A 284,756-nucleotide genomic window follows, 5' to 3' on the forward strand; every position below is an offset into this window, starting at 1 on the left:
CTCTGCTTGACTTATTTCACTCAGCATAATCTCTTCCAGTCCCGTCCATGTTGCTACAAAAGTTGGGTATTCATCCTTTCTGATGGAGGCATAATACTCCATAGTGTATAGGGACCACATCTTCCTTATCCATTTGTCTGTTGAAGGGCATCTTGGTTCTTTCCACAGTTTGGCGACCGTGGCCATTGCTGCTGTAAACATTGGGGTACAGATGGCCCTTCTTTTCACTACATCTGTATCTTTGGGATAAGTAAATACCCAGTAGTGCAATTGTAGGGTCATAGGGAAGCTCTATTTTTAATTTCTTGAGGAATCTCCACACTGTTCTCCAAAGTGGCTGTACCAACTTGCATTCCCACCAACAGTGTAAGAGGGTTCCCCTTTCTCCACATCCTCTCCAACACATGTTGTTTCCTGTCTTGCTAATTTTGGCCATTCTAACTGGTGTAAGGTGGTATCTCAATGTGGTTTTAATTTGAATCTCCCTGATGGCTAGTGATGATGAACATTTTTTCACGTGTCTGTCATTTTTTCATTGTATGTCTTCATTGGAGAAGTGTCTGTTCATATCTTCCTTTCGCACTTTAAAAGAGGATTAGAATTTTGATAATCTTAACCTCACTGGCATTTGCTTTCTATAATATGCTATTCTCTGTTCTAATTTTTAGGGCTTTATCTGGATGATTCATGAGTGTTTTATCTTTCCAAGTAGACTAGAAGCACCTCAAACACAAGGAACACATGCTTTAATCATCCAAACAACAGAACAGATATTTATACACAGTAAAAACTCAGAAAGTACCCCCTGAGTGGATGAATGGATGAACTTCATATCTGCTAACCTTTAGAATCAAAGAATTGGTAGCTTTGTATATCACACTGAAAGGAAATTATCCCCCAAAGAAATTTACCCCAAATCCTACATAATATTTTTAGCAATTTATTTTCCCCTGTTTTTGTATACCTTGTTTTTATTTACCTAAATAAAAATAATTAAATAATGAATTTTAAATACATTAAATAATTTTTACATATCAGAGGCAAGATTAAAGAAAACTTTAAATTTGACTTGCTTTAATTTATTTATAGCAATGTAATATATGAAACCATATATGATATAATATAATATAATATAAATTATATTATCATATAGCCACATTATACTTTTAATAACTTCTTTTGTCACAAAAGTACATGTTTATTTTTATACAATTTAGAAAATAAATACTTTTTAACAAAGATTTATTTTTATTACTTATTTGAGAGAGAGAGCATGAGCAGGAGGGCCAGAAGGAGAGGGAGACAGACTCTCAAGCAGACTCCCCACTCAGTGTGGCGCCTAAGGAGGGGCTTGATTCCACAACCCTGAGATCATGACCTCAGCCAAAACCAAGAGTTGGACGCCCACCCAACTGCACTACCTAGGTGCCCCTAGAAAATACATAATTAAGGGCAAAAGAAGAAAAGAACAATTCCTCATAATCCCGCAACCACTACTGATATATTGGTGATCATTCTATCTGCCTTTCTTCTTCTAGTGTATACTCATGTAGCTCACTTCCTTTTTCCCTCTCTCTCTTTCTGTGTGTGTGTATATATATCTACAGACCACAGATATACGTGTTGTGTTCTTTTTTAAAAAAATGGGCCCTATAGCATATGCTAATTTAGTTTGCATGTTTCATTTAAGTTATATTGTCCGTCTTCCTAAATCTTTAAACAGTCTTCTAAGCGTCATTAATTGTGGCTATTTGGTATTCCACTATATAGATGTACCAAAATTTATTTAACTAATCCTCTCCCTTTAGGCATCTAATGTGCTTTCATATTTTTTCCATAAATAAATTCTAGGGAAACTGATTGTAACACTATCTTTGTGCACACATTAAAAAATTCTCTAATCATTACAATCATTACCTTAAGTTCAGAGTTCTCAATTTTTCCTAGTGACCCTCTTTTTTTTCCTGAGGAAAAATGTGGCCAAGAGTGTAGGTGTCAGAACTCTAGACCTTTGAGAACTACAAGCTGGGGGTGGAAATTTTTGTTTGTTTTTAGAGGAGGTTTGCTTCCTTCTACTATAAGTTCTAATTATTCTGCAAAAGGAAAACTAAAACATACTGAAAGTCTTAGTTTTCATTGACATTATTTAGAACACATAATAATTATCACACATCTTCCTGTGGAGATGAGAGAGCTGGTTTTGTCCCTACTCCCACCCCAACCCCATTACACAAAACACATGTATATGCTACAGAAATGTGTTTGTACAGCTGGGTAGTTTTCTTTTTCCTTCAATACAGTTTCTTTCTTCTTTCAATAAAAAGCGCCTGTCTTTTTTTTTTTTTAAAGGTTTTATTTATTTGAGTATGCAGAGAGGCAGGCAGAGAGAGGGAAGCAGGCTCCCCACCGAGAAGAGAGCCCAATATGGGGCTCAATCCCAGGACCCTGGGATCATGACCTGAGCCAAAGGCAGAGGCTTTACCCCACTGACCCACCCAGGCACCCCAAAAGTGCCTGTTTCTTAATAGTAGAAACAGTGAAAGAAATGGAAAAAATAATTTTTTTATTGATTCAATGATTACACGTCCAGTCCTACACTGATAGACAAGTTCTCATCCCATGTTCAGAGCCCTTTGAGAAAGCAAGAAGGGATCTCTTTGAGTCCAGCCTCCCCAGGAAACAAAGGTAAAGCTATCAGTATCCATTCTCGACACCCTGTCCCTGATATTTTCGGGATGACAGACCTGCCTGATGAAAGCCAGTGAGTAGATACTTAGAAATGTATTTTCTCATTTTAGAAAGAAAGAGCTTTTTTAAAGTAGGAATACATTTTGTTCTTGCGATTAAAATCGAATTGCTATGTGTTGTACCAATTGTGAATGAAAGAATGCCCATCTTCCCATCATGTAACATTTAGACTTCAGTTAGGGGAATAAGGGCCACGTCTTATTAGCCATATTCTGTGAAATCTTATCCTAACCATCTTCTCCAGAGCATTTCTCAAAGTCTTTCTCTGATGCTTGGCCCTGATTTCCCACAACCCTGCTCCTTCTTGACATCGGCAGTGGCAGGGAGCTCACACTTTACTGGGTGGTTCCATCCATCTGTGGACAGGCAGTTCTTTTCCTAGGAGCCAAAAGCTGCCTCTCTTTACCATATCCCTCCTGGTTTTAGTCATGTCTTCCTGAGTGTCTGAAGCAAGTCTGATCATTCTTCCTTATGGTTGTGTCAAGGAAGCTTGGGTCTTCCTTTATGTTTGTTTTCTCCAGGCTAAAAATAAATTTTGCAGAATCCTCTTAGAATTTTCCAGTTGTCCCCTTATCGACAATCTTAACTCTTCGAGTTAGCCATGATGGACTGAATTACCCTGAGCTGTCTGGCCTCACATCCTCCCCACAAACCACTTCCCTGTTCCTCTCCCCAACAAAGGGGACATACTGAGTCCTTGGCAAGGACCTACGGGATTCAAAACCAGAGACTCTTTATTCCTTACTCAGAGATTATCCTTGGACAAGCAGTGTGTGCCTGGGTTATCTGTCTCTTCCCTCAGGGTCCTCACAGCACAGGATGGAATTCTTGGGCCATCCATTTTAGCTCCTGGCATTTGCACTGTAAAATGAAGGCTGGCTGTAGGGAGTAGTGTTCAGGAGAGGTAGTGTGGTTGCAGTAGGAAAAATCCGGACTCTGGAGTTAAGGTTAGGTTTAACTTCCAGCTCCTCCAGGAAGTTGTTTTGAGACCTTGTGCCTGAAATCTTTCTGGGGTTTTGTCTCTTCCTCGGTGACAAAAGAGATCTAATATCTATTGCAAATTATTGTTTCAAAATCTAAATAAAATGATATCATTAAAGTGCCTCGCCTATGGTGAGCATTCTTTAAATGGTAGCTATTACTAGTCGTAAGATGTAATTTTTCTCTAGAAAAATCATGGCTTCGGCGATATTCCAAATGGAACAAGTAGGTTTTTACTGCCACAGTACCTACTCTGATTCGTCAGCTTCATTTCAGTTCTCTCTGGCCTCTGGTTCACAGTGAATCTTTGTCAAATTATGACCCACACACCTGGTTCTCTTGTCCTTACCTCCTATTCATTTTGCAGCCCGAGGACAGATTGGACTTCTGGCCCCACCAATTCTCTGAAACTGTTTCCTTTAAGGAAAGTCCTTATTGCCAAATCCAAGGGACCCTTGTGGGCCTCTACCTGTCTGCAGAATTTAACACTGTTGGCCAGATGACTCTTTCAGGAAAGCTCTCCCCACCTAGCTTCATGGATACCACCACATTCTTCTGGTTTTCTCTAGATGCTCCTCATCCTCCTTACACAGCCCTTCCTAAGGTCAACTCCTAAATGTCCACTTTCTTTTTTTAAAAAAGATTTTTATCTACTAATTTGATTTTTTAAAAAAGATTTTATCTACTTATTTGAGAGAGACAGAGATAGCGACAGAGATAGTAAGAGGAGCAGGATGGAGAGGGTGAAGCAGGCTCCCTGCTGAGCAAAGAGCCCAGGGCTGGCTCCATCCTAGGACCCGGAGATCATGACCTGAGCAGAAGGCAGACACTTAATGACTGAGCCATCCAGGTGCCCCAGCCACTTTCTTAAAGGTTCTTTCCTGGACCCTCCTCTCTTCTATTCTCATGGACAGTCTAGTCTGGCTTCAGCTGCCATCCTTAAGCTAATGATTCACCACATATGTCTCTACCTTGTAATTCTCTCCAGAAACACAGACCCGTATACCCAACCAACCTATTGACTTCACTGTTTCCTTGCATGTCCCGTGGGTACTTCATACATCACTGTTCAGAGGGCAACCAGTCATCTTCTCCTCTTAATCAACCTTAACTCCTGTGCTCTGTTGCCTAATGAACAAAATCACCATCCAATCCCTCTTGCTGCCAAAGCCAGAAATCTCCAAGTCACTCTTGAGCCTGCCTTCTCCCCTTGGCTCTATATCTAATTAACCAACAAGTTCTATCAATTCTGTCTCCTTACCATCTCTAAAATTCATTATATTCTTTTTAGTCCTTCCAAACACTCCATTTGCTTGGGTAACCCACCAACTGCCCTTCTTTCTCTCTGCAACTGTGTTTTCTGCCCTGCAGTCTAACTAACCTTTTCAAATATGATTTTTATACTATCCGTCTCCTGGACAAAATACCTTAATTATTCCTCATGGTGCTCAGGAAAAAGTACAAATGCTTTGGCCCTGTTTAGAAGGCCTTTTACTGAACTCGTTCCCATCTTCTTCACTAACCTCAGTGCTTTCCACTCCTCTTCCTGTTACATGGTACCTCTTCTTTGCTCTTCCTCTAGTCTTCCCCCCGCCACCTCCAATTTCCCACCTCTACCTCCACCTCCACGTATTGCAACTGGCTGTTCCCAGAATTCATCAAACTCCTACTTCTGGGTCTTTGCATATGTTTTTCTTTCTGAAAAAAATGATCATTCCTATCTTTTCATCGGGGTGACTCTCAGCATCATTCAGAAATCACCTCAGATATCACCTCCTTCAGAAAGTCTGTACTATCCAGGAGCCACATTAAAAGAAAAGTCTCTACTAGTTTAAATGGAATACTATGCAGCCATAAAAAGAGAAACCTTGCCATTTGCAATGACGTGGATGGAACTAGAGGGTATTATGCTAAGTGAAATAAGTCAGTCAGAGAAAGACAATTATTGTATGATCTCACAGATATGAGGAATTTGAGGAACAAGACAGAGGATCATAGGGGAAGGGAGGGGAAAAAATAAAACAAGATGAAACCAGAGAGGGAGACAAACAATAAGAGACTTAACTTCAGGAAACAAATTGAGGGTTGCTGGGGGTTGTGGGGAGGGATGGGGTGGCTGGGTGATGGACACCAGGGAGGGTATATGCTATGGTGAGTGCTGTGAATTGTGTAAGACTGATGATTCACAGACCTGTACCCCTGAAACAAATAATACATTGTATGTTAATAAATAAATAAATACATACATACATACAAAGACTTAAACCATAAAAAAAGTCTCTACTAGTTTAGTTAGAAGTCATGTGCCATGTTGTTGGCTCCTCAGTTTTAAGAAATGTTTCACAGTAAGAGGTGGTCACAGGATGAGAAACTGGGGTGAAGGATATAAAGGAACCCTCTGTATTATTTTTGCAACTTCTCTATAAATCTTAAAACTATTCTAAAACAAAAATATCATTTTAAAAAGTCTCCACTAACCCCCCTCTGCTTGCTTAGCTGCTGCTTCTGTGTTCTCTAAGACTTGCGCATGCTGTCCTAGAGTCAAAGCACTTAGCACAGCATTTGGCCACTGTCTGTGTGCCTGAAGAAGGATGCGAATCATGCTTTCCTGTTTATTCCCGATAGCATAATGCCTCGCAAATGGGAAATGTTCACAAAGTATCTCCTGAATAAATTTTTGTTGTTAAATAAATTGTTTTGCCGGGGGGGCAATACCAAACTTTTGTTGGAGGGTGATCTGAAATTATAGGCCTAGAAAAAAGGACTTAAAAGCATCAGACATTGACCTGTAGGTTCTGCTTGTTTCTCAGCATGACGAACTTGGCAGACATTGCTGGATACACCTGAACATCACACGTGTCCCTGCACACTGCATGTTTCCAAAGGAGTCACGTGATGTTCGCTTCTCTGCAGGTAAAGAGCCTGGGGCCAGCTGGGCTGGGTTAGTTCACTCTGGGTGAGCCTCACAGGCTCCTGGCACATCCCAGGAGGGTGTGGACGTGGGGCGAATACATGAAAGCCAACTAGGGCAGAGAGCACAAGAACCAGTGGAAAGAAGAATGATACTGCAGGGAGACGGATCTCCAGTTTGGCAATTCGAGTCCCAGCTCTTTCGTTAATGAGCTGTGTGACCTCAGCCAAGTGTCTTCCTCTTTGTAGGCTCTAGTGTTTGTGTTTGTAAAATGAAGGCTTGGATTAGCTGGTCTCCAAAGTCCCTTCCAGGATTGGTGCTCTGGGGGTTCTGTGATCAGCGTGTGGTGTGGACACGAGTGGAAGGAAGCAGGTGAGTGTGTACCCGGAGCATAAGGGCAACTGAACCTTTGCTTCCAGGACAGCCGCATTCTTCAGCAAAAGGAAGGCAAGCTAGTACAGAGATTTATTTAAATTGTCCCTTAAGTAGAGACCTCTGGGGCACAACAGCACACCATTGTGTTCTTGAGGATCTAACTCAAATCTGTCCAAAGGAAGAAATTCCAAGGATTTTTTGGAATTCACCTGGGTGAAGGTGGGTGGCAGAGCAGTGGTGATTTTCGCTTAATAATCAAATGACCACATTTGGGGAACTTTTTAAGTGTTTATTGGCGAATAGTTTTGATTTCCTTTGCATTGAAATTACCCAAAATGTTGGGGCACCTGGGTGGCTCAGATGGTTGAGCATCTGCCTTCAGCTCAGGTCATGAACCCAGGATCCTGGGATCGAGCCCCATATCGGGCTCCTTGCTCAGCAGGGAGCTGGCTTCTCCCTCTGCTTGCTGCTCCCTCTGCTCTCTCTCTCTCTCTCTCTCTGTGTCAATTAATAAATGAAATCGTTAAAAAAATTTAAAAAAATTATCCAAAATGTAAATGTTAGAGGTGATGCAAGGAATACCACCAGGAACATGGCTGGGGCAGGCCGACATGATAGCAACATGTCTTTTTGAATGAAAACGTTAGGTGGGTGAATTGAGATTATTTGGAGTGTGAGGCTATCGAGTCATAGAAATTCAGAATTGCCTTAGCCAAATTAAAAAAAAAATCCAGTTTATTTTGAAGTTTATTTGTCTTCAATGGATAGTAGTGGCTTCAATAACTAAAGATTTCTTGGGAAGTACAAGGAAAATTACAGTATGTATCTGCCTAATTGAACAAATACTTTATAACCAACAATGAGTAGTTAAGAAGATTTAGTATTCAGTGGAAAGTTTAGGGTGAGTAGAGAAGAAAATAACATTATGATTCAGAAAAATTCCTGGGAAGATTCTTTTTTGCTGACCGTTCACTGGTATCCACATTTCTGAGGGGTGTGTGGAAACTCCTGCCTTTGGCTCGGAGAGAACTGGAAATACGTGGGCACAAGGTATTCTCAGATTCCTGGTTCAGATGACTCCTTTCAAATCTGGTCGTTCCTCTGTGTTGACCAAGAGTTTCCTTTCCTTCTTGGAGAAATATTTACATAATGATTCAGCTGGGTTCAGAGAAGGTAGATGGTCCCTTAACCTCTTAAAGGCTTTGGATTTGAACCCTAGTGGATAAGGCACCGGCCACGGGTTAGTGTGGAGATGAGTCATTCTTGGCCCTCAGGATTGGGATGGGCCCAGAGCAAAGAAAAGCCCCTCCTGAGAGATGAGAAAACCTGTCAGATGCAGGCAGAATTAAGGGAAAAGGGCCAAGCTTTAGGCTTTTGGGGAAGAGGAGCCAAAAGTCACAAATAGTAATAGTTAAATTTATTAAGTATTTGTTCTGTACCAAGCATGGTTCTAACTCATGATGATCATCATCAGAATTGTAGTTATAATTCTCACACCAACCCTTTGAGGCAGGCTTGTATTTCCATTTTCTAAATGAAAAACTCAGGTCCAGAGAGAGAATTCACCCCAGTATTCACCCAAGGATAATCAGGTGGTGAGTCATAGAGTCAGAACCCAAACCCAGACAGCTCCACTGCAGCCTTTGCCTTTAACCACTCATCCCCTGGTGCATATACAGCATTTCAATGTCGTGTGTGACTTACATTCTATGTCTCCAGCATCCATCCTGGGGCTGAGAAGGTAATGGGTTCTGTTGAGTGTTCCTGAGCTGAACGGAACCCAAGAGACTCAGCCTGAGCCCACACTTGGTACCTGGAGTCTGTGGGGAGACCCTGCTTGGCTCAACACAGTACTGAGAAATGCAGGATGCTAGCCGGTACCTGGGGGCTGGTGGCAGAAGCCCAGTCCAGCCAGCGGATGAAGGATTATGGGCAAGATTCTCCCTTACCGCACAGGAAGGAAAAAGAAAACCAAGGACACTCCAGAGCCTGGGGCAAAGGGGTCTGAGGAAGTAGCTGGGTCATTCCATAACATGTCTGAGAATTCGCTCTATGCCAGGCCCTGCACTGGGCAATGGCACACTCTGTGCTCTGGATGGGCCCCATGTTAACACTGAGAAGGGCTGCCTCTATCTGATAGGACCCCAAATTGCCTTAGGATCCCTGTCCTGTTTTGGAGGGCCAGACAAAACTAGTTCGAAATCCCACTCTTTTTTTTTTTAAGATTTTTATTTATTTATTTGACAGACAGAGATCACAAGCTGGCAGAGAAGTAGGCAGAGAGAGAGGAGGAAGCAGGCTCCCCGCTGAGCAGAGAGTCTGATGCGGGGCTCGATACCAGGACCCTGAGACCATGACCTGAGCCGAAGGCAGAGGCTTTAACCCATTGAGCCACCCAGGTGCCCCTGCAATCCCACTCTTGGTGGGATTTTATATATTCAGCCCAGGGTCCACTAACAGAATTCAGGAGACGTATAATTTTCAGATGAACTTTCTAGATTAAGGATATCGGGGCTGGGGGCCTGCTTCCCCATCTCTCTCTGCCTGCCTCTCTGCCTACTTGTGATCTCTGTCTGTCAAATAAATAAAAAATATTTAAGGACGTCAGGGCTAAGGTGGTGGCAAGCCTGGGTAGTCAGAACTTGTGAAAGGACTCTGCACTTAAAATGGCTAGAGAGATTGTTGAGTAAGAGGGAAGATGGAAAAAAGAAAGAAACCTGCTCCCATAGTCATAAAACTCGAGGACCTACTTATCCTTGTAGGGACACAAGGGAATTTAATCTTAGTGTTAACCATGGAGACTTCTTTTGGTATCAAGACTTCTCTTGAATACAGGAGAGATATTGGTAGGCTGGGGACTCATCTGGTGATCTAAGTGATGTCTGGTTGCCTGAGCAGTCCCAGTTTATGCTTGTTATGCTGGTGTAATCATTTATGTTGCCTTGTTTCATTTGGAAAAGTATCCTGGTTTGGATGATTAATTTTATGGTCAGGCCATCCATGCACAACCCCCCACCCCCGTATTATTCTAGTGAGCCTGGGTTCTGAATTTTAAGCCCAATGGATATTGGAGCATAAACACCTCTCCCTAGAAAGCTTTTTCCTCTATTACCACCATGTCTGAATATGGACAAAACGCTTTCCTTTTCCTCCTCAGCTTGGCTGGAAAAATATAAACCCAAAATTTATTTTTAAAAAATGAATGGGGAACAAAAAATATTTCCTTTAAAATAGAAAAACACACAGAGTACAAATTCATTATGTTCTTGCCACAAATTGACTTGACTGGCTCTGGTTAGAGTCACCAGTTCTTGGATCTTTCAACTCTCCTGCACCTAGAGCTCTGGGGCACACAGCCGGAGAGAGGCTGGGGTGGGGTTCCTGTAGGGAATGCTCACGTCCCGCTGGGCTATGGGACCCTGAGGTATTAGTCCCTGAGGTGTCCTCTCCTGACTCCTGGGGGAAAGGAGAGAAAAGAGTTATTTTCTCCTGCCCAGCCACCCCCCGGAGAGCTGCTTGAAGCCTGGTCACAATGAATGTAGCAATTATTAGAAACTTGCAAAAGGATCAGGGAGAAGGAATGAAATTGGTGTTTCATGGAGTTTAATTGAGCATTACTCTGCTCATTAGCGGCAATCAACTCAGTTTATGTGGCCTCGTTTACAGACGGAAGAAAACAAGGATTCAGGGAAAGAGCCTTTTTTTTGTGTCCTTTCCTCTCTCCCCTCTCAACAGCGCGTCTACCCGTCTGTGGTGGTGTGCCGCTGTTGCTAAATCCATCAGAGATCTGTGATTGTACGTGACCTTAGTCATCTATTTGTTATAGATTCATTTTTGCACTGTTTGAACCGTTTCATCACCTCTTCTTTCCTTTGGATACAGACGGAGATTAGGCGGATTATTAATAGACAGTTATGGAGCACTAGTTCTGTCATCGATGTAGAAGAGAATTACAGGGTCAAGGATGTTACAGTTACAATTCAAAGAGATATAAAAGGAATGAGAAACCTCAGACATTGTTTAGGTTTTGACGCCAGAAGCTCATTGCTTCAAAGATCGGGAACTGAGTAATAAAAACCACACCAGCTCTGTTTCCACTTTCTCAACATAAAACAGCTAAAAGATCACTGAATAAATTAACACGAGATAACAAGGGTGTGCTTCTCCAGGAAGGTTCCTCTAAGAAGTTTGCTATTTCAGGAAGACAGGAGTCGTGGCCTTTGTGAATCAGTTTTAAAAGGAGCCAGATGAACTTGTGGCCAATGATTCCATCTATAGCTCCTGAAGTCAAGACATGATAGGTGGTCATTTATTATGTGTCCTTCCCCTTGAACCTCCTTTGTCACAAGGGCCGCATGAGTGGCTTGGGAATGTCTTCCCTGCAGGGTCCCTCCTGGTGTTCAATTTCTTCTGATAAACTGCTTCCTTCTCCACATCAGACCCTCTCTGAAACCTGAAAAATTTCTGGGTCAATGGAGTAACATACTGATTATTTAAGAAATGTGACATTAAGCTAACTTGGAAGACTGTTGAATGCAGGCAAAAGCCTTCCAGATTTTTTTTTTAAGATTTTATTTATTTATTTGACAGAGAGAAATCACAAGTAGACAGAGAGGCAGGCGGGAGGGGGGAGCAGGCTCCCTGCTGAGCAGAGAGCCTGATGCGGGGCTCAATCCCAGGACCCTGAGATCATGACCTGAGCCGAAGGCAGAGGCTCAACCCACTGAGCCACCAGGTGCCCCAGCCTTCCAGATTTTAAAATCTGAGGGCTACAGACCAATTCCAAAGGCACTACCATTGCTCCAAACTCTTCTTCTATAAATCACCCAAAAACTGACACCAGAGACAGTGATCAATCTTAACAAGCAACCACAGTCATAACTTTATAGTAATGATAGAAACACTGACTGAGAGAGTTTAAGTTTCCGCTAAAATAATGGCTAATATGTCTCTAGGACATATCGAGAACTTTATATGCATTGTCTTGTTTCATCTTCCCTGTAGGAACCATTATGGAGGCATTATTATATTATCATTCTCATTTCACATGGAAATATTATTACCACCCAACCTCCAGAATTCCAGACCGGATATCTCTATCTACTCAGCATCTCTGTTCGGATGTGTAATAGGCATCTCAAGTTGAAAATAATCCAAAAGTTGGCTCCTGATATTCTGCCTCTTATTGCCCTACTTCCAACAAACTCACACCCCTTCGGTATTCCTCATCCCAGGCAATGGCAGCTTTTGCCTTTGGGTTGCGCAGGCTAAAATCCTTGGAGTCAGCTTTGACTCACCTCTTCCGCTCCCACATGACATCCAATCTGGTCAACAAATCCTGTAGCTTCAGCTTCACACTGTATCAGAATCTGGCCACTTCTCCCCCCTCTACTGCAACTTCCTGGGTTCGAACTACCATCTTCTGGCACCTGGATGATTGCAATGACCTCCTTCTGCCCTTGCCCACTTTGCGTCTATTCTCCTCACCGTAGTCAGAGAGTTCCTGTTAAAATGAAAGTTCAAAACCCTCCAGCAGCTTCCCATCTGACTCAGAGTAGAAATCAAAGACCTTGCAATGGCTACAAAGTCTCATCAGGGGCCAACTTCTTTTTTGATCTTTACCTTGAGTTTATGGACTCTGAATTTTATGAAATCTTTTGTTCATATGTGAATCTGTGTGTGCTTCTGGGGGAAGCCTTTGTGGCTTGTTACCAGATTCCTGAAGGAGTCAAAATCTCCCCAAAGCTTAAGAATCACTGCTTGGAGGAAGCCTCACTCTTGAAAATCCAATTTAAAGAAGGGATTTATTAAAATCGTAACATGATTTGGAAAAGACTCTTTGTTGGATGAAAGGAGTCACTGGAAATGTCTTGTGTGTTTGCAATATGATAAAATTGACAAAATTAAATATATGCACTTATTTTAGGAGAATCTTGGTGACCCAAGTGTATCATTTCTAAGAGGATTCAGAATAAATCCCCCTCGATAAAATCTATGTGTAACAAAAAGATGTTTGAGCCTCCAGCTAACAGATCTCTAATTTCAAATAGTCTCAAACCTACATGAAGAGCTTTGGGCCAGTTATGTGTAAGGTGATGTATTTGGAAATATTTTTTATATATTTCAGTACCCAGAAGCTAATGCAGAGCACGGCACACAGTAAGCCCTTGATTTCTGTCTTCTTTATCCTCTTCTCCCTTTATGTCTCATCCTAGAATTTGTAACATTTCACAGATCTGATTTTAATGAAATTGAACAAAGTGATTCTGTCAGCCAAGGAGAGAGACCAGTGATGATTCCAGGTGGATCAGCCTGGATATTGGTTCTTGAGCCACTAAGACCCTAGCAATGCAATTCTCTCCTCCACTGGATACCAGCATGTGTGCAAAAATATGTTGAGGCCCTTGTCTTTTGCCTGATTCCTTTGACTATTTATAGGCATAGAAACCCTGACCTATATCCCAAGGGTGTCGTGTAGATTAACCAGTGAACCATAATTAATTGCAAAGTAAACATTAATTGTTGTTATCACCGTCAGTTCCGGTCCGGGTTCCTGACCTTGAGGGAGAACTTGCTCATACAGTGGCTGTCTGTGAGATTGTAGAACACCTCACAGACTCATGAGGGATGAGATCTTCTCTGAAGTATGTTAGGAGTATTCCAAACTATTTTAAAGTACTTGAGTTCATGCTGGAGAAATGCCCTGTTTGTAAGTGACTGCAGGGAACCAGGTCACTGTCCCTAACATCAGAAGGGCTGCCATGGGGCAGAGGATGTGGATTTATCCTTCATGGGCCCAAAGGGTGGAATTAGGACCAGTGGGGAGGCAAAAGTTAGCCCAAGAGTGGGAGGAACTTTAATATCTAGAGAAGTTCAACTGAAGAACCAGCTGCCTGAAAAAGCAGGGAGTTGGATCCAGTCAGTCACTGAAAAAATCAAACAAAGTTCAGGCAAATCAGTTACCTGCCTTGTGCCTGGCATTGTTTTAAGTGCTGGAGGAACCCAACTGTGAACTAGGCAAGTACCATGCTCTTAGAGAGCTTCTGGTGTAAGAAGGAAGATAAATCCATCCATCTGTCTGCCTGCCTGTCTATCCAACCGTCCAACCATCTGTCCATCCATCCATCCATCCATCCATCCAGTCAATGAATATATATTGAGCATCTACTATGTGGTAGACATCTTAGCACTAGGGATACAGCAGTGAACAAAACAAAGATTTTTGTTTCTTCTCATGGTAGGTGATATTGACAATAAGAACCCCTAAAGCATGAAGTTAATGTTGCCCTTTGAGAATGACTTTTGGAAAAGCTAACATGAAACAAAATCAATTGGTGACTGGGGATATAATTACAACTAAAAAAGGTTAAATACAACATATAAGATTATACTTTTGTATGGAATAAAGGGGGTGGTCTGCCTGGAGCTAGAAGACAGGGGTCAGAGGAAAAACATCTGTGAATTTGTTCCTAGCGTTATCTGAATACAGATAGTCGACCAGAGACAGAAGACACTAGTCTGTCACAGGCCAGTGACATTGGCCATGGAGATTATTCAGTTTATACTCTTTCAAGCATCCCCCCATCTCTTCTGGCCAAGTCCCAGTTCAGGTTTTGACTTAAATTTAACTTTCCCAGAAAGACCTCATCTGCACTCTCACAGTACTATGTACTTCTCCTTTTTCTTTCCTTTTTTTTTTTTTAAAGATTTTATTTATTTATTTATTTGAGAGAGAGAGAGAGAGAGAGCAAGCACAAGCAGCAGGGGGAGCAGCAAAGGGAGAGGGAGAAGCAGACTCCTCCAGAGCCAGGAGCCTAACATGCGGCTTGATCCCAGAACCCTGAGATCATGACCTGAGCCAAAGGCAGACACTTAACCAATGAGCCACCCAGATGCCCTTGTACTTCTCCTTCATGGCACTTATCACAGATTTGATTTATTGTTTCTTAGTGTCCATCTTCCCCACTGGACTGGAAGCTGCAGGAGAGTAGAAGCCCTATCAGTCTTATTCACCACAATATCCCACTGCCTAACACGTAGATGCACTTAGTAAATATTTGTTAAGTGACTGAATAAATAAATGAAAGACTGAGTGAATTTGATTTCCCAGCAAGATTTTCCTATAAGGGAATTATGCTTTGAGCCAAGAGAATGACATTTCTTTCTGGAATTCCTAGAGCCCTCACTCTTATGGCAGAATTCTCACGTAAGACAGAAAATGCAAGTGAAGAGGAAATGAGCTATGGGACTTCAGAGATGGAATAACAATTATGGAAGTGGTTGTGGAAGAGAGGGAACCTGACCTGAGTCTTGAATCAAAGATGAGATTTGGTCTGTGGAGCAGAGGGATGAAGGGAAAGAAGTCATTCCAGCCAGAGATAGACAGCATGAGCAAAGATATCAAGTTTGGAATTCAGAGTCCATGTGGAGAGCAATGGGACCCAATGTGGCCAGGAAGGCCAAGGTCCCAATGAGATAGGCAGGATGAAGAGTTTGGACTTAGTCATCATTGGTAGGCTTTACCATAGAGGGAATACTTGCACTGCATGGCAGTGGTGGTGGTGTCAGTTCCTTTTGCAGTGTTCCAGAAAGAAATGGTGTCAAGCAATGACCAGGATGGGATGACTCCAGAAGAAGGTTAGCTGGCTGTCTCCCTAATGGTCTTCAAAGTGGGGTGTTACCTCAGTGAACTAGTAGGTTCCAGGTTCTGGTCCTTTGCCTCTGTTAGGCTCAGAAATCTCATTTCTCAGCATTCAAAGGTAGATCTAAGTTCACAATGCTGCTGTATATAACCTAGGATGCCAATTTAGTAATTTATAAGGAAAACTACAATTGCTGAAGGTATGGAATGTTCAAGTCCTATGACAAGACCATTCTAGGCCTGTAAGCAGGCTATATAAGAAGTCATATTATATTTACATGTCAGTTTATTAACTCACAATAAGAAAGAAAATTGCCAAAGGCTGCCCAAGTTCAATGGCTAGTGTATTCATTTCCTATAGGTGGATATACATGGGAAAGCAAACTCAAATCAGATTGCTCAATAAACTTACCATTAGGACAAGGGGAAATCATTAAAAGGATCTTTAGAGACATCTGACCTAAACCTCTACAATAGGAAGATACTTCTCACCAAAATTCCCTAGGTCACCTTCTTAACCAGAGCCCCTCTAACCTGGATGGTATTAGATTGGTAATGCCAAGGTTTGCTTATCTGACCTCCTTTCCTTGTGTTTTCAGGACTAGTCAAGATCTTTTTTGATGGATGTCTTCCTTCTTCAGCAGTATTAATACTTTCAGTCAGGGACACCTGGGTGGCTCACTCGTTGAGTGTTGCTTTTGGCTTGGGTCATGATCCCAGGATCATGGAATCGAGTCCCGCATGGAGCTCCCTGCTCAATGGGGAGTCTGCTTCTCCCTCTCCCTCTGTTTCTCCCTCTGCTTGTGCTCTCTCTCTCTCTCTGACAAATAAATTAATAAAATCTTAAAAAAAACTCTTTTAAATCATGTATAGCAGGAGTCGGCTGTGGCTGGAAAAAAAATATTTTCAATCAGATTTTGTCAAGCTGTCCCGGTCTTGAGAACCATTCTGTTTCTTGAAGGGGACTTAGCAGATCTCTGCTATAGTCAATTATGTGTTGGTGTCCTCATTAAACTCTCAGAGGACAATCTCATTTCTAATTCTTTCAGGATCACTCAAGGTTGCCCCTAGTACTGACAACACTTGCCAGGGTTGAGATTCTAGGACACCCAAGCCCCAGATGGCTTAGAAAATCTTATTTAACAATGTCAGAATCTCACCAACTAGATATAACCTCAGCGATAATAGCCCCTGCCATTCCATTCATGTGTTTCTTTGCAATCAAAACACATGTTCACATCTGTTATTTTATTCAATCATTCTAAGAACTCTTGAGGTAACTAGGGCAGGGGTTAGAGTTGTTCGTGATCACCTAGTTAATAAGAGGCAGAGACAGAGCTTAGACCTCAGATTACTTCTGCGTACATCCTGCTGCTTCACCAAGAAAGAGAAGAGAGTTTTCTTTTAAATTCCACCTGCACTGAAAAGAACAATCAAATAACACTATTGTTTAGTTTTTCCACTGGAAGGTCAGGCAGAGAAGTCAGGTGTTGAGGCTTAGTGTGAAAACCAGGATTGAGGTTTTAGTATCAGAACTAGGACTTGATTAGCAGTAGACATGCCCAATCCTATCCCTACCTCAAGGAAGCAGAACAATGGGGTTAGATGGACCCCTGCGGGCAGAGCTGGCCGGAGCAGTAGGAACAAAGACCAAGTCACAGACTGGAAGGGCCATCAGTGAGTCCAGAGCTGGAAAAGAGAAGGCCATTGTCCCTGAAGGATATTGCTACCAAGCTGCAGGGAAGATAGAGTAAATGGCCCCTCTTAGCCTTTCTAGAATCAAAATGTTCTTTCCCCAAGCACAGCTGGGTGTATGAGGATACATTCTTACTCTTTGCTTTCTTGTCCCAGATTTCACAGAGCCACCTTTTTTTGATAGTGACTGTTAATGAGCACCCACACTGGGCCAGGCTGGGGACTAGGTACATTATTTTGCTCATAACAAGCTTGAAGATTCTATTGTCTCTATCCTACACCCAAGCAACTGTAAGCCTTAGAGGTTGAGTAAATTGCCTTAGGTCATTCATGAACATGTGATGGAAACGGGGTTCTAAGGTAGGTCTGTTTGGATGCAAAACTTGAGCTTTTCTCATTGTGTTGTGCTGACCCTTAGTACACTCATGTCTCAGAAGGAGATGTCACAGTTCAGGCCTCTTATATCCTCCATTCCTGCTGGTCAGAGTAATGAGAACAAGAGACAAGAGAAAAGCAGAAACTGTTGCACACAGTATGTGCTAGAGCTGGACGGCCTGGGTTCAAATCCAGACTCTACCACCTGCTGGCTGTGTGACCTGGGAAGAGTCTTACCCTCTCTGCGTCTGTTCCCTCACTTGTAAAATGTGGATAATAATAGTCCTTTCTTTAGAGAGTCATTGTGAGCATTAAATATGGTATTATAACAATAGTGCTTAGAAAAGCATTTGGCACATAGTAAATGCTCAATAAAATTAACCATTGTCTTTTGATTAAATTGAGGTCTTGGTCTCAGTCCAATCTGACCCCTTCATTGGATTTGCGAGACATCCTCCCCCACCTTCTCATTAATTCTATAATTCTAAGCCTATTCTTGAGGTGGTTTACTTTCTGGGTGGGTCCTCTTAACCATTCTAAAAGATCTCTACAGCGCAAATATCAGACCTCATCTAGAATTCAAGGGTCACACTGTGGGTGGTCCCTACAGTTTGCCATCGCTGTACCCTCCTCCTCCCTTTCCTAGAAATGCCTGACTAATGTGACTGTGAGTTTACTGGAGAGTTACTCTAGCGTGGGTCCCAGCCACCTCTGGTCTTTTGCATTCTCCATTCTTTGGATGCATTGGAGCTCAGCAGGCTCCCTGAGTCTTCTTAGCCAGTGATATTCCAGATGCCAGAGCTGGCAGGAAAGGGTGGAGCAGCCCCAGCTGACTCCAGGGAGGAAACCAGGCCTGTCCACCCAGACAACTGCAGACCAATTAAAATGGTGCATGAGCTAATTAAGGACCAAGAACCAGGCATCAGGGCTCTGAGGTGCTCCCAGATTGCCAGCTTAGCAGAGCCTTGGGCAGAAGCCTTCTATGACTTGGAATTGGGTGACTTAGATGACAAGATTAAAACAAAAAGAACAAAACACCTGCAAAACATAGATTCATATATTTAAATGGAACCTTTAATGCAGTGCAATTTCAGACATATTTGCAAAACCTTATTAGGGCAGAGAACAGTGCTGGACATTGTGGGGACACAAATGGGTGACTCTTGGTCCCAGACTTGAGGGTATCAGCTCTCCATCCCCACTGCCACTTCTCACCAGCACCTACGGGCCTGCCTGGACTATTGCATTCATCCTCTTACTGGTCCCCCTATCTCTTATCTTTTTCTCAACCACAATCGTACCAGACAACTTTAGTCATGTACTCCCCACTCAGAGTGGCTTCCCACTGCCTATACTTTAAGTGAAAATACCTCACCAGTACTTAAAGCCCCACAGATTGGTCCAATTTAGTCTTCCAAGGTTTTCCTCTACTTACACAGTTCTCCTCCACCATGGATCCCTACACGTCAGCCTTACTGGTCTACTACAACTCCCTCAAACACACTGTCTTCATTTTTTTCTCCATTTTCCTGCGGCTGTTGAACCTGTTCCAAAGCAGAGTGTGCCTTCCTTTTTGTCTGACTAGATGGAGCTTGCTCATTTTTCAAAGCTCAACTCAATGCCACTTCTTTCCATAATGTTGGCCTTCTGTACTGGGATGTTGTCCCAAGGAAGTGGGTCTGGGATCGGCTTTGTCATTTTCCTCCCCCACAGTGTAGCTAGGACAGTACTCATGAGGGGTGAATTATACTGAACGGAATGGAGGAAATAAACCCAGCCCGAAGTGACTGATGGAAGCCTAAATGCCACAGGGTTCTCTGACAGAGCTCTAAGGTGGGACGGAATTCAGGCTGGAAAGGAGACGAAATATATCCGAACAGGAAAGACTGGAAAAGGGTTTGTTGTTTTATGTAAACCTTCCCTGATTCTCCTCCTCTAAGGCCTGCCAATCCCTCCTGTTCCTGCCCCCAACTGTGGTATTCACAACCCAGTACAGTAATTGTATGCTAATTCGTCTGATTTATTTTCTAGACTATAAGATCCTTGAGGGCAGAGACCAAGCCTTAATTTTTGTGACAGCCTTGTATCAACTTCCAGGCTTGGCACTTAGAAAAGTGGCTAAACAAAAATTTGTGTGGCCGGGGGCGGGGGGGGGGGGGGGGGGGGGGGGGAGGGAGGGAAGGGAAGGTTTATTCATGTAGAGATGGGACAGGATGAAGGCTATGGAGAATTGAAGCCAGAGGCGTAATCCTAGGTGGGGATCCTGCCACGTTGTCTTTGGAGATAAGCACAATACAAGGAAGGTGCTCACTTGCTGCTTTCCGTAGGTGCTGATCCCGAGTGATAAGAAAAAACCCTTGTATTCCCAGGTCCTTCCCCCACCCCCACCCCCAATCCCCATCCTGGAATTGGTGCTGGTACTTTCCCCAATAGAAGAAAATGAGGAGGCTGTTGGCAGCTGCCCTCCATCCCTATTCTGTAACAGAGGGTCCTTGTGATTGCTGGAGATTTCACCAGCTCGAAGACTCATCAAATGGCCACCTAAGGTAGTTCGTTAAAGAAAAAAAAAATCACAAGGCTTCTAGATGAAGATAAATTTCTTTTCTCTTGCTTCTACAGAGATAGGCAGAATTAGGAGTGGAAAACCCACTCCCCCCACCCCCCCACCCCCCGTCAGAACACCATAGATAGCACAAAGGAAAGAGCGGGGCGTCTGACATGCCCGAGAGCCAAGCATAACTAGCATTTTCATGCTTCAGGCACACAACTCAAGACGAGTGCCTTAATCGCCTAGGTTCGTTTTCCTCATCTATGAAATGGGAATCAATAGCATCTTTTTCACAGGGCTGTTGTGGGAATATCACATGCCATAAATAACTTAGTCCAGCGCCCAGCATAGAAAAAGCCCTAAGTAAATGGTAGCTATTGATCATCATGATTATTTAAAAAAACTATTTAGGGTAAGGATTCAAGGGCTTAGTGAAGTAGACAGCTGTTACATGATATTTCAGAAATCCTGTGAGATGTTCCAGTTGTCTGATAGAGCAGTTTCCGAGTCCTTTCAACTCCTCTTTTTATTTTATCCTGTCCATATGCCTGTGTTTATATGCTAGAGGAAGTACGTTTTTGTTTTTTGCTTTTTGTTTTGTTTTGTTTTTAGCAATAATTAAATTCCTTGCTGGGTCCTGTTTATCCTCCGCTTGTTTCCTACTACTCCTGGCCCTTATGTCTCGGGAACACATGACAAAGCACCCCCTGATCTAAAACATGTAAAAAACTTGTATTTGCAATAGCTTTGCAAGAACTTTGCAACTTGAACTTCAAGGAACCCAAAGCCAAACAGACACCATTCTATGCTTTGGGTTAAAAAAGTTACTATGCCACGGAGAGAATTTGACTCTAGTATTTTCATTATTTACTATAGCTTTTTATTTTATGTTTAGTCAGTTTGCTTTTTCTTCCTTTTGATACAGAAAGTGAAAACCTGGGCTTCCTGGGTGGCTCAGTTCTGTTAAGCATCTACCTTTGGCTCAGGTCATGACCAACCCACCCTGGGCTTCCTGCTCAGCGGGGAGTTTGCTTTTCCCTTTGCCTGCTGCTCTTCTCCACTCGCTAATTCATCCTCGGTCTCTCTCTCTCAAATAAATAAATTAAAAAAAAAAAAAAAGAAAGTGAGAACCTTTTTTTTTTTCCAGACATGTCTACAACGATAGGTGGAAATTTGTGGAGAGAGAGAACAACTGGTTCTTCTTCATAACATTTGATAGCAGGAAGGTAGAGTAGGAAAGATGAGGAAGACAAAAGAGGTAGGTAACAGGAACAGTCTACACTAAGGTAGCCCTTCAGTAAGTGTTGGCCAAATACGGGATTTGGTTGTACCAGACAGTTAGACTACAAGTTGCCACAGAGAATCAAGACACGATCGCTATCAGGGAGTGAAATTGTGGCACAGACCACCCCAAAGAACCGGCGCGAAGGATTTATTTAGCAGGAAAATGGTTACATCATTGTTGGGCTCTCACTCAACATCAAGGGTCAAAGGATACCACTTGAAGACTTTTGAGGAACATCTCTCTGGAGGGAGCAGTGAGTGTGCTAAGTACCACTCCTGGCCCCACAGAGTAAGGGATGTGGATGCCCACCTTATCTCACCTGGCTCTGAGGACCACTCAGAGCTTGGGCTCTGTCCTGCAGTTGGAGGCCCAGGGGTCTGGGTCTGAATCCCACCATGGAAATGGACAGAAAAAAAGAACAGGTCTGGCTCTTGTTTTAGCCTCGAAGCAAAGGAGGTTGCAGCTTGCAGACTGGTCAATACTCCCAGAATCTGGTAGATCCAAGAATGCTCGCAGGAGCGGATATTGCCCCAGTAGGGGAGGGCCTGGGTGTGACCACCTGAGAGCTGTTTACTACCCATTCCCTTGATAGGTCTTGCTGAGAAGCCAGGGGAGGACTGCCTGATTTCTAGGGCCTGGGGCAAGAGCTCCTGCTTGAATGGATTGCTTTTGTTTAATTAAAGAATCCTCAGTGAGAGACCACCTGGGGAGGGGGGGGAGCTTGGAGGAACTCCCAGTAATACCATACAAGACAAAGTCCTTTCTAGAAAACTGCTACCCCAAGAGAGTGTGATGCCTTGTTACCAGGCTCCCAATCAGACAAGTGCTTTCTGCCACCTTCCCTCTCCTCCTCTCTTTCTCTAGGAGGGGCTTAGCATCCCAGTTAGCAAGATGGGAGTGTAAAGAATGGAAGAGAAGAGTCCAAGCCTGGTTTCCCATCTGCCGAAAGTCCCTTGAATGAGATTAGAAGTTTCTGTTACTATGTGGATGTGGGCATTTTAATTTACTGAATCGAAACTGTGTTTATCATTGAAACCTCAAGGGAAGGAAGGACTTTTGGGCTCCTCAGGACAGATGGCCTAAGCTCAAGGGCCTGCCGGAGTTCCTGTCTATGGCGGAGGAAGCTCTCTCGCCATTCCACCCCGGATAAGTTTAAGAGGCAATAGGAGATGAAAAATAGTGTTTTTGTTGTATTTCATGAGATCAGGTTGTTCAAATTACTGGCTGCAGAATGGGTATATAAGTGTTATTTATATTGGGATGATCTGTGATTTCAAATTCAGGCCCTTAAAAACCGAATTCTTTGGGGGCCTGGGTGGCTTAGTCGTTAAGCGTCTGCCTTCCCTCGGGTCATGATGCCAGGGTCCTGCGATCAAGGCCCTCATCAGGCTCCCAGCTCAGCAGGAAGCCTGCTTCTCCCTCTCCTACTCCCTCCGCTTGTGTTTCCTCTCACTGTGTCTCTCTGTCAAATAAATAATTAAAAATCATTGAAAAATGACCAAAAAACACACACAAAACACAGAATTCTTGTAACATTTTATTACCTTTGGAAGGGACACAGTTGTGAGTGGCAGCTTATCCTGTAGCTCTTAGCTATGGTAAGATCCTACGTTGAAATGCAGCACTCTGGGGCACCTGGGTGGCTCAGTGGGTTGGGCCGCTGCCATTGGCTCAGGTCATGATCTCGGGGTCCTGGGATCGAGTCCCGCGTCGGGCTCCCTGCTCAGCAGGGAGCCTGCTTCCCGCCCCCCTCTCTCTGCCTGCCTCTCCATCTACTTGTGATCTCTCTCTGTCAAATAAATAAATAAAATCTTAAAAAAAAAAAAAAAGAAATGCACCACTCTGCCTGGTTCCTGTTACCTCCAAAGCTGGAGAGAGGGGAGTGTCAGCAAAGTCTATTCGTTAGGCCCCTAACATTTTACCCTTAGTGCTTCCATGACCTGCTTAAAATCTCGGCCAGCTGTTGGGCTGAGAAGGTGCTGAGAAAGCATTCATACTCAGGTTTGTAACTGAGTTACAGAACTGGCTGTCTGCTTATTTCCAGGGACAGTCTTGCTTTAACAGTAAAAGTGCCTGAGTTCAAAAAAGGATTTCCTTCATGGTGGAATTTGGGCATCTGCAGCAAGCCAGTGTCCACAGAGATTTCCTTGCGAAGGGGCATCCCAGCTCCTTGGGGACCATATGCGACATGTCCCTGAGCTCTGGGCACTTGGGCAACTACCCAGGTCTGTACCGTACTCCAGCTTCCCTTGCCTGAGAGAGTGTATATAAATTTCTTAGTATCGCAAAGGACTAGAAGCAACTGTCACACATCAGGCAGACACAGTCTAAAAATCAAAGGTCTAGCCCCTCACAGGGCGTCTCTTCTTTTTCCTTGTCTACTTCCACATGCCGAGAAGCATGTCTGCTTCAGATCCTATCGGTCCCATCTTGCAACCGAAGCAAAAACTCTCGCCTGGCCTGAGCTTTTTCTGTGGGTTCGAAATGATAAGAAACAGCTGTCCTCGGATTAATGCCATCATCCCTGTTATGATTCAGTCATTCAGCTTGTGGCAGCAATCGTGTGTTAGATGAATGTCTTTCTAAATTCAATCACCCCAAAATAAATACATTGCAGTAGCCTCATTAAACAAAATTGGATGCAAGGCAAGGATGGGGCTGACTGATAGGAAATGAGAAAGAAGTAGAATATTTCAAAGCTGCATGCATCCAAATGCCCTTCAGATACCTCTTCTAGGACCTTGTTCAGCTTTGGCATCTCTTGTTTGTTTTTCATTGTTGTTGTTGGTGGTTGTGGTGGTTTTTGTTGTTGTTGCTCTTTTGTTTTTAAAATGCTTATGTATGTGGTACCACTTTCTCCAAAGAGATATTTTTTTAAAAGAGACCTTTTAGGGGTGCCTGGGTGGCTCAGTGGGTTAAAGCCTTTGCCTTTGGCTCGGGTCATGATCCCAGAGTTCTGGGATCGAGCCCCACATTGGGCTCTCTGCTCAGCAGGGAGCCTGCTTCCCTTCTCTCTCTCTGCCTGCCTCTCTGCCTACTTGTGATCTCTGTCTGTCAAATAAATAAATACAATCTTTTAAAAAAATAAAAGAGATCTTTTAAAAAATGATATGGTATATATTCATATTAAGAAAAGGTTATACAAAATAGGCAAATATGCTGATAAGTTTATATGCAGCATCTCGTATGTGACGTTCAGCATAAGTTATCCAGCTTGTTCACCTTATTCCAATGATTTTAAGGTCTCACCACTATAGACACTGTGTTAGGTGCTGAGGGGATATTGAATCCATTCATCCAAAAGATATTTACGGAGACCTCCTCTGTGCTATGCCCTGTGCTCATCATTTGGCGTACCACCATGAACCAAACTGCCGCTGTTTGGGAAAGATGCTTGGAACGGGGTGTGGGATAGGACCGACGCAGATAAGTATACCGAAATGTCCAACTTCCTAAGTGCCATAAGGAAGAGATGCAAAAAGACCCAGGAGAATTTAGGAAAAAGTGGTTCTTTATCTCTGTAAGGAAACAGAAAATCTTTAGGCAGGAGGCAATATTTGGTCTGGACCTGGAAGCCTATGGACAGTTTCAGAGTTAAGGCCTTGCTAGGCTAAGGGAACGGTGTAAATAAAATTAACGATCATATATTTTGGTGAGGGGCTGGGGAACAGAGAGCACAGATGCGTACGGGGGTGTTATAGATAAGTCTGGACACACAGGTGGGAGCCCTGCGTGCTGGCTAAGGAGCATGAACTTTATGCTGTTGTCATTTGGGAGCCTTAGCAGGAATGACAGGATCAAAACTGTGCACCAGGAAATTTAATCCAGTGGATGGCCGTGGATAGAATTGATTGGAGGTGGGGAGGCGTTAGGGATGGAAATCCACTCAGGAGACCATCACAAAAGTTCAGGCCAGGGATGAACAAGGGCCCAAGGTAAGATTGTGGCAAATAAGCCCTGGAGAAACATACATTAATTATTAAAAGGGAAAAATCAATGAGTTCGTGACTGTGGATGTCTTAGGCTCACTGTGTTCCTCTGGGTATTAGATTTATTTTTACAGGTTAGAGCTATGTGGGAGAGAGATGTGCATGATTCAGGGTCCTAGCAGGGAAATAGAATCTAACTGAGGTTGTTCAAGAGATTTTAAGGAAGGTACCATTTGCAGGGGTGTGGGTGGGATTAAGGAAACACCAAAAAGGGGAGGTGGGGCACCCGGACATTAACAAGAGAAGAAAATTTAGCCCCCCTGAGGGGCAAGGGGAGAAAATGGTATTACCAGTTTCCAATGAGAATAGGAATCATGGGGGTGCCATGGTCTAGAAAGGACAGTCAGGAGAACAGGAAAGAAATACCCTTACCTTTCTCTGTTGCAGCCCTTCAGGGTTCTGGTTCCTCTCACTGACCAAACTCTACTGAAAAGGTGACTAGTTTCAGGGATCGGCCTTTCAGGGTGCGGAGCAGGGGGAAACATGGGCAGAAATATGTACAGGGCAGAGGAGAGGGGGGAACAGTTGAGAATAACCAAGATACAGTGTTAAGTGGTGCCATATGTTAGGTATCTTTAATGTCTTGGGGCTTCTTAAATCCTAGGGATTTCAAACCAAGAGGTTTCATTATGAGATCTGATTCTAATTGATAGTTATCACACACTTGATCATAAAAACGAGTAATAAAAATCTAAATAATGAAAGGTGGGGGCCAGGCTTGGGCACATAATTTCACTGCTGAATCTCAGTTTGCCTGTAAAACGATGCTATTAATTCCTGCTCTATCCACCCTGTAAGGTACTTATGAAAAGAAAGTGAGGTAAGGATTATAAAAGTGTTTTTCAGATTAATTTTTGGTGTAAATCGCCAGCAAGATGTGTAGGATCGTTATTGTCATCTGGGATCATTTCTTTCTATTTGTGGCGCCCTCCCCCCAACCACCCCAGTGCAATGTCTGGTCCAGAAGGCTGCTCAGTCCCTGTCTGTGGCATTGAATTAACTTCACTTTTGACCACATACCCTTTCTCCCATGATGCACGCATGCCCTCTTTCATTCAGCTTCGATCCTGTGAGGGCTTTCTACCTCTTCAATGTATCCCACCGCCCCAATAACCTGGCAGGAAAAAAACTAAGACCCCTCAGGATTAAAATCACTGGAAAATATTGAACTTCTCTTCATCAAGGGAAAGTTCCATCCCATGTTCTTGGAGGGAGGCCTTGTTAGGAGTTTTGACCACGTACCCTGGGTTCGAGCATGGGATTCATTCCCTGAATTTACCAGTTGCCTTCTCCAGCTTAAGACTGCTACGTGCACAGATTTAGAGTAGGGGAGGTTTGAAAGATGAAAAGCCCTTGGAAGCTGTATGAAATCTTGAAATCCCATGGGTAAGAAGACTGGGTTCTTGTGCTGTAATTGCTTTTCTTAGTCTGGCCTTCGGGGACCAGCCCTAAATGAGATCTCCCGCTGGTTCCATCTCCAGTACTTATGATTTTGCTTTCAGATCTCTGATTCTGCTGAAGTATGTTGGAGGAAATGCAGGCAGAGACCTAGCTCCCTGCTGGGAAGTCATTTGAGGGAGTCCTATGCCAGGCTCGCTGCAGCAAGCACAGGGAGACTCCTGTGTGGTCGAGAGGGCTCCTCATTTGGTCCCATGGCAGCATGGACACATGAGGCTCTCCAAGGGCCTCTCTCTCCTGAACCTTGACTGGTTCTTCAATGTTTTAGGAGATCTACTGGCCATGGACCTGTGTCTATGTAATATGGAAACAGCCAAAGGAACTGTAGGTGTAGGGCAGGGAGAGGCGACAACGAGGGTGGGGAGCGTGGTGTGGGTTTCACCCTGCAACCATTTGGGGAGAGAGAGGCCGTCTCCTCCAAAGAAGGCAGCTCCTTGTGTCCACGGCTTTGCCCCTCTGTGCCCAGCATGCTCCCCCTTACTGGGTTGGTCGTGTGAGCGGTGCTACCCAAAGTGTGGTCTGCCGACCGGCAGCTTCAGCAACACCTGGGAGCCTGCTAAAAAGGTAGATGATACACCTCACTGCCGATCTACTGAATCAGAACCTCTGGGGGCCACGGTCTGGAAATGTGGGTTTCAGCAAGGCCCCTAGAGGATTTGTGCACACTTTGAAGTTGGAGAAGTACTGGTTTTCGGTACAGATATTGCCCTGATTTAGAGGGTGCAGATCTTGAGAGGAAAATCATATGCAGAGAGGTGACTATAAATTTGTCTTCATTCCCCTTAGAGTACTTACTAGAGATTCACATGGAATGGGCTTCTAGAACAACTGTCAGTTCCTCCATCTTCCAGGCCACCTTTGCTAATCCAGTTTTTCTTACATTTGCCCAATGGTCCCAAACTCCAGCTTGAAACAGCAGTCTTCCCATTCCTCTGAATTCCAGCCCAGTCCCTTTACCTCAGTTCCCCGAGTTATAGAACTTCCCTTGTCTTTCTCTTTCCTGGATCAATGGCCTTGTAAAATCCCAAAGACTGCTTTGGTTTTTTTTTTTTCTCCCCATCTTTTATGTTTTTCTGTTTTATTGTCTACCTTCTTTAATTTCTGAAATAATAACTCTCCTAACAAAATTTTATTTCTTCTTCTATCCCTGGCATTTTCCCACATCACTGTCCTCTGTGGGTCCTCCCCTTTCCTCCCTGGTCATTGTTGGGTTTCCATTTTAAGCAACTCAGTTTTATTTCATGATGTCTTCCTCTGAAGTGGGTTACTCGTACATAATGTCTTTAGTTTGGGATGCTGGGTAGCGTAGGGTACATTCCCAGGAGCGAAGATAAAGTGTCCAGATTTGGGCTGGGAAAATCTACAGCCTATTCTGGCTCTAAGGTAATAGGAAGAATGGGAGATTCCTAAGAGTTCTCAGCAGGATCCAACCAGGCTTTTCTGTTCACCTCAGTTCAGCTAACATTCATTGAGAAGCTACACACGGAGGAGGACGTGTATGGGGTGTTCAGGAACAGGACCCCAACATAGAATGGCAGGATGAGGCTCTAACAAAAAAGAAAACCTAATCCTGGAGGACCCCAGTTATGAATGAGGCATGTTCCTTTCCACATGTAGACACTTAACGTCTTTGTTAAGTGAAGAAAATAATTTCTGGACTAACAGGCCTTTGATTATGTGTATTTTTTCAACTAATCGCTGTGCATTTGGGTTTCCACAGAAAGTTCTTTTTGGGAGTGTTTTCTGTTGTAGGGCTCTGTGCACCAGCACGTCCAGTCCTACTCGTCTTCCTTGTGCTTCTATGATAATGGATGGGGCTGCGGCAGGATGCAGGATGGAGCCTTCCTGGAAAATGTGAAGGAGACACTTGGACTCAAGACAAAAAAGAACTTGTAAACATATTAGTCTTTGGGGAAATCTTACTGCAAATTGCTCTGAAGAACGTAGACCGAGAGAAAAAGGACAGAGACAAAGGAAGAGTGAGGAAGGAGAAATCCAGTTTTAAAAGCAAACAGAAATAATGGCTTGGATTGGGTGGGTTTGTGACATCAAGAAACCTAGTGACCCAAGGAGTCTCATTTGATCGTTAGCAACTATCTTTAAAATTTAAACATAAAGCTTAAATTTTTAGGTGTAAAGTGCTTATTGGACCATTCATCCTTCCTCTCTGGGTTGGCAGCTCCTCTAGCTAGCCAAGAGGAGGCCACATGGTGTAGCATCATCAGGAGAAGGGACTTAGGTCTCCTGGGTCAGCTTCACCATAATCTTAGTGTGTAATCTTTGGCGAGCTTCTTCCCTTCTCAGGGCTCTAGTTTCTTCTCCGTAAAATGAGTAGTTTAGACTAGGTCAGTGGTTCTAAATGCATGGTCCCTGAACCAGCAACAACAGCATCATGTGGGAACTTGCCAGAAATGCAAAATTCCTACCACCTCAGAAACACCCTCCAGGTGATTCTGGTGCATGCTCAATCTGGCCACTCCTTGGACTAGTCATTCTGGGTTTCTATAAATGAAGTCACAGCAGCCCATGCAGAGCAGATGCGGTCAATGTAGGCAGGTGTCCGTGTGCTAGGCCACTGAGACACTGCTGCTTGGCCATGGAGAGTAGTGGACCTGCTCTTCATGGAGAGGGCTGAGCCACAGCTCCCAGCCTTCCCTTGTTCCATGCCAGATTGCCCATCGTAGGCACACTAAGTGCGTGTCCAGGACACTAGCAAAGCAGAGTGACCCACCAATGGTATTTTTGTTTGGAAAAAGTGTGATACTTGATGTTTTCCAATAGACATTCAAGTATTCCTCATGGGAAACATCAGACTGTTGTTAGACCCCTTTACGTTTCGTTTATAGCTTAGTGCTTTTAAAGTTTTTTTTTTTTTTTCATTTTTACTTATTTGACAGAGAGAGAGATCACAAGTAGACAGAGAGGCAGGCAAAGAGAGAGAAGGGAAGAAGGCTCCCTTCTGAGCACAGAGCCCGATGCGGGGTTCGATCCCAGGACAGAGATCATGACCCGAGCTGAAGGCAGAGGCTTAACCCACTGAGCCACCCAGGCACTCCAGCTTAGTGCTTTTATTTTTATTTTTTTTTAAAGATTTTATTTATTTATTTAAGAGAGAGACAGTGAGAGAGAGCATGAGCGAGGAGAAGGTCAGAGGGAGAAGCAGACTCCCTGTGGAGCTGGGAGCCCAATGAGGGAGTCAATCCAGGAACTCCGGGATCATGACCCAAGAAGAAGGCAGTCGTCCAACCAACTGAGCCACCCAGGCGTCCCCAGCTTAGTGCTTTTAAAATGTATTTTGAAATTCTCAGGACAGGGATAGGGACATGATGGGCATTATATAGCCTTTGCAAAGTTAGGGTATTGAACATTCTCTGTCCTGCTCTGCCTTTCTCCTTGCTCTTCCCTGAGGCATACAGTAAGAAATTCACCATATTTCATAGACTCTAAGAAGCTCCTCTTTTTTTTTTTAGCTTTATTTATTTATTTTATTTTAAAGAGAGAGTGCATGAGAGCAAGGGGAGGGGCAGAGGGAGAGGAAGAGTATCCCAAGCAGAGTCCCTGTTGAGCTCATGGTGGGACTTAATCTCACGACCCTGAGATCACAACCCAGGTCAAAACCAAGAGTGGACAGATGCTCAACTCACCGAGCCACCCAGACACCCCTAAGAAGCCCTTCTTTTTACCTCTGAGACTAGGAGGTATTTTACAATTGGTGGTGCCTTAGGTCCAATGAAATATGGTATATTGTTGACAATGTTGATGTTCCTTAGAAACCATTCTGTGTCAGGCTGTCACCCATATCCTTTCCTGAGGTCTAAAACTCTTGTTTAACCTTTGCATCTGGAATGAAAGTTCATGGCCAGGGTGGACCATGGTTTAGGCATTCTGGCAAACTCCAGCAGACTTGGTTCTTAGTAGAGATCCCACCACTGTGGTGTCTTTTAGGTTATTCAGCGCTGGGGATCAACAGCTTCCCCGAGGCAGCTTGACTCCTTTTGGGCAATGATTAACATTCTGGAAGACAGTGTGGTGGTGGAAAACGTCTTAGATGCACACCTGTCATCAAGGAGCTCTCATTGTAGTGGGCAGGACATAAAAGTCAACAAGGAATAATAACATAATATGCTAAATGCCATAACAGAGGCAAATAAAAACTTTCACAGGAGGGAAAAATGGAGTCGGTGTGGGTTAGTTGGGTGTGACATCATGGAGAGGTGACAGAGCCTCACTCTTAAAGAAGGGTAGATGGCTAAGTAGAAAAGGAAGACAAGAACAGCATGCCTGAATGTACTCAGGATACACTTACAATGGGTGAATTTTGGGGTATGTAAATTAGACCTCAGTGAAGTTGTTTTTAATACCTTTTTAAAAAATTATTTTATTTTATTTATTTATTTGACAGACAGGTCACAAGTAGACAGAGAGGCAGGCAGAGAGAGAGGAAAGGAAGCAGGCTCCCAGCTGAGCAGAGAGCCCGATGTGGGGCTCGATCCCAGTACCCTGGGTTTATGACCCGAGCCGAAGGCAGAGGCTTTAACCCACTGAGCCACCCAGGCACCCCTTTAATACCTTTTTAAAGGAGAGAGCTTCAAGCCTCAAGTGCGAGGTCCATTTGGGAAGTGATGAGCCAAGAGGGTGCTGTGAGTGGTGAGGGATGAGGCAGGAGGGTTTGGTTGTCATCAGATGGCTCAGTTTCATCTGTCATACTAAGGAGTTGAAGAAATTTAAGAGAGGGTGTTGAGTAAAAAACAGAGATTTGGAAATCAGCAGGATAGACTGTGAGGCTGTGGGATTTGGCACTGTCAGCCAGAAAAATTTGCTGTCATTTAGCAATAAATGTAATTCTGATTTCCTTGGCAGCCCAGGCAAAAAGAAATGTGTGGTGAGTTAGCTAGCTTTCATTAAGTGATAAAGGGAAGCTAGTCAGTTTGTCCAAAGAGACAAATTATTTTCCTAGTGCTGAATTTTAAGGAATTTCTAATGTGCACTTTCATACTGGGATCTTTGAACAGCACAGCTTCAAATAATAATTTCACATTTCTTTCTATTAACTCCGGACTCCTTGGCGATGGTAACTGTTTGACTTATCTGTGTAACTCTAGAAGGCAGGGCTCGGTAAGTCCCTCGGAGTGACCTAGTGACTCTCAGAGGCAGTGGGAGGCTCTGTGCTCAGGATCCTCTGCTTCCTGGAGGGGAGCCTGACCCAAACTCTAGCAGCTGGTGCTGTGCTTAGTCATTAAGGACCCATAGGGCAGGCAGCATGGCAGTGATAATGTGGAAAGAGAACACCCTGCCATTAACCCGTCATGGGACTTTGGATTAAGGTCAGCCACATGCAACAGAAAATCTAAAATAAGAGTGGCGTTAGCACAACATGGATTAATTTTCTCTCGTGTATTTTCACAAAGTGAGCCAACGCATGTGACCAGCAAGCAGAAAGAACAGAACATTAGTCAGAAGCCCTCTTGTGCCTCCTTCTGGACCCTAGCCCTTCCTAAGGGTAATTACTGTCTTAACCTCTAACACACACGGATTAGTTTTGTCTGATTTTGAACTTTGTTAAATGAAATCATTAGTATGTACGATTTTCGTTTGACTTCTGTTTTAACTTCTTTTATTGTAAAATCATATATAGGGGCACCTGAGTGACTCAGCCGGTTAAGCGTCCGACTCTTGGTTTCAGCTCAGGTCGTGATCTCATGGGTGGTGAGATAGAGCCCTGGGTTGGACTCCACACTCAGCACGGACTCTGTGTAAAATATTTTCTCTCTCCCTCTGCCCCTCCCTTGCTCATGCACTCTCTCTCAAATAAATAAATCAATCCTTTAAAAAGGTAAATAAGTAAAGTCACATATAGATTCGGAAAACTACAAACAAATATGTAATGTAATGAGTTCTTACAACCTAGATCAGGTAACAGCACCCCGCAGCCAACCCAGGGCCCTCCAGGTGCCTGCTGCAAGTCTCAAGTCCATTCCAGGAAAAAGTGATCACTCTTCTGCGTTTAGAATGATACAAACTTTAGAATGAGTTTGTTTATAGTTCTATCACCTAACTTTGCTTCCCTAGACACTATATTTTAATTCTGCCACAAAAGATCTTGCCCACTAAAGTTGATTATGTCCCTTAAATCTCTTTAATTCACCAAAAGTTGCAATATGGTGATATTCTATCATTTCTCTCTTACTTATAAGTTGGAATACTTTTGATTAAGAGATGTTTCCCTTTGCCGACTGTTTTGTTACTCCAAGATATTGTCAGCACCGTACGAGCTCCTGAGAATCAGGTGTGCACATCTCTTTCCAGCTCTGTGTTCATCGATGTCGCATTGGTAACTTGAAATTGACCACGGTAGGGGAATTTACACCATGGAAGTTGGCAAATGGTATGAATAAGGGCTTTCCCACCCTATCCTCCCTTCAGAGAGTCAGTTGTTAGACACTTACCAGCACACAACTGGGTATAGTTTATGTGGGAAAGACACGTTAAACACTCCATTCTTCCCCTTTATTTACCAGCTTTCAAGGCAATGAATTGTTTCCCTAGCATTTTCCAAAGATGACCCAAAAGGATTTTTATATCATTATGAATTCATGGATTTACTATATTAGGTGAGTTTCAATCCAGTGCTCTTATACCCTTACTGAGGCTCAGAATGCTCCCCACTTTGGCAAGTGTGTGGCTATGATAGCTGGGGCTCCCACAGCTAGTTAGGCCTGTGATTTTTGAGCTGATAGCCACCATCTTACTATTTCTTTTCCATTTGGCTCACATGTTTTATATTCTTTTCCCTAGTCTCCCTCACCTTACTTTGGCTTAATCAATTATTTTTTATTATTTCTTTTTCCCCCTCTCTGAACTTCTTAATTATACATTCTTTTATTATTATTTTCGTGGTTACCCTAGAGAGTACAACGTATATCCAGGCTCCTTTTACCCTTTGCTCCCCCGTCTCTAGCACAGGTTTCCATCTTCAAGGTCACCTCATGGTCCCAGTGGCTACTCCAGCTCCAGCTATCATATTCGCATCCCAGACAGCTGGAAGGAAGAAATGGGAAAGGGCAAAAGGGGGCACTTCATTAAAGAGCTTCCCTAGAAATCTCTTCCCATGACTTCTTAAATCCTAACAGGCCTCTTTATCTGCAGTGTAGGTTAGGAAATGTCAAGTTTCAGTTGGGCACAATACCCAAAGCTATGTTACTAAGGAGGAAGTGCAGGATGGATACCAGGTAGGCAATGTGCAGTTGCTACCTTGCTCTTTTTCTTTAGAACTCATCTAAAAAAGTAGGCAGCTAGACTGGAAAACAGCTAAGGCAATTTAAGAATCCCAAGCATAGTAAAAAATACATTTACGCCTCTGCCTCCTTAGTAATTTAACGACAAATCAGCAAACTTTTTTCCTTAGTGAAAATTCTGTGTTACCTTTCTAACCTTTCTAAAACACATTTTTATGTTGTGAAGAAAATTCAGTGTCAAAATCTAATAGATAAGTACGCAGTTGAACAAAGTTCTCCATCTGGCCTCAGGAAAAGAGAGTGTCCTCTGCCCTCTCTCCCTGATTCATACAATGATCTGTATTTTGTCATCAAACATTTTTGAGGCAAGAGACTCTTTGAATACTCTGGACAAAGATTGTTAGAGGAGTGTTGTTCAAGCATTTCAGAAATGCAGCTGAATGAGAGCAATGCAGTGATGTGTGTGTAGACGGGGATGGATGGTGTAGAGGCAAGTTTGCAGAATTATAAACTGAGAACTGTAGGGCCCAGAGGGACCTCACATGTCACCAGTTTTCCTTGTAAGGGAAGGAAAGAGAGAATTTAGGGCTTTTTGGCGAGTCAGGTTTGAGTAGAGCTGGCTACAGATCAAGTTGTTCCTGTCTGAAGGTAATACTGAGTCACATCCACCAACAACCCCACATTTGATGGGTCCTAGGTTCGCTCTCGTTGGTTGTAAAGTCAGGCATCACCACCTTTGCCAGTGTAGGAGGGGAAGAACACTAGCCTAACACGGACGTGTTACTTCACTCCTGAAGTCTTCTTCTGTTGCCTCCAGCTCTTTTCCCCAGCCGTCTCCAGGCTCCTTGGTTGTGGCTCTGCCCCATGAGGCCCACAGAATAAACCCAATTTTTCTTGTACCATGCGGACCTCCAGAGAATTTAAAAAAGCCATCATCTTCCCTCATATTTCTGACTTTCCCCCCTCTAAGAACTCCAGATCCCCATGGGGGACTTGTAACTATCAATAACATCTTTCTGTAACAGAGCCTATCTGTGGGTTTTCACCTCAGAGTGACCAGGCATCTGCAGCGTTGACTGATAGGAAGCTGTCCTGTTACACACCTGCTAGGAGTTTGTGCCCAGAGATGGCTGCCTTGTGTGTGTCCTAGAGCACATTCCCATGAGCTGAAGGTGCTGGTGCTGTGGCAGCCCTGCGGAGGCTGGAGGCCCAGGGATGGAGAGGCCCCATACTTTTCTGGTTTTCCTGAAAAGACTGCCTTTGCTGACTTGGATTGAGATTTTAAAGTTGTGGGACAAGTTGTGTGAACAAACTAAGAATGCTTACCATATACTACGAAGATGGCCACCATGAGACAAGTAGAAACTTCCATTTGTTTTCCTGGTAATGGCGAGCAGCTGGGTCCAGCCATCCAGAGGCTAGTTCCTCCAGAAACCATAACCTGTGAAGTATCTTATCCAGACTGGGACTGGGTGTGTGTCCTAGATACAAGATAACCTTGGGGGGCTTGGATGGCTCGGTGGGTTAAAGCCTCTGCCTTTGGCTCAGGTCATGATCCCAGTGTCCTGGGATCAAGTCCCGCATCAGGCTTTCCGCTCAGTGGGGAGCCTGCTTCCCCCTCTCTCTCTGCCTGCCTCTCTGCCTGTTTGTGATCTGTCAAATAAATAAATAAAAACTATTTTAAAAAAATAGATACAAGATAACCTCCCCATCAGTGACTCACAGAGTAGCAGAGCTGGGAAGAAACCTGGGGGATTACGTAGTGGGCCCCTGTAGGGATGAGCAAATGATGCGTACTTATATCTACTGTTCCTGTCCAGCATCTACTCTAACGGGTCATGCAGCTCAATAGTCCATTCTTCCCCCTTTACAAAACAGCTGTTTCCATGGAAAAGAAATCCATAACCTTGGTTAAGAAACTTCTGCACCCGCCCCCAGAACTCTGTTTCTTCATCTGTAAATTGAGGGGGGGTGTCCTCAAAATATCCAAGACCTGTTTCAAGTTCCATGGCAGGTGAGACTAGAGTCAGAGATTTGAGCTAGGGAGAGGATCCAGGTGTTCCAGGCCCCAGCCCAGGGCCAAGCATATACCCCTTGCCTCCTAGCCTCTTCTCACCATCCCCCACCAACACACGATGAAACAGAAAGAATCTTTCCTTGTCTTTTCAGAACTCTGTAATACAATTATTCTGATTACTACAGAGAGCACTTACAACTAAACACAAAGATTCATTTTCTGTAATGCTGATATTTCATATCAGGATCCTTTTAGGCTCAATTAGCCTCATGAAAGATAATGGAGGGCAGTTGCAATCTGCATTTTTAAATATACATGTGGTTGTTTAGACATCTTTTGTTTGTTTCTCAGTGCTGTTCCATGGGAAAGGCACGTGTAAGGTGCTTATAAAAAACTCAGTATTAGTAACGAAAATGTTGTCTGATTAACTGAAGTACTGATTGCAAGACTATCAGGCAGGTGCATTATATAGGACACCCCTGAAATCAGAACAACATTCAAAGAGGACCCACAACCACAAACTTAAACTGATACATTTATCAATAAATATCGATAAACACCTGAAGGCCTATCTTAGCTTCACTGGTAATCAGATAAATGTAAATACATTTTTAAAGTAATGAGATATCATTTTGTTACCTTTAAAATTAGTAAAGAATTTTTTTTTCATGATACTTAGTTTTTTGTTTTTTTTTTAAGATTTTATTTATTTATTTGACAGAGATCACAAGTAGATGGAGAGGCAGGCAGAGAGAGAGAGAGAGGGAAGCAGGCTCCCCGCTGAGCAGAGAGCCCGATGCGGGACTCGATCCCAGGACCCTGAGATCATGACCTGAGCCGAAGGCAGCAGCCCAACCCACTGAGCCACCCAGGCGCCCCATGATACTTAGTTTGGCAAAGGTGAGGTAAAATGGCAGCCTGTACATGCACAGTGAATCCGAGCATCCCTCCTGGAATGCAATTGAACAGTATGTATGAAGAGCCCTTTGACTCAAGAATTCTACATCCATCTATCCATCTGTCTATCTATCTGTCTATCTATCTATCTTTTTAAAGATTTATTTATTTATTTGAGAGAGAAAGAGCGTGCTCACAGAAGCGGGGAAAGGGACAGAGAGAGACAGGTAGAGAAGCAGACTCCATGCTGGGCAGGAAGCCGGACACAGGGCTCGTCGTGGGGCTCGATATCATGACCCCGAGTTCAGGACCTGAGCCGAAATCAAGAGTTGGTCCCTTAACTGACTGTGCCAACCAGGCGCCCCAAGAATTCTACTTTTAGAAATTTACTCCAAAACCAAATCAAGGAAGCAAATGTCGATTTATGTACAAACGTGTCAATCATAGTATTCTTTAGGGGAAAATTGGAAAAAAAATGTCTAAAAATAGGTGAATGATTACATAAATTACAGTATGTCTTCATGAAAGACCATTTTGAAGCATTACCGATCATGACTTTGGAAACAGTTAACATGGAAAATGTTAGGCTATCATGTCCAGTCAGAGGAGTAGAATGCAAAATTGTATGCCAGGTAGTCAACTTTGTAAGAAACAAACTAAACAGAAAGAGGAAAAGATGATGGCATGTGGTGAGATGATGTGTGTTCTTTTCGAAACTTTTGCGTATTTTCTAAATTCTCCCACGGATGTGTATTATTTTTTATAATCAGGAAAAACAAGCATTATATAAAAGAAAAGAAAGGCCCAGGGTTAAGGTAAATTCATGATGGTGTCTAGAGTAGAAGTGCTTGTTGAGGCCAGAGAGGTCCACCTTGCCCTTCGCAGAGCAGCTCAGAGACGTCCTTATTCTGACACTGGAGCCCCAGTGGACAAGGAAGTCTAGTACGCATGAGCACAGCTACAGCTAGTTGTGGCTTCACCCCGCTCTTCCCCAACACCACGTGGGGCTGCTTTCATGAACTCAGTCCCTCACCGCCAAACCACTTAAGCACTTCTCATTCTTCAACGTTTCACAAAGGTTTCAGGAACACTGTGTTCTAAACTGCCCCTTCCTTCAGCCACTCTGATTCCAGACTCTGCTGCTGGGAAGAGGTAACAAAATGCAGGAAGACCCCTGCTACCTCCCAGAAGAAGGAAAATGCATCAGGCTTGCCTCACCTCTGTGGTCTGGAGGCAGGGGCACCTCAGGGGCTAATGTGTGCCTGCCATTCCCCACTGGCTTGACTCCCCCTGTCCAAGGAAGAAACCCCAGTAGGGAGCAGGTTGTAACAGCAATGGAGAGATGAGAGCAGCCTGCTACACTGCTTGGAAAGCCATGTGCTCAGCTTTGAGTAGTGCTCTCCCCAAGAAATCCTGGGGACAGGGACTAGGATAAGGAAGGACCTTTTCTCGAACAATCTGGGACTCCGAGGGAGCTTGGCTGGAGAAGTGAGGACTCCGAATATTCAAATATCTCAAGAGCATCTAGAATGAGAGGGGTGAAACCTACCTACCTTACCTGTAACCCTAATGATAGAAGCTGAATCAACAGGCAGAACCCACAGGGAGGCAACTTTTGGCTCAATACAGGCACATATTTGGACATAATATGCTGAAAACATTTTTGTTGATTATATAATATTTGCATATGGTAAAACATTCAAAAGCCACAAAGGGATATGCAGTCAAAAGGAAGTTGTCTTCCCCTGTCTGTCTCTCAGCCACATGTCAGTCTCAAGGTCCACCCCTGTCCCCAGCCAAACTACCCACTGTCCCCTCCACTGGGCAACCAGTATTGGCAGTTTCTTGTATATTTTTCCAGAAATAGTCTATGGTCTTCTTTGGTCTATATACAAGCATGCTCTAAGCACACACTACAGATTATTCTCTATATATCTTTTTTATTCAAAACTGTTTAAGATTATTCTCTATTAACCCATAGAGTACTATCAACTTCTTTTCTTCTTCTTTTTAACAACTGTATGCAACTCTTGGTGTGACTAAATTATCATTTACTAAGCTCTCTTCTTAGTATTTAGGGTGCTTCCAATTGCTAGCCATTATAGGAAACACTGCCGTGAGTTTCTCTGTATGCATGGAACACATGTGCAAATACATTTGTAGAATTAATTCCTAGAATTGGAATTGCTGGGTTAAAAGATCTCTTCAATATAAAAATTTAAAGGCATTTAATACCATTATGCAGTTCAAAATTCAGAGGACACAAAGGGTGTATGTGAGAAGCTAACTTTCATTCCCGTCATTCAGCCTTCTGGTTCTTTTCCTCCTAGTCAACCAGTGTTATGAGTTCCGTGTATATTCTTGAATAATGATTTCCTTCCCTTTCTGAAAGTACAAATGGTAGCACATTGTAGTCATGATTTTGTGCCTTGCTTTGAAAAAATTAACAACATATCATAAAAATGATTCTCAGTAGTAGCCAAAGAGCTGTCTTTTTCTCTTTTTTATAGGTATATGGCATTTCATCAAATGTCTGTGTCATAATTATGATGGGCATTTTGGTTGTTTGAAAATGTTTTGCTATTGGTACATGTTTAAAAATTTTTCATAGCTATTGCCAAATTGTCCTTCACAGAAAATGTACCAATTTACCCTCCTGTCAACAAAATATGGGTTTGTTTTCCAACATCTTCAACAACACATCTATTATGAAACTTCCAGTCTTTGCAATTGTGATAGGTAACACGTGATATCTCAGTGTTGTCTCTATTTCCATATCTCTTATGAGTGAGGTTGAGCACTTCTGTAGCTGAACCATTTATAATTGCTTTACCATAAGTTAGCTATTCCTATCTTTTGCCCATTTTACTACTGGGTTGTTGGTTTGTTAATTATTGATTTTTAGAAGCTTCATATATATATATGTATACCTGCACACACACAATGATATTATCCCTTATTTGTCATCTATATCATAAATATTTTTCTTAACTTTTCATTTATCTTTTGACTATGTCCATGTTTGTTTCCCTCATGCAGGATTTTTAAAATTTTATGTAATAAATTCTATTCATCTTCTATTTAATATTTATGACCTTCCTTGCTCCAAGATTAGTCTGTATTTTCTTCTAGAACTTTAATGGTTTCACCATGAAAATATTGGATTCATTTAGATTTTATTTTAAAATGAAAACTAAGATATAGGAATAAGATAGGGATTCAACTGCTTTATTTTTTCAGATCATCATATAATTTATTTAAACTTCAAGAGTGCCTGGGGGCGCTCAGTCAGTTGGGCATCTGCTTGGACTCAGTTAGTGGTCTCAGGGTCCTGGGATAGAGCCCCACATTGGGCTCCGCACCTGGTGGGGAGTCTGCTTCTCCCTCTCCCTCTGTGATCACTCTCATTTTCTCTCAAATAAATAAATAAAATCTTTAAAAAATACACTTCAGAGCTGTTTGAGGGTCAGGACTATGTGTGACTCAACTGTGTTTGTCATAGCACCTCTTACTAATAATAACTAGCAATTGATGAGAGCTTACTAGGACCAGGATGTCCATATATCTGTGTGCTGAATGACTCCAAAGTTCTTGAACCTTCCAGGTCACTACTCCATTATAGCACAGTGCCTTACCCATGTTTTCCCAATGAATAAATGTAGATATATTTAATTTGGGCCACATCAGGCTAGCAAAGCACAGCAATTCATGGAACCCAGTCAGTCCAAGTAGATGCCTCTATGCATTCATCATGGGCTTGGCCCATTGCTTTGGACTAAGCATAGCTCTGCCACTTAACCTCTGACCTTGAAGCCATAGTTTAAATGGTGTGCACCTCTGTTTTCCTCATCTATGAAATGAGATAACAAAACCTAGCTCAGAGGAGTGTTGTGAAGGTCAAATAAGATACGGACTGCATAAAGTGTTTGTTTTTTTTTTAAGATTTATTTATTTGAGACACAGAGAGAGCATGCAATTTGGGGAAAGGGGAGAGAGAGAGAATCTTCAAGCAGTCTCCCAAATGAGCACGGAGCCTGACATGGGGCTTGAACACACGACCTATGAGATCATGACCTGAGTGGTAGTCAAGAGTCAGAGACTTGACTGACTGCACCACCCTGGCACCCCCTGATTGCATAAGGTTTTGAAGGACATCAAGGTGCTGCACCTTAAGGGATTATGGCTCAAGTGTGGATAATGCAAATACCATTAATGGCATGTGCCTAGTTATATGTCTCCCTGGTAGGACTAAAAGAAGAGGAGGCTGGACAGAGGACAGAGTTGTTGGGAGGTGGAGGCTGTAAGTAGCTATTTCTGTTCCTCAAGTGACCATTCTCTAGGCATAGACTGAAATTCCCTCTGGAGTCCCACTAATGGACACATTAGTATCAGTTGACAAAGTACCATATGCTCTAAAATGTTCTCTCATTAAGCTTCATGGAATGAGGCAGGAATTCGTGGACCATTATAGGAAATCTTCTATGACTTTAGCCTCTTGTAAAACCATAAGCTCTGGAAGGTCAGGCTGGGCCCCCAACTATATGATGATGCACAAAACATCACTTATTTTAAGGCAGAAGTTCTATAAAATCAGATTATTTTTGTCTTGTCAATACTAGAATCAGAAAAAGCATCTTTTATTTTTGAAAAAATGTATGTTTGGGGGCACCTGGGTGGCTCAGTTGTTAAGTGTCTGCCTTCAGCTCGGGTCATGATCCTGGGGTCCTGGGATAGAGCCCCGCTTTGGGATCACTGCTCAGTGGGGGTCTGCTTCTCCCTCTCCTACCCCCCTCCCGCTTGTGTTCTCTCTCTCGCTCTGTCTCTGTCAAATAAATTAAAAATCTTTAAAAAAAAAAAGAAAAAATGTATGTTTTAATAATGGATTATTTTGTGAACACTTGCTGTTTGGTTTCAAGCTAATCAGCAGGTGTAACAGTCACTAATCAGGGTCTAGATTATAAGATTGCATCGTTTCTTCAGTGTTATTGTGGTTTTTCATAATCCATACCTTAAATTTCAGTACTTTCAACATTCCTTCACAAAAGGTATTATCTCTTTTTATATTAGTCAGTCTACATTTTTTTAAAAAGGGAAAAAAGAAAAAAAGAGAAGAAAGACTGAAGTTCCACAAATTGTGAAAGAAAAGGCAGATTTGAAGTCTTTTTTTTTTCTTAAACATCTTATTTATTTATTTGACACAGAGATCACAAGTAGGCAGAGAGGCAGGCAGAGAGAGGGGGAAGCAGGCTCCCCACTGACCAGAGAGCCTAATGTGGGGCTTGATCCCAGGACCCCGAGACCATGACCCAAGCTGAAGGCAGAGGCCTAACCCTCTGAGCCACCCAGGCGCCCTGCAGATTTGAAGTCTTAAGACTTGGAAGTTTCTTTTCTCTTTCTTTCTTTCTTTCATTTTTTTTTCCCTAGAAAGAGAGTGGGATTTGGGCATGGGCAGAAGGAGAGAGAGAATCCCAAGCAGGCTCCACACACAGTGCAGGGCCCATGTGGGGCTTGATCTCAGGACCCTGAGATTGTGACCTGAGCTGAAATCAAGAGTCAGATGTTTTGTCGACAGAGCCACCCAGGATCCCCAAGATCTGAAAGTTTCAAAGTGTGTAATAATAGTTGCTTTTTATCAAATGTCTACAATACCCTGATTCTCTGCTAGGTGCTTTGTTTACCCTTATTTAATTTAATCCTCACAACACTTCCCAAGGTCAGTATTATCTGTTTATTATGATGTGAAAACTGAAAGGTTACATTAGTTGTCCAAGGTCACAAAGCTAATAAGGGCAAGAGCTGGTATTCAAGCCACATCTGACTCCAATGCCCAGACCCCTCCCAGAACATCCCTGAACCAAAAAAAAAGACTAAGACAATGTCTCCGTGCGTAGTCCACCATAACAAAATATGAATAAAGCCTTGTTTTTAACAAAATCTAGGTCATCCCTCTCTCTCCCTATCCTACACTGAAGATGGGAGAGAAGCCTCCAACATGCTCCCCTGTGGCCAGGGCCTCTCCAGGTCCTATTTTCAGAATTCAGGGTTGTAAAAGAGTGTTTTAACTGAAGGCTAGCAGCACCCCTAGATCTCCCTTCAGTCAGTCTTTCTCTGCTTATCCCTGTCTTCTACACTGGGCTTCTATTTAATAGGATCTGAATTGAGTAAAGGATTCCATGAGTCTGCCCTTCACCAAAGTTAGAAAAACACTAGGGACACCTGACTGGCTCAGCGGGTAGATTGTACAACTCTTGATCTTGGGGGTGTAGGTTTGAACCCCATGTTGAGTGTAGACATTACTTAAAAATAAAATCTTTTAAAAAATTCCTTCAGCTTCAGATACTTAATAAGTCAAGGTGCCATAGGGGCATCTGGCTGGCTCAGTCATGAGACTATTGATCTCAGAGATGTGAGTTCAAGCCCCACGTTGGGCATAGAGGTTACTTAAAATAAAATAAAATAAATACATTTTTAAAAAGAGAAAAACTGGTGTAGCCCAATGCTTTCCTTTATAGAGTAGTATCTGTGGGCTTGAATAAAATCACCAAGAAAGGTAGGGCAGATCCTTTTCTCTTTAAGGTTTTAATGGCTGGGTCACTATAGGGAAACTGTAGAATGATAAAGACAATCATCATGGGAAATATGTTCCAAGAGCCCTTCTGTCTTGTTGACCCAGTAGTGGATGGTGGCTAACCCAGATTCAAATTCTGGCTGTATGACCTACTACTGGATTATTTTGAGCAAGTTACTTAACTTTGCTGAATCTCTTCATCAAAAGTGACACCCTAACGCCTGCTCATTGGGGTTTTGTGGTAATTAATAGTGTATTTAAAACACTCAGCATGTGGGGTGCCTGGGTGGCTCAGTAGTTAAGCATCTGCTTTCAGCTCAGGTCCTGATCTCTGGCTCCTGGGATCAAGCCCCGCATGGAGCCCTGCATTGAGTTCCCTGCTCAATGGGAAGCCTGCTTCTCCCTCTCCCACTCCCCCTGCTTGTATTCCGTCTCTTGCTGTGTGTCTCTGTCAAATAAAATAAAATCTTCAAAAACAAACAAACAAACAAACAAACAAACAAACAAAACTCAGCATGTAATAGTTTTCTTCCCTATCCTAATAACTCTCAGCATGTCATTCTCTGGGAGTTCTCTTCTCTCTCTCCTATTCAGGGAGCTAACTTGTACTCACTCTAGTTTCCTTCATTTCTTTTCCTGGGTTTGAATCTAAAGTCTTAAATTCTTATTAATTAAGTGACCTCGGAAAAGTCTTCTCATGTGTAAAATGAGGATCCTAATAACATATACCCTGTAGAATTATAAAAGTAAGATGACATGAACTGCTTAGAACAGTGACTAATAAATATTAGATCTCAATAAATTTTAACAAGGGCAGTTTGTGGGGTCTGCAAAATAATTCTGGAAGACTCTCTTGCCTTCATAAGTAAGCTAGTCACATTACCTGGAAGCTTAAGATCTTTATGCTTTATTCTTGGAGTTCAGGAATTTCACCAGGGCATATTTTTAAAAGCCTATCCTACCAATCTCTCACTCTCTCTCCTTTAAAAAAGATTTTAGGGGCACCTGGGTGGCTGGGTTGGTTGGGCCACTGCCTTCAGCTCAGGTCATGATCCAGGCCTGGATAGAGTCCCTCTTCGGGCTCCCAGCTCCATGGGGAGTCTGCTTCTCCCTCTGACCTTCTCCCCTCTCATGATCTCTCTCACACTCTCTCTCCCTCAAATAAATAAAATATTTTAAAAAAAAGATTTTATTTATTTATTTGAGAGAGAGAGGGAGTGAGCAAGAGAGAGAGAGCACATGCTGAGGGTGGGGAGTGGTGGAGGGAGAGGGAGAAGCGAGCCCAACATGGGGCTCAATCTCAAAACTCAGAGATCATGACCTGGGCTTAAGCAACTGAGCCACCCAGGTGTCCCCCAATCTGTCTTTTAATTCGTATATTTAGACTACTTACATCTACTGTAATTATTGAAATATGAGGAGTCAAGTCTGACATTTTGTTATTCATTTGCCCCCCGCCTGCCGCCACTCTGGCATTTTCTCTTCCTGTTTTGCTTGTTTCCCTGTAGAGTACTTGAACAATTTTTTAGAATTCCAATTTGAATTGCCTACAATGTCTTTGAGGTATCTCTCTATAGTTTTGTGGGGGGGGGTTGTTTTTTTTTGTTTTTTGTCAAAGATAAAGTTAGGCATACATAACATCACAGTTTACCGATGCTGGCATTTTACCACCACATTTGGGTCCCTTTACCCTCTCTCCTTTTTAAAATAATTGTCTTAACTATTATATATGCTGAGAACATCCAATAATATTATAATTTTTGTTTCCAATACCAAACATAAATTAGAAAACTCAAGAGGAAAGTGACATTTTATTATATTAACTAATATTTTTATCCTCTCTGTTAATCTTCCTTTATTGCTGATATTCCAAGTTTTCAGCTTGTTTTTTAAATTTAATTTTATTTTTTCAGTGTTTCAAGATTCATTGTTTATGCACCACACCCAGTGCTCTATGCATACATGCTTTCCTTAATACCCACCAGCACCAGGCTCACCCGTTCCCCCACCCCCATCAAGTTGTCAACTTTTATCATTTTTTTTTGTTTGAAGAATTCCCTTTAGTCATCCTTTCAGGGGAGTTTCATTGGTCACAATTTCCCTTAGTTTTTCTTCATCTTAGTTTCTCACTTTTGTTTCTGAAGGATATTTTTACTGGATATAGAATTCTAAGTTGATGTTGATTTTCTTTCCGCACTCGAAAAATGTTGCGCCACTTCCTCTGGCCCCCTTTTCAAATGAGAATTTGGCTGACACCGAAACTGGTATTCCTCTGTAAGTCACTTGTCACTTGTCATTTCTCTCTGCTATCAAGATTTTTTATTTTTTGTCATTAGTTTTCAGGAGTGTAATTATGATGCCTTGATGTGAATTTCTCTGTTTCTTTGAGTTTCTCCCTTCTGGAATTTGCACAACTGATCTAGACTTTGCCAAATTTTGGGAATTTTCAGCGATTATTTCTTCAATTGCTTTTTCAGTCTCACTTTCTCTCCCCTATCCTTCTGGGACTCTGATTATATGAGTGTTAGATGAACATTGTTCTCTTGTTTTCCCCAATCTACTTTCCTCTCAGTTGTTTGGATTGGGTGTATTCTATTACTCTGCCCTCAAATTCACTGATTTTTATCCTTTGTTACCATCATTCTACTATTGCGTTTTTCCAGCGAGTTTTTAAACTCCTTTTCTTGTAATTTCCAGTTACATGATATCCATGTGGTTATTTTTCATAACATCTATTTCTTTGTAGATATTTCCTATGTTTTCATCTGAGAACTCATGATTGCTTGTTGAAGCATTTTTAGGATGGCCACTTTAAAAACATTGTCAGATAATTCCAACATCTGCAGCTTCTCCATTTCAGTGTCTGTTGACTGTCTTCCTCTCATTCAAGGTGACATTTTTCTGGTTCTTGGTATGATAAGTGATTTTTTATTTTTTATTTTTTTTTTAAAGATTTTTATTTATTTGACAGACAGATCACAAGTAGGCAGAGAGGCAGGCAGAGGGAGAGAGGAGGAAGCAGGCTCCCCGCTGAGCAGAGAGCCCGATGTGAGGCTCGATCCCAGGACCCTGGGATCATGACCTGAGCAGAAGGCAGAGGCTTTAACCACTGAGCCACCCAGGCGCCCCGATAAGTGATTTTTAAAATTGCATCCTGAACCTTTTGGGTATGATGTTATGAGATTCTGGATCTCATTTGAATTCTGTTTTAGCAGGCCTCAACTGACACTGTACTAGTAGGGAAAGAGAACCCTGCATCGTGATCCCTGGGTGGGGATGGAAGTCCAAGTCCCTGCTCCATCTCTGATGACACCACGTGGTGCACAGTGGGAGATGTGTCTTGTGAGCTCAGGACGGGGTGAACATCCAAGTTCTCTACTCAGCCTCCACTAAGCAGGGCTGGGAGAGTGGGAGTAGGAACATTGTGTGAAATTTTCTACTCTGCGGTTTGGCTGGAAGGGGGTACCTGTTGTCACAAAGGCTCCTGTCTTGTTAGGCTGCCCTTTCCCATTCCTTTGGCTACAGGAATCAGACTTTTCTTGAGGCCTTTTTTTCTTTCTTTCTTTCTTTCTTTTTTTTAATAATCTGTGTCTGTTGGCATTTCCTAGTTGTGGGTTTCTCTAGTGCCTGGTCTGGGATATATAGGATGCAAAAAGAAAACCTAGGGAATTGTTGCCATGTTGTTCTTTGAGTCCTGAGGTGCCTAGTTGGTCTGCTTTATCTCTCCATCATTCAGAATTTTCTTATGTTTGTTTTACACATAATGTCTAGAGGTTTTAGCTGTATTTAGTAGGAAGAATAGGGAGAAATGTGTTCCTCTATCTTGTGCAGAACTGGAAGTCCTAGGTATGTGATTTTATTTTGTTTTATTTTATGTTATTATTTTAAAAAATCATTTTTAAATTTATTTATTTGACAGAGAAAGAGATCACAAGTAGGCAGAGAGGCAGGCAGAGGAGAGGGAGAAGCAGGCTCCCTGCCGAGCAGAGAGCCCGATGCGGGGCTCCATCCCAAGACCCTGAGATCATGACCCGAGCCGAAGGTAGAGGCTTAACCCACTGAGACACCCAGGCACCCCTATTTTATATTATTTTATTGTATTTTTTTTAAGTAATCTCCACACCCACGTGAGGCTTGAACTTACGACCCTGAGATCAAGAGTTGCATGCTCCATTGACTTAGCCAGCCAGGTGCCCCGCTCCCCATGGTAAGTGTTTTTAAATTAAGACTGGGTAGCATTCAGTGAGTCTCTTCTATTTAAAAGTTCCAGCTTCTTAAAGTCCCTAAAATTTTCTTCTATCACTTCTTTGGTGATTGCTTCACCCGCTTATTACTTTTGCTCCATTTGCTACTCTATCATGTGTCTATCTGAGTAATTACGTTTAATACTATGTGTAGATTATATGTATATTTCACCCACTTTTTTTAACCTTTTCACTCATAATTTCCATTTCTTTGTATTTTTGGCTTGGTACTGTGGGATTGTTCTCCTTTTTCATCTTTCAGGTCATTAAATCTATTTTCAGTGTTGTTCATTCTATTTTTCACTTCCACAATGAAAATGTTTAAATTAAGAAATTGACTTTTAAACTTCTCAGAACCATATGTCTTCGTTCTGATTCTGTCTTTCTAATCTCTACTTGAATATCCTTAAGATTCTTATTTTAAAAACTTACCTTTTCTTCTTTTAAATCTGTCTCAATACGAGTCTTCTTTTCTAGCTCTTTAGCTTGGTCTTCTTCCTTCAAGCTATGGAGTCTCCTTAAATAGCCTCTGATCTGCTCTGGCCGCTCATGTTGGCCCCTGGGCAAATCAGGGTACTGTGGCCTCTTGGATAGCAACAGGGCAGCAGTCATGAAAGCAAAGGAAGCCGATGCTTCTCTAGTGGCGTTGAATGAGGCTGGTCAACTGGGCCCACCATGCTGAGGTAAGGTGGAAGAGATCTTCAGACACCCCATATGAATAGGGAAGATTGGGCTGCTGTGTGCCATTGTGTAGGTTGTCTACAATACAAGGGTACCAGTTGAGAGGATCAGCAGGACCTCAAATCCATTTGCTGAGCTGTGTACCATGATGTGGCACTCTCTCCGCCTGAAGGAAGGGAACATTCTTTTCTTGTTTTCACAAAGGCATCTGAGGAGGGGATGCTTTTTTTGCTAATCCACTGTATGTACTGGTAGTGGCCCTGGCAGGGTAGTTTGGCCCAACTGTGACATTCCCCTCTAGGGAGAGAGACCTCAGCAAAATCAGGGGTCTTCCCTCAGGGCCGTGTGCAGGAAGGGGGCAGGGGCAGTTTCTACTCACCTGAGAAAGGGTCCCAGTCCACTGGGGCCAGCTGGACCTCTCAAGTGGCCCCAGAATCCAAAGGCTTCAGTGTAGGCTCAGTAGCAAGGCAGGTACTTCCCAGGCTCCTGAGAGCTCGTCCGCCCACAGTTTTAAATAGTGTGGCAGAGACGGCAGCCTTCACCAGCTCTGCACTGGTTTGGTCTCCCTGGGTATCTGTGACCTCTTCTTTATATTCCAGCTCTAGGCCCTCACATCCTACCCTCTCCATTCCCCGTACGTCTCACAGCATGACTTCCCTCTGTAGGGAGCCAGCTGAGAGGGGGAGTCAGTTAGAGGATACAGACCCCTGTCTTTAGAGGATTGCCCCTGGATAGTCATCCTAAAATGATTTATGAAATTTCTCCATATTATGATTCTGTTGCCGCCATCTTCCTCCCCACAAGGAGAGAGCTCTCTTACCCAGGTAAACTTGGATTTGAATCCCCTTTCCAGCTGTGATCTCATACAAATCATTTGACTTCTCTGAGCTCAGTTCAGTTTTTTCTTCTGTAAAATGGGGATAATAATGTTTGTGTTGCCTAACTCAGGAGCTATTGAGAGAATACAATGAGATGATTACTTTGGTGTTTTATAAACAGTAAAATGCTATGAAAAGTAAAGGAACTGAAGAAAGTGATGATGGTGGGATGGTGGCATCTGCCTGTTGGGCTGTGGGGGAGCCAAGCGGCAGATTCAGAGCAGAATGGAGCGTGTGTTAATCGGAACAGATGTGGTGGCAAGACCGGAGGAGGGCTATGCTAGACCCTGCCGCAACCTCAAGGGTATGCCATTGGAACTGATCTTCCAACAGCTGAACCAACAGAGAAATAGAGAATTTTAAAAAGAATTAAAAGGAAAAAGCTGCTGAGGCCACTCCTCTATTTTCAAAGCTGAACACTGAAAGATTTATCATCTGAGGAATGAGATTAAAAGCTTGTCTGACGGGAGACATAAAGAACTCAAATATTTTCAAAAAATTGTGATAATCCTTCCCAGCTCTATCCGATCCTTTCCCTCTGTTGCCAACCCTGTCATGAAGTCCATTGCCATGAACAAGAGATTAGAATATCAATTTTATCAAGAAGCAGAGACTGTGATTAGGGAGAGGGAAAGAAATGCAAGCAGACAAGGCTGACTGGGAGAGCTGAGGAAGCAGTCCAGAAAGGAGATGTGCTTGCCACATCCCCCTCCCCCACCCCTCCTAAAAAAAGTAAAAATGGGTCATCTTTAGGAACATGACTGGGGTAAGTGATCAGACACAGTTTGGAGAGTACTGGGAGATGGGGCTCTCTTCACTAGTACACAGAAAATGGACTGTCTCCTCTAACTCCCTATTTGCTGTATTTTACGGTGAGCTGGACAGTTCATTTTTAAGAAGCAAGCAGTGAATGTCTGCTTCTGTGTCCTAGAATCTTGGGAGTAAGAACATGTTGTTTTTATGTCATCATTTCTCTCTGTAGAGTAGAGCAACAGTTTACTTGTTCTCAAGAGGTAATATAATCCTCGTGATAAGCGCCCAGTTTCTTTTGCAGAGAACAGCCAGACCGCTCTCTCTGACTAGGTCACGCTTTAGCTTCCTTAATCTCAAACCATCTTTCGGTTTGGAGCTCAGGGAGCTTTGTCTATAAGGTATCATTCTCTCCTTTTCCAGCAGAAGAGGCAGTAGCTCAGAAAGGTGATGTGACTTTCCCCAAGCCACACAGCGGGATAGGGACAGAACTGGGTTCTAGAACTCTAAAGCTCTGCTTTTCTACAAGCACCTTGCCACAGGTGTAGCCTTGGATCTCATACAGGGCTATTTCTAATGCTCTACCTGCAGTACTCCAACGTCCATGAGTCTTGGCTCACCTTGGTCTCAAAGAAACTGTCTTTATTATAGTTCAGGATTCAGTAGGTCTTGAATAGTAAAGATATGTACTTGGTTTTTGTGGTATAATAACACTTGTAACCAAACCGTTCCATTCCCCATCCAGTTGGATTTGTGTTAAAGCTGCGGTACATCAAAAGGCATGAGTCCATAGTAGGCGGTCAGTGATGTTGGATGAATGACCTTTTGGAGGCCCTTAAGGAATCGTGTCATTTTAGGTCTAAAAGAAACCTTGAAGATATTCGGTGTCATTTCTCTTCTCCTCTGGAACCTGAAGAGTGAGGGGACTTGGGCAAGTACCAAAATGGTATTAGACTCCTTTTTTTTTCCTACTGTTTCCCAGACCACTGTTCATTTTTTCACCTGCACTGCTTCTCATTAATTTGATATGAAGCCATTAAAATGGCCAATGAACTTATGTTCTGGTATACAAAATAGAAGTTTCTAACGTCTCCTTTAAAAATGTTACTCCCTACGAAATGACAGGGACAGGTTTAAAACTTTTTTTTTTTTTTTTTTTTTTTTAGCCGTATGGAATTTGATCATTCCACGGAAGAGCAGAAACTTGTTCTAAATCACTACAGACAGTAAAGCTGAAATTTGAAGCAGTAAACGATTCTATTTTGGGAACAATAGATATAAAGTCAGGAAGAGTTAGGTATTCCAAGAAGGAAATTGTATAGAAAAGCTAACTATTAAGTCAGCTCTCAGAAGTATTTGAATGCAAAGGAGATTAATACAGATAAGGGGAAGGTATGGGCACTTAGCAGATAACAAATGGCATACTCATGCCATAGAGAAAGCAAAACTTTTAGCTGAAATGGTACTTATGGGAAATAAATCCAAACCTCAGATGTTTTAGTCAGGAAGTCTCATTAGGATGCAGCACAGCTTCTCATTATGGGTTATTACATAGTGTCACTAAAAAAAGGAGAGACATCCGAGAGGGACAAGGCGTGATCAAATAGCCATATGAGAAATTGCAGTCTTGCTATATCTTGTTCTGTGTTAATATTGGATCATTTTATGGTATCCTGTCACCAAAAATGACTTCAGAGTGACAAAAACAGAGATTAAAAGTGATCTAGATTGAAATGACAGCTTTTAGGGTAAAGTTCTTTTGAGAATCTTCTGTATATTTTATTCATCGATTTATTTTTTCATTCAACAAATATCTATAGAGTCCTAGGAAGACAAAAATAAATAAGGTAATTGTCTTTCTCAAGGAGCCTTCGAGAAGGCAGACATGTAAATAAATTACTGTAATGCGGTGTGCTTGGTGCTTTATTTGAAAAGTAGCCCAGCCGCAAAGGAGGGGCTGGGGAAGACCTCAGAGAGGAGAAGATATTTCTGAGCAGGATTTAGAGGAGGAAGAATTTGACAAGTTGTAGGAAAAGCCTGGAAAGGAGGAAGCCTCCCTGGGTTAGGCATTAGCTTCTGCAAAGCACTTAGCCTGGGGTGTGGGGGGTTGGGGGGTGGTCTAGAATCCTGGATGTGGCCCAGCACCACTACTACTTCGGAATCTTAGGTCAATGGCTTCACTGCCTGGAGCCTCAGTTTCCCTCTGTGAAAAAGCTGCCTGGGAGTCCTCAATGCGTACACTGAGCAGAGGCACAACTAAGGCTGGCTAGCAGGGAGAAACAGTGTTTTACCTGTAGTCCCTCTTTTCAGAAGATCCCTAGGTTTTAGGCAGTCTCATTATGCTCCCTGTGCAGAGGAAGACGCAGAGAACTGAGGGACTGTCTAGAACTTGCTGGAGTCGACACAGGTTAACAAGTGGCTGGCTGTGCTGGGGTTTTAAGGAAGGGCGGTTTGGCTGGGACTGTATTTTTTAGCACTATGCTCCATGTCTTTCATTGCGTAAACTATTACGTGTAAAGCACTTAAAACGGTGCCTGGCACATAGTATTAAATTAATAAATTGTAGCTATTTTAGGGCGCCTAGGTGGCTCAGTTGTTAAGCATCTGCCTTCGGCTCAGGTCATGATTCCGGGTCCTGGGATCGAGCCCCGCATCAGGCTCCCTGCTCAGTGGGGAGCCTGCTTCTCCCCCTCCCACTCCCCCTGCTTGTATTCCCTCTCTCGCTGGGCCTCTCTCTGTCGAGTAAATAAATAAAATCTTAAAAAAAAAATTATAACTAGTTTTACTCTTCTGAAATATGTTGTGCCCTGGGATTTGGCATGAGGTAATAGGGTGACATCTAGATGGGGCTGTAGCTGTCAATGGGTCAGATTACTGAGGGCTTCATGCCATGCCAAGCATTTAGGATTTTATCACAGGGTCAGGAAGAAACAATGGAGGTATCTTGAGCTGGAGAGTGACTTGTCAGGTTCATGTTTTGAAAAGATCCCTGGCAGCATGAGGAAGATGAATTGCAAATCGGCCAGACTAGAGGCATTTACTACGGCTTCACCGGCTTCACCGAGAAATAGTGAGGCTCCAACTATATGTAAGTAAGGCCCAGGCAGCTAGCAAGATGAAGAGGAGACGTGGATAAGAGGTGTTACGGAGACAGAGTTGACTCAGCTCAGTGCCCAGGAGGGTATGAGTACCGGGAAGCAGGAAGAGTCTAGAACATTCCCTTTGGTTTTGGTTTCAGGGCCACTACCATTTGAGATACAGAAGCAATGCAGAAGGGGTAATTTAGGCAAAAGTTGTGAGATTGGTTTTGGCTCTTTGGAGACTGGGGCACCTGAAGAGGATTCACGAGATGTCCGACAGGCAGTTAGGTCTCTGGGTTTGAAGCACAGAAGAAGGTCTAGGCTGAAGCCATACATCTGCTCTGCTCAGTGAGAGAGAAGAGACAAAAGAGACCAAGAAGAGACATGAGCAACGTTTACATTTAACCAGCCGGCAGACAAGGAAGGCCGAAGGAGAAAAGTAATCAGAATGGAAACCTGGGCAGAGAGTGGAAGGAGCCAAAAGGTGAAATTGCTTATGCATTAAAGCTCCTGAAGAGGCAGATCCTTCTAGTAGGGGCAGCTAGGAAATGGAGAGGGACAGGGCATAATTCCGTGGGAGAAATTTATACTCACTGGACAAGAAGGGTGAGTTTTTGTTTTCCTTTCTGACAAGTGCCCTCTTCAGTCTTTGATAATCTGCATTAGGGAAAATAATTTGGTTCTTAATCTTTATCTACAACACATAATCTTAAAAAATTAAACTCTATTTAGAGATAATTATAGATTTGCATGGAGTTGTAAGAAATAATGTGGACAGGTACAATACTGAATTTTTTAGAAGCTTACGTTATTTCCACCATGGCTTCAGAATTTTCCATTTTTTGTCCACTTTCCTGAATGATGCTTATTCTGAGGCAGAGTTTGGGACACTGTATCTACAGTGGAGGCAGGAAGCGGGAGACGGGAAGCCAACCCCCAGGAGTGAAGGGCTAACTCAGCCCATGGATCTGGGTGGCAGAGGAGCTGGGGCACTGAGAGAAGACAGAATTTTGAGGCACTGAGGGAAAAGAGATCTTGCAGGTAGCTAGGAGGCCTTTCAAAGACAAAGAGCCTCTGAGGAGAGAGGTTTTGAATAGAAGCCTTGATTTGGAAGTAAAAGGTAGAGAGGAGGTAGGGGTTGAGTGCCTTTCTTCAGGTGGGCCAGGAATGTTACAACTGCTACAATGCTATTTTTGGTTTTGTTTCGGTTTTTTGATGGACACCCTTATTACTATACATTTGTGCTCCATTCCATCACCAGAATGACCTAACATTCCAACCTGATGGGGCCCTTCCCTACTCAAAACTCTTCCGGTCCTGCTTCAGCTCTCAGCTCCCATCCTTCCCTCACAGGGATCCCTCTCATCTTTGGGTCTTTGCTCCTGTGGCCTCTGCCTAGAAAGCTCTCTCCACACTCCTCCCTTTGACTGCCAGCCTCCTTGGCCTTTCCCGGTTTCTGTAGAGCCGGCATGCTCTCCAAGAGGCCTTCTTCTGTCTCTCAGCCAATGCAGGTGCCCCTCCTTGGCAGCCTGGGATCACATTATTGTTAGAAGAAGTGTGTTAATTAATAGCCGTTTAGACAGTACATTCGAGAGGGCATGATAGTGCTTTATTTGAAGCTCTATCTCCAGTGTCGAACGTCGTGTGGAGAAGATTCTTCAGCAAGAAGAGTTCTCAGGCAGAGGCATGGGTTTGGGTCCGATATATAGAGAGGTGGTAGGACAGGAGCCAGAAGAGTGGTTAAGATGGCCCAGGAAGTCAGAAGGGGGCTGAGTGCACAGTTCCAGGGCACCCCAGCATTTTAGGGCTTTGGGGTTTGAGGGTCCTGCAAGGGGACCATGAAGGAGTGGTTCGAGAGTTTCAGGAAAGCTGAGGGACCCCAGCATTCAGGGATGAGGGCCGTAGTGCCCAAGTGGGTCCACCTCTTCCATCCTCCCACAGCCCTCAGCTCCTTCTGCTGAAAGGAGGGCAAGTTGGGGTCATCTGCATCTCCCGCCCCGCCCCCCCCCCCAGTCCCTCGCAGTTGGAGTTCTTCAAGAGGCCTTGCAGTATTACAGCCAGAGGAAGGGTGGGGTGAGAAGGAGGTCTTTCGTTGGGACTCTTCTGGATTCCAGCTTCGGCCCCACCGCCGCCGAGCTGGGTGACCTTGGGGAGCCCCTTTCCTCTCCCAGCCTCAGTCTCCCCGTGGGTACTCGGCGGACGCTGTGCGCCCAGGTGGGGAGCCGCGGGAGGCCGGCGGAGGCAGGGCCCGGGTGGGAGCGGGACCGCCCACTGCGGCGGGCCGGGACCTCCGGGGCCCGCGGAGGCGGCGCGCGGGGCTCCTCCCCCGGGCCGAGGGTCGCGGCGCCGGCAGCTGGCGGCCCCGCAGCTGCAGCCTCAGCACCTGCCGCGACCAGACGGCGCGGGCGCGGCCGGGCCCTGCGCTCCCCCCTCCGGCTGCAGCCGCGGCGCGGGAGGCGGAGCCCGAGCCGAGCCCGAGCAGAGCCGCTTGCCCGAGCCTTGCCCGCGTCCGTGCCCGCCGCCGGGCGGGGCCGCCCCTTGCCGAAAGCGTCCGCTCTCCCGGTCCGCGTCCGCGCGGGCGGCACCTCCTCCGCAGGTAAGGGTGAGGTCCCGGCGCCGCAAAGTTTTGGGGGGGACTGACGGTCTACGCCCCGGGCCTGCGCCTCCGGGAGCGGCAGGCTGCCTGTCCCTCGCCTTCCTCCGCGCCGCCCTCCGCCGTGCGCTCCGTTTGCACCGCCGGCCCCGGGTGACCCGCGCCCGCCTCCAGTCCTCGTGTTCCCATCGCTGTGGGAGGCGCGTCCGCGGGCTCGCTCAGGGCCTGCAACGGTTAAATCTCTCACAGTATCAATGTGTTGCTTAAGTTTTTGAGATCTGCATGGTGGAGTGCAAAGAGCGGCAAACCGGGAGGCGGGAGACCTGGGTTCAGGTGTGGCCACAGCCAGCGCCAACTTTTTGAGTGACCTCGGACCAGCCAGCCCTGCCCCGTCTCGATGGCCACACCTGGGCTAGGATGGGTTCGCCGGCAATGGTCATCTGAAGTGCATGCCTGTGTTGCCATTTTGTGAGTCAGGGGCAGCCCTGAGTGTCTCAGCTCCAGGGCTCCTTGGGGGCGGGGGTGGAACCCACAGAGATCAATCTGGGCCTAGGGCGGTGGTGCGGGGTGGGGGGGAGGTGGATCACTTAGCTAACCAGCTGCAGTTTTGGCTGAGTTGTAGGGCCAGTCTCTGGGAATAGAGGATGCTCCCAGAGCTAGGAGTCTGGGCCCTGGCTTCTGGTGACCCCTCTGCCGTCCATTGATTGTGTGACCGTCGGCAAGTCCCCTGTCCTGGTTTTACCCCCCCTCCCCACACCCACCCACGAAGTGGGGAGGGAGGAATGTGCACTAGATGATGGTTGTGGCCCTTTTGCGGTAAAGTCTGGAGAAGTAGAATCTTCCAGGTCTCTCCATTTAGGATTAGTTTGGGTAGAGGAACTCTCTCACTAAACATCCCAGCACTTGCAAATCGGAGTTTAGAAAATAAAGGAGGCATTTGCGGTGTGCTTTGGGAGTCCCGAAATAGACATGGCAAGGATTGGTGAATGTTGGCCTTTCCTCCTTCAGTGCTTTGGACCATCATAAAATATTCAACAGCATAATGATTTGTTTTCAGAGTGGCTTATAGATCAGGAAGCATTTCTGTTTGTGAGTCGGTTATTTTTGTGAAAACCTCAAAATAGTTGTTTGGGGAAAAAAAATAAGGCACTGTTGTAGGGGTCCTGGCAGAGAGGCCAACATCTACTTATTTCTAAAGTGATGTTTTCCAATCAAGATGACATAGAAAATCACTCTAAATCAGGCGTTCTTTAGTGGGTGTTCAACAGGGCATAGTTGGAGAGGCCTACAGTTTGGCCAAGTCCGTATTTTCCAGGATGGGTGCATTCTGGTGCAGCTGTGGCAGAACAAGCATGAGGTAGTTAGCTGACCTCCTAGAAGGTGAGCTTTGTTCTTTTTGCCCAATCTGTCCCCCTTGGGCTGCAATTAGCGTCTCCACAGTGAGTGGATGAAATCCATTACTATGAAAGTGTTCTTATGGAAGTGATTTTATTATTTTATTTCCTTCCTTGACTTCCTGGTTTTGAGTTTCAAGCTTTATGAAATCAGAGAACTAGTAAGAGTATGCTTTGTGACTAGGGCAGGAACACGCCAGAGTTGTGGTACATAGGTTTGCCTTTCCCCAGCCGTACTCTGTAGCTGAAGTTAATTTGTCCAGAGCCTTTGATGGGTCAGGTGCAGTAGAATGTCCCTTGTCCTTTCCCTCTCCCTTCTTCAGGGGTTCGACAAGCACTTTCTCACTACTCATTCAGGAGGAAACAAATAGGAAAAATACCAGTAGGCCCTCCCTTCCAGGAGCTCAGGGTCTAGTGAGGAAGAAAGAGGAAGATACTGCAGGTCATTCTGGGAGTTATTACTGGGCATCTCTGGGGACACTGAGGAGGGCACATTCGAACTGGGGACAATGGGGAAGACTGCACCACAGAAGGTGGAAGGAAGAAGAGGATTTCAACAGGTGGTGGAAAGTGGAAAGCCCATTTTAGGTCGAGGAACTGGTGTGAGCGGAGCTACAGGATCCGGAAAGCTCAGGAGGCAGATGGAGAACACCGGGTCAGGTGGGAGCAAGGAGAAGGCAGAACACTTCAGAGCACAGGACAGTGGGGAGAGGCTCAGGAGGCTCCCAACTTGGGCTCGAATCGACACTGGTTTGGGGATATTGGGCTTCTGAACTTCCTTTTTGCATTTGTAAAGGGGGAATAATAATTCCAAATGCACAAGTTTAAATAAGATCATGTATAAAGTGCTTAACAGTGTTTGCACAATGATAGATATTTAATAATAGTTTCTTTTATTAGAGTGTTCACAGGCAAGCTCCATAAGTGTTGCTAGTCACCACTGAAGTAAATGAATGGTGCCTTTTGTTTTAGCATAGGTATTGACTTGGAACCTCACCATTGGACTGGAGGTCCTGTGCCAGGGCAATTTGTATTCGAGGTACATCCTGATTCAGGAGCAGGGGGTTTTTGTTCTTCGGGGGTGCTCAGATCAGACACTGACATCAACAACAGACAATGCCCTGTAAATACTGTTAGGTGGTGGGAGGCCACAGGGAGGTTTAATCAGAACATGCAATCCCTGCCTCCCACAAGCTTATCACTATGTGCTCAAGGACCCAGGTGGGGGGATTTGACAGTCAGACACAGTTATAAATACATCGGTATTGTCCATGTATGCTGGGAACCATCTGCCTTAGTGTGGGTTGCTGGGATTTATAGTACCAAGGAGGAGACTAGGATAGGAGGGTGAAGAAGGACATTGCAGTACTTTATGAACCCGTGTACACCATGAGGCAGCCGTAATACTGTCCTGCATTTGTTCATGCAACACTTACTCATAGAACACCTTCTCTGTGCCAGGCAACCATTCTAGGTGCTGCAGGAACACACTGGAACCAAAGAGAAGATCCCTGCCTTCCTGGAGTTTATATTCTAGTGGGAGAAACATGAACGAGTAAACCCATAAATAATTACAGGCTGGCTAAGAGCTGAGAAGGAAATGAGCAGGGTAAAGTGAGAGAAGGTGCTGGGGGTGGTCGAGGAAGGCCTGCCTGAGTCAGTGGGAGCTGAAGGAGAGAAAGAGCCAGTTGGGACTAGAGCTGGGGGGAAGGGGCGGGGTGCAGTCCAGGTCAGTAAGAAGCTGTGCAGCTTTGGCGTGAGAATGCAGTCTCTGGGCCACAGCGTCTAGATTTGAATATTGGCCCCACTGACAATTAAATTTATTCCACTGTCAGGTATTTAATCTCCTGGGTTTCAGTTTCTTCCCCATAAACTGGGCATAATAACCCTACTTGATAGAGTTGTTTGGGAGTTAAATGAATTGATATATGTAATGTACTTGAAATAGTTTCAGGTATGTAGCAAGCACCAAGTGAAAGTTAAATTAAGAGGGTGGGTTGACAGTGAAGGAGGGAACAGCAAATGCAAAGGCCTGGAGGCCTGAAAGGCTTTGTGTGTTCTATGACCAGACAGGCTGTGTGTGTGGATATTACCCCCATAGTTACTGGGAGACACCAGAGCAGGTTCTTTGCTCCTTCAGTACAAAACTAGGTTTTAGGAGTCCTAAAAAGAGGAACATGCAGCCACAGTACCCTTCCCTGCGAGGTCAGGCCCAGAGTGGCGTGGTGAGCTGCTGCCCACTTTGGGAACATCCCACTGTAGATCCACTTCTTTAAGATCTCTTTTCCTTTCTCCCTTCATCTCTCCTTTTCTTGTCCTCCTGCTCCTGCCCCTTCCTTCTTTCCTCTCTGTCCCTCTCTCCCTCACCTCTTCTCCCTTCCCCCCATCTCTTCTCACTGCAAGCCATGAAGAGTAGTGCCCCTGGAATGCTCACTCATGTGCAAAGTGGAAATATGCCTAGTGTCACCAAAGCCAGCCTTGCCCACCCGCTGTGTGATACCCTCTGGCAAGCATCCTCCCACTCCCATGCTGGAAATTCCATGGCACTGTGGGTGGAGTGGGGCGGTGGGCACCACATAGTCACCTACAACCTTACTCTCTCCCTTGATCCCTCTTGGCTGAAATCCAGTCACTCACCAAGTCCTGTCATTTTTACTTGCAAAACCTCTCTCAAACATGTCCCCACATTTCCATTCTCTCTCTGAACATCAGCCCTCTGTTTTGTGTAATGTATGGCCCAGAGACCTGCAGTGGGTCTCCTGTGGATGGATATTGAAGTCCAGAGTCCTCAGGCTGGCAGACATGACGGGCTGTCTCCATCAGTTCTCTCCACTACCCCCGCCCCCCACTGTGTCCTCCACACTTAATCCCTCCAGCGTTTGCCTCTCCATCTGGCCCTTCTGCCTGCATGTACATCAGCCCTGGTGGTCATGCCCATGCCAGAGGGCCCAGCTCAAACCCTGTTTGCCCTAGCAGCTGTCTTCCAGACCCCCTCATCCCATGGTTCTCATCTTCCCCTGAGCTCCCGCCGCATTCAGTACCGCTCATAGGGAAGCCATCACCATCAACCGTGGAGGATTTTGTGTGCGGTCACTTTCGCTTGTGGCCATGGCCTTGAGAAGTCCCTGGGAGGCCAGACACAATGTCCCTCTGACGTCTGCCCCATAGCCCTTCTCACAGAGCCTAGCCCCAGTGCAAGCTTGGTGTGTGTTTGCTGTAATGGATTGACGAAAGCCTGCGATTTCCCTGAGATCTGAAATGGTTTGAGTCATGCCAGAAACACAATGCTGATGCTCAGGGCTTGGGGTCCCCAGCTGAACTCACTTGAGACATTCTGATGCCTTGAAATGTAGGTCTTTCTTTCGATGAAGAGGTGATGTCACTTCAAACATGAGTCTGAATTTTGAATTTAGCCTTCCAATACGGCCTATTTTTAATTGATATACTATGTAAGAAATGAACCTCCAAGCTAGATAAACTTATCAATAATTATTTATATCATGAAAGGATGTTTTACCTTACCGGAAGATCTGGAATGGAAAGCTTTCAAATACCAAACATTACCATGAACTTAACACCATTCAGTATATAAAATTTTGATTTATATACAGCTGTTGTAACCATACTTCTACTATAGTGTAAGATATGTACCAAACTTAATATGCATTCATAGAAGAATAATGCTGTCTTTGGGTAACTACAGATTACATTATGCAGCCCTGCAAATACGAGTGTTTTTTTTTTTTTTTTTTTTAAATAATGAACTATCTGCCTGAAGGACAATGGAAAGCCGTATTTGGTGCTTGGCCAGCTGGTGTGAGGGCAGTAACCATTAATTTCACTGAAGTGACCCAGTATTTTCAGGGACCTACCTGATGTTTGGAGACCTTTTTGCCAGTGGTTAGAAGTGGTTTGGGCTTCCAATCATTTTACAAGCTGGCTGATAAATGATGTGTGTACTTGACACTGGTACTTTTTTTAGAAAAAATTGGTGGAGGGGGGGAAGACACTAATTACAAGCTAATCTAAAAATATGAAATATGGCAAATCTAAAAATATGAAAGTCTATTGCTTTGACCTCTCTTGAGGAGTGATCTGAGAAGCTCAGCCATTTCAGTGAAAGGGTAACATGGCAAATTTTCAAAATCCTGAACGGAAAGAGCTTCAGAGGAATTCATCCGGATGTAACAGTGCTTAGTTCTCTGAGATTTTGACTTAAGAGAAGACAGATGTGCAGGCAGACGAGAAATGCTGGCTTCCTGTCCTCTGAGTATCCAGAATGTAGGGTGTATGCTAGCACTTGTTACAACCAGCGATAACCATACCCCTCCCCCCTCACAAAAACCCCCTCCAAAACTAAGTTTTGAGTGGTAACATAGGTAAGCCTCTGCGGTACTGCTTTGTTGTTTTCTTTGTTCCAAATGTAGAATTCGGAAGAATGCAAAAGGAAAAGCAGTTATGAAAATAAACATGGAGTCTCTGTTCTTTCTGGTTTTCCCTGGAGAAGGACATCAAGCCCAAAGCTCCCTTGGTACGGGGACATAAGCTTTTGGCTTCTGGTCAGGTTAAAGGGTGATGTCCATATGGACATACATGCTTTCCCTCTTTCTTCTTCTGCTGGGTGTCAGAGACATTTGTATACAGGAGCAGGAAGAATTATTTCTTTTCTGAGCTCGTTTCTGGATGGTTGCAGTATTTAGTTTTTTGTTGCCACAAAGGCTGTGTAATAAGTTCCTTAGTTAGAGCATTCCCCATCTATATGCCAAAAGCCTGAGAAATACTGTACAGGATATTTTAACCAACAGTCATAGACCTCCAAAAAGAGTTGCCAACTCCGGAGATGATCAGCTATAGCCCTTTCTGGTGCAGGAATTCCCCTAGCACACCCAGCCTCTTTCTGCTTGGACCTGCCAATCCCCGAGGCATTTCTCTTCCATTGTCAGTTGGCTCTGATTATTAGAAAGTTCTTCATTATGTTAAACTAGACTCTCTCTCCAGGCCATGGCTGCTCCATTGGCCTCGATTCTGCCTTTTGAAGCCCCACACAAAAATCCATCATTTCTTCCCCATGATGGCTGTTTAAGCCATTTGGACAAAGACAGGTCCCCGAGGCTTCACTTCTTAAATCAGAACATCCCGTTTATCCAGTCCCCTGAAAAAGGCAGAGCAAAGAATTGGACACAATGGTCATGCAGGTCAGTCTGACCAGTGTGGAAGGGAGCGAGACCGTAACGACCTCACTTCAGAGTCTGTTTTTTTTTGCAATCAGCACAACCTGAGATCTGGTTAGGTTCCCCGTGGACACCCCCTACAGTTTACTGGGGAACCGCATGCACACTGGTGGGATGTAGAGGAGAGTGTCTGGGACTAGTGGCTGATGTAGAGTGGCTCTGGGTGAGGCAGCCCCCTCTCTCAGACAAAGATCCCTCATCAGTCATAACTTCTCAGGCACTGTATTAGTCTCCCATGGCTGCAGTCACAGATCACGGCAGCCTCTGCTGAAAACAACAGACGTGTGTTCTCTCACAGTCCTGGAGTCCAGAAGTGAAGTCAAGGGGTCAGGAGGGCTGCACCCCCTTGGAAGGCTCTAAGGAGGGATTTTTTTGTCTGCCTCTTCCAGCTTCTGGTGGCCACTGGCATTCCTTGACTTGTGGCCAGTCACTGCCAGCTCTGCCTCCCTAGTCCCATGGCCTCCTTCTGTCTGTGTCAAATCTCCTCCTGCCTCACTCTTATAAGGACCCTTGTCATTGCATTTAGGTCCCACCTGGATAAACCAGGCTAAGCTCCTCACCAAGACCCTCCACTTACTTTTATCTGCAAAGATCCTTTTTCCAGTTAAGGTAACATTTATAGATTCTGGGATTGGGGTGTAGACATGGTTCTCAGGGGGCCACCATTCAGCCTTTGGCTTTCTAATTTCTCTCCTTATGTGACTGTCTTCTCTGGCCTGTATTCGAACCCAGCTGTCCAGGGTCCCCAGCCTCAGGTTTTCATCCTGCAGGTTTCACGTGTCTTCCTTTCTTCAGGATGGTGGCTGCTGCTCTGTGGGGCTGTGTCCTGCAGATGTGGCCGGTCTTTCCAGTCCTTTGGTCCTCACTGGCAGGCCCTGGCTGGTCAGTGGAGTTTTTATCAATGGGAAGGAGAAGCTGTGGCTATTAAAATATTCATGACCAGTTCTTAGACTTAGGGGAGATCCCATAGTGAACGTGCTCTGGATAGAGAAGGGACTCAGAGCAGAAGAGCCAATGTCCTTCCATCTTCCCTCCAATTCAGTCCAAGATTGGCTCATTGAACTTGAGGCAAATTATTTACTTTCTCAGCACCCAAGTACATCTCTCTTTCTGCCAAAGACCAGGAAATGTGTCTTCGCAGCTTTCAGAGTGTGTTGGAGCATGATCTTTTTTAGGTAGCCTGTCTCGGAAGGTCACGGCCCTTTACTTGGAGTCTTAAGTCACTGCGGGCTGATGGGGCATCCAAATGCAATGCCAGTAGAATAGGCTTTTCTCCAAAGAGGATCACTTTGTTTGCAGCCAACATGCTGGAGGGCCAAAAAGGCCTAGGGCAGGCAGGAGTGTTGGGTCTGGAGAAGCTGGTGCTGGAGCTGAGGAGAAGCCACAGGAAGACGGCGGCCCGGGTCAGGGGAGGGGTCTACCCCTGAGCACCTCCAGGCTCTGCTCAGGGTTCATACCTGCCCGGAGCGTCCTCCTTCACTGCTGCTCCTCTCAGTTCTGTATGCTTTGCTGAGAAAGGTGTGTGCAGGGATGGGGGCAGGAAGGAGTGGGGAAGAGGGAGGAGACTGATGACTCAAACAGCCCTACCCGGCCTGCAGCCAGCAGCAAGTCAGTGGAGGACAGGGTGCTGTGTGGTGCAGAGACTCATGGCCATGCCTTGGGTGAGATCCAGGAAGGTTTCCAGGAGGGACTGGCATAGAGCAGTGCACTGAAAGTACCCTCAGTTGTGTCCCCCCCCTCCCCTAGGATTTCAGATTGCCCCCCTCCTGGGTCATCCAACCAGACCTGACCTGGAAGAAATACCAGTTTGAAAAGGTCCTTCAGGATCAGCTAGTGGGGCAGCTGTTCCAACTTCACTGCTTGGAGCTCTAGGGCAGAGGTGGGGCAACAGTTCAGAGAACTCAGCTTCTTATTTTGCTTGCTGTGTTTAAAGAACAGTGATTTCCCATTTTGACAAGGCTGGAGCTAGCCGCCTAGAAATATCCTCACATTAAAATGCCCTGCTTGGTCTTGGAAGTCTTTTCTAGGCTGGAGGGGCCCCTCCCCCGAGGTGCTGAGGGGTGGTTCCCTGTAACCTGCCTCACTTAACTGTGAGCCTCTACTAGGCAGGGGTCGAGCCTGGTTCAGTCCAGAGCCCAGCAGATGGCCCGGTCCTGGGCGCAGGCTCGGTAAATGGTGCTGACTGATGAAATGAGAGACGTGGTTATGATGGCTGTCTGCCTTGCCTCTGGCTCCAGCTGCCCTCAGGGCTCTTTCCAGGCACCGGTGGTACCCTGCCTATGACCCGGCTTCTGGGGTTCTCTGTCTCATACTGGCTTCTGCTTGTCAGCTGGGTACTCGCGAGGGCTGGTGTCTGTTCTCTGTGCTTTCAGAGGTCAGGGAGGCTGCAGACCTAAACTTCAGGCTCCAGAGGTGCTGTCTGGGGTCCTGGGTCATGGGTAAGACCACCTGTAAACTTGGTCACTCGGTTTCTCTGGCTTTTCCTTGGTACCCTATAGCCTCAGGACCAGAATCAGAGAGGCAGTGGGAGCAGAGGCAAAGTCCTGGGGCTTTTGACTCCATCAGACCTGGGCTTGCTAGCTGTGTGAACTGAGGCACATAACTTACTTGCTTATTCCGTTGATGATCTGTGAATGGTTACACTTAGAGAAGACACGAGGAAGATACAACCCCTGTCTTCTACCTATCTGTGGCAAATATTTAATAAAGGTTAATTTCCTTTTTATGTTATCTGAAGGGCTATCAAGAAGAGAGACAATTTTTGTGGGTTAGAGGCTGTCTGAAGCCAAACTTTGTTTTCCCCCATCCTTTCCAGATTCCATCAAGCCCTCAGCAGCCTCCTAATTCCTCAAGCAGTGCTAACATCTTTGATTTCTTTCTCTCTGCTTCCTACTAATTATTATCAGCTCTCTGTGTATATTTGAAGAGGTTGCTTCCCCTGTCTGGGCCTCAGTGTTTTTTTTTAATCTGTAGACTGGGTTATTTCTAAGACCTTTAATAGCCCCTGCACTGCATTTAATTCCACAACACAACTCAGTTTCACATAGAGCAACCACTATGTGAAGGGTGAATGTTCTAGGCCCCAGGGCACATAGGAATGGAGAAAGTCATCAGTCTTGTTGTAGAGGTCACAGCTCAGTGTGGGGACAAACAAGCGAAGCTGTGTGATAAAAACTCTGGAAGGGGATGAATCCAGAGCTGGGGGATTCCAAACCAGAAGAGGGAGAGACTAGTCACTTGAGGAATGTATGGGCTTTTTGCCCTCAGGGAAGAATTATCTAGAAATGTTTGCTGCTGGCATGAAAGCATTAATGATGGAGACGGGTGGCATTAGAATTTTCACTTTGAATTGGAATTATCAGATGGAAAATCCCAGCACAGATAGCATGGATTAGGGGCCTTATTTCCTCTCTTCCTCTGGCTTTCCTGCAAAGAAAAAGAAACCCAAATCTCCAGAATATATTGACCTTTATGCACAGAAGCTCTTGGGATATGCAGCATCGTTTAACAAGTACCGTTTTTGTGTGCCTGAGAAATGTCTAAGCAGATGCAGAATTACGTGCCTAAAGAGAATTAATCTATTTTTTGTCATGATTGTGTTCAGAAGCTAATTTTCAAGGACAGTTTCAATTTTCCCAGCCGTCTGGATGATGTGAGAAACACACAATCAGTGCACTCCCATCCCTTCTCCTATATTTATTCTGCCCCATTTAATCTGATTAGATTCTATAAGCTTTTATTGATTGCCTATTATAAGTTAAGCCCAGTGGTGAAAGGCTATGGGTATGACAGACTATATCACTATCCAGAAGTTTCTTTCCTAGCTGGACTGATACGATTTATGCCCAGGAGTCAGCAAACAGAACCATCTATTCATTGCGGATTGCTGAGTACATTGGTGTGAGTGCCAAGATTTGGCTCCAGGCAGAGAGGTCTGGGAGAAGGATGATGAGGATGGTTCTCAAGAAGGTTTTTGGAGGCGTCTGCATTGGAGATGGGCCAATGATTGCAAGCTGAGTCAAGGTACAGGGAAATGAACAGGTTGGCAGGTGAATTCAGCAAGAGCCTCTCATTCTCATGTCATAAGAATGGAAATAGCACCCAGGTGGCCAACAGACATATGAAAAGATGCTCCACATCACTCATCATCAGGGAAATGCAAATCAAAACTACAGTGAACTATCACCTCACACCTGCTGGAATGGCAAAAATTAAGAACACAAGAAACACGTGTTGTTGAGGATGGAGAGAGAGAGAGGAACCCTCTTGCACTGTTGATGGGAAGGCGAACTGGTGCAGCCACTGTGGAAAACAGCATGGAGGGTCCTCAGAAAGTTAAAAAAAAGTTGTGATCCAGCAATTATGCCCGTGGGTATTTATCCCCCAGAATGCAAAAACATTCAGAGGGACACATGCACCCCTATGTTTATAGTAACATTATTTACAATAACCAAGATATGGAAGCAGCCCAAGTATCCATCTGTAGATGAATAGATAAAAGATGTATATATACACAAGGGAATATTACTCAGCCATAAAAAGAATGAAATCTTGCCATTTGCAATGACATGTTTGGAGCTAGAGAGTATAATGCTAAGCAAAATAGGTCAGTTGGAGAAAGATGAATATCATATAATTTCATTCATATGTGGAATTTAAGAAACAAAACAGGGGAGCCTGGATTGGTCAGTCAGTTAAGCAACTGCCTTTTGCTCAGGTCATCATCCCAGGGTCCTGGGACTGAGCCCTGAGTTGGACTCCCTGCTCAGCTAGGAGGCTGCTTCTCCCTCTGCCCCTTTCCCCACCCCACTCATGCTCTCTCTCTTTTTCTCTCTCAAATGAGTAAATAAAATCTAAAAAAAAAAAAAGAAGAAGAAGAAACAAAACAAATGAACAAAGGAAAAAAGAGAGAGAGAGGGAGAAACCAAGAAACGGACACTTAACTATAGAGAATAAATGAATGGTTATGAGAGGGGAGGTGGGTGGGGGGATGGGTGAAATAGGTGATGGGGACTAAGGAGTGCACTTGTGATGAGCATTGGGTGATGTATAGAAGTGTTGAGTCACTGTATCGTGCACCTGAAACTACGGTGTTATATTAGTATGTTAACTCTACCAGAATTTTAAAAAAGCGAATGAAAGTATTCCTTTTTCATACATGATGCTTCAACAGGCCTCAGGACCTTTGCTCATGCTATTCCCTTTACCAAGCCTGCTTTTTCCCTTCATCTACCAGGAGAACCGTGATTTATCTTTCAGTTTATGTGCACTTCTGTTCAGGCCTCATTGACTCTCCCTCCCCTGGCTTCTCACAGTGTTTTATTTATAGTTCTTTCTTAGTATGGTTTCTAGAGCATTCCAGACCCCCAAGAGATATCAAGTGAATAAACTGATGACTTTATAACTGATTATTAGGTTTTGTGGCTGACTTAACTGCTGGAAATGTGAAATGTTTGCTGAGAAAGGAGTGGAGGGCCCCAAGGTGAAAATGTGGGTGGTGAGTACAGAGCCAGAAGACCACCAAGGTGGGGTAGGGGAAACAACCTAACAGCCTTTGGAGAGGGAATAGGATATTGGGTTTCTAATGAGTACAGTGCACACAGGGAAAAAAAAAATAAATAAATAAAACAACTCTGGGAAAAAACCACTGTAGACACAGAACATTTGAGGAAAAAAATCTGCCTCCAGAGTGATCAAAGAGGACAACAACCCAAATGAGGGCAACACTCCCTTTATAAACTTACTAAGGTAGGGGTCAGTGAGCAATTCGGGGAGGTAGCTCTTCCACCGACTGAGGGAGTGAGGCTGCAATAGCCCTTCTGAACGGCAATCTGGCTAGACCTAGAGCCGTGAAAACTTGTGCAGTTTTTCACCCAGCAGTGCCACTTAGGAATTTATCCTAAGAGAATAATTAGCAGCGTATATACGATGATGTATCTCAACATTGTGATGCAGACTTCGCTAAAACAGCTAAAACTAAATGCCCTACAATAAGGGGTTAGCTTTAAATACAGCATTCCTATCAATAGGATATCTGAATTAATGTTGTACAATCATAAAGACATAGGCAAATGTTTAAGTGGTATTGTTCCAGGAAAAAAAATCAGGCTATAAACCGGCATATATGGAAAGTTCCCAATCATGTTGAAAATGTGTATTTTCACACAAAGAGGCTGGAAAGGTAATTAGGAACATGTAGAAGGTAGCAGATAGTTTTTATTTCCTTCTTTCCAAAAAAGAAGAATATCAAAATTTTCTACAGACACATGTATTACTTTTATAATGGTCGGGGGATGAGGAGCATTTGGGAAGAAGAGAGAAGCTACTGGAGGGTATTGTTGGAGCGTCAGGGCATTGAGAGCAAGATGGGCGCATCGTTTATCTTGCAAATACCAGACAGGTAGTGTTTTCATAAGGAAGAGTGGTCTTGGGTCCATTTGTGTGAGTGTATTTATAGACGTGAAAGCTTTGGGGGAAGGAAATTGATTGATTTTTTTTCCCCTTGAACTTTTGAAATTATTCTTTCCACTCCATTTGTAATTGAGCCCGTGGAGGTATTCTTACTTCTTCCTCTCTTGGGCACTGCATCAGACCTAAAAATGTCAGCTGGCGTAGGATGTGGGTTTTGCCAAAGTGACCCCCACTTGAAGTCTTCACGGGACTCTCTCAAGTGCTTAAAATTGGGGTCCTGAGGAAGACCACCTTCCGAAATCTGTCTTGCTCTTTTGCCTGGTTTTGCCCCTGCGCTCTGGCAACCCCAGATAACGGGTCAGAAACTGGTCTGGCATCACTGGGATCGAGGTCCCCAGCAGCCCCAGGTAAGGGGCTCAGGGAGAGGCACGTGCATCGGGCGCTGTCGTTGGAAAGGTTTATGTGGAGGCCAATCTGGCATCACCTTATCCTGGGGACGTAACATTAGTCTGCAGAAAAAGAGATGAGAGCTGGGTAGAGTCTCTTTAAATATTAATAATAGTGATGCCTTTTGCCACACATCTCCAAAGAGCTTGGAGCAGTGCAGACATTACCTCATCATTAATTTTCAATGTTCTTGGGTGAGAAGCTGATGGCAAGTATTATGGTCTCCATTCGGGGCAGAACGTAGCAAACGCTTTAGATAGTGATGCTGAAGTCAGGAGTGGTTCTGACCAGACACTGACTGATAAAAAGATTCGAGACATTTGGGGGCATATTCTCCTACAGTTGTTGTACATTTCGCACACATGAACTTGCCTTCCCACATTTTGCTCCACGGCATTAATGAGGGTCTACTGTGAGCAAGGTGTAGTGCTGAGCACTGTGATTGGAGGTGAAGTTTAATCTCCTTATTCCCATGCTTTAGGCCTTTGGTGATAGGGCTTCTACCTGCAGGTCCCACACTAAGTCCCTCAACCCTTGGTCTTCCACATTCCTCTTCCTGGTCTTCAGGGTCTCCTCATGCCTTCTCCACTTCCGTGCCCTTATCTGGGCCCTTCTGCCCAACCCTGCCTGTGTCCCTGTCCTATCCTTCATGGCCTGCCCCACAAAGCCTGCCCTGACACCACCCCACTGTATCCACAGCCGGACGTGAACTCCAACACCAAACATGGCCAGCCCCTCTGCTGTGGCCCTTACTAATCTCTCCTTGGTATTTTAGTGGTTTCCTGCTCGTGGACATTCATGACTGGACCAGAGATGGTCCGGTCCATCCTTGTGTCTCTCTCAGTGACTTGCCCCCATTAGATATGCAAGTACTCATTGGACAAAGGAGTGAAACTGGTGGGGCGGGGGAGGTGCAGAGGACCAGGGGCACCGAAGGAACCCTGCTGGGCCTGCCCCGTCCTCTGGTGCCGATCCCCAAGGCTCCTGGTGGCCTACAGGCCTGTAATGTCCTCTCAGCACCCACATCCCGTTCCACCCCATCCTTGTGGTTGAAAGTCATTCTCTCCAGGGCATCCTGGAGAAACAGGGGGGAAGAGGAACGTGAGGTGGTCTTGAGCAGGTGACCTCTCTGCTTCCGTCTTCTTGGATCTCTGTTGTGCAAAGCTTCCTCCTGCTGGGAGGGCTCTCTCCAGAGTCTTCTCCGTTCCTGAGCCAGCTCCAGGCTGGTACTGCCATGTGCTCCACCTGCAGCAGGTTGTGCGAGGCCAGGCAGGTCATTTAATCTTACCGTGGTGTCATTCCCCCATCTGTTGAGGGGGGATAATGTGTTTGAGGGTGACCTACCTCCGCAGGAGGCTTATCGACTTAATGCCGAGCTGTTCACTTTAACCCAAGGCAGTGGGGCAGACCCGGCAGGCCAGGCCAGCCGGTGTGGACTCAGTGCTGCAGCCTCGCAGTGGCCCGTGGCCGCCTCAGGACACCTTGGGTATTACGTTCTCTGTGGCTCGTGGCCCAGTGGCAGCCAGGTTGCTGTCAGCGACGTGTAGGCTCCCCTCCCTGGGCCGATTCAGGTGGTGGACGTGGGGAGAGGAGAGTGGCATCTGGAGGGCTGCTAGGGCTGTGCTGCTGAAGGGGGAGAGGCCAGACCCCCGTCAGGGGCACAGCTGGGGCTGCCCAGGATCTGCGGGAGAATGGGTGCCGGGCCACTGGGGGACCATCCGACTTGGCCTTGTGACCCAGTGATCTGCTTTACTTGGGCTCATTCACAGGTGATGGGAAGGTCATGGGTACTCACCTTGTGGCTAGGATCTCCCCGAAGGGGCCTTTTCTCTTTAAGAAGAGCTGTGAGGGGGCGCCTGGGTGGCTCAGTCGTTAAGCTTCTGCCTTCAGCTCAGGTCATGATCCTGGGGTCCTGGGATGGAGTCCCGCATCCATCCCCACATCAGGCTCCGTGCTCAGCAGGAGGTCTGCTTCTTCCTCTCCCACTCCCCCTGCTTGTGTTCCCTTTCTCACTGTCTCTCTCTCTCTGTCAAATAAATAAAATATTTTTTAAAAAATTAAAAATGAAAATAAAAATAGCTGTGCGCTGGGAGTCCCAGGAACAGCGTGGAGAAGAGGGGAGGTGCCAGTGCGGGGAAGAGCGGCCGATTTCTCTCCTTGGACGACTCCCCTCAGCTCTGCCCCACTGGTGAGTTGTGTTCTCCTTCTGGAACACGTCCTGCTTTCTCTAGATGGTTTATAGAAAGGGAGCTTGTTGTTTTATTTGAATTGTATTTTTTTTACTGTATAGTTTAAAATCTATTTCTGTGGTATATTCTTGAGCATTTATTCTTTGTGAAACCTGTTTAAGTGAAGGTTCTATCAGTCTTTGTAATTGCAATTTATTATGGGTTCTTCTCCAATTTAACTGTTAATTTTTTTCTCATGTTTTCAGTTTCCAAATTGCGGTGTTTTTCCGCATTTTCTATAGAGATGGCATAATATTTGGTTTTGAAACTAAATTGCCAACAGGTTTTCAAATTTATAAGATCATGGGATGTAAGACCTGACCTTGGACATTGTTCAGGCTGAGCCTCTCTGAGGTTCTGATGGTGCAGTGATGTCCTGAGAGGGTAGCGAGCGCTCATCGCTACCCAGTTAACCAATGACTAAGTCAGAACTCGAACCCAGGTTTCCTAACTCCCTTGTCCCTAACTCTCCAGTCTACCTTGTAGGATTTAGTGTTTGAATTACAAGTGAGAAGGAAAAAAAATCACTGTATGATATTGTTTTCCCGTGCACTTTAATCTGATTAAAAATTAATTTTCTAGCTTCAGAAATGCCTGTGTTGAGGGGCATCTGGGTAGCTTAGTTGGTTTAAGCATCTGCTCAGGTCATAAATGATACCAGGGTTCTGGGATCGGAACCCCCTCCCCACCCCACCCCCCAGCTTCTGACTCCCTGCTCAGTGGAGAGGCTGCTTCTCCATCAACTCCTCTGTCTTTCTCTTCCCCTCACCTGCATGCACTCTCTCTCAAATAAAATCTTAAAAAAAAAAAAAATGGGTTTTCTGTGTCATATACCACAGTTAGCACTCCTACCTGGATTCATTTGCCCGTCTGCAATGAGGATCCTTAAAGTGTGGTCCCTATCAGCATTACCTGGAGCTTGTTAGATATGCAAAAGCTGAGCCCCACCCCAACCTACAGACAGAGAAACTCCAGGCCTGGGGCCCATCTGTGTTGTAACAAGTCCGCAGCTACTGGGGAAAGTCAGAACCCCCGCCAGGCGGACTTAAACCCGCCCCCTCCTCTGTAAGAACAGCTGGGCTCTTATGGATTTCGCGCTGTCCTCACTGAAGAAGGAGCTTTTCTCTTGCTGTTGCCAGTTTTTGATGTTCATCCCCCCTCCTCCCCTCTGCTTCCTTCCTTCTGCACAACCCACAAGCACACGCTCACCCACACACACCCCGCAGGAGTGAAAGATCTGTAGGTAAATAATGATAGTAAATAGGAGATTTCAGTAGAAACGGGTTTGTTGACCAAATGTCCCAAACACTGGATGGAGTTTGTACATTTCCAGACTTGCTAGCTCTCTAAGTGCCCTGATAAATTCGGCTGTGGCTGACCATATTGTACTGTTTTCTTTCATTTGTTACTTTAGTCATTCAAAAATCTTAGTGCCTTCTGTTTGCATGACATATATTTGGTGTGAGGGGAAAATGTATTTGGGTTTAGAGTATATCAGGAGGTAGAGAATATGTTCAGAAATGTTCAGCGGTAAGACAAGCCAGCTGGGGATAAATACATGAGAATCATCTGTAGTGAAAAGTGGAAGCCTAGAGATGGTGGGCAGGTGTGGTGGAGGAGGGCATCATGGAAGACTTCATGGAGGAGGTAGCATTGGAGTGAGTCTCACAGGGAGGCGGGGGTTTGACATGGGGAGTTTGGGGGTGGGTAAAGGACATTCCGGGCAGAGGTGGGAAAAGATAAAGGCATGGCAGGAGCTCTCAGTGCATTTTGTTGGGACCAGGGGTTATTTGAAGGTGGTTCGAAGGAAATGAGGCTATTCAAGTAGGTCAGTGTCAAAAGGAGAAGGATCTTCAAACACCCGCTTAGGAGTTTGTTCTTTATCCTGAAGGCAATGGGGAGCCATTGAAGGGTTTTGAATGAGGGCAAGGCATGAGCAGACCTGTGCTTTTAGTAACATTAATCTGCCATCAGAGTATGAGTTAGGAGGTGAAGGGGAAGTGGAGAAGCTTTGTTTTTATTTTGTAACTGTTTTGCGGCAGTATGTTGATACATTGAACCATCATCTTAATGTTTAATTAGGAGGTAATTGCTTTTCTTATTGTGATCATTGGATTTTGATATAAGCTTCCAGGGCCTAGATTATTGTCCAGGGGAACACAGTTCTAATTCCATAATGAGGGATCTGCAAGAAAATAGAAATAGCTAAATGGAAGGGCTTTATAGAAACTTCCAGAACTAACTCCTTCCTTCCTTGTTTTTCGTTTCTAACGTTTCTTTCAAACAAAAAGTGTATTCATTTTACTCAGTAATGGCCTGGTAATGTCAGGTCACATAAAATCTAAACAGCAAGCACCTGCAGTGTAGCTTGCTCTTGCTCCTTCCTCCTCTGCCTCCAAAGCTGTTTTCCCTCTCAGTCGTGGACTGATTTTGTCAAAGCACCTGAGCCTCGCTCATTTCCCAAGGATCTGCCTTCTTCCGGTGGCGGCTCCAGTGGGAATAGTTGTAGTGGACTGGGATGTCGTGAAGTTACAGACGTGCCGTGATTTCTAGTATTTGTCGAGTAGAGAAGACTCTGTTGCCGGTTACAGAAGGGCGGTATTTCTGGGGCCTGGGCTTTGGCTGGCCTGCTCTGTTGGTTTCAGTCATTGAGTCAGTATTCATGAAACATCGATTAAATACTGAAGACTCCTGGTGACTCAGAACCCCCAGGCCCCGCTCAGGATGTTCCATTCCCACAAGGGATATACATAAGTAGTCGAAGGTAGTTTTGAGAGACGGAAAACTATGGACAAGCAGACAAGCCATGGAGGCAAGAGCTTACTGGCAATGACAGCGTCATGAGCAAAGCCTCAGGGGAAAGAACAAAAGGGAAGAGGGTCCACGGGGCTGGAGCTCCCTGGGAGGTGGAGCGCAGGGAGCTGGAGGACAGTAAAGAGGCTGGAGAGCCAAGTGGGGCAGCCTTGAAGGTCTCTAAAAAGCACCAATCTGTGAAAATAGTTGCTACCATTTAGAGAATCCTTCTCACCAGGCACTGTTGTAAGTGGTTTCCACGCATTAACTCAGTCCTCACAACAAGCTTGTTCCCCACTGGGAAGACTGAGTTACCAAGGGGTTGAGGAATAGATCTAGTAAGTGAGAGAGCGGCGATCTGAGCCAGCAGGACTGGCTCCAGAGTTGCACTGCAGACCCTAATCAGTTATCCTAAAAGTTTTGGGGTGACATCCTAGGGTTTGGGGCAGCGGCGGAATTGCATCTTAGAAAAATTGTGTGGGACACCTGGGTGGCTTAGTTGGTTAAAGTAGCCACCTCTTGGTTTAGGCTCATGTCATGATCTCAGGGTCCTGGGATCTAGCCCCAGTCAGGCTCCTGCTCAGTGGGGAGTCTGCCCAAGGATTCTCTCTGCCTCTGCCCCTCCCCCATTCATGCTTGCTCAAACTCTCTCTCTCTCTATCTCTTTCTCTCTGAAATAAATAAATCTTAAAAAGAGATTGTGTTGTGGTGTGGAAATGGCTTGGCAGGAGAGCAAGACGGAAGCAGGGAGAGCGGGTGCTCCGTGACCCATGTAAGAGACCACATAAGAGACCACATAAGAGCCTGAATGCGTGTGCTGGCAGCTGAGGTGACAGAAGTGGAAATGCGGGAGATGTGGGGGAGGTCACAGCAGCAGGGGCTGGAGCGTGGTTGGGTTTGGAGGGACGGTACAAAGGCTCTCAGACCAAAAATGCTCTGGTTCCGGGCTGGAGAAATGGGGTGTTCATGGTGCTCCTGATGTCAGAGCCACAGATATGCCCTAAGATGGACCCGTCTGTGGAGAACTATCCGACCTCTGAGCTCTCTGCCAGTCGGAGCATGGAGCCGAGGTCCAGACCTTCGACCCCTTCCAGGTCTGCAAGGGGGAGAGGAGGGAGTGGAGAGGGAAGGAACAGGGATGCTGGTGGGCGCCGCCATTCCCCTGGAAGCTGTGTTCTGTCCTTGGGGCTTTGATTCTCAGACACTCTCTGATCTTAAGACAGGTGTCATTGTGCACAAACAGTAATAATGAAGATTTTTAAGAAAATGAGTTGTTACTGCCCATAGCAAGCGTCCAGATCAAAGTTGTTTTGCGCTTCCTGCCTGTCTCCGCCCAGTGTCACTTTACAGTTGTGCCCAGAGCGTAGATGTGGCTTTATCATCTGTGCTTCACACCTGACATTAAATCAACTGCTTTTTCTGGAATGTTCTACAGTTGCTTGGCATTTTTTAACCAGTCATCCCAGAGGATGAGTAGTGACTTACCCATTCTCCGTAGTCAGTGTTTAGTTTCTCGTCCTTTGAGATGGTGCCTCACTGAGCTCCTGTGGCCTCGGCTTTTCCTCCCTTCCTCCGGCAGAATTCCAGCCACAGCAGTTCCCCTGTCCTTTGAGAGAGGGGTGACCCCAACTGTGCACTTCCATGTGCAGACAGGGCCAGAAGGCAGAAGGCCTCCTGAGGACTACTCTCTGGCTTCTGGGCTCTGTGGTTTCAGTGACCACCTCTGAGCCAGGGTGGCACTCACTGACCGTCGCCGGCACAGCTGCCAACGGCTGCCGTCCCGCAACAGCTAATGCGGTTTCCCGTGTGGTTTGCTTTAAGGTGGGCAGTTCTACAGGAGAGAAGAGGGTTCTGGGCAGAATGCTTAATTAGGGCTTAATTAAGCCCACCAGAGTGGCCTATTGAAACCTCGCATGGGGTCCCCAGGGGCAGGTGGCACCTGGCGTTCTGGGCTGTGTGACAGCCATCAGCCATTCCCAAGCCCCGGGTGGCACTGGGCAGGACACACACTGTCCCGCTGGTAGGTAAGAGCCATTCTGTAGGCTCCCGGAACATTTTAGATGTCCCTGTCTCGTGGTCCCCACCCCCTACCTGGTCCTGTGTGGGAGTTACTTATCTGGGAGTCTCATGAGCTCTGTCACAGTGGGGACTGTCTGATGAACCTGTCTCCTCAACTGCGGCCAGCATGAGGCCCAGCCGCAGGCGGTGCTGGATGAGTCGAAGGAAAGGCGTAGATTTGGGACCCGATCCCTTGACTGGCTGTGCAGATCCTGAAGACGGGAATCTGAAGACTCAGGACTGGACTTGCAGAGGCTGGGGCCCCCAGTCCACAGCCAGAGCCGGCTCTGTGGGAGGATGCGAGACCTCTCCAGCCAGGACAGAGCCCCATGTCTTAGGTCGCAGAGGCTGGAGCTCTGTGGATCGGGTGGGGCCCAGCTCTGGAAGCAGTTCTGTTTCTGGGCTGCACCGTGTGTCAGCTGATGGATCTGGGATCCTGCCTTCCTTGGAGCAGCGGTGGGCGCCCTGGGTCTGAATTTCCCGGGCAGTATACTTGCTGTGGGTTTCGATTTGGGGGCCTGCGCTCTCAAACGTGCCCAGAAGCTACTCAGGGTTGGTTGGCGTGTAAGGATGTTTGATGACTTGGTGGATAGTGAAAAACAAGTCTGGGCTTGGAGTTTAGGCCCCACCTTTTTGTGAATTACGTCCAGGTGGTTGTCAAGAGAATTTTTCTGAACTAGAAGAGGGCATTTGCAAAAACCGACAAGTCTACGGGGAGGGAAAGAACTTCATACTGAATGTCAAGGGCGCACCAAAGACTGTGGGATCTGGTGGTATCTGAGCTGGAAAGGCCCTCCCTGGGATCGAGCCCCCCCGGATCCCCTGTGGCTATGCGGCAGCAGGGGACAGCTGTTATCACCAGAGTCCCAGTCGCCAAGTGTGAGTGTGTGGCCCCTTTCAAGGTGGATCTTTTGGCTGTCTTGGCTGTGTTTGGCATGGGTTGGTCACATATTCTTTTGGTAAAATAGATACACATAAACTTTACCTTTGAAAAACCATTTAAGAATGCACCATTCAGGGCATGAAGTACGTTCACAATGTTGTGCCACCATCACTGCGATCTGGTTCTTTCTCATCACCCCAAAGCAAACCCTGTACCCGTCAAGCAGAAACACCCTGTTCCGTCCTCCCCTGAGTCCCTGGCAGCCATTCATCTGTGTTCTGTCCCTGTGGACTTGCCTAGATGTTTCATGTGAACAGAATCACACAGCCTGTCGCTCTCTATGTGGCTTCTTCCACTTAGCCTACGTGTTTGAGGTTCATCAATGTTGTAGCATGTGTCAATATTTCCTTACTTTTTATGACTGAACAATACTCCGTTGTGTGGACATACCACAGTTTGTTTATCCATTCATCCACTGATGAACCTTTCGGTCGTTTCTATCTTTTGGCTCTTGTGTGAACATTCATGTAGAAGTTACTGTTTGAACATCTGCTTTCAACTCTTAGGCGCATATACCTAGCAGTGGAATTGCTGGCCCAATGGCAGTTCGTGTTTAACTTATTGAAGAGCTACCAGACTCTTCTCCTTCCCCCTTTGAACCTTTCTTCTCTCCAGACTCCTCTGGTTGCTCTTGAGCCTCCTTGACCATTTCTTCTCAGTTTTCCTCATGACTCCTTTGTGTCTTCAGTCCCTCAAATGACAGTTCCACACAGGGCTCCTTTAGTCCTTCCTTGGCTCCACTCAGTTATCCTAGCAGTGCTCAACTCTAGCTGCACATTTCCATTCCAGGGGCTCCTTTAATAAACCCTGCCCAGACCCCTTTCCAGACCAGTTAAATCAGCATCTTTGGGCACGTGGAGGAGCCTGGGCATTGGTGTTACTGAAAGGACCTCAGGGATTTTGATATGTAGCTTCTTTCAGGATATTTATTTATTCTCATGGTTTCAACCTGATGACTGTCCAATTTTTTTAAAAAAGGTTTTATTTATTTATTTGATGGGGGGCAGGGAGAGCAGCAGGCAGAGGGAGAAGCAGGCTTCTGGCTGAGCTGGGAGCCCGACGTGGGGCTCAGTTCCAGGACCCTGAGATGGTGACCTGAGCTGAAGGCAGAGGCTTAACCCACTGAGCCACCCAGGTGCCCCTGAAATTAACATTCTTATAACTGCTGTTATGAAGCACTTTCTGCATGCCATGGGTTCTGGTACTACTTCATATATATTGTCTGATACGCTGGCATATAGGTGAAGTCAGCCCACTTCACAGATGTCAGTACGAGTTGAGGGAGGCTGTGGTATTTTTCCAAAGATGTGTGGTTAGCACATGGGTGGCGAGAGTTGGAATTAGTATCCAGGTCATGCCAGGGCCCATGTTCTTGGCATGAGAGGTCACTGGGGAAGAGCCTTGAGCCCAGCAGCACTGTCAAAGCATGGAAGAAGGATCAGGATGTGACCACCACATGAGATCATTGGCGCCCATGAGAGTGTTTTGAAAACCGTAGAGGATGGTGCAAAAGCCTTGCAGCCTTTGCTCGCATCTCCGCACATTGGCTTCTTCCATTCTGCTCTGAGCTACAACTAGGTGTTTCTACTTCTGATTTCCTTGGTGAGTTGCAGACCCCATGCAGGCGAGAACTGTGCTGGCTGTTGTCCATGTCCCCCTCTGCTCCTGTGCCCGGCTGAATTAATGCGTGGTTGTGAGAGTGGACTCAGAGGTAGAAAGGCAAGCACGAGCCATGGCGCTCTTTGTCCAGGTGTGTCACAGCCAAGAGATTCAACTTAGAGGATTTGGAAAGAAAGAAAGAGGAACTCTGTGGCCCTCTGGAGACAGGAGTGGAAAAACCCGTAAAGAGATCTCCAAGTCAATGAACTTCAGCTTGACCCCAGACTTGTAGCCCCATGGCACTGATAATCTGATTCTTTTTTCTCCCAGCACTTACACTTTCTAACATTCTTAATCAGTTTCCTTTGTTATGTTTATTGTTTCTTGCTTCCTGAAAACCTCAACTGAAATGTAAGCTTCTTGAGTGTGTCAATATTGTCTATTTTGTTATGGGCCTTTGTTCCCCACTTCCCCCAGGCTAAGCAAACACTAATTACTGTCTGCTGCTGTAGATTTGCCAAGTCTGGACTTCCTTATGACTGGAATCCTATGAGCTGTGGCTTCTGGCGATGGGCTCCTTTCATTTTAGCACAGTGTTGTCAAGGTTCATCCTTTCCTTAGGCCCTTAAGTTTACTGGTAGGAAAATCGGGACCCAGAGAAGGAAGGGACATGAATTGGGTCCTAAGTCCTGCTGGTAGCAGAGCAGGAACCTGACTGCAGAGCTTCTGTGACCCTACCCAGTGCTCTTTTCCTGTCCAGAGTGGAGACAAGGGGCTCAGCGCCACAGCTGACCCAGCACTGTTATTTGCCATCCGCCTTCCAGGCGGCTCCTTTAAGCATAGCCGTGGTGAGGAAACACCTTGCAGATAGCCTTACTGTACTCACTGTAATGTCCTTTCCCACATCTGTTCCAGGGCCCACTGTCCATCCCATAAAGTGGATAACTTGTGTGACTAGCTTGCAGTCTTCTGCGTGGAGTGGCCCGGGAGTCCGTGCCCTCCGATCACTGCATGAGGAAGGCACAGCCTGGGTCCCTACAGGTACTGGCTGTTCCTGTTGTCACCCTGCAGCTCTCAGAGGACCATGCGGAGGCCGTCTGCATTGAGCTAGAGAGGAAGCTACGCCCTCCGTCAGAGATGCCTAATCCTGTTGGGCACACGTGAAATCTGAGTGGCATGACAATGCCCCGAAATCATGTTTCCCTAAGACTTGTCTTTGTGCCACATGGCACCCAAGATGGTTTCAGGTGACACGTGGATGAACATTTTTTTTTAATTTTTTATTTTTTTATAAACATATATTTTTATCCCCAGGGGTACAGGTCTGTGAATCACCAGGTTTACACACTTCACAGCACTCACCATAGCACATACTCTCCCCGGTGTCCATAACCCCGCCCCCCCCGACCCAACCCCCTGCCCCCCATCAACCCTCAGTTTGTTTTGTGAGATTAAGAGTCACTTATGGTTTGTCTCCCTGGATGAACATTTTTAAGGAGTGGCATATTTATTTTAATGCGTACCATGAAGAAAGCATATCTGGCATGATCAGACCTGTGATCTCATGAATATTATTGTTTGGGCTACAGAGGGAGTACCACACCTCAGATTCTTCTTGACACAAATCTCGTGGCTGAGGGAGTACCACACCTCAGATTCTTCTTGACACAAATCGTGTATGCTGCAGGTGTGATGGTCCTGCTATTTGCTGACATGGCACGAGCCATGAGGACAGCCTGAGGTCAAGTGTCATTTGGGGACTGCCACTCTGGGGGGATGGTGATCCATGGGACTTTCCCATGGGCCTCCTGCTGCAATCCCTTTATACCTGCTGCCAGGTGAAATGGCAGAGGCTCCTGGTGACCAGAGCTCCTTTATATGGCTGATGGATTGAGAAACCTAGGAGAGCCCACCATGAGACACTGGTTCATTTACTTGTTTATTTCCTTAGGTCTATGATCGTTTTTTTTTTGTTTGTTTGTTTCTGTTTTTTTTTTTTTTTAGGCATTCAGAGCCCTTTCTATTAAAAAAAAAGGATTACTGCTGAAAACAGAGACTGAAAGAGGGATAAGAAGGGAAGATGGAGGAGGAATAGGAATGATGTGTGGTGTTATTTCAAAATAGATGAAAATTTAACTTCTGACTCTTTTCGTGACCACAAATGAAATGACTTGTGAAGTCAGACTGTTGGAGGCTGTATTGCAGTGAATAGCTTGACTCGGATTCCTATGTAGGGAAGAGAGAGTTCCCGCTCCTTCCTAGGGCCCTAGTTGCAATTACACTTGAGGACTAATAATGTGGCATGCTGGGTTCCCCCTTCCTTTCTCACGTTTTTCTTAATTCTTCTTAGAATATTAATGCAGATGTGAGACCCCCCAACCCATTATCTCTTCCTGAACTGGGATCACTGAACTGAACCAAGGCAACATCAAATGATTGACATTAGAAATGTAAATAGGAGTTTCCCGAAGTATCTATATATAACTTTTTCTTTTGCCTTAGAACATTCAAGAATTAAACTTGCCTCTTCTGGTGTTCTGATCTTGCCATAACATTTCAGACATCCATAAACTGCCATTATTCAACAAATGTCAGTGAGCTCAAGGCTTTCTGCTAGACCCTTGCAAAGAAACAGGACACCTTTCTCCTACTGTTAAGGAGCTTACAATCTAGGGTGCAAAAAACAAGACCTAAATCCATAGGAAGTGAGGAAACATACGACAAGAGCATAGATGAGTAGGTCACAGGTTGGACAGAGGAGTAACACATAACACAGCAGCTCTGTGATTGGGGAACTAGGAAGGACATGGTAGACCAGTAGGCAGAAACCTATCCTGGATGTAGAGGAGCTTGAACTGGGTTTTGGAGGTTAGATAGGATTTTAATAAGTCTCAGAGAATGAGGAGATCATGAACAAAGGCACAAGGAGGGGCCATCTAGGGCCGTTTTAAGGGACCAAGAGGCATCGGAATGGAGAATTACATGGTAAGAGGAGGATGGGGCCTTGGATCCCCTTAGCCACTTTGAAGTTCTTTAACTTTGACAAGTCTGAGTTCTTTGTCCTCAAAAGGAGTAGTTACAGATTCCTACCATGTGGGGTTGTCATGAGTAGTAAATGATATGCTGAGGTTATATACATGATAGTTTTCCAAATTGGTCAGAAGACCCAGTAGTGCGAGATTGAGTAGAACAGTTGGGAAGCAGTTTGATTTGGGGGATGGGGAGCCTTGAAGTACCTAAGGAGGGAAATGAGGAGATAATACAGTTTTAGAATTGGCAGATACTTAGAGAAATTCACTGCTAAGATAAAAGAGATTGCCAGAGGTTTGGTAACTTGTATAACCCCAGGCTTAATTAGAGAAAAAGCCAGGAAGAGAAGGCAGGTCTCCAGACTTTTAGTTCAGCACACTTCTCAGCATTCCCTAGGTTTGATCTAGAGAGATGTTAGAAATGCAAATTCCTGGGCCCCACACCAGACCTACTGAATCAGAAACTCTGCGACCCAGCAATTTGTGTTTCTAATATTTTTTAAAAATTTTATTTTAGGGGCAGCTGGGTGACTCAGGTGGTTAAGCATCTGCCTTCAGCTCAGGTCATGATCTCAGGGTCCTGGAATTGAACCCTACATTGGGCTCCCTGTTCAGGGAGAGTCTGCTTCTCCCTCTCTACCTTCCCCTGCTCCTGGTCTTTCTCTCTTACTTATTCTCTTTCTCTCAAATAAAAATAAAATCTTTAAAAATTTTTATTTATTTGAGAGAGAGAGCCCACATGAGCTGGGGAAGGGGCAGAGGGAAAGAGAGAAAGACAGAATCTCAAGCAGACTCCCTGCTAAGTGTAGAGCCTAATACAGGGCTTCATCCCAGGACCCCGAGATCATGACCTGAGCCAAAATCAAGAGTTGGGCACCCAACTGACTGAGCCACCCAGGTGCCCTGCAGTTTGCATTTTAACCAGCCCTCCAGACACTTTAATGCTTTCAGGGAACCAGTGTTCTTGGTTTTCCTAAGAAGGAATGATGCAGGAAGGAGGATATGAGAAAAACAGGTTCCTTATTGGAGTTAGGGTATTACTTAGCAGCATAGGAAAATGTGAAACTCAATGCCAGAGGTAAACTTCTTTTTTAAAAACTGAGAAAAAGTTTCACATACCATAAAATTCACTCTTTTAAAGTGTGGAACTCTGTGGTTTTTAGTATTTCACAAGTTTGTGCAACGACCGCGGTCTAATTCTAGAACATTTTCATCGTCCCCCAAAGGCACCCCTTACTCATTATTGGTCCATTCTCCTTCCCCCTTCCACATAGCCCCTGGCAACCACTGATCAGTTTTCTAGATGTATGGATTTGCCTATTCTGGAAATTTCATATAAATGAAATCATATAATACGTGGCCTTTTGTAACTGGCTTCTTTCACTTAGCATGTTCTCAGGGTTCCATGTTATAGCACATGTCAGCAATTCCCTCCTTTTTATGGCAAAGGTAAACTTATACTTCCAACTTTTGCCTCAGACAAATTTGGTGATACAACTGAGCTCACACTACCTCAGAAAAGGAGATTTCTCTTGGTAACATTTGCATAGAACTTTATAGCTCTCAAAGAATTGTCACAAGTAATATAATATAAGCCCTAAACCAACCCTGGAGCATAGCTGGGCAGTCATCATTGTAATTGGTTTTAGAGATGAGAAAACCAGCTGAGAGGGAGGTATTCTGTGCTGGTCTGCTGTACCCCCATGACCATCCATTGATGGGTGAGTAGGAATTTGGTGGGTGACAGGCAGGGCATGTGGACGAAGCAGAAGAAGCAGCATCTGCAGGGGCATGAGGATGTGAGAAATCAGGACCTATTTGGAGAACAAAGAGTAATTCAGTTCTGCTGGAGGGTCCTGTGGGAGGAAGATGAGAGAGACAGGTGGGCAGGGGCCAGATCACAGAAGGCTTATCTGCATCCTGAGGTCAGGAGGGAGGACGTGGGCTGGAATGGTTGAGTCCAGATCCAGAAACAAGCAAGATAATAGGATTTGGAATTGCAGTTCTTGCCACTTCTTTACCATGTACTTTTGGCCAGATTACTTTAACTTCTTCATGCCTCAGTTTCCTTTTTATAATGAAGGTTGTCAGAAGCATTAAATGAGATAAGGCTATAAATTGCTTAGCCCAGTGCCTGGTTCATAGCAAATGTTAGTATTATTAACGTAGTTGTGTTGTTAATATTATCATATTTCCTGAGCTCAGACTTTATCCTAAAGATGAAGAGGGAACCATCTAAAGAGGAAGAGGGAAAAGGAGTCATATGGTTTGAATGACGTGCTATACCACTTTGGTAGTCATACAGAGGGCAGATTGATGGAGGGTAAAACTAGAAGCAAGGACTGGCTAGGGGGTTGTTATAAGAAGCCCCAGTCAAAGTTTGAGTATGGCTGTAGCACTAAGAAAGGGAAGGAAGTGAAAAATTAGGGTAACTGGAGGCAAAGTCCATAGAACTTGGGGACTGGAATGATGTGGGGGCATGAAACAGGGTGAGTCAAGAATGATTCCCAAATTTCGGTGTAGGCAGTTAGGAAAATTCAACGGTAGTCTCCTCAACAAGATGTTCCATTTGGAGGAGGGGATTTGAGGAATGGAGCAAAGAAAGATGGTGGATTTTGTTCTAGATATAACTGGCTCAAGTGCTTATTATGGGACATCTTGTAGAGATCCTAGAGAGGCTTGGTTCTCAAAGCAGCTAAAACCGTGGGAGTAAACGGCATTGCTTATGGAGAGTGTTTGGAGCAGTGAGTCTCAAACTTTGCTGTACCCTGGAATCACAGGGGTGGGGGAAATGTCATTAAAAACCATCAGTGTCTGGCTCATACCCTCAAACATTTTGATTTAATTGCTCTAGGGTATGATCTGGGATTGTTAACAGTTCCCTAGGTGATTTTAATATGTGGTAAAGTTTGGGAGCCACCGACTGAGAAATAGTAGGTACCATTTATTTAGATGATATCAGAGCTGAAAACCAAGACCAAGAATTTGATAATGGGGGAAGAGGAGTTTGCGGAGAAGGCTGAATATGATGTTTGTAGTGTGAGATGCTGAAGGCAAATAAGACTGATGTCACAGGAGCCAAGGGAGGAAGATCAAGAAGTTTTACTACTTTTTGTATATCAGTTTAAGAGAAAATGGTAGTCTGGTCATTTATTTCTGTTCTTATTCAAAAGGCTGGATATTTGCCAGGCATCTTGGTTTCTTGTGTGTGTGTGTGTTTCCTTGCATCAACAGTTAGTTTATATCATTGGACTTTATGTATGTTGGATATTAAGTATTGTAAGAAGGCTTATATTTTATTTTTTTTCTGTTTATTATTGGCGTGTAGAAGTCCCACCATCCCCTTTTGTGTTCCATTCATTCATTTGCCATTTATTTATCTAACAAAAACTTATTGAATTTATTGAATATCTATTTATGTTGGGAGCTGGAGATACTAAGATGACTAAAAGAAAAACTTCTGTTTTAAAATTTGGAGGGGAGAGGTGGAGATGCCTGGGTGGCTCTGTCGGTTAAGTGTCTGCCTTCAGCTCAGGTCCTGATCTCAGGGTTTTGGGATCGAGTCCTGAGTTAGGCTTCCTGATCAGTGGGGATCTTGCTTTTCCCTCTGTCCGCCACTCCTGCTTGTGCTCTTTGACAAATTAATAAATAAAAACCTTAAAAAAAAATTTGGGGGGGCGCCTGGGTGGCTCAGTGGGTTAAGCCGCTGCCTTCGGCTCAGGTCATGATCTCAGGGTTCTGGGATCGAGCCCCACATCGGGCTCTCTGCTCGGCAGAGGGCCTGCTTCTCCCTTCTCTCTGCCTGCCTCTCTGCCTACTTTTGATCTCTCTCTCTGTCAAATAAATAAATAAATCTTAAAAAAATAAAATAAAATTAGGAATAATTATAAACAACTATTAGGCAGTTGTGTGCATTTAAAAAAAATTGGAGGGTATGTAATTATCTTTTTTATGTTCCAAGTTTTAATTATTTAAATTCTAGTTAGTTAACATATAGTGTAATAATAGTTTCAGGAGTTAAATTGTTTATAGTCTGCCCAAAACCGATTTACAATCTGGATTATTTCACCTCCTAAATCATAGACTCCTAGAAGGCACATACAGATTTAGTCTCCATCCAATTTTGAGTGTCCCCTCTAAGATCCCTGGCCTGCTAATATCTTTTGTAGTTTTGTATACCTTGGTTATGAAAAGCTCTTTCTCCTTCAAGGCAGTGTGGTGCCCTTTTGATAGCTCTGATTATGAAAATGCTTTACAAGATGGACAAAATAAATAAAACTTAAAGCTGATTCCACAATTTCATGCAGATTGATGACACTATTCTGTGTACTGTTGTGTATGTTTTAAAATTTCCTTAAAAAATAGAAAAGTTCTTTTTTTTTAAAGATTTTATTTATATATTTGACAGAGAAAGACAATGAGAGTAGGAACATAAGCAGGGGGGAGTGGGAAGGGGAAAGCAGGCTTCCTGCAGAGCAGGGAGCCCAATGTGGGTCTCGATCCCAGGACCCTGGGGTCATGACCTGAGCTGAAGGCAGATGCTTAATGACTGAGCCACCCAGGTGCTCCCCCAAATAGAAAAATTCTTTATGTTGAGTTGAAATTTGTCTTCTTCGACTTTGATGATTTGTCACTTTAGGGCTGTTCAGAACCAGTCCAGATTCCTTTTACAGATATAGTCCATTCTAATATTTGTGATTGTTTATAAATTCTCTTAAGTCTTCACAACTGAACAATTTTGCCTAGGTTATTTTTCTCCAATATTTTGAAATTGAGTCCCATATGCAATCATGCCACCTGTTGCCACTGATGGTTTAAGTGCCTTTGCTGTATTTATCTCTCACTTGTCTTTCATGTTGCACTGGCTGGCAATTCCAGTATTGCAGTGAACATTGTAATTTTATTTTCTCTTTTAAGTGGAATGCTTCTCTTTTTCTTTCTAAAATAATATTGAATGGCCTGTGTTATTTTTTAATCAAACAAGATTAGTGTCCAGTATCTGTGATCATTTTACCTTATTATTCTTTGTGAGATAAAACATATTAATAGTTTTCCTTAATTTGAGATATTGTTTCTCAGGATTACCAGCTTTACTCTAGTATGTTATCTTTATAATGTGGATTTTGCTGGATGTAATTTCTTAAAATTAGGAAACCAAGTGCATTAAGAATTCCCTATGTAGAAGTAGAGAGAACAATAAAATGAACTTTTACATACCCATGTCCCAGCTTCAAAAATAATTCACATTTTCTGTCTATGATCTTATTTAGGAATTTTTTGAGTATTTCATGCGTGAGATTGACCTATATCCTTTTTAAGTGAAGTTTGTCAGATTTTTAAATGCAAGGCTATAGGGGCGCCTGGGTGGCTCAGTGGGTTAAGCATCAGTGGGTTAAGTTCAGGTCATGATCTCAGTGTCCTGGGATCAAGCACTGTGTTAGGCTCCCTGCTCAGTGGGGAGTCTGCTTGTCCCTCTGCCTCTTCCCCAACTTGTGTGAACTCACTCTGTCTCTCAAATAAGTAAATAAAATCTTAAAAAAAATTTAAAAAAGATACAGGGCTATCTTTTCATTATTAGAAGAATTTGGTAGCATGCTATCATTTTCTCTGTTGAAGAATAAACACAACAACACATCAAATTCTATGTAGGGCCCTTTTTCCCCACAGAGTTTTTGTTTTTGTTTTTGTTTTTTTTTAAATTCACTTTCTAAATTTCTTCTGCAGATATAGATTTACTCAGAATTTTTATTTCACATTTTCAGTCCTGGTTCTTTGCTTTTGGAGATGAAGGTGGTGAACTGCCTCAGTTTCCTGGAATTGATCAGCCTTGTGGAAACCACAGAATAAATGAGCTACATATGCTGTCCGCTTTGCCAGATACCTCTCAGTACCAGGCACCTCCCACTACCGGTCAGAGAAAAAAAAAAAAAAAAGGAGCCTAAAGGAACCTTTCCTTCCATGAAGGCAGGGCCGCATTTCACTCATCTCTCATTCTTGGTCATCTGCACTGAGTGTGTTTTCAGTAAATGAGTGTTTCCTGAATTGGGTTTTTTGGTTTTTTTTTTAAACAAATAGTATCTTCGGCACATCCAGGAAAAACCAACATCAACCCCTTAGTTTCTTGGGTTCCCAGAGGCTCCCAGGGGATTTCACTACGGAGCTTCCTATTTTTATCTTCCTGTATGGGTCAGATAGTCTTCTCCTGTTAAGACTGCACATGGAAAGTATACATCTTCCACTATGCCCAAGGAACTGGTCTAGGAAAATCTCTTGATAGGTAAGAATGATAGGTAAGGTTGATGTGGAAATCTTGGAAGACACCATTCTGTGAGGCTGACCTTGTTACCCAGGAATCTGCCCCTCAGGAAAATTGAAGGACTCACCAGGAAGATTCTAGAAAGATGCATTCCTAATATATCTTCCAAAGCCACCTGTATTTACTTAACTTATTTAAATTCCTTGTGCATAACATGTATAGCACTCCCTAGTATTTTTTTCTCTTATGTTTGTCTGTCTTTGATCATTTCTCATTTTGTTAATAATAACTTGTATCCTTGGTTTATTGGCTTTGTCAGTCTTTGTAGTTTTTAACCCACATTAACTTCATCTCTATTAAGTGAAATTTTATACTAACTTTCCAGTTTATTCCTGCTTTTGCTTTAATTTTGTTCATTCACTCATTCAACAAACATTTGTTGGGCCTGTTGCTGACATTGTAATAAAAGGAGAGAAGAAATCGTGAAAGAAAAAAGAAAACACAAAGTTGACAAAAGACCTTCATTAGCAGGTTAAAAAAAATCACATAAGGGGGCACCTGGGTGGCTCAGTGGTTTAAGTCTCTGCCTTAGGCTCAGGTCAAGATCCCAGGGTCCTGGGATCGAGTCCTGCATCGGGCTCTCTGCTCAGCTGGGAGCCTGCTTCCTCCTCTCTCTCTGCCTGCCTTTCTGCCTACTTGTGATCTCTGTCTGTCAAATAAATTAAAAAAAAAAAAAAGAACAGAGTTTGGAGTATCACTTGTAAAGCATTTATATTCTCCAGAGAGAAAAAGAGCAAACTTGAGTCTATAGGTAAATAGTTTGCTGCAAAACATGGTCCTAATCCTTTCTTTTCCAAGTGATCACATTCGTTTGCTCTTTTAAAACAGGTTTGAAGTCTAAGAACTTCACTTGCTGTGTAAAGAACCTTCCTCAAGGCATATATTGGAGAGTTGCTTTTTGTGCTCTTTATATTTGAAACATATTTTTCAGTTCAAGAAATTTCCATTTGTCTCTTTGATTTCAATTTCATGCATTGCTTTTATCTTTTCTCTGCTAGCCCCTATTATTTGTAAGTTGAATATGTAAGTTCCATGTCTGATAGCTTCACTTGAATTGCAAGTTTTATTTTAAAATTTCAATTCAGTGTTAAGTGATTTTTGGCTCTTCAGTTTTTCTTCTATCCTTAGCACTCATTATTTTCATTTCTTAATAACCAGTATTAGTTGCTTGAAGTCCTTTACTATAACCTCTTATATCCCTTTTGAAGGATTTATATCCTTGATTGTAAATGTGCTTTTAAGATAGCTGGTCTCCCTGGTGTCTTCTTCTCCATTTGCAAAATGTTTTGAGAGAGTTTGCTTTTCATATTACTTTGTTCCAGATAACAAGAAGTGTGTTCCGTTTGGGGTTTCATGCCCCTTATAGCATTTTACCAAATTGACGTGTGCCCAGAGGAAGGTGATCTAAATTGATCTTGTTATACGAAGAACGCTAGAAGGAACTCTGTTTATTCTGGGACAGAGGAGACTTGAAGACAACAGGATTGCTGTGTTCAAATCCAGAAAGGCTGATGTATATATAGAATAAGAAGCTGATTTCTTTTAGATGGTGGTGAGGGGTGGGGAGAAGTGGTCAGAGGGCAGCTCTACTGGTGAGGACTGAAGCTGCATAGAGGTAGAATCTAGCTTTACGTAAAGAAACTTTTTAGCCATCAGGTGGGTCCAGCAGTGAATGACAGAACGTTTAGAGGCTGGATGACTTCTTGGCAGTGGGATTGCAGAAAAGAGTCCAGTGTTCGGGGATTATCTGGGCTCTTATTTTCTTCCATTAGCCCAGCAATCCAGAGGCTAATATTAAAACCATTAGCAGGTCATTTGCTTGACTTTAAACTCTCCTGCTCAGACCTTGCTGAGTCAGGGAGCACTTTAATGGCTTGGTTGATGTAGTCATTTGTTTGTCTTCAGGGATCCCTGGATGAAGGCATGTGCCTAGCCACAGTCCAGATATTAATGCAAATTAATTCTTATCGTTAAAACCATATATGTCTCTATGAATCAATTAGCTAAATTGTATTTGGCAGCAGTTTTGTAACAACTCCTTGTAAGTAACCATTGCAGGTTGGTGACCTTCAAAAGGAATGGAAAATGGTGCCTGGGTGGCTCAGTCCATTAAGCGTCTGCCTTCAGCTCAGGTCATGGTCCCAGGGTCCTGGGATGGTGTCCCGCGTGGGTCTCCCTGCTCAGCAGGGAGTTTGCTTCTCCCTCTGCCGCTCCCACCACTCATGTTTTCTCTTCTCTCTCTCAAAATAATTCTTAATTATCTTAAAATCTTAAAGTAAATAAAATCTACGAAAAGTGGGGGGTGGGTGGGATGGAAAAGCTGTTGGCTATGTCTTTTTGGCTCTATTTGAGATCCTTGACATCTCTGCAGTCATTTGGAGACGAAAACAACAGAGGTGGGAGATTTTGTACCTTCTGGTGCTGTGGCTGCTTCAGGATGTCCAGCTGTCCAGGTGATGTGGGTCTTCGAATTTCAAGACAGAGCACAACAAATATCATCTTGGCGGGTTTCTAGATCTAGTTAGAGACCTCAGGCTGCCATGGAAGGAGCCATGGAAGTCATCTATTCCCTGTATTCTATTGCAGTGTCCCTCCTACATCCAAGCAGTTAATTAGTGTCTACTCGATTATATTCCCAGACCAGGAGCTCACTAATTCTGGAGCAAACTCTTTCCATCCTCGGATCATTAGGAAAATTAGAGATGTCTAGACTTAGCCTAAGCTAGGGTCTCCTGCTCTATGGCATTCCCCCATTAATCTGTGGGGGAAATAGGAAAGTAACAAAAAAAGAAATATAAGTGACCACAGCTTATGAAAAATGTTCAAATGTACTTAGTAATCAAATAACTTTAAATAAAAACTATAATGAGCTCTGATATGGATGTCCATGAAATATTTGCACGTTAAAAAATGGGAACTACTGAGTTTAGAATGATTCTATTTTTGTGGACTGTATATTTTAATATGTGTAATACAGATGCGTATAAATTCAGAAAAAGCTGGCGTGAATACTTACCAAATACTTCATGTAATTTTTAACCTGGATAGAATTATGCATACATTTACTTTTTTTCTATATTTTTCAAGAAATACATATTTCAACCAATAATTAGATGCTACTTTCCATCCTAGTAGCAAATATTTTTTAGAATGAAAATATTCAGGGCGCCTTTGTGGCTCAGTCATTAAGGGTCTCCCTTCAGCTCAGGTCATGATCCTAGGGTCCTGGGATTGAACCCCACATTGGGTTCCCTGCTCAGCGGGAAACCTGCTTCTCCCTCTCCCACTTCCCCTGCTTGTATTCCCTCTTTCACTGTCTCTCTCTCGTCAAATAATAAGTAAAATATTTAAAAAAAAAATGGCAATATTCAGTGTTCACAAAGTCTGACAGGGAGTGAAAACTGCTACCTTCTTGGAAGCAATTTAACAATACACATCCAAATTCTTAAAATGACACATGCTTAAATTCATTAATTTCAGTTTGAGGAATTTTTCCCAAGAAAATATCTGGAAAGTAGCCATTTACCATGAATAAGGATGTTCATTGTGAAGCTTTTATAATGCTGAAAAATTGGAACTAGCACAAATGTCCAAGGATAGATTTACTAAATAAATTATGACATGACCAAAGAAAATAACACTATATAGCAATTTCAAATGATGATGTAAATGCTTAAATATTAATGTGGAATGAAATTCATGAACTATTAAATGGGAAAATTATATCTCATTTGAATAAAAATATGTAGCATCTATGAGCATGGAAAAATGATAAATTAACCATTGATAACTCTGGTGGGTTGATTTTATTTTAGGTGATTTTATTTTCATATTTTTCTCTGTGTTTTTACTATAAGCATATGTTCATTTTTTTTAATTTAGCTAAAATAATTAACTATAACTAAATAGTTAAAAAAGATAAAATAGTACTAAGGGCTTCTAATAGAAATCGACAGTCCCTGCCCCAGTCCCCCTTAGTATCTAATTTCTTTTCTTAGAGGCAACCTCTTTCCCCTTGTTTAGCCATATCCTCTGATTTTTCCCTCCATAATTCTGAGAAATGTGCTTGTATTACTATTTCCTAGTTTATTAATTTTAGACATTATTTATTATGGTGGATGAGGACTTAGCTCTTATACCACTACACTACCTTCCCTCCATCATATCCTCCCCAAATCATATTAGCTGTTTTTGAGAAATCATTTTTCAGTGTTTACATTTTTATGGTAATGTAAATATTATTCATTTCTGAGACAAGTGATGAGCTAAAATTTGGTTTCCTTGGGCACCTGGGTGAGTTGTTTGAGTGTCCAACTCTTGATTTTGGTTCTGGTCATGATCTCTGTCTGGGTCATGAGATCGAGCACCATGTCAGGCTCTGTACTCAGTGGGGAGTTTGCTTGAGATTCTCTTTCTCCCTCTCACTCTGCTCCTCCCCCTGCTCATGCATGCTCTCTCTCTCTGTCTCTCAAAATACATAAACAAATCTTTAAAAAAATAAATAAAATTTGGTTTCCTTTATTGTACATTTTGTTTTTATAATTCCTTATTTTTGATTTGCTTAGTTTTCCATGTGCTTATTGCTAATTCTTTTCATATACTCTCCGACAGCCTCTCAGTGAATTTTTCTGCAGAAACCCTTTAGATAATCTACATTCACTTTTTTTCCTCTAAAACCTTGGTCTTCATGTACCAGTCTATAAAGTTGCTATCTAGGTCTCATGTACAGGTGTTACCGTAGTACATCCCTTTGTAGTCATCCTGGGTATTCCCTTTGCCTCTTGTCTGTATTTCATCCCTAATTTCCTGGGTCCCATTTCTTCTTTATTTATTTACTTCCTTGTTTTGCTGAGCATCCTGAGAAAGAGTTTATGAAAGGTAAATTTTTTGAGACATGAACATCTGAAAACCTCTCTAATATTTTACTGGTAGCTTGGATGGGTATAGAATTCTAAATTGAAGTGATTGTTTTTATTTTAAAAAGATTTTATTTATTTTACAGCACAAGCATGGGGAGCAGCAGGCAGAAGGAGAAGTAGGCTCCCTGCTGAGCAGAGAGCCCAACATGGGGCTCAATCCCAGAACCCTGGCATCATGACCTGAGCTGAAGGCAGATGCTTAACTGACTGAGCCACCCAGGAGCCCTTAAATTGAAGTAATTTTTGAAGGCATGGCTTCGGTGTCTTTAAGCTTCCTTTGTTACCGAGAAGTCTAATGCTGTTTTTATTCTCAATTGTTTGTATGCAATCTATTTTTTCTTCTGGAAGTTTTGAAGATATTTACTGCTTTTAGTTTCTGAAATTTTACAGTGTTATTTCTTGATGTGGGTCTTTTTTCACTTGTTCTGCTGGGCAGTTAGTAGGTGTTCTTAATCTGGAAACAGGTTTTTCAGGGAAATTTTATTAAATTATTTTATAATTTTCTCACCTCCATTTCCTTTGTTCTTTCCTTCTGGGATTCCTATTAGATGACTATTGGACCTCCTGGATTGAGCTTCTTTCTTTTCCCTGTCTTTGGCTTTTGGTTGTTCTTTCGCCAATATTTCACTGACTTCACTCACACTCTCAACTTTTTAACTGAACTTTTAAATTCTAGCTATCTTATTTTTAATGTTCAAGTGCTCTTATTATCTGCTCTCTTTTTCAAAGAAAATACTCTTCTTGTTTCATGGATGTAATATCTTTTTAAGGATCTATAATTTTTCTTCTGTTTCCTGCCTTGTCTCTTTTTCTTCTGAGTTCTTCTGTTTGATATGTTTTTCATAATGTCAGCTTTTCTCAACTATCCATTCCTACGTAAGAAAGTTTGTATGGTGTGTGGGGCTCACTGAATAACAGATTTCAGTGTATGATGATCAGGCAGCAAGTTGCATACGTTATCCATATCTGAAGATTTTTTTCTGTGGTTCTTTTCGGTTCTCCAGAAAAGGATTCTCTAGTCTTTTGCTTGGGATAAGGAGTCCTAGCTGCCAGTATTTTGGGAACTAGGCGAAGGAGGAGACTGAAGGCCTTGTCATTCAGTAAAAAGAGTTTTATTTAATCCTTCTATTTTTCAATCCTGTAGTCTCTGTTATACCTGGTCTTCGTAAGTCTGGAGATTCTGTGGTTTGATTTATCCAGAGAATAAGCCTCTTGTCTCTAGTAGGGTAGAGAAGGGGTGGTTGTCTAGGTGGCCAAGTGGTGTCGACTGGGACCTGTGAGTAAAATTGCTGTCTGTTTATAGAAATCCATTTCCATATTTCCAGTCCTATGCTTCATTCCTGCTTTCTCCCATATCTGTTGCCTCTAATTCTTGAGCCATCTTGGTGAAAATCAGCTCATTTTTCATCAGAATCCCTCTCTGAAAGCACTTAGGTTTCCATTTCCTTTGCTCTGCTCTCCTCCAAACAGTTTCTATCTTCCCAACATTGTCTACCTCTCTCATCTATTGTCTTCTCTCTTGTTTCTTGTATTCTATGGATTTAATCCCTTTTCTAGTCCCTTGCTGTGATTTATAAGGTTTGGGAAGGAGAAGAGATTAAGACATAGTTTGAATTCACCATGTTTAACCAGAAATTTACTGTCTCTTTTATAATGTAAAAAAAGGGAGTTGCCTAAAACTGAAGGCAGCATTCAGGTCTGATGTCCCTGCTGTAGAAGATAGCTAGACTGAGGATCCGTTGATCTAACTGGAATTTACTTTTGTCCATTTATTTGTATTTGGCTGCCATTTAACTGAGAAGTATAAATCTCCCACTTGCAAAGTGGTCAGGTTGGGTGTCCTGCTTTCATTTTTTTATGCCCTGACTAGTGCACTCCTGGGTAGATCCCACTATTACTCTGTTGATTGCTGATAGATTCTATTTGCTAACATTTTATTTATTTACTTTGCTATTCACAAATTGAGAGATTGTATTTTTACTTTCTGGCACTGTTTTTATCAGAATTGATATCAGTGTTACCCTGGTTGCTTAAAAAGATTTTTGGGAGACTTCCTTCTTTATATTCTAGAACAGCTAAAGAAGTATTTGGTGGAAATTTGGGGAAAAATACACTAAGCTGGTTAAAAGTAACATGGTATCCAGGATTGGATCCTGGAGCAGTAGTGGAAAAACTGGTGACTTCTGAATACAGTTGAGAGTTTAGTTAATATTAGCAGACCAGGGTTAATTTTGAAGAAGATACAATGACTGGGTAAGATGTTAACATCATGGAAAGCTGAATGGAGGCTATATGGGAACTCCCTGTATTATTTCTGAAACCGCTTTATACATCTAAAATTAATCCCAAATAAGGGCACCTGTGGCTTAGTCGCTTAAGTGGGTGTGGTTGGCTCAGGTCATGGTCCCAGGGTCCTGGGATGGAGCCCTGCATTGGTCTCCCTGCTTGATGGAGAGCCTGCTTCCCACTCTCCCTCTGCCTGCTGTTCTGCCTACTTGTGCTCACTATCTCTCTGTCAGATAAATAAATAAAATTTTTAAAAAAATTCCAAAATAAAAAGTTTATACTTAAAACAAAAATATGACCAGAGTGAATTATATCTTTAGATTTTTTTTAAATTTTATTTATTTATCTGACAGAGAGAGAGGGAACACAAGCAGAGGGAGTGGGAGAGGGAGAAGCAGGCTTCCCGCTGAGCAGGGAGCCCAGATAGGGGGCTTAATCCAAGGACCCTGGGATCATGACCTGAGCTGAAGGCAGACACTTAAGGACTGAGCCACCCAGGTGTCCCACATCTTAGAGATTTGTAAAAATTCACCTTTGTCCATATCCTCTGTCCATGCCTGGAACTTTTTTGTAGGGGTGGCTCTTTATCAACTTTATCTTCTATGGTAATTGCCTTTTTAGATTTTCTGTGTATTATAGGGTCATCTTATATCATTTATATTTTCCTTGAAAACCATTTGTGTCATCAAGGTTTTAAAATGTATTTGTTAGTGTTAAGCAATATAATCTCTGATAATTCATTTTTATTTTCTCTGTATCCATAGTTATTTCCCAATGTCATATCTTACGTTGTGTGGTTATTTATTGGATTGTGAAATTAATTTGGTGAATTGAGGCCAGTATTTTAAAAAAGTGAAATAAACTAGAACAGAGAAATAAGAACATATACTGTTTAATGAAACTTTAATCTCAAGCACATGTATTGTTTTCTTGGTAACCTGACAATATCTATCAAAGCACAAATGCATATAACTTTTGACCTAGCAATTCGATTTGGGAACTTATCCAGATATGTAATTGCATACATGCAGAAATGATGTATGTACAACATAATTCACTGCAGCATTATTTGTAACGGTGAAAGATTGGCAGTAATCCAAATGTCTACCAAGAGAGGATTACTTTTTAAATCACAGTGCATTCTTACAGTATAATACTCAGGGGTTGTCAAAAAGAATGAAGCATTCTATGTATTGATGTGGAAAGATACCAAGGATATATATTTTAAGGAGAAGAAAGCACAGTGCAGAAGAAGGTATATGATGTCCTATCCTTTGTGTTAAGAGGGGGACATATAAAATCTTTATTTATATTTGCTTATATAGACATAAAGAAACCCTGGAAAGAAAAGGAGAGCAGTGATTATGAGTGAGTGTGGGAACTGGCTGGATGGGGGCAGCATAGAAGGGAGTCTTTTGACTACCTTTTAAAAATTATTAGTTTGGCAAGAACACACTTAACATGAGATCTGCCCACTTAATAAATTTTTAAGTGTGTATATACAGAAATATATATCTTTTTTGTATAGTCTAGGGGGTGGTTGAATTATACAAATGAATTATCTATTCAAAACTTCAAAATATTAAGCAAAAGAAGCAGCAGTCAGAACAGGCATAGTGTGATTAGAATGGTTCTGTGTCCATGCAACTCCCAGTGTAGGCAGAACTGAGCTGTGGGGTCCAGGGACATCTCTTAGGATGGGTCACAGTCACAGTTTGAGAAACCTTCTCTACTTTATTCCCTTACCCTTATGTTTAACTCTTAAAGATTGCTAATCTGTTTCCTTCAAGACCGTGGACCCCTTAGGCAGCGAGCTGCTATCAAGTTGTTCACTCCAGGAGCACTGACGACCTGTTTGTGTTAATGTCAAAGAAAGAGAGCCCTAGCTATTTGATCAGCATGTCATTAAATGGGCAAATACAGGAAACATCACGCTGATTTGTCAGAATCCTCTTCCAGATATTTTGGTTAGCTTCTTAAGAAAACTCTCCTTCCTTCTAGGTAAATGGAAGAGGTGGAGACCAGTTTATTCCAGACACGGAAAGCCCACAGAATAGAACAAATGGTGGCGAGATGGCTACGGCGTTCGCGGGACAGCTCAGCCCGGTAAGGCTCCCGGGCTGGCAGAGACTTCTGCGCCTCAAGATGTGGTGTCCCTGCAGGAGGAGGGTGGGGCAGTCTCAGCAGCACCTGGGGATCCTGTCTCCAGTTTGCTCTGTTCTTGCACCATACGGCGGGGGAGGCATCAGCAGATCCGCGATGTTGCTGGAGCGCCTGGCTGTCTGTCTCCCTTCCAACTCCTCCCTCTGTGTCTCTCCACATACACCCACAACGTATGCTCCCACCAGACTCAGACACACACTTACAGAGACAAACACTCTCACACAGATGGACTTACACACACAGGCACACTCATCCATGCTCCTGTGGATTATGCACTCCTACACTTGTGAACACACACTTGCACATGCTCTGTGTGTCTCCCTGTGTCTCACGCACATCCCTTGCCTTAGTATTTGCTGTGAGGGTCAGGAGATCTGCTGTTTATACTCTTTCCCCGTCTTTGTTTCCAGCAGCTGTTCCTTCCTTGTGGTCCCTATTTCATTCCAAACAAAATAAAATGAAATCAAATACAGATCTGATTTGACTGCTACAGGAGAACTTAAAATATGTTCTGTTTCAAAGCGTTCATTTTCCATCTCAGATTTCCCATCTGGCCCTGCCACAGAGATGAAATACCGTGGGTCAGGTGTTTCTGAGACACACATTCTTCCAAAGGAGCTGGAAACAGCTGTTGTGCTGCTGACCAGGAAACCTTGCTCAGATCGGGCTGCCCTGCAGCCAAGGGCTGGGATCCACACACGCCTCTGGGGAAGCAAGGCTGGTAGTTAGCCTTGTGTTACAGTGAAAACACCTGAGGCTCACAGGGTGACCTATTTAAGATCAGCCCTACCCCCTGTTCAGAAATTGTTGATGGGTCCCTAGTTCTTAGAGACTAAGCATTTTTGGTTTGGCATTCAAGGCTTTCCATGATTGACCTACAGTCCTTTACAGCTATTTGCCTTACTGCTGTTTCCTTTGCATCACACTCCAGCGAAAGGAACTGTCATTGTTCCTCTACTCCAGGTACCACCTCTTCTTTCACTCATCAAACCAGGTCTCCTGTCTGAGCCCAACTCCATGCATACAGAACCCACCCGCAGCTCAAGTCTGATTGAAATACTCTGTCTTCCAGGAAACGTTTCCCAGCCCATAGTTAGACGTAACCACTCCCGTGGGACCCACAGCATTGGATTGCCATTGGCAGTGTGCTCCTCCTGGTGTGTTCAACTTATTTGAGCACATCTCTTCTTTTCCTTCTGGATGGTAAGCTCTGAGCACAGGGAAAGCATTGGCCTCATCTCTATAACCCAGAGCTGACTGAGTCCCAGGAGACTGATTGCAAGTGGTCAAGAAGTACTTGCTTGTAAGTAGGGAAATGGCTAGGTACATTGTTTCCTAAAGTGGATTCTACAAGACCTAGTCCTGTGTTATGCTGCTCCACTAAAGGTTTGGAAGTGACGTAGCCCATGACCTACTCCCGTCCATCTCTGCTTGCATTTTGCACACAGTGCATTTTAGCACATTAAAGGCTCTGTGAATTCCTGTGGAAAAGAGACTTTAGGGGTGCCAGTGTATCTCAGTGGGTTAAAGCCTCTGCCTTCAGCTCAGGTCACGATCTCGGGGTCCTGGGATCGAGCCCCACATCAGGTTTTCTGCTCAGCAGGGAGCCTGCTTCCCCTCTCTCTGTCTACTTCTCTGCCTGCCTCTGCCTACTTGTGATCTCTCTCTCTCTGTCAAATAAATAAATAAAAATCTTAAAAAAGAGAGAGAGACTTTAGCTTGATGGTGCCTAAATATTTGATGCTGATCCTCTGTAATATCCTGCTTTTCTCATAATGTAAATAAAAGGTGACACTGCCCTATAGGAATTTTTTTTTAAGATTTTATTTATTTGAGAGAGAGCATGAGCGGAGGGAGAGTCGAGGGGGAGGGACAGAAGGAGAAGCAGATTCCCTACTGAGCAGGGAGCCCAGATGTGGGGCTCGATCCCAGGACACTGGGATCCTGCACTACCTGAGCCAAAGCCAGATGCTTAACTGACTGGTCCACCCAGATACCCCAGGAAGTTGTTTCATCCAAAATATTTTTTGAGATATATTTTTCATATCATGAAATTTACCCACTAAGAGTATATAGTTCAGTGATTTTTCATATATATTTAGTATATGTGCAAGACTGTGCAACAATCACCACAATCCAATTTTAGAACATTTTCAATGCCATGAAAAGAAACCTCACACCCATTAGCAGTCAATCACTCTCCGTTTGCCTCTCCCCCAGCCCCAGGCAAGCCACTCATGCACTTACTGTCTCCCCAGATTTGCCTATTCTGGGTACTTCACATAAATGAATCATGTACTATGTGGTCTTTTGTGCCTGGCTTCTTTCACTTGAGCCTTATATGAACAAGGTTCATCCATGGTATAGCATGTATCAGTGTTTCATTTTTATTACCAAATAATATTCCATTGTGGAATATTTTCTTCATCCATTCATCAGCTAATGTGCACAGGGGTGATTTCCACTTCGGGGCGATTGTGAAGAACGCTGCTGTGAACATGTGTGTGCAAGTTTTCGTTTGACCATATGTTCTCATTTCTCTTGGGTTTATCCTTGGGAGTGGGTCACATGGTAACTTGGTATTTAACCTCTCGAGGAGCTGCTAGACTGTTTACCAAAGTGACCGTATCATTTTACATTTGCACCAGCAGCGTGCGAGGATGCCATGTTTCCATGTGCTTGCCCATTCTTGTTATTATCTCTCTTTTCTGTTGTGGCCCTCCTAGTGTGGGGCAATCTTACTGCAGTTTTGATTTACGTTTTCCTGTTGGCTAATGATGTTGAGCATTTTTCCATGTGTCTCGGCAGTCTTGGTTTCCAAGTGCAAGAGAAAGAGAAGCAAAAGAGGGAAAGGTTCCTGGCAATATGCATGGAAGACATCATTCCAGTGTTTCTAGGACATGTGTGGCCTTGGTTCAATTGCTTCTCATCTCTAGTCTCACAACCTTGATACGGCCTGGGTTCTTGGGGTCCTCAGATTACCTGAAAATGATCAAGAACTGAAAAGCTGAGTTTGGGGGAAATAATTGCAATTTCCCCAGAGTGGAGTAAATGGTACCACTGATCACCAGGTGCTTAAGAAACCTGAGAGTGATCCTGACTTGGTCTCTTTTGCTCACACTCTGCACACTCCCCACCAGCAGCTCCTGTCCGTCCACCTTCCGGCGTTATCTCAGATCCGTCCCCCTCTCTGTCCCTAGGGGCACTGCCATGATCTCTTAACTCTTTCTCTGGCCCAGCCTATTCTCCATCCTGAAGCCATAGTGGACTTTTCAAAATACACACCACATCTGCCCCATGTACTCACCCCTCCGTGGCCCAAAATGGTCAGGGGCTCGCCTGCCATTGTGCCACGGCCTGTGAGCCCTTTACAATCTGGCCCCAACCAAACTCTCCAACCTCATCTTGTTCCTCCTGCTTCCTTGGCATAGCTTATCTGCCACATATGGGACCAAGGACTATGGCTGTCTTGTTTCACAAAGTGTCTTCAGCCCTGGGAGAGTGCTCAGTATGTAATAGATGTTTAGTAGATTTTTATTGATTAAGGGCTTTCATAATGAGGAATTAACTTATTTATTAAAATATATTTAGGGATGCCTGGGTGGCTCAGTTGGTTAAGCATCTGCCTTCAGCTCAGGTCATGATCCCAGGGTCCTAGGGTTAGGCTCCTTGCTCAGTGGGGAGCCTGCTTCTCCTCCCTCTGCCTGCCGCTCCCCCTGCTTGTGCTCTCTTTCTCACTATCTCTCTTTCAAATAAATAAAATCTTTAGGGGCCCCTGGATGGCTCAGTCCATTAAGCAGCTTCCTTCCGCTCAGGTCATGATCCCAGGGTCCTGGGATCGAGCCCTGCATCAGGCATCAGGCTCCCGGCTCAGAGGAATGCATGCTTCTCCCTCTCCCACTCCCCCTGCTTGTGCTTCCTCTCTTGCTGTGTCTCTCTCAAATAAATAAATTAAAAAATAAAATAAAATAAAATTTTTTAAAAAGAGAGAAAGAAATAACCCCACAAATGGTCACTGTGACATGTTTTGAAGTTCTGTATAAGCAATAAAATCTACTTAATTAGAGGTACAACACAAGAATATTACATCATAACCTAACTTTTAACCATTTTGCTTTGAACTAAATTGTCATCTTTTTACTCACTTTGTATAGCTATAGACATGATGACATGAGAAAGACTAAGGTTTGAAAGAGTGGGGGATGTATTTGAGAAGGGACATCCTAAAGATTTATAAATTACATGAAATGTTCTCTGCTTTAAGTTAGGTAGTGTTTACACAAGTGTGTGTTTTATAATTCCTATTTTAAGTGCACACATATGTTTTATATCATATATTGCAGTTTACTGATACATATTTATATTACTCTTAAATTAGAAAGGAAGACAGACTTAGTGAGTGGGAAAGGAACACAGAAAGTATCTGGGAGGCTGTAATGTTCTATTTTTTTTTTAAGATTTTATTTATTTATTTGACAGAGATCACAAGTAGGCAGAGAGGCAGGCAGAGAGAGAGGGGGAAGCAGGCTCCCTGCTGAACAGAGAGCCCGATGCGGGGCTCGATCCCAGGACCCTAGGATCATGACCTGAGCCGAAGGCAGAGGCTTTAACCCACTGAGCCACCCAGGCGTCCAAGTAATGTTCTATTTCTTGTCATATACCCATGTGCACATATATATAGTATAATATTTTTCATAATAAAAATCATCTTGTATCCAAAAAAGATAGCATACTTTTCAACTTAATTATGCCATTTTTTCCTCCTACGAAATTTTCAGCTTTTATGTAGTTAAATGGTATTCTCTTAACAATTTGATTGCTTCTAAGCTTAGAAAATCCTCAGCCCATCATCAGTTCAATTAATTACCTATTTAATTTAATAGCTTAAACATCTTTAATTCTTTAATTTGGAGTTTATTTTAGGCTATGAAATAAAGATCTAACTTGATTTTTCCCCAAACAGTAAGTAGTTATTTGCCTTACCATTGACTGTGAGTGATCTTTCCTTTCTTTGATGATTTATGGCCCTTCTTTTTATCATCTGTGAAATTCCTCTTTCTGTGAGTTGGAAATTGGTTCTCTTTCTAAAGGCTAACTATTCGGTAGCATTGATCTGCTTATTTTCACACCCTTGTGTTAAATTTTCAATTTTTTTTTTTTACCCTTACCTGCAATTCCTGCACATAAACTTTAGAACACTGTTATTGTATTATTGAAACAACCCAGCATAAGATTTACTGAATTCTCTTATGCTTCATCTAGAAGTATTCATTTTATAGAACCAGATTAAAGAAACATGAAGGGCCTGATGCAGCTTGGTGCTTGGTGCTGGGTTTTATCCTCAGGACTTAAAAAGATTTCTTTCAACTTATCTTGAATCTTAATACTAATGAACACACACACACGTGTTATACATGCACACAGGCACACATGGACACACCTACCCGTGTGCCTGTGCACCGGCGTTGTGCTATCTTCGTGTCAGGAGCCCTCCTTGTTGGTTTTGCATGTTTTCCAAATGTACTTGTTCACTACAGCCATGAAAAGACTATTTACCCATTATAGACACGGCCTTCCTTGGCCTTTCTAATATTCCTAATGATGTAGAAAGGCCACTTCAGGTGTCAACTTTTGCTTCTTGACCTATGAGCAAAAAGGGGAAGGTCAAGAACAGGCTGGAAGGCCCCGGCACTGCACTTTTAGAGTTGCCCTCATCTTCTGAATCTCCTTTTTAAAGTAATAATAGAATAATTGCTTCTCTCAATGGTAGGCCTTGGCCCTATAGCATATATTCCCAGTCCTTCATTGGATGGTCCCTAGAAACTGTCATAAGCAAAGTCCTATGATTATGACTACGTGCTACCCTTTCTTTCTGGGGGGGACTCCTCCCTCTATTTCTGCTTTCTTTGAATCAACCTTAGATTAAAAATCCAGCTTAAACCACACTTTAGCTTTTAAATTCATTCAAGCTCAACGTCTAATACAGTGTTAAACATAGATTCAAAATAGTTTCTCCACATCCTGCTGGAACTCAGAGGTGAATTCTTTGTTGTTACAGGATAGAAGTAAAATATATTTTCTGATATACCAGAGAATAGATAAAAAGCCAGAAAATATCAGAAGCATAACCTATTTCCATGTGGTATTTTTTTCCTTTTCCAGTGTTGGTCAATTTGGTATGAATGAATGACCCATAAAATACAGAATTTGTGTCCATGAGGCTACTTTCATGATGAAAGTAACGTGTTGTTGTTTTCCCCTAGTCCTGCTGTAGGCTAGATCCATTCCACAGCGGAGCCGCAGGTCTTCTGCTGTTCCAATGTAAATCATCAGAATGACCTCAGATGTGTGGGTTGAAGCCATTACAAAGGGAATCAGAAATAGGTTTCTGGATTATCAGTGCTCAATCTGGTATTTGTAAGATGCCTCAGAGGAGGAAATTTAGCTGCAGAGAGCATTTCCTTCTGCTCCCTGTCCAATATTAAACAGTCTTTGTGAGGAGAAGCCACAGTTTGGTCATGCTCTCAAGCAATCCCTTTCCAAACAAAAGCTGAAACGTGGCCTTCGGGAAAAATGTCAAACGCAGACTTTGGGCCAAAGCCACTGACACCATGCAGGGATAAGTCAACACAGTGGGGCCTTGTTTGTCTACCATTGTTGAGGAACGCACCCTTCTCAAGGGAAAAGTCAGATAACTGAAGACTACCCATTTGAAAAGCATCCAAATGGATTCTATTTTAACCCTGTGGTATGGCTTGCTTTTCTTTTATTTGTCATATGTTAGTAAGCCTTATTCTATGCCTAGCTTTGAGTTTGGCACATGGGACCAAAAAAGACATGGTTTTTGCCTCACAAATTGTAGTCTAGAGAGGACAAGAGACTTCACATTGGTCATTGCAAATATTATGAATATTTCTAAAAGAGATGTGCATGTTCTGTGGGTGCGTTCAACCAAAGGAGATAGTTCTACCAAAGCAGAAGATAGAGTAGGGGTTGAGCATGTTGGGTAAATTTCTGGAGTGTGTGCTGTAAGGGGTTATGGTGCTGAGGGGAGGATTCTAGGTAAAGGAAAGAGCTTGTGCAAAGGCCAGTGTATCTGAGGCACTCAAAGGAGACTAGTTTGGCTAGAACAAGAATATCAGGAGAATGAATGGCTTGGTTGTTGAGGTTAGAGTGATGGGCCAGAGCTGTTTTAAGCCATATCAAGGATTTTGGATGAGGCTATCCAGTCAAGGGAGACATCCGATCAGGGTTACATTTGTAAAATCAGTCTGGGTACTGGATGGAGAGGTTTTCAGGAGAGACAAAAGTGAAAAGTGAAGAGACCAGTTTGGAGACTACTGGAGAAATCTATGGCCTGAAATGGAATGGTGACTGAGGAGACAGAAATGGACATTCTTCGAGATCTTTTGGTGTTGTGACTGATCAGATGGTAGGGATAAGAGCAGGATAAAGTCGAGAATGACTCACAAGAGTCCTCGTGATACCATTTACTGAGCTCTGGGATGTGGAGAAGATGCGTCCTAGTCAGTCATAGGGCTGAGCTGTATTGCCAATTAAGCAAACAAAGGAAAATGACAAATATTGAACTCTGTTACTTACATTCAAGTTGTCTGCTATTTATTAATGGTTATGTATACATTTCATCTTTGCCAGTCATTTCAAGTACTGTTTTGTATCCTGCTTTCTGTGTACAGTATTTTGCTCACATATTCACCTAGTAAGCACAAATGCTTCCTGTGGGCAAAAGATCTTTCCTCAGCACTCAGAGAATTGAGGTCTAGAATAATCCAAGGTCTCCCATAGGAAGGGAATCTGAACTATAGTTTAGAGGATGCCCTGACCTGAAAGGGTATGTTCTAACTGTGTTTCCATTGTCTGTCTAAAGTTCTGAGGCTTGTGATACTTCACTGATGAAGAGTCTTGGAGTAATTCTTTGTTATGCTTGGTTTATCCTCTGTTGAGTTACTTTGTATTTTTCCACTATTCTAAATGAAGCTGTGATAAATATATTTGAATATTTAAGAAGCACTCTATTCTGGGACTTTACTAGGCCTGGGGAACACAGAATAAATAGATACTACCCTTGTCTTTTAGGAGCTCATGGTCTAATACAAATAATTATTTTTTTTTGTTTGAGGTTATTACTTTGAGGAATGGCAGTCAGAATGGTAACAGAAGGTTGAAGAAAATGACCAAATTTTAAATTCATGTTACAATTTCCCTAATTATTTTCTAGAGAGGTTGAATAGCTAATTTATATGGTCAGCTTTAAATCCCAATGCCCACACATGTTGGGCTTTATTATTTTTATTTATATTTGGTGCTTTAGTTGAATGTAATAGTACTCTGTAACTCTCTCAATTGTGCTTCTTTAATTAATAAGGTTGTACATTTTCCATGTTATTTACTGACTTTATTTCTTTATGTGTAAGTTGTCATTTCACTTGCTTCGAGCATGTGAAATCTGGGTATTTTACTCTATATACTTAAGCCCATTTTTCATATATTTGTATCGTAACCAGTTTCCCCCCAGAATCTTTTTTAACTTTTTAAAAAAGATTTTATTTATTTATTTGACAGAGAGAAAGAGATCACAAGTAAGCAGAGAGGCAGGCAGAGAGAGAGGGGGAAGCAGGCTCCCTGCTGAGCAGAGAGCCCGATGCGGGGCTCAATCCCAGGACCCTAGGATCATGACCTGAGCTGAAGGAAGAGGCTTTAACCCACTGAGCCACCCAGGCGCCCCATAGAATCTTATTTTTTTAAACTGACTTACCTTGGGGTGCTTGGATGGCTCAGTTGATTAAGCTTTGGACTTCTGCTCTGGTCATGATCTTGGGGTCCTGGGATCAAACTCAGTGTCTGGCTCTGCACTCAGCAGGGAGTCTGTTTGTCTCTCTCTTTCCCTTTGCCCCTCCCCTCCACTCGTGCTCTCTTTCTTTCTCTCTTTCTCTCAAATAAATAAATAAAATATTAAAAAAAACTGATTTATCTTATTTTCAACAGCTTTATTGAGCTACAATATTCTTACCATACAATTCACCCACTTAAAGCATACAATTCATTGTTTTTTGGTGCATACACAGAGATGTACAACCATTACCACAATCCATTTTGGAAGATTTTTTTTTCACCTTAAAAGAAACTTTGTATATATTGGCAATCGCTCCCCATTCCCTCCCAGAATTCTCCTTCTCTCAGCTGGCAACCACTGCTTGGTCTCTATAGATTTGCCTATTCTGAACATATTCCGTAAGTGAAGTCACACAGTGTGTGTTTTTCTGTGTCTGGCTTCTTTGACATAATAGAATGTGTCCCAAGTGGATCCCTGTTATGCCATGTATTTGCATTTCATTCCTTTTTGTTGCCAAATAATATTCTGCCGTGGAATATTTTCTTGGTCATTTCATCAGTTGATGTACATTTGAGCTGTTTTCCACTTTGGGGCTATGATGAATATTGTTGCTATGAACATTTGTGTGCGAGTTTGTGTGGACATATGTTTTCATGTGTCTTAGGGATATACAAAGGAGTGGCATCTCTGGATCATATGGTGTTCAATGTTTAGTCTTTTGAGGAACTGCCAGACGATGTCAGGGTTCCATTTTCTTCACATCTTCATCAACACTTGACCTGTCTTTCTGATTATAGGCATCCTAGTGGGTATAAAGTGGTATTGCATTGCAGTTTTGATTTGCCGTTCTTCTCATGTCCTTACTGGTTGTTGGTATGTCTTCTTTGGAGAAATGTCCACATAAATCATTTGCTCCCTTTTTGATTTATTTATTTTTCTTTTGTGTCCTAAGAATTCTTTATATAGTCTAGCTGCAAGGTCCCTATCAAATATATGATTTGCAAATGTTTTCTCCCATTCTGTGGATTTTTTTTCACTTTCTTTATTGTGTCCTTTATTTTTTTTAAGATTTATTTATTTATTTGAGAGAGAGAAAGAACACAAGTGAGCACAAGCTGGGGGAGGGGCAAAGGGAAAGGGAGAGAGACAATCTCAAGCAGACTTATGCTAAGCTAAATGAAGAGCTGGGTGTGGGACTTGATCTCGTGACGCTGAGATCATGACCTGAGCGGAAATCAAGAGTGAGATGCTCAAACGACTGAGCCACCCAGCCGTCCCTTAATTGTGCCCTTTGAAGCACAAAAGTTTTAACTGTGATGAAGTTCAGTTTATCTGTGTTTTCATTGTTGCTTGTGTTTTTGGTATGTATCAGCCTGGCTCCTAATACACATTCAACAATCTATTTCAATGAGTTAGTGAAGGCTTTTTGAGGCTGTGTTTGGTGCTTTTATCCTGTAACTGCTAATCTTTTTTAGCTCCAACAATCCTCTTTATTGATCATTTTCTAGTGTACTATCATTGTCTGTTTAAAAACAAGTGGGACTTCTCCATTTCCTGTGTTTATTATGCCTCTTACTATTTTTCCTTCTCTGATAACTATCATGTGCCTTTTGCCCCCCTCCCCCATGTTAAATAGTAGAAATGTCTAGAGTATCCTTCCTGTTGCTCTTTTTAAAAAGAGCATAAAAGTGATTTTTGGCACCCAGTATTCTATATTATTATTTGGAAAGACCCTTTCCTAGCTTTAAGGTTTTGTTTTGTGTTGTTTTTTAATCAGGGATGGCTACTGGCTTTATTCACTCTACATGTTCAGTTTTTGGTTTCTTCCCTCTCATTAGATCTCTCTGCAGACGCTTCTCTGTGTGACCCCTGTGCTTGTGTAGGAGAAATCCTCTCTTTGTTTCTAAGCCGGCTGGGTCAGGTCATCATCGGGTCAGACAGTTTAAATCAACTCTAAGCTGGGGTATGAGGAGCTCCTTGATGGATAATGGGCATGAGGTCTTGTACTTGGGTTTGTCCCATGCATTTTGGATCCTTGAAGCAGTTTTTGGGTTCCCTGATCCTTGTTAAAATTTGAGATCATTATCACTGACATGTGATATTCAGATAAGTGGGGTCCTGTTGCATTAAGCAGGGTTCCTGACAGTATTTGGTAAATGGATGAGAATAAATGATAGGGCTTAACGGCAGAGCCCCTGGGGAGCTGTTACTCCTCCACATTCTGTTGTTTATTATGACAGTAAATGCCTCATCTCGTCCCCATTTGACCCTTCTCAGAAAGGACCACTGACTCGCAGGCGGGAAAAGTCATTTGCCACAGACAAATGAGAAATAGCTCACGACTTGTGGTTTTGAAAGAAAGAAAATACAAACTTTCAACTTACCTGCTCTTAGATTTATAGAGAACATATATGTTTTTAAAGATCACTCTAGGGGGAATCTTCACCCTCTGGGATTTCCTGTTGGAATCCTCACAGTTTACCTAGTTGAAAGGGAAGTGGAATTCATCTGAAAGCACAAAAGAAAAAACAAAATCACCAAAGGAACTATCCATCTGTGGAATTAGTCAGCCTCAGACACCCAAACGGAACAATACCTCCTTCCTGTTCACAGTCCATGTTTTTCCTCTTCTGTACTTCTACTGAAGCACTGCCTCCTGCCTGATGCCTGGCCATGTGTACCTGCATCCCTGCTTCCTTGTGTCTCTGCATCACACCCCCACGCCCTCCCTCCACCGCATCCCCGCATCCCTGTGTCCCCGGCCCCAGCCCCCTGCATCCCTGCATCCATCCATTCTGCCGCAGCTACTGAATATCTTCTGTGCCAGGACCTGGGATGCATAGATATACCCTCGACATCTCTCAAGGTGCAGCTCGAATGTCCCCTCCTCCAGGCAGCAAATACTTTCCTGATTCTTTATCCCAACCCCCACAAAGTTAGAACTGCTCTCCCCCCTTCTCTGAGTGCCCAGAGCACTTCACGACTTCTGTTCTAGAGCCTGGTGCTGTGTTCAACCGGATGTTCCATGCACCTGTGTCTGTGCCTTACTTAGCTCCGTCAGAGGCATGTTGGGGGTGTTCTCCGTGCTGCATCTCCCTCCTCCAGGATGCCTAGGGCTGTCCTGGTTTGTGACCACTACCTACAATCCCCTCTGTCACTCTCTCTCTCTCTTTTTTTATAATACTCCTTCTCTTCCAGGGCTAAAGTTGCTGCAGCTGATGGGACCCCCGGGATCCCAATCCAGACCCTCACGCCTGTGAAACACACAGTAAAAATAGACAAAGATGCCCTCCTCCAGGACTATGGATTTCACATTTCTGAGAGCCTTCCCCTCACGGTGGTGGCTGTCACAGCAGGTAGGGGTGGACTGGGAAGCAAGAAAGGAGTTTGGCCCCAGATCTCTTCCCATCTCTCTGTCCTAGAACATAATTTCAAAAATGCTACCCCAGGGAGTTAGAAAGGGCATGTCTAATTCTGACCTAATTCTGGCTAGAGCTTTGTACCTTTCTTTGGTGCTGAGGGGGGCGGGGGGAAGCCCAAGTTTACCTGCTGATCAGAACCCCAGGTTCCTGCTGGCCTGGAGCAGGGCTTTGCCCACCCGTGGCTCCCTAGCCAGTCTTGGGGTAGTGACAGTATTTGAATCAGCTGGCCCTCTTCCCTGAAACCCTGCATGCTCCGAGCTGGGGAGAGTTGCTGGCCAGAGAGTAATAGAAATTATTGATTTGTTTTCACTTGAGTCTTTGTAAGATATAGGCTCTATCAAGGCGAAGAAGAGCAGGCTGGAAATGTCTAGTATTTGTTTCCATACATTAGCTGTGTATTGATGTTAGATCTGGACTTAGTTAAAATCTACCGATTTCAGTTTACACACACACACACACACACACACACACACACGTGCGCACGCGCGCACACACACACACACACACAGAATTCTTTAGAGATGAACGCAGTAAATGGCTAGCTCTGTTGATTCTGGGGTTTCTGCTAGTTTTCTTTCTCAAGACAGTCTCCTATTATCCCTTGAAGGTGATGGATGATAGATACATTATTCATGTTTTATAAACAGGAAAATAGATCCCTGTGAGCCCAAAGCTGGGTGGGGGCAGGAAGGGGGGTGAGCTGGTGCCCAGGGCAATGGAGCAGCCTCCCATTCGGTTATACCACAGTGACACAAAGGGCCTGGGCCCTCCTGGCGTGAACACCAATTACTTCTTCTCTGTCCAACAGGAGGCTCTGCTCATGGCAAGCTTTTCCCCGGTGATCAGATCCTCCAAATGAACAACGAGCCTGCTGAAAGCCTTTCCTGTGAACGAGCAGTCAATATACTGAGGTACTAAATTGCCTCTGTTACCCGCAGAGTCACACAGATGATCACAGCGCAAAGACGGGTAACAGGAATGACATAATTGATCTCCCCCAGGGCTTTAGTAGGGTCCTCTTCTCCTTGAAGTGGAGGCAGCAATCTTGTTTGAGAATTTGGTCTCCGTCACTGTGTGTGTCATCTGTCTAGAGAAGGGATGGAGCGGGGGACAACCCCCTGCTATGCTAGGCACTGCGCGAGGCACAGCAGGCGGTGGGGTTAAGAATAATACACGGGCTCGACCCAGTGAGGATTTCTGGGGTTGTTGTAGTGTATGCCAAAGATTGGACTAATGTGATGCTAAATCTGTCAGTTCTTCTTGAACCCTTCCGATAGCTCTTCTTAAATGCCTAGTGGGTATATTGTAGTTTCACTGATATGGCAGAGGCCACCTTCTGCCCAGTGGCATCGTGACATGTGTCGACGCCTCACTTTCTGTCTAGACTGTGATCTCCCTCAGAGCCAGCACACAGTGAGTGCTCAGTTGAATGAGCCAGTGATTGCTGACCCTGATTTTAAGACAGAAGAAGGTCAGCGATAGGCGTGAAGAGGGCTGACAGACATCTCGTAGGCCCCTACAGCCTCCGCCATTTTTCAGTTGGTCACTCAACACTCTTTTGATGACTTTAAATTAAGAGACATGAGAAATAGAGTTACACAAAAGCCAACTTGAAGATACTTATTATGCCTTTTTTTGTGAGTGGTGTTGGGTGGTTTTCATTTCTGGGGGCCTATTGTGGACAACACACACTGAATGATAAGTAAGAGGGACAAAGTCAGAGTGAGACAAAATGAAAGGCAGGATACGGTCTCTACCCTCAGGAGGCACACAGTCTCTCTGTGGAGAGACACACAGACACAGCTTACGGTTTACAGAGAATCCATCAAAGTGTAGAAAATAGTGTCCTTTCAACCAAGCCTGATCATGCTTCCAGACTGCCAGAGGATAAGTTGTGTGGGTGGGAGAGCCCCGACGGGATTTGATGATTTCGTTTCTACAAAATGAAGCATGCTGATGGAAATCATGAAGTTTGGTTTCTCAATTATTGGGTGATTTTCTCTCAAAGATGATCAGTGCTCGCAAATTAAATTTAGATTTTCAGTGAAGCTAATATTTCTGCCAGGCTAGATCAAACTCTGACTAACAAGCAAGATTATTCTCAGTTTAAAGCTGTAGGCCAGAATGTCGGTGTGCGGGTAACATTGAACTCGGCCTGTTTCCTGAGCACCTGAGCAAGGAGCCCTGTGGGGCCAGGGGACGGCACTCCCCTCACGCCGCAGACTGAGAGTACGGACTCAGACTCTCGGGAGCACCCGTGTGAGGTTGAGGGCAGACACTGCCTCAAGAGCAGCAGAGGAAAGGGGCTGTAATGGCTACAATTCCCTCCAGCCTTTGGGGAAACAGGGGTTTGACAAAACAGAGGAGTCCAGGAGGATTTCAGCTGTACCTTTAGTGCTGGGTAGAATTTGGCCCACAAGAGTGGAGGTGAAGGGTGATCCAGGCAGAGAAGTGATAAGCAGGAATTATCAGGTGGGGTCAGTTTGCCTGAGGCACCAGATGCCTACTAGAGGAAAGTTCTGGGAAGTGAGGCCCACGTGGTGAAGGGTCTGGAATGCTGACACAGCAAGTTCAGGTGTCAGTTTCTACCCGGAGAGGGAGGCACCGAGGACTCCTCAGCAGGGCTGTGACTTGATGGGTGCCATAAATCTGTGCTCTCTGTCATACACTGCAGGAATCCCAGGACTGCCTTTTTTTTTTTTTTTTAAGCTAGTTCCCAGGGCCATTGCCACATATAAAGAGAAAAAATCAAGGAAAACATGGCACAACAGAACCTCTCTACTCCCTCCAGATATCTGGGAGACCTGAATGTCCTTTTGAGAGCACTTGGACCTTGGTTTGTTGTGGATTATCTTGGGAAGGGCCTGTTCTTGTATAAAATGGAAAAGAGGCAATCCCTAGACACTTCGAAACCACAAGTTGATTTTACCCATTTGAGGAAGCAACATACCAGCAGCAATTGGCCTAAATGTTCATACTGCAAGAAGTCAAATGAAATTATTTGCAAACAGCTTCTCTATGTAGCAATGGCAAAGGAAAAGGAAACATGGATTGATTTTTCAGTTCTGTTCTCTAATACAAAATGGAAGTTGGGCCAGCGTCTGGTTGACTTTTCTCACTTTGAGAATATATAAGAGATGATGACAAGACAGAAATGTCTAGTATCCTGATGTATGATTCGACTCATTGCACTGATTTTGTGTGCCCCAACACCACAAGCTGGTTGGCTTTTAGCTGATAAATGTGATCCACATTCATTTATTCAATTTAGTGAAATGTTTAGTCTAAGTTGGCTGAAATAGCAAACCAAGTTTTCTGTGTTATTGCTCTGTTTTCCCATAAAAATTTTTTTTGGACATAAACCTAGCCTAGTGGTCATATCAACTGCATGAGTTCCCCATCATAAAGACTAAATTAAATCTAAGTGACTTAACTAAGTGGCTGTAGGTATAGACTAGATGGTAGAGGCAGGTGTCTGAAGAGTCCCTCAAGGTCGGGGGTGGGCACTCTGGGACAGCTTCAGCTCCTCTGAGGACCCTCGCTTCCCTCTCATCTTTCTCAATGTTGCTGAGCCAAAGAAGCTGAAGCAAATTAGGCTGCTTTGTAATTCTGCCAGTCTTTTTGACCCTGACACACACACACACACACACACACACACATCATTATTATTATCATCATCATCATCATCTAAAGTCATGAAATGGTTTTATTTTTATTCTTTTTTTTTTTTTCAGGGAAGCTGAAGACTCTCTTTCAATCACAGTTGTTCGCTGCACATCGGTAAATCTCTTTCTATGTCCTGTTAGTTTTACCTTTCTCAGACCTAAGGCCCCAAATCCCCAGTAGGATATCACTCAGAGAATAAACAGGAAAGGCAGTGGCAGAAGGGACAGCAGCCAGGCAGCGAGTGGGTGGGCAGTCACTGTTGCCTGAAGATAGCCGATGTGTCGGTGCTGTGGAGAAGAGACAGGTATGGGTCAGCCCAGGCTTCCAGAACTTGTGGTGCAGCCAAGGAGACAGATCTAGAATTATGCAGAGTGGGACGATGACAAGGGCCCCATACTGCAAGTGTTAAGATAAGTTTGTGTTATGACTTTGGGCAAGTTATTAACTTTCAGTTTTCATTTCTGTAAGACAGTGATGATGGCAATGATTGTCTTGTCTCTCTAATGGGTTATTTTGAGGACCAAGTGAGGTGTTGGATGTGAGTGTCTTGTCAGCCCTGAGTTCATCACAAGGCAAGGTGTGGCATGGATGGTGTGCTGGGAGGAAATGGCAATCCTAAAATCCACAGGCAAAGGAGCCCTTTCTCTGTGATACAGGGAAAAGTATATAATCAAGTCCTAAGAGAAAGAACTACGAAGGAGAAAGCATTGATAGAAAATTCTCATTCTGAGAGACTTTAATTCATACCTCTTAGCCTTGGCCAGTTAAAGATAAAAAAAATAAATAGGGGCATGGAGAATTTTAGTAATGCATTTAATAATCTAATGTAATTGACCACCTACCAGTCTATCAAGAAAACTCAATAAATTCCCCAAATAAGAAACTATATAAGTCACTTTTCCAGAATATAGTGAAATAGAAATTAATAACTACCAAAAACTTAATTAAAACTGTCCAGCCTTTTGGAAATAAAAATGCAATCTCCCAAGCAAAGATGGGGTCAGACAGAAAAGTAAAACTACCATTATAGACTAGTTAGAAGAAAATTTAAAATTAGAAGTGTGCTCTTTAAAAATTATGTGCAGTCAAAGCTATACTTGAGAGTAAAATGTATAGCCTTAGGTGATTTTATTATTGAATAAGGAAGTAGATCAGGTGAATATTTAGTGCAAGAAGTTGGAAGAAAAGACTATAAAACAAACATAAGGCAGAATAAAGAAAATGAGAGAAATCAAAATCTAAATGATACTTTGGAAAACAAAAATTATAAACTTGATAAATAAATCCTAATCAGTTCATTAAGGGAAAAAATAAGAAAAAAGGAAATCTGCAAGGAAAAGAAATAGGTAGACCATATGTGAAAGAAAGTAGAATATTATGAAGGATGTAAACATTTTTTAAAAATATAGAAAGAGAAACCTACCATGTTCTTTGATGGGAAGACTGTTATGAATACATTGGTTATTCTCATATTAATGTATATTCTTACTGCAAATTCAAACTCCCAATGGAACTTGTATTTGGACTTTGGCAAAGTTTATTGAAGTGAGACTTATCAAGAAAATCTTTTTTTAAAAAGATTTTATTTATTTATTTGACAGAGAGAAAGCGAGAGAGCACAAGCGGGGGGAATGGCAGGGAGAGGGAGAGGGAGAAGTAGGCTTCCTCCTGAGCAGAGAGTCTTACTCCGGGCTGGTTCCCAGGACCCCGGGATCATGACCCAAGCTGAAGGCAGATGTTTAACCAACTGAACCACCCAGACATCCCTTATCAAGGAAAAAAAAAAGGGGGTAATGGGGTGCCTGGGTGCCTTAGTCAGTTAAGTGGTTGACTCTTGATTTCAGCTCAGGTCTTGATCTCAGGGTGGTAGGCTTAAGCCCCTGTGTTCAGTGGGAGAGTCTGCCTGAGGATTCTCTCTTTCCCTCTCCCCCTCCCCACTCACTCTCTTTCTCAAATGAGTAAATCTTTATAAAATAAAAAGATTTAAATTTAAAAATTTTTAAAAAGAGTAATGAGGATGGCCCTGGTATAACCCTTTTTAAAACTAATAAAGCTAAAATAATTACAACAGTATGATATTGATGAAATGGTTGGACATGTCAGTGTAATCAAATAGAAATTCCTAGAATAGGTACTGATATAAGAATATAGTATGTGAGGGGCACCAGGGTGGCTCCATTAGTTAAGCGGTTAAGCATCTGCCTTGGGCTCAGGTTATGATCCCAGGGTCCTGAGATCAAGACCTGCATTGGGCTCCCTTCCCTCCGCCCCTGCTGCTCCCCCTGGTTTTACTCCCTCTTTCTCTATCAAATTAAAAAAAAAAAAAAAGAATTTAGTTTGTGAAAAATATGGCATCCCAAATCACTGGAAGAAAAGATAATTATTCACAAAATTATTCTAGGATATTTCTTTAAGTATTTGAAAAAAAATAGTCTCATCACACCATTTGATGTAATAATAATTACCTATAAAAAAAAAAAAACATTAAAATGGGGCCCCTGGGTGGCTCAGTGGGTTAAGTCTCTGCCTTCAGCTCAGGTCATGGTCTCAGGGTCCTGGGATCGAGCCCCATGTCGGGCTCTCTGCTCAGCGGGGAGCCTGCTTCCCCCCTCCCTCTGCCTGCCTCTCTGCCTACTTGTGATCTCTCTCCGTCAAATAAATAAATCTTAAAAAAAATAAAATTTAAAAAAAAACATTAAAACGTAAGCAATATGGATGGGCGTCTATCTGGCCATTGTTTATGGAAAGAATTCCTAACTATTGAGGGAGTGGGAAGAAGCACAATGAACAGCTATTTGATTATGTGAAAAATTACATTTCTCTGGTCTAAAAAGTTCAGAACACTAAAAAAGCAAGGAAACTGCAGTCTCTTCTCATTGTTGACAAGTACCGTTTTTTGTTTTTATTTCTTAGAAATAAAATAGGGAAAAAAACCACCTACGTAGGATTAAGATGTTTGCCATAAATATGACAGACCAAATGTTTTATGGACAAATAAATGGAGATTTTTCTGAACAGCATTTGTCTATGAAATAATGTGAAACCAGTGTATAAAAAACAGTATACTGAAAGCTAATTAGTATAAATGGTGGTGCAGGTGGTAAGAGTTTTTTTTATTTAAAAAAAGAGAGAGAGATTCTTTTTATATAGTTGATTTGTATCTCTATGGAGAACATCTTACTCTTAATTAGGTGGGTTTTTTTCCCTGCTGTTTTCAAGAAATGAAAGCAAAACTCTTGTTAAGTAAATAAGAGGGAAACAACTTATGGTTGCATCCTTTTAAAAATGAAAAGTGTAGAGAGAGGACAATTAACATGTTCCAGAAGGACTCTGGAGATTCCTCCGAGGTTCCCAAGCAGAGGAGGGTGTGAATGTTGTGCTCCTGGGGTCCTGGGAGGGAAGCTGAAATTGGCCCATGGCCCGAGAAATGGCCTGAATGTTGTCCAGCCCACTCAGGCCTCTCATCAGGAGTTACATGATCATAAGACGAGTGGTCATTTATGTCTTACATCAACAAGGATGCTCATCTTTGCCATCACAGGTTCTTAGAGTTCTCAAATGGCTTGAAATTGATTAGGAATTCTAAAATCCAAAATTGGGGGGTGGGGCTTGGCTGACTCACTCAGTAGAGTGTGATACTCTTGATCTCAGGGTTGTGAGTTTGAACCCCATGCTGGGAATAGAGATTACTTTAAAAAATCTTTAAAAAGTTGGGGTGCCTACAATTCCAGACTTCAAGCTCTATTACAAAGCTGTCATCATCAAGACAGCATGGTACTGGCACAAAAACAGACACATAGATCAATGGAACAGAATAGAGAGCCCAGAAATAGACCCTCAACTCTATGGTCAGCTAATCTTCGACAAAGCAGGAAAGAATGTCTAATGGAAAAAAGACAGCCTCTTCAATAAATGGTGTTGGGAAAATTGGACAACCACATGCAAAAAATGAAATTGGACCATTTCCTTACACCACACATGAAAATAGACTCAAAATAGATGAAGGACCTCAATGTGAGAAAGGAATCCATCAAAATCCTCAAGGAGAACACAGGCAGCAACCTCTTTGACCTCAGCCGCAGCAACATTTTCTTAGGAACATCGGCAAAGGCAAGGGAAGCAAGGGCAAAAATGAACTATTGGGATTTCATCAAGATCAAAAGCTTTTGCACAGCAAAGGAAACAGTTAACCAAACCAAAAGACAACTGACAGAATGGGAGAAGATATTTGCAAACGACATATCAGATAAAGGGCTAGTGTCCAAAATCTATAAAGAACTTAGCAAACTCAACACCCAAAGAACAAATAATCCAATCAAGAAATGGGCAAAAGACATGAACAGACATTTCTGCAAAGAAGACATCCAGATGGCCAACAGACACATGAAAAAGTGTTCCATATCACTCGGCATCAGGGAAATACAAATCAAAACCACAATGAGATATCACCTCACACCAGTCAGAATGGCTAAAATTAACAAGTCAGGAAATGACAGATGCTGGCGAGGATGCGGAGAAAGGGGAACCCTCCTACACTGTTGGTGGGAATGCAAGCTGGTGCAACCACTCTGGAAAACAGCATGGAGGTTCGTCAAAATGTTGAAAATAGAACTACCCTATGACCCAGCAATTGTACTACTGGGTATTTACCCTAAAGATACAAACGTAGTGATCCGAAGGGGCACGTGCACCCGAATGTTTATAGCAGCAATGTCTACAATAGCCAAACTATGGAAAGAACCTAGATGTCCATCCACAGATGAATGGATAAAGAAGATGTGGCATATATACACAATGGAATACTATGCAGCCATCAAAAGAAATGAAATCTTGCCATTTGGACGATGTGGATGGAACTAGAGGGTATCATGCTTAGCGAAATAAGTCAATCGGAGAAAGACAACTATCATATGATCTCCCTGATATGAGGGAGAGGAGATGCAACATGGGGGGTTAAGGGGGTAGGAGAAGAGTAAATGAAACAAGATGGGATTGGGAGGGAGACAAACCATAAGTGACTCTTAATCTCACAAAACAAACTGAGGGTTGCTGGGGGGAGGGGGGTTGGGAGGGGGGGGGGGGGGTTATGGACACTGGGGAGGGTATGTGCTATGGTGAGTGCTGTGAAGTGTGTAAACCTGGCGATTCACATACCTGTACCCCTGGGGATAAAAATATATGTTTATAAAAAATAAAAATTTCAAAAAAGTTGGGGTGCCTGGGGCACCTGGGTGGCTCAGTGGGTTAAAGCTTCTGCCTTTGGCTCAGGTCATAATCCCAGTGTCCTGGGATCGAGCCCCACATTGGGCTCTTTGCTCAGCAGGGAGCCTGCTTCCCTTACTCTCTCTCTGCCTGCCTCTCTGCCTACTTGTGATCTCTGTCTGTCAAATAAATAAATAAAATCTTAAAAAAAAAAGTTGGTTTGCCTGGATGCCTCAATTTGTTAATTGTCTGCCTTTGGCTCAGGTCATGATCCCAGGGTCCTGGGATCAAGCCCCGCATCAGTCTCCTTGCTCAGTGTGGAACCCACTTCTCCCTCCGTCTGCCACTCCATCTGCTTGTGCACTGTCTCTTTCTTTCAAATAAATAAATAAAATCTTTAAAAAAATAAAATGAAATCCAAAGTTGGAATAGTAATTACTGTTTCTGTAGGACTTAGAATTTTATGGGGAAAAATATATATGTTTAATTGTAGAGAGCTGTATTTATATTCATGATTTATAATGTGTTATTTGTTATATTAATACCAATATCTAATTTCTTATTAACTCTTCACTGAAAGAAAATCCTAGAAGATAGACATATTTGTTATCCCCTTCTTGCAGATAAGGACTCTGTGGCCTCACATGCCCATGGTCACACTTGCCGAAATCAGTGGAGCTGGGTTATTTTCCAGGTAGTTAGATTTCAGAACCTATGGCCAATAGCGTTATGCTAGTCCACCTCCTTGATCCCTGTTGTCTTTATATTTTTATTTGTTTTTTAAGGGGGAGGGGGCAGAGAGTGGGTGAGAGAGAGAATCTTAAGCAGACTCCATACCCAGGAGCACGGAGCCCAACATGGGCCTCTCAGTCTCATGACCCTGAGATCACAACCTGAGCCAAAACTAAAAGTCAGATGCTTAGCTGACTGAGCCACCCAGGCGCCCCAATCTTGCTGTCTTTATGAATTGACATTGGCCAGTCTAGGGCAGAGAATGGTAAAAAAGATACAGAACTTTTCAGCTTGTCCCTTTCGGTGTCCTTTTAAGCATTAGCTCTTGGTTCAGCAAAAACATGCACAGAGAAAGTCTTTATCAGCTCAGGTATTCTACTCTCTGATGGATTAATTTAGAACCCAGGGAGCATCTAAATATCCTAGAATAATGAGGACCTCATATTCTTTAAAGTATCTCTTTTTAATATTTGTTGGCCCAAGTAAGTGGTTTGCAATGTCTTTTAGATGCCAAAGTATACAGCGAGCAGAGCTCCTATTTGGGTATAAAAGTATAGGACCAGCGGCGGGGCCTGTGGATTGGGAATTTCTGTGACAGAGTGTGTGTTCTTTCTCAAAGCAGCTAGTTTCTTGGTTGGGTGGTTCCAGATATGAGAGAGACCCTTCTTCCCTGTGATTCCCACCAACTAATGCTCATCAGGGCAAGTCTACGTTGTATGAAATGGATTAGCAAAGGTTTGAAAGAAAGCAAGCTGTGGCCTCCTCTCCAGACTCACTACTGTTCCATCAGCTCTCTTCATCTGTGATGCTTCTCTGAGTTCTCACTTCTCTGATAGCTCTCTGCATAGATCCCGGCTTCACGGTGGCCTTCCCAAATGGTGGCACCCAGAAAGGAATACAGTTCCACCTAAGGTCAGCTGGTGAGACTCCCCAGGGAACAGAGAGAGCACGTTTGACACGCATCGAAAATGCTAGCGAGGTCCAAGATGCGGTTAAGATTTTAAGAGGCCCAGTCACGATGTTGGCTTGGGTGAAATTTGTGGTTGACCGAAAACTGAGGTTTTGGTTCCAAATGAATCACTTCCAAGCCCCCATCCCATGCTGTGCTATTGGTTTTTTTGTTTTGTTTTTGTTCCTCAGTGCCACACTTCACAGTAATCCCTGTCAAATCATGTTGCTTTGGCCCAGTGTTGTGGCATGCTGAGATTTGACAGTCAGGGAATTACAGAACTGAAGGGTATATTTGTACAGTCATCAGCTGTACTCATTCTCCCTTCCTGTCAGGATCCACCTCTTCCCATGCCTCCCCTACTTCCTCCATTACCCGGCCAGTTGATTTTCTTTAGTCTGATCCAGCTCTGGGTCTCACTCTTGCAGGATTGCTGTCCCCAAGGCAAGAGAGAATAGTAGTTGCCCCTCCTTCCACCCACCGCCACAGATTCTTTTTCTCTCTGCATCTCTCCCTGTTCTGCCCCTGGTTTCTCATTCCCTGTTCTGCCCCTGGTTTCTCATTCCTTTGAGTCTCTCTCCATCTCTTCCTGTTCTGCCCCTGGTTTCTCATTACTTTGAATGACAGTTGTACCTGTCACTTTGACCCCTCACTTGACTCTCTTCCCTTCAGCTCTTGACAGCCCTGCTCTCTTATACCCTCTCAATGCTTGTTGTCAGTGATATTTTGGCCTTTGGCCCTTAGCAGCCCCTGCCCCTCAATTTTTCCACATGCCTGTTTTAGATATCTAGTTCCTTTATCTTGCCTCCCAAATTTCTGCTGCCTGAGATCTGATGATACCTTGTAGCTCTGTATCATTCACAGGTTTGGTAAATACATGTTCTCTGACCTCATCCAAGCCATTGCTAACCATCATTGTTGGACACTGAGCCAAAGGGAGCCTGAGTTCCTGAGTTAAATCAGGACAATTTTGCACATAGGTCAACTAGTTTTGAATCCTCCTAATGGCTCTGCATCTGGCCTTCTCCACAGGGGGATTATAGGAGACCTTATCAAATACTTTGCAAGAATGAAGGAATACTACTATATCCCCAGGACCCTGCCTTACCAATCTGGAATCCCATCTTCAAAAGAAAAATGAACTTGGTTGGTTCTGACTTATTCTTGGTAACTCCATATTGGTTATTAGTGATCAATGACTAAAAGCTCTCTGACCACCTTTTTTCTTGAATTCTGCCGAGAAATAATGACAAGCTTACCAATATGTGTTTTCCTTAATCTTCCATGTTCATTTTCTGGGAAACTTGATACTTAACCATCTTTAGTCTCCTGATATTTCTTCCATTTTCTTTTCTGTGGATGATACCAACCATTGTGTGTAATAGTCTAGGGGCCCCTAGAGTCACTGGCATAGATGTCTTGAACTCATTCAAAGCATCTGATAATTTTATCACCAATTTTTGGTTGTAAATTTCTTTTTCCCCTTATTGCTTCTGTTTCTTCTAACTGGAAAATCATTCTGCTTGAAGAAGAAAGCAAACTGAGGTTAAGTAATTTTTGAAGTTGAGAGATTACCATATAAGTATACCTCTTCCCTGGGAACATTGTTATTTCCCCTTCTCATTTTACTAAATTTTTAAAAAGCAAACTATATATTTGAGATACTGAATCATAGTCCTGAACCCTGTTACACCAAGGCTCTAGTTACCTGTGAGATCAAATTTATCTTGCATTAAGAATTCAATGTCACTTCTGGGGCACCTGGGTGGCTCAGTGGGTTAAGGCCTCTGCCTTCTGCTCAGGTCATGATCCTGGGATCAAGCCCCGCGTTGGGCTCTTTGCTCAATGGGGAGCGTGCTTCCTCCTCTCTCTCTCTCTCTCTCTCTCTGCTTGCCTCTCTGCCTACTTGTGATCTCTGTCTGTCAAATAAATAAATAAAATCTTTAAAAAAAAATTCAAGGTCACTTCACTTCAGGTGCTTAATGGCATTGGTCTGTTGATATGTGAGGCCATGAGCATGGTTTCCTATAGTTTCTCTGACTGTTGTTAGATTTCTCTTTTATGTCAGCTACATAAAATGTGGTCCAGAGCTCCATCTTGAGACTCTTAACACATGTCCCTTTCTAGAGCCTGGCCTAAAGGACTACCCAGATCAAGAAATGGAGCATGCCAGGAAGATCACATGGTTGGTCTAGATCATGCAAGCTGCTGTTCACTGTGTCACAATGTAACCTCCTATGGTCTAGGCTAGGGGCTTCATCACATACTCATACCAACCTGTGATGACTCTTTCTACCTCTGGGGAAAGAGGGTACCACCGAAAAGATGAGAAGGGCAAGGAGCAGCCAAGGATAAATCACAGGGGCCAGAGATTCGGGGAGCCCTGGAGTTATTCGGATCCAACTCTCCCATGGTACATTGGAAAACTAAAGGCTGGAGAGGAGCGATGACTTGGCCAAGGTCACATAGAGTTATTTTGTTTTGTTTCATAGACACACACACACACACACACATACACACACACCTGGTTTACCTCTCTAAAAATTTGTGTTTGAGGTAGTTCTGACAACTGCTGAGTAGCAGAACTCGGGTCTTCTTGTTCATAAGCCAGTTTTTGTCTTTGTCATACACAACCATGTTGCTACCGTACTGAGTCCTTGGCTGTTCTCAGACACATCAGAACATTGTCCGGGTTGGGATCCCTAGATGTTATGAAAAGAGATGATTAGTGGGATGCTGTCCTTCTCTGTCAGTTTTAATGGAGGCCTCAACAGCTGTCAGGGTTGGTGCTTTCGTTTTTAAGAGATGAGAAGGTGTGTCATGGCTTTTACAGAAGTCTGGTTCTAAAATGTGTCATGGTAATGTTTTGCAGGGAGTCCCCAAGTCATCCTTCCTGACTGAGGAGAAGAGAGCCAGGCTAAAGACCAACCCCGTGAAGGTGCACTTCGCTGAGGAAGTGCTTGTCAGTGGACACAGCCAGGTGCGTCTCTAATCAGGGCCTTGAAATCACTCTCCATGAAGCTGGTGAGCCGCCTCTTGGCACCAACCTCTTTGAGACTCTGGATTCTTGCAGCACAGAGGGGATACCGAGGGAGCGTGGTAGGTTTGCTAGAGGCTCTGAGTGCCCTCGGTAAGGTGCCTGCAGACTGTGGACAGGGAGAGCCAGGGAGAGAAGCATGGGGTGTGGCTATCTGTTATTCTGGGACTCCATTCTCTTGCCCATGAAATGCCAACAAGTTCTAAATGCTAATTTCTCATTTTGAACCTTCAAACCTAGCGTTCCCGCTATATCGATAGTAGTGGTGGGAGTGGTACAGACTGGCTCCCCCAACCCCCCATGAACCGAGTATGTGTTGAACTTCTGTTATATGAACCTGAACTTTTTGGGCACATAATCCTTAGCCATCACAATATCCAGCAAGGGAGCTATTTTAATACATGAGGAAGCAGAGGTTTAGAGAGTTTAAGAGAATTAACCTCTGAGATCATAAACAAGAGAATCTACAAGCCAAGTCTGTGTGACTTCAGTTCTTTTGTTTTTCGCTGGAACACACTATCTAGTCCTTTTTGATATCAAGACATCCAAGATTGGGGGTTCAGAGGACAAATTTGTAAAGGGAAAGTATTGGCAGGAGTTTGATTTTTTTTTTAATTTTTTTTTAAAGATTTTATTTATTTATTTGAAACAGAGAGGGAGAGATCACAAGTATGCAGAGAGGCAGGCACAGAGAGAGAGAGGAGAAAGCAGGCTCCCTGCTGAGCAGAGAGCCCGACGCGGGCCTCGATCCCAGGACCCTGAGATCATGACCTGAGCCGAAGGCAGAGGCTTTAACCCACTGAGCCACCCAGGCGCCCAGGAGTTTGATATTTTTGATGTGGACTGTTGGATTAAAGACTCACTTATTCATGGTTTATACATTTTCTTCCCAATGGTCTGAAGCTATTGCCATTCAGAACTGAGCAATCAATGCTAGACTTTGAAGCTCTCAAGTCAGAGCTTGTCCTTATCTGGTCTTCTCGCTGTAGACACCAGCAGATGTGGGGTATTGTGGCCATTTTAACAAATGGCCCGGAGTCCTTATTTTCTACCTCGCCTGCTACTTAACAGACCTGACCTTCATTAGACCTGAGAGTGGAAGGTGGATTTGTTCATGAAGGGGCCAGTGGGAGGCCTAATGTGTTAGAAAAGACCAAGACCCTGTCACCCGGCCATATTTGTTTCTCTGTGTGTCCATGTTTGTGGAAATGTGTTGAACCTCTATAGCAAATTAAATTTAGATGCCATGTGTGTTTTTAGGAGTAATACACAGTGACGAGAAGTGGGGGCTAGAACCAAATCATAGGACAGGTAGAGAGTAAGAGTTCTGCAAACATGGACCCCATCACTAGGATCCTCTGTTAAAATGGCTGCCACCCCCCACTCACTGGTATTGTGAGAAGACGAGGTGAGGACAGGTTTTGACCTGAACTGGCTACAAAATCTGTTTCAGAGTTTTTGTAGGGGTGAGAGTTTAGAGAAAGAGGGTTCTAAAAAGGTATCTCTGGGGAGACTTGCGGGTCAGAGCACCAAGTCTCTGTATCAGCCACATAAGGCAGAGACAACAAAACCAGTGAGAGTTAATCCCTATGATGTACCTATTAAAAAGTGATAAAATTGAGGCGCCTCGATGGCTCAGTCGGTTAAGTGTCCAACTCTTGGTTTCAGCTCAGGTCATGATCTCAGGGCCGTGGTTCTGTCTGCAGTCAGCAGGGAGCCTGTTGGAGATTGTCTCTCTCCCTCTGCCCTGCCCACATGTACTCTCTCTTTTTCTCTGAAATAAATAAATAAATCTTTAAAAAAATAAATAAAAGAAGATAAAATCTGTTGCTAACCTTTTCCGCTGAAAGCAGGATAAGGCCCCAGAAGAATTTAAAATAATAAGCTAACATTTGCAAAATGCTTAACTTTGCTAACAGTTAAAGAAATGAGAAGGGAGACATGAAAGGTGCTGCTTTACACTTAGTAAATGAACACAAATAAAGGAGGAAGACCTGATGCTGACCAAGTAGCCACAGTCAATGTACTAGTTGGTGGCTTTGTCAGTTGGTTTCATGTCGGAGGGAAAAGGCAAACATAACGAATGCCATAAAAATGTGGCCCAAGGATCACATTCCTATTAATTTAGTCTATAAAATAATTTAAATGCAAAAATCCCTGTGCTCAAAGATATCTATGGTACTGCTATTTAGAAAAGAAAAAAAATTTTTTTTGAAAAGAATGCTCAAGGTCTAGGGCCAAAGAAGGCTTAAATCCATTCTGATATTTCAAACCGATAGAACATTAGAAGTCCATTAAAATCACAAACATGAAACCCCCAGGAAAAAGTGGAAGAAATACGTATCGAGTAAAAAATGAAGATAGAAATCATGTGTGCTCTATTATGGCCACTCTCTAAAAACTATGGGTACAGATAAAAATTGGAAGAAGCCTTAGAGAAAAGTAAATGGTGGTAGTTATGTGATGCTGCTGTGGTTGTATTTTTTTGGAAGTCCCAAATCGTGAAGTCCCATGGAAGAAGTTTTGCCCTTGGGAAATCCAAAGATGAAGGTCATTCTAAACACTGGAAAGCAGATAAGTGAGAGGAGAATAAGAGCAAGCAGTTTGCGGTCCCCCATCCTGGATGGCGAAGCTACACTGCGATCCGAACATACCCCCCTTTCTGCCATAAAACTACCGTGGTTTTTCTTAAGTTATAGAGCGATGAGTACGAGTATTACCAAAAGGATACAAGTCCCCTTGCAGTTAGAAGATAGAAAATTCTCATCCGAGGCGAATTGTCATATTTTTTACAAAAATATGATAGGCTTCTCTACCCAAGTGGGCTTTATACCCAAAGTCTTTGCAGAGATTAAAGCTGGAGTTAGTTTTAGCTCAAATCTTGGGACTCTAGAATGACTTGCTCACTGATTCTGGGGGACACCAACCCCCAGGCCCTCTTGATTTGCAGCTAAACACGCAGGGGTCACTTTTATGAGGCCCATCCTTGGGGGGATTCTCTAATCCCAAAGGGAACATTCTCTTGCCTTGCCCAGGAATTCTGGCTGGCCTGGGGTTACCTACCACAGATCAGTCCTGTGCCCACATTCCAAAAAACCCTCCAAGAGTGGCAGAATCCCTTAGGAGAATCCACAAGTCTGGGGTGATGGTGGGGACACATGAAGGTGGGAGTGGTCCCCTGCCGTTTGGTGATGCCTCACTATAGGGGTACAGCAGGAAAATGGGGGTGGCTGTGAGGGAGGTTCCCATCTCACTCAGCCCCCCCACCCAGCCCCACCAGGAAAGGTCCTCTGGGGAGAGCATGCGTGCTTGTCATCTGACTTACTAAATTGTATCCCATGAGGGTAGACACCAAAGGAATTGAAGTGGCTGCCTATGGTTGTGAGACCTCATACGGGCTCATGCGGTGCCATCGGCATGCTCGTGACGGGGCTCACATCTCATGTCTGACACTTGGATATCCCTGGAACTTAGCATTCCTGCCTCTGTGTGGTATCAACTGGGTCCATTAGAGAAGTCTCCAGATGGCAAGAATCAAGCCACGATGTGGTGAGGAGGTTAGGGAGGATCCTGCTCTCCACCCTGGATGAGGCCAGGGGAGCGGAGGACTTGGCATACCCCAGGAAAGGAAGGGCCAGTTTCAACCCTTCTCTTGTGTTTTCCAGGGTAATTCTCTGCTGTGCATGCCCAACGTGCTCAAGCTGTACTTGGAGAATGGACAGACCAAAGCTTTCAAGTTTGAGGCGAACACAACGGTGAAGGTATTAAGAGTGAACTGGAGTCTCTTTTCAGGGGAGAATTTGGCTCCCAAGACCCCCAGGCACCTTGCCCTGCAGCTGCCTTGGTGTTCCTACAACCACTGAGGTCTGGGTACCTGTAATAAGCCAAGCACTGTGTTATCTCGGGAGTCGTACAACTCCCTGGCAAGATGTGTTTCTATCGCCATCTTCCAGGGGCGGAAATCAGGGCTCAGCAGGATGAAGTAGGCAAGGCCTATGACAACTTGTAAGCCTTCATTCTGCCTTAACCACTGGGCTCATTGCCTCTTGTATGTGACTCCACCCACTACCGAAAAGACTAGTACAGCTAAACACTCAAGCAACATGTCTGAGCAGGCCCAAGCACCTGCATATTCTGTTCTGGGTTGAAGACTCTTCAGCTTATGTGTAACAGGCCCCTCCATGTGAGGGAGATGGTCTGGGCAGAGGGTACAGACTAGGTGAAATGTGGTCTTGTCTTCCAGAAGCTTGCTGTCTAGTTGAGGGAGGTTGGACACTCAAGGAGCTCCTGAGAGTCCAGGGCAGGATGAAATAAGGGCTGTGAAGAGAGGGACAAGGATGTGCTCTGCACGCAGGGGAAAGACTACCATCTGCCCTTCCTTTCAGTACGTCAGAGGAGGCCTTGCAAAAAAAGCTGGACCCAAGCTGAGCTTTGAAGGGCAACCAAGCATTCAACAAGGGAAGGTGGGGGACGGGGCTGTTGGTGGGGGTGGGAGGGCACCCATCAGACCTGAGGAAGTCACATGGACTAATGCAGAGACCCAGGAAGACAAGCGTTGCCTAGGAAGTAGTAATCTGTCTAGGGGGAATGGAGCCCAGGCCATTTTCTCGTAGGAGGAGCGGGAGATGGCACAGGCTGACTGGGGAGGATGCTGAGTGACAGAAGACAGAGTTTGAATTTTATTCACAGAGAGTCAGGAGTTGCACGACAACTTCTGAACAAGTTAGAAGGTGTTAGAGCGAGGCTCCAGTGAAGAGGCAAATAAAGGGGGTTCAGCTGGGCCAGTGCAGCTGTAAGTAATGGACAGTAGCTGAGACACACACAGACACACATTCTCACACACACTCACACACATGTATCCCATATGCACACATACATGCACACAGCCAGTGTCCCTCTCTGTCATTTTCCTTTGGCGATTCCCAGAACTGCTCCAAATACCCCATCCCGTTCTTGGCTCACTGTGACTTAGGAGAAGCCAGAGAAAGCCTCTGTGAATTCGGGAAGCCTTTGCTCAGAGAAGAAAGAGGAGGGAGAAATGGATTTACTAAGTGTTTACTACAGGCCTGCTGCCCTGGGCACTTCCTCGTGGACTATCTAATCTAATGCCCCCAGCAACCTTTTGAAGAGACAAGTGTTAGCTAGCATTCTGTAGATGAGAACACAGGCCCAAGAGACCCTTCACATTGTCAAGGTCAGCTAGCTCATAACTGGCTTCAAACTTAGTCTGTTTCTGAACCCTGAACTGGAGCTTGCCAAACTACCATTCTGCACCAAAATTTTGCAAATGAATTAGACAAGGTTTCTACCTCTGCCATCTTTGATCCAAGTGCGTTGGAATGGAAGGCATGACTTATCGAAAGTGAGTCCTGCTTTGGTGGCCAAGAAGACTTTGAGAAGGTTTACAATAAAAGCACACACCAGGGGCGCCTGGGTGGCTCAGTGGTTAAAGCCTCTGCCTTCGGCTCAGGTCATGATCTCAGGGTCCTGGGATCGAGTCCCGCGTCGGGCTCTCTGCTCAGCGGGGAGCCTGCCTCCTCCTCCTCTCTCTCTCTGCCTGCCTCTCTGCCTGCTTGTGATCTGTCTGTCAAATAAATAAAAAGAAAAATCTTAAAAAAAAAATTAAAAATTAAAAAAAAAAAAAAGCACACACCACAGGGGAATTAGATCCCAGGTGATAGAGTTGGGGAAATGAGCAAGGTTTTAGCTGGTATAATACTGGTTAATTGTACTTATCTGTAGTAACCACATTTTTATAAATCTTTTAGTTCCTCATGACAGAGAGGGGTGAGGGAGGAAATAAACAGATCCTGTGGGTCAAAAAAAGGAAAAATCACCGTCTGTTCATGATCGACTTCTCTTCCCTGCCTCCCTTCCATGGGAAGCAAAGTTCTTACAGAGAAAACCCCCTTTGTCTAAGTCAAGAAAAATAATATGCCATTCCACCCAGTGAACAGTTCTGTTCAGCTGCAAAGCTGACAGTTGCAAAGCTTTCAGGGACACAGCAATATATTATCCAGGGTCATTCCCAAAGGGAGCCCAGAGACTCGGGCTGGGATGGGGAGAAGGCAGGGGACCTGGGGATAGCTCATAGTGCACTGAGAAATGTACAGTGTGCTCAGAGTCATGAATGTGGGACATGAAATTGGTGTGCTGAGGCCTCAGGGCAGAGAGACCTTCCAGTTGGAGACTAAGGAGAAGCCTCCGGGGAGGCCAACTTGGAAAGATGGACAGACTGTTGACAGGAATAGGCGTAGCATGGTGTGTGAAGATAGCACTCCAGGCATGGGGAATGGCACCAACAGAGACCCAAAGACGGGAACATTTGACAGGAGTAGAGGGCTTGTCCACTCTGGAAAACAGTATGGAGGTTCCTCAAAAAGTTGAAAATAGAGCTACCCTATGACCCAGCAATTGCACTACTGGTTATTTACCCGAAAGATACAGAGATAGTAATCCGAGGGGTACGTGTATCCCAGTGTTTAGAGCAGCAATGTCCACATATATATCTTACAAACATATAACATGTTATATGTATATATGTTTTTACATATATGTTTATATATATTTATAATACACAAGTGTGCATGCCCAATGGAATACTAATCAGCCATCAAAAGGATGAATACTTAACATTTACATTGATGTGGATGGACCTAGAGGGTATTATGCCAAGTGAAATAAGTCAATCAGAAAAAGACAATTATCACATAATCTCACTTTTATGTGGAATTCAAGAAACAAAACAGAGGATCATAGAGGAGTAGAAGAAAAAATTAAGACAAAATCAGAGAGAGAGACAAACCATAAGAGACTCTTAATCATAGAAGACAGACTGAAGGTTGCTGGAGGGGATGGGGGGTGAAGGGATGGGGTTACTGAGTGATGGACATCAAGGAGGGCATGTGATATAATGAGCACTGGGTATTATATAAGACTGATGAGTCACAGACCTGTACCTCTTTTTAAACTTTTAAAAAAGGGGGAAAAAAGAGTAGAGGGCTTGTGAGCACAGTGCATTGGAAGAGGCAGGAGCAGATCAAATGGGAGAAGTGAATTGGCACCTGATATCAGAGAGCTTTGGGTATTAAGCTGAGGAGTTTGGGTTTGGGTTAGCAGACCATGGAGGTCCCCTATTCTTGAGCAAGGGAGCGCAATTAGTACATAGGCAGTCCTAGGCTTAGCAACTTCCTGTAGATCAGGAGTCAGCACTCTTTTTCTGTAAAGGGTCCGATAGTAAATATTTCAGGTTTTACAGGTTACTCAACTCTGCCACTGTAGCAAATGGACATGCTGTGTTCCCATATGACTTTAATTACAGAAGCAAGCAGTGGGCTGGATCTGACCTATGGGCTGTGGTGTTCTAACCTCTGCCCTAGATGCAAGGTGGAAGTCAGATGGGTGGCAGTGGTCATTAGGATATCACCTGCAAAGTGGAGAATTGGGTGAGCTCACGCCGCAGTAGACATGGGAGCATGGCGAGTGGGACAGAGTCAGGAGATGGGTCTCCATCAAGGCCAGTGTAAAGCAGGCATTCAATAATGTTGAGTTACAGAAGCAGAGAGAGTCTTCAGGACATAGTCACTGGTGAGTTATGGAGGGTAATAGAACAAGTGGAAAGAGAGGGTTTTGAGAAGCAGGTCACACCTGAAAGTTTGCCATTTGCAAGAGCTGTGCTTCTGGCAGGACATCTCTGGTGAGTCTGCGATGATTATTTATTTGAGTGAAAATTTCCTGAACGCCATCAAATGCCGGGCTCTAGAGTACAGGACAGGCAAGATTCATGGTCTCTTCCAGGGACCCTGAAGAGAGGCATAAGCCCCCAGGGGGTTGCTTCACCCTTCCAATAACACAAAACAGGATGGCTTTTCGGGTGGTGCTGGAGCCATGGGTGGAGGGCCACAAGGGGCGATGAGAAGTCCACATGTTGCCTATGAAGGTTCAGCTGCCTGCGTTGGCAGTGGACCTGTCAGCACAGGCTTTTTTCTCAGTGGCGGCACTGAGGAGCAGAGAGGAGGTCAAGGAGGTCCTCCCTGTTCTGTGCCTGAGCTTGAGGGCCAGCCTGCCCCTCAGGTGACCCTTGTGCCTCTCTGTGCCTGGCAGGACATCATCCTCACCGTGAAGGAGAAGCTCTCCATCCGCAGCATGGAGTACTTTGCCCTGGCCCTGGAGGAGCAGTACAACATCTCACGGCTGCACCTGCTGCACGAGGAGGAACTCATCCAGCAGGTACACCTGTTCCTCGTGCAGAGATCTGGAACGGGCCAGAACCCTTGGGGATAGGGCTCAGCACATGCACAGGGTTGACGCACTTTCTCGTGCCCTCACTCAGCCTGGGGATGACAGGGCGAAAATCAGGACTGATTTTCATCTGAGGTATAGGGGTTCCCATTTTGCAGATATGGAGACAGTGACTTAGAAAGAGAAGGCGACTTACTGAAGGTAACGAAACCAGTGGCTCCCCATCTTCCTCTTCCAGCTCTGATGATCTTTGAGAAGTCAGGGAACCATTTGTTGCTGGGTCTGAGCCCTTTTTGGAGACTCACCCCCTGAGCAGGACCCTAAAGGATGGACAGGGCACAGTCTGTCTGTAGCACTCAGTCTTTCAAACATTCAGTGATTTGTTGTACCAGCTTTTTAACCCTTCTATTCCATTAGCATTAAAAAAGAAAGTCAAATGAAATCCCCAAGACAGTTGAAGTAGAAAAAAAAAAAAAAGTGAGGTGCATAATATAACACCAATGTATAATAGACTATTATTTGTGTAAAAGAAAACGGTACATGCATGTAGAAGCCTATAAACACAGAGACTGAAAAGGGCAGCTAAGAAACTGCAGGCAGATTTCTTTTGGAAAGGGGAGCAGTTTGATGGGGTCAGTGGGAAACTTTACCCTTTTGAGCCTTTTACATTTTATACCCATGGGAAAGTCGGCGGCAAAGTTCTGCAGCTGTCTTTGGAGGCACTGAGATTGAAATCTCTGGGGACTTTCATTTTTTTTTTTTTTTTTAAGTTGCTTTGTGGAGTAGCTGTGAGAACAAAGGCGGTTAGAAGATTAACTGTATGGCCCTTACCTTGCAGGTGGTGGAAAGGGAGGAGTCACATGACTACCGCTGCCTCTTCAGGGTGTGTTTTGTTCCCAAGGACCCCCTGGACCTCTTGAAGGAAGACCCTGTGGCCTTTGAATACCTCTATCTGCAGGTGACTGGACCAGCCCTTCCTAAAATAACAGTCGTTGTTCTCAAAGCTGGCACACTGGGTTATTTTGAACATGAGCTTAAGGCAATGAAGCAATTCCCTGGTAGGGATTATCTGAAGGAGAAGAGGCCCGATCATCCCTTACAAATTTCTCTTTCCCTCACCAAGTTGCTATGTTAGGAGACTTGCTATGTATTAATGAAATTTAAGCTCAGTCCTCATTGTGGAGGATACATTTTCTACTACTATTTAGAATTATGGTTTTTATGGCTACAAGGGGACTTAGTGCTTCAAAGTTTTATTTTAGAAATGATGAAACTGAGTCTTGGGAAGGTCACATGATCTGCCTGGGTCATGAGTTTGGTGGCGGAGCCAAAAATTGGTTCCTTGACCCCTAGCTTGGTGTTCCCCCTACTTTGCCTGCTTGGGTGAGATTTATCATGTCGTTTTCATCCTGATGAAGAAGAATCATTTGGGAGGCATTACCGTTTTACAGATGAGGTAACTTACACTAGGTGAATTACCTTGCCCAAAACTTATAGATATGGGGGCAGCAAATAGCATCACTGCGTTATTGTTGTATATTTATACTGCTGTATCCTGGCGCCTGCTTTCATATGTTACCTAATTTAAAACTCACAGAGACTGCGGAAGGTCGATTTGAGTATCCTCGTTTAGCAATGGGAAGACACCGATGTTCAGAGTCTCAGTAAGTTAGCCAAGGTCACACAGCCAGGTCTCAAAGCCTTTCCCTGGAAAGAACTAGGAACACAAACCATCTGTTGTTGTATCCCAATTCCTCTGATGTCATCTCTTCTAGAGCTGCAGCGATGTGCTCCAGGAGCGCTTTGCTGTAGAAATGAAATGTAGCTCTGCACTCCGCCTCGCAGCCCTGCACATCCAGGAGCGGATCTACGCATGCGCTCAGCCGCAGAAGATCTCTTTGAAGTACATAGAGTGAGTGGCAGGGGACTTCTAGGTCCCATCAACAGCAGCTGTGTTGCATTTATAACTTGGCTGGCCCCCGGCCAGGATGGCCAGATTCCACAGAAAGCTGATACTCACCTACCTACCCATCTGTCCATTGCCTTTCCATCCATTTCCCTCCCCACTGTCTCCGACCCAACCCAGCTCCCTCTGGTGTCAGAATCTGGCTGCTCCCTCTGGGGCAGAAGGCAACGGCAGATGGAATGACACAGGATCCCTTTGTAAATTCCCACTTCCTGAGAGAATGTCTTGGTAAATCAGTCAACAATGTCAGTGTAAAGCTCTTCTGAGGGTGGAAATGTTTTGGAAATTAATTTTGTGTGAGCCTCTTGTGTTGCGTTATATTCCTATTAGGGAAGTTTCAAGTCCTGGGATTCCAACACCTCCTGAGTCTTAGCCTAAATTTTCATTTTGCTCTGGGCATCATCACAAAGGTTTGTTAACCCACTCAACCAATCTCAGCTCTGTCCTGTCTGGACATCAAAATCAATGGGGAATCGTATTTTAAAAATGAAATGGATCCTTGGCCCTGTTCCTGAAATACTGGATCATATCTGTAAGGAGTGGGACCTGAGAATCTATACTTTTAACCAGTTTGTTGGGAATTTTGAGGCTGTTAGCCTGGTGCCATTCTGAAGCATGACCTCAGGGATTCACAGGTGCTCTGTGTTGCCCCGTGAGAGTACATTATACATGTGTGATCATTATTTCTCACACATATTGTAGGGAAAAAAAGATTGAGATCTGTTCTGACTAACAGAATATCCTACCACACTGGGGCACCTAGGTGGCTTAGTTGGATAAGCGTCTGCCTTCAGCTCAGCTCATGATCCCGGGGTCCTGGGATCGAGTCCCGCATCAGGCTCCTTGCTCAGCCAGGGAGCCTGTTTCTCCCTCACCCTCTGCCCCTCCTGTTGTGCTCACTCACTTACTCTTGCTTTCTTTCTCTCTCTTAAATAAATAAATAAACTCTTTAAAAAAAAATATCATACCACACCAAAAGTAATCAGCTCCCAGAAAGATAGGTGGGGTTTAATTCCTGAATAGCTGTGGTTTTTGTGGAGAGAGTATGTGTATTAAATATATATAAATACAAATATATGACATTTATAAATTTTATGTATATTTATACACATACGTATATTCATAGTCTATATCTTCTGTTGAGAAAGCTCATGATTGCAGTATTCTGGGAACATTCAGTTCCTGAATCAAATGTAATTATGCTTTTCCTTAAAGTGAAGTATACTGTAAAAATGGTGTTTCCAATATCTCATGGCAGGAAGGACTGGGGAATAGAGAACTTTATATCTCCAACTCTACTCCGAAACATGAAAGGCAAGGACATCAAGAAAGCCATTAGTTTCCACATGAAGAGGAACCAGAATTTGCTGGAACCCCGACAGAAGGTAATATCGTGGCCTCTGTCGACACCAACCCTACCCCCACCCCCAGCTGTCTGTTGTGAAACCTCAGGGAATGCATTTTCAGTTTGTGTGGATTTTAGGCAAGCGAATAACTCTAACTTAAGTCTTTTCCCCCCTATTTAAGCAACTTATTTCTGCTGCCCAGCTACGTTTAAATTATCTACAGATCCTTGGGGAACTCAAGACATATGGTGGAAAAATCTTTAATGCTACTCTAATGGTACGTATTCTAGAAATGTGGACCCTCTACTCTCATGAGAGACCGTAGAGGTCCTCTGAAGATCAGTGTGTGTTTTGGCCTAAAACTCCTAAGCACTGTGTTACATACTAGAGTTTGGGAAGCGAAATATTATGCCATCAGGGAGTGTTTATCCTGCTTGGTGCCAGCCCTGTGACAGATGCTGGGGGAGGCAGAACTCAATAGGACATGATTTCCACCCTCAAACAATGAAACAAAGTACCCAGGCCAAGCGAGGCCGGGAGAAAGACACAGGACAGGTGCTGTGGAGTTTGAAGACAGAGGACAACCCTGCCAGCTTCAGGTTGAGTATGGTGGGGAGAAAGGATTAGGGAAAAGCAGGAAGGTTGGATTTGGCCAGATTCTAGTCTGGTGGAAAGGCATTCTGAGAGAAGGGAAACGTATGCAGTTTACTCTGGAGCTTTGGGTATGTGAAGGTGGAGAGGAAGAATGGGAAATTGTGAAAGAAAGACGAGAATGTTAGATGGACTGGTGGGCTGGGGTCCTGATTGTTCAGAAGGGAAGAACGGAGGGTGGGTCTGGGAAGGGAAAAGAGAAGCGAAAGAGTCCTCCCCTCGGCGCTCCTGCCTCCCCCGGCTTGCTTTCTGGAGCCCAGGCCTAGAGTTCTGTGCTTTCCGGTAGTCAGTGACTGGCGGGCTGTGGCTTACCGGGACTCTCCCCCACGGCATGGTCCAGACTGCCCCAGAACCCTCCAGCACAAAAACCAGACAAGTTGCCCATTGAAGGGTTTTTTAATGTGTTAACAAAACTTGTTTCAGGGTGTATTTGGTGTGCTTCTCTGTCATTTACAGTGGTGGGTCAGTTTAATCTGATTGCTGACCTACCACTGTAGACAGAAAAAGGGAATCAATGTTTGGAGAGAAAGGAAGAACATCAGATAGGGGAAGGGAAAAATAGTCAAGTCTTTGTACAAGTAGGTGATGAAAAGGTGGATAAGAGACTAGATCACAGAAAGTACAAGAAAAACTTCCATTTCTCCCATGGGCTAATCCTGTCGTCTTCCAGCTGTCAAGTTCCTGCCCCCAGCCCCCTTGGCTTTTCCTATCGAGGGTGAGAACGGTAGTGGGAGATATCCGCCACATTGAACTGGCTCAGGGTGCTTGCTGGGCACCAGGGGCTACCAGCATAGATAAATACCGACTCTGTTGTCAGGGAACTTAACATGAACGTGACATTCAGATACGAATAATTACAGTGAGAAGTGGCAGCTCAGTGCTGTCAGGCCAGTACAGAGGCTGTGGTGTGGGAACAACACAGAGGAAAGGGGCTATTCTGGCTTAAGGAGACAGATCAAGCGAATGTTTCTCAGAGGCAGTAGATTTTGATGGAGTAGTTTTTGTTTTTGTTTTTAATATTTCTTATATATTTAATAGAGAGAGAGAGAGCAAGAAGGAGCAGGTGAGAAGGAGAAGCAGACTCCCCACCGAGCAGGGAACCCCATGTGGGACGTGATCCAAGGACCCTGGGATCATGACCTGAGCTGAAGGCAGACGACTGAACCACCCAGGCCCTTGATAGAAGCTTATAAAGAGAAGTCAGGATCTCAGTAGGGCACAGCATGAACGTGGGCACATAGGTGTGGAAGCACAGGTTATGTTTATGAAATAGGTAACAGTCCCGTGGTTGGGCTTTCTGCTGTGAAGCATCTCATAGGAGATACACTTACACGTCATTTAACTCTAGGTGGGGCCCAGAGTGGGCCATTGCTTAGTTTGGTAGTCTAGGGAAGAGGTGGTGAGGGAGGATCCAAAATCAGAATCATGGAGTTTTGCAGAGAGAGGTATCGTGTCGTGCATGTGCAATGTATTTTCACTCACTCGCGAATGCGAACTAATTCCTCTTCCACCTGGATGCAGTTACAGGATAGAGAATCGTACATTGCCCTTCTAGTTGGAGCCAAATACGGGATTAGCCAAATTATCAGTAGCAAACTCAACATCATGTCCACGTTGGCAGAGTTTGCAAACATCAGCCGCGTAGAGCTGACGGAAGAGTCCGAGAAAGTGAGCATGGTCAAAGTCTATCTTCAGGATGTCAAGGTAATGCATGGGGACGAGATTTTGAATCCAACTTCTGGAATTTGGGGCTCAATTATCCTAGGGTTGTTTATGAGAATACGGATATTAACAAAATCTAATATCCAGCATTTGCTAAAGAGGATGAGTCATCCATCCTATATCATCAAAAGGAAAGTAATGAACAGGGTGCATTTTCCTGGGAAGGTCCTGAAAGGGTTTTTTTTTTTTTTTGGTTTTTGGTTTGGTTTGGTTTGGTTTGGTTTTGGTGTAAACTGAGCTTGGAACATATACTTTCCTGATGGGCTTAGAAACTTAGATGGGCGCACCAGATGATTTTATCACATGCATGGGATCAGAATGGCTGCCCAGAAGTTTTGAGTGGCAGCAATGAAAATGGGTAAATGATGTGGAGTACTTCCCTAGCCTCTCTGCCAGGTCCTACATTGTCCCTCCTTTGCTTTAATTCTGACGCACTCAAGGATTTGTTATTGTGTCATTATTTTTTTAATCACCCTCTTCTTCCTTCTCCATTTGCTTTCCCTTTCTTTTTCCAGGTCAGGTCTTGAAGGGACTTGACTGCATGAATGAACAGGGTGGGGTGGGCGGTTGGGACGGGGAGGCTGGACTAGGGGGGCGAAGAGGCCGGAGACATTGGAGAGATTCAAAGGGAGGAATCCACTGTGTGTCTGTGAGTGTGTGAGTACCTGAGTGTGTGAGTACGTGCACGTGTGGTTGTGTGTATGTGTGCACGTGTGCATGTATGCTTATTTCGAGTCTTGCCAGTGAGAATAGGAGACCCCAGGAGGCCTGCCTGTGGGCCATGGCTGGACTGACTTGGACTCTCTCTTTGGCCCCATGTGGCCTTGTTGTCAGTCTTTGGACTGTCCCTTCGCCCTTTACATAAGAGCTCTCATTACCTTAAAAGGTTCTGACATTGCTACTGGAATCCAACAGTGCAAAAGACCTGGCCTGCCTGATTGCTGGGTACTACAGGCTGTTTGTCGACCCAGACACCCCCATTTTCCTCTGGCCAGGAAACAAGCAACAGGTGCACCGCGTATCTGCTGAAGAAGGTGAGGTGCTGAGGACAGGCCCTTTTCACAGCCTAAAGGGAGGGAGCGAATTGAGTTGAGCTGAGACTTCCACCCAAGTGGATGAAAGCTTTTTTTCCCGTTTATTTCCTGGTAAACAGTTGATCTTTCTAAAATCCTAAATAGAGAGGCTTTCTTTGTAGCTGAGAGTCCCCTAAAGCCACAAAATGCTGTTGAATGTCTGATTCCCTGTGGTATCTCCTAAAAACATCTCTAAGATCCACTGTATTTTGTGTTTATTTTAGGGAAAAAAAAGATATCATTCATTTATTCAGCAAGTACAGATGACCTAGCTTTTTATTCCACATCTAGGTGCTCTGTTGCATTCTCTTGAATTATAATAGAAATTCTCAACTTTTCATGTTTAGAAGAAGGGGGTATCGGAGATAGAAGGAAATTGAAATCATATATAAGGAATGAAGTAGTAGAGTCCAGATGAAATGAACAGTCTCGCGGGCCAGCTCCCAGTTTCTTGCAGGCTTTGCTTCAGCAGTGTTGCTGCAGCATTTTCCCACTGGTTTGCTGATAAATGTTGAAACACTCCCACTACGGCTAATTTCAGGCTACCAGCATGATGTCACTGAATGTGGAGATGGGAAGAGATGCCCAGTCGTACAACATTATATAGCATTTCCTCCATTTGGATCAAATAGGCATAAAATATCTTAAGAGATTAGACGATAGTAAGATAAAATAAAATAATGAGGAAGTGACAAGTTTGGGGTATTTGTTTTGGTTTTAACATGGTTTGTGAACAGGGGATGGTATCTTAGAGTCTAATCAAACAATGCAGAGTGGGAACAGTTGGGAAGGTCTGGTGGTGGGAGGGACTGCTCCTGCTGGGGCAGGTGGCAGTGGGAGGGAAGGCACTCTAGAGGGGGGAATGTTTGAAGTAGATCTTGAAGGACTGATGGAGTTAACTGGCAAAGGAGAGAGATCATTTGAAGCAAAGGAGACAACATGGGGGCATGACACCAAGGGCAAGGTCATGCTCTATGAGAAGCTCTCCTGGTAGGTGGAACATGTGAAGCCTACAGGGGTGACCAGGCTGCTGAGGAGGGCTGGGGCTGCACTGTGAGGGGGTGACCAGGCTGCTGAGGAGGGCTGGGGCTGCACCGTGAGGGGGTGACTAGGCTGCTAAGAAGGGGTTAGGGATTACACCATGAGGGGATGACCAAGAAGGGTGGGGCCACACTAGGAGAGGCCTTGACTCCCATTGTAGAGCTTAGGCTCTTCCCTATAGGCAGAGGAAGCCATCAGGGGGTTTAAGTAGAGTATGATGTGATCAGAGAGATGTTTTTAGAAATATCACACTGCAGGCTATGGCAGAAGGGAAACTGGAGACCTGGTTCAGTGCCTTCAACCTTCCTGCTATGAATCCTTCCTGAGGACCAGCAGCTAAATGAGTTTTGACTGTCCTAAAAGCCCTGTAGCACCAGTGGGTCCCCAAGGCCAGGCTTCAAAATGGTGCCAACCTAGTGGCCTCAGAATCCCATAAAGTTGCTAAGAATACAGATTTTCAGCCCACATTCCCTAGATAGTTGACTTATTACATCAGGGTTAGGGCTGAGGATATGTTTGATTTTTTTAAAAAAATATGATTCCGTATCTGGGGACAGGACAGAGCTGGGTAGGGGCCTAGCAGACCTGGGTGACACTGTCCCTAGCAGAGTGAAATCCAGCCACATAACCTCCAGGTTTCCATGAACACACAGCTGTCCTCGGAGGCAATCCTGTCTCCATTATGCAGTTCAGGTCGATGTGTGGGGAGAACATGGGCTCCGGGAATCCTGTGGTCCTGAGTCAACCAGTATAGTGTGATCGGGGCTGGCCGCTCTGGCGAATGGGAGGGCAGGCAGAATGAGGTGCAGGAGGACATATGCCTCCGCCAGTCCTTGAATGCTGTCGCATAACCCCCGGGGTCCCTTGCGTTCCAGGCTATGAGTCCAGGGCATGCAGCGACTCTGAGGAGTCCTCTGAAGTGGACTGCGTGCCCGAGCCCCTCTGCGGCGGACACCTGCCGAAGCTGGGCCCCGGCAGACTGCGTGTCAAAGAGGAGCCACCTCCTGGGGACAGTCCCACGCCTGAGGTGGCCAGGAGGGGCCCGAGCATCTCCGGGGCCAGCATGACAGACAGCGCTGAGTCCGAGGCGTCCGACTCGGCCAACACGGAGAGCCGAGGCTGCAGGACCAGTGGTTCCAGTGAGTCCATGGAGGCCCTGGAGGAGGATGACCTGGACGCTTGCTCTTCCAGCAGGTCTGGCTTCTTCTGCTCTAGCGCACCAGGCTTCCCAGAGACTCCTGGTTCCAACAGCCAAGACGAGAGAAGCAGGATTGAAACCAGGGGCTTCCTCTGTCTCCTGGACCTGGCCCAGAGGGCCAGTCCTCTGTGCCCAAAGACAGAGTTTCCTGAGAGTCCCACTCCTGACACTTTCAGCTGGGGACCAGAACTGAGTGCAGTCAGGCTAAACCCTAGGCTCTATGAGGGCAGCCGGCCCGACTACTACAGCCTGTGCTCCAGTGTCTCCCTGGCCAGCCACCTCAGCGACAGCTCAGAGAGCACAGCTTCCCGCCAGGGTGGGGGTCTGCCAGCCTGGGCTCAGCAGGGCTGGACTGAGGCCCAGCCCTGCTCGGCTCTGGAAGCCCTGGCCCCACACCTGCCGCTGGCCTTGGAGGATGGCAGCTCGGATGAGGAATACTATGATGCTGCTGACAAGCTCACACCCCCAGATGCCCTCACAGGTGAGCCCTCCCGAGCAGGTCTCCAGACTGGGCAGGCAGCTCCTGAACACCCAGCGGGAGTGGGAACCAAGCTGGAAGGGAAAACACGAGTAAAGCAGGGTCCTTGTCCTTGTTTGAGAAGGCCCAAGGCTGTTTGGGGGGTGGGGGGCAAATTATAAGTGTCATAACTTCAAGTCAGTGCTACAAGGGAGGTTCAGAGAAGTGTAGGCGAGCAGAGATGGGAGGCACTAATCAACAATGGGAATCAAGGAGGGCTTCCCAGAAGAGGTGGCAAATGGACTTGGCCTTGTGAGATGGACAGAATTTACACAGAAAAAGGTCTGACAGAGCGCTCAGCAGAGGGAAGTGGCTAGGTCATTGAGACTGACGCTACATTAAATGAGGCTTTGAAGCAAGAAGAACCTGTTAGGCCACTGGAGGCCCCTTAACAGACTCAGACATAAGAAAAGGCAGGGGATCTGTTGGTCCTGTTTCTTTCTGGTTCCTTATCCTTTCCTCCACAAAGAGTGTGGGGTGTCTTTCTACATAGAGTGACTTCCCGAGTTGACTTGAGATCCTCGAAGGACATACACACACACACTCTCACTCTCTCTCTATATATATGCTGAAGGAAAAAAATTGGAAAATAATACACAGACATTGATGATGACCCAGCAGGAGCTGGAGAAGTCCTTTCCTGTTGTTCCCTCCCCTCCAGAGGTTTCCTATTTTTGGTGGGAGAGAGGCCATCCTGAGTAGCTCCCATGAGGCTCCTCGAGGTCCTCTGTGACATGGCCTCTTTCTCTCTCTCTCTCATCTTCCTCCCGAGCCCTCTTTCAGCATACCTACCACACAGACCTCCTTGCTGTTCTTGAAGAGTGCCATGCTCTTTCCTACTTCTGGCCTTTGCCATGCTGCCCTTTCCTCCTGAAACACACCTCACCCAGATCTTTGGCTGCTAATGCCCACTCCTCTATCAGACCCCACCTGGAAATTCACTTCCTCTGAAACATGACCAAGACTGCCAAGACTAGGACTATGTTTTCATAGCCTCCTGGGGACTTCCTGCCTAGCCCTTAGCAATGTCTATAATTGTCTATTTATTTGTGTGATTTTTGTGTTGATGTTTGTCTTCCTTGTTAAAAAAACAATTCCTTAGAGTATAGAAACTGTGTGTTTCACACTCAGCCCTGTGTGCCCAACACATAGTGTATGGCAGTTTTGCTCAATGAATGAATGAACACTCCACCATCTACCCTGAGTTCATTAATCGACCGGACCCCTAGAGAAGGAGACGCTGATGAGCAGGTTTCCACTGTTCTCCAAAGAACCCAGCCAACTGCCATCCACGCCCTCAGCTTTGCCTTGCTGGGCTGGCCATTGTGCAGGGGTCAAGATAGGGGCACAAGAGAGACCATCAGTCAAGATCTTCCTTATAGGAATCCAGCTGGACATAATGTTCATACTGGACATTCCCCTTTCTCACAAGCAGTCAGTGAGGGGCTGGGGAGAGAGCCCAGAATTGGAACCTTTGAGCCTAAGTTTTGGTCTGGCCTCTGACTCACCTTGGGAGCCTCTCCCTTTTTCAGCCTCAGAAACACCCTTGGTGAGTGGCTGTAGGTGGCCTAGGGTAGCAGTTCCAAAACATGGGTGGGCATCAAAATCACCCAAGGGACCAGGTTTAAATACTACACCTTTCTGGTAGTAGCCTCCAAGATTCTGACTGAGGAGGTGCAAGGAGCAGCCTAGGAGTTGATAAGTTTTTTTTTTTAAGATTTTATTTATCTATTTGACAGAGAAAGAGATATCACAAGTAGGCAGAGCAGCAGATGGTGGGCGGGGGGTGGGGGGAAGCAGGCTCCTCACTGAGCAGAGAGCCCGATGTGGGGCTCGATCCCAGGACCCTGAGATCATGACCTGTGCCAAAGGCAGAGACTTAACCCACTGAGCCACCCAGGCACCCCTTGATAAGGTTTTTAATGAGGTGCAGCCAGATTGGAAACTACTGGTCTAAAAGCCCTCAGATTCTCAAGGGCTGGGATATGATCCTGATTCCCTCTGGCCGATTCCCTGGACTTCTTCACAAAGGGCTTCTCAATTCAGAAAGGTCCATCCTGGTATTCACAAAACCCCTCACACCTGTGAAGTTGTGATTTTTTTTTAAAGATTTTATTTATTTGAGAGAGAGAGAAAGAGCCTGTAAGTGGGGGGAAGAGCAGAGGGAGATGGACAAGATGACTCTGTGCTGAGTGCAGAGCCCAACACAGGGCTCGATCCCACAACCCTGAGATCACGGCCCAAGCTGAAACCAAGAGTCAGATGCCTAACTGACTGAGCCACCCGGGGGGCTGGAACTGTGACACTCTTTGTGAAGGGAAAGCTCCTTCAGAATCCTCACACATAGTGGCCATGAGACCAAGGGTGGTAGCAGCTCGTGTCACTGACCTGCTGTTAAACACAGACCTTGTTCTGGGAGCTTGATATGCACTGTTTCACTGAACCTCTGTGGGAGTGCAGTGCTGCCCATTACCACAGGCACTGACTGACTTGGGTCGGTGTAAGCACAAAGAAAGAGTGTTAGAAAGATGTCAGATAGCTTAAAGAATTGCTAGCAAAGGTGAAGAGCTGGCAGTTACCACGCCCAGAGACTGTGTGACAGGATTCCTCATTGTTTTTTTTTTTTAAGATTTTATTTATTTATTGGACAGACAGAGATCACAAGTAGGCAGAGAGGCAGGCAGAGAGAGAGGAGGAAGCAGGCTCCCCACAGAGCAGAGAGCCCGATGTGGGGCTCCATCCCAGGACCCTGGGATCATGACCCGAGCTGAAGGCAGAGGCTTTAACCCACTGAGCCACCCAGGCGCCCTCATTGTTATCAGGAGACTGTGGCTGCAAAGGATGGGCTCTGTTTATTATTATTATTAGTAGTAGTAGTAGTAGTAGTAGTAGTAGTAGTAATAGTATTTTATTTTTTAAAGATTTATTGACTTATTCTGCAGAGAGAGAGAGAGAGAGCCTGATGTGGGGCTCAGTCTCATGATCTCAAGATCACAACCTGAGCCAAAACCACGAGTCGGACACTTAACCGACTGTGCCACACAGGTGCCCCTTATTATTATTATTTTAAATCTGTGTGTTCAAGTGCAAGAATCTAGGAAATTTGTGGCTGACTTTCTAGGTTCTAAATCTGGCTACTTGGCTGATTGTGGATAGGGAGCTGTCATGAAGGGTTCCAACAGACTGTAACCACTGGGGAGATTTTATTCACCTCATTTTCATTTTGGTACTGATTTTTATTTCATTTGCTGCTGTGACCAAAAGACAATAAAATGGGTCATGGGCAACCAAGAATCAAGAAATGTCTCCCACAATTATTATCCCCATTTATTAGATGAGTACACTGAGGAGGTCAAGATTTAGCATGCCTAAGGTTACCTAGCCCAGCCAAGATTTGAACCCAGGCAACCCTGAGTCCTGAGCCCAAGTTCTCTAAGTCTCTTTGTTTTTCTTTGTTTCATGTACTCTTTCCTTTCTTGATTCTTAGGGCCCAGAGCTGTTCCTGCTGCAGAACCCAGTGCCACAAGCTTGAATAAATTTAGCACTTACGTCCCTGAGGACAGCCTGAATCCTGGGCCAGATGGAAGAGAACCAAGCAGAAGGGGAGGGGTGAAGAAGTATGCCAAGACACTGAGGAAAAGAAGGTCTTTCCTGCAGACGGACTACACCTGTCAGGTCTCATTTCCCCTGGTGCCCTCAGCCTCCCTGGAGAGTGTGGATGACGTGTGCTACTACAACAGGGAGCCCTATCTGGCCCTCAGCGCACCATCCCCAACTGTGTCCTCTCTGCAGGACATGCAAGGTGAGCCCGGCCTCCTAGAGACAAAGGCTCTGGGGCTGCTGGGCCCCTTGAGGAAGACCAAGAGCAAAAACCCAGCCTCCAGGGTCATGGAGATGGAGCCCGAGACCATGGAAACCAAGTCAGTCATTGACTCCCGAGTATCTTCTATTTCTGCCATCCGCCTCCGGATTGACCCCAACCATAAAGAGAGTTCTGGGGATGCCCCCTCGACTGCCACTGTTGCCAATTCCCCAGCAAATACCCCTCCCTGTTCCAACCCAGGCTCATCTGGTGCAGATAATGCTCAGGCAGAGCCTTCCCAAACCTTGTCTTCATTTCAACAGTCGGATGGGAATGCCCCCAAAGAACTCACCCTGGAGCTTGGGGATAGCACCTCCTCCCTCCCCAGTGCTGACCCAAACCCAGATAGAGGCTGCCTGCCCATTAGCCCAGGACCACGTGATGCCTCTCCAGCAGACACTCTAGAGCTGGGGGGAGTCCAGTTGGAAACAGGACTGGGTTCTCTGTTTACAAATCCTATGCAAGAAACTGCCCCCAAATGCACAGAGCCTCTGATGTCTCCTCCAGTCACGCCTGGAAGTGAATGTAAAATAAATTCAGGAGAGAAGACGGCTTCTTTCCCTGTGGAGGAGGAACAACCAGGACAGCTACCCCTGGGACATGACAGAGAAGTTACAAACAAAAATGGCACCAGCTTATTTCATGATGGGTCTGGGCGAGATTCAGGTGACGCCAAGGGTGACCTGTCGAATGCTGTGCCACAGACTACTGGTGTCAGTGCCCCAGCTGGTAGAATAGTAGCATCCCTCTCCTTGAAGTCTCTTATAACAGAAACTGAGCAGATCCTGCCACATTCCCCCACGGATCCCAAAGGACAAAGCAGAGAAACCCTAAGCCAAGCCTGCCAGGCTCAAGACCAAAAGCTATTGGAAGAGCTGGATTTAGACCCTGACTTCTTGCTTGGGGACCAGACCATTCCATCAGTCTTCCCTCTGGAGGGGGTCAAGACCAAGCCACTTAACCATGTGATAGGGGAAGATACAACCCCTAGGGATCCTGCGCAGCAGATCTCTTTTAATCCAGCCCCTTCTCTGCCAAAGGCACTAGCATGTCCCCAAAAGGAGCCCCACTTAGAAGGTTCAAACCATTGTTCCCCGTCAGAAAACAAAAGCAAAATCCCTAGCATCAGCCTTCCCGCTGAGAAGTCTTTCCTGTGTTTTGCCCCAGAAAGCCATCCTAAAGTTCCTGCCCGCCTCAGGATGGCCAAGTCTTTGGGGTTTGTGGGTGCGAATGAAACAGTGGCCCCCAGGATTGGGATGGAGCAGTGCAGCTGCCAGTTCTCGTATGCTACGTGCTTCCGGGGCCTGCAGCCAGATGCAGAGGAAGAAGACAGGGACTTGGAAGTGCATCCCACAGCCCCCCTCACCTCACCACCCTCTGCAGGCAGCCGGCTGGCCTTGCCCTGGAGGCCTGCCAGGGCCCACAGCTGCAGCGCTGAGCCCCTGTCGAGGAGGAGCCACATCTGGCCAGAGTACTGCTCCAGGGCTCTGAGACAGCTGAAAGCTATCCCTGCCAGCAGCCCAGAGGGCTTCATGCAACTCACAGAGAGCTTACTGGAATTACAAGATATTCTAGAAGCTTCCTGGGGGAATGGGAACAGACATCCCCCCGAGAAGTGCAGCTGGCACTTTTTAGAAAGCCGGAGCCGCCTCTGCATGGGTTCCCAGAAGCTCCTGTCGAGCTGTCAACATGTGATCCGAATGGACCAGTCCCCTGAAGAGATGCAGGGCGCTGTGCGGGACACCTTCCAGCACCTGCTCCAGCTGGCCAGCCTGTGCTTCCAGTTCACAGACTGCGGCCGCTGCTCCAGCCGCCACCGAGAGGCGGCAGGGAACCTGAGGGATGTGGTGGACACGTACCATCAGTTCGTGGAGGCGGCTAAGCTGACCTGCGAGAGAGGCTACCACGACCTGAGTGTGAAACTCTTGGCCCGTCAGTGCACAGCCCTCACGGCTGCCGTGTTCTGTTTGACCCAGAAGTTCCGGGCATCCGCTGCCCTATGAGCGGGCTGCTGGCCCCGGGCCCCCGCCCTACCCTGGACACTTTCCTGAGAAGCCCCTCCATTCCTCCACCCAGCCCTCCAAAATGTTTACTAGAGTATTTGAATAAACTGCTGCTTCATTCCTGGCCTGGATCATGCAGAGTGATGACACGTTTGGGTCAAATCATTCACTTGTATTCATTCAACCAACATTCATTGGAGACCTCCTCTGGGTCAGGCCATGTGTAGGCACTTAGGGTATAAAGATGAATAAGACAAGTCCCTGCCCCCGGTCAGGATGCTCACAGACCCTCAGGGGGAATACAGATAAGGAGACTGGCCTCAGGAAATTGTACCCTACTAGGAGTTCACCCTGCGGGTATAGTAGCTAGAGGAACTCACAAATTCTCCCAAGATGATAGGGATGAGGGAGGAAGGTTGAGGGGGAAGTCACTGAAAAATGGTCTTGACTGCTCAGATCCCATTGATTTGACAATAACCTTCACAAATAGGAGTGAATACATGTATTTGATGGATTCTACCTTCATAAGGTTTGGTTTGTAGCACAGACCTGCGCCCCCGCAGGCCCGGTATTCTTGGCTGCCTCCCTAGGACAGGCACAGGTTGCCACTAGGTGGTAGTAAGTCCCTTAGTTGCCTGGTGACCCCAATCCACCAGTGTGTGCTCTGGGCTTCCTCAGAAATTGACTGCACACTTGAATACCGCACCCTTTTTCTGTTGTAAACATCTAAAACGGCAAACATGAAAACCCGGAGTCAGATTTGCCTTTTTTTAAGAGTAATATTCAAGCAAAAGGAATATAGTTAGTACCTTTCTCACTGATCCCAGTTGAGCCAGTTAATCCCACTTAATCTTACTGGGACATTGGACAAGCTACTTAACCCTGCTGTGCTTTGGTTTTCTCTTTACGTATTAAGAACTCCTGCTTTGCAGCGTAGAAATCTAGCAATCTAGTGAATACTCAGTAAAAGTCAGTAATAACCCCCAGACTCCATGGATGCCTCTCCTAGGGTGAAACCATTTCCTACAATTCATTTTCAGATTCCAGGAAAACTGATTTCAAGATACCCATGGGATGTCTTTTTCCTTTGGCTTCTCTGTCCAGGCCAAAGCTGGCTTAGATGTTCACCTGTGGCTACTAGAGCCCATTCAAGGGGTCCTTTTGTCCCTCTGGTACTCCTAATCAGTTGTGGGTTTGCATGCCCCCCCCCATTCCTCTCCTTTACCCAGAAGCATCAGGGGGCAGAATGAGAGTGTTAGGTACCTAAGATCTTGGCAATCAGAGGAAAGCAATTTTGGGGAGAAGAGAAGATATTCTCTTCCTCCTTGTTACCAGTTACTTGTTAACTAATCAGTTAACCAGTTTGAATAACATTTAAATAAGGCTCTCAAACATAGATTTGAAGTGCTTTTGTGGCCATGAAAAGTAGGAACCATAGGACACTGAAATAATAAACATTATATGATGTTAAACAGGACTTGAACACTCTTACCAGCAGAAAGCTCTGTGAAGAGCTGCATAATCTATAGGTTCGCAAGTTAAAGGAAGGAGCTCAGGACTTCAACTCAACCAGGGATTGAATCCTGGCAGTGCTCTTATAGGCATAGCTCTGGGCCTCAGTTTCCCCAACTGACAAAAGGAATTATTACTAGCCTCATTTAGTGAGGGCCTCCAGTGTGCCATACCTTAGATATCTTGAATACATTTTGTTATCAATGGGACAACACCCTAAACTAGAGATTGCTATGTGATACACATTCAGCATTATTGTGAAAAATAATCACGAAGGCAGGAAGAAGACTGTGAAGTCTCTGGCACAGGCACTCAAATGTTTATTTCTGTTTTTCCTTGCTCCCTCCCCCTTCAAATCCATTAACTTTCTTGCGTTGCTAGGTATGGAGTTAGCAGTTTACTCTGCAGTTCCCATAAGAAGTACTAAGTTCCAGAAGTTCCAGGAAATCCCTCATTGTTAAGAAGCTACAAGGAAGGGTGGTGTGGGGGGTGGTCCTGTTCAGCACTTTTTTTGAGATACACAGCCTCCTACATGAAATGGGCAGAATGAGATGCAATGCAAGAGTCCATTGATTCATGACTAAGAAATTAGCAGACATTTACACTTCGCCATCCTTTTCCTACTCACCATCACATTCACTGATTCCTTTCTTTATACAGCATTTGTTACGCCCATCACAGGTGATGCCTGATGCAGGATTGTGGGTGTAGATAATTGGGTAAGAATCCTGTCTTCAAGAGCTCCCGGTCTAAGAGATAAGATGACATGTAGAGATAGACCTACAGTATAAGGCATTGTCTGCTCAGGGTGGCCAAAGAGGACAGATAAGGTGGTCTGAGAACTCAAAGGAGAGAACTTATTTTGGAGTTGGGGACAGAGTAGTGATCATGGAAGGATCCTAATGCTATAGGAGGCAGCATTAATTAGAACTATGTCAAGAAGTATTCATTGAGTAGCTACTGAGCATCCTGTCCCGGATTTGGTAGATAGGAAGGTAAGTTTTGGATGTGTTAAGAAAGGAGAAAAAAAATCACTCGTTTGCGGATTCTGTTAACAAATCTTTACTGTGCAATGACACTGGGAGTCAAATCATCAACATGACAGATGTTTCCTCAGGAACTTAAAATTAGTAGGAAAGACACAGAAAAAAGATTACTGACTGATAGGTGATAGAAAGAAATGAAGAGTGCCAAGATGGGGATGGGATGAGATAATCTTACCTGGGTGATCAGTAAAGGCCTCTCTGAAGAGCAAAGGTTTAAGCTGAAGCCTTAAGGATAAGAAGGAGCCAGTCATGGAAAAAGTGAGAGGAAAGGCAAAAGTATCTGCAAAGGTCTTTGGTATATTTGAAGCAATTCAAGAAGACAGGTATAACTGGAACACAGCAAGCCAGAGGCAGAGTGACAGCTGAATTTGGTGGGGCAGCCAGGAGCCAGGCCAGGAAGGCCTTGGAAAGGTTTGAATTTATATTCAAGTACAATGGGAGACACCACTAGGGTTTGGAATAGGGGAGACACATAATCATCTGGCAAATGGATGTCCGCTGCGTTGTGGGAGTTGGGGAATGGGAGTGCAGGGTAGGAGCAGGTGGAAGGAGCAGTGAGACTAGTTCTCAGGACTTTTCTGGGGGGATGGCCATGAGCTCATTCAAAGGTGAAGAGATACAAGAGCAGTGGCTGGGAGAGAGGAAAGGTACCCAGTTTGAGAGCAAAGTGCAGGGACTGGTAGGTGTGGTGGGAGCCACTGAAGACGGTTTGAGCCACTTTGCAAACCGTGCTGAGTGGGAAGCCAGGACCAGCTTCTGAGCTGAGAAGAGAGGTTGGCACTGCATTTTAGGAAAAGCCCTCTGAGAGACAAAGAATGTTTACTTTTAGCATTTAAAAATTGTTCCAGTAGCGGATATAGAATGGGACTGAAGGATTAGGGCAGGGTCGGGGTGCTGCAGGCACTGTTCAAAGGAAGAGTCCAGAGAGGGAAACGGTGTGGGGTCAAGGAGAGATCCAACCGGGCTATGGTTTCTTGGGCTGGAGGTATTTCCGGTTCATTCATGCTAGGGTCTCTCGAAAGTGTGACCCCTAGGATTGCAGGAATAAAGGGAAGAGTGAAGAGTGGCTGATAGTTTTTATCAGGCCAAAGCTTGGACAAGTCTCCTCAGGTCTTTGAGCCTCGCTTTCTCCGTGGATCTGTAAGGTGAGTTGGATAAAGGGAAATGGTCAGAGGTTAGACTCATTCATTAAAGGTCCAAGCCCGAATGCCCCTGTTGTCTGCTTGGACAGCCAGGTGGTGGTGAGGGCAGCTGTGTGCTCAGGGAAGGCTATGTCGGCTCGTGGGCTCTGCTGCTTATAGGGGAGCCCAGGGGAGGGCAAAGCGCCTAGCCCGTGAGATGAGGGTTGGTTCGACACTGGTCCAGTTTCACAACGTCCAGCCCTTGACCCCCATCAAATCCCCGGGTTACCTGCCACGGCCCTGTGAGGTCGGCGAGCGGCTGCGATTGTAACCCCCATCCGACAGCAGGGGAAACAGGCTCAAACCCGCAAGGCAATACCTGGGCGGTACGCAACTCCCTAGTACCAGCGTGGGTGGCGTGGAAGGCAAAGCCTTCCAATGGCCCCTGCTCGCCGGGATGCCAGGCTAAGAACTACAACTCCCAGAATGCCGTTCAGAAAGGGGGCAGGAACCGGAAGTTGTGCCGGAGGCGCGGCCTGATGTGCGCGGCCGAGTATGTGTGAGTTGAGGGGTTCAGGTACGCTTGGGGCTCGTTGTGGGACCGGCCTGGGGCTGGAAGGGTCTGGCTTGGGACTGCCGCTTCGTTCGTTGGTGGGGCAGACGCCGGGAAGCGGCCCTCAACCGTCTTGTCGCCTCGTGCCCTCCGCCCTTTGGTGCTTTGCCTTGCTGCCTCTCCTCACACTAGCAGCCTGTGGGCCAGGCGGGGCTCACAGGAGGGGTACCCTCGGGCCGGGGGTCTGGGTGTTCTAGTGCTGAAGGTACCAGAGGACTGGAGCTGGCTTCGCTGGACTAAATTTTAGAAAACGAGAGAAGCGTGCAAAAGAGACAGGCCCATCACTTAGCGCCCAAGGATATGCTTATCAGGTGGGATTTGGGTTAGAAAACATCTGAGGCCCCTGCCAACTCAGAAGTGGGGGCGGGGAGGGGTGGAGAATTGATTAGGTTAGGAAGTATTTATTGAGCCTCTGTTATGTACCAAGCCTTTTTCTAGGCATTTAGGGGAGGTGTACAAAGCAGACAGAACACCTGCATTTAACCAGGTGGGATATAGGAATATAGGAATGGGGAAGTTCAGATAAAAAGTAAACATGTGCCATGTTAGATAGTGAGAATCAGAATAGAATGAGACAGGTAGTCATATAATTATTTGGGGGAAGAGCATTGGAGGTAGAAATGACAGCAAGGGCAAAGACCCGGAAGTGGGAATATCCTTGGTATGTTAGGAGCAGCGAGTAAACCAGAAAGTGCAAGAGGACACTTGATGGGGGAGGTAGAGCTTAATGATCAGTATAGAATTGTAAGGATTTCAGTTATGTGCTGTAAGTGAAATGGAGAATACTGCATAGTTCTGAGCAGAAGGGTAACATAATTATCAAACATTTAAGATGCTTTTGTTCTGCAGGGCTCAGTACTGGGTACCGGGGTTGGGCACCTGAATTCTTTTTCCTCTCTTTCCTGGAAGGGCTTACGATGTAGTGGGAAAACAGGCAGACCAGCTGTCATGCAAGGCTGAGTCCAATAATTGAAGCCCTGTGAAGGCAGGGTGGACATCAGTCTACAATCCTCAGCATGTACTATTATATGGGGTGCTTAGTAACTGTTTATATATGATTAGTAATTAATTGAATAACCCTAGTACTCAGTACTGGACCTGCAACAGAGGCTCAGAAAACATTATTTTTTCTTTAAGATTTATTTATGTGTTTGAGAGAGAGAGTACACACATGCAAGCAGGGGGGGAATGGGTAGAGGGAGAGAATCCAGGGCTCAGTCCCAGGACCCTAAGATCATGACCTGAGCTGAAATCAAGAGTCAGATGCTTAACCAAGAGCCATCAGGGAGTGCCCAGAAAACACTTTTTAATGAAGAAATGCTAAATTTGGCCATAGATAATGTCTCATACTGATTAAAAACATTTGTTCCTCTGTGATGCCTCATTTCATGGTTGCTTTCTGAGGATCAGTAGATGGCAAGCTGCTATTCAATATTTACTGAGCTTCTGTTTCATGCCAGCCCTTGTGCTGGCCACTAACAATTCAGAGATGAAAAAGGTGTGGCCCCTGCCCAATCTGCTATATTGTAGACTCCTCTGGTAGTGGTTGGAATTGCCTTCACTTGATTTTCAATATTGCTGTACCCTGGGTTTCTAAAAAAACACCCTCAGGGTATATAGGAACTTGGAGAGAGGAGATACAGGGAGGGGACTAGGAAGAAGGGAATGGGGGTGGTGGTAAAATTCAGTTTAGTTCAACAAACATTTATTCAAACCTATTTGCCAAGTTCTCTATTGTGAGCTGTTACAGTGTTCATGTAAATGTCAGTACACAGTCCCTCCTGCAAAGGAATTCAGTTTGGTGGGAAAGAAGACATGAGCACAGACCTAGTTTTCTAAACAACCGTGGAAAACTCTGCAGCCCCTCCAGCTACTCCAACCCTAGCTCTCTTCTCCTTCCAAGCCAAACTTCTCCAATGAGACCTCCCAGTCATTCCCCAAAAGGGTCTGACAAAGAGGAGGAGCTCAATGAGTATTTATTGACTGAATGAATGAACAAACAGAATATAAAAATGCTACCGAGTTCAGAGGAGGGAAAGCACATGCCTGTTAACAAACTGGCATTCATTTAACAAATGGGTGTGTTTTCTTACCCTAACAAAATGAGGCTGTTAGGTATTGGGCCAGTTTATCTTAAAGATTTCATTTGTTCTTTTTTTGAATGCCTAAATGTAGAAAAATGCAGATGACTGATGTTTGGCACAGTAAGATACGGTCAGTCACCTAAAGGAATTGCCATAACAGGTCTCACTGTCTTTTCTTTAAAAAAAGTATTTATAGTCAACATCACTGTTCATATGTGAATAGCACAGCACTTCTGAAATGTCTAAGAATAACTTTGTATTTTCCTCATTTCTCTAGAAATAATACACACTGCTAAATTTCATGTATGCCATAAGTTCATAGTGATACAGTCAATGGTATAAATATATTAAAATTTGTACTGAGTATTAAAGCATTTCTGAGCAAAAGTAAACTTTAGCTTATATAAAAAAATGAACACAATTTCTAATCTGTAACTTTGAAAATCTAGAATGAAATTTACTTGGCTCTCTTCAGGAATATATCTGGGGGTCATATGTTGTTCACATGATGTGTGATAAATACCCAAAACTGCTCAGCAGCTTACCTTTTTAGAAAAACTAAAAAAACAACACTGGAGGGGTTTGAACAATCTGTATTTCATGAGCAGTTGTTCCATGTCAGGTAAATGACATATGTCTAGTTCTTGCAACAGTCCTGGGATGTAGTAATATCCAATTCTAGTAGAATCTGTGACAAAGAGTTAATAGTTTAGGCTATTATCCTACTACTTAGAGGTAGAAAGCTGAAAAGGCTAAATCCTAAGACTGTTGTTTCTACTACAACAGCCTGTTATGTCTAAATGAAAAACAAAACTAAAATTTGGCCTGATTTTGAACATTTGATGGAGTACAAGAAAACAGTATGAACTCAACACTAAAAATGTTTGCTATGAACATCGGTCAAAACATTAGAGAACCGGGCGCCTAGGTGGCTATCGGTTAAGTGTCCAACTCTTGGTTTCAGCTCAAGTCATGATCTCAAGGTCCTGAGGCCAAGTTCCTCGGTCATTAAAGAATCTCTCCCTCTCACTGTCCCTCTGCCTTTCCCCCTGCACATGTGTGTGCACATGCTCTCTCTCTCTCAAATAAGATAAATACCAAAACCCACAATATAATCCTCGGATACTGCTCGGCCCTGTAGTGGGTAATATTTATACAGTTAATATAAATGCAGTTTATTGGTTTACAAATTTTAGAAACAACCAAGGGGATAGACAAAGCCCAAAAGGATTAGTTTTGATGACACAAGGTAGACTCTGTTTTGAACATGTAAATTAAAGCTTCAGCTTGCTGAAATTGAAACATTGAAGGAAGAAGAGAGATAGAGGGAAAGATAAGGGTGTTTATGTTCAGAGCCTAACCTTGAGATTGTTGAACAAGAAGTAGTAGTTTAAAGATATTCTTAAACATAGTAAAGATGTCTTCTAATAGTTGTCATGACAGAGGTAGGTATTGGACTTACCTTCCTAGGATTAAAAAAAGCTGTAGAGTTGAACAGATTATGTGAAGAAACTGTTTTCAGGCGTTGGACAATAGGCAGGACAAGACTGTTACCCTTGAGAGAAATGAATTTAAGGTGGATTATAGGCCTAAATGTAAAAGCCAAAATTATAAAGTTTCTAGAAAGGAACATAGAATATTTCTGTGATTTTAGGGTAGGCAAAGATTTCTTGGAGGACACAGAAAGCATTAACTATAAAAGAAGAGAATGATAACTTAGACTTGATTAAAATTTAAAATTTCTGCTCAACAAAAAGCAATCTTAAGAAACTAAATAGACAGAAAAAAGGAAGAAAATAAATAGGCCACAGACTGGGAGAAAATATTCTCAATACACATGTCTGATAAAGGATTTGGCTCTAGAAATATGTTAAACTTCCACAGCTCATTAACAAAAAGATAACTTAAAAATGAGCAAAAGACTTGGTCAGAAATCTTAACAAATGAATGACCAATAAATTGCCTGAAAAAGTGCCCAATATCATTATCAAAATAATGCAAATTGAAACACAACTAGGTTCTACTGCACAAGAATGGCATAGATTAAGAACTAATCTATTAGTTGGTGATGTTGCAGAGCATCTGGAAGTCTCCGTTGCTGACAGCACTGTGAAATGGTGCAGTTACCTTGGGAAACTGATGGCAGTCTTTTATGAGTTAAATAGGCAACTATCCTATGCCCCATCAACTCTGCTTACTTAGCCAACGGATATGAGAACATACATCCACAAAAACACTTGTAAGAGAATGTTCATAGCAGCTTTATTCATAGTAATTCCCAAATTGGAAAAATCTCCAATCTCCATCAACAGGAGAATAAACAAATTGTGATACAGTCATACGGTGGAATTCTGCTCAGTAATTAAAAGGAATAAACTTACTAATACATGAAGCAACATGTATGAATCTCAAAACATGTTGAGGGGGAAAATGTCAACATCACTGGTTGAATCCATTTGTATGTTTTATAATAGGTACAGTTAATCTATGGTTATAGAAAAAACAATGGTTGCTTTTGGCTGGTTGTGGGAATGGGATGGAGTTTGACTTGGAAAGTGCAGAAGGCAAGGAACTTTCTAGAGTGATGGAAATGTTCCATATTTTGATGAGGGTGTGAGTAAGAAAGGCCCTAAGCTTTTGTCAAAAATTCATCAAACTGGTATATTCCTCCCCCCACACACACACACATTACTGAGTTATACCCTGAGAATCTTTGCATTTTACTATATGTAAATTATACCTCAAAAACATTTTAAAAGTCAGTATAACTAACAGAAAAATAAAAAATAAGAGGATTTGAATTCTAGTGTTTCATAGGGAGTTGATAAAATTCAAAGTTGATTCACACAGTAACAGAAAGTATATGATTTCAGGTTAAGGAGTCAATTACCAAATGAACTAAAAACATCTGGTTAACAGGTTGCCACTAGAGATGGGAGGGGTTGGAGCGAGGATCATTACTTTGCATTATAACTAGGTCTTTTTTTTATATGCATGGATCGTATTACACAGATTTGCTTTTGCAAAGATAAGAGTTTTCCAAAGATGGTGGTAGCACACTGGACTCAGAGGAGCAGCCAGAAGAAAAGGACAGAATGTTCTTTGTGACACTTAGCTATAGACTAGAGCATTTTATACTCACAACCTTCCCAGGGACTTTGAACAGCACTTTGAAATTATGGCATTGCTTAAGTGTGCCATAGCAGTGGTTCTCCATATTTTCCCACTTCAGCACTTCTGGTGGATATTAATATTCTCAAGGTGACTGTGGCTTTCAGCTGCAGGGATACTTAACTGAGTTGGGAGAGGGAATACATCATTTGGAAAAACAAATTGTGAAACATCACCAGCAACCTGGAAGAATTCTTGTTTACCATACTTTACCATAGTTTTTGGCTAGCTCTTATTCTAGGATATTTCTAGTATTGGACTGCATATAGTACGTGCTCAGTAAATGTTTGCTAGATGAATAGTTTTGAATAGAAATGGAAACATAATGGAGGAGATGACTTTTGTCATTTCTGCCCCACCCTCAATATTGAATGCGTTTAAAAAACTTTTTTTTAAAGATTTTATTTATTTGACAAAGAGAGACACAGCGAAAGAGGAAACACAAGCAGGGGAAGTGGGAGAGGGAGAAGCAGGCTTCCCACAGAACAGGGAGCCCGATGTGGGGCTTGATGACCTGAGCTGAAAGCAGATGCTTAATGACTGAGCCACCCAAGCGCATACATTTTGAAGAGCAGAATAAATGACTTAATTACCTGGGTCTCTACAGTAGTGAATAATTGATGAGTGCTTAGAGTTGTCAGGAACTGCGTTTGTCCAAGAAGTGGATTTAGCTCCCTTAGTACTGAAACATTTCTTTGCTGACCCATTTCTCTGGAAGACACCGATACTTTTCTCCATTCAGTAAATCTGTGTAAATACTTTCCACACTTTTTCAGCAACACAGTAACACTATTTGACATTTGGACATAGGGAAATACCTCTGTGAGGGAAGTAATGTAACGTCTCCCATCATTGTGCCTTTCTCTGACCTGGGTGAAAGGGACAGAAGACAAAGCACATGGACTGGAAGTTGGAAGGGAGTGCTCAGAAAACAGACTCACAAGTGCTGCAGGAGCAAGAAGTCATCCTAGAGGACACGGGCGAAGATAGCATCTCTGAAAGCTTCCAGCTTCTACAGATCGATGTGGAATGCGAGCATCGGGAGGGAGATATGCTGCCCACAGGCGGTACGGTGTGGTGTTCAGTAAGTGTAGCCTGGCTGTGGGCTCTGGGATCATGCATTGTCCCAGAGACCCCTCGTATAAGGGTAGGTCCTAGTAACAAAAAGGCTAGGAATGAGTTTGGTATGTTCCAAAATTGGATGAATTTCCCACTAACTGGTTTAAGGTTTCAGTTCCACTTGAGTCCTAAGAAGAGTAAATCAAGTTCAAGAGGAATTTTTGATACATTTACTTTGGGCACATCACATCTCTTTCTTGGGTCTCCGCTTTCTCTGAACATAATCCAGTCTATTTTTTTCTTTTTTTTTTTGACACTAATATCCTTTTTCTCTCCTAACTTTAAATCTGATTTAAAAAAATAAATAATTTTCGAATATTCATTTTCCATTTTGGTGCTTACAAAGTTCTCAATTTTGTTTTCTGGATAACGTAAGAAAAATGTCCAAAGAAAACAGAGACACTGGGAAAAGATAGTTGCAGCAAAGAAGAGCAAAAGAAAGCAAGAAAAAGAAAGAAGAAAGGCCAATCGTGTAGAAAATTCAGGTAACAATAAATCAGATTGCTGGCATAATCATTTCTATCTTAGCAGACTGGTATCTGCATGTTCCTAGGAGACTAGGAATTGTCGTTTTAAGTAAAAACAAACATCTTGGAGGAAGAATCTATTGTTCTATTTTATTGGAAATCAAAGTATCAATGAAAGCAAAATTTAAGGCTGCCTTTCACATATCTAGTGCACATGTGTGTTTATAAGCTCAGAAGTAGAAGGAATGATAAAATTAGCAGCTAACATTTATTCACTGTTACATGCTAGGTTCATTGCTAAGAATTTTGCATGCATTACCCTAAGGGATAGGTGCTTTTATTATCCCCATTTTATAGGTAAAGAAACTGAGGCTCAGAAATTGAATAACATGCCCAAGATCATGTAGTAATAATTGAATGGGCTGAACTCTGATTTAGACCCAGGAGCGTGCTCCAGAGCCCACACTCCATACCACTCTGCTGACCCCAAATGAATACCTTGCATGAGTTTCAAGTTTCTCTTTATATTCAAAAAGTATTCACTTGGCTGGGAAGATTTGTTTCTTACTGAATATATTCCTGTTTTCCCACTTTTATTTCTTTTTTTTTTTTTTAAGCTTTTATTTATTTATTTGAGAGAGAGCGAGAATGAGAAAGAGAGAGAGCGAGAGCATGAGAACAGGGAGGTTCAGAGGGAGAAGCTGACTCCCTGCCGAGCAGGGAGCCTGATGTAGGATTCGATCCCGGGACTCCAAGATCATGACCGGAGCCAAAGGCAGTCGCTTAACCAACTGAGCCACCCAGGCACCCCGCCCCACTTTTATTTCTTTCTGATATTTCTATTCTAGGCATCTGCCCCCAGCACAGCAAACGTTTTCTGAGATCCTTAACCAAGGAGAGACTTTTGGAAGCCAAACACTCAGGACCAAGACTCTGTATTGATCTGAGTATGACCCACCACATGTCTAAGAAGGTAGGATATCCATTAAGTTTCAAATTCCTGCTTACATGAGTGAGGTCCAGAAGAGAGCAGCTTTGACAAAGTGTATGACCAGTTCCAGCCTCTGTAATTCCATAGCAAACCAGCAAAAAGAGTGGTTTTTTGACACATGGCTACTCTGTTCCAAGATGACTGTTGTTAAGAATCAGGAAGAGAATAGATATCCTCTGGTTTAGTTTGCAAAGTTTTATCTTATCTTCTCTTTTGAGCCCCACACCATTGCCTCTGTGTTTATGGTGTCCACAGTCTAGATGGGGTCTTTTCATGTTCAGTCCTCCAGAGATGAAATCTGGCTTTCTGCTGGGAAAAGGAATACTTGCCTGGTTGCATGTGGGGAGGAGATGACCTGGTGGGACACTTTCCTGCAACATATGTGTTTTAATCATTTTCCATTCACCCTATTGTGAAGGAGGGATTCCACCCTAGGGTTCTAGGGATGGCTGAAGAATACACATTTGACATTGGACAGGTAAGAGTGATAGCGGTTTATTAGTCACTTGTACTCAGCGCAGGGGGGATGACACTGCATGCTAGGCAGGGCCATGTGGGGCTCCACTTGGGAACAGAATGAACAACCAGGGGCTGTGGAAGGCAGGCTTTGTAGTGTCATGAGGGCAGAATATCCCCTTGGTTCCTACAGGAAGATGTGATTGATTTGCTGGGAATAACTGTGGGCTAGCAGGGAATCGAAACCTGGTACTTGGGGATAAGTAGTAACTACGTTTGGACCTTTGATAGAAAGGATTGTTTAGCTAGGGGACCTTATCCAAGGGAGCAGAACTGGGAGAAGAACTTGAAGCTGGGTTTTTCAGGTCCCACCTGGTTTTACAAGATGTGTAGGCAACACACGGTAGTGGGCCTTCGTTTTAGGCCTTACACCACAAAATGGATTTTTCTGTTCGCCAACATCTCTATTATATGTGCTCCTGTTTGCATGTTTTTCAGAGGAATCAGTAAGACTGAAGATATGGGGTTCTAACATGGAACCCCAGCCTTCTGAAAAGGTCAACAAAGAATTTTGTACTGTTTTTATTAATTGAGATATCAGATTAAATCAAACCCAAAGTGTTTTTTCTCTCCTCAGGCCATACTGTGAAACTACCTTTCCTTAGGGTTTTATCTCTGAATCAGGATGGAAAGTTAAAATTTCTGATCCTAGTACATCACCAAGAGTTAGAGAGAAGGTGCTAAGTTTATCTGATGAGTATAAAAAAAAATGTGTAGTAATCTAACCTTTTTAAAGTGAATAGTAAATATCACATGGTAAGATTTTAGTAATGAGCTGAAAGCACAATTCCATATACCTTATTAGACATATAACACCAGGTCCAGAAGGAGGGAGAGTTCTCAGTCTTTCCATTAACTGTTTCCAGGCTAGTATCATTACCTTCACTTTGATCTGTAAGGTGTGTGGCATGCATTTTACTTTACTACATGAACACACATAACACATACTAGCTCCTAGAATAAAAGGGACCATTCTAATTCATGAGATTTCCCAGAGTAGCATTCAGTGAACTTAATGAGTAACCATTTGTTGATAATGAATTTAGAAAGAATGGGCATGTTTCCAATCTAAGCTGTCCTAATTTCTTTGAAGGAATTAAGTAGACTGGCTGGACAGATTCGAAGGTTGTATGGTTCAAATAAAAAAGCCAGCAGGACATTCTGGATCTACCTCACTGGATTCACAACAGACAGTCCCCTATACGAAGAGTGTTTGAGGATGAATGATGGATTTTCTAGTTACCTGGTAAGCTTCATTGTGGATATTACTTGAAGTGTCCTTTGAGAAGTAGGTTGTGTGGTAATAGTAAATTTTTTTAACTGTTTCATATTTTGGTATAAAAATGTGTGAATTATTTTCACTGTTGCAATCTAAAAAACTTTAGATCCTCTCATCAGTTCTTACATTTCCAAACTTTCGTCCTTGCACTGCATTGGCAAGCTAATATTACCAGTCTCTAGGACTACGTTTTGTGTCTTGTGTATCGTATGCTAGACTCCAGGAATGTTTTGGGGAAATGCCAAACCTTTCTTATTCATAGTAGTGCAGGAATTGGGAACATGAGTTATAGGGGAAGAGAAAATCCTTATGGTAGGAGCATGGATTCGAGATGAGTTTTAGGGAATACTTAGTTACTTTTTACCTCTTGCCCTAGGGGCTCATGAATGTAGTGATTATAACAGAGACTATAGACTATGGACTATAATATAGATAATATAATATAGGCTATAATAACAGAGATTATAACAGTCCAGATCACTTCCTAAGAAGTGCCACGAAAAGTGTCTCGTGTGTTTGTGTGGCATAACTGGGCCTGGTGGTGTGAACTTTCCTAGGGAGGTCTGCAGAGGCAGGAGCGTGAGAGGTACCCTGCGGACCCCTGAACAGTTAGTTGTGGTCACTGTTACCGTCTGAACAGTCTGTCCTATAATATAACCATTTCCAGCTTTTCTTCTCTCTGCGTGTTTTATGCTTCTTGTTTGTGAGCCCAACAGACCAACTCTTAGGGCTACGGAGTTCCCTTGCTTTCCCGTCTTCATGCCTTTCTTTGGTGATTCTCCCCATTTTCAGTGCTTCTTCCTTTTTGTATGTGTCAGTCATTCTCACCTCTCTTTAGAAACCAAGCTCTAGCATTCCCTTCGGTAGAAGGCTGACCCTGATATTATCACTCCCTCATCTGTCGTCCTGGGGCAGCCTTCCTGTACATCTGTTAGGGTCTCTTGTTACTCTCTGTCTCATTTTGTAGGGTTGGGTATCGTCCTTTTTACTTCCCTCCTCAGCTGAGCACTTTCTGAGAACAGATTGTCAGACATGTGTCCCGTGGATGCACACAGGGCCATGCCTAATAGAGAATAGGTGCCTGGTAACTAGTTGCTGCAATGTGGGCTACGTCGTAACCTAGTTCACACTACATTGGATTATTTACATTTTTCAGCTAGACATAACAGAGGAAGACTGCTTTAGTTTATTTCCTCTGGATACCCTTGTGTACCTGACTCCTGACTCAGAACACGGTATGTACTTTACTGCATGGATTCATGTAGCACTTTGTTCTTAGGCCTGTGTTTGATTATTCCTTGTGTCAGAACTTGTTAAAGCCACCCAAGGTGTATCCAAAAAAAAAGAATGAACATTAATTGCACACATCTTGGGGTGAATACATCACTATGCCTTCGGTATGTGCTGCTGCGTGTGCACAGCTGTACAGATGTAGGGTCTCCGGCCTCGGCTGGGCCTTGTGAGCTACCTGGCAATCTTGCCCAATTTCTCCAGTCAGCTCCCTTCCTTGGCCTCTTGGATCAATGTTAGATACCTGTTTTTTCCAGAAAATCAACTATTTCACATAATTTTCAAATTGATTGGTATCCAGTTAATCTTAGTATTCTTTTCTGATTATTTCAAATTCCTCTGTCATTTTAATTTTGTCTCCTTTCTGAATCCTAACATTGATTTGAATCAACTACCTTTTTTTGTCTTTTCAGAGAGTGATCAAATCTGTTACCTTTTGGTTTTCTATTTCATTAAGTTTCTACTTTTATCATTAATAATTCTTTCCTTTTACTTTCTTTGGATTTAGAAACTATAAAACCAATTTGATCTCAATGGCCTTCATTTTTTCATTAGCTCTTGAAGATATTGATCTAAACAAAGTTTACATCCTTGGTGGACTTGTGGACGAAAGCATTCAGAAGGTAAATGTACATTTTAGACCTAACAACTATATTTTGAAAAGCGGGGCTTACTTTCAGAGGCAGCTGCCCTATCGTAATCTTACACAAAAGGCCTAAAAACGCAGAGAATAGGAAGAAGGACCCCATCCTGCCTAGGTTGGCCCTTCCACTGAGGCTCCCTGTCATCGTCAGTGTTACCCATCCCCTGACGTGACAGTCCTGTTGGGAACCAGAATGGGGAGTGTTTGGTAATTACATAAATAGCCATGTTGAACACCTTTCTTCTCTCCTCTTTTCAGTTCTGCAAGGGTAACTCTGATCTTGACCAGCGGAGCATTGACTCACAATTCTTACCAGCTATTTTGTTCTTTGTGAGAAAGGAGTTTGCTCCTTCTTAGGCCATCTTTTCTGCTGACATAAGACTTATCTCATAATCTCAATGTCAATAGGACTGTCCAGATTTCTTTTGTTCAGTTGAAATTTTGTTGGAATAATTGGAGTTTTGAAATATGTTTCCGTAAACATATATATATATAATATATAATACATATATATATTATATATATATAAAGATTTTACTTATTTATTTGAGAGAGAGAGATAGAGCATGAACAGGGGTCGGGGAGAGGGAAAAGCAGGCTCCCTGCCAGGGAACCTGATGCAGGACTCATATATATATTTTTTTATTTATTTTTTCATACCCGTATGAGATATATACACGTTTAATACAGATGATACTTAACTGAATTGCATGCATTCTAGAAAGGTCAGTGTTCCATGCCTCAATAGTGATAATCTAAAAAACAGGTAGGGGGGGTGGAGGTAGAATTCTAAGAATGCCAGCTATTAAATGAGAAATACATACTAGAATTTGAGAAATTGTTTTTTTGTCACTCTGAATGCGAGACATTCTGCAAGACAATTGGACCACACTTTCAAAAAAGCCAACAGTATGAAAACTAAAATAGTTAGGGGGGCTGTTATAGGTTAAAAGACATTAAAAAGACATAACAGCCAAATGCAGTCTCCCACAACAGAGTGACATCCCCTTTTTTGAGGCAAAGTCTAGCGGGTCAGTGAGCAATGTATGATCAGTAGATGTGCGGTTTCAACACACTGTCTTATCTTTCTGGCAGTATTTAAATTGAAAAATAATTGGCATAATGATTTGCCAGAGGTATAGAATTTTTTGGTTATTAATAAGAGAATTTGACTTCCTCAGAGAAAGTATGCTGAGCACATTTCTTCAAGGGGAATCGTTTTATCTTTAAATGTTTAGAGAACAGAAACTGGACTGTGAGCATTTCCAGGGCAGCATCCAACAGTCTCCTACTAACTTGGAATTCTTGTACTCCAGTTCAAAGTGATTATAAAAGAATAGACTTAAAAAAAAAATCATAGACCAAAAAATAAATAAATAAAATCATAGACCTTGTAGGTACAGGAGTGTTATCCTTCAAGGAAGTCTTTTGAGCAGTTGTACCTTTATTTTCTCTGACTTGCATTACATAACACATTTTGGAAGTTCTCTCTTGGAATTGTGTCTCATGTGAGTCCGAGAAGCAACTAGTCCAGTGTTAGGACCTGCTGCTCCAGTTGGTTAGATCTCGCTCAAAGTGGCCAGTCAGTTACAGTTACAGTCCTGTAGGAAAGGATACCAGCGAGCACAAATTCAGAAACATTTGGCCTGAATATTGAAGAGACTCAAGACATAAGTCGTGGTCAAGGGAGAGGCGACAGAACTGAGACTACTGGAAGGGTACAGAGCGGCACGATCACTGCTGTTGACAACCTGAACCGCCTTCTTGTGGAAAAGCCATTTTACTTGCTTGTTGTGGCCCCAGGGAGATGGAACCAGGACAAATGAGCGGAATGCTCAGGGAGAACACAATTTGGCTATCAAGAATTTCCTTTCTGTACTGTGAAAATTGGAATAGGTTTCCCCAGGATGCATGGAACTCCCTGTCACAAGGATTGTCCACTTAAGGACAGAACCCACTTGGGAAGGAGGCCACAAAGGATAGACAAAGATTGGATGGATGTTTGGAGTGGGGTAATTAACTATTGAGGCCCCTTCCAAACCCAAGGATGTTAATTATCCCAATATCTAAACCTTTCTTTTTAATCCTGAAATTATAAGTAGGTAGATGATCTTTCCAGAGCCACTTACAAGATAGCAAATATAATCTGAACTTCAGTTCACGATTCAGGGACATCTTTAAAGGGATATTAGTTACTCTACTCCGATCCTAAATGGCCTCAGATTTGGCGGGTTTGGTGAGTTCTTAGGGCTCCTTTCTGCAGTTTTCAGAGCCCTTCCTTTTAATTGGACTGTGTGCTCTCACACCTTAATGCTGTCTTGTTGCTTGTGGTGTTTCTGACTTTAATCCTGTCTCTCTTATCTCTAATTTGCTGCTGCCGAATGGCTATAAGCTGAAAACTCCAGATATCCAGAATTGTGTCTAACTGAATTAGAGTCTGGAGTGTTCTCCTCTGATTGATTAGACTGCTTCAACTTCTGGATGCATATTGTGGCTGCAGATATGCCTCTCTTGACTTACTTCCTTCTTGGTTGATAGTAGTAGTAAATGGAAACTAGTGGATAGATGAGTCCCAAATGAAATATTTGCTGCACAAGCCGTTTCTTATGTGGAACAAGTAAATACTCTTCATTATCTGAAGTTTCTTCCATCTTGCCATAGGCCACTGATTTTTAATACACTTACCATTTAATTATGATTACAGATGGAAGTTAGAGTGGTGGTAAATGGGTTTCTCACAATGTGTTATGCATATTACAACGAGAATACCTTTGTCATTTTTAAAAGAAAAATATTTAACTATGATTCACAGAAGGTGACATTTCAGAAAGCCCGAGAACATTCCGTCAAGACAGCCCGCTTGCCAATCCAGGAATACATGGTCAGACACCAGAATGGGAAAAACTATCATTCAGAGATACTGGCCATCAATCAAGGTACTGCTGACATGGCCCACACTTAATGTGTGTTAGTGCTGGTGCTACTCCTTTGCATTGTGTGGAAGTATAAATGGCGTTAGAAGCAGGTAGCCCTGCCCTGCCACCGGGACTGGTACACTCAGATTATTGCACGCACTTTGTGACAGGTACTCTGGCCTTTCGGAGCTATTTTTCATTTTCTTCTTAGATCCCAACTATGTTAAAGATGGTTGAAATTTGTCCTGTGGTCTAAAATGCCCTAGATTCAACCCATCATTGAACAGTGAATTCCTAATTGTCCTTCTTCAGTCCAGGGGCATCTCGGCTGCTCCCTAACCCCCTCTCAGCCATGTCAGGGGCTCTCCTTTGTGTTCCCATTATACTGTTTCCCTCTCAGTGTCGCAGCACTGTCTGTTCACAGGCCCATCTCTCTCCGTGTGGGGTGAGGTCCTTGTGGGGAAGTGGGTCCACGTGTAGTGCAGAGAAGCTTGTTGAATGACATAGTCCAGAACACCCCTTTCCTCACTTGTCCTTTACCAGTTCTTTTTCCTCCGTGTGGTCACTATGTTTTCTTTTTACCCTTCTCACAGTATTTGATATCCTGTCCACATACTTTGAGACGCAAAACTGGCCTGAAGCACTGAAGAAAGGAGTTTCTTCCAGAAAAGGCTATGTTCTTCAGAACTCTGTGGATGATGGACAGCCTGAGAAGCTGCCGGAGGCAAAGCTGCTGGAGGTGTCTTGACTGAAAAGCAGAGCAGAGGCTGGTGATGGCACACACTTGCCTTTACTTGTCATCTTGGATCGCCACTAGAATTTAAGTTACTAAGAACAGGGACCACATTTTATGCTCTTTTCTATCTCCCATAGTGCCTAGCTCACAGCAAGAGCCCAGATATGTTGACTATGTAAAAAGTTTACATAACAAGAAATTAGCCCTCAGCTACATGGCTTTGGATGTATTCATCTTTTATATACCTATTTGTGAAATACCTACTCTTTAGAAGTAGCTTAACAATTAAATAGTTATTGTTATATTAAGAGTTTTATTTTCACTCAACTGGCATCATAATGTTGCAGCACTTCCTCTGGCCTCCTCTGATCGTGTGGATTTTCCCCAACTCAGTAGTACACTCTGCGTGTTTTGCAGGATCAGCCTGTCCTAACCTACCCTGCTTTAAACCCCCATAACACTTTGTTCCCACTTGTGATTCCTACCCCGTCTCTCCTGCTCTGAGTATGGGAGTGGAGGGTTTCTCTCTTCCTTAGGGTAGCCTCCTAACAGGACACTTCATGGGAGTATCTTCGTATCCTTCTGATCCTTGTACAAACTAGATTCTTCATATATATATGTAACTAACAGGTCGAATTGAAAAGTAAAAACACAGTAGTAACTCTAACTTAAAAATAACCAGAAAATACATTGCCTCTGATACAAACATGGTGGATAACCTCTCATTACACAAATCTCAGTGATCCCTTTCCTCATTTCTTAGTTACATGCAGTTGCTTCAGTTACTCCAAAAACTCTTCAGTTTACTAACCACTTTGGGTTAGTAAACTTGAAAGCTAAGCTGTTAGCAAATTCAGAGACTGTATTTTAGATCTCAACTAAAACGTTACTGCTCTGCTCTGTCTCCTCCCCTTCAGAATTGAATCCTTCAGGAGCTATTATCTTTACAAACTGGATCAGTGTCTTTTTATTAAAAACAGCCCAGTCTTCAGGAAACATCTTTAGGAATATATAATGCTCCTTGGTTTTCATCACCATATTGAATGAGTTCTATAATCTCTGTCTTCCAAGAAGGGACCTCCTCTGGCTAGGCTCCAGGGGTAACTCATACTCTCAGGGAGGTCTCTGCCCCTCCAGAACCTAACCTGGATCATCTGCCAGGCTTCATTTTCACCTCTAAAGGCTTTTACCTCTAAAGGCTTTGCTTAAAACTCCAAAAAGCATGGAAGAATTTCCTCTCCAACTCTATCACCTCTTCAAAACCTAGACATGTAGTTTTGGACTTGGCTTCAAGATCCTCATCAGTGTTATTTATAGAACAAAAAAGTGGACATACCCAAAATATCCTGTAACATGAAAATGAAATACAACTATTGCAATTTTCAATAGCACTCATGAGAAATACATTAAATGTTGTTTGAAGTGGACAGAGTACATTACAAAGTAGCATATAAAATAGAATCTTGTAATTTCAATTTGAAAAATACATAGACTATCTATAGTGTATTTGCTTCTTTATGTATTCTACGTTTTCTTTGGTGAACATGTTTCACTATTATCAGAAAATAATTATTTTAATGCTTACTTCCAGTGTATTATAAAAGCTGCACTTTAGCCAACCTAAAGGAGTTAACAGCAAAAAAACCCATAATATTTTTAGTAAACTTTATTGTAAAGAAAAAAATACATTATTATTTTATAATGATTTTTCTCACCCACAAGAACATGGGTGGCAACTAGTAACATTTTTATAAAAATAAGGACTTTGGTAAGACAAAATGTACATTCACATTTTGTCTTCTGAACATTTAATGAGAGGTTCCCCTAAAAAATTTTCCCCAGGAAACCCATAGTCTCTTGGGTCAACTGACCCATAAAAAATTCCATCTAACTTTCTGCCAATCTGGAGAAGATCTGTTTTCTTTGATCTGCTGTCATGTGTTCACAAGCTTCTAAAATGTTTGCCAAAATTAAGGTCTGCTGAATGGTTTTTGCCTTAACCCATATTCTTCCATTCATCCCAAATACTATCTCCAGTGGGTAGAGTTTTCCCACTTCCTGTAGGATTTCACAATCTGGAGCCAGGAGCCTGGTGAGGAGATGGAAAGAAAACTAAATTGAAGAAAGTGGTAGGGTGTGACTCAACTCTCCTTTAAAAGAAGACTCCTAGTTTCTGGACAGTTCTCCACAGTTATTCAAAATCCCACCCTCATCCAAAAACAAGGCACATGACTTTGCTGCTGCCCCCTTTCATCCAATCACACTTTGGATGTATTAATTCATCTTTTATATACCTATTTGTGAAATACCGTAAGTCACAACAATAGGCTCTGTCCTCTACAAAGAAATCAAACTCCCTGTGTCACCAATTTTACAAAAAATGTATAAAGTTCTTCCCATATACTGTCAGAGCACCTTTTTTCTAGGCTTAAGAATCACAGCTTTTTTATTATCTTTGGTTCTAAAAGAACAGTTTAAGCTGCTTTTCCTGACCATGTAAGTTATTCCCTGGTATTAAATTCAGTACTTGGAGAGAAGCATTGACTTTCAAACCACAAGGGTGTTGCTTGACTAATAACATGCTTCTCTGTCTTAATTGTCCAAATCAGCAGAATAAGTAAGGAAGGAAGCATCCAACACTGAGCTCTGAGGCTCAGGGGCTCTAGGAGTAAAGTTCTTTCGTAGGGCACAGCTTTTGGTAGGTAAAGGTCTAACTACCTAATAGAATCTACCTCTGGGAACTATTAAATCTACCAGGACAGAATAGCAGGAGCCTTATGTGAATAAGCTTTTAGAGCACATCAGCCCACCTGCATTTGAACCCCATTACTAGAAAAATCTGGTTATTTTGTACAATTGTAAATTGCATCTGTATGTAAATGACTTAAGAGGAGGAAATGCCAGTTTTCATATCTGGATTGAGTATAACAGCTATAAGGAACAGCAGACTTTCTGGGAGAGAAGCCCAGACTCCATACATATCAACACAAAAACTATACCATCAGATACATGTGAATTTAATGTATTCACATGAAGAGAGAATGGGACTAAATGCATGAGTTTATAACTGTGCTAAGAATGGACACTGATTTTTAACTTTGAGGACGTTCAGACATTTTTTACAAAGAATCCGAATCCCAAAGATGAGCCAGCTTTCCAAGAAGGTATAATTTTAAAAGAAGATAGGCGAACCAGAAGGCATCAGGACTTACTTTCTAATTAAGCCCAAAGTCACTTTAAAAAGCAGACCATCCTGTCCAATCACACCCATTCCACTGGCTCGTCCACAGCTATCAATACAGACCATCTCCGGTTCCATATCTTTATTAGCAACCACAAATTGGCCATAGATGAGATCTCCAACCTAAAATGATAATTTGAAAACAGTTCATTTCCTCTCAGCAAATCACTCCCCCACCTCCTCTTTTTTTTTGGTTAAGATTTTATTTATTTGAGAGAGTGCATGAGCAGAGGGGAGAGGGAGGGAGAGAAGCAGACTCCCCACTGAGCAGGGAGCCCGACTTGGGGCTCCATCCCAGGACCCTGAGATCATGACCTGAGCCAAAGACAGATGCTTAACTGACTGAGCCACGCAGGCGCCTCTCCGCAAATCATTCTATGGTGCTGCTACGGTTCCTTCTCATAGGCAGCAATGCCAACCCTTGATATTTCTGCGGCTAACTGACTGACTATCCTCCAGAATACCCACACTCTGGAGTTGAGTCTTTAAAAAACGCAACATGAAGGGACACCTGGGTGGTTCAGTAGGTTAAGCATCTGACTTTCACTTGGGTCTTTTTTTTTTTTTTTTAAAGATTTTTTATTTATTTGACAGAGATCACAAGTAGATGGAGAGGCAGGCAGAGAGAGAGAGAGAGAGAGAGAGGGAAGCAGGCCCCCTGCCAAGCAGAGAGCCCGATACGGGACTCGATCCCAGGACCTTGAGATCATGACCTGAGCTGAAGGCAGTGGCTTAACCCACTGAGCCACCCAGGCGCCCCTCACTTGGGTCATGATCATGGTGTCCTGGGATTGAGTTCCACATCCGGCTCCTTGCTCAGCAGGGAACCTGCTTCTCCGGCCTGCCACTCTTCCCACTTGTGCTCAGGCTCTCTTCACAAATAAAATCTTAAAAAAAAAGAAAAAAAAAAAAAAGGCTACATTAAGGTGTGTACCCTCTTCAAACTGGGAGCTATCTCAAAGACAACATCCTCTAGGGTTATACCATCTGATATAGTAACCACTACCGACATGTAGTTATTTAAACTTATATTTAAATTAATTAAAGTTAGATATTTGAAATTCAGTTCCTCAATTGCATTAGCCATATTTCAAGAGCTCAACAGCTGCATGTGGCTAGTGACTACCATTACCAGTGAGTGTGGATATAAAACACCAGCATTACATAAAGTTCTAGTAGATGGCATTATCCTAGGGAATTACAGAAGATTGGAAACTCTTGGCATGCAAATTTTTCAAAGTAAAATGAACAATGGTAATTCACTGATACTTCATGCAAAACTTAAAAACCTCAGATGGGGTGCCAGTGGCTCAGTCAGTTAAACACCCAACTCTTGATTTTGGTTCAAGTTATGATCTCAGGGTTGTGAGATGGAGTCCCACAGAGGACTCTGCCCTCAGTGTGAGATCTGCTTGAGAGGCTCCCTCGTCCCACTTTCTCTCGCTCTCAAAGAAAAAACACACACCTCAGAGCTGAACTTCAAAATGATGAAACAAAAGGAATAGAGGAGAGAGAACTTGTTCTGTTCTATATCTATTATTCCTTGATGACTAGCAACTAAAGAGAAACAAAAACATTCTTTGTATTCAGAAGCATTTGGTCTTGGAGGACACTGGGGATATACATATAAGTAACAAAGTTCAGGGGCACCTGGGTGGCTCAGTGTGTGAAAGCCCCTGCCCTTCAGCTCAGGTCATGATCCCAGGTTCCTGGCTCTCTGCTCAGTGGGGAGCCTACTTTCCCCCCCACCCCTGCCTATCTCTCTGCCTACTTGTGATCTCTGTCAAATAAATAAACAAAATCTTAAAAAAAAAAAAAAAAAAAAAAATATATATATATATATATATATATATATATATATATGAAAGTTCATTTAAGACTTTGTAAGTGCTAAAGTTATAAGAAAGGTGACTGTAGATGAAGAATGGTTTTACAATGGTGGTGGTGTTTACCCTTGTTCTCCAAAAATAAGCATGTGTTCCAAAGGCTAAGGGGAAAAAGCAATCCAGATAGAGGCAACAGCTTGAGGAAAGGTACAAGAGCAGTGACTTAGGAATTCAGCAGTGCTATTGAAGAGTTCGGGGAGGGGGACAGTTCAAGCATGGCTACATAGAAGATAAATTATAGATGGGGGAAAGACTTCTGGAGTATAATGCCAATAAAATCTGTAGGCTTCAAAGAAACTTTTCTTTCTTTTCTTTTTTTTTTTTTTTGAGAAAGGGAATTGTTTGAGGCTGTCAGCTCTCAAAAGCCTGGATGGAAGAACAAAAGTATACAAGCAGGGATGTTAATGAGGTCACTGACCAAGTCTAGTCAAGAAGTAGCTAAGGTCTGGGGGTGCCTGCATGGCTCAGTAGGTTAAGCTGATGCCTTCAGCTCAGGTCATTATCTTAGGGTCCTAGGATCAAGCCTCAAATCGGGTTTCCTGCTCGGCAGAAATTCTGCTTCTCCCTCTCCCTCTGACTGTCCCCCTGCTCGTGCTCATGCTTTCTTTCTCTCTCAAATAAATGAAATCTTGAAAAAAGCAAAAGTAGCTAAGGTCTAAACTTGCAAAATGGGATATACATGGATGAATGAATAGAACATCAGAGATAGAAACAAAGAGGATCAGTAAAGGTTAAGCAACTAAAGACAAATGAAATGTTAGTGAGAAGGGGCAAAGAAACCATCAAATTTCTGGGTGGACAAAGTGTGGCTATGCTACCTGAAGATTCCAAATAGGAAAACCTGAGGTATCAAGACTGCCCCTCTGTCAGCTCCAAGAAGAGATTATTGGGAAATAGGGATGTGACTTAAGTCCTTGAGATGCCAGTCCCAGGACTTATCAGGCTGCATGGCTGGCTGATATGGCGATCTGCACTGTTTATCCCTCCTACCTCCCCAAGCCTATGGCTTACTTCCTTGTCCAGTGAATATGGACATAACAGATAACAACAGAGGGAAGAGATATAACCTTTCAACTCAGTAGACACGAAACCACCCCCAATATAGCCAATGTAAAGTAAGTATGTGACTCTGGTCCCAGGGCTAGAGCACTGGAAGGAACTTGTGGAGCCTGAGGTGATTACACAGATGTTCAGAGATCACCCCAACTGGGAAAATAGGTCATGCTTAGGAGACAATTCAGGTAGGCTTCTGGATATTGTTATACTTTTCCTATTTTTGAAACCAAAGGCTCCCATCATTACCTGCACATTGGGTCTGTTTCTTTTAGTTGCACCTTCAAATGCCAAGTAAGACAAAGATGCTGGTTCACTCCCTCCAACATCCACTTTGAATATATCTCCAGATTTAGCTGTCACTATGCCAATCACATGGTCTCCTTTCACTGGGACATACTACAGAAGAAAATAGAATGAAAAAACAGCCATAAATGATAATCATTTCCAAGATATCTTGGAAGGTATCTTCAGGAAGTTCTTAGTGGTTACTTTACTGTCATTAGTGTTATTTAGAAAATATTTTGAAATTCAAATTTACAAATTAATACAAATCAACAACAAATCTGATATGTTACGCTCAGTAAAACAATCACATCATTAACTCTCTTTACAGCTTTAATACTCTGTTCATTTCAGCCAGTATTCCCATACATCTTGCATTCTTATCAGAAAGTCCCTAGAGCTTCTGCTGGCATAGTAAGTCTAGTCGTACAGGGGATCCTACAACCGAAAAAGTCTATTGCACTGTTAGTTTTTCCTATATTAAAGTCCTTATTCTAAGAGAAATTTAACTCCCTGGAACATCCACTCACTGAGTCTGGATTTCTGCCGTTTGGGACTCCAAAAGATAGGTCTGGTGCTCCCTGGCCTTTGAGATTTTGAATGAATGACCGTATTTTACAATCCTTAAACCCCCACACGCCAAGATTTCTAGTCTCCTTTCTCTCCTGGTCGCCCTTCTCAGGCTACGTTTCATTTGTTCACAGTGTTCTAAAGGGGATGCAGAGGAGGACACATGACTACGGTGGCTCTAGACTAGCATTAACAGAGAAGAGGTCCACGGCCCCACCCCCGCCTCTTCCCAGAGCGAGGATATCAGTCCTCTCCGGAGTCCCAACTCACCCGTTTCTGCTGTGAGTCCACCCAGTAAACGCCACCGCCGCTGCTGCCGCCGCTGGGCTCCTTGTGACGGAGGCGGCCGCACTTGGTGACCAGCAGGCGGTCGCCACTGCGCCGCAAGCCCGGGCCGCACACAACGCGTCCCCGGGAGCGCGTCCCCGTATTCAGGAGCAGCGGTCGCTCCCCAGCACCTCCTGGGCCTTCAGCGTCCTCCTGCTCGGGCAACAGCAGTTCCTCACCCGGGAGTACCACCTGATCTAGCATGGTGCGCGCCGCCCGCGCCCTGTCTCCCGCAACGGATTCGGTAGTAACACCCGCCGCCTCAGCCATATCGGGAGCCACCAAACGCAATTTTCCGCTTCCGCTTCCGCCTCCGCGTCCAATCGCCAGCCTGCCCACAGCTTTCCGTTTCCGGTAGTAGAGATCGATCGGTATTGAACCCGCGTCTGTGAAACCTGATCGCTGTGCGCTGGGGTCCTGGCGAGGTGGTTATGATTAGGACTCTCGCCCGTCTCCCATCTTGCAGCCTTTCTGCAGAACAGTACGAGAAACACGGCTTAAGGCGGTGGCAGATCCCTCACTTCCGCTGTCTCGGGTTGCACCGCAGGATTCTAAGACGCTCCTACGTATGATTCCGTGGGAACTTTGAGCGCTGAGCAGAGGGGCTTGGGGATTGAGCCTTTCCTTCCGACTGCGCCCTAAGAAGAAAAAGTATTTTCCTTTCTCAAAATAAAACCTTTTTTTGGTGTTTGCTAGAGAAGATACCTATTCACATTGTGGAAAACAAAGAGAAGAATACAAAGAAAATAAAAGGTGATAGTCTTGCCCCCCATTTGTCTCCTGCTAGGCTGTGAGCTAGTTCTCACTTTGTACCCCAGGGTCTAGCACCTAAATAGGTAGTACCTGATGAATGAATGCATATTAACGTTTTGCTGTGTATTTCTCCGCAGACTTTCCCCCTGAAAATATACACATACACGTGAGCATTTCCACATAATTGAGCTACCCCTACATAGCCTGGAGAAATCAGTAACTGCAATTAAATCCTTGCGGCTACATTCCCTGAGCTGCATTCCCTGAACCATGCTAGTTGCCCAATTCCAATGGAATTCCATGAATTCCAGATTCATAGCACATCAGGACTGCTCTTACTTGAAATCACTGTTTTCCTCTGTACACTAGCATCTCCAGTTAGCGCTTGGTGAGATTCCGCAGGAGGGTTGACTGTTTCTGGGGACTGGGAGGCCCTGGCTTTGCCTATCTCTTTGACGCTCTGGCTTTCCAGCATGAATTTTTAGATTTGAGGGACGTTTAAGACAGATCATCTCTAACTTACCTTCCAAATTTGGCAAAATGCTGGCGAGCCAACTGAGTAAGGAAGTATTAAGAGAACAACTGAAACGTAGCTTTTGCTGTTTTGCAGTCAGATTGTTGTAGGAGACTATCTTGATCGGTTACCCTGACAGGAGGGATGGTGCAGATTTTTTTCCCTCCTCCCCACTTCGACCCAGCTCTATAGGACCTGCAAACAGTGGGTATTCGATGACCAACACCGCCTGAATCGTGGCTGGCCCAAGGCCATGCCCAAAGTCGGCTCAGTGGCCTCCGATCTGGGCCAAGCAGAGAGAGGGGTCGGGAAATGATCCCAAGATTGTCCCTTGCATACCCCATACTGATAGAGAAGTCTTTGGGGAAAAGTTAGCCCAAAGCTGGCAAAGTAGGCCTTTAAAGCCCATCACCTTTTGGGGGCGGCACGTGAATACCACCTGGCGCATTCCCAAGTCAACAAAAGGAACCTGAGGTCCAGAGGTGGGCAGTCGCCCGGAGACCGGAAGCTGGGGCTGGAAGGGGCGGGCCTCAGCTCCGAGGGGCGGGCCCAGACAGCGGGGTGTGCGGGAAGGGCGCCTTTCCTTTGAGCCGCGTGCTGTGTCGTGATTGTGTTTCGCTGCTTCGGTGCCCTGCGGCCACTGGTGAGTACATGGCAGGGCTTGGCGTGGCGGTCAGGGCCTGGGGATTGCGGAGGTCCGCCAGCGTGCAGGGGAGTGGAGAGCCGCGGCCTTCGGCGAGTGTGGGAAGGCCTTAACGCTCCTTGCTTGTGACCACGGACTTCCGCGACTTGAGGCTCAGCCCCGGGGTCTGGTTGGGTCGCGGTTACGAAGTTCACGTTTCCCAATGGCGCGTGCTGCTATTTCTGGATCCAGAAGTGGCCGTCGGACTGGGGAATGCAGAGGAGGGTGGGCCCATGCAGTTAATGCAGGCCCTCTCGGGTGGAGAGCAAGCTTAGCTGTGGGCCCCGGTGTCAGGGCTTCCCAGCAGATGGGCCCAGGAATGTTAGGCCCATTCCCTGTTTGGAGACGGCCCGCTTAGAGCCAAGCTGTAAGGGTGGTGGTGCCCTCAACTGCTTGTGGCGCACACCTCCCCACCTGCAGGATTTTCTAACGCAAAATTACCAGATCAATACTTGGAAAGGTTGGGCTGGACCGGAGTCTTCCAGACAATTTCCCAAAACCTCCTCCTCAGAAATCTTTGCACCTTGAGAATTGTTGCTTTTCTTTGTTGACGGGTGAAATTAGGTGGTTTTGTTTAGTTTTTTTTTAAGTAGGGTCCACGCTGGGCGGTGGCTTGAACTAGACCCTAAGATCAAGACCTGAGCCGAAGATGCCTGGGTGGTTCAGTCAGTTAAGCCTCCAACACTTAATTGTGCCTCAAGTCATGATTTTAGGATCCTGGAATCCAACTCTGCCTGGGACTCACTGCTTGACGAAGGGTCTGCTTCTCCCTCTGCCTCTTCCCCACCCCCAACTAGTGCTCTCTCTCTCAGTCTCATACATACATACATACCAAAAAAAAAAAAAATCTTAAAAAAAAAAGACCTGACCCAGCAATTGCACTGCTGGGTATTTACCCTAAAGATACAAACGTAGTGATCCGAGGGGGCACGTGCACCCGAATGTTTATAGCAGCAATGTCTACAATAGCCAAACTATGGAAAGAACCTAGATGTCCATCAACAGACGAATGGATAAAGAAGATGTGGTATATATACACAATGGAATACTATGCGGCCATCAAAAGAAATGAAATCTTGCCATTTGCGACGACGTGGATGGAACTAGAGGGTATCATGCTTAGCGAAATAAGTCAATCGGAGAAAGACAATTATCATATGATCTCCCTGATATGAGGGAGAGGAGATGCAACATGGGAGGTTAAGGGGGTAGGAGAAGAGTAAATGAAGCAAGATGGGATTGGGAGGGAGATAAACCATAAGTGACTCTTAATCTCACAAAACAAACTGAGGGTTGCTGGGGGGAGGGGGTTGGGGGGGGTGGGGTTATGGACATTGGGGAGGGTATGTGCTATGGTGAGTGCTGTGAAGTGTGTAAACCTGGCGATTCACAGACCTGTACCCCGGGGGAAAAAATATATATTATATGTTTATAAAAAATAAAAAAAAAGACCTGAGATTAATAGTTGGACATCCAACCCATTGAACCACCTAGGCTCCAGGAGGGGGCAGGGGGAGGGGTTGTTTTTTCCTCTCAATCAGTAAAACTAGTTGAGCATTTGTTCTGAGTCAGGAAGTGAGCTGAGGAGGCACCTGAATCATGGCCCCTGCCCTGGAGGAGTTTGCTCTCTCCGTATGAAAATATCAAGGGTTATCGTGGCTGTAACAACCTGATTAGGGTGTCAGTCCAAGGGTAGAGAGGATGAAATGGTTACCATTCTGTGGGGAGGAGGATGTCCCAAAGAATGGGTTATTTGAGTGAACCTTTAAGATTTTTTTAGTCTTGGGGCACCTGGGTGGCTCAGTGGGTTAAAGCCTCTGCCTTCGGCTCGGGTCCTGATCTCAGGGTCCTGGGATCAAGCCCCACATCGGGCTCTCTTCTCAGTGGGGAGCCTGCTTCCCCCTCTTTCTCTGCCTGCCTCTCTGCCTACTCATGATCTCTGTCAAATAAATAAATAAAATCTTTAAAAAAAAAGATTTTTTTAGTCTTTTTCAAGTTACAAATGAACTACGTGCTGATTTATATACAGAAATTGAGAGTCCATGTAAGTATTGTTAATGTCTTTATTCAAGTAAAGAATTTAATTGTAAATGCTTACAATGATCACTTACAATTGAATCTTGCTACCAGTGTTTTTAATCACAAATAATCATGGCAAGCAAAAACTAAGGAGAGCTTTAAAGAGTATGGGAATTGTTGTTGTAAGGAACAGCCATTATGCCTAGTAATGAGATAGCACATCTGAGGAAGTCTCTTCCTGCTCCTGACTGAGACCTTGTTGGAGAGGACATGGTCATGTCTCCTTAAATAGTAAGAAGTCACTGGGAACCTGTGCCCGTGGAACTTACTTAGAAATCCACCCTCCAGGGGTGCCTGGGTGTCTCAGTTGGTTAAGTATGCAGCTCAGGTCAAGATCTTGGGGTCCTGGGATCAGCACCAAGTCAGGTTCTGTGCTCAGCAGAGAATGTGCTTCTCTTTCTCTCTCCCCCTGCACCCCTCCCCCCGCTCCTGTGCACACACTCTCTCTCTCTGTCTCTCTCTAAAATAAATAAATCTTGAAAAGAAATCCACCCTCCAGAACTTGCTGGAACTACTAGGGTTCTGTTGAAAGCTATTCGTGGAGGACTATCTCTTGGAAGCCTCTGTTACAAAACTGCCTGTTAGAGTGCTAGGGAAAACTGCTGGCTGCTGGGTGCTTCTCGCCACCAAGAGAAGCAGGAGCGGATGCTGGAGAAGCTGCCATGTTGCAGGAGTATACCAGAATAAACACTGGAACCAGTAAGCAAACCCTGTTCCTCCTGAAATGCTTCTTCAGGGCCATCTACCTACAAAACTTGTCTTTATGTTAGATAGCAAAGAAATAATGTTTAAAAGACTCGGATCCATTTTCTCAGTGCAGTAAGGGTGAGTTTAGAGCATTGTGGCAGTACACTGATAACTGGCTTGTGGACTCATGAAGCTGTATGATCAGCAGACTTGTCAGTAACAGCAATAAGGTAGAATCTGCCTAGGTTCAGATGGCTTCATTGACAAATTCTACCAAACATTTAAAGAATATCCATTCTTCACAAATTCTTTCCAAAAAAAAAGAAGAGGAAGGAACGCATATCAACTCATTCTATATGAGGCCAGGTTTACCCTGGTATCAAAACCAAAGATACCACTGGAAAAGAAAACTACAGATCAATATCCCTTATGAATATAGACACAAAATCCTCAACAAAACACAAGCAAACTGAATCCAGCATTATATAAAAAGGATTATACACTATGACCAAATGGGATTTATCCGAAGAATGTAAACATTTGAAATCTATTAGCATACTATACCAAAGGACAAAATCACATCATCATCTGAAAAGATAAAGTATTTTTAAAAGTTCAACACCCTGTCATGATGGAAACACTCAATAAACTAGGATTAGAAGGGAACCCCTTCAGCCTAATACAGGGCATCTACAAAAACCTAAAGCTAACATCATACTTAGTAGTGAAATGCTGAAAGCTTTCTCCCTAAGATCAGGAAGAAAAGGATGTCTGCTCTCTCCACTTCCATTCAACATTGTACTGGAGGTTCCAGCTGAAACAGTTCAGCAAGAAAAAAAATAAAAGGTATCCAGACTGGAAGGAAGAAGTAAAACTATTTCTTTTTGCAGGTGATATGATCTGATATGTAGAAAACTCTAAGGAATCCGTTAAAAAAAAGCTGTTAGAACTAACAAATGAGGGCACCTAGGTGGCTCCGTAGGTTAAAGCCTTTGCCTTCAGCTCAGGTCATGATCCCAGAGTCCTAGGATGGAGCCTCACATTGGGCTCTCTGCTCAGCAAGGAGCCTGCTTCCTCCTCCTCCTCTCTCTCTCTGCCTGCTTGTGATTTCTGTCTGTCAAATAAATAAAGTCTTTTAAAAAATACCAAAAAATGAACTAACAAATGAGTTCAGCAAGGTTGCTACATTCAAGAACAATATATAAAAATCAGTTGCATTTCTATATACTTGGAAAACTGAAGTTAAGCCAGTAATTCCATTTATAGTAGCATCAAGGAGAATAAAACATTTGGGAATAAATTTAACAAAAATACTAACCTTAAACTCTGGAAATTACAAAACATTATTGAAAGAAATTAAATATCTTAATAATTGGAAAGGTACCTCTTATTCATGGGTCAGAAAATTTAATATTGTTAAGATAATAGTACTCCCTAAATTAATAAACAGATTCAAAGTAATCCCTGTCAAAATCCCCACTATTTTCATTGCAGAAATTGACAAACTGATCTTAAAATTAATATGGAAATTCAAGAGATCCAGAATAGCAAAAACAAGTAAATAAACAAACATGAGAATCAGAACAAAGTTGGAGAACTTATACTTGTGATTTTAAATCCTACTACAAGGCATTTTAAGTCCTACTATAAGGCAGTACAGGCATAAGGATAGACACAGATCAAGGAAAAATACTTGGAACATAGAAGTAAACCCTCATGTTTGTGAGCAACTGATTTTCGATAAGGGTGCTGAGATAATTCATTTGAGGAAAGAAAAGTATTTCAATAAATGGTGTTGGGACAGCTGGATATCCACACACAACATGACGAATAAACTCTTAGAAGAAAACATGTAAGTTTTTGTGACCTTGGATTTGGCAGTGGTTTCTTAGATACGTTACCACCAAAAGCACAAATACCCGAAGGGGAAAATAAAATCAGACATTATCAAAATTAGAAGCTCTTCTGCTTCAAAGTCACCCATAAGAAAGTGAACACAGGGGCACTTGGGTGGCGCAGTTGGTTAAGGGTCCAACTCTTGATTTTGGCTGAGGTCATGATCTCAGGGTTGTGAGTTTGAGCGCCATGTCCAGCTCCACACAGAGGGTAGAACCTGCTTAAGATTGTCTTTCTCCATGGTTGCCTGGGTAGCTCAGTCGGTTAAGCGTCTGCCTTTGGCTCAGGTCATGATCCCAGAGTCCTGGGATGAACTGCCTGCTCAGTGGGATGCCTGCTTCTCCCTCTCCCACTCCCCCTGCTTGTGTTCCCTCTCTTGATGGCTGTCTCTGTCAAATAAATAAAATCTTTAGGAAAGCCTATGTCTCCACAAAATCTGCATGCGAATGTTCATAGAAGGATTTTTCTTAATAGTCCAAAAGCTCAAACAATGTAAATGACCATCAGCTGATCAATGGATAAACAAAATGTGGCATAGCTATATAACGGAGTAGTATTCAAGTCCTTAAAAAAAAGAACAAAAGATATTGAGAAGTGCTACAACATGGTTGAACCTAGAAAACAGTATGCTAATGAAAGAAACCAGATATAAAAGGTCAGATATTGTATGATTCAGTTTATATGAAATAGCCAGCATAGAGACAGAAAGGGGTTGGGAGAGGGGAAAATGAAAGTTATTGTTTAATGAGTACAGTTTCAGTTTGGGAAGATTAAAAAGTGTTCTGGAGCCTGGGTGGCTCAGTGGGTTAAGCCTCTGCCTTTGGCTCAGGTTATGATCGCAGGGTCTTGGAATCGGGCTCTCTGCTGGGCAGGGAGCCTACTTCCTCCTCTCTCTCTCTCTCTCTCTACTTGTGATCTCTCTCTGTCAAAATAAATAAAATTTAAAAAAAAACGTTTAAAAAAGTGTTCTGGAGATAGACAGCGGTGGCAGTTGCACAGTGATAGTGTACTTAATGCCACGGAACTGTATGCCTAAAAATGGTTAAAATGGTAAATTTTATGTTTACCACAATAAAAGGAATATTTCCACAGAAGAAGTAGAGGGATATATGAATCAAATGTGATAAACATCTAGTAATTGTTGCATCTGAATGATGGGCATAGGGTTGGTTTTTTAATTCTCTCTTGTTTGATATTTTTCATAATTGAAAAAGTAGTGTGAGATAGGCAAAATGGATACCTTCTTGGTGACGGTTCAGCATGGTGAAGAAAATAATGAAAAAAGTTATTACAAAATAAAAAACACAGCTTTCATCATTCCTTTCTTCTACCTAAACTCTCCAGGGGGTATCATGTCAACTATAAGAAAAAAACCACAAGACTTTGTGTGACAGCTGGCCTCACCTGTCCCTCCCACCCTCCTCCCGATTCTCTTTGGCTTTCATTTCTTCTGAGTAACACCAAGTCACTTTTAATTATAAATTTCTCACATATGTGTCCTGATCTGTGCCATCCTTCAAGCCATGTATGCCCTCCGCTTAAAATGCTTAATTTAGCAAACCGATCTCCCTTTCCCTTCTTAACCTCACCTTCAAATCTGGGCTGGCTCTTGAGCTCATCCAGTCAATATCTTCTGATCCTCGTTTGGAGCTAACTGTCCCTTGTCTGTGTTTCCATAGCCCACTATTCATAATCTGTCACAGCAGGAAACACAAGATTGAAACTGCCAAATGTGAACACATGCGCACACACACATACCTACAATGTAGTGTATCAAAAGGCATTGCATGAAAGTCTGATGGAGTTTCAGAACCAGAAAGAACTCTTAACTTAAACTTGCTAAATATTTCTTCAGCTTTATGAATATTTTATGTCACAGATTCTTTCAGGAATTACTTAACAGGCTTTTTCTCTAGGCTAAAAACAGTATGAGGAAAAACAGTAATATGAACCCCCCCCAACAATTCACTCCTAATTTTCATCTAAATAATGTAGATAAATGGTTCTAAAAGTCTACAAGCTTTTTTAAAAAGAATTTTTTTTGAGTGTAGCTGACCCACAGTGTTATGATGGTTTGAGATTACAACAAAGGGATGCATTCCCAAGCTTATAGCTGTTTTTCAAAAAGCCTTGTGGAGGTAAAAGTCTACAAGGTCTTTGGAAAAACAGCTGTGGTTGCCAGGACCTGGGGGAGGAGGGAAGTAGGAAAACTGTTTAATGGGTACAAAGTGGGAAGATGAAAAAAGTTTCTGTGGTTCCTCTCCAGAAGCAACCACCCTCACCTGCAGTTAATTTCATCAGAAAATAACTAGCCATTGTTTTGGGGGTGGAGGTGGGGATAGCAGCCTGGCGACTGGGTTGGGGGGCCAAGTGTGTAAAGACTTGGAGCTGTTCTGTGACCCATCAGCCTTTTACAGTGGATAGCGACTGTGCTTTGAAGGACTGAGCATCCCACGGAGTCCTGTGGAGCAAACAGGCTCACCTGTTTTTCCAAGGCCACCTGCGGCTCGTTCAGGTGGAAACTCACCTCCTCTCTACTAGTTACCACTTCTCTTTGCATTTTCTGTCTTAAAAACATTTGTTGAAAACGTTCATCTGCTGTTGTCTGCTCTTCTGTTCTTACTCTTCTTACTGTTTTTAAAAAAACTCCTTTACGGTCTAAGTATATGACCAGTTCAGCATTGCACAGGCCATTTGTCTTTATATTAAGACAAGTCTGCTAGCACTGAATTCGTTGTTGTTCAAGTTGAGGAACTCAAAATCTCCTGTACACCTGGGCCAGGCTCTAGGCGTTACTTGGTTGTCAGAGCCTTTGAACAGCTATGGAAAGGCACAGGCATTAGCTCTTCTGCTATGCTTGTGAAACCTTCCTCAAATCTCTCTCTCAAACCAAATGTGGTATTTCAGCTCCCCACCCTGCCAGTTACGTGCAGCACTTTTAAAACTGTTTTAATGAGGTGTAATTTAGATGCTATAAATTTCACCCACTGTAAATGTACAATTCATTGATTTTTAGTAGATTCATGAGCTGTGCAGCTATCACCAAAATTCAGTTTTCCAACATTTCAGTCACCCTAAAAAGGTCCCTTATGCCTGTTTGTAGTCAGTTCCCATTCCTACAGTAGCCCCACTACTTTGTCTCTCTGGTGTGCCATTTCTGGATATTTTGTGGGAATGGAATCATACGATATGGAGATTTTTTTGTGTGTGGCTTCTTTCATTCAACATTACGTTTTTGAGGTCCATCTATGTTTGTAGCATGTATTACTAGTAAATCATTCTTTTTTCTGCATAGTATTCTGTTGTATGTATGCACTACATTTTGTTTATCCATTTACAAGTTGATGGCCGTTTGGGTTGTTTTCACTTTTTGGCTATTATGACTAATGCTATTAACATTTGCATACAAGTCTTTCTGTGGATGTATGTGTTCATTTTTCTTGGGTGGGGTACTTAGGAGTGGAATTACTTGGGCATTTCCATAATGACTAATGATGTTGAGGATCTTTTCATATGCTTAATGGGCTTTATCTTCTTTGATGAAATAATCTATTTCAGATCTTCTGCCCATTTTTAAATTGTGCTGCCTGTCTTACTGAGTTATAAGATATTCTTAAATATATTCTAAATACGGGCACTTTCGTGGCTCAGTTGAGCGTCTGACTCTTGGTTTCAGCTCAGGTCGTGATCTGGGGTCATGAGATCAAGCCCCATGTCAAACTCAAGGCTCAGCATGGAGTCTGCTTGAGATTATCTCCTCCCTCCGTCTCTCCTCCCACTACTCTGCACAGGCTATCTCAAGTAAATAAATAAATAAATAAAATGTTTAAAAACATACATATATTCTGGCTATAAGCCCTCTATCAGATACATGATTTACAAATTTTTTTTCTCCCAATGTGTGGCTTGTTTTTCATTTTTGTAACAGTATCTTTTGAAACATGTTTTTAATTTTGATGACATCAGAATTTTTACTAATTTTTGTTTCTGGGTTGTGCTATACTGTGAAGACTGGTAGTGGAACCCAGCCTCTTTATTTTATTTCTTTTTTCCTGTCTCTGTACTTTAGAATCATGAAGTTTCTGATTTTTTACAAAACAAATTTTAAACTGTAATTCATCAATAAAAAGAACTGTCATTTATTCACTCACCTAAGAATGTCAAGTACTGATCCAATGTTCATATCTTAAATGCTTTCATAGTTGGCTTTTTTATCTTAAAGATTTTATTTATTTATTTGACACAGAGAGACATAGCAGACCTTCTGCCGAGCAGGGAGCCCGACATGGGGCTCGATCGCAGGACCCTGGGATTATGACCTGAGCCCAGGGCTGACGCTTAATGACTGAACCATCCAGGCGCCCCTGTAGTTAGCTTTTTAAGCAAACATTTGTAAATTGACAGCTTGCAGACTTTCATATGTGTGTATATTTGTTCTGCAAGTTTTTAAAAAATAATTTAAGTGTAGCTTTTTCTTTGTTGTTATGGATGCTTCCAAACACATAAAAGTTGACAGATTCCTATAATGAACTTAAATGTAACCAACTATGTAGCCCTTTGTGGCCACCAGTGTGCCCCATGTACACCCATGGGAAAAACAATTGAGTTAACACCCACTAATCAGATTTCACTTGAAAATTTTAGTTTCTGGTGAGTTAATCCAGAACCTCCAGTATGGGTTCAAAGATTGGCACGAATAACATCACCTTTGGGTTGCTTTTATTTCAATTTACTATCAAACCAGCAAATAAGCCATGCAGAGTGCCCAGAATCAAGGATACGCCTGCCTTTCCACTGTCTCAGAGGTGTCTGACGTTCAGGGATGACTGCCAGAGCTTAGTGCCCGGTATAACTGTAAGGAGGCAGAGTGGCTCTTTTCTCAAAGTCCACCCACAGTCACATGAAGCACCTCCTTGCTGTGCCAGTACCTAGTCCTGTTTCTTGCTGCTTCATTAGGCTAACAGCAGGCCTCGTTTTAAACTTCCACATTCATCTTCTTTTGAAGAGCAAATGGCATTACTGAGCTGACTTTCCCTTGTGGTAGCTGAACCCGGCTGCCCCAGTGGAGAGAGATACAGTGGTTAATACTAAGTTAAGGTTCCAAGACAATGCCTACAAAACTACCAGTAAGCCCGGTGTGGTGCTTTCCTCAAAGGGAAATTGTTCTTTTTAATAGTATTCTGGTTATTCAGAGATTCACAATGAAAATGTTTTTAAGTGTTTAGGGGAAAAGGAGGACTATACCTGAGATTGTAGAGTGACTTAGAGTTGAAGGGTTTTATTTTTTTAATTTATTTTAAAGATTATTGATTTAGAGGGGCGCCTGGGTGGCTCAGTGGTTTAAGCCTCTGCCTTCAGCTCGGGTCATGATCTCAGGGTCCTGGGATCGAGCCCCGCATTGGGCTCTCTGCTCAGCACGGAGCCTGCTTCCCAGCCCCCGCGCCTGCATCTCTGCCTACTTGTGATCTCTCTCTGTCAAATAAATAAAATCTTTTTTAAAAAGTCAGGGTTTGGATCTAGGGACCCAGGCTATCTGATTACACTCTTTCATAGGTAACCTGACCACACTGACCTTTCAGAAAAGTACCCGTCTTAGAACTTTGTGTGGCAAAAGACACAAGGGGGCTCCCCATTCAAATTTATGTGTTTGTTTCCTGTTCCTTAGAATATTGTTAGTTTTTGACATTTTTAAAAATTTTATTTATTTATTTGACAGACAGAGATCACAAGTAGGCAGAGAGGCAGGCAGAGAGGAGGAAGCAGGCTCCCTGCCGAGCAGAGAGCCCAATGCGGGGCTCAATCCCAGGACTCTGGGATCATGACCTGAGCCGAAGGCAGAGGCTTTAACCCACTGAGCCACCCATGCGCCCCGTTTTTGACAATTTTTAAGTTAGACTTTTTTTTCAAGAGACAAGACACAAAACAGGGAGAACATAGACTTCGAGTCAGTTCTGGACTTGAACCCAGGCTCAAACATTTATCTAATCTATGCACATAATGTTACTTGGGCAACTATGCCCTCATATTGCCTACCTATGTCTGACACTACTAACTGATTACAGGATTGTCTCTTATTGAGCCCAGAATCCTCTTCGTGATCGGTCAAGTTAGGGGATTTAGAATCAGTGGGAGTTGTGAAACCTATTTGCCCTCTTTCCTTTAGGCCCAGGTATACAGACTAGCCATCCAAGCCAGTCCTTCAGTAGCCCACCAAACCTGTCTCTCTCTTCCAGTCTCATCTTCACTTTGTGACAGATAGCTTTTCAAAAAAGTTGCCTGCGGTGATCCTGAACTTGCGCCTTTATGAGAGCAGGAAGAGAAGTCCAAACCCATCAGCCGTTACCCCACTCCCTATAAAAAGGACCTGCCTTTTGGACATGTAGAGCTCATAGAGGAGGTGGAAAAGAAGGTGAGATCCTCCCCTCCACAGAGAGTCGGCCCGTGCAGACTGTCAGCTGCAGTGGAAGCCCTGGAACTGGCTCCTCTGGTCTGCTCAAGTTTTCCTGTGGACAGAGAACCTTCCTTTGGGCTCTAGTTGTATCCCAGTCAGGACATGGTTTTTTCCCTCTTAGGTTCAGGCTTTTAGTTCGGGAACTCTTCTTTGTCACTCAGTCTTCTGCCCACTTGTGAGGTTTGTTTATAGTTTCCTTTAGCACTATAATATGGTGTGGACATAGACCCACTGAGATACATCCTAGCTGCTTAAACAAGTGTGAGAGGTGCCTTTTTTCTTCCTACAATTACATGTTGAAAAAATAAGAAAAATTAAGCGAGCAGAAAATTCAAAATTAATAAAAATTATCTGCTTCCACCCAGGTCACTCACTGTTGGCATTTTGATGTGTTTTCTTCCTCATTTTCTTTGTGTATATGTATGTATGTAACTTTTTTTTTAAGTTTATTTCCTTGTTTAAGTAATCTCTACACCTAACGTGGGGTTTGAACTCACAATCCCAAAATCAAGAGTCACGCACTCTGCTGACTGAGCCAGCCAGGCGCCCCATACATGTAACTTTTTTTTTTTTTAAGATTTTATTTATTTATTGGTTAGAGAGAGAGAGGGAGAGAGAACGAGCACAGGCAGACAGAATGGCAGGCAGAGGCAGAGGGAGAAGCAGGCTCCCTGATGAGCAAGGAGCCCGATGTGGGACTCGATCCCAGGACGCTGGGATCATGACCTGAGCCGAAGGCAGCTGCCTAACCAACTGAGCCACCCAGGCGTCCCACAGGTAACTTTTTTTAAATGAGATCATGTTAGCATGGACATGCTCCAGGTCAAAGCATCATTATAATTAGTAGCTACATAATATAGTATTGTATAATAGAGCTATTTTAATTTATTTCAGCAGTCTCTCAATCTTGGACATTAAGAACTTGTAACAGGTATTTATACATTTATATTTTTGAACATCCCTATCCTTAGGGTGCTTTTTAAAGCTGGTGCTCTATGTTGCCAAATTATAAGACCATTCTTCGAGCATAGACATTTGCTATAAGCTTCTGTTTTTCAAACTTGGTGGTAGAACTTAGAGGATTTTTTCCCAAACAAAATCTTGTATAGAAATCCTTTATATAAAAAGGATAAAAACCTACCTGCTGTGGTGGGAAAGGTTTAGAGCCCTCAGCCTCTCCCTCAGTACCATTCTCACTTGTCCATACCTCTCCACTTCCCCACCATTTCCCCAATTCCTTCCCCCAGGCTGATAGATATTGTTCTTTATACTATGTCCTCTGGCCCAGTAATGAACTGTTAGCATCTGGTATCAGAGTGCTTTCAACTACCGGTAACAGAAAATCCAATCCAGTTCATGTAAGTGTAAGGACTGTTCGGTGTCTCACATAACAAGAGATCCAGAGACAGGGTGATTTCTGGGTTGTTCAATCCAGTGGCTAAGTGATATAACAGAATGAGGTTCTTAGCATTTTTTTGGTTCTGTCTTCCTTGGTGTGATGACTCTGGGCTCATACTTGTCCCTTCTGGTCACTAGGTGGCAATAGCAGCAGGAAACATCACATCTTTCCACAACTCTGAAAGGGGTTAGGAGAATTTACCTCTTCCTTATACTCTTTTTGGCGAGAGAAGAAAGCTCCCAGCTTTCTTTCCCCTTGTTTCTTATTGGGCAGGATGGTGTCACATGACCACTCCTAGATCAGTCACGGAGAATTGGAATAGAATAACCATAATTGGTTTAGACCAATCAGGATTCACCCACTAGGGCTGGAGAAGGACTTAACCTTCCCTGAAACTGGTGGCAGTTTGATATCTGAGCAATATCCAGTTTCTGTTGTCAAGGGAGGAGGGAACAAATGGCTGTTGGGTAGCAGCCAATAGTTGTCTGCCATAACATCCCATTAGGAAATATACTGAAAACCCAAATCAAAAAAATTCCAAGGCTGCCTCTTTTGGTATGGCCTTGGCCAAGTCACTCAACCTCTCTGGGCCTTAGTTTCCTTATTTGTAAACTGGTGATAGTGATATCTGCCTTACCTACCTTAAAGAGTTGTGGAAAAGGATATATGAAACTTAAAACAAAAGTACTTAAAACTTAACAAAGTACTTTACTAATATCAAGGCTTCTTATTAATTTAATTCTTAGAGATGGGCACCAGGCATCTGGATGGCTTAGTTGGTTAAGTTTCTGACTCTTAGACTCCTAATCTCACAAAAAAAACTGAGGGTTACTCGGGTAAGGGGGTTAAGGAGAGGGTGGTTGGATTATGGACATTGGGGAGGATGTGTGCTATCGTGAGTGCTGTGAAGTGTGTAAACCTGGTGATTCACAGACCTGTACCTCTGGGGCTAATAATACATTATATGTTAATTTAAAAATTAAAAATAAATAAATAAATAAATAAATAAATAAATAAACTTCTGGGGCACCTGGGTGGCTCAGTGGGTTAAACCTTTGCCTTCAGCTCAGGTCATGATCTCAGGGTGCTGGGATTATGCCCCGCGTCTGGCTCTCTGCTCAGTGGGGAACCTGCTTCCCCCCCGCACCCCACCTCTCTGCCTACTGTGATCTCTGCCTGTCAAATAAATAAATAATCTTAAAAAAAATAAATAAACTTCTAAAAAAAAAAGTTTCTGATTCTTAATCTCAACTCAGTTCTTGATCTCAGAGTCATGAGTTCAAGCCCCACGTTGGGCTCCATGCTGGGTGTGGAGCCTACTTTAAAAAAAAAAAAAAAGAAATGAGCATCACCAGGCCCTCTGTGTAAAGGTAGGAAATCAGTAAAACCTAAATTCTAAGAAGTGTCTTTTGGTTTAGTTATTCTCTGAGCTTTGGTTTCTTTGCCAGTAAAATGGGGACAATAATAAAAATAGTGCTTCCTAGGTTTTTTATAAGAAGATAATGAATATGAAGCATTGAGCACATTCTTAGCACATAGTAGTTGCTTAGTGTCAGCTATTAATTTTGCAAATATTGTGTCTTGTTTGGATTAATTGGGGACAAAGGGATAATTATCTGAGCTTCTCTTGACTCATAAGGAAAAGTATGGACTTGGGGTCCTTATGTACTTAAGAGTGTCTGAGTCTTGGGTCTGAGATTTTTGGTGCTTTAAGTATTTAGAGGAGCAAGACATGCTTGTAATAGGAGTGAGCAAAGAAGACTTATTGGCAGAGGTGGGGTTGAGCCAGAGTTTCAGGTTTGTATTCCATTGGAAAGTTTATTTTGTCCTGACTTTGCCTCTTTATTCTAACTTTGGGTTTTCTCATTTTGTTAGACCTTTTGTTTTATTGGCTATATTATGATGAACAGAGATTCTGCTTTTGACTGTATTCTCTTGCAGGTCCATGTGAACTGGAGAAAGTCTGACCTCCCTGCTTGGGAGAAGGCAGTGCTGGAGTTGGCACTTGCTATTTCCCAAGCTGATGACATAACAGATGACCATTTCAAAAAGCTAGAGATGCATGGATTCAGTCAAGAAGATGCTTGGGATTATCACTGCCATTTCAGCTTTATTTGCCATGTCCAGCTGCCTTCCTCATTTTGTTGATCTTGTTCACAGCAAAGAATTGTGTTTGATGTGCAGAACCAACGATGTCAAAGATATCAAGAGTTTTGGGAGCTGCTGCTCCCAAAGTATAAAAGCCTAAACAGAAAGGTAAATGTTTGTATTTCAGGCATACTACATTACTTGGGAAGTAATTGTTTAAAAACCTAGTCAGGGGTGCCTGGGTGGCTCAGTGGGTTAAAGCCTCTGCCTTTGGCTCAGGTCATGATCCCAGGGTCTTGGGATCAAGCCCCGAATCGGGCTCTCTGCTCAGCGGGGAGCCTGCTTCCTCCTCTCTATCTGCCTGCCTCTCTGCCTACTTGTGATCTCTGTCTGTCAAATAAATAAAACAACAACAACAAAAAACATCTAGTCAGTGGATAGGGAAGAAAGTAAATGAATTTGCTCCCTGCCTGCTCAGTGAGATAGATCCTAAAGTGTTGGGAGTATCCAGGGACATTTGATACCTGGGCCTACGAGAAATGTTTGCCAATTGTTTCCTTGTGTTGTGATCTAAAAGGAACATTAGGGCAAAGACGTTTAGAGGATGCTTTCCTGATGAACTTATCTATGAAGTTGAGCTGTTGAAGTTGAGAATTTTTTAACATTTGAAAATAGTGTTACATAGAAATTGGTCTATATGGACTGTAATTTGCAGTCAGTTCCTTGTTAACACGACATGGTTGTATTTAAAAGCTCTCAAGGGGCGCCTGGGTATCTCAGTGGGTTAGGCCTCTGCCTTCAGCCCAGGTCATGATTTCAGGGTCCTGGGATCAAGCCCCACATCAGGCTCTCTGCTCAGCGGGGAGCCCGCTTCCTCCTCTCTCTCTGCCTGTTGCTCTGTCTACTTGTGATCTCTCTCCCTCTGTCACATAAATAAATAAAATCTTAAAAAAAAAATAAAGGCTCTCAAAGGCATTGGGTAAATAGGAGCAGTCAGAGTTAATCCATCTTTAGTGCCTTTTCAGTTAACTTCCAGTAAATTTTTATTTTATTTGTTTATTTTGCTGATGGGTTGGGTTATAAAGTCATGATCATCTCAATAGAGTTTTAGTCCTTATGGTAATTTATTATTTTAGCTTTTAGCAAAAAATATTTGGTAAGTGAGGACTCACATTTTAAATAGAAGCATAAGAAAAAAAAAACCTTGGCATTACTGAATGTCTCATTCTGTGTTACAGCTGCGACTGTCTTTTTTTGGTTATCTTCTTAAGAATAATTCTCATTATCTGATAGAGGTACATGCAAACCTACAAAATGTTTTCTTCCCATTTGGCTTCCAGATTCTCTAAATTGTTAGTGAACATTTCTTAATCAGTTTTGGAACTATACTGTGTTAATTTCAAATTGCCTCAACTGTGAAGTCTGATTTTTTTTTTTAAAGATTTTATTTATTTATTAGACAGACAGAGATCACAAGTAGGCAGAGAGGCAGGCAGAGAGAGGAGGAAGCAGGCTCCCTGCTGAGCAGAGAGCCCAATGCGGGGCTCGATCCCAGGACCCTGGGATCATGACCCGAGCCGAAGGCAGAGGCTTTAACCCACTGAGCCACCCAGGCGCCCCGAAGTCTGATTTTCTTGAAGCAGCACAAAATTTCATTGCAGAGCTTGTGTTTTTCTGTTGGAATTATATCTTAAATACCTTGGAATATGTAACCTTTAAAAATTTTTATTTTACCTATTAAAAATTAATAATATTGGTGAATGGTCAGTGTTTTATAGAGCATAAAATTTCAGCCACTGGTCATAACTTCGGGGTCAAGCAGAGGGCCTCTATTAAGTTTTTGTGGGGGCAACATTGAGAATATCTCCAGAGGAATGGCTGCTATTCTGAATTCAAGATGCTTGCTTCTTGCCCTTTTTTCATTCAGCTCATATACTAGAGAGCCGAAGAACTACTAACTTTCCTAATGGGAAGACCTGCTGAATGTTCAGCCCTCTGAATCTCATTCCTTTACTGTAGAGATCCTTCAGATCTGTCCTCACAGGATAGCTCTTCCTGCAAAGATCCTCCAGGTTTATCCTCAATCATCAGATGTGAGCTTTCTACAACATACCTCTTGATCAAGGCCTGGAAGAATTGTCAGTTCTTCTATCTACCTTTCCTTGTACCTCGAGCTTTCCTTTATTGAAGACTCCTTCCCTTCCCAAGAACCACCCCAGATCCTGTTAACTCCTTTTTTTTTTTTTTTTTTTTAAACAAACGAGTTCTGTATACTGATCTTTACCAGCAGTGGTGAAAGGCCTTGCATCTGTCATGCACTCTGTGCTCTGCCTGGTACGAATAAGCAGGAATTGCCCTTGGGCTCTGTTGTTCATAAGGTTGATTTGATTTAGGTCTCCAGCTCCTCTCAGTGACTCCTCCTGCTGGATATGTGCTCCTTCTTGAAGAGTGGACGACTTTGGCCTTATAAAATCTTGACCTACTGGCCAGGAGCTGGGAGTTGAACAGATATTCAGGGGGCACCAATAGACCCCATTTTCCAGGCCCTGTATAGACTTGGTGTTTATTTTTCCTTTATTATTATTTTTTTTTAAGATTTTTTTTATTTGAGAGAGAGCGAGCAAGGGGGAAGGGCAGAGAGAGAAACTAAAACGCACTGAGCCCAGGGCCCAGGGTGGGGCTTGATCCCACCACCCTTTAGATCATGACAGCTGAAATTGAGAGTCGCACACCTAACTGATTGAATCACCCAGGTGTCCCAGGCCTAGGCTTTAAGCACAGTAGTGAACCTGAGTCGTTAGACTCCCAGCCTGAGTTGGCAGTACACCTTGCCACTTACTATGTGGGCCCTGCACGTAGTATGGTAACTTCTAACCCCTTTTGACCTTAGCCTAAGTTGGGGATAACATTATCATAGTTCACCCCTTTAACTCTTCAGGCCCACTCGTCCCCAGGCACGCAGTTACGATGACTCACAACTACCGACTGTCCCAGGAGTGCCCTAATGGTACCACCGCCCCGTGCAGCCCGAGCCCTGGGCATTCTCCGGGGCGCTCAGCGGTCATTGCTCCGGCCATTGCCCGTCAAGGTCCCTCCGGGATAAAGCATCCGCGGTGGGCGGTGTCCCCGCTTTCGCGGTCCCCAACGGATGGTAGCCAAGGGCGGCGCGTGTTTCCCAGCCGGCGGGGTTAGGCGGTCGCACGCCGGAAGTGGCGGCTGGAGCGGGAGAGCTGAGGTGTCGGCCGGCGGGGCTGCGGCCGGGAGCGGGGGGGCGGGTGCGTTGGTCATGTTTACCTTCGGGCCCGGTAGTCCCGAAGGGGATGGGACGGCCGGAACGGGGGATGAGGAGCCGGCACCGCGTGCGGGGCAGGTGGCAGCCACCGGGCCGCTCCCCTCCCCGCCCGCGCCGCCGCAGCCCGGGGCTGACGCAGCCCCTCCCCCGTCGCCCTCCCGGAGCCCTCGCCGCCCCGGAGCACCCTCGCTGCCCCTGCCCGCGCGCGCTGGGGAGCTCGGGCCGCCTGGAACTCTAGACTCCTCAGCTGCTTCCGCCCAGGAAGAGCTGTCACCAACCTCCCCGCCGCGCCGGCGATCCGGGCCAGACTGCAGGGCCGGGAGCCGGGGCCGCCACGGCATCGGCGCCGGCGTTGGTGGCCCCGGAGCCCGGCTGTTCGGGTGGCTGAGAGAGCGCAGCCTGGGCCGCGGACTGTTCGTGGACCCGGCGCGGGACAATTTCCGCACCATGACTAACCTCTATGGTTCCATCCATCCCGCGGACTCGGTGTACCTCAGCACCCGCACCCACGGCGCGGTCTTCAACCTCGAGTACTCGCCCGACGGGTAAGCGCGGCCCCTCAAAGGGGGAGTACCCGCCTCCGCCTGCCTCTGCTGTGGGCGGCGGCCGGGGTTGGGGGCAGCCGGCCTGCAGGCACCCCAGCACTTTCTGAAGCGCTCTGTGGCTGTTGGAGGTCCCGGCCCGGACCTTGGAGGTAGGCAGGCCCGGGACTCATTTGTGCGCTCTGTGAAGCAGAAATGCCTAGGGCCTGCCACCCAGCAGGTCTGCCAGAGCCAAGCCAGAGCTAGGCTTCTCTGGTACACAGCACATACCCAGCAAATACATTCTGAGTAATTACTTATTCTTTCCCTGTCATCCCGGGATTGCGTTTTTCTCAGCGAAGCTGCTGGCAAGCGTAGGAAGCCTGCAGGTTCCATGTACTCTGTGCCTGACTTACCTTGAGGGGTGACAAGTGTGCGTTCCTCTGCCCCTGAAGGATACTGAGACGCCGCAGAGAGGTGTCTTATGATGTGGGGCATTTGTGAACACCCCAGGTTAGACTACGTGCTTCTGTTAGGGTGTCCAGCCGTTTTCCTGGCTGATTTAATAGTTATGTTTGGTCTCGGTTTACTTTGTGTTATGGGGAATTCCAGAATAATGTGTATTTTTAAAACTTTGCTGAGTACACGAACAACAACAAAGGCAAAAATTTATACACCGTGCTACCCTGAGAAGACCGTATAACTCTTACCTGATCAAGGACTTGGGATTCTAGTCATTTGCTTAGTTGATTTATTCATTCCCTCATTCAGCAAATATGTGTTGAGCACTTGCTGTGTTACAGATGCGGAGGTTGCCGTGGTGAGCAAAACCAATCAATGGCACCACTTTTATTAAGCTTGGGATTAATTGGTTCAACAAGATATTAATAACCATACTAAATATTTCATAATGTATATTTATAAACTGAGATAAAGGCTTGAAGGAACCGGTTGTACACTAAGGTGTTTGAGGTTTCCCTGAAGAAATGGCATTTAACCAAGAACAGAAAAAATGAGAAGATGAATTAACCAAGATAGGGTGGGGGAGGGGATAGAAGTATTTCAGATGGAGGAAATAGTATGTCAAAGAACCTATGGTTGAAGGGCCACTATGTCATGTTAGAGAAGCTGAAAAATGATGGCTTAACAAAGCAATATATTTTGCTAAAGAAAAACCTGAAATATGCTGAGAAAGGAGAAAAGTAGCAGAATATGAAATCACGGTGAGAAGTTGTATCATATTCTATCTCACTGATGCACATGCATCTTCCTAATTACACTTGGTGCTGGGGTTTCTACTTAGAGCAGTTGCACATGCATCTTCCTAATTACACTTGGTGCTGGGGTTTCTACTTAGAGCAGTTGCGTGGAACCTGTAGCAATGAATGTGCATCTGAATACAGGTAAGGGAGGAGAAGCTACTGCAGTTTATTCATGTAACATCCCCTCCCCAGTACTCCAACACAACCCTGTTCCTAAAGCTCCTCAAAGTACCAAGAATCTGTTCCTGATAAACATTTGGTTCCTTTCTTCTCCATACCCCAACTCCTCTCCTCCCACCCTCCTACCTGTTCTGTCAGGCTTTCAGAAGTAGCTAGCTGTTTCTACCCTTTGGAAGTGAGATTTTAGGTACATGATGAGAGGGGCAGAATGATTTCTAAAGAAAGAATTCCCATCGCCAGTGCTATTAGAATGAGGAGTATATTACTGATAGTTCTGTTTGAATCTGGACAATTATTATCCCCTACAAACATTTTTGTAAAAAGTAGTTAGGTACTCTGGTACTTAAAATAGTTTAGTAATGTAAATAATAATAATAATTCAATATTGTTTAATTTGCAGTTGATACATACTCTAGAAAACCTAGGCAATAAATGAGCAAAAAGAACCTAAACATCACTTATAATCCCAGAGATTAAATGGCTATCCAAGGAATTTTTTGTGTGTATATGTTTTTTCTTTATTTCTTTATATTTTAAAGGTTTTATTCATTTACTTAAGTAATCTCTACACCCAGTGTAGGGCTCAAACTCATGACCCTGAGGTCCAATAACATGCTCTTGCAATTGAACCAGCCAGGCACCCCTGCGTGTGTTTTGTTTTGTTTTTTTTTAAAGATTTTATTGATTTATTTGACAGAGATCACAAGTAGGCGGGGGTGGGGTGTGGGGAGCAGGCTCCCCACTGAGCAGAGAGCCCGATGCGGGGCTGGATCCCAGGACCCTGGGATCATGACCTGAGCCGAAGGCAGAGGCTTTAACCCACTGAGCCACCGAGGCACCCCGCGTATGTTTATTTTATTTTATTTTATTTTTTTAAAGATTTTATTTATTTATTTGACAGACAGAGATTACAAGTAGACAGAGAGGCAGGCAGAGAGAGAGAGGGAAGCAGGCTCCCTGATGAGCAGAGAGCCTGATGCAGGACTCGATCCCAGGACCCTGAGATCATGACCTGAGCCGAAGGCAGCGGCTTAACCCACTGAGCCACCCAGGCGCCCCCGCATATGTTTATTTTAATGTAAATGTGGAATCATATTATTTTGTTGCCTGCTTTTTTTTTTTATACAATATATTGTGAATTACCTACGTTATGTATTTTTACATATTTAACATTTTTCATTAGTTTAAATAAAACCTCTATAAACAAAATTTTTAGATTTATGTCCTCAATGATAATGCTCTAGAATGAGTGAAAAGTTATGAAGATTTTGGATACCTATTATTAAATTGCCCTCTGTGAAGATTTTACTAGTTCTCATTCTTATCACACACATATGAAAGTGCCTATTTCCCCATACTTTCGCCAACATTGCACATTGCCGTTCTTTTTTTTTTTTAAGATTTTATTTATTTATTTGACAGACGGAGATCACAAGTAGGCAGAGAGGCAGGCAGAGAGAGAGAGAGGAGGAGGAAGCAGGCTCCCTGCAGAGCAGAGAGCCCGATGTGGGGCTCGATCCCAGGACCCCGGGATCATGACCTGAGCTGAAGGCAGAGGCTTTAACCCACTGAGCCACCCAGGCGCCCCGCACATTACCATTCTTTTCCATTTATGCCAAGGTGGTACATGAAAATAGTTGTGTTACAATTTTTTATTATTCTTACTACATCTACTTATATGCTCCAGATTTTTATGGGACTTAATTGTATGGAAAGACACATCTGTGTTAAATGAGATAATTTCTTACATCCTTCAGTTATATAGGTTATATCAGCTTACTGGGTACCATTATCACTGTGATTTATAAGGACTTCTCAGTACAGAGAAAGAGAAGTGACATAGAAGGTAAGAATTAAAATTATGAATTTAATAGAGACCAGACTAGAAAAAATTTGGCACTAAAAAGGAAATGAAAGGATACATGAAGTAGAGGTAATTCTAAGAATTCAAAAAATATTTTACAGAAACAGTTTTATCAAAATAAGTGTATCATCTCAAGATAACATTTTGAAAAATGAAATTCAGTGTTAATAGATTAGTTAATAATATATGGGACTTTGTCGGGGTATCCTTTATGAAAACACATTAGGCACTGCTCTAGAGGGAAGTGGTGTACTGGAAAATAGAAATGAAGAAATTACCTAGAATGGAGATAAGAAAGATACAGAGATTGAAAATATGAAGGAGGTTTAGTGACATGGAGCATAGAGAGAAAAGGCATACTATATGTTTGGTCAGCTCCTGAAGAAAATGAGATAGATAATGGGTAGAAAAAATTTTGAAGAGATAATAGCTGAGAACTTGACGAACTGAAGAAAGTCACCACACCATGATTTAAAAGGCCCAACAGGGGGCGCCTGGGTGGCTCAGTGGGTTAAGCCGCTGCCTTCGGCTCAGGTCATGATCTCAGGGTCCTGGGATCGAGCCCCACGTCGGGCTCTCTGCTCAGCAGGGAGCCTGCTTCCCTTCCTCTCTCTCTGCCTGCCTCTCTGCCTACTTGTGATCTCTGTCTGTCAAATAAATAAATAAAATCTTTAAAAAAAAAAAATAAATAAAAATAAAAGGCCCAACAGATCTTAAGCAGAAATCCTTTCTAGACATACAGTGACTCCAGAACAACAAGTATTAAAATCTTAAAGGCTAGCCAAAAAAGACCTCAAAGGCGTAATTATGAGAACAATAATCAGTCACCAATAATAGTGCAAATCAGAAGTGATTATTTTCAGTATGCTGGGAAGAGCACTGCTAATCTAGATGTCTATACCCATCAAAGATGGGTTCTTCATTTTTGTCAGAATTGAAGATGAAATAAATACATACACAAGCACAGCCCAGTGGGTTTGCCACCAGACCTTCAATAATGGAATTCTACATTTACAGGGAAGAGTTTTCAACTGGAAGGTCTGAGATGGTAGAAAGAATGAAGAACAAAGAAAGTGGGAAATAAGTATGTGAAACTAAATCTTATTTCAGTTTTGTTTTTTGCAATTAACAAATAGAAAATAGGGGCGCCTGGGTGGCTCAGTGGGTTAAGCCGCTGCCTTCGGCTCAGGTCATGATCTCAGGGTCCTGGGATCGAGTCCCGTATCGGGCTCTCTGCTCGGCAGGGAGCCTGCTTCCCTCTCTCTCTCTCTCTCTGCCTGCCTCTCTGTCTACTTGTGATCTCTGTCAAATAAATAAATAAAATCTTTAAAAAAAAAAAAATAGAAAATAATTATGAAGGGATGTTCTAAATTTCTCGCTTTCTTCAGGGAGTATTTGACATATTAACTGTAGGTTTTATTTATTATTTTTAAAGATTTTATTTATTTATTTGACAGAGATCACAAGTAGGCAGAGAGAGGAGGACGCAGGCTCCATGCTGAGCAGAGAGCCCGATGCAGGGCTCCATCCCAGGACGCTGGGATCATGACCTGAGCCGAAGGAAGAGGCTTTAACCCACTGAGCCACCCAGGTGCCCCTAACTGTAGATTTTAATGTTTGCATGTTAAAATTTGCAAGATTAAAAGATAAGAAAGAATATATTATCTCCAGCCTACTAGAGGAAAAAATAATGGAATGAGAAAAAAATATTCCAAGAGAAAGCAAAAAAGGAAAAGAAAAAAGAAAAGGTATAATTTAAAAAAAAAAAGCACAAAGAATGGCTGAAAATAAGTCCAAATGTTACTAATTATAATAAATATAATAGTACTCAATGTTTAGTAGGATAGACAAAAATATATCAAATCCATTCTAAACAAAAGCTGGTGAGCTATATTAACGTACAAACTAGGCTTTAAGGCAAAAAATTTTACTAGAGGTAGGAGGTCACTTTATGCTGATAAGAGTTCAATTCACATGGAAGATAAAACTGTTTTTAACTTGAATGAGTCTTTTAGATCTAAATATATGTATCAAAAACTGGTAACTTCAAGGAGAAAACAAACAAATTTATCATAGAAGAAGATTTTGAGGTACATTATAGTAGAACTCAGGCAGACACAAAACAAAATTAAGAACAGCATCACTTAGAATCTTGCTCTGAAGGGCAGTATACTGCATTCAGGCCTGATTCACAGCTAGTACACACTGGTTCAGCTGTACCAGTTATTAAAATATTGATATATGTCCATAGTGGATGAATAGTTACTGCCCCAAGCACATTGAGTGTCTTCCATGGAACCTCCCAGCATAACCCATTTCACAGTAGCTATAGAGTTAAGAGCTGGCACTGCAAGTTGCAAAAAAACCCATCTTACTTGAGGGCTACAGCATCAGTGCTAATTGTTCTTATACCTCCCCACAACAAAAAAACAAAATCTATAGGCAAATGCCCAGTGACCATTTGGGTTCCCTCAGTGTGGGGCTGTCTGCCTTTCATAAGCACCCTCCTGGTCATTCTTACATAGTCATTTGTGAGAACTGCAGCCTCTGGGGAGATCCAGAGAGATGAATAGGGCAGTCAGATGAAAGTAATAACACTACTGCTGGCACAAATTAACTCTCTTGGCATAATGTGCACTTCCATGACTGAAAAGAATCCACAGCAAATGAATGGGGCCTATAGGGATGATGTATGGATGTCATCACTTCTGGGATGGAGATCCCTAATTTTACCATTATTAATGAATTTCACCATTATTTAGTGGGATAAGTTTGCTAAAACCCACTAAATACCTGCCCATCATAGGTGTCAGTAACACTCATTTTATTTTTTTAAGGATTTTATTTGTCAGAGAAAGAGAGTACAAAGAGGGGGAGCAGCAGGCAGAGGGAGAGGCAGGCTCCCCACTGAGCAAGGAGACCAGTGCGGGACTCGTTCCCAGGACCCTGGGATCATGACCTGAGCCAAAGGCAGACGCTTAACTGATTGAGCCACCCAGGCGTCCTAACACTAATTTTGTTAATGAAAATGACCGCCAACATAAATCTCAGTACCCAGCACATTTAGTTGAGGAAACAAAAGCAGAAAGGTAATTAAATATAAAGGATTTGTATCCTGGCTTGCTCTTAACTTTTGTATTACATTACTTCTCATCTGGGCTGAAGGATTAGGTCTGATAAAAGAAAACATGATATTTCAACAGATTATTTATGTGGCTTAGTTATTAATATAATTGAATACATGTTTCATATATAAAATTAACTGCAAGCACTATAAATGCTAAAAAATTTTAATTCCGCTTGAGCAAAACCTTAAAAGAAGAGGATTTAGTTCCATGAACAGTTCTGTTGATGCTGAATAATTTTTTTACTAACGAAGACTCCAAGTTACTTACTGACTACCAATTAAAGTGGACATTCTTGGAAGCCTTGCTTTATGCAATTACCTATGTCTCTTCATGGTGCAGACATGGGCATCTGGGTCAAAGAAAAGATTATGGCTACAATTTCTAAAAATTAATAAATAATGGAAATTAAGTTGATGAGCAACGTAATTAGAACTATCACTTGGCATATATAATCTATAGGTTAGGTTACTTTGAAAATGTTTTAAAGTTTTTATTCATAATGTCAATTTTTATTACTATTGAATATTAAACTTTTTAAAAAATATCATACTTCACTGTAACAGCTATCTCCTGCTTGCTTTTTTTTTTCCCAAACAAAATGGAAGATTTACAGATTTTCACTTAAAAGGCCACATTTCAAAATGTTATGGAAGTACAGTTTCTTAGTACAATGTGACCATTTGAAATGAATAACAAAAAGATAACTAGAAAAACCTCATGTTTTCAAGTTGAGAAACATTTATAAATAACATATGGGCCAAATAAGAAATGATAGCAGAGGTTAGAAATATTTAACATTAAATGATAATGAAAGTACCATATGTCTCAAAACTTGTAGGATGTAAATAAAAAATACTTACCAGGAAAATTATAGTCATTAATAAACTGGAAAAGGAAAACTAATGAGCTAAGTATCCATCTCAAGAAATTGAGAATAGTGAAGTTATCTGTAATAGCAAAGTAAGTCTGAAGAAAGCAGAAGGAAAGAAATACAGTAACAAAGAGTAGAATTTCAATACAAATACTCAACAGAGAAAATTTTGTCTTTGAAAAGACAAAAACGAAAAACATACTGATCAAGAGAATCCCCAGGGTACCTGGGTGGCTTAGTCAGTTGAGTGTCCCGACTCTTGATTTCTGCTTGGGTCGTGGTCTCCGGGTTGTGGGGAATCAAGTCCCACCTCTGGCTCTCTCAGTGCTGAATCTGCTTGTCCCTCCCCCTGTGCACTGCTCCCCACTCACTTGTGCTATTTCTCTCAATACATAAAGTCTTAAAAAAAAAAAAAAAAAAGAATCCCCAAGTAAACAATATTCAGAATTACCATTCTGAACAATAGTCAGATAAATCAAACAATATTCAGATGCAAGAGGCAGAGATTGTAGCTTTCCAGAAGTTGTAAAGTAGATGGTTTGGGCCAACCCTTCAACAGAGAATAATTAGAAAAGCTAGAAAAAATATAAAATATTTAATGTAAGATATAAAAAGCTTATGTTTGAAGGGATTGGAGAATTATGACAGTTAGTAAATTGCAGGGCCAACATCTGCAAAAGAATTGTGAGCCCACAATTTTAGCCAATTGAATTAAGCAATATGGTAGAAATGAAAAATGTAGAATATAAAACAATGTAAGTAGCTACATTAACATATTGAAGGGAAAATATAGGGTAATCTTAATAAATGTTGGAAAACTGTTTTATGCAATTGAAAATACATTACTGAAAAAAACCAAATTTGAAGTAGAACTTCCTTAATCCAGTAATGGAAATCTACCCCCCCCAAAAAAAGAAAAACAAACTGCACAGCAAACATTGTACTTAATGATGAAACTGTGAATGTATTCTTGAAAATCAGGCATGACAGGAGTGCCTGCTAATATTAACATTTCTATTTAACATTTTACTGAAAGTTCTAACCGAGTGTAGTAACAAAAAATGTATTAAAAAAGAAAAAAGCATTTGTTTGTTGATAATATGATCATAGACAGAGAAAATCTAAAATAATGGTGTTTGGGTGGCTCGGTTGTTGGACATCTACCTTCAACTGGGGTCAGGATTCTAGAGTCCTGGGTTTGAGCCCCTCCTTAGGCTCCCTGCTCTTTGAGCCTGCTTCTCCTTCTCCTGCCTGCTGCTCCCCCTGCTGTGCTTGCGCTTACTCTCTCTGTCAAATGAATGAATAAAATCTTAAAAAAAAAAGACCTAAAATAACCTACTGATAAGGTATTAAAATAGCAAGATTGATGGATAAATAATTTTAAAACCAGTTTGCATTTTTTACACCAACAACAAAGAAAGCAAAATTTTAAAAAGAACATTAATAAAAGCATTAAAAAAGTGTCAGATACCCAGGAATAAATCTAAGAAGATAGGCGTGACCCATATGGAGAAAATCTCCATGGTATATGAAAACACACCATGTACATAAACTGAAAAACTTTTTATTGTAATGATCTCAATTCTATGCATACTTTTTTTTTTTTTTAAGATTTTGTTTATTTGCGGGGCGCCTGGGTGTCTCAGTGGGTTAAAGCCTCTGCCTCCAGCTCGGGTCATGATCTTGGGGTCCTGGGATCGAGCCCCGCATCGGGCTCTCTGGTCAGTGGGGAGCCTGCTTCCCCCTCTCTCTGCCTGTCTCTCTGCCTACTTGTGATTTCTGTCTGTCAAATAAACAAATAAAATCTTAAAAAAAAAAATTTGTTTATTTGAGAGAGAGAGACCAAAGGCGCACAAATAGGGGTATGGGCAGAGGGAAGAAGGAGAAGGACAGGGACAAACAGACTCCCCAGTGAGCAGGGAGCCTCAGTCGGGCTTGATCTCAGGGTCCTGGGATCACCACCTGAGCCAGAGTCAAGACACTTAACCTACTATGCCACCTGGGTGCTCCCTATGCAAACTCTTCTATAGATTTATCATAGTCTCAAAATCATAGCTGGATTTGTATGTGAGTGTGTGTTCATAACTTGATAAGTTGATTTGAAATGTATAAGGATGTTTAAAGGTCCAAGAATTGCTAAGATACTCATGCTATGAAAATCTCAAATATGTGGGAAGGTAGACATGTTACTGATGGAATGATTCAATATTAAATGATATAAATTCTACCAAATTTGTAAAGTCAGTGCATCCCAGTAAAAATAAGAACAAGATATTTTTTTAAGGATTTTATTTATTTATTTGAGAGAGAGAGAGTGAGACAGAGAATGAGAGGGGAGAAGGTCAGAGGGAGAAGCAGACTCCCCATGGAGCTGGGAGCCCGATGTGGGATTTGATCCCAGGACTCTAAGATCATGACCTGAGCTGAAGGCAGTTGCTTAACCAGCTGAGTCACTGAGGCGGCCCTGAACAAGATTATTTGGTAGGATCTGACATGCCATATCTAAAATTCATTTAGAAGACAAAGCATACTATTAGCCCCCCAACCCACTCCCAATGTTCAGAAAACATTAAGAAAGTATAATATTAGCCATCCGAAAAAATGTTCATAAAGCAATGTTCATCTTGCTTTACATATATAAAACCTTCTAGAAATTAAAATAGTATGGTGGTATTGCATAGAATAGGATATAGCATCCAAAAAAACAGCATATGTGATCAAGGTCACATTTCAAACCAATGAGAAAAGTATAGGCTTGATATTGGGACAAATGATACTCATTTTAAAAAGTTACAAATCAGGCCTTGTACAAAAATAGATTGTATTAAAACAAAGAAATGACTGTCAGTTTTATACATCTCTTACTTAACAAGACTCTCCCAGAATCACTAATTCATTTACTTTGTTTGTTTGATTGTTTTAGAAAGGGAGAGAGTAGAGGATGGTGAGGAGGAGGGAGATAGAGAATCTTAAGCAGGCTCCATGCCCAGCACAGAGGACCCTGCTCCTCCTGCTGTGGGACTTAAATTTTACAACCCCGAGATTATGACCTGAGCCGAAAACAAGAGTTGGACACTTAACCGACTGAGCCAGCGGCACCCCTGATTCACTTTTATGCACAAAAAGGAGTAAAGTTCATTCCATAACTCTTGTGAGAAACAACAAGAGATGGCTGTTTATTATCTTCTAAAATTACGGATACTAATTTTTACTCATGCTGGTCAACTAGCACAAAAATCCTCAGATACTCAAGTTTTGAAGTCCAGATATTTCCAAAAAGGGTTTATGCGGAGCAGACACCTTTTAAAGGACAATTTCATGACTACTAAATATGGAAAATACTTTAATTTAGATTTTTCCCCTCTCACACTTTATCTAAAAAGTTTGTTCTGAATAGAAACTTTTGGCTTTTTAGAATTCTGTCTTGGGGGGTGCTGGGTGGCTCAGTCGTTAGTGTCTTCCTTTGGCTCAGGTCATGATTCTGGGGTAGTGGGATGGAGCCCTGCATCGGACTCCCTTCTCACTATCTCTCTCTGTCAAATAAATAAATAAATAACATCTTTAAAAAAAAAGGAAAAAAATCTATTTTGGGGCACCTGGTTGGCTCAGTTGGTAGAGCATGTAACTCTTGATCTTGGGGTTGTGAATTCGAGCCACACATTGGGTATAGAGATAAGTTAAAAAAATTTTTTTTTTAAATCCTGTCTCACTATTTTCATCTTAAATAAACAAATTCCATTTGTTATTGGAACTATAAATTGGGAAGGCCTACAGTTTCAAGACTCAGGATTTCATTTGCTAGCTCTGAATCTGAAAGAGCAGTGTCCACAAAAAACTAAGGCTTAAAAATAAAAAACAGTTGATTTTCAGAAATCAAAATGTGGCTTATAAAAGGTTTATAATAATATAGCTTTGTAATGGGAAAGTGTTGAAGCAAGAGACAATACTAGAAAGCATAAAGGACATGATATATAAGTTTGATTGTAACTAACTGGTTTACAGCTGGTTTGGTAGTGTATATGCCAAACCCTTTTCAGTACATTTTAATAGATACTGATAAAGAAATATATATTGTCAAAAAAAAAAAAAAAGAAATATATAATTTGTCGTATATGACTTTTTCTCCTAAGTTGCCTCATCTGTGCATGTTTTTTACAACCAGCTTTCCTCATTTAAAAATACGTTTTGGGGGTGCCAGGATGGCTCAGTTGGTTAGGCATCTGACTCTTGCTTTTGCTTTCTTATGAGATCGAGCCCTGTATTGGGCTTCACGTTGAGCATGGAGCCTGCTTGAGACTCTCTCTCACCCTCTTCCTCTGCTCCTCCCCACCCCCACCCCCCAGCTTTCTCTCACACACGCACTCTATTTCTCTCTCTCCAAAAAATAAAAAAAATTAAAAAACATCTTGGAGTTCTTTCATATCCATATGAAACTATCCCTATCTTTTTAAACATTGCATGATATTGCAGAGTATTACATACCATGACTTAAATGATCAATCATTCCTTCTCTCACATACATTTAGGTCACTTTCAATTTCTCATTATGGTGAGGTATATCTTTGTATATGCTTCTTTGTATTTATAAATGATTATTTCTTTAGATTAAATTCCCAGAAAAAAATTGCTGAGTCAAAAGGTACACATATCAAAAGGCATACACATGATAGATACGGGTACTCTCCAAACCTGAGCTGTATCAGTTTATGCTCCACCATAATTTTGAGAGTCCATTTCCTACTGTTGTCAAGAACAGATAGCTTCAGGGCACCTGGGTGGCTCAGTCAGTTAAGTGACTGCCTTGGGCTCAGGTCATGATCCCAGGGTCCTGGGATCAAGTCCTGCATCAGGCTCCCTGCTCAGTGGAGAGCCTGCCTTTCCCTCTCAATCTGTGTGCTGCTCTGCCTACTTGTGCTTTCTGTCAAATGAATAAATAAAATCTTAAAAAAAAAAAAAAAGATTGAATCTTACAAATACTTGCTTTTAACATGGGTAGAAAGAAGTGAGGCATTATAGTTTGTGTAATTATAAGTGTGCATATCAATAATAAGAGAATGCTAGAAAACTAAATGTGTCCTTTGCTTTCAGGTCGGTGCTGACTGTTGCTTGTGAACAGACTGAAGTTCTGCTTTTTGACCCTATATCTTCAAAGCACATAAAAACACTTTCTGAAGCTCATGAAGACTGTGTAAATAATATCAGGTTAGTATTTTAGTGAAATAATGAAGTTTATTAGTATGACACAAAATATTCTAATTTGGAAGTTAATGAAAATTTGTAATTTCTTGCCCAACAGTGCTAGATATGAATTTATGATTTGTGAATTTTATCCCTTATGAATCTTATCCCTTTAATTACAAAACTTGCTATATTAACCATTTTGGATTAGAATCTTTCTGAAATGCATTTTTTTACTTACATATGATTTTACCTTTTCTCTTCATATATCAGAGTCATCATTATGAACCTCAGCCATGTATTATGATAGTCTTGCAATGTCTTTGGGCTAATGATCTGTGTAGAATTATGGCAGTCCCATTGCTAAGCCTCTCTCACCTTCATCCCTCAAATCCAAACTGTTGAGGGGAAAGAACACATTTGCACCGAGAACTTTCTAAAAGCATGTTGGAAGCACCTTAAATTCTCAATAATGTGGGAAGTAAATAACAGTTGAACAGCTTGGTGGATTAATATGCAGTCATTAAAATGATGGTCACAGGGACTACATATCAACATGGACAAATGCTTGGGACAATATATGTTAAAATCATGATAAAAATTGTTACAAATATGACATGCAGAAGATAAGGAAATATTTTTCAATGCTAACATGGGGTGGATTAGAATGAATGGAAAATGAGTAATTTTGTTTTCTAAACATTATGTAGTAAGATTATATTCCTTTTTTACTAATTACTTCTAATGTTAAAAAAAAAGATACTGGGAAATTACTTCTAGTTACAGCAATGTACTGAATTTTGATGTAACCTCTATGCTCTAAACACGTAGGACAATAGAATAAATAGCACAAAAGATATAGCCAGTCTTTGAAACAGTATATATGTTTTTGTGGGCCAGAAATGGAACATCGACATAAGCTGTTATAGGGCTGAAACCAAAGGCCCACTGGGTTTTGAGTCTGGTACTGATGTGTAGTAATTTTAATTCCTGTCAAGAATCAAAAATACTAAAGTGCTTCATAAGAGGCAGGAATCAGAGTCAGAATTACTACACAGTGCACTAGCTAGAATGCCTGTCCCATTTGTGAAAGGCTGAAAAAAGGAAAAAGTTATTCACTACTGAAGCCATGGGTTTTGGCTGATTAAGACACAACCTCATGGCCAGGAATTGAATGAAGCCATTACTGAGTCAGTGATTGAATGCTTATGTCTGATAGCTCCAATATTATCATGAAACTGAAGGCCTTAATGTCATTATAAGGCCTAACTATGGATTAGGGGTTCAGAAATCCAAGTTGGGGCAATGATAAAACCATTAAATAGGAAAGAGGAAAAAAATGATTAAAAACCTTTCTTAAAATAAGCCTATAACCAAAATTCTAAAACTCATGAAGACATCTAATATTCATATCATAACAAATTCAGCAACTAAAACAAGCATATTTTCTGGATGAAATTAATTTTATGGAGTAGTCCAACAAAGACTATTTTTAAAAATAAATTATTTATTTTTTTTTGACTAGGTAATACATGCACGTGGTACAAAATTCAAAGGTACAAAAGGGTAAACAGTGAAAAGTAAGTCTATCTCCCACCTCTGTCCCCTAGCCACCCAGTTCCCCTCCCCAGAGGCAACCACTATTACCAGTTTCTTGCTATCCTTTTTGAGATAGTCTATGCATGTACAAGCATATACACACACACATACATACACTTTTATATAAATGGTAGCATTCTATACACACAATTATATACTTCGGCTTTTCCATTTAATAACATTTAGAGATCATTCCATATTAGTACCCATGGGATGATCTTATTCTTTTTAACGGCTGCATAGTATTCCATTGATTGGAAGAAACTTCAAAGCATTTTTAGGATGTTCAAAGAAATAAGTTAACTGATACTTTCCATTTAAAGAACTCGAAATTATGAAACAAAAGAGTTGAAACAAGAGCAGATTACTGTGGAAAAGAACCAACTACAACTCTTAGAAATTAAAAATATGCTAGTATATAAAAAAACTTAAAGATGGGATAAATTTTATCCTTTACACCATTGATGAGAGAATTAATGGGTTCAAAAATACTAAGAGTACTTAAAATACATGGAGGATTAATTGAAGCCTCCAGTGTGTATATAATAAGAATTACAGAAAAAGAAGATGCAAAGGTTGGTGGAGAACTAATTTTTGAAGACACAAAGGTAGAGAATTTTTAGCATTAAAGAAGGTCCTGAATCCTTGAACTAAAGTAAACTCTAGAATGTCAAGTAGGTTAAATAAAGATAAATCTACATTTTGACAGGTTGTAGTAAAACCAGAATATCAAAGGTAAAGAGAAAATCTTAAAAGCCACCAAAGTTAGAAGCCAGATTACCTACAGAGGTATAATTCAACATTATAACAGAAGGTTTCTTATCAGCAACAATTGATGTTAGGAGATTCTGAAGTAGTATCTTAAATACTAAGGGAAAATAATGTCCAATGCCATATCATATCCAGGTAAACTATTATTTCATAATTAAGAATTTAATTAGGTGAAATGATAAATGTTATTGATTATTACTAGCAGAAAGATAATAATTTAGGTTTGGGGGCAATACATTTAAAACAAAGTTAAAACTAAAGTCTTGATTTATTTTCTGGTAGTCACATTAAAAAGGAAAAAACATGAAATTAATTTTTAGTAATGTTTTATTTATCCCAATGGAACTAAAATATTATCATTTCAACATGTCATCATTAAAAAAAATTATTGAGATATTTTAGTTTCATTTTCTAATGTTAAATTTTCAAAATCCAGTGTTTTACACTTAGGGCACAACCCAGTTCATACTGGCCACATACCAAGGATTGGAAAGCCACATGTAGCTAATGGCTACCAAACTGGACAGTGTAGCTTTAGATAGTAACAACAAATAGGTTGTGTGTAATATGGTAAGATTCGTGTCATGTTTAGGAAGAAGATAGAAATATGAAATAATTTCAGACTCTTTTAGAACAATATATAATTAAATATATACAATGAAAAAGTACTAAATTAAAGGTGACTAAAATAGTAGACATTCAGTGTATAGCTAGCTTCCAAAGCAGTATGAGTAGGGGGGGAGAGGGAATATTGAAAACATGATCAGTTCAGTGGAAGATGGGACAGCTATAAATAAATAAAACAAAGGAAAGGAATGCTAAGTAGAAAACAAGAAGTAGAAATAGACCCAGTATATAAGTAGTTCACAGTAAGTGTAAATGAATTGATACTTTTCATTAAAAGACACGGAGATAGCAATTTGAATAAAAACCAAAATCATCTATATATTCATTGTAGAGATACCAAAACTGAAACTGCCCAAAAATGGAAAACTAATATAGATTATCATCATTGACAGATGGAAGACTAAAGGCTTTAATAAGGATAAAGTGCAACAGTACATATTAATGAAAGGAAAAATCAACTAATAAATATAATAACGAAGAACTTTTGTATACATTTTGAAATTTGTATATTTAAAAAAACAACAACAGCAACAAAAACAAGCACAAAACAGATACGGAATTACAAGTCTATAATTATAGTGAGAGATTTTAATACACTTCCATCCCAAACTAGTAAATCAAGCAGATAAAAATTAAGCTACAGAAGATTTTAAACTATACTGGACAATCTTTCACCTGAAAATAGAAATGCAGGATAAGATTTTTAACATATTTTTAAAAATATGTAATTGAACTGATAAGAAAGAAAGGAATCCTAGGGCCAAAAATGAAGTAGATGCTAGAATGCAAAGTAGTAAATAGGTATTCAGCTAGCTTTTACCCTGGAGGCATCAGCCAAGTGCAGGTGACCTTGAGCTTATGTTTCAGTATGTGTAAGGAGTTATAGTGGACAGGAGACTTAGTTATAGTGGACAGGAGACTTAATTCTATGGCCAGTTGAAAATGAGGAGTCTAGTAAAAAACTCTGCATAAGGCTGGGACTCCAAAGAGCTATACTTACAGCATAAAGGTGATCTGGAAATATACCACCTTGTTCATGTAGACCATGACATTGGTAGACGGGCGTCAGAAAATCTCCTCAGTGAGTGTCTAACTGCAAGTCAGTCTTCATGCATGTGTGGCACCCAAGTTCACACATTCAAAACCATGTAGCCAACAGTTTTAAATTGGATCCAGGTTGATAGTACTGCCAGGTACCTGCAAAAACAAATGCAAATCTTCTCTGGGGGAGAAAACTTGGTATCATAAGTCAATTCTTTCCAAATTAGTCTATAAATTTAATGCAGTTTTAATCAAATACCAACAGGGTTTTTTTTTTTAACTTGACTTAAAAGTTCATATGTAATAGCAAAGTGCCAGGAATATCAGACAATTTTGAAGGAGACTAAGATGGTAGTCTTCAGATATCAAACACAGTCTTAGGACAGGAATAGATTAAGTGCCTAATGAAATGGAGTAGAACTTCCTGAAACAGACCCATGCATATATGGAAATTTGATCTGTCTCTGCAGGGACATTACAGAGCAGTGGTGGGGAAAATGGAAAAGAGAGAATTGGGTTATATATGTGAATTAACTGCGAGTTAGAGACCTAATTAGGAAAGCAAATCATTAAAGCTCTAGGAGAAATATAGAATATATTTATGTTCTAAGTATGAGAATGGATTTTTTAAGATACGAAAAGCACAGATCATTAAAGGATTGCTAAGTTGAACTGCATTAAAATTGAAAACTTCATTTTAACCCCAGATATAACAGTGTGAGAAGATAAGCTATAAGCAGATGGGAGAAGATGTTTTCAATGCACATAGCCAAAGAAAGATTAGTATGCAGAATATATAAAACAGTTACCCTGCAGCAAAATAGGCAGAGAATTATATAAGAGAAGCTAAAATGAGCAATAAATATGGAAAATTTTTCAAGCTTTCTCGTTATGAAAATGCAAATAAAAATAAACAATGAAGAAATACTAAGTATTGGCAAAGATGTTGAGAAGTAGAAACTCTTGGACATTGATGGAATATAATTGATAAAATTATTTTGAAGAATATCTCAGCAATATCTGGTAAAATTGAAGATCAAACAGTTTTAAAGAAGTTAAAGTACATGTAAATAAGGAGATGTATAAAGAAGGTTTGTAATAGAATCATTATTAATTCAAGTTGTAAATAAATCTTCCGTCAAGAGGAAGATAAATTCCAGAATATTCATACAATGGAATACTATACATCAGTTAAAATAAATGAACTAGAAGCATCTGAGATACGTCTCAGAAATTCAAGGTTGAGCCAGAAAAGCAAATTGTAGAATGAGCTATACAGTGTGATACCATTTATATAAAGTCTGAAAATATGCAAACATAAGTTTGATAAGGGCATGTATTTGTCTATTTGTTCTCTGTTCTATTCCTAGCACCTAGAACTATGCCTAGCACATAGCGGGTGCTAATTAAATATTTATGAAATAAACTGAATGCAAAACAAAACTATACATTGTTATGGGTACATACTTAAGATCTCACGGTTTTAAAAACTTGCATGGGGAGTGACAAATTTTGGATAGTGGTTCCCTCTGGAGAGGGAGGGAGGGGAATGGGATTGGGGAGGGATACTCAGGTGCTTCAGTTGTGTTTGTAATGTTCAAAAGAATCTGAAAGATAACAAAGTGTTAAAATTTTATAAAGCTGGGTGGTGGGTATCACAGGTTTTTGTTATACTCTTCATAATTTTCTTTGTGTTTTTAATATTTTATGATCTAAAATTTTTTTACCTTAAAAAGAAAAGATGTGTTGTTTGCCCCTACTCGAAATGATCTCTGACTAATCTGCTGTTAGAATTTGTTCTTTATCAATGTCAGCTCTCATTTACTGTTATCAGTGTGTCTGCTTTAGTACCCCACACCTACAGATTTGAATTTGCTTATCTGTTGGTTAGAAAACCAGGTTTTGCAGCTTTTTAGAAGTACATATCACTTAAGAGTTTTGCATGAGGATGAGGGGTCCTCTGGCATGAGCTTAAGTGTGCATTACTTATTAATAATATTAGCTACCATTTTTTTGACTGCCTGCCAGTCAAAAAACTTTTTGTGCCAAACCTTTTGTGAAGCACTTTTCATACAATATTAATTCTCACAGTATCCTGATGTGAAACAGATATTGTACCCACTTTAAGGAATAAAGAAATTGCAGCTCGGATAAAGAGATTTGCCCAGTATCTTTAATATGTACCAAGCGGTAGAGCTAGAATTCATGCTCAGTTCAATTAGACCACCTCACTCTCTTTTTCAGAGATGTGGGCATGCATTTCCTAGATAATGATTTTACACATACTTAGTAATGTCTTCTAGTTCATTTCTTAGTTTTTAAAGGTTTGCTTATCTTGTAAAATAAAAATATTGATAGTTGGGAAGAGTATTTTCTATTGTTTCATACTTTGGAAAAGTAAGGCAAAAATATGATGTAATTTAAATTCTTAAACCCATTATACAGGTTTACTTCTCATTCATGAGGGTCCTGTATATGGATTTAAGAGTCCATTTAATAATCAAGGTCCCCCCAGGTTAGAGATTACAAGGACATTTGAGATTATCATAAGAATATTCACTTAGTGGTATGGCAGTTAAAAAATCAGTGGCTATTTAAATATTCCAGGATCTACTTTTCCCTCCCACTGTCTTTGTTGGTCTTTTCCTGACTGATGTACTTCGAACACTGTAATGTAAATGCAGTGCTTGCATCACTAGTAACATGAAATTTCTTACCTTGCAAAGGATGTAGAATTTCACAAAACCCTGAGAGTGATAATAGAAAACTGGTCAATTACATATAAAATCATTGCCAAATAAGGATCTGATAGAGTTAGACTAGTTATCAGTTAAAGAAAAGGAAATGACAGAAACGGGGACATGATAGATAGTTCAGAGAATTATGTGAATATTTCATGGGACTAAGGAAAGGCCCTTGGGAAAATGAATAAAGCCCTTGAAGTTTATATAGAAATGACTCTCTTTCTAATTATAGTACAAAGCTCAAATATGAAGTAAGGGTGCTATATTTTGCTGTCATAATTTTAATGGAAAGATTATATAGGAAAACCTAAACACTTAATTTAGTCTTATTCTAAGAATTTGCATATAGTTACATAAATGTAAAATAAATGTTAAAAAATTTTATGACTTCTGGTTTTTAGATAAAGACAACACTTTCCATGTACAATGAAATGTTGGTACCCATTTTAAGGAAATTCTGTTTCAGTCGCTGTTATCTTTCACCAGTTTTCCTCTGGTAATGAAGACTTCAATTTATCCAGGTGTCCAGTTTCCAGAACTGTTAAGAGTCATATGTTGGGATTTGATGGAAACATATGGAGCAGTTTTATAATTCATAAACTCATAGATTTCAGTGTGAATGGAGTGTCTCCTGTTTATTAGAGACTATAAAGTTAAAAACATTTTACAATTTATTAACTTACTAGGCTAGACTGAGTTTTACTTTGAGAAGATTGAGCCAGATCTCAAAGGATTTGTCTAATACTTTACATTCTCTGCATCTGCTTGCTTTAGGATAACAGTTGTGGGTACTTTAACTGATCTCCTAATCAGCATTCTTAGTTTTCTATAATTTTCTGTTCTCTTCACCAATGATTCTTCAACTTAGTTTTCTATAATTTTCTATTCTCTTCACCAATGATTCTTCAATACCAAGATTTTTAACAGGTAAACTTTAAGGCAAAATGAGAAAAACTAAAGTCAAAGTGTTAAATTTTTCATTAAGGTAATTTATTATTCAATTCAAATTATTAGCTTTTATTCCAAGATTATATTCTTTGTACATTATTGACATTAAAATAGTAATTTTTCCGTTTTCATGCAACAATGGTAATTTTTCAATGGCCTTATTGACAAAAACTTTAAAACTGATACCCCATTTCATTTTATTTTTTTTGAAAATCCAACAGTTTTAGAAACTAGCTACCTCAGAGATCTTTTTGAAACTCTTAATCTAATCATATCATTCTCTTGCCTAAAGCCTCAGGGTCAATCACTGTGGGTTAAGGTGGTATAATGCCACTGGGGTTTTGAATCCATATGTGCATTAAGTATTTTCTGTAAACTAAATAAAATATCTTATTTTTCCCTAAATTTTCTAAATGTAAGAAGATGCTCTATGATGATGATCAGTTTATTTTAAAAGTTTGATTTTCCAGTAGGCTTTGTCATTGTGTGTTTTTTTTCAGTCATTTAATTTCTGTCAGGAAGTCATTAAAATATTTTTACTTTAAAAACCTAATCAATGGGAGCCCAGGTGGCTCAGTGGGTTAAGCCTCTGCCTTCAGCTCCGGTTAATCTCAGGGTCCTGGGATCAAGCCTCTCATGGGGTTCTCTGCTCAGCAGGGAGCCTGTTTCCTCCTCTCTCTCTCTGCCTGCCTCTCTGTCTGCTGGTGATCTCTCTGTCAAATAAATAAATTAAATAAATAAAAACCTAATCAGTAAAGATAAAACCATAGGGGGCAAATGGACTTGACAATTTTGATTTGTAAAGATTTTGATATAGTAAGAAAATATATAAACCACATAATATAAATAAAAGTGTGTATGGAAAATATATTCAACATACTGTCTTTGAAAAACTGAGGTATATTACCTTTAATATAAAGAGAATAATTGTAATAAAAATATAACAGTAGGAAAATCAGCAAGGAACATGAATAGCAATTCACAAGAGAAAATAATCTAATATGAAAAACGTTCAACTTGATTAACAATAGAAGTCTCAACTTAAGATTTTTTTTCTTCTGGGCACTTAGCAGAATTAAAAAATATCTGTGTGACAGGGCTTGGAGAAGTGGACACTCCTAACTGTTGGTGGTACTGCATATTGGTATGTTCTTTTGAACATGGCTGGAATATGGCTGTATATATTAAAAACCTTACATTTTTAAAAATCCCTGTTTACTTAGCAATACATTTTTCTGGGAATGTACTTAGAAAAGTAAAAAGGGATGTGATTAATAGTTAGCTGTTAGTTTGTTCATCGTAGTGTTTTTTAGTGTAAACTTTTTTACAGTACATAAATTTTTACACTAAATAAAACCATTTTGTGGTTTTAGTATAAGCCGTAAAAAATTGGAAGCAATATAAACTGCCAGCAGTTGCTTATTAGTTTAAAACAGAAAAAAAGATACAGAGACAGGGAGAAAGGGAACACAAGCAGGGGGAGTGGGAGAGGGAGAAGCAGGCTTCCCACTGAGCAGGGAGCCTGATGTGGGGCTTGATCCCAGGACCCTGGGATCATGACCTGAGCTGAAGGCAGACGCTTAATGACTGAGCTACCCAGGCGCCCAACAGTGGTTATTTTTATGGTAGACTTCCTTCCATTTGAAAAATATTTTCAGGGTTGCCTGGGTCACTCATTTGGTTAAGTGGCTGCCTTTGGCTCAGGTCATGATCCCAGGGTCCTTGCATCGAGTCCCACGTCAGGCTCTTTGCCAAGTGGGGAGTCTGCTTCACTCTCTCCCTCTGACTCTCCCCCAACTTGTGCTCTCTCTTTCTCAAATAAAATCTTTTTTAAAAAATGCAAAGGTGTTAAAAGAATTTAAAAAAGATACTGGGACTTAAAGTAGAATAAATCCATGATATGTTCTCCTCTTATCTCTACTTTTCAGTACACAGTACTCCTAACTACTGTTGCCTCTCAGAGTATACCATCCCCTTACATGCCTCTGTACCTTTGCTTATCCCTTTGTCACTTAGGGAATGCCTGCCTCATCTTTTAAAATCAGTTCAAACGACCACCATAAAGTATTTCCTGACCACCTTTTTCTTTGCTTATGCTATGCAATTATTGTGTACAATTATGTATTTATAATTTCTTCTCCACTAGGCAGTGAACTCCTATCTCATTCACATATAATAAATATTTGTGAGTACTTATTATATGCCTGGCACTGTGTATGTTGTGAACTACAGATCTAACAATGAACTATGCAGACTGTTTCCCCTGTCTTAAGGAGTTTATAGCCTTATGAAGTTATTCCTTACAGTGTACATTAAGTGTTATGACAGAAGTATAGAGTACCTTGGGAGATCCGAAGATTGGTAAATCTACCCCAGGCTGGATAGGGAAGGAAGTCTTCCTGGAGCGGATGATAGCTGAATAATAATAAAAAGAAGTGTGTCAGGTCAAGGGATAGGGGGAAAGTGGTTTCAAGTAGTAGAAACCGCTTGTACAACAGCCTGGAATTTTAAAACTGTTAAGTTTAAAGAAGGTTGTTACGGTATTTATGGATACTGAGGTTGATTTCTGATAAAAAATAAGTCAGTATAATTTTATCTTGGAAGAAGTTCCAGAATTTCTTCTCTCTGCCAGAGATTAGGAAGTAATATATAACAGCATATGTTAGAGAAAGCATCCTAAGGTTGAATTGGGCAGAAATTCAAGTGTGGGAAAAGAAAAGAAATTCAAGAGTGATTGGTAGGTCTGTTATCTTTTAATTATTTGTATAAAATATATTCTCACTAAGGATTGAAAATTAGTGTAAAATAATTAAAAGTCTGAATTATAGAGTATTTTATTGGTGTATTTTATAATCTTAACTGGTTCTAATAAAATATTGCTAAGTATGATTTTTTGAGGGAATGTCTTTGAATTAATAGATTAAAAATATGGCATTTTATTAGCAATTTTTATATGTAAATGTGTTCTAAATAGAAAGACATTACTTGTAGCAGAGTAACTAGTTCTCATAATTACGAACCCTTTATGCTTAGCATATCTCCCTCTGCAATTATGTCTTCAAAATCTCCTGTCTCCTATTAAATTGTTTCTTACCATTTATGTTACAGATTCTAAAGTTCTTCTTTCTCTCTAGCACTGTTCTTCAAACATCCACCCCATATCCAGTTCCAAATAAAAATCAGTAATACAAAGCGAATGGATAAAATTACATTGTGGTCCTCATTGAATCATACTGTCCTTCCCTGAGATTATGTGAATTATGCTTACTTTTTATTGATATCCATATCACTGGGTTTATACAGGCAGTTTGTAGTTCTTTTTTGTTTGTTACCTTGATTAGGTAAAATAGAGATTGTTTCTTAAGTTTTCTTTAACAAGAGATGAAATAAACCAATTTTTCTTTTCTGCTTTGTAGATTTCTTGATAACCGGCTGTTTGCTACCTGCTCTGATGACACTACAATAGCACTATGGGATCTGAGAAAACTGAACACCAAAGTATGCACTTTACATGGTCACACTAGCTGGGTGAAGAACATCGAATATGATACTAATACAAGACTCTTAGTAACATCAGGATTTGATGGAAATGTCATTATTTGGGACACCAACAGGTTTGTGAATAGGAGACCATGTTAGGATTGTGAACAACAAAAAAAATTTTTAAAGATTTCTTTATGTGACAGAGAGAGGGAGAGACAGCAAGCATGTGGGGTGGGGGAGTGTCAGAGGGAGAGGGAGAGAGAGAATCTCAAGCAGACTCCCTGTTGAGCATAGAACCTGGTGTGCGTCTCTGTCTCACAACCCTAAGATCATGACCTAAGAAATCAGGAGTTGGGTGCTTAATTGACTGAGCCACCCAGATGCCCCCCCAAAATATTTGTTAAAATGGTAAACAAATTCAGTGTTCTATCTTAGCTTTCATATCTCTTTAGGAGAAAAACCTGACTTTGGGAAAAATAAAAAATGATTCCATCTTTTATTACTTCCTCTTAGTCACATCCTGCAACTAAAAAATTTGGAGAAAATTAAATGGAAAGGAAACAAAGCAGTATAGTTAATGTTGAAAACTGGTTTATAAGATGAGTTTCCTAAACTTAAGGAATTTAAGGAAAGATATTTTTGTTATTTCCTCTGTGGAACAAGTGTTTTTCATTCTTCAGTCTTTCAATTCTAAACCTATTTATTTTGTAATTTTTGTACTTTTTTTCATGCATTAAAATAGTTTCCCACTGGGGATGTTTCCCAGTGGGAATGTATGGTACAGTTTTAGTTGTCACTATGGGAGGAAAAGAGAGGATTTCTACTGGCATTTAGTCAACAGGGATCAGAGTTTCTAAACATCCTGCATGGAACATTTTGCACAATAGACTAGTCCCATCTAAAATGTCAGTGATGACTCTGTTGTAAAACACTTCAGTGAAATGTCTCCTTATAGAGAAATTGATTATTTAAAGAGTTGGAGTTTGGGGCACCTGGATGGTTCAGTTGGTTAAGCATCTCTTGATCTCAGCTCAGGTCTTGATCTCAGGGTCGTTAATTAAACCCTGCATTAGGCTGCATGCTGGTGTGCATGCATTAAAAAAAAAATAGTTAAAAAAATAGTTAAGAGATTGTTAAGAAAAGGAGTTGAAGTTTGAAAAATAATTAAAATATACCTGTTGCTAGCTATGGGGAAGTGACAATACAGTAATACATCAGGACCATTTCTGAAATATTCTTTTCAGAGGTAATATATAAAAAGAGAAGAAGGGGATATGCTTAAAGATTTCTAACTATGCATATTGTTTGAGCAGAGGATATACATATTTCTTTAGATTAAGAAAAGCATACCTGTTAAAATTTAGATTTTTTTTTTAATTTAGAAATAAAACTGGAATAGGAATATGAATGGTAAGTTCTAAATTAGTGAACAAAAGCTAGGAAAACATGAACAGTCCAATAGAGGCAGAGAAGGGGGAAAATCATTTTTTTAAAAAGAGGTAAATTGGGAAGCAGAAAAATATGGTAGGCAGAAAACCCAAATATCAATAATTGCAATAAATATATATGGACTGAAGTAGCCAGTAAAAAAACAGATAAGGTTAGATCGAATTAAAAAAGAAAACCAGGGGCGCCTGGGTGGCTCAGTGGTTTAAAGCCTCTGCCTTTCGGCTCAGGTCATGATCCCAGGGTCCTGGGATCGAGACCCGTATTGGGCTCTCTGCTCAGCGGGGAGCCTGCTTCCCCCTCTCTCTCTCTGCCTGCCTCTCTGTCAAATAAATAAATAAAATCTAAAAAAAAAAAAAAAAAGAAAACCAAACTATGTTCTTTGTAAGGAACACACCCAAAACATGCAAACAAGAAAGTCAAAGTAAAACCATGGGGAAGAAGTAATAGGCAAATTGAAATCAAAGAAAAACAGTTATATCTACATTAATAGCAGAATTAGAATTTAGGCATAAAGCATTATTAGTGGTAAAAAAAAAAAAAGTACTAAAAGGTTTATTTCACTAGAACATAAAAGAAATCTTAAATGAACCTACACATTTAAATGAAGCTAACACAGCTTCAAACCATAAAAAGCAAAACTGGACAGAATTATAAGAAAAAAGTAAGAATCCCCATCTCAGTGGAAAATAGTAATACCATACTCTCGTTTACTAGTAGATAAAATAGACTAAAAAGTTAGTAAGACCATAGGAGATCTTACTGTAATAAACCTGATTTATTAGGCATATTTAGGATTCTCCCAACAAATAGTGAATACATCCTCTGAAGCAGACTTAGAATATGTACAAAAGTAGAGCATGTACTAGATTACAAAGTAAGTTTCAACCAATATCAAAGATTTGTTATCACACAAATGATTTTTCCTGTCCCAGTATGGTTTAATTAACACAAGTAACTAAAAATTCCCATGTTTGGAGATTTATAAACTCACTTCCTAAGTAATTCATGGATTAAAGAAGTCATAGGGAAATCAGTAGGCTGAAAATTAGTGAACTAAGCATTTTACTCAGAAAAACTGGAAAAAGATAAAAAAGAGTAAACCCAATGAAAGATTATGGAAATAATAACAATAAAAGCAGAAATTAGTGAAATTGAAAATGCATGTGAATAAAGTTTTTTTTAAAGCCTGCTTTTTGAAAAAGGCAATTGAATATGCAATTCTCTGGTAAGATTCATCTGGAGAAATAAGACAAAAGACTAATCTTAACAATAAAAAGACAACCAAAAATATATAGTATAATACACTTTTATACCAGTATACTTGAAAACTTTGATGAAATAGTTTATTCAAAAAATACACCTTAGCAAAACTGATCAAGAGAGAAATAGAAAACCTAAAATACACCTGTGACCTGGACTGATACTTAACCAATATGCAGTGATTTAGCTGAAATAGTTGTTAAGATATTAAATTACTTCTGTAGTTAACACAGAAGTTAAATGTTGTAACTGTAGTTAAATGATAAATAGCCACTATCCTGAATCATCCCTGGGTGGTCATATCTTGGCACCCTCTGGTTACCCAGACCCTTCTTTTAGGGATACCTGCCTGAAGATCTTCCTATGATCTAGTAGCTAAAGTCCCCCATAAATTACCCCTTCACTCCCCCTTTTATTTGGTTGTTCAGCATCTCATTTAATTCTGAGAACAGCCTCATGAGTTAGATTACTATTATTACCCCATTTGAGAGCTAAAGAAACCAAGTTCAGAAATGTTGGGTAATTTGCCCACATGACTGTGAATAAGATAGTAAGATACAAGCCAAGAGTCAAACCCCTGGTTTATAGACTCCTGAAAGGCACCCTTTGCTGATGGGAGTTTAAAGATCTTCTAGTAGAGTAATTCCAGGACTCAGTTCCAACACTGCCAACTGCATCAATTTTGACTGGATCGTGTTCATGCATGCTGATTATTTAAATATTCTAAACATTGCTTCTGACATAGCCATTAAAGAAATGGAAAATATCAGTTAAAATTTATTTACTAGTAAAACAGCGCGCCTTCAGTTTTACAGGTGACTTCTGTAAGATAGTACAAGAAACAGAACATTCCAATTTTATTAAGTTCACATTCCAGGAAAAAGGGGAATTCTCCTTACCTCATGTATGAAGCTAGTATAACCTTAATATATAAACTCAATAAAGATAATATTAGAAGAGAGAAATTAAAAGGTCAATCTGTAATGTGAATGTAGATACAAATATTCTAAATACAAGGAAACTGAAACTTTTAAGATATTAATTAAAATATCATGACCAAGTTGGGTTTCTTCAAGGAGTGAAAAGATGGTATATCTGGTGTGCCTGGCTGGCTCAGTCGGAAGAGCATGCAGCTGTTGGTCTCAGCGTTGTGAGTTTGAGCCCTATGTTGGTTGTAGAGGTCACTTAAAATCTTAAAATAGAAATTCTTTTTTTTTAATCTATTTTATTTGACAGAAAGAGAGAGAGTGTGCACAAGCTGAGAGAGCAGCAGGCAGAGGGAAAGGGAAAAGCAGGCCCCTTTCTGAGTGAGGAGCCCAATGTGGGGCTCGATCCCAGGACCCTGGGATCATGACCTGACCTGAAGGCAAACACTTAACCGACTGAGCCACACAGGCACACCTGTCAGTAGAAATTCTATTAATATAACTCATCACATTGACAGATTAAACAGAAAGTCCATACGATTATTTTAATTGAGGAATAAAATTCAACATTCAATCATAATTAAAAACAAAAGGGGATAGTATCAGTCTTACGGAGATTAAAAGGATTATAGAGGGATACAATGAACAACTTTATGACAACAAATGAGACAACTTAGATAACAGATACCTGGAGAGTCACAAATTACTTAAACTGATTCCAGAACAAATAGAAAATCTATAGACCTACAGACCTAAAGCAAGTAAAAAAATCGAACTAGTAATTTAAAAATCTTTCCACAGTGAAAAACCCAGTCCCAAAAGTCTTCACTGGTGAATTTTACCAGTTATAGAATAAATAATACCAATCTTTTACAAACTCCTCCAAAAAATAGAGGAGGAGAGAACACTTCCAAACTCATTTTATGAGGCTGGTATTATTACTCTGATACCAAAACAGACAAATGTCATAAGAATAGAAAACTACAGGGGTCCCTGGGTGGCTCAGTGGGTTAAAGCTTCTGCCTTCAGCTCAGATCATGATCTCAGGGTCCTGGGATCGAGCCCCGCATCAGGCTCTCTGCTCAGCAGGGAGTCTGCTTCCCCCTCTCTCTCTGCCTGCCTCTCTGCCTACTTGTGATCTCTGTCAAATAAGTAAAATCTTTAAAAAAAAAAAAAACAAAAGCTACAGACCAAAATTTCTCAAAAACAAAAAGAGGAAGAAAAATAGATACAAAAATCCTCAACAAAATATTAGCAAATCAAACCTAGCATCATGTATAAGGGATTATATGTCGCAATAGAATTTACCTCAGGTGTAGAGGGTTGGTTTAAAATCCAAAAATCAATTAATGTAATACATTGTATTAATAAAGGTCAGAATGCATAAACAGGATCATCTCAAGAAAGGCAGAAAAGCACTTGACAGAAATCCAATGCCCATGTGTAATAAAACTGGGAATAATAGGGAACTTTTGTTCCCTAGACATCTGATAAAGGACACCTATGAGAAATTAATGGCTAAAATCATTTTTGTAAATATTTTTTTTTATTAGAGCACACTAGCGAGGGTGGGTAGGGGTAGAGAGAAAGGAACAGTTAGACTTCCCACTGAGGTGGGAGCCCAAAGACACAGGGCTTGATCCCAAGACCCTGAGATCATGACCTAAACTGAAGGCTGATGCTTAACCAACTGAGCCACCCAGGCACCCCTGGCTAAAATCATGTCAATGCTGAAAGACTGAATACATTCACCCTAAGATTGGGAACAAAGCAAGGATGTCTGCTCCTAACACTTTTATTCAATATTGTATTGGAGGTCCAATTGCACTGGAAGTACAGTCAGACAAGAAAAAATAACGGGCATCCAGATTGAAAAGAAAGAAGTAATGTTCTTGTGCAAGTATGATCTTATAGAAAATCTTAAGGATTCCACAAAAATACTAGAACTAATAAACAAGTTCATCAAGGTCACAAGATATACAAGATTAATATATACAAATCAATTGTAGTTCTGCTTACAAGCAATGAACAATCTAAAAATGAAGAAAATTCCATTCATAATAGCATCTAAAGAAATAAGACACTTAGGAATGTATTTAACAAAAGAAGTATAAGATTTGTAGACTGAAAACTATAAAAACATTTCTGAAAGAAATGTAAGAAGATGTAAATGAATGGAGAGGCATCCCATCTTCATGGATTGGAAGACTTCAGCATCATTAAGATGAGTAACCAGGCTGGTTCAGGAGAGCATGTGACTCTTGATCTTGAGGTTATGAGTTCAAGCCCCACATTGGGTGTAGAGCTTACTTAAAAAATAAAATTACAGAGGACAAATTCTTTTTAAAGATGGCAACTTTCTACAAATTCATCTGTAGGTTTGGTGCAATCCTTATCAAGATTCCAGCTGCCTTTTTTGGGCCAATTGGCAAGCTGATTCTAAAATTTATATGGACCCAATCTTTGAAGAACAAAGTTGAAATTTTAGAACTTACTGCAAAGCCATAGTAATCAAAACAGTGTTTACTGGCATGGGATAGGCATATAAATCAAAGGAACAGAATTTTGAGAGTCCAGAAATAAGCTATTGCATGTATGATCAGTTGATTTTCAGCAGAGGTGCCAAGGTAATTCAGTGGTTCAGAAAAGGATAGTCTTTTCAATAAATGATACCTGAGCAACTGGGTATCCACATGCAAAAAGATTAATTTAGACCCTTATATCAAAAAAAAGGAACTCAAAATGGATTTAAACCTGAAGGTAAGAGACAGAATTACGTAATTCATAGAAGAAAACGTGGGATTTAATCTTCATGCAAACCAATTACAAGTGATTCCAAAAAATAGATAAAATGGACTTCATTAAAATTAAAAACTTTTGTGTATCAGATGATACCATTACGAAAGTGAAAAGAAAAACTACAGCATGGGAGAAAATATTTGTAAATTATATCTAATAAAGGATTTGTGCCCAAAATATATAAAGAATTCTTGCAACTCACTTCATATATACACAAATAACCCAATTTAAAAATGGGCAAAATATCTGCATAGACATTTCATCAAGGAAGATAATACAAATGATTAATAGACACGTGAAAAGATGTTCAACGTCATTAGTCATAAGGAAAAGGCAAGCCAAAACCAAAATGAGGAAAATTTTCATATCCACTAAGAAGGCTTTAATTTAAAAAAGACAAATATTGGCAAGAATGTGGAGAAACTGCATCCTCATACATTGCTGGTAGGGATCTAAAATGCAGCCACTTTAGAAAAGTTTGGTAGTTTTTTAAAATGTTAAGCATAGAGTTACCATCTGACCAGCCATTCTACTCCTAGGTATCTACCCAAGAGAAATGAACACCTGTCACCACACAAAGATTTGTACATGGATGCTTATAACAGTATTCATAATATCCCCAAAAGGGAACCAGTACAAATACCTATTCATTGGTAAATGAATAAACAAAATGTATATCCATACAATAGAAGAGTATTTGGTAATGAAAAGGAACAGAGTACTAATACGTGTCTACAGTACGGATGAAGCTCAAAAAACAGTATGCTAAGTGAAAAAAGCCAAACCAAAAGACCATTTGCTGTATAATTCTTAAATGTCCACAATAAGCAGATCTATAGAAACAGAAATAGATTAGTGGCTGCATATGACTGGGAGTAGGAACAGAAAGACAGCTAGTGGGCAGGAGGGTCTTTTTAGGATGATGAAAATGTTCTAAAATTGAGTTGATGATTTCACAACTCCTTAAATTTACTAAAAATCACTTGTTAACTTAAAATGAGTGAATTTATGATATGTAAATTATATCTCAGTAAAGCTGTTAGACTTCATTAAAAATGGAAACTCATCAAAAGTGTACAGTAAAACAGGATATTTTTAAATAGTGAAACTTTTAGAAGTTTCCTGGCTGGCTCAGTCAGTAGAGCACGTGACTCTTGATCTCAAGGTTGTGAGTTCAAGCCCCACGTTGAGTAAAGAGCTTACTCTAGGGCCGCCTGGGTGGCTCAGTGGGTTGAAGCCTCTGCCTTCAGCTCAGGTAATGATCCCAGGGTCCTGGGATCGAGCCCTGCATCAGGCTCTCTGCTCAGCAGGGAGCCTACTTCCTCTCTCTCTGCCTGCCTCTCTGCCTACTTGTGATCTCTGTCTGTTAAATAAATAAATTAAAAAAAAAAAAAAGAGCTTACTCTAAAAAAAAAAATTTTTTTTTTCTCTAAAATCAGGAAGGGAAGGGGTGCCTGGGTGGCTCACTGGGTTAAAGCCTCTGTCTTCAGCTCAGGTCATGGTCCCAGGGTCCTGGCATTGAGCCCCGCTTCAGGCTCTCTGCCCTCTGCCTCTCTGCCTACTTGTGATCTCTCTCTCTGTGTCAAATAAATAAGTAAAATCTTAAAAAATCAGGAAGGGAGAGAACTTGGCTGCTATTACTACTACTGTATACCACTGTTTTGGGGTGGCAGAAGATAGCGTCCTAGTTGGTACAGGAAAATTAGTATATAAGGATTGGAAAGAGAAAAAAATGAAAAAAATTGCATTCACAGATGATATGATTGTCTATATGAAGGGTTGGCAAATTTTTTGTAAAAGACTGTATAATAAATATTTTCATCTTTGTGTGCTGTATAGTCTCTGAGCAGCCATCAACAATACATAAATGGATATTGCTGTGTCCCAACCAACTTCCTATATAAAGACAGGCCAGACTTGGCCCATAGACCAGTATTCTGACTGGTCTATGTGAAAAATCTTAGAAATTCTGCTGACAAATTATCAGAATTAATGAGTTAACCAAGATTGCTAGACATAAGATCAAAATGTAAAAATCAGTAGTGTTGGGGCGCCTGGGTGGCTCAGTGGGTTAAAGCCTCTGCCTTCGGCTCGGGTCATGATCCCAGGGTCCTAGGATTGAGCCCCATGTCGGGCTCTCTGCTCAGCGGGGAGCCTGCTTCCTCCTCTCTCTCTCTGCCTGCCTCTCTGCCTACTTGTGATCTCTGTCTGTCAAATAAATAAATAAAGTCTTAAAAAAAAAATCAGTAGTGTTCCTATTTATCACCAAAAAAAAATTTAAAAAATTTAAAGTATGTAGTTTTTAGTGATTAAAAATTAAAAAAAAAAAAAAAAACCCAGGGTGGGTCAAGTAGCAGATTAGACACAACTTTTAAAAATAGCTTGGAAGCTAGATATTAAAAATTATCCAGAATGTAACAAAAATGAGGAGATAGAATATAAGAAAGAGCGGCTAAGAGACAAGGAGAATCAAATGTGAATGGTTCAAACATCTATTTGGAGCTCCAAAAGAGTAGAGAAAATAAGTGACAGGCAATATTGGAGTAATGATGGAGAATTTCCCAGAATATATGAATAATATGAATCTTATGATTTAGAAAGTCAAATGAATCCCAGTAAAATAGAAAGAAATCCAAATTTAAATATATATCAGAGTGAAACTGCAATGCTCCAAAGACAAAGAGACCAAAGGAAAAAAAAAGGTAAATTGTCCAAAGTAACAATTGCCTAATAGCAGACTTAAAAATAGCAACAATTAAAGCCAGGACTCAGTGGAATAATATCCCCAGTATTCGGAAAGACACAACTATTAACCTGAAGTTACATGCTCAGCTTAATCTTTAATCAGAGTGGAATATTTTCAGAACAGTATAAAGTGACAGTTTACCTCAACAAAATCTTACTTTAAAATGTATATTTCAGAAAGAAAGAATAAAATGGAAAGTTGGAGATGAAAGAAGGAATGGTGAGCCAAAAAAAAAAAGTTTTATCATGTGTATAAGGCTAACCATACACTGTAAATTCTAGTTTCAAGATTGAAAATATGACTGCTAACCAAATCCTTATATTTATGATAATTCTAGGTTTTGTTTTGATTTCTTCTGTTAGGTGTACAGAAGATGGGTGTCCACATAAGAAATTCTTTCACACACGTTTTCTCATGCGAATGAGATTAACACCAGATTGTTCCAAAATGTTGATCTCAACGTCCTCTGGATATCTCTTGATTTTGCATGATCTTGACTTAACCAAGTCTTTAGAAGTAGGCAGCTATCCCATTTTGAGAGCAAGAAGAACTACATCAAGTTCAGGTAAGCTTTTCCTTTTGGATTTCAAAAAGTTTTCCATAGAGTTTCACACAAAGGGATGGTATATGTTTCCATTCTGAGAATGATACCAGGAAGGAGGGAAGGAAATTTGAAGACATTTTTGGAAAGCTCATTGAGAGCTTTTTTCCCAAGGAAGTATGACCTATATGAATTTCTGACATAGCATTAATTTGTGCTTCTGTGTCACCAATGGAATAGGAAGGACTACTGACTATAAAAATATTTTCTTTTAGCGCTTTCTGCTATCCAGAAAATCTTTTATTTTTTATTAACATTTAATGTATTATTTGCCCCAGGGGTACAGGTCTGTGAATCAACAGGCTTACACATTTCATAGCACTCACCATAGCGCATACCCTTCCCAGTGTCCATAACCCAGCCACCCTATCCCTACCCCTCCATTCCCCAGCAACCCTCAGTTTGTTTCCTGAGATTAAGAGTTTCATGGTTTGTTTCCCTCCCGATCCCATCTTGGTTTTTTTCCCCTCCCTAACCCTCAATATCCCCCGCTCTGCCTCTCAAATTCCTCATATCAGAGAGATCATATGATAATTGTCTTTCTCTGACTGACTTATTTCGCTTAGCATAATACCCTCTAGTTCCATCCATGTAATTGCAAATGGCAAGATTTCATTTCTTTTGATGACTGCATAGTATTCCTGTGTGTGTGTATGTGTGTGTGTGTGTACGTACACCACATCTTTATCCATTCATCTGTTGATGTACATCTAGGTTCTTTCCATAGTTTGGCTATTGTGGACATTGCTGCTATAAACATCCCAGTCCACGTGCCCCTTCAGATCACTACATTTGTATCTTTAGGGTAAATATCCAGTAGTGGGATTTGCTGGGTCATAGGGTAGCTCTATTTTCAACTTTTTGAGGAAACTCCATACTGTTTCCCAGAGTGGCTGCACCAGCTTGCATTCCTACCAATAGTGTAGGAGGGTTCCCCATTCTCTGCATCCTCTCCAGCATCTGTCATTTCCTGACTTGTTAATTTTAGCCATTCTGACTGGTGTGAGATGGTATCTCACTGTGGTTTTGATTTGTATTTCCCTGAAATACAAATATCATAGCATTTCATAGCTGAGTGATGTTGAGCATTTTTTCATGTATCTGTTGGCCATTTGGATATCTTCCAGAAAATCTTTTTTTTTTTTTTTTAATTTATTTGACACAGAGAGAGCACAAGTAGGCAGAGAGGCAGGCAGAGAGAGAGAGGGGGAAGCTCTCTGCTGAGCAGAGAGCCCGATGCAGGACTTGATCCCAGGACCCTGAGATCATGACCTGAGCCGAAGGCAGAGGCTCAACCCACTGAGCCACCCAGGCACCCATTCCAGAAAATCTTTTATCAGTATTTCTAAATCATCACTATCTCAAAAAGTTAATGGTGGCCCAAGGTAGGATCTATCTTTTTAAGTGCTTCTGAAGCCCAACAGAGCTTTATTACTATTTTTATTTTATTTCATTTCATTTTTATTTCACATCCCTGAGATCAAGACCTGAGCTGAGATCGAGAGCTAGACACTGAACTCACTGAGCCACCTTGGTGCCCCACATAGCAGAACTTTTAAGATACATTCAATATAGAGCTTTACTTTTAAGTCTGTATTACATCCCAAACTTCCAGAAGTCTATACCCAGGTAGCTGGTGCCATCCTCTTTCACAACCCCTAAATATCCTCTTGCTAAAGCTATATTCTGGTTTGTTTGTTTTAGGATTTATTTATTTATTTTTGAGCGTGGCGGAGGTTGCAGAGGAAGATAGAAGCCTGACGCATACTCCCCACCAAGCAGGGAACACACTGGAGGGGGGAACCTCCAGGACCCCGATATTATGACCCAAGTTGAAACAAAGAATCAGCTTCTTAACCAACTGAGCCACCTACATGGCCCTAAAACTGTATTCTTTTTCCTGTTGCTGATTCCATTAGAATGCTTCAGTGAAATTGGGGGTCAGAAAAACTTATGCACTGTAATTTATCTACATGATGTGATAGAGTCTATATTTCATTACCTTTGGGGAAAAGAGGGCTATTCCAGGAACATACCTATTTATAATTTTATGTTTATGAACAAAAACCCTGAAAAAAAGACTTAAGCATTTGAAACGCAATGTTTATAAATACCTATTTAAAATCAGCTTCAAAAGAGTAAATAAATAAAAATCAGCTTCAGATGGTTGGACTCTTTCTCCTGTATGCATAGGGCCACATCTGAAGACTCCTTTGGGAAAGTACAGGCCCCATTGTAATTGCATTTGTCCAAATTCACTACTAAAAGTAGAAATTTAAGTTTTATCAATTTATTTGCAAAGCAAGGGATTTCATAAGTATGTGAGTATAATCCTTTTACATTCAGAAATTTATTTTTAGGTTAAACATTAATAATCAACTTTAGCTTAGTAAGAGGTAGTAACTTAGAAGGTCTGGTTGGTATTTTTTTTATTCAAAAACCAAGAACATTTTCTGTCTTCTAAGAGTAACTCTGATAATAACATCAAAAGAAATTAGATGAAGAAATCCTCATAAAAGTGTGGGGCCACCGAAGAGTGAGATGAAACAGAGATTGCTATTTGGAGTAATACATCAGATCCAACTATCTGATACTCAGTGTTTGTTCTTCAACAGATTTCAGTATGAAGTTTATATTGCATTTCAAAGGTAGTATTCACATAATTCCATGAATGATAACAATTGTTGGCATGCTTAAGAAGGCTCATTTACTGTTCTCAGTAATGAACCTGGTATTTGGACCCTATTCTAAGAGTAAATGGGCTGATGAACAGCTCAGTTTTCATGTTTATTGAATTTTCTTATTCCATCTTACTACAGGAGTGGTGGGGAACCCAGAGATGCTTTCCTGTGTTTATTTGGTTTGTCATTTTTATTTTACTTAAGCAAATCTTGGTAGAAGAGATTTTAGAAAGGGCCCAGGCCTTAGAACACTTCGAAGAGCTGCCCTACCTACCTTGGTCTTAGTTATAGGCCTGCTTTAAGTGGGCATGTACTTGCCAAGTTTCAGATGGATTTTCACAGTATGCTTCAACTAGATGATTAAAAAGTTGAGATGCTATTAAAGTTCTGCTAAGTTTACTGTCAGAACTTTTTGTGTTTTCAAGATCTGACTACTTCATCAAGTTCATCTGGTCCTCGAGTTTCTAGTTCACCTTGTCATCATAGTGATTCTAATTCATCTTCTGAGAAACACATGTCACGAGCCTCACAAAGAGAAGGTAGGTTAAAAGTGGAATTTTATAATCTTGCAACAATAGATTCTACCAAATAGCTTTCTTTGGTTTGGTTTTAATTCAGACAAAAGCCAGTAAAGAAGAGGATATTCTTTGACCCTCAGTCATTTTCAAAAGCTAACCAGTCTCTAGGGTTGGATATCTTGGTCTTACATCATTGTTGGAATTTGAGCTTTGGTCTGAATTTCATTTGGTCTAGATTAGAGAAAAAGTAGTTTGGACATGTAGATTCCAATTGAGGTTGTTAGAGAAATTAAATGAGATATGCATGTGAGGGTGCTGTATAAGGTAATGCGTTTGTCAGGTGCTTGTGAAAGTCGCCTAGTTCCAGCCTGGTAGGCATTTTGCTCTCCCATTTCTTTATCCAAGCAATGCCTGGCAGCCTTAGAGGGATTGTGGGATAAAGTGGGCTATGACCTGGCCCTACTGTGCTTGTGCCCGTTTCCCCCCACTGCTCTGGGAGAACTAGCTGTTTACCCTATTCTTTTCCACCCCCTAAATGAGATGCTTTTTACCTATGCAAATTTCATCTACTTCTCCAAACCAGTTCACAACTAAGAACTTTTTGTTTGTCCTCATCTTTGTGGACTGATGGCCAGATGTGGTTCTTTTTGTAATTTTGGGTCACCTTTTGGAGATGAGCATGGCTCCTACCTAGATCTTTAGGGGAGGGACTATCCATTAGACTTCTAATTTGTTTCTTCTAGGTGGTATCACCTGGTAAGTGCTTGATAATTACATACTTGATTATTTTGCATGACTACTTATGTTTGTAGAATGGTTTGAGAGCCCTTCCTAGATCTACAGCCTATCTACTTTCCTTTGGGTATTCAAGACTATGACATTTAAGATTAAAAATTCCTCCTATTAAATTTAGAGATTATGCCCAGATGTGTAACATTTTTTTCTTTGATTTGTAGCAGAAACTTTTCTAGATTCTACCTGTTCTACTTTGGCTACAGAACATAAGACAAGGCTCTTAATAATCATTGAGAAAAATCTTTATTGAGCTAAACCATCCATGAGGGAAAAAAACACACAAAACTTAAGAGTAGTTAGCTGCTTGTTGCAGTGGTAAACCCAAAAACCAAACTACACAGCAGTTTCATGATACAGAGAGTTGGGAATGGGAGAAGAGACAATGTATGGAGAGCCTAGGCAGAGTATAGAGAAGAGGTGGGGCTCATACATCAGGTCGTTCTGAATGTTGGCACTCCTGGGTCTTCAGGATATCAGAATGTTAGCACCATACTTTGACAGATACAGTAGCTGTATAGAGCTGAGGCTATCAATCCCATTTCAGGATTAGAACTTTTTTTTTTAAGTGATCTCTACACCCAGTACAGGGCTCAAACTCCAGACCCTGAGATCAAGAGTCAGATGCCCCTAGAACTCTTTTTGACATGAAGTCTGCTGTGGATTGTAGCACAGATAAAGTGCAAAAACTGGTTCAAGTGAAATTAGGGAGTTCCTTGACCAGTCTTCCCTATCCCATCCCCATGTGGTTCCCTCTCTGGAGGAACCTCCCAGGAGCAGAGCTCAAAAGCCACTACTTCCTTATTTAGATGGGTTTCTTTTCTGCTTTTGTTCAATTTTCAGAATTCTTGAAATAGTGGTTTTTCTCTAAAATTGTTATTAAAGTTCAGTCACATGTGAAATCATTATTTAGGTATAGTTTGGTTATAACAATGTAATTTAGAGCTTCACAGGTTTCCATCAATGCTGTAGTAATCTAAAGGGAATCTTTTAAAGAAGATAACACATCTATTTGAGAAACAGTTCACAAAGGGTCTGACAGAGGGAGCTCATAATCTTCAAAGCAACTCCTTCCGCAGGTAGAGAAGTGTTAAAATATTTCTCTTGATATTAAAGTTCTAAACTGCTTCTTTATGATGTCTGTGAAAGTGGTTCTCCACATGCCTGAGGGATAGGATGGAACGCTCAGTAGTAACGGCTAGCTGTAGCAATTACTTCCGTGAGGCCTAGGAAGGAGGACAAGATGGGCCCTAACAGAATACCAGGCGTATGTATGATTGGCAATGTCTCCCAACCCCTCGTTTTGATACACTGATATGTGAACTATCCTCCCTTGCCTCCAAAATTATAGATGCTTATCATTTATAGTACTGTCCTTGGGGGGGGGGCCAGAAGTCCTGCTCCTTGCACACATAATAGCCTTTTATTGATAATAAAGGCAGTCTCCATGGCTTCCAAGTATTTCCTTCTCTGGACTAGAGAGCACCAGGTCCTCTGAGATGAGAATTATCTTTTACTTCTTTTCCAGATTCCTTTCAGGTCTTAGAATTTGATTTTTAGAGTTTTCTGAGATGTAAATCCTAATCAAAAGGATCTCTAGTCTACCTTAATGCCTTAGTCTTAGGTTATGGATTCCTGCTGCAGGAACTTGGATTCTTTAGTTCTGGTCATAACCTTTCCCCATAACCCCACGCCAAAGACATGTACACCATACATCAAGGGGCACCACAGGTTTTTTTCTATATATGGTTTTTGGTGTCTAGTTTGTTTGGAAGGGTTTTTTTTCGTTGTTGTTGTTTTTGGTTTTTTGGAGGGGGGAGATTTATTTCAGAGAGAGCAAGCATGAGTGGGAGGTGCAGAGGAAGAGAGAGAATCTGAAGCGGACTCCATGCTGAGCATGGAGCCCACTGCAGGGCTTGATCTCACAACCCTGAGATCATGACCTGAGCCAAAACCAAGAGTTGGCTGCTTAACTGATGGTGCTCCCCCCAGCTGTGCCCAGTTTTTCTTTTTACATGTGGTAGCATGTAAAAAAAACAGGTGGGGGGTGCTGACGCAGGAATGAAGGCTAGAGGTGGGGGTGACTGCCAGAAATCAAAGCTTTGATGAGCTGCCTTAATCCTTTGATAATAGAAATCTCACATCCTAATTTTCGTATCAGGAGTTTCACCACGAAATAGTCTTGAAGTCTTAACCCCTGAAGTTCCTGGTGAGAGAGACCGTGGAAACTGCATCACGTCCTTACAGCTGCACCCAAAGGGCTGGGCCACTCTCCTTCGGTGCTCAAGCAACACTGATGATCAGGAGGTAGGAGCAGCGGCATTCCACCTCAGCGGGGCTGGCGGAACAGCTGCTGCCGTGCGAGTTCCTGGTCCCTTTATCCCTTGACCCCCTCCTTCCTCTCCAGCCTCCTCTCCAGGTTTAAATACTTTAAACCACTATCAGCTCAGATTGTGTCCAGCTTCTTCATTCTTGCCCCCCTCGTCTGCCACGTGCCCTTTACGTAGTGAACTTCAGATGGGAGATGCTGCAGCTAAGCTGGCTAAGTGTAAGGTTTTGCTAAGCCAATTGAGTTTTAGAATTTGCTCTTTTTTTAAAAACCAAGGGAGGGGTGTCTGGGTGTCTGGTCGGTTAAGTGTCTGTCTTCAGCTCAGGTCATGATTCCAGGGTCTTGGGGTCGAGTTCTGGTCATGCTCCCTTCTCAGCAGGGAGTCTGCTTTTCCCTCTCGCTCTGCTCCTCCCCACTGCTCATGCTGACTCTCTCAAATAAATAAAATTAATCAATTAATTAGTAAAACCACCAGCGGAACCTGGGGAAAGACTGAACTGATGACTGGGGAAAGGGCCTTATATCACCTCATGACTCGTCACTCTGGAAAGCAGGAGTCTTTTGAGGATCTCACTGGTTCTAGAAGTCACAACTGAAAAGAGACAAGGACCTTTGAAGTGTGTAGGAGGAGAGCTATTTTAGGCTTAGATGTCTAATCTTCAGAATATTTTAAGTATCAAAGTTGTTGTTACTTTGACAAAAAGGAATTATTACCACAGAAGTCACAGCAGCCTGAGGGAATAAAAGGTGTTAGTCATAGTATGTCACAGCACACAGAATAACCTTGGCTTCTGAAGGTAAGGTGTGGGGCCTACACATTTTAGTAGATGGGAGAGGGGTAGCAGTCATCTGATTTCTTGCAACAATTCTATGGCTTTGATAGTCTGTTGAGCTTTTTCCAAAAAAATATTTAGCATTATTTGGGGCTCTGTAACTTTGGTTTCTCTCTCTTCTCTCCCCTTAGTGGACTTGTGTCTATGAATTCCAAGAAGGAGCTCCCGTGCGACCTGTCTCACCTCGCTGTTCTCTACGACTAACTCATTACATTGAAGAGGCCAATGTAGGCAGGGGTTATATCAAAGAACTTTGCTTCAGCCCTGATGGGCGAATGGTCTCTTCCCCACATGGCTACGGGATTCGCTTGTTGGGATTTGACAAACAGTGCAGTGAACTTATAGACTGTTTGCCCAAAGAAGCCAGTCCCCTGCGGGTGATCCGTTCTCTGTACTCTCATAATGACGTGGTACTGACGACGAAGTTCTCTCCAACACATTGTCAGATTGCCTCAGGGTGCCTTAGCGGACGGGTTTCTTTGTATCAGCCAAAGTTTTAGGCACAACTTACATCAAATAAGAACTCTTCTGGTGTTTGACTCATAAATTACTTCAATTTAGGTGAAGTATTTCCTTTTTAGAAGATCTTAAAAGTTTGGGTCAAGATCCCGGTTATTATGGGTCCACGAACACACCTGTGACCTGAGGACTTGGCTGTCCGGTATCGTAGGGGCCTCGCCAAGTTAGACTCTACGCAGCAGCAGCTTTTGCCGCATTCCTCTGCTCCTGTGCCACCTAAACTTCAGTTCTTCTGGTTATTTTGCATGGTAGCTCTTGTCGAATTTCTTCATTTCTTTCCTTGTTTTTTTTTATTTCGGTGTGAATTTCGTGGGCGTCTGGCAGGAGTTATGGCAGGGTTAGGAGAAATCCGTGACGCTATATTGAGTAAACCCAGAAGTCCCATGTCAGCATACTGGTCATTAAAAAAGAAATTCCATCTTCTCGGTATACTTGGCCTTTTAAAGTTGCTGTTATGTTTCTCTATAATGAGCACAGATAATGGCATTATTCTCGTAACTGTTAGTCTTACAGCAAAAATGTCTTTTGAGTTTCCTGTTAAAATTATACATATTTTTTCACCGTGAAGGGAATTTTGTTATAAAACTCTAGAAAAAATAACTGCCACCTCTCTTTGTAATTTACTTGTATGAATTTAAAAATCTCTAGCATGTGTCCTTACTTGGTATTTTGTTCCTCTCAACAGCATTTAGAAAGGAAAACAGGAGGAGTGGGCTTTGGTCATTTCTGTTGTATACAGGAGGATTCGTTGAGTTAGTACACTATCTGGTCAGAGTGATGAGAACCATGTGGCTTAGAATTTGTTTTCTCTGCCGGACTATTTGACTCACACAGGGTGACTTGTTATGGTATTAGGGTGGAGGGGAGATTGAGAGGAAAGAGGTGGCATTTTCTTCATCTTTACTCCTTGAGCCAGGGGGCACAAGCTTGACCCTTAGCATTAGGGAGGGGTGAGCTGCAGTCCTCTGCAAGCCGTGACCTAACTATAGTAGTCCGTGACTTGGATGTCAAGACAAAGAGCTGATGTGAAGACCTCCTATATTCTTTTATGGAACACAGCAAGCTGGGTCAGTCACAGGGCTGACTGGCCTGCTGAAGTAAGCAGCTTTCTTCTGGTCTCCACTTGGAATGATATTATATTTAGAAAAGGATCCACCAGAGGCTGGAGTGATTTAAGCCACATGCTAGCTCGTTCCCTCTCAGATCACATTCTCTTAGGCCAGTGGTTCTCAGATAATAGGGTGCATTACAGTTATTTAGGAGCTTGTGGAAAACAGAAACCTGGCCCTCACCTTAGGAGGTTCTGATTCAGTCAGGGAGATGACAGGAATCTGTTTTTTGGGTTTTTTTGTTTTTGTTTTTGTTTTTAGGAATCTGTTTTTAATAGGAACCTCTAGTAAACTTATTCAGGTGGTTCCTAGATCAGAGTTAGAAAAACACTACCTTAAACATCAGTAAGTACTTCCGTACATTTCAGGTGGTTAACTCCCAGAAGGTGTTTTAATTATTTAAAAGATAGTAAGTAAATGAAATCCATTTTAGAGGTAGAAAATGTAATCAATCTCATCATCAAATGAATGAGAAAAGTTAAGTGACTTGCCTAAAGTCGTCTTACAAAATTAGTGGCAGAGCCAGAACTTGAATTCAAGTCTCCTAATTCCTTGCTCAGGGCAATTTCTACTGTATTATGCTGGCTGTTAAAACAATGATTTATGAACACTTTATCTTGTCTTTAAGTTGTATTATTGTGACTACCCTTAAACTGGCTGATAGATTGAAAAACGCAAGGGAGTAGATGCTGAGAATTCTGGCCCTAAGAAAAGAATCCCAAATCTTATAGAAATATTTAAGCAACCCAAATACATGAATAAAAATGACATTTTTTTTTTGCAGGACCTACCAGACAGCCATTCACACACGTGTGCAGAGGTTACATACATCTCCCTTGGAACAATCTTGGCTCTAGGACAAATTTTAACAATTATATCATTTTACCATGGATGTTAAAAAGAATTTGAAATTTTTTAGCCATCAAGAAAATTACTACAAAGTATAATGTAAACATTGGTTTGCCATAAATATTTTTAAACGCCCACATATGTAAAGGAAAATAAAGTTTTGGAGGCAAAAGTACCCAATCTTAACATTCAAAACAAGCTACTGAGTACAGTGCTTCTATTGATGAAACAAAGATTCCATATATTGCAACCCCTCTGGAGAGTTGAATGTCGGATGCTAGACCCACGTGTTGCCCAACTCAGTTTCAGTCCATGATTCTTCAACCATTATAGTTTCCTGTCAGTCTACACACTTTACTACTAACCCTCACTAACAAATTACCATGCAAGGTAGGTGACATGAGCACCAAATTACTTTGGAAGAAATGGAGGGTCTGAAAGGTTGAGTCAGAGCTGGCACTGGGCTGCGGGGGGCGGAGAGCAACACTGGGATTTAAACCCAGCTGCTGGGACGCCTGGGTGGCTCAGTGGGTTAAAGCCTCTGCCTTCGGCTCAGGTCATGATTCCAGGGTCCTGGGATCGAGTCCCACATCGGGCTCTCTGCTCAGCAGGGAGCCTGCTTCCTCCTCTCTCTCTCTCTCTGCCTGCCTCTCTGCCTACTTGTGATCTCTGTCAATAAATAAAACCTTTAAAAATAAATAAATAAATAAATAAATAAATAAAATAAACCCAGCTGCTTCAGTCCAGAGCCTGGGTGCTTACTACTCTACCACTTTGCCCTTTTGTTTATAAAGATGGGAAAATGGCCTGTGAATTTGTTTAGCATCCTCTGTAAATTCTTTATTACAGAGCTGACTTACCTTCTGCACCATGCAAGATTCAGAAGAATGAAAATTTCCATTAGAATTAGTACCATAAACTGCAGGGCATACATACAGTCCCCTCCTAACTGAAAGACTTCGAGGAGGATATGTAGCTGTAAAGTAAAGAAAAATGTGGAACAAATAGCTTTGTATAAAAATAGAGCCACACAGATGAGAATTAAAAATTAGCAAACTCGACAAAACCACCTTTGTCCTCTTTTTGAGGTCGGCTGTAATCAAAACATCATGAGGGGGATATTAATACAGGAATCATAGGGCATCAGGAATGCTAGACTCTTGGAGGAAACTGCATCTTAAAATTTCAAGGTCTCATTTCACTTAAGAGCATAAAAGCTAATCTGGAGTTTTTTTACTCTAAATTTTAGTCATTTTTATTCATGATAACTGGTGAATATATTATAAATGGTAATGTGGTATAGTTGTTGGTAAGTGTAGTATAAATTATACTTGTTTTAAAAACCTTTCTACTGGGCGCCTGGCTGGCTCAGTAGAGCATGCAACTCTTGATCTTGGGGTCATGAGTTTGAGCCCCATCTTGAGGGGCAGACTGTACCTTTAAAAAAATCTTGAAAATAAGCGCTCTACAGAAATGCTATGTTAACTAAGTTTAGGAACATCAATATTTAGTAGTTCCTTATCTTTAATTGTGAAAATGAAGTGGCTAAAGCAGACAAGACCTCTCAATCTTTTGAAAATCTGATTTTTTTCCTCAGAAGCCCAAAGTACATGTATATTTTGTTATTTCTCCTTGTTACATCCAAGATAAGGCTTTACCAAAAATTTTAGGCAAACAAGGATAAGGTTCCCAACTCCTATCTAGAACCAAGATCACATTATGTCATGGTTAAAGTTTTGTTTTCCAGGAAGTGCAATATAGGAAAAATGCTCTGAGAATCTGTTAGAAGCCTAGTGTTTCCCATATCAGTCCGAATATGGTACTGGCATCCACAAGCATCTGTTAAATCTTCTGTTTAGCAGGAAAAATAGTCTGATAACACTGATGACAATCATCCCCATTTAAAATGACCAGCAGCCACGGACAGCTGTGAAAATTCACTCAGTAATAGCCAGTGCTGGTCATGAAAGAAAGCATATATATATATGAAATTTTGGATAACTAATGTATATATCATAAGTGCCAAAATTTAAAACTTGTAAATTATTTTTGATGCAAGTCTTTCAGCTATGTGAGTGTACCTCCCTGCCTTCTTAAAGAGCATGCTCGGTATAATTCACTTTTTCATAACGGAAAGTAAAAGTTACATTCATGTGTTATTATAAATACCCAATGAGTTCTGATGTATGTAAGATACTTCATAAAATGTAAAGGGCTATAATAAATATGAGTTAATATCAATTATTAGAAAGTGATTCCCTCGGCCCTGAGGTATAATCATTCGCTTCAGGTTGCTTGGATTTGGGGATTTTTTCTTTAAAAATGTTTCTGTGTGCTAAGTGGTTTGTTCTGTCTCCTACCACAGTCTCCACGTGCCTGCCTCTAACAGGCTGGCATACACGCTGTGTTCATCTGTTCCGAGCTGGGACAGGAGATCACCAGGCCCGTTTAGCATCTAAAGAGCCGCACAAGCCCTGCGTGCACAGTCTCTGGGACCAGCAGCGCTCTGACAGGTTCACCATAACCCGGGGAAAGCCTAGGTTAGTGATCGTTTCAGCTACTGCCAAGGAAGATACTACGGACAAAGGATGCTGCTAGATGAAGGGATGAACGGCAATGCGCCCAAGCACAGCCAAGTAACAACAAAGGCTCTGTATTTGCACAAGGACCCTTCATATTTGTTTTTTAAAAAAGAAGAATGGGGGGGAGGGGAAACAATAAAAATAAATCCAGATAGACTTAAATATTTTTGATGCCATTAAACTTGGTCAATAGCCATTAAAATACATGCTTAAATTACCACACACGGTTACAAAGGCAATTTTCATCTCATTACAGAATAAGATCATACCAAATTTATACCCCAAGAATTTCTCCTGTTCAAATGACAACAGAAATAATCAAAAGGAAAGTCAAATTTACCTGTATGCCGCTTTAGTTTTAAATGAATTAATAACGGAAATACCAGTTTTATCAAAAGCTCCAAGGAACACATCTCACATATGCACAACTTGTATATGTATGTGTATATAAATGTTACTATAAATAAAATGTCATCCAGAGACAATAAAATAATTTTAAAATTTAAATCTTGTTCATAGTATTTAAAATGGAATTTTTCAGCTTTCCTAAGTTTCTTCCTTATTTCAGTTTCATGTTTTCTACATTAAAGGCTGGCTATTCGATTTTCACTGCATCTTCCATTTCTAAAACGTGCTTTCTGGTAAAGTCTAGATTCATATTTTTAGGAAAGTAGGCAGTGTTCCAGATAATACCCTAGACACCAGGAAGTTTTCTCACTAGGTTCTGAGGTACTGTTAAGTTCTTCCATTAGACTGTAAGCAACTTGCAGGCAGGGACTGACTTTTCTTGCATCCCCAGTGCCCAGTACAGGAGCCGACAGAGTAGTTCAATAAATTTCTTGTTGCAGGAATCAAATGAACCTTAGCCATATGTGGCCTTGAATTTCCGTGAAGCCGGAATGTGATGTGCAAATAGAGAAATCTTCATCAGAGTTAAGATTTTCTTCTGACCACAGGTCAGAAAAACTAAGCATTTCTCATTGAGTTGGAAAACTGCAAAACTCAATTTTTCATTCACCAAACATTGAATCCCTACTATATGCCTTGTCCAGTCTAACAACAGACTCAAGGGACAAGGATAACTAAGATTGTAGCGCTGGCTTCATGGTGTGTGGCCAGTACAGGCATACAACGCCGTGCAGTGAGAAAAGCCTCATGCTTGGTGTAAGGTTCTGTTCGATCCATCTTAAAATTCTTAATTTTTTGAGCAAGGGGCCCACATTTCTATTTTGCAGTGTGCTTCCAAATTAGATAGCTGGTCCTGCTTTGATATTACCATGCTGACTTTTATCTCCTGTCCAGTAAAGATACTCACATTCATTGAAAACTAGCCATAAAGTGAATGATTTAGTAAAATAACGTCTAAAATCTAAAATTAAGACTCCATCCCTCCCACAGATTTTTTCCACAGATCTTCATTTCACAATTAGGAAAGCTTTATAAACTGTACTAGGCTTTTACTGTTTCAGTTGAATTCTCTTGAGGTTTTCATGTGGATGAATGTAGAGTTGTAGGTGATTTTAGCTACATATGTATATACCTACATGCAACTTTAAGATTTCAGTAAAACTTCTATTAATATATGCACTGAATGTCTTGGTTTAAGTCTACCTCATAATATGCTTTTAAAAAAAATAAATGCTACTTTGAAACATTTGACACATTTTTTTCTGTAGTTAACCTGTTTGAAAGGTTGATGACAAGTTTGCACTTAGCAGTAGTTTGAAATTTTTATTTAAATTGCCTAGGTGTTTATTTTTAGACCAGAATCAAACATAACACTGTAACAGAGACAGTGGCTTGGTGATTCTTGTTGAGGTTATTCTAAACTTTTAAATCCTAGAACCCCTATCCGGAAAAACTGAAGAGCATGTGCTCCAGATTTTCATGTCATCTATTTATTTATATATATATATATACATATATATACATATATATATGTATATATATATACACATACATATATATATGCATGCACATATTTATACATAAAATATTGTACTGCTCTACTGTAAATTATAAAACACGTACAGAGAGGAAGTAAATTTTAAAAGGTAAGGGGCTGTAACAATCAAAGTTCTACATTACCTCCTGCACTTCCAGGGACATCTTATGTTCCCACGGGTATATGCACATTTCGTTTTGTGAAGGCCGCCGTTCTAAAACACAGAATTGGCATTTTACACTGAAAATACATTTACTAAGATCTGATTCATTCACATCTGTTCACTAATGTTCTGGACATCTACATGAATAATGTTTATATTAGAGAATTTCATAAATTCTTTATTCAGTGAAAATTATATTCATATCAATAAGCATAGTGGATAAACTTCTGTCAAACTGCACAAAGATTTGTTTTCATACAGGTACACTTAGAACATGCTATTTTTCACAGTGTTCCCCTGAATGACATTTTCTTATATTATTTAACAATGTGATGGTTCATTTTACTGTTTTAATTCACTTAGAAAAATGACAATCATATTTGGGACACTTACTTTTTAAAATAAGTCACTGATGAGAAAAACAGTGACTCCCTTTCAATTCAGATCATTTTGTGAATTATTTAGATAAATTGATTTAGCTAACCATAGCATTAATTACCACTATTTCAGTTACTCCTCTGACAGACTTATTTTGGGCTATTTAAAAAGTAGGTTTTTTAAGGAAACAATTATTTGGCATGGTTTAATGCTAATAAATTAATGATTTATATTAGTTTCCTATGATGTAACAAATTACCTACCACAAATTCAGTGGTTAAAAGACAGATTTGGGGCACGTGGGTGGCTCAGTCAGTCAAGCCTCTGCCTTCGGCTCAGGTCATGATCTCAGGGTCCTGGAATCCAGCCCCCGCATCGGGCTCTCTGCTCAGCAGGGAGCCCGCTTCCCACACCCCCTCTCTGCCTACTTGTGATCTCTGTCAAATAAATAAATAAAATCTTTAAAAAAAACCCGCGAATTTAAAACAACACAAATTTGGGCTATCTGGCTTAGTTCGTACAGCATGGGACTCTCCATCTCTGGGTCAGAAGTCTCAAACCTCATGTTGGGCACAGAGTTTACTTAAAAAATAACACACACACACACACACACACACACACACACAAATTCGTATCCACTGAGTTTCCCTCCAGGCCTTTCCCTTCTGGTACAATGCATGAAAAGTGGTGCTTTGACTCCAGCGCATGCCAGAGGCCTTGTTAAAACACAGATTGCTGCTTCTATACTGGGTTTCTGATTTCAAAGGTCTGGGGTGGGAGGCCCCCATTTTGCACTTCTAACCAGTTCCTAGTTGATGCTGGATGTCTGGACACCACGATTTGAGACCTATGAATATAGAAAATGTAGTTAGGGGGGCACCTGGCCGACTCTTGGTTTCTGCTCAGGTCAGTATCTCATGGTGGTGGGATTGAGCCTGGCTTGGGCTCCCACACTAAACGTGGAGCCCACTTGGGATGCTCTCTCTGCCCCTGCCCCTTCCCTGCCCCCACATGTGTGTGCACACACTCTCACTTCAAAAAAAAAGAAAGAAAAGAAAATGCAGTTAGGGTTTAATTCTTCATGGATGACAGATCCTAGGATCTCTGTGTAGATAAAGGAAGCCAATTTAGAGAACATTTTTTTTTTTAAGAGAACATCTTAATTCTGGAGGCTATTACAGACGGACAACCATCTGTCCGTCGGTAGGCCGTTCTCAGTACACCGCTGGGGGCACTCCATCGGTGAGAGCGGAGCCTCCCCCAGTGTAACGCGATGCGTAGGTCAGCGGGCAGTAAGTTAAGTAAGACCCCTGTACCTTCCCGGGGACAGACCTGGTGCTGTGGCTTCTCTTCTAACTCCGAAAGAGGAGCGCCGCCACAGGACACACGCTGCTGTGAGCTGTCGAGAGCTGCAACCGTTGCTTACAACAAATCCGGAAACCGAACACCTGAAACTTACCAGGGCACGCACACCTCAGAACAGCTTTTAAAACCTTTTCTGGGGACACAGTGGTCTCCACTGAAAGCATCTGAACCACGGGTACGCTGGACTGCTGCGCTGACATGAATTCACAAAAGCCCTTCACTATAATAAAAGATCAGTTTTCAGGTAAAATGAAGACTTTTCATTGTGATAGGATTATTTTTTTTAAAGTTAAACTATCTGATCTGAAAACGCTGTATTTACTCTGAAGCAGTCGTTACCTAGTCTTCCGTGTGCGCGCACACGCGTGCAAGCACTTAATAAGTGTGTGTAATGAAAAGAAGGATTTCCTGCCATTTATTGAAATGTGTAGTTCACTGGCAGGAACATCAGGATCGCTGCCCTTGTCCCTGCAAGGGGCAGGGAGCCAGACCCCTTGCCTCTGGGGCAGTCTTAAGCAGGAAGCTGGTCAGCCTGTGGCAGTCTGCGGGTGGAAGAGGACGCGGCCGTCCTTGCTCATCGGCAGGAAACAGTGCCATCTGGCATCCTCTTCCAGCGTGGATTGCGGTAGCATCCGTGATTGTGTTTAGTCTAAGAAGAACACACTAAAAGAATTAAACTGGGGGTACCTGGGTGACTCAGTCAGTTAAGCATCTGCTTTTGGTTTAGGTCATGATCCTGGGGTCCTCGGATCGAGCCCCACGTCAGGCTCCATGCTCAGTGGGGAGTCTGCTTGTCCCTCTCCCTCTGCCAGCAGCTCCCCCTGCTTTTGCTGTCAAATACATAAAATCTTAAAAAAAATTAAAAATAAAAGAATTAAACTGAATCAATACAATGCAGATAACAGATAATGTGATAAAGTCCCTAATGATTTTTCTCAACATTTTATTATGAAAATGTTCAACATACAGCAAAGTTGAAAGGATTTTACGGTGAACATCTATTGCCCAGGATTCTATCATTATCGTTTTCCTGTTTTATCACACATCTAATACTCTATCCATCCATCAATCCACCTTAATTTTTGATATATTTTGAATAAGTTGCAGATAGCTATAGCCATCCTCCTAAAAATCCTCAGCAATACAAATCATTAAAGTTCAGTATCTTTTTGTTTTAAATTTTCCACATGATGAAGTATACCAGTATTAATGGTACGTTTGCTAAGTTAAGACAAACGTCCGCACCTGTGTTACCCAAACCCCTATCGAGATGTAAATTACACCACCACCCAGAGGTTCCTTCGTAGCTCTCCCAGAGGCAACCGGTTTTTTTCCCCCAGCATAGATTTGCCTCTTCTGGAAATTCACATAAATGGAATCCCACAGTATGTATTCACCATGAAGATTTTTAAAAGACACTCCAAAGAAATTCAAAGTGTCTCTGAAACAGGGAGAGCAAGTGATACAGACAGCATCTGAGATCAGATTACGATTCCCTCACTGATAGATATTCCTTAGGAGAACCTCTGGTCTAAGGAGTCAAGGGTCAGAGTCCGTCCTCCAGTGAGTTCACGTTGTCCTGAAGGCTCCAGCACGAACATCACGGAGCACACGCAAGGGCTGAAACAGCCATCACATGCCACAGAAGCGGGCCTCATCCAGCCTGGGAGCCAGCAGGGAATCGAGGGAGGTTTACATTTTCACTTTGGCGTTTGTCTCAGGCAGCCAATGCTCTGTATTTTCTATGAACCTAGAGTCTTCTAATTTAAAACTACTGTCCTTAAATGGGCGGCCTGCCAGTACTGAGCAGCGAGATGTATGGCAAATTCGCTGAACAAAATAAACCAGGAAAAAACTATAAAAGGCACGAACTGAAATAAATTATTAGCCATTCTGTTTTTCTCTGGCCGGAATTCAGACAAACTCAGATGCATGCAGTACTGCCCTGAAACACATGAACATGTTTGTGTTCCTGGCCCACAAGCAGCAGCTTTGAAGGGCTCCCGACACAGCCAGCAAACCTCTGACCGTGGGCTTCCCCTCCGCTTTCTCAAGGCCCAGCAAACCGAGGCCCCCTGCCAGCTTTTTACCCTTCACCCTCATCATTTACACACAAATTACAAATGAAAAGTACTTGGTTCCCTTACATTTTCCTACTCTCTGCCCTTCTCAAAACTCCACGGCTGTTTTTAGCAGGGAGCGAGGAACCCAAGGAAACCTGGAAATTTCCTGTTCAAGTCCTCTCTTCCCAGAAGAGGATGAGAGGAGTGAGAAAGTTCCAAAGCGGCTCTTCGCCCACAGGAAGGGAGGAAGCTGTCAGGAGCCACCTCGCACCTGAAGATACGACGGCCCTCGGAAGAGAAGTTGGCTTCATTTTTCTAGTGTCATAGGAGACAAGAAGCCTCTCCACGGAACTAAATGCATTCCCCGTTTCCTGGTGTGCTTCGAGATCAGGAGGTCACTGCCTTACCCACAAGGAACTGCTGACTAACGACCGGGTCCCCAAACATTCCTGCTGGCGATGAAGGATGGAGCGACAGATGCAGTCTGCTCTTAACAACTAAAACTAGTCCCCGCTTTCATGACACTTCCACAGTTAATAAAGCAGCGGTCAGTGACACTATTTAAGGAAATAACCGTTAGGCTTCTCGATCAGTTAGGCTCGTGCATGTAATGGACTGAATGTTTGTGTCCCCTCCAAAATGGATACGTTGAAGGCCTAACCCCCAGTGTGAGGGGATGTGGACGTGGGGCCTTTGGGAGGGGATGAGGTTTCCATGAGGTCACGAGGTCCTTTCTGCCATGTGGGGACACGGTGAGAAGTCTGCACACCAAGGAGAGGCCGCTCACCAGGAGCCAGCTCTGCCGGCGCCCTGATCTTGGCCTTCCTCGCTTCCAGAACTGTGTGAGAAAAACAGGTTTGTCGGTTAAGTCACTTAGTCTCGGGCATCTCACTCTGACAGCCCAAGCAGTGTTAACGGCTTCTTCCTTACACAACCTTGATGGGGAATGGAGGTCTGACAGGATATTCCAGAATGCTGCGACCCTGACTATCCACGTGTCCTTTCACCCTCCTGACTCCTCACCGGGCCCCCACGGGGTATCAGGCACGGGGCCAGGCACTCGAACGAGGGGATGGCCCGGCAGAGTCCCGGCCTTACGGAGCTGGGGTTCGGAAGAGGCAGGAAACACTGAATACTCACAGTTCGGTGCCAACAGGGACGTGCTCTGAAGAACAGGAATGTGGCGACAGGAGAACGTGGGGTGGGGGGACCTGACTTAGCACCTGAAAGTGTGAGCCGGCTTCCCTGAGGCGACACTCAAGACCTCCACAGAGGTGACTAAGTGAATGCGGCCCGTGCTGTGCTTGGGCAGGGGACTAGGCACCCGCAAGGGTGGGAGGCGGCGAGAGCAGAGGTGGAGGGCGGAGGCCGAGCAGGCCCCGAGTGGGGGCGACACAGGACTCTTACAGCCATTGCCACAATGGATCCAAGGGAGAGAATTTAGAAAAATTCTATTTTATCCTCAATTTCGATTTCAAAATCAGCTCTGCTCACTGGAAAAAAGTTCCCCCTGGGAAACTTCCGAAACGAAATGAGGTTGGGCGTCCGCCTCGGAGAGGCTCCCCTCCCACCCCTGCAGCGCCGCGGGGCTCCCCCTGGAGAAACACCGCCCACACTCGCCCCGCACCCCGCACCCCTCCCCGCCCTTGGCGCTCCAGCGGTGGGCTACAGTGACGCCGCAACAGAGGACACGTCCAACACACTTCCATCTAAAGTTCAGGATATTCACGTGCAGGACTAATTCCAACCCCAAACTGTTGTTTTACAAGCTTGAAGTCAATCGCTCCCTTACCTGCTGGTCCTCCTCAGACAGCCTCAACAGTCCCTTGAGTCCGGGAGCACCTTAAAATTTAACATGTAAACAGCAGGCTGGCATGTCAGCCTTCTAACAGAAAGGAACAGTTATTAAGTTAAAAGTAGAAAAAAAAACCTCAAAAAGCACAACATCCATATCATTTAGCTTGGGGGTAAACATGACCTGAAGGTACACTATACCACGGAAGTTATTAATAAACTGAATATACGAATTCAGTTTATAGTCAGTAAAGTTTACTTCATTGTGAGAAAAATCTGGAACTCCTCCTGACCTAGTAAGATGGATCAATGAGGGGCTATTCTACCTGCAAAGTTACCAGAGGAAGGTGCTGAAGGGTTGGAAGTAGTATGCTAAATGATTTCTCAACAAAAAGACAAACCACAAAAAAGTGCTAGTAACCCTAACCCAACCACAAGAGAAGACCAAATAGAATGGACTGAAAATAAAAACTTTATTCAACAGAATTACCAAAAGAATGTTAACTGACACATTTAACAGGTTTCATTTAAAGTCAGTCACAAAACCCAAAAAATATTAAACATAAACAGCTTTGTGTGCTTAACCACTTTTAATAATGAAACTTAAAAAAAAAACCCCCAAAAAAACAAAGTGGAGACTCCCCCACAATCTGGGAGCCATTTAGGCAAGCAAATACTATCAAGCAAAAAGACGGCATTAAGAGTATTAAAAATGAAAAATCCTCAAACTTAAGGAGAACGCCTGTTAGATCTTGGATACGCATTTATACATACAAGAAAACAAAGAGTATTTTAATTGAAAGGAGATCAAGTCTGAGCGCTCACCCTTCCTTCCCACGTGATCTCCTGCCTTGCCTTCACTTGGACCACACACGTCTCTCGAACTTCCATCTGCTCGGACCTGCCGTTTCCCCACACGGCGCCATCAGCGGCCCCAGAAAGGCCTCCAGGTCCCATTCTGCACATGCGGTCTGCCGCCCATGATTCTATGTTCGCACAGCGCGAGAACGGACGTCATCGAGCTAGGAAATGTCACGTCTCCAAAGGTGATCCCAGATACACAATTGTTTTATTGCACAGCTTACAGTATATAGCAGGCGATTACATAACCAACCATAAGGTAAGATGAATATTGACTACTGAGACAAAAACATTGACTGTCTCCAGCCACAAATGAAACAAAGACACACAAATCTGCCGCCTCGGAAAGGTTGTGTTTACTCTGTGATGCAGTCCTGAGGGCTCTTACCACCCTAAGCATGTTAGATACAGAATCCGTAAGACATCTCTGGTGGCGTCAGAGATGAAGTATGGGAGGCAGGGCCAAGGGCCCCGAGCTCGTAAGCCGTCTGTGCCACGTATGTAACAGAAAGGCCACTTTTAAAGCTCTTCAGGTAAAGTTATTCAGTCACGTTTGCCTTTTCAAAATTACTACTAGTTCACACCGAAGGTAAAAACAAGTAGTTAGGATCTCTTATATAACACATTTTGACTTTTAAGGTTCAGACAAAGCTGTTGGCTACCACAAGCAAGTTCTGTTCAAATTTTTTGTCAAATTTAAGAAGTCTATAGGACAACACAAAACCATCCCTGGTAATATATTTATAGTTTGGTCTCCAAAAGCTGTAAAAAGTGACAAAGAAATCCAAGTATGAGTTAAAAACATTAAAAATATTTGTTGTTTTTAAACGCCACAAGTTTGAGATTGCAGAAACCAAAGCATCCCCTTTTCAAATTCTCACTTGTATTTCACAAAAGTGCTTTAGAACTTGGGTTATCTGTCACCTCACAGGAGTGTATTAATAGACAAAAGGAAGCCGATCCCCAGGGCATGACCCCAGGCTAACTCACCTGCCACAAGTGTGGCGGGCCAGGGGCCAAGCACCACCAGACCTCAGGTGCCTTTGTCTTTCATTTCCGTACCCCGTCCCCGTCCCCCGCCCCCTGCCACAAACTCAACCCGCTTCAAAGCCAGACTATTCAACAAGCCAAACGATGCTACTCATGATGCTACTCACGTTTATTTGGTGTCAAATCCTTGCTTTCTGAAATCCTCACCTCTGCATCTTGGTTTCCAAAGTAAACTGCCATTTCCAACACATTTTCAAAGGGGCTGTTGTAAAGCTACTGAGCCTCATTAGTGCCTGACAAGTGCTTGATGCTGCTTCCCAATCCTTTATGGTTGGAAGAGTGCTTATGTGATCAGCCATATTGCATTTAGAGGTAAACATTGCTTTTGGACTATCTGCCCAGAAACTGAGTAAACTACCGAGACCCTGATTTTATTTTGGTCATTGTGTGCACATATTCATATGCAATTACCCAGAATGATGAAAAACTGGTAACAAGAAACCAAACTACTCTGCCATGTCAGATGCTGGCAAGCAATCATAACTACATATTTACAGATGTGGATTTTTAAAAGACTGATAAACTACTTTTCTAGAATGTTTCAAGTTTTATTAATTATTCAGTTGGTAAAGAGAGGGATTTTGCTTCATCGATCTGGAAAAAATATTTTAAAATCTGATTCCTTTGACAAGTTTTTCTCTATCAAGTAAGGGATGAGTATGCTATCCAGCTATTACGAACTAGTAGCATTTAAAATTAACCCAACAAATATCTTTATTTTGATCTTATCTCAAACTGTCTTAATGTTTTAATGATAAAATGATAAAACTGGGTTCCCAAATGTAAAAATCCTAATAGAAGTCTCTATTTCAAGACTCAAATAAAAAAGCTAATACTGGGGGGAAAGCTATCCTGAGATTTGTTTTCTCCCCTTCTGTAATGCTTAAAAACCAGGAGAGAGAAATCTAGAATCCCATTAATAGACTTCCAAAATACAATCTTATAGAAGTGGTTTTTTTTTTTTAAAGCGAGTTTTAAGAAAACAGGATACTTCGATATGACAAACTACAACTCAAAGAAAAAAACACTCCCCAATCTCCCAAATCTCTTCATGAAGTTGGCAACAATTAATCAAAGAAACTGAATTAACCAGAGTTTGCAATTAATATGAAATTTCTTCACAGGAAGAAATGCCTGTAACGAAATGTAAGTCTCCCCGTGTTTTGGCAATGAAATAAGTGAAATTAACATAAGGGGATTTGGGAAGGGTTTAAGGTCACACTCAGAACTAGACACAAAACCTTCCAAGCTAGACAGGAAAATGGGAGCTTGGACTAGCTTGCTTGGTTCTGCCACACCATGTCTGAGTAGTCTAGATAAGGACTATCCAAACAGGTACTTAGTTTCAAAACTAATATAAGCAATTTATCATAAAAAGCCTACACCTATTAAGCTATTCTCTTCTGTTGTTTGTCCTACATGTGTACGCTTATGTTTAACGAAGACTACCCTCTGTAACTCCTCCTAAAAGCAGAGAAGCAAGAAATGGAGTAAGAGAAGGAAGCCTGAGAATTCACATGGCTCTAAGAGCCTTTTCTCTGGCTGCTCATGGCCACTGACATTTCAATACGGAAGATTTTAAAGACTTTTGGGAAAAAGAATCATACTGTGGCTGTTTTCCTTGTCAAAAGCAGTCAGAGAGACAGCTCTTAACCAGGCAATTAGCCTAAAGTTCTCGGATAATAATGAAAAAACAAAACCAAAAACCCCTTAAATTTTCCTATTAGAACCTTTTATTCTGAATTTGTTGGTGCTTCAAGAAAACAGCTTTGCCCATAATTCACTGTGCCCTGAACTTATGACACCAACTTGTATTTGGCCAATTAGAAACCAGGCCAAACTGCGTTCTTCTTAGGTCTATTCAGTTAACAAATGGCACTTAACTGATGGTTTCTTTCATATAATCTTTAACAAGAACTCATAAGTTGCATTGATTATGCCCCAAGAGATGAGGGAGCGATGGTAATTCAGGTGAGCACCTCTGAAAAGATTCGTCAGCTTCCTGTCCCGCTCTAGCCAGATTTTCTGGAAAACCTTGGGAAAAGACTGAAACTCCCCACCAATCTGAGACTGCATGCGAGTCTTCACGACATTAACTGGGAAAAACAAGATTCCCAACATGGCACCCAACAGACCTCCACAGATAAAATCATTGACCAGATGAGCACTGTGAGTTGTGGCAGTAGGCAGATGCTCCTTAATGGGACCTCGAAGGCCAAAGAAAAGGACATTGCTGAATCCATTACGGAAAAGAACAGGTACCAAGCCTCGATAATACTCTCTAATTCCATGGCATTTGAGTGCCTTGAAAGCATGGTAAGTGTTTGTAAATTTGTCATGATGCTTGTGGTCTTGAAGCAATGTCTGAACTCTTTCCAATGGAGTGAAAATTGCTTCTGTCGTCCCTGCAAGCACTGCGGCCACACTGCGGGTCGCAAACTCGGGGGTACGGATGTGCTTGCGGAGAAGGCAAGATAAGTCCTCGTAGAGCCCAAACATGAGTGCCAGTGTCGTCGTCTTCTGCATCAGTGGGGGCAGGATGCCCCGGTACAAGTTTCGGAAACCATCCCTCCGCAACTGGAGCACCGCGTCCCTCGTTTTGATCCCATACAGCTGCTGCCGAAAGAGCACCTTCTGAATGGGAAACGTGATGGCTACGTTGTTGAAGGCTGCACAGCAGCCACACAAGTAATGCTTCATCTCCCCGACATTCGTGATATGAGGTGACAGGTCTTGTTTTGAAGATGTCAGGATGGGCGGCCTCTTTTCATGAGCTTCTGAATCCACCATGTTGCTTAGGATCTTTCTTCTTCATGAAGGGTATTTTTAACCTACAAATAAGAAAACGACAACAGGTCAGCCATCAAGGACAGGGCTAAACATGTGGAATGTTTCCTTATTTCCTTAACCCTTTAATTTCTGGACACGATTACATTTTCCCTGTTAGACTACATCAGTAATTGTGACCATATTTTCAGAGGGCCCCTCGAGGTCCCTGATACCCTTGCAGGGGTCCAGCAGGTCTTTCCTTTTCTAGCCACGTACCTGTGTGAAGTTGGATTTTCTGCATCTACTTTAACCAGAACAACTTCTCACCACACACAATGCACAAGCAAATACGGGACCCCACCTATCTTTTACACCAGACATCACACAGACCTGCAAAATGGGAAAACACACTTTTCTCATTAATTTTTTGGAAAATAGTTATTTTTCATGAAAATGTGTTGTCTATGTTAACATGTTATTTTAAAGCAAATGAGGAGCGCCTAGCGGCTCAGTCAGTTGAGCAGGTTGAGTGTCCAACTCTTCATTCTGACTCATGTCATGATTTCAGGGTCACAGAATCAGGCCCTGCATCTAGCTCTGCGTTCAGGGTAGAATCTGCTTGACTTTCTCCTTCTCTCTCTCCCTCTGCCCCTCCCCTCTCCCCTGACCCATGCAGGAGTTAAGACACACATAAATTTTAAATAAATGCATATAAATTTATAATTTATAAAATTTTAAAAATTATAATTTCTAATTTAAATAATTATAAATTATAAATATTTTAAAATAAATACATAAAGTGAATTAATATTTTAAAATTTAGATTTCTAAGACCATAAATACTAATCCAGATAAATAAAGGCTCTTTAGGGTCCACAATAATTTTTAAGTGTAAAGGGGTCTTGACACCAAAAAATTTGAGAACTACTGGACTAATTCATACGTTCTACGCTACATAATGGTCTATACCATTATCTTTCTGAAAAAGATTCAAAGTCTTCCCTTGAGAAATAAAATAGCAAAATATGCATTCATTCATTCTGTTCACTAACACTCAGTGTCTACTCTGGACTAGGACCTTTGCCAAGTGCTAGAGATTTATTTTATTTTTTTTTTAAGATTTTATTTATTTATTTGACAGAGAGAGATCACAAGCAAGCAGAGAGGCAGGCACAGAGAGAGAGAGAGGAGGAAGCAGACTCCCCACTGAGCAGAGAACCCGATGTGGGGCTCGATCCCAGGACCCTGAGATCATGACCTGAACAGAAGGCAGAGGCTTTAACCCACTGAGCCACCCAGGCGCCCCAAGTGCTAGAGATTTAAGAGCAAGGAACTCACAGGGGACCTGGGTGGCTCAGTCAGTTAAGCGCCTGCCTTCAGCTCAGGTCATGATCCTGGCAACCCAGGATCGAGCCCCATATTGGCCTCCCTGGTCAGCGGGGAGAAGCAGACTCCCCTCCATCCCTCACCCCTGTTCGTACTCTCTCTCAAATAAATAAGAATCTTAAAAAAAAAAAAAAAAAAAGGCAAGGAACTCACAATGTAACAGGAGACTGGCAAGGTAAACAAGTACCCCACAGTGTACATACCTCATATGACAGATACGTGCTGTGCATAAGGGACACTGAACACACACCTTGGAAGGTAGAGACTGGAAGAACAGGGTCAAGGGAGGCCTGCAGGTATGTACTATACACTGTACTTTCCCAGTGTTACCAATGAAAACACCAATACTCTCCTTTGAGTTATAGAAAGTAAGTGGAGCTGGCATCGAAAGTCTGACTACAGGGGTGCATGTTCCCACGAATGCACCAAAGGATGGCAGTGACTCTGGGAGGCTGCCCTGACAATGCAGCTCTATCAGATGCTGAAGATCTGAAGCCTACACCCACGGGCTTAGCTCACCGAGTAAAACAAAGGTGAAGTCCTCCCCCAGAACACACCAGCGTCCTTAAAATGGCCAGGCTATCCTGTTGCCAGACATCTAAGTCTGATTTTCTCCAGAGGATCTAAACAGCTGCATCATCCAGAACAATCCTACAGCCCAGAAATAAGCTTTACTGGGGGACTACATGGCAATTGTATTGTATCTTAGATAGAACAAGCTACGTATTTTTTTTAAAGGTTCTTTTAAGGGATCTCTAAACCCAACATGGCACTCAAACTCACTACCCCAAGATCAAGAGTCCATGTTCCACCAACTGAGCCACTTAGGGCCCCCAACAAGCTAAATATTTTTAAGTTGCTTTTACTTCCTCAACAGTACACCACATTTATGAGACCACTCAATAAAAAAATATCCTGGGATCGAGTCCCACATCGGACTCCTTGCTCAGCAGGAAGCCTGCTTCTCCCTCTGCCTCTGCCTGCCTGTGCTCACTCTCTCTGACCAAAAAAAAAAAAACCTGACTAAAAAATGAGCAAAGGACTTGAATAGCCATTTCTCCAAAGGAGAGATACAAGAAAATACGGAACTCCACCCATCTTTTAAGCCAGACATGAAAGAAATCCACAAAACTGTAAAACAGAGGGCACCTGGGTGGCTCAGTGGGTTAAGCCTCTGCCTTTGGCTCAGGTCATGATCTCAGGGTCCTGGGATCGAGCCCCGCATCGGGCTCTCTGCTTGGCAGTGAGCCTGCTTCCCCCTCTCTCTGCCTGCTTGTGCTCTCTGTCAAAAAAAAAAAAAAAAAAAAAATCCTGTAAAACAGGGGTGCCTGGGTGGCTTAGTCAGCTGCCTTCAGCTCAGGTCACAAAGTACATGATCTCGGGGTCCTGGGATGGAGCTCCATCCGCATCATCAGCATTGCGCTGAGCTTCCCCATCGCTTTGGGCTCCCTGCTCGATGGGGAGTCTGCTTCTCCCTCCCTCCTGTGGCCCCTCCCCCATTCATGCTTTTTCTCCCTTTCTCTCTCAAATAAATGAAATCTAAAAAACAAAAACAGATACAAAAAACACCTTGGGGCAACTGGGTGGCTCAGTCGTTAAGTGGCTGCCTTCGGCCCAGGTCATGATCCCAGGGTCCTGGGATCGAGCCCCTGCATCAGTGGGAAGCTTGCTTCTCCCTCTCCCACTCCATGTGATTGTGTTCCCCCTCTCGCTGTGTCTGTCAAATAAATAAATAAAATCTTAAAAAAAAACCACTACCAAAAAACTGTTAAACACACTCAGATGCCAACAGCCATATGAAAAGATGCTTGACATCAATCAACAGAGAAATGCAAATCAAAACACAATGAGATCATTAGGATAGTTACTATTTAAAACAAACAGAAAATAACAAGTGTAGGCGGAGCTGTGGAGAAGCTCAGTGTCCCTGTGCACTGCTGGTGAGAATGTAAAATGGTGCAGCCACTAAACCAGAGCGGCAGTTCTACAGAAACTTACAACAGAACTAACAGGATTCAGCAGTCTCACTTGCAGGAATGTATCCGGTAAGAACTGAAAGCAGGGTCTCACGAGGCACACGCGCATATCCGCAGCAGTGCAATTCACAACAGCCAAGAGGTGGCAGCAACACAAGCGCCCACTGCCGCATGACATGTTCAAACAACAAGACATGGTGTATATATACAGACAGTGGAAAACTATGTGGATAAGGAAGTCCTGTTACATACTTGGACAGGGGTGAACCCTGAGGACATTAAGTAAAATAAACCAGTCATAAAAGGACAAGTACTGTATGATTTCACTTACATGAAGTACCTAGAACAGTCAAATTCATATAGACAGAAAGTAGAATGGTAGTTGCCAGGAGTCTGGGGAAGGGGGAACATGGAGTTTTTGCTTAATGGGTATAGTTTCATACATCAACTATTGAGCATTCAGGACAAAAGAAGTTAAAATGTAAACACTATGAAGTGCAGGCCAGGGGCGCCTGGGTGGCTCAGTGGGTTAAGTGTCTGCCTTTGTCTCAGGTCACGATCCTGAGGTCCTGCAATTGAGCCCCACATCCGGGTCCTTGTTCAGCAGGAACCTGCCTCTCCCTCTCCACGTTGCTCTCCCTGCTTGTCTGTGCACTCGCACTGTCAAAAAAGTGCAGTGCACAGCTGAAGCACAGAAAAGAATCAGAAAAATCAGTTCCTGGGGAGCTTATATCTACAGGAGCCACAGATACGTAATATCAAATACGAAACACACATCTGCAACTCCCTTCTAGGAGTACAGCCTATGGAAATAGTTATTCATACAAGATGTACACAAAGATTCAACTAGGCGACAGTCACAACACTCTTAAGAAGTACTGAATAAAAACTAAATGCTCAACAGTATGAAGATGTATCCACCTGATGGGATGTCATACAGATATTAAAAGAGTACTGGGGCACCTGGGTGGCTCAGTCATTCAGCGTCTGCCTTCAGTTCAGGTCATGATCCCAGGGTCCTGGGATCAAGCCCGGCATCAGGAAGCCTGCTTCCCCCTCTCCCTCTACCTGCCGCTCCCCCTGCTTGTGCTTTCTCTCTGCCAAATAAATAAATAAAATCTCCATAAAATAATTTTTTTTTTCTGTTTCATTCAGACTTACAGGATAACACTGTCAAGACGACCTTCATTTGCTTTTTTGTTGGGGACTTCTTCCTCTTTGTCTGCTTTTACACTGGCCTCTTAGCATACTAAGAAAATTAAATTCAACCAACTTATTCAAAGGCACTGCCATGTCAGAGATTAGAGATAAATGAGAACCCTGGCCTCAGGGGAGACAGGACATGCAAACGATAGACTACAAAACAATAAATGTGAGCACGGAAATATGCACCAGGTGTATAAAGGCCTCCGCAGAGAAAGGGGTCATTAACTAGCTGTCTGGAGACAGGGACAGGGCGGGATAGGATGTGTGGGCAGAAGCACATTCAGCTAACGGTGGCAGTGCAGGCTGAGGTGTCAGTCCTGAGTCAGAGGCGCAGCAGATCGAGTTCTCAAGGAATTACTCAAATATGTTCTGTAGAGCAGAATGTGGGTGGAAGATGGGTGGGTGGCAGAGGACCACAGGGAAGCAGGCTTGAACCAGCATTACGAGACAGGAAGATCCCAAGACCCTCTGACACTGCTCTGTACTGTTTTTTTTTTTTCCTTTCTCATGAGAAGCAAATGGAAACAAGCTATTTTCCTTAAGTATGTCACACCAGGGTCTATGTGTCCTCTTCCCACAAGATAGACCACACTAAGAAGAAAATGTATCATTGAACACTCTGGCTCGAAGTTTCTTTGTTCTGTTGGAGTTCCAGCTGGCTTAGTCCATGTTTCTATTAGAAAAGATAAACTTGCTGAGAAAAACTGTGACTAGAAAACCACTGCTGGCCCAAACCCTGTCGGAAAGAAGGTCCTGAAAGGGGTCAGCAAACGTTCCTCACCACTAAGTCGCCTGGCTACACCAACACAACTCAACAGTGCCGGGGTGCAATGTTTCACTGTCCGCCCCCACAAGCTGTGGGAGCCACACCACCTCCCGGCGCCACTCTGTTCACAAGGAACATGCCCTCCCCTTGGGCAGAGCACTGGGAGCAGCGGGACTTAGGGCTGAATGCTGCTCAGCACTACTGTGACTCAGTTTAAAGGGCAGGAAAAATGGTTCCCTGGTGTTCTGAAAATGTGTTCCTCTGCAGTATAAATGATCAAAGTAAAGCCTAGCTCAGAGACAGGAATTATTTCTCATCTTGGCAGGTATTAGAACAATGAGGGGCAGGGCGCCTGGGTGGCTCAATTGGTTAAGCGACTGCCTTCAGCTCAGGTCATGATCCTGGAGTCCCGGGATCAAGTCCCGCATCGGGCTCCCAGCTCCACGGGGAGTCTGCGTCTACCTCTGACCTTCTCCTCGCTCATGCTCTCTCACTGTCTCTGTCTCTCTCTCTCTCAAATTAAAAGAAAAAAAAACAAAAAAACAAAAAAAAACAGATTATGCAGTCACCTAGATGCTCAACTCAGCTAGATTCCTTGGAGTTGGGCTGCTTATAGATCCAATAAACCAACAAATGAGTCATTTCAATGAAAATTCATAAAAGAAACATTATTTTAAGAAAAAATGACACATTAATAATAAACATTTAAAAAAGATTTTAAGAGAAAATAAAGTTGTAAATCAATTAAATATACATACATCTCCCCACTCCAGGCTCACTGCCCTGGCTTAGGGCTCTCCGTGTCTAGACTCACTGTGGGAAAGCCTCTTTACCAGTCAGCCTGCCACTAATGACACTCCCAATGCATTGTTATCTTCTAATAACAGCATGGAGATACCCCAGTATTTGGAATGACTGTGTAATACTCTAACAAATGGACATATTATATGTAATTTATTCTATCTCCTATTTTGGTCCCTGTTTTTTTGTTTGGGTTTGGCTTTTTCTTTTTTTTAAAGAATGCTTCTTTGGGCAACCTCGTACCTACCTATACCTTGCTTGGGTGAACTCTTGCAAGTTTATCTGTAGGATAAATCCTCAGAATAGCACTGCTGGCTCAAAGAGTAATACATTTAAATCTGATAGCTACTCCAAGCTACCCCAGAACTTACGAGGATTTATACTTCCATTGTACGTATGCCAGTACCAGGACCAACGTTTCCAGCATCAACTGATGGGTAAAGAATCGCATTTGTCATTTAAACTTTCTGATTAAGATACAGCGTTTTGAGGCGCCTGGGTGGCTCAGTCAGTTTTAAGCATCTGCCTTAGGCTCAGGTCATGATCCCAGCATCCTCGGATCAGCCCTGTGCCGGGCTCCCTGCTCAGCAGAGGGGCCTGCTTAAAAAAATAAACTATAGCATTTTTTCATTTTTGATCATTTGAACTTCTTTTACTATAAATTTTCATGTTACCTTTATTTCTAATAGGCAGAAGAACTTTCCTGATTTGCAAAATTTCTTCATATATGAAGAAAATCATTTCTGGTTCTAGTAATCAAATTTTGGCAAATACTTTTCCTACTTTATTATTTTTGTGATACTGAAGTTCTTAATTTGGATATTAAGTCTATGATCTTGGCTTCTAGGCTTTATAATGTCCTCCGAAGGCCCTCCTTACTCTAAAAGTATGAAGGAGTAACCCACGCTTCCCTCTCCAAGCTTCACGGATTCATTTACAAGTCATACGGGAATCTCTCTGGAAATTTCAGTGTAAGGAGTGAGGCAAAGAGAAGAGCCTGCCTCTGGAAGTGACGGGTGAGCAGCATCCAAATGCCCGTGGGCGCGCGTGCACGTGTGTCTGCACTGGCTCTGCTCCGCCAGCATCCCAGCGCTTCTTGAGTGCCAACCTGCTCGGACCTGCTACAGTGCTAGGACGCGTGTCACCATGTTGTAGCGCTTCCCCATACTCTTCTCAGAACTAGCAGTTTTCTTGGATCGCAGACTTCTCTTGATAAACTTTAGTGTATCTCTGTCATATTCCTCCCAAAATTCTTGGTATCTTACAGAGAAAGTGACTTCATAGATAAATGAAAAGACCTGTCACTTTTCCAAAATCAAACCATATTTCATAGGAATAGGTCTTCCTATTCATTTGGGTCCTTTCACAAACCTTAGTAGCATTGAAAAATTTTTCATACAGATCTTGAATTTAATAGTCCTTTTATTTTTTTTAAAAGATTTTATTTATTTATTGACAGACAGAGAGAGATCACAAGTAGGCAGAGAGGCAGGCAGAGAGAGAGAGGGGGGAAGCAGGCTCCCTGCAAAGCAAAGAGCCCGATGCGGAGCTCAATCCCAGGACCCTGAGATCATGACCTGAGCTGAAGGCAGAGGCTTTAACCCACTGGGCTACCCAGGCTCCCCTTGAATTTAAGATCTGAAAGAGGGGCGCCTGAGTGGCTCAGTGGGTTAAGCCTCTGCCTTCAGCTCAGGTCATGATTCTAGGGTCCTGGGATCGAGCCCCGCATGGGCTCTCCGCTCAGCAGGGAGCCTGCTTCCTCCTCTGCCTGCCTCTCTGCCTACTTGTGATCTCTGTCAAATAAACAAATAAAATCTTAGAAAAGATTTGAAAGAGCGCGTGCAGTACTGACCGGGGAAGAGGCAGAGGGAGGGGAGCCGCGGACTCCACTGAGCACAGAGCCCTATTGAGTATCTCAGGACTATGAGGTCATGACCTGAGCAGAAATCAAGAGAGAGGCTCAACTGACTGAGCCACCCAGGTGCCCCCCAGATCTTGAGTATTTCTTACCTCTAGGTATTTTATCTTTTCAGTTGCTATTATGAATGGGCCTTTTCCTTCCTATTCACTTTCGAACTGTTTATTGCCTGCATATGAAAAAGCTACCAATTCTTATGTATTAAGGTTAGAATCAGCCAACTTACCAAATCCTCTTACAATTTCTCATTTTTGGACTGGTTTGCTTTAGCTTCTACTACATAAAATACCACAAATAATTCTGACTTCACTATAATATGTACCTTTATCTTAATAGATTTGCAAATATTTCCTGAACAAAATTAAGTAATAGTAATAGTGAATATCTTTTTATTTTTGACATGTATAGGAACTTTGCTAGGAATTACTATGAGGCATTAACACTGGTCTTTGGTGTAAGAAACAAAGTTGTCATCAGAGCATTAATAATCTAAGTCCTAGCAGTTTCAAGTTTACATAGGGAAATAGATCATGACACAACAATGTTTACTGAACTCGTCCCTACAAAATCTGTACCCACTCAAGTAACCTTCCCTGTTCACCATCTATGCCTACCCACATTTAGGATTGTGCTACAAATACGAAGTAAAGCATGTCTTTCCAGCGCTATCACTAATTTCATTGGATAAGCTACCTTAAAACCCCCAAAACCTCATTCTGCATTCATCCTAGGAACTAGTGTATCTTCTATTATAACATTAGCCTCTTCCCCCTGCTATTTACCAGGAAATTATGTTTCCCATTAAAATTACATTCCATTTTTCTAATACCAATGATCACCTGATAAGGGCTCAGAGAGTTTTCAAACACGGGAAGGGCAAACACATTTATTCCTGTTTTACAGATATTCAAACACCTTCAACCCCTCCCACCACCACTCAATCAGGAACTTTGGTCAAATGCTTTTAGGAAGCTACTGAGATGACCCTATGAATACTAGAGACAGAACCAGCGTAACATTTATGAGATGCAGCTAACAGCCTCAATTCAAATCCTGGCTCCAGCACATATCCACTGTGTGACCTTCTTCAAGTTTCTCAATGTCTCTATGGCTTAACTTCCTCATTTATAAAATAAAGATGCTACCTACCTCATAGGTGGGCTCAGTAATTTGCGTTACTACTTGTACAATATCCAGAATACTCTAGAGCACTAGAGGTGCTCAACAAGGATGGCCTATTATTATTATTATTCTCTAATTTATTTGGTGTATACGTTAGCATTATTTCTTGTTAATTACTTGCCCTCATAAATTGGATATGAATACTCCTTGGCCATGGTGAAATTTTTTTTTAATGTATTACTAGATACCATTTGCTAATATTTTATTTTAAAATTTCACATCACTAGAACATACCAAATTTTTAATTTTATTACTATCTCACACCAAGTTCAGGCGTCCATGTTCCATTAGCTCTGTAAAAACAATCTGTCACTTTTCCTTCCCAAGGCTGGTGTAAAATTTAAACCTTATCAAAATTACCTTTTCCTTCAAAGTTAAAGGAATTCACCTGTAACACCATCTGGGCCTGGTGTTTTGGGGGATGGTAGCTTTTTGATAACTTTCTCAATTTCTTCCATTGTTACTGGTCTGTTAGGTTCTTTCCTCCACAGTCCATTTTTATACTGTAGTTCCTTTAAAAAAAAAAAAAGTTCTGGTTTATTTATATAGTCTTACATAGTACTTGTTGTTTTTATTTTTTATTTTTTTAAAGATTTTATTTATTTGACAGACAGCGATCACAAGTAGGCAGAGAGGCAGGCAGAGAGAGAGGAGGAAACAGGCTCCCTGTGGAGCAGAGAGCCCAACGTGGGGCTCCATCCCAGGACCCTGGGATCATGACCTGAGCCGAAGGCAGAGGCTTTAACCCACTGAGCCACCCAGGCGCCCCAGTACTTGTTTAAAAAAAAAAAAAAAAAAAAAATACTTCTAGGGACGCCTGGGTGGTTCAGATGGTTAAGCAACTGCCTTCGGCTCAGGTCATGATTCCAGGGTCCTGAGATCAAGTCCCTCATTAGGCTCTCTGCTCCACAGGGAGCCTGCTTCTCCCCCTGCCTTTCTGTCCCTCATGAATAAATAAATAAAATCTTTAAAAAAAAAAAAACAAAACAAAAACTTCTAGTCTTGTCTACTTATGTTCCCTTTTTTCTTGAGCAGGATAGCCAGTTTGTCAAATTTACATTCCTTCCATCCCAGACACAAAAACACAGCTCTTAAAGTTACCAGTTTTACTATTTTCAGTTTTTAAATTTGTTTTCCTCTTTATCTCTTTTCTCCTGTTTTGTCTAGTTTATTACATTCTAATTTCTTCTTTTTGTCTAGTTTATTACATTCTAATTTCTTCTTTTTTTTCTTAATTTTTGAGTGTTTAAGGTGATGTATTTTCCTTTGAGCAAAACTTTTTAATATTACTTTTTAAGGGGCGCCTGGGTGGCTCAGTGGGTTAAAGCCTCTGCCTTCAGCTCAGGTGATGGAGGCCCGCATCGGGCTCTCTGCTCAGTGGAGAGCCTGCTTCTCCCTCCCTCTCTGCCTGCCTCTCTGCCTACTTGTGATCTCTGTCAAATAAATAAAATATAAAAAATATATATATTACTTTTTAAGATACTCTTGAAGAATTTTGGTCTGATGGTTGCTTCATCATCTCCTGTTTCTTTGACATAGTGGCCTCGATTTGGCATTATATGTGCTCAGCTCCAGAACCAGAACCTGTTTTGGCTTTGTGTGTCTTATCATATCCTTTATTTATGCTCAGGAGAAGAGCATCTTTCTGGTGGCCCACAGGAAGATCATACAAGGATGGATCCTAAAATTTGGCAACTGTGCTCTAGCCTCAAAAGATCTGAGATAAAAACACTCTGAAGCTGACCTTTATTAGTGGGAGAATAAAGCAGCAGCAGCAGCAAGCCAGTTACATTAAGTCCATTACTAAGTGTTTTGCCAACAACAGGACAACGGTAAGAGAAGCATACAAACCTGAAATACCCAGGCACCATGACAGTCTTGCCACGGAAAGAAAAATAAAATAGCCAATGGCAACCATCTTCCTGCTAGATCAATCTGAAATGCAGGGGGGCGGGGGAGGAGAAGCAGAGAACTTAAAATGGATAAAGAAATGTTTTTTTAAAAGTCCCTGTTTCATCCTGCAATTTTAGTCCATTTTGAATAGGATCCTCCGGCACAGATATGAGAAGCCATAGTTCTGATATCTAGCTATAGCTTCCTTGATCTGCTGACTGCATCGTTTTGATTTGCTTTTCTGGAAAAGCATTTTTGCTAAAAGCCGTACAGACTTCCTCCTTCCTACACAGCAGTCTCTCAGTAATTCATACAGTATGGCATTGTGCCATGTGGCATTTGAAGACTCAATTATTTTTAAGATTTTTTTTAAAGGAATCGCTATACCCAACATGAAGCTTAAACTCACAACCCCAAGATCAAGAGTTGCACGAACCACGGAGTCAGCCAGGCACCCTGAAGAATCAGTTTTTAAAACTGTTCACCTGTTGCTGACTTTATGTTAATTCCTGTTTCAACAGCAGTTTTCCTTACTCAGGATACACTTCTTGTGTATGACAGCTTTTCCTCACACACCATTTCTGTGGGTATTTATCGGACTTGGAGAGAATTGGGGGGATAAAAAAACCACCCACAGCTTTTCGATTTAAAACACACCTGCCTGTTGCATTTTTTGCTCTAAACCAGTTAAAGAAACCAATGGCGGGTGGGAGGTTGGGGGAACCAGGTGGTGGGTATTAGAGAGGGCACGTATTTTCATGGAGCACTGGGTGTGGTGCAAAAACAATGAGTACTGTTACACCGAAAAGAAATTAAAAAAAAAAAAAAAGGCATTTTAATTTTTCTTTTTTTCGCCAATGGCATTTTTAGTTTAAAAAAAAAAAAAAAAAAAAGGAACTCTGAAGATGCTTAAAAAGAAGTTTGCCAGGGTAGAGCTGGGTTATTATTAATCACTTAGTCTTCTACATCCTAATTTCTTGCTATTTCAGCTGACAGACATGAATTTAAGAACTCTTATTAGAACCACACTTGCCAATCTAAGATTAACCAACATTTTAAAACAGCTTAGCATACAAATGCCTTACATCTATGTAATGCTTTGCTTTCCTTCAATCTCAGGACTACAGAATGATAAAATCAACAAGAATAGTCTGGTTAATGTATATATGATTATATAATACCACATTGTGACAACTTATGAATGTAAGATATGTCATTTACATACTGAATACATAATACAATTTTAAATTCTAAAGTTACCACCTGCAAACCATACAAACTAAGTTATTTGTATACCCGACCTACCAAATTTTGTCCATGTTCACTTTTAATTTTTATTGGAATGACTTACTTCCCAAAATTTTACAAATTAAAGTTACTTTAGCTAGCTTGTCATGGCTGTTTGTAATAATGGAGACTGTTATTAAACAGAAAACTATGGCTAGCAGAAGTTAGCCATTTACTGACCCCTATATTCAATTGTTTTAAGATATTTTGACAACATCACCGTATAGGTGCCTGGATAGCTCAGCCAGTTTGGCATCTGCCTTTGGGTCCCGGGATAGAGCCCCAGATTTGGCTCCCTGCTCAGCAGGGAGCATGCTTCTCCCTCTCCCTCTGCCACACTCCCCTACCCAACCACAAACCTTGTGTACTCTTGCCTCTTGCTCTTTAAAAAAAAAAAAAAAAAAAAAAAAAAAAAAAATCACCATACATTTAAAGTCTCAAATTTTAAAAAACTGGCCTGGGCATAGAAAAAGGAAGGTAATGAAACCCTCCTAGACTTCACAAATTTAAAACTTTCCCTCTAATTTTAACCTCCTGAGACTTGTGATGTCTTCAAAGAAACCACATGTGGAAAGAAGATAAATAAATAAAGCTTTCCCTCTAGTTTCATCCCACACACCAGGATGGTATTAATAGATTCTTAATTTGGCAACAGAAGCAAGGACAGTGTGCATAGTATTCTGTGGCAATGGAGTTTAGAATTTTATATGTTTATCTATACTGTGAACACAGCTAAATTTCTTTACTAAACTGATCTCTGTATTTAAATTCCTTAACATGGATAATTCTTTGCTACTGCAAAACTTATTTATCATAATTTTAAACTGTTTGTTACCTTAAACACTCAAGCTCTGTGAACAATAAGAAGCACAGTTAATAAGCTGACTTTCAAGCAACTACAAGTATCAAACTTTTGTGGCATAATTAAACAGTGTAAAGTCTAAATACTCACTGTAATTTACAGCCCAGGTGGATAAGCAAGACCTAGATGTGATCCCAGCACAAAGGTCTTTGTGAAAAAACTGGGGGGAAGGCAAACGTAATTCTCAAAGGATATGAACTCCCACAAGTCAGCAGGTCTGAGTCAGCAACGAGAACAAGATCAGTCTGGGTTCCAGTCCTAGTTATGACACTATCTTGCTACTATACTCAAAGCAACGTTCCTAATTTAAAAAGTCAATTCTCTGGGCTTAATCTGTCAAAGGACAAACCAAATACCTCCACTCAGAGGTAATAACTTATGATTTTTTTCTTCAGATCCACGAAAGGTGACTCCAGATCCAAAGTGCCTAACCTGTGCTCGGGAACCGCTGGGATACCCACCTGACCAGCTCCAGCACCTTTTGATTTTATTGAATCCTTTCCAAGCAAGGGTGGAGAAGGCTCTAACTGGCAAGGTCACTACCCATATACTTCCAGGACTTCTGTTTCACTGCTTACATGTAGAGAAACAGAGGATGGGAATTAAGACCAGCTGAGTATAGCTGACGGGGCAAAATAAAGGTTATGCCCAAAGGGTAAATAGAGCTAAGGCATCGACACGCTCTATCTAGCTACGCTCAGTGGTAAATAATCAGGACAGAGATTAACGAAGAACACCACCGCCCGCCTGCCCGCCCCCAGAAAGCCTTGTACAATTGAGTTTCCCACAACGCGATGCAACATGGTGTCGCAGAATAAGCACCGCCCGGCAGTGGCTAGACTTACCGCCCTCCGGGCGTCCATTTCCCCAGTCTGGGATAAGAGGGGCGGGGGTTGGGTAGGATCTCCGAGGCCCCTTCCGTCTCCGACAGGGAACAGGCTCAGGGGTCCCGGAATCCCAAACCCCCGGGAGGGCAGGGGCCTTCCGCCGTCCCAGCGCCGCCCGCCCCCAGGCGCAAGCAAAGCCCAGCCCTGCCCACCCTCCGGTTCGTGCGCTGCGGGAGGCACCTCCCCAGCAGGGGTGCGTCCGATGAACGCACAACCTTCTTCGCCGGGAAGGCCCGCTCCGGCAGCCAGACGGCGCCCCGCGGAGCCCCCGCGAAGCCAAGCGGCTGGCGGGGGAGCCGGGAGCCGCGGGGGCGTAAAACCCACCCTGTGCGGGAGCGCCGCCCTCTGCGGCTCCGGCGGCTGTGGGCCCCACCCGGGAGGGCGCGCGCGCGCGGGAGCGGCCGGGAGCGCGGAGAGGAGTGGGCCCCATTGGCTGCGCCAGGGGGCCGGGGCCAGGCGGCCTCCTCAGACCCTCCTTCAGCGTACAGGCCGGGGGGCGGGGGGAAGGCCCATGCCGCCAGCTCGCCGCACTCACCCATAGCAGCGGGCGCCCGGCTGCTCGCCCGGGTCCGCGCCCGGTAGCCGCCAGCCCGCAGGTCGGCGAGCCGGCGAGCAGCGGCCGCGCAGGCGCAGACCTTGACCGAGCGAGTGCGCGGGGCGTAGGGCGACGCGCTCGACGCTGCCCGAGTCGGATCACGTGAGGCAGACGCCGCCGCGCCGCCTCTGCCTAAACCCGCAGAATCAGGTGACCCCGACCCAGTCCACTTGGCATCCACGGGGCAGGTGTAGAGTAACCCAGCACACCTGTCGTAAGGCACCGAGGCTCCGCAAACCAGAGCACCGGTGTCTTGGCGCCGTACGGTGGCCTTGCCTTGCCACAACTAGTCAACGCGTTCTCCAGCGTGCAGCCTGGGGGAGTGCCAGCCGGAGTTAACAGTTGTGGGTGGCAAACGCTAAAAATCTGAAAGTGCCTTTTCTGGCTTCCCTTTGTAGCCGTGGTTAGATTTCATCTAACCTTCAGAGTGGCCTTTTTCCGCACTTGTGTATGATTTAGGACATACAAATAACTTAGTATATGTGCTGCCGAAGCGAGTACAGGACATACAAATAACTTAAAAATGATTTTTTAAAGATTTTATTTGACAGAGAGAGACAGAAAGCGAGTGAGGACAAGCAGGCAGAGCAGCAGGCAGGGGGAGAAGCAGCTTCCCGCTGAGCCGGGAGCCTGATGCAGGGCTTGATCCCAGGACCCAGGCTGAAAGTAGCCGCTTAACCAGACTGAACCCCACCCAGGTGTGCCCATACAACCACTTTTAAAGTGTCTTTCCTTTCACCCTCAGACAGTTTGTAGGTGTTGGACTCTATTGCACTAGCAAAATGAAGGCTTAGGTGAAGTAATAGCGCTGACGCTTCTGGGAGTGACCTTGGACAAGTCACTGGTTCCTAAGCCCCAAGTACCTGTCTGAACTACAATGCCGGCTTCATATGCATCCTTTGGCCCTTGTCAGCATCACATCACATCCTTGTCAGGAATAATGACCTGACTCTAACTCCTAAACTGAAAGGCACACAGCAGATGTGAGGAGTTGAAGGAAACAGAAAGGTCAGCCGGGAGAGGAGAAGCCTTCAGGAGGCTGGTGAAATGAGTGTGAAGGAAATGCACTTCACTGGGGTTAGTGCAAGAGGCATGTGTCAGAGATTCGCTCCAGGGGGTTGGCTTTCCCTGCCCACTTGCCCACACAGCACTTTAGAGATATCGACTCCGAAATTTGGTGTGCTTGAGCTGGCCTGTTTAACTGCTATTTGGGATGTGGGAGAACGTGCCACCTCATTTCAGCTAAGTCCCCTGAGGCACCTGCTGTGAGCCGTTGTTCATGTCCAAGCTCCCCTGGGGAATCTTAGAGTCTAATGAGGGATATAAAAACAGAAGACTCTGGATATTTGGAAGAGTGAAGGGCCTTGACCCTTTCGAGGGGAACCAGGCATGGCTTCATAGGGTAGGAAGTGTTTGGACTGGGCTTTGGTTGAGTGACTGGAATTTGGACCAGTGGAGAAAGTCACAGTAGCAGGAGATAAGATGGTAAAGGTCAGGTGGTAGGGTCTGATAGAGCAAATCTTGACTGTCAAGACGGAGGCACTTGGCATCTAATTAGTGTGCAGGGATAGATTCGGGGCTCCACAGGATGATGACAAGGTCACACGATGGTTTGGAATGATAAATGGGGCAACAGTTGGGGAAGGGCGCTCACCTCAAAACTATGTTTGCCCTGTCCTGTGTGAATTCCTGTTCAGATGTATTATTTGAAAAACAACTAAATCAGGCAGTCATCCAGAGTGTTCAGATGCATAAATCATTCATTCCAGTTTAGAGCGGACTTAGTCTCCTGTGGTAAAACCTGAAGAGGAGGCAAAAATTGAAACTGAATATACACTTGGGGCACAACAGACTTGAAGGAGTGAGGAACTCCCGGGCCAACAGGAACACATGTGTTTGGAGCTGCGTCAGTCTGTTTCTGTCATGCTGCAGGCCACCGTGGAGGCCTCTGCCCTTCCGGCTCTTAGTTCCTGGTCAGAAACCCCCAGGCCCTTAACTGGCTCTTCTTGGACATATAAAGGTCGGAACTCAAAACCTTCTCTTTTCTGATTCAGGATTCATTAAGTTAGCTTTTCATTTTTCCACCTTCATCTACCAATTCTTTCATTCTTCAGCCCCTTAAACCATTCTCCATACCCCCAGCTTCCAGTCCGATCAGATCCTAGAGGATGTTAGAACCTACCTTTGACCATCTCCCTCCTCAAGTTAAAAACCTTGGTGGGGGGGAGCTGGGTGGCTCAGTGGGTTGGGCCTCTGCCTTCGGCTGGGGTCATGATCCCAGGGTCCTGGGTTGGAGCCCCACGTTGGGCTCCCTGCTCAGCGGGGAGTCTGCTTCTCCCTCTGCCTGCGGCTCCCCCTACTTGTGCTTTCTCTCTCTCTCTCTCTCTGACAAAAAAATAAAGTCTTTAAATATTTTAAAAAAATAAAATAAAATAATACAGATTGATTTATTAATTTGAGAGAGAGACAGAGAGGGTAGGGAGGGTCAGAGAGAGACGGAGAGGGAGAATCTTAAGCAGCCTCCACACCTAGCGCAGAGTTCAACACAGGGCTCCATTTCACAACCCTGAGATCATGACCTGAGCCGAAATCATGAGTTGGATGCTTAACCGACTAAGCCACCCAAGTGCCTCAGCTCTCCACCAATTAAACATATTAACCTTTCAAGGTTCTTCGCCTTCTCAGAAGAGCCTTCTCTGACCCAAGAAAAATCAATGGCTTTTGCTTCTGTCTTCTCATAGCACAAATTTGGGGGCATTTCCAAGACCCTGCCCTATATTACAGTCATTCGTGAGGGTGAATCCTTTCCCCACCGCCAGCTCACTAGGGTAGAGCTGTCTGCCTTGTTTCTCGCCCTCCAACTCAGTGCTTGGCAAAAAGGATGTTTGCCCAAGAGGGTCTGGAGTCCCAGGAAAAGGGACATAGGAATGTTGCTGATGGACCTTTGCTTAAGCACCCTCTACTCTCCCTCCCCTCCAACCCCCCCACTCCGCTCCTGCCAAATGCTTTCTAGAAAGTTGTCTAGTGCCCTCAGGCTCCATGGGCCCTTATGTCCACAAGAAAAGCTTTACACAATCTGTCAGGGGCGTCTTGGCTACTGTGAGCCAAGATAAAGTCACCTGCGGTCATTCCCTAGCAAGGGGTCAGTGACCTTCCTTTCTCTTCAGCTCCCATTCCCCAGGCCCCTGCAATCATTTGGGCCTATAGAGATAGGCTGCTCCCCTTCACAGCCCCAGGCCCTGGACACAAGGCCGACTGCTGCCAGTTCCCTTCCCCGAACCTGCTGTGTTCTTTCACACACCTCCAAACTGCGTACTTTTTGTCCTCTGTGCTCCGAAGGCCCTGCCCACTTCGTGACAAAGTCCTGTTCACTTTTCATTGCTCAGCGATCCACAGGCTTATTGCTGCTTTCCCTGACCGTGACCTCATGGCCTGATGCTGCAGAGCTCCCCCACTGTGCTGTCAGTCCCAGAGTGGTGGCGGCGGGTGGGGGGAGCCAGGGTGTCCTCAAATTCCCTCAGTCTGTCTGTCCCCATGGCTGCTCTGTGAACTCCAGGACATCCTCGCTTCTGCACTCATTTTCAAACCCGCATTGGTTTAGCAACTCACATGAGCTGCATAGAATCGAGTCAAAGGTTGTAGCCCACAAGTCCATGGGATGCTCTATTCCATTAACTTATTTCCGTGCTGGTAGGGACCCACTAAATCAGTGAGCCTCAGCACCTGATCATTTGAAACTTTAAAAACCAAACCGAAAACCTGAGTGATTCTGATTTAAATTGGTCTGTAGTGGGATCTGGACCTTAAGTATAGTTTGTGGGGTTTTTTTGTTTGTTGTGACCTTAGTAGATTTCAAAATCTACCCGGGTGTGCTGAGGTTGCGGTTGAGAACAGCCCCAAATCCTGGCTTCTCCAGCAGGCCTAAAGATAAGAATAACCTGGGGTCCTGGATCTGCAGCCCCCACATCCCCCCACCCCAGGGGGCGGGTTTGAAATTATTCTTCCTGGCCTGCCCCAGACCTAGGACACGAGGGTCTGTATTACTGAGCTCAAGTGATTTGTATGCACTTTACGATTGAAAAACTAGATTCTAGGTCGTGGAAGGTTGGTAAATACATCCCCAGTCCCAAGGCAGACCTACTAGGAAACCAGAACCTCGAGGAGAGAGGCCAGTTGGCCTGTGTATATTTAAAACAAGTCCCAGGTGATTCTTCTCAGGCAATTTTGGGGAACAACAGCTCTGCATGGATATCCTGACCCATAACAGTGACCTAAAGTTCAAAACGCAGGGGCCTGCAGAGCCCAAGAAGGTGTGAGTGAAAGAGCATGTGCCCAGAGGGGAAACTGGGGTCTGGCCTTAAGGAGAAACACTCAGCACTTGAGACAGGCATGTACCAAGTTCTATGAGTGTCCAGAGGAGAATGAAAATGCACTGACTGCAATCAGGGAAAGCTACTTGGGAGAGGTGACCTACAAATCATGACTAAAATTTAAATAAAGTGGCCTCCAGAATAAACATAGGATGGGAAGGAGTGTGTAAGAAAAGAGACACCAGGCTTCTCATCCTCCCTGACCTTGTTCCTGTCCCCCAACTTTGCTTTGTCCCAGGCACATCTCCAGTAGCTCTCCGGGCTCAGAATGGTTGCTGACCTCTGGGTGGGATCATGGAACACCTTACTTGGTATTTAAGTGACACATACTTGTGAAATACAAACACATTTTTATCTAGCAAGGGCTGAGTCAATAAAATAACGTCAAACATTTGCACAATACTCTGTGGGCCTTCCAAGCAGTTACATGATAGTTTCTTCCTCTGATTTTTATGTAATTTGTGTGCTTACAGAAGCCCGGTGACCTGCCCGAGCTTAGTACCTAGTGAAAGGTGAGGCCGGGACCCTACTACGTCCACCATTTTCGAGAACAGAAGCACAGTTGAGCAGTTGGTGCTTAGCACTTGTGGAATAGATCTGTGGATGGTGACTGGCAGACTGGCCCTTTATCCAGGACTCTCTGGTCATATGACTACCCTGAGGAACTTGTTACAAATATAGGTTTCTGGCGCTCAACCAAGACCCACTAAATTAAGATTTCCAAGAGGAAGGACTTAGGAATCGCATTTTACAAGAGATGCAACACGTTGCAAGGTCAGCATACTGGGTTTGAATCCTAGACCCACCACTTCCTGATTGTGCCCCTGGGGCAAAGCTGTCCCCCTCTCTGAGCCTTAATATCCCCATCTTCAAAACGAAGGTCCTTGCTCATTCTCACCTTCTGAGTCCCCGGGAAGGGACTTCCCAGGATGGCCGATCTAGCAGGACCGAGGCTCATTCTCCTTCATGGAGTGGGCGTGGAGCTCAGGGACTGGGACACCCAAAGCTCTCAATGTCATCTTTCTCTCTTGCTCCTGAGGAGGGACTATGTAGTTTCCTCTACCTCCTGCTCACTGTGAATTGTGACCCTCTGCTGGGGTGTGAGTTACACAGCTTGGGCTCTGGGCAGCAACTGCTAAATCTAATTTCTGCTTTTTCTTGTAGTCCCTTTACCTTCTGAGCCTCCGTTTTTCATCTGTCCAGCTGGGTTTTCATCGGGAGAAACCTACGTGTGCACAATGGGAAGGCACACAGAGTAAGCTCACCATCGGTGGGGAATTCTATCGTCATTTTTAAAAATTTATTTAAAGATTTCATTTAATTATTTGACAGAGAGAGCTCACAAGTAGGCAGAGAGGCAGGGTGGGAAAGCAGGCGCCCCACTGAGCAGAGAGCCCGATGTGGGGCTCCATCCCAGTACCCTGTGACCATGACCCGAGCCAAAGGCAGAGGCTTTAACCCGCTGAGCCTCCCAGGTGCCCCTCTATCATCATTATATCACTTAATACATACTTACTGAGCACCTACTATGTGCCAGAAGCTCTCCTAAACCCCTAGAGTCTACTTTCTAGTTACAGTCTGGTAGTGCAGAGCAAAGATCATGAACATGATACAAGTTAAATATTTAAGCAGTGAAGACCCTGCCTAGATTTGATATTTAAATAACAAAGACAGGGGCACCTGGGTGGCTCAGTGGGTTAAAGCCTCTGCCTTCGGCTCAGGTCATAATCTTAGGGTCCTGGGATCAAGCCTCGCATCAGGCTCTCTGCTCAACAGGGAGCCTGCTTCCCCCTCTCTCTCTGCCTGCCTTTCTGCCTACTTGTGATCTCTGCCTGCCAGATAAATAAATAAAATCTTAAAAAAAAATAACAAAGACAATACATAGGTTTAATACTGAAGCAAACAACAAACATGGTGGTTATTTAAATAGTAAACACAACAAATGCTTGTTATTTATATTACACTTAGTGTGTTAGCAGGAGTGTAAATCAAAAGATGGAATGTTGGAAGACACCCAAGTAGGGGAATGGGGAGAACCACCCGGGACCTCAAGCTGGAGAGGAAAAGGACCTTAAACTCTGCCCCTTACTTCACACATGTTTAGTAGAACTATGGCGTTTTTAATTTCTATTTTTTTAAAAGATTTTATTTATTTATTTGACAGAGATCACAGGTAGGCAGAGAGGCAGGCAGAGAGAGAGGAGGAAGCAGGCTCCCCTCTGAGCAGAGAGCCCGATTCGGGGCTCCATCCCAAGACCCTGAGATCATGACCTGAGCCGAAGGCAGAGGCTTAACCCTCTGAGCCACCCAGGTGCCCCGCGTTTTTAATTTCTAAAACAGACTCCCCTCACACCTCGTAAAGGAGGCCCCTTCCAGAACTCCAGACCCTCTTTCCTTTGAAATTCTGTGGCTGTATATAAAACTACATAAAACTCACCTGCTCTAGCTGACATTATCTGAAGGTTGACGAAGCTAATGCCTGCTGAAGATGAAGGTTTTCATCCAACACTGTAATCTTGGCAATAACTGCAGGAGGTCACTTCTCCTGCCATTGTGCAGTGGAGGAAATGGAAGCTTTTTGCACCTTGCCCAGGTCACACAGCTGGATAGGAGGGAGGTAGGATGTGAGCCTGTCCTCCCCCTACCCCCATGCTCCCCTAGGGTGACAGCTTTTCCGCTTTTCATCTGCCTCCCAAACTCCAGGAGGGTGGGGCTCCTTCTCAGCCTGGGTTGAGGGGGTGGGGGGATGGGGTTGGGGGTGTACCTCCCGCCCCCAGCCCAAGACAGCACCGTCACAGGGACAGAGATTTTGGGGCGTGCTGAGGGTTATGCCAGGAGCTGGTAATGAGGGTGACCAATTGTTTTGGTCTGCCTGAGACCATCCCAGTTCCGTCCCAGAGTTCTGCCTCCTGGAGAGCTCTGCAACCCTGGACAGATACGGGTAATGGGTCACCTCTGAGCCGACCCCATGCAGACTCCTGTCCTGTCCCTATGGCCCCATGCCCAAACTCAGGCTGTCTTTGATGAAAGGAAACTGCTTAGCTCATGCCTCACATTTTAGGCAAAGTCTAAGTTGCTGAAATTTCTCTAATGTAGCCAAACGGCTTTACTCTGGGGGTTCTCCAGACATAGCAGTGGAATATAAACTTGTCTTCCTGGAAGTTGAGAAGCCTTAAAGATGGACCTAGCCTCTGACCAGGAATACCACTTCTAGGAGTTTCTCTTAAGAAAAAAAAAAACCAGAAATATAGACAGTGATTTCTTTTTCTTTCTTTCCTTTTTTTGACGGTGATTTCTAAACAAAGATATTCCCAGCAGAGTTGGTTATACAAAAACTTGAATGAGTTAAAGTAGAATATCATGGAGCTAAGAAAAAAAAAATCGTATCACAGATTTAATAACATAAAGGTACTATTTTAAGTAGAAAATAAAATATAAAACTAAATAAACACAGCATGAGCCCAATTTATTTATGAGACACCTGGCTGGCTCAGTTGGAAGAACATACCAGTTTTGATCTCAGGGTCATGAGTTCAGGCCCCACACTGGGTGTAAACGGTACTTAAATGAGCAGCAACAACTTAAAAAATAAAACAAGTGGGGGTGCCTGGGTGGCTCAGTCAGTTGGGCATCTGCCTTCCCCTCAGGTCATGATCCCAGGGTCCTAGGATTGAGTTCTGTATTGGTCTCCTTCCTCATGGGGAGTCTGTTCCCTCTCCCTCTGCCACTCCTCCTTGCTTGTGTTTTCTCTTTCTCTCTCAAATAAATAAATAAAATCTTAAAAAAAAAAAAAACCCAAAGCAATGTTACAGCCTAAGTTTAGGTTTATACTTTGATGGATGAATAAAGAAAATGTGGTATATAAATATAATGGAATATTATTCAGTCATAAAAAGAAAAATTCTGGGTGCCTGGGTGGCTCAGTGGGTTAAGCTTCTGCCTTCAGCTCAGGTCATGATCTCAGGGTCCTGGGATTGAGCCCTACATCGAGCTCTCTGCTCAGCGGGGAGCCTGCTTCCCCCTCTGTCTCTGCGTGCCTCGCTGCCCACTTGCAATCTCTGTCTGTCAAATAAATAAATAAAAATCTTTTTAAAAAACTGTCAAAAGAAAAAAAAGAAAAAGAAAAATTCTGCCATTTCCACCACATGGATGGACCTTGAAGACATTATGCTAAGTGAAAGACAGAGAAAGACAAATACCGTATGGCCTCACTTATATTTGGAAACTAAAACAGTCAACTCAGAAAAAGAGAGTAGATGGTGGTTGCCAGGGACTGGGGAATAAAGCAAAATGTGGAGGTATTGGTCAAAGGGTATAAACTTCCAGTTATAAAATGAGAAAGTTCAGGGAATGTAATATTCAGAATAGTGACTATAGTTAACAATACTGTATTATATACTTGAAAGTAGCTAAGAGGGACGCCTGGGTGGCTCAGTCGGTTAAGCATCTGCCTTTGGCTCAGGTCATGATCTCAGGGTCCTGGGATCAAGCCCTGCGTAAGTCTGCCTGCTGCATGGGGAGCCTGTTTCTCTTTCTCCTCCCTGCTTGTGCTCTTTGTCCCTATCTCTGTCTGTCTCTCTCAAATAAATAAAATCTTAAAAAAAAAAAAGTGGTTAAGAGAGATGTTCTTTTTTTTTTTTTAAGATTTTATTTATTTATTTGACAGACAGAGATCACAAGTGGGCAGAGAGAGGGGAGGAAGCAGGTTCCCCGCTGGACAGAGACCCTGACGTGGGGCTCGATCCCAGGGATCACGACCTGAGCCGAAGGCAGAGGCTTTAACCCACTGAGCCACCCAGGCGCCCCTGAGATCTTAAATGTTCTTATGACACACAAAAATTTTGTCATTATGTGAGGTGACGGATTTGTTAACTAATCTTTTTTTTTCATAGAGGGCAGTTTATTATTTTATTTTATTTTTAAAATATTTTATTTCTTCCTTAGAGCACAAGCTGGGGGAGTGGCAGGCAGAGAGAGAGGGAGAAGCAGACTCCCTGCTGAGCAGGGAGCCAGATGTGGGACTCGATCCCAGGACCCTGGGATCATGACCTGAGCTGAAGGTAAACGCTAACTGACTGAGCCACCCAGGCACCCTGTGTTAACTAATCTTATATGTGTGTGTGTATATATATCTCTATCTCTATCTCTATCTATCTATATATATTTTTTTAAGATTTAACTTTTTTTGAAAATTTATTTGAGAGAGTGCAAGCAGGAGCAGAAGGAGGGGGGAGAAGGAAGGGCAGAGGCAGAAGCAGACTCCCTACTGAGCATGGAGCCTGATGCAGGGCTCTATACCAGGACCCTGAGATCATGACCTGAGCCAAAGGCAGATGCTTAACTGAGCCACCCAGGCACCCTGACGTGTTGACTAATCTCACTGGGGCAACCACTTTCCGGTATATAGATGTATCAGATCATCACATTTTATACTTCAAATTTACATGATGTTATATGTCAACAGCACATCAATAAAGCTGGAAAAAAAATTGCACGTATGCACAGAAAAAAAGACTGAGAAGATACCTCAGAATGTTAACAGTGCTTTTCTTTGCGTTTAGGGTAACTTTCATTTTCCTGAAATACAAGCCTAGTTCCATGAATAAATGTTAATTTTATCATCAGAAAGTCAGTAATTTTAAAAAATGCTGCATAAAAGAGTTCTGTGCTGAGCTGTCCTAACTCTGCCTGACTGTCTTTCTCAGGTGGCATGAATTACTGGGGCTTTAGAGTAGAAGGCAGTTGAGAGAGCACTGGGTTGGGAGTCAGAGGAAGCCTCCTGTCCAGCTCTTGCTTACTCCCCCCGTTCCTCTCCTTGAGATGTCCCTACCCCTGCATGTAATGCCTGGTTCAGTTGTTATTTCCTCTGGGGGCCTTACCTCTGCTACAGCTCCCGTCACCCACCTGTTTATCAATTCACATGCCTGCCTACTCCTTTCCTGGGCCCGTTTGTTTGTTTGTTTCTTTTTTTTTCTTTTCTAAAGATTTATTTATTTATTTATTTGACAGAGAGAGAGAGAGAGAGAGCACAAGTAGGCAGAGAGGCAGGCAGAAAGAGAGGAGGAAGCAAGCTCTCCGCTGAACACAGAGCCTGATGCGGGGCTCGATTCCAGGACCCTGAAATCATGACCTGAGCCCAAGGCAGAGGCCCAACCCACTGAGCCACCCAGGCAGCTCTCTGGGTCCGTTTCTTTCTCCAACAGGCCTGGTAACTTGGAGCAGCCTTCCCCTCCCCCTGGGCCTGGCTGCAATGCCAAAGAAAACCACTTGAGGGCGCCAGAGCCTCACTGGTGACAAGACTGCCACCCAGTTAGACCAAGGTCCCTTTAAAACTACCCTAGAGGACAGCAATCCCTGTAAGCCTGGGATGCTTCCATTGAGGAGGGAGCCAGCAAGAAAGAACTGGATTATCAACTCGGTCCGAGAAGAATCCCCACCCCTACCCCAGTCTTCCCAGAGCTATGCTGGCCAAGGTGACCCTCTGAACTGCCCCGCCTCGCCCCCTGCCGCCTAGCCCCTGCGGCATGTTAAGACAGAATTGCTGTGTGTCCTTGCCCAAGTCCCTGTCCCTCTCTGGGCCTCAGTTTCCAGCCTGCACTGCTGGGTTTCTGTGCAGAGATGCCCTAGGGCAGGCATCTGGCTGCTCGCTGACCGCTTCCTGTGAACGACGGTTGAGGATGTTTCCTCTGCCCAGCTTCCTGCTCCAGGTCACTAGTTTGTCACTGGCTCTGCTGCATGCTCAGTGTTTGTTAAATTGAACTGGCAGAAATAAAATCCCTCCTAGAACGTAAAACGGAGTTTGGAAGTGACCACTAAAGACATTTTCTCCTTGCCCTTCAGGAAATTCCTGGTTGCAGAGCGCTGGCATTGCCCTTGGCTGGGTCCTGGGTGTGTGTGTGTGTGTGTGTGTGTGTGTGTGTGTGTGTGTGGTTATGGTGTGGAGTGTGCTCTGAGGGACTTGGGCTTGGGAGTTGGAGGAGTTGATTCGGGATCATTGGAAAATGGGAGGGAGAAGAGAACCAAAGCCTAAGTCCTGGGGACCATGGGGGAGGAAGGGGCCTGCTGGGGGGCAGAAGGCCCTGTCCTTGGGAGAGAGGGGCAGGAGAGGCATGAATTCCTACACCGGGAGGTGGGGGTCAGGGGCCACCCCACAGGTGCCGATCTGTGTTGAGTGCGTTTGGACCACAGATCCTCCCCCACCCTTCCTACCTCATGCTGCATGATGACATCATCATGACGCTAGTGTGAGGGCAAATGATGGGAGACCCTGCACCTCTCCTTTAGGAATCACTCCCTCCAGAAAACAGGCCCAGAAAACAGGAGGCCAGTACCTCACGAGTCTTCAGGGAATTGGTCCTGACTGGAGAAGACCAACGCATGTCCCCTTGCCCTGCTTTGTTTTTTTTTTTTTTTTTTTTTTTGCCTCCACAGGATGAAGCCCTAGGAGACCCAGCAGAATGTCACTTCCTGCTGCGGCAGGCTGCACTATACCGGGCAGTTCCACTCTCCCTGGTGATCCCCGCACCTGTTCCTCTGCCTGGAACACCCAGCCCTCATCCTTCAAGGCCCTTTCCCTGACCAAGGCAGGCAGATTCAATTCCTGCGTCTGGGCCCCCTCGGCTCTTGGCCCCACCCTGTTAGACCATGTGTAGCTCCCTGTTTTCCCCCCACGATGGAAACTTCCTCAGGGTAGGGTCTAGGTCTCATTCTCCTGTGTATCCACCAGGTCCGAGTACCAGGAGGTACTCAACAAATGTTTGCTGAACAAATTAATTTGTTTTCATTTAACGAGCTCATTAGGGCTCTATCTTTCTCTTAATTAGGAAGCAGGAGGTTCTGTTTTTCCTGTAACAATTCACCTTTGGGGGATGATGGCAGAGCCTCAGCCCCTGCGAGCAGAAGGCAATCAAACTAGATTTCTGGGGCACATGGTTGCATCACAAAGAAGTAACACATGTGCTCAATGAGGTCCATGTAAACAAGACAACTGGATGTTAAAAGCTTCACATTAAATATACATTATCATACAGCTGATCATACAGAATTAGAGTTTATGGGATGCTTTTTTAGCAGTAGGTGGCTGGCACAGGTTCTTGGCAGTGACCCACAGCCCCAAAGAGAGGGGATGGCTAGGCTGAAGGCAGCTACCCGTGTCCCGGTGGCACCCGAGTGGGTCTCTGTGGGGTTCTGGAAGGTGCTCCGACAGCTAAGGCTCTGGGCTGTGCTGGCTCCTTCTGGACATCTTGATCCATTTGGTCTGTGCTGGTAAGTGAATCTGGAAGGGGGAGGAGACAGACGTGGCAGCTTGCTGGACGGCTGCCCGATCCAGCCGGATGCCTCATGGGCGCCCGTGGGCCAACTCCAAATGCCAGCCTGCCCCGTCTGCCGGGTTTCTGCGCGAACTGTCCCTAGGGTCCGTGAGAGCAAATGGCAAGTCTGGCTGTCTGTCCCTGCTAGGCCCTTGGATGAGGGACATCAACCGCTTTTGGAGTGTCCTGGAGAACTGGCCAGAGCTTGGGGTTAAAATCTTACAAAGGGAATCTTCAGGTCCCGTGACCACAGTAGAAGCAGAATGCTCGCCAAGGGCTTTACCTGTTGACATGAGGCCTTTGCTGGAAGCTAGGTAAGGATTCCCCTCTGCTCACTCACTGGCCACAGAGGGGCACCAGCTCTGAGCCACCCTGGGAGGGGACCCATAGCTCAGCTCCAGTTGGCCCCACCTTCCTGAAACCCCAGACCCTTTTCACCATTTTCCTTAGAAAGGCGGCTCCATGAAGCTCTCTCCTGACAGGCAGGTGGGCCCTCTCTCCCCACAAAGCCTCCTTTCTTCCTGTGGTCACCATCTTGTGGTGGGGGTGGTTGACAGAAAGGTCCTTGACTCCTCAGGGCTCAAGGATAGAGCTGCTGAAGTGGTTGGGCATTATGATCAATAATGAGGCCCACAAAAAAGGGAAAGAAAGGAAACAAAACAAAACAAAACAAAAAACCCAGTGCTGTGGCTCTGAGCAACGCAGCCGGTTAGTGGCTAGAGGTTGTGTTCTGAGACAAAATGCTGAGGGCGAGATATTGTGTGGCAGGGAGCCTTTTTTTCCCCCCTCAAAGAAATCCAGCTCATTTTTTCCATTAATTGGCAGCTGATGAAAAAAAAAAAAAAAAAAAAAAGCCCAAACCAAAACCAAACCAATGCCAGTAACCTGAATGTGAGTGTTTCTGAAAGGGAAAAGCCGTTTCAATTGTTAGATATCCAAGAAAACATGAATACACACCGACAGAGGAAATGGTCACAATTAGAGGAAGAAGAGGGAGAGGTTCGTAAAATTAAGGCAAAAATTCCTTTTAGCAGCTCCCATCCTGTAAGCTAGCTCCTCTGTTCTTAAGGGCAGCTGGAATTTGGGCCTCCCAGGGAAACTTCAGGAAGATTGGGCAGGGGAGGGCCCAGGAATCCCTTAAGAGAGCAAAGTCAACAGCAAGCTAGTTTTTCAGGAGATAGGCACAGAACCTTTTCTTTCTTTTTTTTTTTTTTTAATATTTTATTTATTTATTTGACAGACAGAGATCACAAGTAGGCAGAGAGGCAGGCAAAGAGAAAGAGAGAGGGAAAGAGGAGGAAGCAAGCTCCCTGCTGAGCAGAGAGTCCAACTTGAGGCTTGATCCCAGGACCCTGAGATCATGACCTGAGCCGAAGGCAGAGGCTCAACCCACTGAGCCACCCAGGCGCCCCAACACAGAGAGTCTTTTCTGACGAGGAATTTGGTGTGCAAGACTGTCCACTGAGAAGTTCACACAGCTCCTGTACTGACCCAGCCTGTACCCTCGGAAGTGCCCTGTGGGCCTCTGGGCCTGCAGGTAGGGGAGAAAGCTCATGGGGGCTCACCCCGCCCCAGCTTGAGGGGCTATTCCCACGTCCCCAACCTCCTCTAAGTGGACCCTTGGGATCCAGACTCCTTTGGCACTTGTTTGGACAAATGCCAATTACTCTCATTTTCTCATCCACTGAAAAAGAGAGAGAGAGAGGGAGGGAGAGAGAAATGTGAATCACTCCAGGTACTGTCTTGCCTCAAAGGATGTTTGGGAAAATGCAAAACAGACAAAAGGTCAGGATGGAGTCTTGGGACACCAGACACAAGCCGTGGCCTAAGTGGTAATCATGGGGCAGCTCGGCCTGTGGGAGCCACAGGCGGGGCAGCGAGGGGCTGGAGGGTGCTGTCAGGACGGAGACAACACCAGGGAGAACGACCCAAGGGGTGGACTGGGCAGAAAGAATGGTTGCCAAGGAAACAGCTTTGGCTACAAACCCAGGCAATCCATGGCAGCCCCCTCCGTGGGCACAGCTCTCAGTCCTGCTCTGCGCATTTGCCAGGCGCTGCGGCGAGTCCGCTCTCTTCGCGGGGCCTCTGAGCCCGCGTGTGAGCAGCGAGCCGGAAGCATGGCTGAAGCCCGGGCGATTCTGAAGGTCTAGGACTGCCGCTGATGCTCGAACTGAGACCCTCGTGCTGGGGACGGTGGTCACCGAGCTTCCGTTCCGTTCCGATCGCCAGGGCAGGGAGGAAGACGCGCGCTGAAGACACCGCAACTCGTGCCGTGTTTGGATTCCTCATGCCTCCGTCGGTAGATGGAAGCCGTGTCTGTCATGCTGCTGGGTGGGACTCTTCTATTTCTTTCTTTTTTGAAAGATTTTATTTATTTACTTGAGAGCGCGTGCACACGCAGGCGGAGTAGAGGAGAAAAGGAGAAGAAGGCTCCGTCCTGAGTGCAGGACCTCATGCAGGGCTCGATCTCATGACCCTGAGATTGTGAGCTGAGCTGAAATCAAGTGTCAGATGCTTAACCCGTGGAGCCACCCGGAAATCCTGGATTCTTTTCCTTCCGCCAGCATTTAACCACAGTGTGGTAGTGGGTGAATGGGGGGCGGGGGAGGGGGGGCAGGGAGAACTAAGAGCGTGCCTCTCACAGCCCTAGGGGGCGCTGCCCTGAAGGGGTGGGAGGAATCCCTGCTCCTATCAAGGTCAGAGGTTAAGTTAGGGGTGGGGTGCGGCAACATGTGTTTGTATCTGCAGGGAAGCAGTGTGGATGGCCGGAGAACTCCAGGTCCCCCCACGGGTCAGGATTTGTCTTCCACCAGGAGCAGGGTAACAGCGAGGCCATGGAGAGCCAGAGCGCTGGCCATGGAGCCTGCCAATCGGGGCGAAGAGCCTCTTCCGCTTATGAGCTCTGTGACCTTACGCAGGTTTCTTTCCCTCTCTGTGCCACCCTTTCCCCCACGTTAAATGCCTCAGAGGGTCGCGGGGGTTGGGGAGCCGTCTGTGGATGGCTGGGTGCTGTGCACACTTGCCATCACTGGGCAGCTACAGGAGGGAGAGCTTGGCTGTTGGGTCAGTACCAGAGGCTACTGCTGCTGGAGGCTAAATGCGGGGCCCGGCTGCACCTTCCTGCAGGCTGGCTCTCAGGGGGCAAAGAAAAGCCCCCTGCTCCACTGACTGCCTCGGCCCTGAGCTGAGGGCTCTGCCTCCCTCCCTCCCAGGACCTGTCATACCACACGTGCCAGAGACATACCTTGCTCTGGGGATGAAACCAGCACTGCCCCCCTCGGACACCCTCTGTGGTGTATTTAAAAAAAAAAAAAGGCTAAGAATATATATTAAATGACTATTTTATTTACACACCCTATTCATAAATAATTGAAACTTCTTTGTAACTCCACAATGATTCCTTGAAGATCCCCTAAAGATTATACTGAAGTGACTAAAAGTGGATTAGTGGGTTACTCACATCTGTGTGTGACCACGTTCTCTCATGTATGGGCTCACACTCACTCACACACACATACACACACACACACACACACACACCAGAGGGGAGGCGGGACTCCCAGGCTCTTGTGGGCTCTCAGAGCACCCGCATTTGTCTCCCAGCACCAGCGGGCCCGGTGGGAAACTGGGCCCCCTCCCACAGGTGTGAATTTGTGACAGCTGGAGAACAAAGAGCGGCAACCCAGGGAGCTCCCGCCCCGCCCCTCGCCCCTCTGGAGCTGCTCTCCTTTGTTCATCCTGGAAGGCATCTCTTTGGATTTGCAAATATTTTAATTCACAGAAACTCAAGGAGGGGGTAGGGGTGGGGGCTGGGGTGGCACGCTGGCTGTCCTGCTGTCTTTATCCAGGCTTTTTCCAGCCCCCACAAGTGGCAACAGCATTCTAGAGACATGCAGTGGTGTGCTAGTACCATACACACGACAAACTGGACGTGGCCGGCGAATGTGGCCGGGGGCCTCTGGCTCCTCCAAGTCTGGGCCCTGTCACAGAGCAGCATGGGGCTGGTCCGCTCAGAGGGTCCGCACAGCTACCGGATAGAGGAGGGACAAGTGCTCGGCCCCTTTGATGGGCAGCTTTCTGGTGGTGTAGTAGTGGATGACTTCCGGGACACTGTCGAACGGGGGGCTGTTCTGACCCAGAACGTACTTCTCTTTGGTTTTGGCCAGTTTCATGTGCATAAAGCCCTGGTTGCTCCTGCGAACAAAACAGGGAGGTTATTGGGATCTGCTAAGTGACAAAGGTCGAACAGCCATGCTACCCAGGGCCAAATGAAATGCAGCTGCCCCTCAGACTAGGAACCCCTCTGCCCAGCACAGACTAGGAACCAGCAACAGAAACTGCTGGAGAGTCTTCTGGGCCTCGAGAGCTTTGGAGGCTCCCTCAGGAAAACAAACCCCTGGACTTGGCTCCTCTTCCTGTGGCTGATGCAGTATTAAGCCCCACATGGCAGGCACAGTGTATGTGTAAGTCTCCAGCTCCCTAACAAGTACGCAGGACAGGTCATCGCCGCCCCCTCACCCCGTTTACAGATGAGGAAACAGCGTGGCAGGGATCACAGGAGAGCTGTTTCCCAAAAATTGATGCTCCCCTTTCCATAGTACTCTACTGTCAATAGGAAGGGGTGGCCCAGCCAGGGACTACATTTCCCAGCCTCCCTTGCAGCACTGCAAACATGTGACTAGCTTTAGCCAATGGAATGTCACGAGGATATGTGTCCTTCCCGGCCCCCCCCCCCCCCCCCCCCCCCCCCCCCCCCCCCCGCCCCC

At 43.1% G+C, this 284,756-nt stretch overlaps 6 protein-coding genes and 1 long non-coding RNA gene across 30 annotated transcripts in view; 3 read left to right on the forward strand and 4 right to left on the reverse strand.

Annotated features, from left to right (window-relative positions):
* Nucleotides 1-6,698: 6,698 nt before the first annotated feature.
* FRMPD1 (FERM and PDZ domain containing 1) lies at nucleotides 6,699-147,377 on the forward strand. Of its 2 annotated transcripts, none has more exons than XM_032860622.1 (16): nucleotides 6,699-7,012; nucleotides 97,605-97,709; nucleotides 109,819-109,976; nucleotides 110,851-110,953; nucleotides 113,777-113,822; nucleotides 123,464-123,571; nucleotides 127,294-127,389; nucleotides 131,732-131,857; nucleotides 132,708-132,827; nucleotides 133,645-133,781; nucleotides 135,094-135,220; nucleotides 135,363-135,458; nucleotides 137,354-137,536; nucleotides 138,441-138,588; nucleotides 140,544-141,347; nucleotides 144,871-147,377. In XM_032860622.1, the coding sequence occupies exons 2-16, from the start codon at nucleotides 97,609-97,611 to the stop codon at nucleotides 147,246-147,248; spliced, it is 4,731 nt and encodes a 1,576-aa protein (XP_032716513.1). In that variant the 5' UTR covers nucleotides 6,699-7,012; nucleotides 97,605-97,608; the 3' UTR covers nucleotides 147,249-147,377. The 2 variants fall into 2 exon arrangements, with proteins under 2 accessions (XP_032716513.1, XP_032716514.1); XM_032860623.1 differs by lacking the exon at nucleotides 6,699-7,012 and adding an exon at nucleotides 55,850-55,952.
* A 4,061-nt stretch (nucleotides 147,378-151,438) lies between these two features.
* On the forward strand, nucleotides 151,439-167,053 carry TRMT10B (tRNA methyltransferase 10B). 9 transcript variants are annotated; one of them, XM_032860631.1, is made up of 10 exons: nucleotides 151,439-151,504; nucleotides 157,682-157,879; nucleotides 158,291-158,399; nucleotides 159,230-159,354; nucleotides 159,791-159,850; nucleotides 160,982-161,134; nucleotides 162,324-162,402; nucleotides 163,013-163,080; nucleotides 165,913-166,036; nucleotides 166,609-167,053. In XM_032860631.1, exons 2-10 carry the CDS (start codon nucleotides 157,694-157,696, stop codon nucleotides 166,761-166,763), a joined length of 1,059 nt encoding a protein of 352 aa, XP_032716522.1. In that variant the 5' UTR covers nucleotides 151,439-151,504; nucleotides 157,682-157,693; the 3' UTR covers nucleotides 166,764-167,053. The 9 variants fall into 9 exon arrangements, with proteins under 9 accessions (XP_032716522.1, XP_032716515.1, XP_032716517.1 ...); XM_032860624.1 differs by having other exon boundaries at nucleotides 151,440-151,504; nucleotides 157,676-157,879; XM_032860626.1 differs by lacking the exon at nucleotides 151,439-151,504 and adding an exon at nucleotides 151,573-151,851 and having other exon boundaries at nucleotides 157,676-157,879.
* Nucleotides 167,054-168,401: 1,348 nt separating this feature from the next.
* EXOSC3 (exosome component 3) lies at nucleotides 168,402-174,417 on the reverse strand. Its single transcript, XM_032860634.1, has 4 exons — nucleotides 174,057-174,417; nucleotides 173,181-173,330; nucleotides 169,964-170,115; nucleotides 168,402-168,840 (listed from the first exon to the last, which is right to left on the reverse strand). The coding sequence occupies exons 1-4, from the start codon at nucleotides 174,381-174,383 to the stop codon at nucleotides 168,639-168,641; spliced, it is 831 nt and encodes a 276-aa protein (XP_032716525.1). The 5' UTR covers nucleotides 174,384-174,417; the 3' UTR covers nucleotides 168,402-168,638.
* A 19,442-nt stretch (nucleotides 174,418-193,859) lies between these two features.
* Nucleotides 193,860-238,071, forward strand: DCAF10 (DDB1 and CUL4 associated factor 10). 3 transcript variants are annotated; one of them, XM_032860636.1, is made up of 8 exons: nucleotides 193,860-194,499; nucleotides 206,869-206,982; nucleotides 218,105-218,302; nucleotides 227,714-227,916; nucleotides 231,059-231,172; nucleotides 234,105-234,250; nucleotides 235,237-235,332; nucleotides 237,518-238,071. In XM_032860636.1, exons 1-8 carry the CDS (start codon nucleotides 193,949-193,951, stop codon nucleotides 237,629-237,631), a joined length of 1,536 nt encoding a protein of 511 aa, XP_032716527.1. In that variant the 5' UTR covers nucleotides 193,860-193,948; the 3' UTR covers nucleotides 237,632-238,071. The 3 variants fall into 3 exon arrangements, 2 of the variants coding, with proteins under 2 accessions (XP_032716527.1, XP_032716526.1); XR_004383035.1 differs by having other exon boundaries at nucleotides 193,861-194,499; nucleotides 235,237-235,872; XM_032860635.1 differs by lacking the exon at nucleotides 237,518-238,071 and having other exon boundaries at nucleotides 193,861-194,499; nucleotides 235,237-236,284.
* On the reverse strand, nucleotides 231,732-249,785 carry LOC116869417. Its single transcript, XR_004383036.1, has 3 exons — nucleotides 248,886-249,785; nucleotides 237,759-237,763; nucleotides 231,732-231,741 (listed from the first exon to the last, which is right to left on the reverse strand). It is a non-coding gene; the product is annotated as an uncharacterized LOC116869417 (long non-coding RNA).
* Nucleotides 249,786-250,415: 630 nt separating this feature from the next.
* SLC25A51 (solute carrier family 25 member 51) lies at nucleotides 250,416-267,385 on the reverse strand. Of its 13 annotated transcripts, XM_032860644.1 has the most exons (6): nucleotides 267,252-267,385; nucleotides 266,291-266,402; nucleotides 263,639-263,722; nucleotides 262,148-262,299; nucleotides 252,829-252,942; nucleotides 250,416-252,614 (listed from the first exon to the last, which is right to left on the reverse strand). In XM_032860644.1, exon 6 carries the CDS (start codon nucleotides 252,571-252,573, stop codon nucleotides 251,680-251,682), a length of 894 nt encoding a protein of 297 aa, XP_032716535.1. In that variant the 5' UTR covers nucleotides 252,574-252,614; nucleotides 252,829-252,942; nucleotides 262,148-262,299; nucleotides 263,639-263,722; nucleotides 266,291-266,402; nucleotides 267,252-267,385; the 3' UTR covers nucleotides 250,416-251,679. The 13 variants fall into 13 exon arrangements, with proteins under 13 accessions (XP_032716535.1, XP_032716536.1, XP_032716529.1 ...); XM_032860645.1 differs by lacking the exon at nucleotides 252,829-252,942 and having other exon boundaries at nucleotides 262,176-262,299; XM_032860638.1 differs by lacking the exon at nucleotides 252,829-252,942 and having other exon boundaries at nucleotides 266,291-266,399; nucleotides 267,252-267,383.
* A 15,928-nt stretch (nucleotides 267,386-283,313) lies between these two features.
* Nucleotides 283,314-284,756, reverse strand: part of SHB (SH2 domain containing adaptor protein B) — a 136,212-nt gene continuing 134,769 nt past the window's right edge. The window contains exon 6 of the mRNA XM_032860651.1: nucleotides 283,314-284,184. Within this exon, the coding sequence (XP_032716542.1) occupies nucleotides 284,001-284,184 (184 nt within the window). The 3' untranslated portion in view covers nucleotides 283,314-284,000. The remainder of the gene's footprint in view (nucleotides 284,185-284,756) is intronic.

Source organism: Lontra canadensis, unplaced genomic scaffold, assembly GCF_010015895.1.
Source record: "Lontra canadensis isolate GAN:19392208 unplaced genomic scaffold, GSC_riverotter_1.0 scaffold19, whole genome shotgun sequence".
Lineage (NCBI taxonomy): Eukaryota > Metazoa > Chordata > Mammalia > Carnivora > Mustelidae > Lontra > Lontra canadensis.

Excerpts from the sequence above, each read along its gene's own strand:
- FRMPD1 (XM_032860622.1), top strand. The coding sequence starts at position 97,609 with ATGGAAGAGGTGGAGACCAGTTTATTCCAGACACGGAAAGCCCACAGA. Across the intron at positions 127,390-131,731 it reads AGGCGAACACAACGGTGAAG|GACATCATCCTCACCGTGAA; the intron begins GTATTAAGAGTG and ends TGTGCCTGGCAG. Across the intron at positions 132,828-133,644 it reads TTGAATACCTCTATCTGCAG|AGCTGCAGCGATGTGCTCCA; the intron begins GTGACTGGACCA and ends CATCTCTTCTAG.
- EXOSC3 (XM_032860634.1), bottom strand. The coding sequence starts at position 174,383 with ATGGCTGAGGCGGCGGGTGTTACTACCGAATCCGTTGCGGGAGACAGG. Across the intron at positions 173,331-174,056 it reads TGGACTCACAGCAGAAACGG|TATGTCCCAGTGAAAGGAGA; the intron begins GTGAGTTGGGAC and ends TTTCTTCTGTAG. Across the intron at positions 168,841-169,963 it reads ACTTTGGGCTTAATTAGAAA|GCTCCTGGCTCCAGATTGTG; the intron begins GTAAGTCCTGAT and ends TCTCCTCACCAG.
- DCAF10 (XM_032860635.1), top strand. The coding sequence starts at position 193,949 with ATGTTTACCTTCGGGCCCGGTAGTCCCGAAGGGGATGGGACGGCCGGA. Across the intron at positions 218,303-227,713 it reads ATTATTTGGGACACCAACAG|GTGTACAGAAGATGGGTGTC; the intron begins GTTTGTGAATAG and ends TTCTTCTGTTAG. Across the intron at positions 234,251-235,236 it reads GCAACACTGATGATCAGGAG|TGGACTTGTGTCTATGAATT; the intron begins GTAGGAGCAGCG and ends CTCTCCCCTTAG.
- SLC25A51 (XM_032860649.1), bottom strand. The coding sequence starts at position 252,573 with ATGGTGGATTCAGAAGCTCATGAAAAGAGGCCGCCCATCCTGACATCT.
- TRMT10B (XM_032860631.1), top strand. The coding sequence starts at position 157,694 with ATGGACTGGAAGTTGGAAGGGAGTGCTCAGAAAACAGACTCACAAGTG. Across the intron at positions 158,400-159,229 it reads CAATCGTGTAGAAAATTCAG|GCATCTGCCCCCAGCACAGC; the intron begins GTAACAATAAAT and ends TTTCTATTCTAG. Across the intron at positions 161,135-162,323 it reads ATGGATTTTCTAGTTACCTG|CTAGACATAACAGAGGAAGA; the intron begins GTAAGCTTCATT and ends TACATTTTTCAG.